General features: G+C 50.0%; 3 protein-coding genes and 2 long non-coding RNA genes across 47 annotated transcripts; 2 read left to right on the top strand and 3 right to left on the bottom strand.

Moving 5' to 3' along the window:
* Nucleotides 1-46,189: 46,189 nt before the first annotated feature.
* MEAK7 (MTOR associated protein MEAK7) lies at nucleotides 46,190-80,707 on the top strand. 7 transcript variants are annotated; one of them, XM_086350136.1, is made up of 9 exons: nucleotides 46,360-46,389; nucleotides 48,355-48,496; nucleotides 57,744-57,919; nucleotides 59,403-59,633; nucleotides 59,986-60,130; nucleotides 63,586-64,014; nucleotides 66,843-66,961; nucleotides 68,440-68,619; nucleotides 69,103-70,271. In XM_086350136.1, exons 1-9 carry the CDS (start codon nucleotides 46,375-46,377, stop codon nucleotides 69,214-69,216), a joined length of 1,551 nt encoding a protein of 516 aa, XP_086206262.1. In that variant the 5' UTR covers nucleotides 46,360-46,374; the 3' UTR covers nucleotides 69,217-70,271. The 7 variants fall into 7 exon arrangements, 5 of the variants coding, with proteins under 5 accessions (XP_086206263.1, XP_086206262.1, XP_086206261.1 ...); XM_086350135.1 differs by having other exon boundaries at nucleotides 57,744-57,925; XM_086350137.1 differs by lacking the exon at nucleotides 57,744-57,919 and having other exon boundaries at nucleotides 46,190-46,389.
* Nucleotides 69,646-74,573, bottom strand: LOC147353027 (uncharacterized). Its single transcript, XR_015145312.1, has 2 exons — nucleotides 72,408-74,573; nucleotides 69,646-72,199 (listed from the first exon to the last, which is right to left on the bottom strand). It is a non-coding gene; the product is annotated as an uncharacterized LOC147353027 (long non-coding RNA).
* On the bottom strand, nucleotides 75,543-175,772 carry ATP2C2 (ATPase secretory pathway Ca2+ transporting 2). 13 transcript variants are annotated; one of them, XM_086350128.1, is made up of 30 exons: nucleotides 163,274-163,370; nucleotides 162,900-163,047; nucleotides 161,790-162,035; nucleotides 153,644-153,889; nucleotides 130,178-130,288; nucleotides 127,921-128,037; nucleotides 124,244-124,333; nucleotides 122,920-122,955; nucleotides 122,740-122,801; nucleotides 119,249-119,357; nucleotides 108,758-108,907; nucleotides 108,612-108,680; nucleotides 107,800-107,875; nucleotides 103,671-103,737; nucleotides 94,011-94,135; nucleotides 93,766-93,863; nucleotides 93,060-93,161; nucleotides 92,172-92,261; nucleotides 89,984-90,085; nucleotides 88,041-88,197; nucleotides 85,664-85,834; nucleotides 84,577-84,674; nucleotides 84,433-84,483; nucleotides 82,955-83,121; nucleotides 82,468-82,536; nucleotides 82,277-82,393; nucleotides 81,022-81,169; nucleotides 77,743-77,841; nucleotides 77,513-77,654; nucleotides 75,543-75,925 (listed from the first exon to the last, which is right to left on the bottom strand). In XM_086350128.1, the coding sequence occupies exons 4-30, from the start codon at nucleotides 153,668-153,670 to the stop codon at nucleotides 75,807-75,809; spliced, it is 2,769 nt and encodes a 922-aa protein (XP_086206254.1). In that variant the 5' UTR covers nucleotides 153,671-153,889; nucleotides 161,790-162,035; nucleotides 162,900-163,047; nucleotides 163,274-163,370; the 3' UTR covers nucleotides 75,543-75,806. The 13 variants fall into 13 exon arrangements, with proteins under 13 accessions (XP_086206254.1, XP_086206252.1, XP_086206251.1 ...); XM_086350126.1 differs by having other exon boundaries at nucleotides 162,900-163,919; XM_086350125.1 differs by lacking the exon at nucleotides 161,790-162,035 and having other exon boundaries at nucleotides 163,274-163,919.
* LOC147353025 (uncharacterized) lies at nucleotides 85,830-89,253 on the top strand. The gene is made up of 2 exons (XR_015145313.1): nucleotides 85,830-86,402; nucleotides 89,009-89,253. It is a non-coding gene; the product is annotated as an uncharacterized LOC147353025 (long non-coding RNA).
* On the bottom strand, nucleotides 175,526-238,063 carry WFDC1 (WAP four-disulfide core domain 1). Of its 25 annotated transcripts, XM_086350144.1 has the most exons (10): nucleotides 237,639-238,041; nucleotides 236,901-236,940; nucleotides 212,132-212,404; nucleotides 204,449-204,641; nucleotides 192,117-192,300; nucleotides 187,522-187,605; nucleotides 186,407-186,544; nucleotides 180,241-180,282; nucleotides 177,577-177,649; nucleotides 175,526-175,942 (listed from the first exon to the last, which is right to left on the bottom strand). In XM_086350144.1, exons 3-9 carry the CDS (start codon nucleotides 212,212-212,214, stop codon nucleotides 177,591-177,593), a joined length of 783 nt encoding a protein of 260 aa, XP_086206270.1. In that variant the 5' UTR covers nucleotides 212,215-212,404; nucleotides 236,901-236,940; nucleotides 237,639-238,041; the 3' UTR covers nucleotides 175,526-175,942; nucleotides 177,577-177,590. The 25 variants fall into 25 exon arrangements, with proteins under 25 accessions (XP_086206270.1, XP_086206285.1, XP_086206292.1 ...); XM_086350159.1 differs by lacking the exons at nucleotides 212,132-212,404; nucleotides 236,901-236,940 and adding an exon at nucleotides 237,007-237,101 and having other exon boundaries at nucleotides 186,407-186,547; nucleotides 237,639-238,063; XM_086350166.1 differs by lacking the exons at nucleotides 212,132-212,404; nucleotides 236,901-236,940 and adding an exon at nucleotides 237,007-237,101 and having other exon boundaries at nucleotides 237,639-238,063.
* Nucleotides 238,064-242,758: the final 4,695 nt, after the last annotated feature.

Here is a 242,758-nt window from a genome sequence, read left to right as displayed (position 1 = left end):
ATCCTTGTATCTTTCCCTCCGTTGCTCCCCTCTCCCTCCTCCCTTCCCTCTCTCTTTCTCCTTCCCTCCCTCCCTCCCTCCCTTCTTCCCCATCACCTCCAGAACCAACCATCCTTTGATCTTTTATATTCCAAGCTGGATATTTCTCTGACCTCCAAGCTGCCACCATCATTTGTGTGGACCATCGCCACAGTCTCCTGACACCCCTTCTTGCCTGGTTTTCAAGGTCTAAGTCAGATCACATCCTTCCCCTGCTCAGATCAGATCCTCTACGGGTCCCTCTTCACACAGAGCAAAACCCGAAATGGTCACAATGGCACCAAGGCCAAATATGACCGGGACTCTGACGTCTCGCTGACCTCATCACCTGCCCCTGCATCGCCACCTCTGGCCCAGGCACACTGGCCTTCTCACTGGGATTCATGCTCATTTTGCACAGTCAGCCTCAGGGCCTTTGCATGACTCCCTCCCCTCCCTGTGCCCTGACATCCCTGTGTCGATTCCCTCTTTCACAGTGCTCTCTGCCCAGAGTCACCTCATCAGAGAGGCCTGCCCTGACCCCTGTTCTAAGTCAGCCCCTGGACCTGGTTTGTTTTTCTTCAGAGCGCTAATCACCACCTGCGCCAGAAGGAATCTATCTCTACCTCCCTGTTCCTCTGTATCCCTATCTGTATCTAGAACTCTTTCTACATCTGTGTCTCTATGCCTATCTACCTGGAATTCTAGCTATGTGGATAAGTAGCTTAGGGGGTTTAAAAGATACCTACAGTTCTGTGACCTTGTTTCACTTTGTTCCACCTTATTTCACCTCGTTTTGGTGTCCCTGATTGAGGTCAGACCCGTGATTCTCAACCACGGGCAGCTTCACCCCCTAACACGGTTGACTGGAGACAGTTTTGATTCTCTCAGCTGGAAGGGTAGGAGGTGCTCTATGGCATCCAGTGGGCCCCGGCCTGGACTGTCTGCTCCTTCCCTTCTACCCTCCCAGCACCTAGGAGGAAGCCAGGGCTGCAGTGGGTGCCCAGTGAGCACCTGGGAGGATGCCGGGGTGGCAGCGGGTGCCCAGTGAGCACCTAGGGGGAAGCCAGGGCTGCAGTGGGCACCCAGTGAGCACCTAGGAGGACTCCGGGGCTGCAGCGGGCGCCCAGTGAGTCCCAGGAGGATGCCGGGGCTGCAGCGGGCACTCAGTGAGGATGACCTGGGCCCCTTGGCCTTCAGGTGCCAGGTGCTGCCCCAATGTCCCCATCTGCCGTGAGCTGGGAATGGGAGCCCGGCCCCGGGGGTGGGGTCGCGCAGCCAGCGGTGATGGAGCGGGCACTTGAAAGGCTGCGTGTCTGACCCCCAGGTCTGCACTTTCTCACATGAAATCAGGTTCCCTTCACTCAGGGGGCTTTGAGAGTCAGCACACCCACCAAAGTAAGAAAAGTCAAAACGCCCAAAGCATCTGTTCCACCCCCAAGCGTCACTGAGAGGGGGTGCTGGGCAGAGAAGAGAGGGTCGGGAACGGCAGTCCTGACTCTGACTCTGGTTGTGCCAGGGACAAGCTGTGTGGCCATGGGGTGGTCCCTCTGCTTCCATGGTTCTCAGTGTCCCCAGGGTTCGGTCAGTCTCCCCAGGCAATTCGCTTGGTGATTTAGGGACACCCGGAGGAACATTCATGTTAGTCACCATGTCATGATCAGAAGGTATTAACACATGCAGGGCTTCCCTGGTGGCTCAGTGGTAAAGAATCCACCTGCCAGTGTAGGAAACACAGTTCGAGCCCTCGTCTGGGAAGATCCCACTTGCTGCGGAACAGCTAAGCCCACGGGCCCCAACTACTGAAGCCTGAGTGCTCCAGAGCCCCGGGGCCGCAGGTACTGAGCCCGCGAGCCGAGAGCCTGTGCTCCACAATGAGAGAAGACACTGTGGCAAGAGGCCGGCGCACCACGCCCTGAGAGCAACCCCCGCTACAGCACGCAACGCAGTCCCAGAACAGCCAAACAGATAAAAACACGTGCAGTGCAGAGAGCTAACATGGCCCCCAGGAGTTCTGACACGTGGGCATGCAAAGAACCCCCTGGAGGGCATGTTAAAGATCCCCAGGCCCACCCCTAGCATTTCTGATCCAGTGGGTCTGGGTGGGACCCAAGAACCTTGAAATTCTTGAAGGCCCCATGTGGTGCCGATGCTGCTCCCATGGGACCGGAACCGGTGTTGACTGCAGGCTTCAGATGTGCTGGGCGGGTCGTGGGTGTTCACTGCATATGTTACATGAAGAGGACTGTCTGCCCACGGAGGCTCAGGGAAGCTAAGAGTAGAGAAATCACAGAGAAATCCGCAAGTCAACTTCGGGACTCTCCAGCCTCAAATTCCTCCCCATCGACTGAGCTATCACAGGGCCTCTAAGTCAGCTGAAAGCTTTGTGAGTCCGTTGAAAGACAAACTGCCAACTCATCTATTCATATAACAAACAGTTATTGTGCTCACACTATGTGCCAGGCTTGGTGCTGGGTGCTGGGCTAGCAGAAGCCAACGATACAGAGGCAGAGAGTATGAGAAAATAAAATAGGTAAATACTCTGCATTTACAGTTACTGCCATGAAGGAAAGCAGCAAGAGGAGGGAGGGGCTACTAAGGGCGGAGCTGTGGATGGGAGAGGTGCCGGAGCCCCTTTCAACAGAGGGATCCTAAAAATACTCCTTTGATTGATACAGTTGAAGCTGAAATCAGAAGGCTGCAGAGGCGTGGCCCAGGGAAGATCTGGGCGTGTTGGGGAGAATGGTGGTTGATGCAAAGAGCCTCCTAAAATGTTCAGATCTTAATCCTTGGAATCTTCAAGCATTACTTCATGAAGGCCAAAGGGACTCTGTGGGTGAGATTAAGACCCTTGACGTGGGGCGCGTGACCCTGGATTATCCAGGTGCGCCAATGTAATCACACACGTTCCTCTCAGAGGGAGGCAGATGGATCTTTGATCACAGACAAGGTGTGGTGATGGGAGCAAAAGATTGGAGCCATGCAGCCCGGAGCCAAGGAGTGCGAGCTTCTCCAGGGGGTGGGAGCGGCAAGGCGTGGATTCTCCCCTGGGGCCTCCAGGAGGAACCTTCCCTCTGCTGACACCTTGATTTTTGCCCGGTGAGACTCATCTCGGAACTCTGACCCACTGAACTGAAACAGGATCATTTGCAACGCTTGAAGCCCCTGCCTTTGTGGCGATTCATTATAACATTGAGCTGCTGCTGCTGCTGCTATGTCGCTTCAGTCGTGTCCGACTCTGTGCGACCCCATAGACGGCAGCCCACCAGGCTCCTCCATCCATGGGATTTTCTAGGCAAAAGTACTGGAGTGGGGTGCCATCGCCTTCTCCTATAACATCGAGCAGTCAGGGATTAACCTTGCCTGATTTGACTCGGTCTGAGAGTCACCTTTGGAATATCCTGCCCAAAAGTGTTTTCCTGGAGCCACAATGATGGTCTGTGCTGACAGTGTGACTTCTGAGGGGGCCTTGGACTCAGCCTCTGGAGAGGTTGCAGGTTGAAATCAATCTTTTGTGTAGTCAGCCAAGTCCACGTGGCCTGAACCCCGATAAAAACTCTGGACGTCAAGGCTGGGTGAGCTTCTTTGCTTGGCAGTATTTCTGAGCATGTGGTCACATCAGTGCTGGAAGAAGTAAGTGCTGTCCACCCGACTCCCTTGGGAGGGGCGGTGGGGTGCGTGCACCTGGTCATGCCTGGTCTCTCCCGGACTCTGCCCTTTGCTGAACACTGCAGCAGTTGTGACCACAAGTAAAATGGCTTTTCTGAATTCTGTGAGCCCTGAATTATGAAACTGAAGGGTGATCTTAGGGACTCCCACATGCAGTTGGTGTCAGAAGTGAGGTCTTGGGATTCCCAAGCTTTGCACGCAACGTGGGAACCCACTACAAATGCAGGATCTCTTGGTAGGAAAGTCATGTGATGCCCTGGGACCTTCACTAAAGCTGCCTTAGCTGGGATATGAAGGATAGGGGAGGTCTGCAGCCACGGAGACACAGGGACAGCGTCTCCATCACCGACCATGGTGGTGGTTCGTCCACACTCTGACGTCTGCTTTGAGTGTGGGCCAGCTGTCCACACTTGAAGTCTAGCCGTCCCCTGCTGGAGATTCATAATGTGGACCTCCAGAGCTGGGCTGTAAAACCTTCACTCCTCTGCTAGCTCTCTCCCTGACATCCGGAATCTGTTCTGGGATGTTCCGTGGGTTCCTCTCAGATCTCTACTTCTGCACTGGCCACGGGGAGAAGTTTACTCTGAGTCAGTTCAGACAGCTTGTCCATCAGGCGCGCTCACGGAAGATGAATCTGGCTCATCCTGGTGTGGACACTCAGCCTCTTGTGTCCCAAGGCAGCATGAGCCTGGGAGCCTAGGAATCAGTCCCCCAGGGTGCTGACAGCCTCACTACAGGACCGCTTGGGGTCCTGTGGGTCGGGCTAGATTGAGACACCAGGAATGTCAATGGGGCACACACCACTGGGTCAGTACCACATTTGGGTAAGAAATGAATGAGACTGTGTAGATATATGTAAAGTAGACAATACTTTCCAGGCATTATAGGATGGTTTTCCTAAAGGACTAGAATATTCTATACCTTTCTTTTAGGCCCTAATTTATTATTTATCTTACTGTGTATTTTACATGAGCAGACTTAATTTCTGTACTCTAAGGCAGGGATTGGCAGACTACAGCCTTGAGTCACATGTGGCCACACCCATTTATTTACTGCTGTCTATGAAAATCCCATGGACGGAGGAGCCTGATAGGCTGCGGCCCATGGGGTCGCTGAGGGTCGGACATGACTGAGCGACTTCACTTTCACTTTTCACTTTCATGCATTGGAGAAGGAAATGGCAACCCACTCCAGTGTTCTTGCCTGGAGAATGCCAGGGACGGGGGAGCCTGGTGGGCTGCCGTCTATGGGGTCACACAGAGTTTGACACGACTAAAGTGACTTAGCAGCAGCATGGTTGGTTTTTGGACTTCCCTGGTGGCTCAGCAGTAAAAGAAATCTGCCTGCAATGCAGGAGATGCAGGAGATGTGGGTTTGATCCCTGGGTCAGGAAAATGCCCTGGAGTGGGAAATGACAACCCGCTCCAGTGTTCCTGCCTGGAGAATCCCATTGACAGAGGAGCTCGGTGGGCTACAGTCCATGGGGCCACAAAGAGTCGGGCACCACTGAGCCGCTGAGCACACAGGCACCTCATGCAGACAGTGCTATGAGTATTCCTGCCTTACCCGGCACGTTCTTATAAGCACCCTTTGGGGTGAGTGGTGATTATCCCCATTTCACAGATGAGGGTACTGAGGTTCAGAGGGGGTAATAAGGGACACAAATGCAACTAGAATCCAGGTCTGACTCCGAAGCTGGGCTCTTAGGCCACAGTGTGCTGCGTCTTGCACAGCAGGAAGGCTTCACAAGCCCTGGGGAAACTGCTTCTTCTGTGGTTTGTTCAAAAATGGTTTTTGAGTGTCTCTGCTGCTGGACTCTGTGCTGGAGACTCTGTGGCTGGTTTAGTTTGGGTTCCCAAACCAAGAGAACCCGAAGCAAGGACTCAAGTGCAAGGGGTTTGTTCAGGTGGTCTTGGATAGTCATCAGGAGAGTGAGGGTGACACAGGGAGGGGAAGGGGCCAGTGACGGGAGGGGTTGTGACCACCTCAGGCCGCCCCCAGGATGCACCCGAGTGTCTTCCACCCAGGCTCAGGCATTGGCTCAGGGTTGCCTTCACTCTATCTGGTGGGCCAGCTTTAAAGGTGGATAAAGTGGGTCCTAGCCAAAGAAAGCTGCTGGACAGAGAAACGCAGGTGTTGGTGGTCAAGGACAGATGGGGACATCACATGATAAAGGCAAAGGGGACTCAGGGGCTGGAGTGGCAAAAGAAATGGGGGGGCATGTCATTAACATGTGATGGGAAAGAATCTGCCTGCAGTGCAGGGGGCCTGGGTTCGCTACTTGGGCCAGGAAGAGTCCCTGCAGAAGGGAATGGCTACCCACTCCATGGAATTCCATGGACAGAGAAGTCTGGTGGGCTATAGTCTGTGAAGAGTCGGTCGCAAAAGGTCAGACATGACTGAGCGATTAACACGTTCACTTTTTTCCCCAAGTATATTATTAACAAGGTCCCAAACTATGACGCTGGGCCAGAGGGACCAAGAGTGAGCAAATGTTCTGGGTGGGGACCAGGGTGATCAACCGGCCCCGTCTGCCCCCAGGACGGTCCAGGTTTAAAACTGGAAGGCCCATGTCCCAGGCAATTCACTGCCCCCTGCCCCTGTGCCCTGTGGGGACTAGGGGGCTGTGCAGAGCAGGTGCTTCGTCCAAAGTGACAGCCCCACCTCGCTCAGCGAACTTCACCACGTTGGGACTGTGGATCAGTTCTGCCAGATCATCGAAATATTTCAAGAAGAGTCAAAAAGCTAGATTTTGTGTGAAATTTCTGTTTCAATGGTTTGGAATTAATCCATATTTTAAAAGCTCTAGGTTGTCTAGGGAGTGATGGGGACAGCTGCCTTCATAAGTGGTCACAGGTCATGGCTTTGGTGAGCAAGGGGCATCTTGGGGGCAGGACCCAAGGCAGGGCTCTTTGCCCTTTGGTCCTCCAGGCTGTCTGTGAGGGGGTGAGGGCTGCCTGTGGGTGCCCACGATGAGCCCATGGGTGAGGATGGTCCTCCCTGGGCCTACAGAGCCCCATGGGAAGGGAGCTGAGTACCTCTGAGTCTAGTCCCTCATTTCACAAAAGAGGTGCAGAGCCTGAGAACGCCCTCCAGGGTCCCATAGCAAACTGCTGACCACAGTTCACCCCTCCCGACATCTGTCTGGCCCCCACCTTCTTCCGCCTCACCACCCCTTCCAAGATCTCTATTACAGGGTCTCAGATTCTTCCTGAACATAAGCACCTTGAACAAGTAACAAGATCCGCTGGCAAATTGGAGGGGCCACAAGGACCCAGCTGCTCTTGAGGTTTTATTAGAGATACCTGCCCAATTAAAGGAAGCTGCTGGTTGACTTTGAAAACAAAGAAGCTAATGAAACAAGATCTTCAGAAGGAAGGATAAATCTGCCCTTTCCTAGTTTATTTTTCAAAAATCTTATTTTGAAGAGAAGCCAGATCTCCTCTGATATTGCTTTAACATGTAATTATTTTAATGATGGAAGTTTGCGGTTCTATGTAGACCATTAGTTCTGAACACTTTCAAATACAAGCCCCCTGCCTCAGGCAAGGGTAGAAAGTGTGAGTGCAGGTGTTGGAGCTGTTGGGAGCCATCTGGCTCCCAACAGGAAATGAAGGGAATTTATTGGAAGTGACCAAGGGCAGCAGTGCCTCAGGAGAGAGTCGGAACCAGATGCATCCCTTCTCCACCCTCTCACTGCCAATCTACTTACTCTCCTCTGCCCACGTGACCTATAGCTGCCCCCAGCGCCTAAAATTATGAATTGCAAATCCGAGGCACAATATGGTAAGCATATGCTCAGGGGAAGAACCTGATTGGCCCAGATGAAATCAGGTGACCACTCCTGGTCCAATCACCTTCAACTGATTGAGCAGATGACTTGCAAGGAGCAAACAAGGCATCCTGGGTCCCTGCCGGAGGGGCTGGGGGCCAGCTTTGCAGGGATCTGCAGCGCCTGGGTGAGCTCCAGGATAGAGCCTCCTACCCATGCCTTCCATCACATAGTGATACAGAAAACGCCTAAGGACAAAAAGCCACTGCAGATTTAAGACGCCAATGGTAAGGGAGTATGTGTTTTATTCCTTAAAACTTCATTGACATGACTTTGTGGAAGAGCAAATATACTTTGGAGGCATTTTAAAATTCTGTTCCCTAGTGGATTGCAGACTCCTTGTTAGGACTCCACCCATAGCCTGAAGTTTAGGAATGGAGGCCTCGGGGAGCTTCTTGCGTAAGGATAATGAACCCTTTGCTGATACCCTATCAGCCTTTCTGCCCCCCTCCCCCCGGGGTGCCCCACCTGTTGGGCCCAGGAAAGAGCGCCTCCTCTTCGCTTTTTAGAAGGTCCCTCTGAGCCAGAACAATCCCCACCAAGCCGAGGGGCACAGAGAGGACCTGCCTGGGTGTTTTCTCTGCATCCTGAACCAAATGAGGAACCAGGAAGGAAGGAGCCAGAGGCTCAGCACGTCGGGTTATCAGCTAATCGCTCACCTTCTCCTTCACTCTCGTAACTCATTCCATTCATGTATTCATTCCTGAGAGTATTGACTGATGAGAAAACAGGCCGTCATGAGGCTGATGTGGGGGTGACCCTGGTGTGGGGGTGTGAGAGCCCAGGAGCCCAGGGCAGGAACCTGCCAGAGAGGAGAGGGCATTTGAGTTAGCCTTAAAATTAGGTGCATTGATTCATCCAGTCACCAAATACTTACGGAGTGTCAGCCTTGTGCAGACAGTATCCTAGGTGCTGGGGGCACACCAGGGAGATAAACAGCAAGGTTCCAGCCCTTGTAACAGGCCAGGAGATTGGTTCCAGCTGGTAGGGATGAGGGCGAAGCCAGTTGCCAACCTTTAACCCATAATACTTGTAAGCCTAGGGCTTCCCAGGTGGCTCAGTTAGTAAAGAAACTGCATGCAAGGCAGGAGACCTGGGTCAGGAAGATCCCCTGGAGAAGGAAATGGCAATCCACTCCAGTAATCTTGCCTGGGAAATCCCATGGACAGAGGCCAGGCTACAGTCCACAGGGTCACAGGAGTCAGACATGACTTAGTGACTAAACCACCACTTGTAAGCCAGCAAAGGGCTCACGTGCCCGAGGCACAGAAAACCAAACCCTGGCATTGACAGTCTGCAGCAGAGTAAGGTTTATTTATTGCAGGATGCCCAGCCAGGGACTGGAGATGAGCCTCAGATCCAGTGAGACTTGGTGTTTGAATTGGGTGTGTTTTAAGGTCAAAGAATAAAGAATCTGGGCTTGATTATCATCTTGTGACGTTTCATCACAACGAACTGTGGAAAATTCTTAAAGAGATGGGAATACCGACCACCTGACCTGCCTCTTGAGAAACCTGTATGAAGGTCAAGAAGCAACAGTTAGAACAGAACATGGAACAACAGACTGATTCCAAACCAGGAAAGGAGTACGTCAAGGCTATATATTGTCACCCTGCTTATTTAACTTATATGCAGAGTACATCATGAGAAACATTGGGCTGGATGAAACACAAGCTGGAATCAAGATTGTCGGGAGAAATATCAATAACCTCAGATATGCAGATGACACCACCATTATGGCAGAAAGTGAAAAACTAAAGAGCCTCTTGATGAAAGTGAAAGAGGAGAGTGAAAAAGTTTGCTTGAAACTCAACATTCAAACAACTAAGATCATGGCATCTGGCCCCATCACTTCATGACAAATAGATGGGAGACAGTGGAGACAGTGAGAGACTTTATTTTTCTGGGCTCCAAAATCACTGCAGATGGTGACTGCAGCCATGAAATTAAAAGACACTTGTTCCTTGGAAGAAAAGCTATGCCCAACCTAGACAGCATATTAAAAAGCAGAGATGTTACTTTGCCAACAGAGGTCTGTCTAGTCAAAGCTGTGGTTTTTCCAGTAGTCATGTATGGATGTGAGATTTGGACTATAAAGAAAGCTGAGTGCCAAAGATTTGGTGCTTTTGAACTGTGGTGTTGAAGAAGACTCTTGAGAGTCCCTTGAACAGCAAGGAGATCCAAGCAGTCCATCCTAAAGGAAATCAGTACTGAATGTTCATTGGAAGGACTGATGCTGAGGCTGAAATTCCAATACTTTGGAATTTCAGTACTTCGAAATTCCAATATTTCGCATCTTCTGATGCGAAGAACTGACTCATTTGAAAAGACCCTGATGCTGGGAAAGATTGAACATGGGAGAAGAAGGGGGTGACAGAGAATGAGATGTTTGGATGGCATCACCGACACAATGGACATGAGTTTGAGTAAACTCCGGGAGTTGGTGATGGACAGAGAAGCCTGGTGTGCTGCTGTCCATGGGGTCGCAAAGAGTCAGACAGGACTGAGCGACTGAACTGAACTGTGACATTTCTGTGACATTTTCTTAATCATAGCTTCGGGAATCAGGATATCTCTGGTTTATGAGTCTCTGGCCACGTGGTTCCTGGCTGGGGGGTGGGGGGTGGGGGTCCTGTGAGTTCATTTTGCCCTGGATAAACAACCCAAGTTTGTACATTTATGATGATATCTATGTAGCGTTTTTAGTACGTTGTCGATGTTATCGACAACAGCAATCTTAGTCATCTGATTCTAGTCGATTAGTATTTAGTTAGCACAGAATTAAGGTCAAAGGGGACAGGAAAGGGAGTAATGTTTTGGAGAGAGAGATTAATCATGAATTGGTAAGGGAATTTGGTTTTAGGGGGATTTGGTTTCCTATTCAGCTGGTGAGAATTCCCAGGCCAGACTCCTCCTCCTCAGCTGGCATTTATTAAGCACCTACTGCCTGCCAGGCACCGAGCTTAGTGGTTGACCTGACTTTCTCATCTGTCTTCATGCCAGTCCTCTTCAGAGGACGCTCGTTGTTAGCTCCACTTTGCAGACAAGGGAACAGAGGCTTAGTGAAGCTAAGCCACTTGAGCTCTCTTCCCACTCATGTGCCGGGAGATCTGTCCACAACTCTGTTATAATTCTCTGTCCATCCAGTGCCCTCTCTGGAGGATGAGGACCTCCGCTAACAGGGGTTCATGGAGGGGACCCGTGTCTTCCCTGCCCCTGGATCCCAGGTGTGTGGCCCCCACCATAGAACACTTGCTCTCTGCACCCTCCTCCTAAGTGAGGACCAAGGACCGAGAGCAGCAGAGCAGTGTCCTTCCAGGGGATGACACGGCTGGAGACTTACATACTGGACTTTCAGGCATCAGGTTGGAGAGAAGATTTTTGTTTTATTTTTTTGCCACACCGAGTGGCACGCAGGATCTTAGTTCCCTAATCAGGGATAGAACCCGAGCCCCCCTTGCAGTGGAAACATGGATTTTTTTTTTTTTTTTGGCTGTGCTGGGTATCTTCGTTGCTGCTTGGGGTTATCTCTAGTTCCCGTGAGCGGGGGCTACTCTCTAGTTGCGGAGCTCGGGCTTCTCATTGCAGTGGCTTCTCTGGTTGCGGAGCACAGGCTCTAGGGCGTGTGGGCTTGAGTGAGCTCAGTAGTTGCAACCCCGGGCTCTAGAGGACAGGCTTAGCAGTTGTGGCCACGGGCTTCATTGCTCCATGGCATGTGGAATCTTCCTAGATCAGGGATCGAACCCATGTCTCTTGCATTGGCGGGCAGATTCTTTACCACTGAGCTACCAGGGAAGTCCTGGGGAGAAGATTTTAAGCCCCATTTTCCTTCTCCCAGAAGTTGTCCCATGGAATTGCTGACAATGTGTGGATACAGTTTGGGGAAGGATCTGACCCCAAGACTTTACATTTCTGTGTCACAGTGATTTTTCTGGCCCATGGGACACCTGCCTGCATCGACGCCCACAGATCCCCGGATCCTGGGGTGGGTTCCTAATGCTCCAGCTCCCAGCACAGTCATCCCTAAGCTTGGGCCTCACAAGGCACTCAGTACCCTTTCCCCAATTTTTTTAAAATTGAGAGAAAAATTGAGAGTTGCCACACTTGAAGCACTGTCTTCTTCCAGTCAGTCAGTGTAGTGAGAATCCAGAGGGTTCGGACCGCTGGCCTCTGTCCTGCACTCATAGCCCAAATGCAGTGTTAACTCCGATAGTGGCATGGTCTCCTTCCTGCTCAGATGCAGTTAACCTATCCTGCATGGGATGATGTCCTGAGGGCCCGGAAACCGGGGTGCCAGCCGCCAGTCTCCCGTCCACATCTGTGTGTGACCTCAGTAGGCCGCTTCTGAGTCTCAGCTCCCACACCTCAGAACTGAGAGGTTCTCAGAGTCCAAGAAGGGGTGGCTGAAACAGGGGGGTCACACCCCGGCTGACTGCGTGGGAATGAGGGCTCGTCTTTCTGGGGCTGTTCATTTGTCCAGAGAAACCAGAGCTTTGTATTTTGTCTCGTGTTAAGATTTTACTGTATTCGCTTTTGTCATTTTAAAGTTTTTCACGCTAACATACAACATTCATGCCCCGCAAAAGGTGTTCAAGTGTCCAGCTAGATGGACCTTAGAGGACTGAACACACAGTTCCGCACCCACATCAGAAGCAGGGCACACCTGCCCTGAAATCCCACTTTCCTCCCAACCCCTCACCATCACTGCCTTGGTGTCTCCCCACCCCCCACCCCCAGAGGGGGCCGCTGTCCCAACTTCTAACCCTGGACATCAGCTCTTCTGGTTTGCATAGTATCAACACTTACATCTAGGGTATACTTCCTGTTTTGTTTTTAAAATGTGAACCAGTTTCAAAGTCTTTATTGAACTTGTTCCAATATTGTTTCTTTCACGTGTTGGTGTTTTTGGCTGCTAGGCATGTGGGATTTTAGCTTCCCAACCAGGGCTTGAACCTGCACCCAGGGCATTGGAAACACCGAGTCTTAACCGCTGGACTGCCAGGCAAGTCCCCGTGGTATACTTCTGCGTCTGGCTTCTTTACCCCACATTATGTCTGAAATCCAGACAAGTGTGGGGCTCAGCTGAAAACCATTCACTCGCAACTTCATTACCATGTTTCATGATATGAACGTACCACAATCGATTGAGTCATTGCGCTGTGATGGGCACTTGGGTGGTTTTGTGTGTGCGAGGCTAATAATAAGAGAGCTGCTATGAACATTTTAGTTTGTCCCTTTTGAGGTAAAGACGAACACATTTATCAAATTACAGGGGTGGAACTGCTGTGTCATAGGGAGGCAGACTTTCAGAGAAAGCTGAATTTGGTGTGAAATCTCCATACTTTATAGTGACAGAAAGCAATGAATATTTGTTTAAACAAGGATTCAGCCAAGTAAAACATTCTTCAGGCAGATTAGGCCAGCTGGCAGCCAGTTCATAAACTATGGCTGGGTTGAACTTGACAGTCTGAATTAGCCCTCATGGTCTGAGATTAGCTTCGTTGGTGTTTTTGTCTTGCTTCTTAGATTTTTATAACACCTTTCATTATAAAAGAAAATTCAGGAAAAGGAGAAAAAAATACCCCTGAGGGTTCACCCCTGAAGCAAGCATGGTGACATCTTTGTGTACCATGTTCTGGTGCTTTCCTCCTCCTCTGAATATAGTGTGTGTGTGTTTATTTTCTTACACATGTGCAGAATTGCTCTGCATAAATTATATATTCTGCCTTTTTGACTCAGTCATAAGCGTTTGCATGTTATTACACGGTGCTCCTTGGGCTTCCCAGGTGGCTTCACTGGGTAAAGAATCCTCCTGCAATGCGGGAGACAGGGAAGACATGAGTTCGATCCCTGGGTCGGGGAGATCCCCTGGAGGAGGGCATGGCAACCCACTCCAGTGTTCTTGCTTGGAGAAGCCCGTGGACAGAGGAGCCTGGTGGGCTACGGTCCATGGGGTCGCAGAGAGTCGGGCACGACTGAGCGACAGCACACGCCGCCCACCGTCTTCCTGTCCACCTGTGGCTGGTTTTAGATTCATTTAACTTTCCGAGTGGAGAAAATAATTCCTGTCTCTGTTTTTAGATTTATCTTTACATCTATGAATACAAGGGCCGCTGCTAAGAGAGCTTTCCCTCTTAATAATAAGCCTTTATTCCAGGCATATAGGAAAGTGGTTTTAAGAGCATGAAGTCTGTGGCCGCTCTACTCAGGTCCAGAATCCTAGTTCTTCTGATTTCCCACCATGTGACTTCTCCAGGCCTCAGTTTGCTTTATCTGGAAAATGGGGACAATAAACAGTGTCTGCCTCATGGTTTGTTGTGGGGATTGAATGAGGCGACACATGTCATATGCTTAGAACAGGGTTTGGCATTTTGTAAACATAGCAAGGTCTAGCTTTTTATTTTTAGCTATAAGAACTATTTTTGGGTGTATTTTCCTGCATATAAAATCAATATTTGTTCATTACAGAAACTGTAGAATACTCAGAAACCTCTGTGAGCATGATATATTGGGGCCTCCCTGGTGGTCCAGGGGCTGAGTTGGTGCTCCCAATGCAGGGGGCTCGGGTTCCACCCCTGGTCAGAGAGCTAGATCCACATGCTGCCACTGAGACTTTGCACGCTACAGCTAAGTTGCCGTGTAACACAGGGAGCCCGGCCTGTGCTCTGCGATGGCCCACAGAAGTGGGGTGGAGGGAGGTGGGGGAGGTTCAAGAGTGAGGGGATATATATATAATTATGACTGATAGAGCAGAAACCAACACAGCATTGTAAAGCAATTAAAAAATCCCACGTGCCACAACTAAAAAAAAAAAAAAAAAATAATCCCGTGTGCCACAACTAAACGTCCCACACAACTGCACAACTGCACTCTAAGACCTGGCACAGCCAAATAAATGTGTATGAAAGTCTCTCAGTCGTGTCTGACTCTTTGCAATCCCATGGACTATACAGTCCATGCAATTCTCCAGGTCAGAATACTGGAGTGGGTAGCCTTTCCCTTCTCAAGGGCATCTTCCCAACCCAGAGATCAAACTCACCAGGTCTCCCGCATTGCAGGCGGATTCTTTACCAGCTGAGCTATCAGGGAATAATTATTAAACAAACAAACAACCCAAAGCCATTTGTGAGTGTATTTTGCCAGTCCGCTCTCAGTGCTTATCTAACATGGTGTGTGTTTACTCAACATCATAACAGAGGGACTGTTTGGTAACCTGTTTTGCAGTGACCTGCGTTTTTCTCTGTCACTGGGAGCTGTTCTCTGTGGGCCTCTCGGATTTCTGCATGTTTTCAGGCAGAAGCATGGACCCTCTGTTCAAGGGTGTTTGTATAGTGGTGGTTAGACGTGCTGCTTCCCCCTCAACAAGAGGGCAAGACTGGTTTCTGCTCAGTGTAATACAGAATCACCCTCTAAGATGAGGTCAGCAGGCTGCCTGCCCCCTAGAAGAGACCCTGGTGCCCTAAGTTCAGGGTTCCCCAGCAGGGGAGGATGGGCAGTGTGTACAGCACCCTCTGGGGCCCCCTCACGTCACCCCGCGGGACCTGGGCCAGGAGGCCTGCTGCAGTAAGAGGTCAAGTCCTTTGTCTCTGATCCGGGAGTCTTAGGTCTTCTCCAGCCCCACCTGTGGGCTTCCACATTAGGTAGTCTCTGCTCATCACAGGCCTGGCGAGCATGTCCACAGTCTTCTCCAGCATGATCTCCAGTGGCTCTGCAGTAGTTCCTCATTTTCTTTTTCCTTCTTTGGTCCAGTCTCTCATCATTGGAAACGTAGGTTATTTTAAAATTTTCACCATTTTAGCCTTTTAAAACATTTTATTGAAGTATTGCTGATTTGCAAGGTGGTGTTACTTTCTGCGGTATGGCAGAATGATTCAGTTACATGTATGTACACGTTTTTTGTCATAGTCTTTTCCATCATGATTTATCATATGATATAGAATACAGTTCCTTGTGCTTTACAGTAGGACCTTGTTGTTTAATTCTTTTCACTGTTTTAAACAATGCTGCAGTGAGCCATCTTGGAGCTGAGCTTGGTGCTCGTGTGACTGTTTCCATATGATAAATAGAAATGACAGGATCTGGTATTGGTGTGTCAATACGCCCATTGTAGGTTGAGGCCCCGCTGATTCTGAGCCCCTGGAATTTTCTATGTTGTAGATCTTGGGCTCTTTTTTTAAAAAAGATTTTTTATTTTTAAAAAATGTTATTTATTTTACTTTTTGGCCATGCCTCGAGACATCCTCGTTTCTGGACCAGGGATTGAACCCTCGCCCCCTGTAGTGGAAGGATGGAGTCTTAACCACTGGAGTGCTTGGGAAGTTCCCAGATCCTGAGCTCTTGGAGGACAAGGACATCGTCATCCTTGTCCCCTAATACTGAACACACAGTAGGTTCTCATCCAGTGTTAGTTGGAGTCAAACAAGGTCCACCGATAGCACCAAGAGAATGCCTCAGCACCATATGGAATGGCTGGTTGAACACACTGGGTATCTTCCATCACCATTGTCCTCAAGAGATAGTCTCAATGTCACGAAATCATGTAAGGAGATGGAAGGCAAAGGAAATCTAGGATCTGGGGGGCTGCACGGAGGGGGGGCCTGCGTCATCTCCTTAGCCCCCTAAATCGTCCCCACAGTTATGTCTGAGACCCAGCCCTGTTGTTGCCATACTTGTCATTCTTCCTTCTGTGTGGCTTCCATCACCTGGGAAGACCACGTTGTTTAAGAATTTCACAGTTGGTGGGCGTTTGGTTATTGTATTTCCACGTAGGGCTCTTGTGAGCAGTGCTGCAAAGAACAATCCAGCACAAGCTGTCGCTCACGCACAAGTTGTCGCTCACGTAGGCATCCCTGTTGGGTATATACAGAGGAGAGAAATTTCTGGCCATGGTATGTCTGTGTGAAGCTTTAGTTGCTGTTCAGTCACTCAGTTGTAACTGACTCTTTGCAACCCCATTATCTGCAGCACACCAGGCTTCCCTGTCTTTCACTATTTCCTGGAGTTTGCTCAAACTCATGTCCATTGAGTCGATGATGCCACCCAACCATCTCATCCTCTGTCACCCCCTTCTCCTCCTGCCCTCAATCTTGCCCAGCATCCTGCTCTTTTCCAAGAGTGGGCTCTTCACATCAGGTGGTCAAAATATTGGAACGTCAGCCTCAGCATCAGTCCTTCCAATGAACATTTAGGGTTGATTTTCTTTAGGATTGACTGGTTTGATCTCTTTGTTATCCAAGGGACTCTCAAGAGTCTTCTCCAGCACCGCAGCTTTAGTAGCTACTCCCAAATGGTTAAAAAGTGTTTATTCCATAAATGGCTTCTTGAATCCAAGAATCAGGATGATGTATAAACTGAAGTCATCTCTGCAGTCAGGCCTCCCAGGCAGATGGTCCTGCACTCAGACGGGCCTGGGCTTGGGATTTAGTGCTTGCAGGAGGCTTCTCAAAATTCTTAATAATTTTATCTTTATGTGTGTGTTTTGTAAGTGATGTGCAATAGGATAACAGTGCACGTGCTGGGGCTTGATGGGTCTCCCTGCCACTACCTCCCTGCTTCCCAGAACGAGTTTGAGTCACTGGCTCACTGCCCCCTCCCCAACCCCCCAGTTACCTCCACTGCCCTCCGCCAACTCGTCCTGTGGCCATCCTCTGTCTGAGGGAGCCCGTCATTAAATAGCGAATGAAGAACACCATGACCGATTGAGACAGAAGAAGGGGAGGATGAAGAAGAGAAAAAGGTTTTTTCTGCCTTTTTAACAAGGGCTCCACATTTTCACAGATTCTGCAGTGGTCCTGGCTGGAGTTTCTCCCCTGCTTCCCGGGGCCAGGCTCTCTGCCAAGCACTTCACACATGTGATCACACTGAGCCTCTCACTGCTCCTGTGAAATCAGCATTATTGTCGTCACCCCCTTTTGCAGACAAGGAGCTGAAGACAGGGAGCAAGGAAGTAGCCTCCTGAGTGGAAGCTGGAAAGTGGGCATCGGGCAGGTTTGAAGCCTGTGGCTTCTATTCCCAAAACCTGTGCCTGTTACCCGCTTAGGGCACCCGGCCTCCTGCAGGTCTGGACTCCCGCAGGTCTGGGCCAGCTTATCCAGGAGAAGCGGAAGAGCTTTGTAGAAAAGGGATCCTGCATCCGTAGGCATCAGCCAGGGCAGCATCAGCAGAAGGCCCTGCTGGCGTTTAGGCTGGGGCTTAGCCCCCAGGAGCTGGTAGGGGGCAACACCGGGATAGGGGGGCAGCCTGCTGGGCCAAGAGGGCTCCGCTTCAGGGTGCTGAGCTTCATGAAATGATCATGAGGTCACAATTCATAATGCATGAGGGGTCAGGTGGGGGGGCCTCGCTGGACACAGGGCCTTTGTTCCCAGAGGGGACTGCGGGAGCACTTTGCTTGTAATCATCTCAGAGAGGAAGGAAGCCAACAAGATTTATCTCCCGGAGTCTAATCAACTTCCTCTGGGGCGGCTGCTATCTGTCCCGCACAGAACTCAGAATGTGACCCCAGAGAACGCTTTCGATGAGTTACTAAGGATCAGACTTTGAAGGGCCCAAGATATATAGCTTGCTCACAGTGTCTTAGAAAATACACATTCTATTGTGTGTGTATGAGTGTAGCTTCTTTCCCAGAACAGCCATTTCCCAGATCTATGTGTCCATCACACTCCTGGCCTCTTTGTCAAGTTTTGTTTATTTATTTCAGTTTGGTTTGTTTTTAAATTGAAGGAGACAGGAGATGACAAGAGGGGATAGGATTTGCCCTGATCAATAGCTCAGCTGGAGATGGACTTAAGATCAGAGGTCAGTCAATCAATCACCAAATGGGCTTTGAGGCGCTCCAGCCTAGAGGCGAGGTTCATGGGAGAGTAAGCACGGTTCTTAAGCCGTGATCCCCAGGCAAAAGCGGCCTGGGGGCTGTGGACTGCCTGTCTCAGGGAGTTTCAAGGCACATTTGTTCCTTGCCAGCTGCTGACTCTGCTGCTTTCTGGAGGCCGTGTTGGTGGGACCCTGCCCCACCCACCACCCGCAGGCCAGAACTGGTTGCACGAGGGCTGGACACCTGACCCACGCTGGGCTGGTAGGCGTCTCTGGCCCGTGAGATGTCGTCAGGGCTGATGCTGGAACAGAGGAGGCGGAATCTTGGCCGGCAGTCCTGTGTGTCTTGTTCACAGGCTAAGCAGGGGTGCAGACGGGGAGCTCGAGGGGCCAGCGGGGCCAGGGGTGGATATAAAGAAGAAGAGATCTTCTCCTGGTTTTCCAGGCCCTGCTTCCAGCACCGTGAGACCCAACCATGTGCATGCCTTTGGCCTTCCAGTGAACTTCCCTTTGATGATCCAGGGTTCTAGAATGGCCTTATGCAGGACCAGCCACATAACTCAGGGTCTTAGTGTAAGGAAACCATAGGGCCCCTTGTTCATATGTTATTAAGAATTTCAAGGGGACAGCAGCAGAGCAGGAAAGCAAGTGTGAGGGGGTGCTTCTAGGCCAGGCTCTGCGACTGTGCAGCTTGTGGGCCCGTGGGAGCCAGCCCTGGGTTCGTGTTACCTGCCACCCAAAGAACGTTGAGCAAGACGGACAGGACCCAGCAGGAAAGGTGGCCTTCCCACCTGAACAAAAGGTATTAGAAAATCCGTCCCAGAGCTGCATCGAAGAAGGCAACCATAGGCCGGGAAACCAGAATGAACGGAAAAAACCCCAGGAATAAAAGGAAGACATTCCCAGGGCCGACGTCTAGCAGGGAGCCCTGGGGTGGGCTGGGAGTTGGGAACAGACTCCTTTAAATTCCCTACCGCTGGGTAAGTGGAGACAGAGCCCGAGGTCCAGGGGGAGGAAGCACTGAGGGCAGAGCAGTGCAGCCCATGGACCTCACACGGGGGCCACCAGAGCCCAGGGCAGTGAAGAGGGGAGCCTGGACCAGATCAGAGCAAAGAGGGAGCACGTCCCCTTCGCCCAGTGTGGAGAGTGGGGCTGCAAAGCCCCATGGGAACCTCTCAGCGATGCGGCTGCACAGCTGTCCTTTGGTGCCTGCTGCCGTGTTTAAGTAACCAAGGGGTGAACTGAATCCTCTTCTCGTTCTCCATCATGAGTTCAAGTATTCCCATCCCATTACACCCCTAAAGGCCCATCTCCAACTGCCATCACGTTTGGAGGTGAAGGCTTCACCATATGAAATTTGAAGGGACACGAACATTCAGACAATAACATCTGGCTGAGGGTCTTACCCTTCTGACCTGGCTCTGTGTCCTGACTCTGATGCTGTTAACCCATCTTCACTGTGGAAATTGCTCAGTTCTTCCATGGAGTCTCTGAATGTGGGCGTGGCCTGGGGACCCCCGCCAGCATGGGTGTGTGTGATTTCTTGCTTTAAGTTTCTGGCGGGTAGTTATGTTACTTTCGCATGGAACGAACAAATAGTCTAAGATTTTGTCAGATGAATGCACAGCCCTGGTGTTATTTCAGCAACAAGATCACGTTCTAAGAGCAGCATCCGCATGGATGTTTCCAGCAGCGGCTCAGCTGGGCGGCTTCCTTCCTGCCCCTGGCCCTTGGCTCCGACCTCCCTCCGATGAGGAGATGGTCGGAACCCACGCCCGCCTCTCCTCCTGCCACGGCAGCCAGGAAATGACGCGGGTGTCCTGGAGCGGGGCCTCACCCCCTGGAAGGGAACCAAAGGTGCTTTGCAGCTAGAACTCTCGAATAGAAGAGGAGGTTGTGAGCAGCCCAGGAGGATGCTTCCAGAGACAGTACCCGGGTCCTCAGGGGCTCCGGGGGGATTCCTTTCAGGAATGCAGAGGCGGGACTGGCCATTCTTTTCTGGAAACGTCACTGCTCACATCACATTCACTGTCCTGTTTGCGCCCCTGAGTGAGAGGATCAGAGCAGAGTGACTTCAGCAGGCAGAAAGCCATTGTGTTAACAATGCAAACCCAGCAGCCCAGATTGCTCATACATTTGCAAGTCAGTAAATTTTTGTTTCTTCGTTCCAGTTCTGGCTTGTCTGCTGGGACAGCTGTTTGTCCAGAGTTTCCCAACTAGTCCCCAGGGGGCTGTGCTCACCCAGGAGATTCCCCCTGGCCTGGCCCATGGAAGCCAAGGATGGCGGAGGGAGGGAGTGGGAGTGGGCCTGGGGGTCCTCTTTGAAAGGCAGCAGAACAAATCCAGGGTCCAAAACGGGCAGGCAGAGTGACATAGCAGGAGAGCGTAGTGGTTAGCACGAGGGCTGGGGCATCAGACGACTCGGGCCCCGCCACCGCCCCAGCTTTCCACAGTCACAGTGACTGGGGCTTCACAGGCCCTCTCTGAGGGTCTGTTTCGTCATCTGTAACATGGTGACCGTGGTTTCTACTTCACCCTGAGAGGCACTGAAGCTGAAATGAAATTGTGTCTATAAAGTGCAGGCGTTGGGCAACCGTTGTTAACTGCTGCCTTCCCAGGGTCATCGTGATCATATGCTGGGTGAGGGTTGGGGGGAGGAGGAACTAGCCTTTATCAAAGTCAATAATGTACCAGGAACTTTACATTTCATTCACTCCAAACAAGAATCCTGTGAAGTGGCCAAAAAAAAAAAAAGACTTCCCTGGTGGTCCAACGTTCAGGACTCTGTTTCCACTGCAGGGGGCACAGGTTCGCTTCCTCATTGGGGAACCAAGATCCCATATGCAGCGTGGAAGGGCCAAAAATAAAATTAAAAAAAAAAGAAAGAGAGGCAGGGCAGGGCTTTTCAAAATTTAATGTGTGTACAAATTCCCTGGAGGATCTTGTTAAAATGTGGACTCTGGAATCTGGGGCAGGTGTGGGTGCTGGGGTTCCATACTCCTAACAGACTCTCAGGCCATGCTGGTGTTGCTGAGCCGTGACCACACTGTCCCGAAGAGTGGCCTGACCCGCCCTCTCTCCCTACTGTCCATCTCCTAAGCCCTCATCCTCCCTGACCGGGTCCCATCCTTTGTGACCCTTTCTCCTCTCCCTGCCCTGTTGTACTATCCTCATAGCCCTTGTGATAAAGGGATTACGTCCATTTTACAGATGGGGAGACTGAGGCCAGCTGAAGAGCTGGTGCAGGTTGCACAGTGAGAGAATCTGCAGAGCTCAGCTCCTCAGCCCTCTCTGGGGGATGGTGGGTGCATCACAGAATCTGTCCGATGGGTACTGGTCAAGGGGATTTTTGCCCTTAAATTCGGTGAGTTTTGATCCTGTTCACGAGCCAAACCTGCTTCTCTTTTCTTTTTCCTTTCCTCTGTTTCCTTTCTTTCCTCTGTGGCAGAGGGCAGCAGTTAAGCTCACTGATTCTGAACCAGGTGCCTGAGTGTAAATCCCAGGTCTGACCTCCTTCCGTGATTTCCAGAAAGTCTGTTAGCCTTTCTGCGCCTCCATTTCCCCAGATGTAGTACTTGGCTAATGCCAAACCTAGCTCCTGGAATTGTGGAGATGATCAAATAAATCTGCCATTGAAGGGCCCAGAGCAGCACCTGGGCAGGTCGTGAGCATGATTCCTGGGCTTGGTGTTGTTATATTTGAAAATAACAACAAACCTATGTTTGCACAAAGAACAGAGCTCTGTTGGAAGACTCTTTTGGTCGGTTCCTTGGTGGCCGGACTGGCAGTCTGCTCTGCTTGGAACCATAGGTCTAGCTCTAGCCTTGCCCTCTCGGCTATGTGACGTTGGGCAAGTTCCTGGGCCTTTCTGGGCACTGTTTCTCCCATCTGAGAAAGCAGGGCTCGTCCTCCCTGCAAGATTCCTCCGAGCAGTCAGAGAAATCCTGGGTCTTCAGCAAGGGGCTGGGGTCTCTCCCTCAGAACTAAGGATCTACGATTCACACCATATGACTTCTGAGGCAGAATTGTGTTTCTCTGAGCCTGGAGCGAGCACCGCTGGAAAGCCCCCGGGTCGTTGATGGCTCAGCCTCAAAAGCTGCAGACACTGTCTCTCCATTTCCCACATTGTGGGCTGTGGAGGGGCAGGCTTGTCATGCCCACGTGGGGTTGATGCCATTAGAAGTGAGTGTGTCAGGGGAGCTCTCAGTCCTGACCCGGGAGGCAGCTCACCCGCGGTTCTTCCAGACCTCGGCCTGCACTGAGAATGTGCTGGGGCTCGGGCCTTTCGCCCCCGCTCTGGGTGTCATGTGGCTTTCCGGAGCTGGAGGTTCCAGAAGGCCTGGGCAGCCTCTTGGACTGGCAGGGCTGGCGAGGGTGGACTGTGCTCTCCGAGGGCGATTGACATGGAGTCTTTTGACTTCTTAGCTTGGCTGGTGCGGCTGAACAAAAGAGGGAGACAGAGCCCTGGGCCGCATGACTGCGGGGAGGCGAGGAGGGGGCTTGGGGGTGAGCAGGAGAGGGGAACCTCCCCCAGCCTGGGGTTGAGATGCTTCTCTGCACCCAAGGCTGCAAGGGCTGGGGGCAGCCTGCCCCCCTGCCCCTGTCATCACTGCCAAGGTCAGCCTGGGGAGGGGACTGTGAGGGTCAGGGCTAATCACTGAAGGGGACATGCCTAAAATGGGGCTCCTGAAAGTGTGGTCTGGGGACCACTGGCTGGTCAGGGGGAGCCTTTCTTAGGTTCTTCTGGGCCGGTGCTCAGCGGTTCCCTGGACTTTCATCTTTACATAAAGGAGTGTGTGTGTGTGTGTGTGTGTGTGTGTGTGTGTGTGTGTGTGTGTGTGTGTGTGTGTGTGTGTGTGTGTGTGTGTGTGTGTGTGTGTGTGTGTGTGTGTGTGTGTGTGTGTGTGTGTGTGTGTGTGTGTGTGTGTGTGTGTGTGTGTGTGTGTGTGTGTGTGTAGGAGTGTGCGTGCTCAGTCGTGTCTGACTCTTTGCAATCCCATGGACTGTAGCCCACCAGGCTCCTCTGTCCATGGGATTTCCCAGGCAAGAACACTGGAGTGGGTTGCCATTTCTTTCTCCAGGGGATCTTCCCGACCTGGGGATGGAACCCATGTCTCTTGCATCTCCTACATGGGCTGCTGCTGCTGCTAAGTCACTTCAGTCGTGTTCGACTCTGTGTGACCCCATAGACGGCAGCCCACCAGGCTCCCCCGTTCCTGGGGTTCTCCAGGCAAGAACACTGGAGTGGGTTGCCAGTTCCTTCTCCAATGCATGAAAGTGAAAAGTGAAAGGTGCTCAGTCGTGTCCGACTCTTGGCGACCCCATGGACTGCGGCCCACCAGGCTCCTCCATCCATGGGATTTTCCAGGCAAGAGTACTGCAGTGGGGTGCCATTGCCTTGGCAGGCGGGTTCTTTACCTCTGCACCACCTGGGAATCCCAAGTAAGGGATACTTAGCCATGACTCAAAAATTAAGTTATTGAGTCCTTGTAATGAGTTGCTGTCCACGGGGAAAATCTTAACAAAAAGTATGCACATCTGTCTCTAATTTCCCCAGTGGGACTGATGACAGGGCTGCCTGCTGGCCCCTCTCAAATCTTTACAGCTCTGAGCAGGGAAACGGGTAATGTTTCTTTTTTGTTTCCGCATAACTTTGTTTCTTTAGCACACACATACCATACATATTTACCACTAAAAGTACAGTGATATGAAAAAGCCATGTAATCACCACCCAGACCAAGAAACAGAAGATACAATGTACCCCAAACCTCATTTACTCTCCTCCTTTCCGCAAGGGCTATCAACTATTTTGACTTCTGTATTATTCATTCTCTTGATTTTTAAAAATACTGTCTTTACTACTTATATCTTAGTATTGCCTGCATTAAACTTTATATAGATGGAATAATGCAATATGTTTCTTGTAAATTGCCTTTTTCATTTGATGTTCTAAAGTGTTGATGGGTTTGATCATTTCATTTTCACTGCTGTGTGATATTCCACTGGAGGAAAATATCGCAGTTTATTTCTGTTGCATTGTTTTATAAAGTTCTGCTGTGACACAGCTTTGCTTATTTGTTCATATCTGCTTCTGTGCCCTTATGGCAGAGTTGAGTAGCTGTGACAGAGGCCGCATAGCCTGAGAGCCTGAAATGTTTGCTTTTGTACAAACGGGTTGTGTTTCTCTCAGAAAGGGAACTGTGGAAAGATGCCCGGAAGAGGAGACAGGGTCTTTGAAAGGAGGGGAGAAAGCCTGGAAGAGAGGGGAGAGCAGGGAGTCCTGGGGAGGGTGGGGTGGGGTCACTGCTGCTTGGGGTGGGGCTTTGGGAAAGAGATGAGCACAGAGGACTCTTGTCGTGTGGTGGCCCCGTGTGTCTCAAATCCCATTCCTGGCTGTGGGGACCCACCCCCTGCTGAGTCTTGAGCTCAATGCCAGGTTGAACTCTGTGTCAATTCAGAGTCCTGGTTGGACTCAGACATTGGCGGAGACTGATCAGGTGGGACACTTGTGATGGATCGGCGGGGAGGGAGCAGGATGGGAGAGCCCCGGTGTGGGTCTGATCCCCGGGGAAAGGAGAGGAAGAAGGGAGAGGCTTGGCCTGCAGGGCAGCGAAGGTGGGGTGACAGGAGCCCCACGTGGGGCAGCAGTGGCTCAGTCCTCCGGCTCTGTCCCTGGCTGGGAGCAGGGGGGCCGTCAGGTCCTGTCCTGGAGGGCATCTCCTGCATCGGCAGGCGATTCTTTACCGCTGAGCCAGGGTGGATGAGCACCTGCCAAAGGAGTTCTTTGAAAACAAAATCCAGCTGCCTTGAAAAATCTTATCAGGTGCCTGCTTGGAATTCCCGTCCCCGGCAGCTCGCTGGCCCTTCTGCCTGAGAATGAGGCTCATTTGGCTCTGGAGGTGTCTGGGGCAGCCGGGCAGTGGCCCCTAGGGCAGGATGGGGCACCTCGTGGAGCCTCTCCTTACGGAACAATGCCCTTGGGGGTGCTGGGTGAGTGCATGTGTGCAGTCCTCGGTCCCTGCTTCCCTCGAAAGATGGTGTTGAAAACCAGCCCAGGAGGAAGTTACTGCAGGTCTGGAGTAACTGAGAAACACGAGTGTTCTACAAAGCAATGCATGTCGGGTATTTTGCCTTTTAAAAATATCTTGTCTTTCTAAGATTTCAGTGTTAAAGTGATTTTACTTTATGGGACAGAGGTGATGATAAATGGTATTACTTTTTTTTTTTTTTTAATGTCCTGGTCAGTAAATAAGAAGCAGACAGCCTCGTATCAGCCCCTCGGTGTTTTTAATTGGCCCCTGATGGTTCGGCTGTTGGTATAAAGGTACGTGCACAAGGGTGTCAAGTGCAGCATCACATGTAGAAGCAGAAGATGCGGAGTATGCACGGGGCACTGGCTTCATCAGTTACGTGTCTTCACACCGCGGCGTGTAACGAGAACAGAGGCTGGTGGGGCTCCATGGTGAAGCGGAGGATGGAGAGGTATAAAAGTGTAGTTGGCCGCTGGAGTGTGTGTTTAAGGGGAATGGATGGTGGCGAAGATGGATTCATAACAAGAGTTCTGAGAAAATCTACAGCGAGCTTCTGGCCCTGGTGGCCTCTGAGGAGCAGGACTGGGCACCATGGTGAGATTTCCTTCCTCTCTCCAACTGTTTGGAATTGTTACTGCGTTCGCATATTAAGGTTTCAACCAGCAAGTTAATTAACAAAGAAACTGGGAGCCAGAGTTGGAGGAGGATGTTGATCAGGAAGGAAGTACCCGGTTTGGGGCCTGTGATGGATTTTTCTTCTTTACGCTGATGGTTCTGAAATTCCCACCGGCTGGTACCCTCGGAGGCTGTTAAGTGCGCACACAGCTCGGGGCTCTCATCTCGCTGAGGCTTTGTTCTCAAAACTTGAGGTGTGTGGAAATCACAAGGTGGGGGCTTCTTCAAACACAGCTGGCCGGGCCCCACCCCAGAGTCTCTGAGACAGGGCTGCCTGGGGCATGCTGCTGCAGCTGCTAAGTCGCTTCAGTCGTGTCTGACTGTGCGACCCCATAGACGGCAGCCCACCAGGCTCCCCCATCCCTGGGATTCTCCAGGCAAGAACACTGGAGTGGGTTGCCATTTCCTTCTCCAATACATGCACGAGGGACTGAATTTCTACCAGGCTCCCAGTGACGCTGCACTGCTGATCCAGAACTCTGTGTTGAGGACCCCTGCTTTGAGTGCTCCAGCCCTGGAGTTGGGTGTTCCTTTCCCCAGATAACTTGCTGTTGTAGCTGCTGCTGCTGCTAAGTTGCTTCAGTCGTGTCAGACTCTGTGCGACCCCATAGACAGCAGCCTACTAGGTAGCGCTTGCCCACAAAGCAGTAGGCAGCCGATGGGGAATGCACCAGCCACTGTGATGGTTAACTGGGTAGGCAGAGCAGTGATCCCAGACTGGCTGAAGCTGGGAACCCCTGGGAGCATTACAGACACCCACACCTGAGCCCCCACCGCAGATTGGCTATGTCAGACGCTTTCAGTGTGGGCCCAGCTGGGAGAAGCTTTGAATACCGAGTGTCCTAGGGCTGGTGCTGCGGAGCACCACAAGCCACATGGCATGAAGAGAAGTGTGTCCTGTCTTAGCTCTGGGAGCCAGAAGTGTGAACTTCTGACTGTGGGGAGATCTGGTTACGAGGTCTTTCTCCTTGGCTTGTAGTCATCTGACTATTGTCTCTCTCTCCTTTTTTCAATTTTTATTTTATTTTGAAGTATAGTTGATTTCCAATGTTGTTAATTTCATGTGTACAGCAAAGGGAATTTAGTTATACATAAACAAAATATCTATTCTTTTTCAGATTCTATTTCCCATTATACGTTATTGCAGAGTATTGAGTAAAGTTCCCTGTGCTATATAGTAGGCCCTTGTTTTTGTTTGTTTTTATGAACAGGAGAAAATCAAACTTTTAATAACATGTATACATAGGGTCGGAGGAGGCAATGGCAATCCACTCCAGTACTCTTGCCTGGAGAATCCCATGGATGGAGAAGCCTGGTAGGCTGCAGTCCATGGGGTCGCTGAGTTGGACACGACTGAGCGACTTCATTTTCACTTTTCACTCTCATGCATTGGAGAAGGAAATGACAACCCACTCTGGTGTTCTTGCCTGGAGAATTCCAGGGACGGGGGAGCCTGGTGGGCTGCCGTCTATGGGGTCGCACAGAGTCGGACACAACTGAAGTGACTTGGCAGCAGCAGCAGCATATACGTAGGGTGGACCCATAAAAATTGAATAACTCCCCCAAATGGCCAAAACCCTCACCTTTTGAATAATATCTTCAGCTAAAGACAAAAGAGGGTGTTGGGGGTAGGGCTTTGGGACTTCAAAGCCGAGGAAGGCAATTCACCTGGAGATGGAACAGCAAGTGTTTGGTAAACATTTACTGGGCCGTGCAGAGAGAATAGGACACAGAGTGGACCCTTCTCTGAGAGTTCCCCTCCCATTCCTGGTCTTCACTGCAGGTAGCTGGCGATGGAGGCTCTCTTACAGGAATTTGTTGTTGTTTCGTTGCTAAGTTGTGTCCGATTGTTTTGCGACCCCATGGACTGTAGCCCACCAGGCTCCTCTGTCCAGGCAAGCATCCTGGAGTGGGTTGCCATTTCCTTTTCCAGGGGATCTTCCTGACCCAAGGGTTAAACCTGTGTCTCCTGCATTGGCAGGCAGATGCTTTACCACTGAGCCACCTGGGAAGCCCAGCCAGTTAGAGGAAAGTCAAAATTTCTTCCTCCATCTTTTGTGGTTTGATTTTTTTTTTTTTAAGCTCAAAATAATCCACATTTCACAGGCATTTTGGTGTGGCAAATTTTGTTCCTCTAAAGTCCCGCCTTTGTAACTTGTAAGTTTCACAGTCCAGAAGCTGAACTGGTGGATTGTCACATCTCATGAAAGAGTCTTAGTGCTGACAGTAGGTCAGTCCTGTTAAATTGATTGCAAGAGGGAGTATCATATTGTTTTGATTACTGTATCTTTGTAATATAACTTGAAATCAGAAAGTGTGATGTGATCTAACTTTCTCAAGGTTGCTTTTGGCTGTTTGGGCTCTTCATGGTATGTGCATGCTCAGTCGTGTCCGACTCTTTGCGACCCCATGGACTATAGCCTGCCAAGCTTCTCTGTCCATGGAATTTTCCAGGCAAGGATACTGGAGTGGGTTGCAAAGTGTATTTATTATTATTATGTTTGGCCACATTGCATGGCTTGTGGGATCCTAGTTCCTTGACCGAGGATTGGACCCAGACCACTGCAGTGAAAGCACCCAGTCCTAACCTATAGCAGGGCCTTCTTGATCATCTGTTTTATGTATACTGCTGTGCATACGTTCATCACAACCTCCTGGCTTATTCGCCTCCCTCAGCTTTCTCCTTTGATAAGTATAAGTTTGTTTTCTATGTCTGTGAGTCAATTTCTGCTTGGTTTTTAAATATAATTTTATGTATTGACTTAAGTTTGACTTAAGTTCGGCTGAGCTGGGTCTTCGCTGCCGCGCGGGCTTTTCTCCAGTTGTGCACGGCCTTCTATTGTTGCGGCTTCTCTTGTGCAGCAGGGGCTCTGGGTGCGCAGGCTTCAGCAGCGGTGGCTCCCAGGTTCAGCGGTTCTGGCACAGGGGCTTAGTTGCTCTGGGCTGTGTGGGATCTTCCCAGATCAGGGATCGAACCCATGTCTCCCGCAATAACAGGCGAATTCTTTACCACTGAGCCACCAGGGAAGCCCCCAATTTCTGTTTTTTAAGTAAGTTCATTTGTATTATCTTTTAGATTCCACAAGTAAGTGATATCATATGGTGTTTGTCTTTCTCTTTCTGACTTCCTTCATTTAATAAGATAATCTCTAGGTCCAGCCACGTTGCCTCAAATGGCATTCTTTCTTTCTTATACTGTCTCTTCACATCATCCTCCCTTTATGCACGTCTGTCTCTAATTTTTAAAATAAGGGTAACAGTCATGTTGGATTAGGAGCCACCCTATGCCAGTCTGACCTCATCTGAATGAATTATGTCTGCAGTGACCCTGCTTCCAAATAAGGTCATAGTCTGAAGTCCTGGGCTTAGGACCTGGATGGGTCTTGAGGGAGACAGTTCTACAGCAGACTGGACATAACGTTTGCTTCTCCAACTAGCATGCTCACAAATTCTTGGGGACTTTATGAGGATGCAGATTCTGACTGAGCAGGCCTGGGGCAAGGCCCAGGACTCAGCGTTTCTAATCAGAGTCCATGGAGTGAAGACCAGCTTATATTAAGGAAATATTGTTAATGGCATTGTGGTTAAGTAACAAAGTATCATTTTTTACAGAGATGCAGACAGATTTAAGGCTAAAATGTTAGGATGACTATCATTTTCTTCCAAATACTCCCCAGAACAATAAGAAATAGGGCAAAATGTTGACGATTGTTAAATCTAGATGGTGGGCGTAAGAAGGTTTGTTAATCTGCTTTTCCTCATGTTAGAAATTTTTATCTTTTTTGCACGTGTGAATGTTTTTTTGTTGTTATTTTGTTTTTTAAACTGAGGTTTAGCTGATTTATAATGCTATTAATTTCTGCTTGTTTAGCAAAGTGATTCAGCTTTACATATATATACATTCTTTTGAAAATATTCTTTATCATTTTGGTTTCTCATGTTGTTCAGTTGCTAAGTCACGTCCAACCCTTTGCAACCCCATGGCCTGCAGCACACTAGGCTTTTTTGTCCTTCAGTATCTCCTGGAGTTTGCTCAGACTCACGTCCATCGTGTTGATGATGCCATCCAACCATCTCATCCTCTGTCACCCCCTTCTCTTGCTCTCAGTCTTTCCCAGCATCAAGGTCTTTTCTAGTGAGTTAGCTCTTCACATTAGGTGGCAAAGTATTGGAGCTTCAGCTTCATCATCAGTCCTTCCAATGAATATTCTGGATTGATTTCCTTTAGGATTGACTGGTTTGATCTCCTTGCTGTCCAGGGGACTCTCAAAAGTCTTCTCCAGCACCACAGTTTAAAAGGTCTATCTCAGGATACAGAATATAATTGCCTGTGCTCTACAATAGGACCTTGTTGTTGACCATCCTATACATACTGGTTTGCATCTGCTAACCCCAGCCTCTCACTCAGCCCCTCCCCCTGCCCCTTTTCCCTTGGCAACCACAGTCTGTTCTCCATGTCCTCGAGTCTGAGATGGGTGGAAGGACAGGTGGACGCATGGGGGCTGGGTGATGCCTGGGAGTCAGGCACTGGAGTCCAGGGCTGCTCTGAGCTCTCGGCCTGGGAACGGCAGCTGCGTGTTAATATATACATCAGCATCCTCCATGTGTTTCTCTCCCACTGTCGTTTCCTTCCGCTTGCCTCCCACTGAGTTCTGAGAGGTGGGAATTCAGGAAGGGCCTGGGATTCTGGGATCCCCTGCTGGATTTACGTGCCCTGGGGGCTGGGGACAATTCCTGTTTAAGCCAGAGTCTTTGCTTCTGTGTCCCCCACCCTTAGGATAATGCCCGGCACACAACAGTCACTCAATAAATGCACTGATTGAACGGACAGTTGTACGTTTACTCTGAAAGCCTGGTCTGCTCCAGAGGAGCCAGGCTCAGGGAAGTCAGGTGACCTGTTCTAATGGCCAAGCTGGGTCTGAACTTCTAAGCCAGAGCTGTTCACAGGAAGGGGGCAAGCCCCGTACATGATTCTAATATAGTGGCACATTTTCAAAGTGAAAAGAAGCGGGCAACATTAATCTTAATGATCTCGTTAAAAAAAAAAAAGTATTTCTTACATTTGACCGTACGGGGTCTTAGTTGTGTTACGTAGGATCTAGTTCCCTGAGCAGGGATTGAACCCGTACCCCCTGCACTGGGAGTGTGGGGTCTCAGCCACTGGACCGCTGGGCAAGTCCCTTAATGATCTGCTTTTTTGTAACCCAACACAATTGATAATATTTCAACTCGTCATCTCTACTTTATAATCAAGGAAAGATAGCACAAGGGGGACCTTTGTGGTATGGGAAGAGTCCTATATCTTGATCGTGGTGGTGGTTACATGAATCTACGCATGTGATGAAAGGCATTATACACACATATGTCAGTTTCCTGGTTTTGATTCTGTACAGTAATTACGGTAACTACATAAGATGTCCCCATATGAAACGGAGCAAAGGATACCAGGACCTCTGGCTACTGTTTTTGCAGCTTCCCATGAATCAATACTGATTTCAAAATGAAGCTGAAAAATTCGGGGATATTTTAAAATTAAAATTTCCTTAACTTAAAAATTTAAAAATATATACCCAAGACTCTGAACTCCAGTGTGGGTTCACAGTCACAGCCCATCTCGGTTGGAACCAGTTAAAAGGCTTGGTAGCCACGCGTGGCCCGTGGCTGCAATGAACAGTGATCCTTCTCAGAGGGGTGTTCCTGGGGGCCTCTTCTGTCTCTCCCGCTTGCCCGTTGTCTGGTAGAAAAGTTACTTCTCTTAACCTTAGATAAGTCACTGCCCTCCTCTGAGCCTCAGTTTTCCTTCTCTGTAAAGTGGGACTAATAGAGGTACTTATGCTGTTTCACTGTTGGAGCATTAAGTGAGAGCTGCGTGTTGGGCACCCAGTTCAGGCCTGGCCCATCGTTTGCTGGGAGCTGACATGAACTCATAGTGTCACAGTTGAGAGCCCAAGCTGCAGCTTCATCCGCTTCCCCTAATGTTCTGGCACCCTCCTGCCTGGCTGCCTGCTTCTGCTGGTGACGAATGGCCCGAGCGTCTCTTCTGGTTTTAACTGCCGTGGAGGAGGAAGGCCTGTGTCCATGGTCTTTGGCATTTAACTCCTGCTTGTTAGCAGATACCCCGAGACACCCTGTAGTGAGCTGGCTGTGGGCTTGTAGGCCAGATGTGCAGAGACCCCTGCAAAGCTTCTGCGAAACTGAGGACTTCCTCTTTGAGCCCTGGGCTGAACCCACAGCCACCAGGGCGCCTGCTTTTCACCTTATAAGGCAACCCCTGGAGGCACAGGTGAGCAGGCTGCAGGGGCCTCGCCGGCCCAGCCCCCACGGCGCTCCCAGCGGAGCCTGTGCAACGGGGGATGTGACACCTTTTATGGTTTTTGAGAAGAAGAAAAAGACAGAGCACCACAAAAGCAGGAACCCAGAGCTTTATCGTGATGAGAGGGGCTGGGTTGACCTCCCAGACACTGACTGCAAAACCAGGATGCAACTAACCCCACAGAGCGCCTGGCTCGCAAAATACCACGGAGGAGGCTGCTGTGTGTGCCCCTGGAGGCCAGAGGCGGCCACAGGAATCAACTGCAGAGCTTAAGCCTTGGGGTGGGGGGTGGCGGTCATGGGATGGGGCTAACCCCCTGAGCCCCAGGGTTCATCCTTGGGGTCTTCCCTGCCGGCCAGCTTAGGTTTTCCCACACGGCCCTTGAACCCCGTTGTATCTTCAAGGGACACTACCCTCTCAGCTTCCCCTTCACCGTGGCATCTGGGGCAGGGGACAGGAAGGTCTCTGGAAGGTGGGCTCTAACCCAAGGCCTGAAGGTGAGGGCATGGAGGAAGTGGGACCCTCATCCTGGTGATGGAAGGGCCTGTGTGAGCTGGGGAAGTTGGTGTGCTCCAGCCCTGAGGTGTGGAGAGCTGGCTTGGCCCTGCCGTGGGGCCTAAAGTGTCTGCCTTGGTTGGTGGGAAGTTGCTGGAGTGTTTTTTAAGTGTTTTAAGAGAGGTGTGATCTGGCTTAACTGGTGGAACCTCACTGAGCTACAAGGACACTGGCCTGGATGGAGTTGGGGGCAACCAGCCTCCATCCTGGGCACCTCCTGTGGGGCCAGGTGTGGGGGCGCATGGGGTGTGGGATGCATGGGGTGTTGGGGCGCATGCGTGATGCCAGGCTCTCCAGACCCCACGTGCCTGGTGCTGCTCTCTGGACAGGGTGGCACGGTCTGCTCTTTCACCGTTCTCCCTGGCTGCCCCCTCCTGGATTTTTCCTTCCTGTGACCCCCTTCATGGAGACTGATGGTGTTTAACTTGGATCATTGGTGGGACCGGAAGAAGCAAGAACCCCAAGTAACGGTCTTAGGGTCCAACCTTTGTAAACCCTGGGCTGTGTGTCTCCACTTTATTCTCCCACCATGTGGCAGGCACCCCCAGGCCCTACTTTTTACCCCACCTACAGTCTCCTAACTGAACCAGGAGAGACAGGAAATGGTTTAAAAAAGTAAAACCTTTGAGAGGTCCCTGGTTGCCTAGTGGTTAGGATTCTGGGCTTTCATTGCTGGGGCCTGAGTTCAGTCACTGGTCGGGGAACTGAGATCTTGCAAGCCACTCAGCGCAACCCCACCCCCACCCCCCGCCCCCACACAAAAAAAGGAAATCTTAAAACACACACCTACATGATCCAAGGAGCTTATTATGGAAAAGGGGAGCAAGTGTACAGAGGATAAACTGGACAGGCCGACCTTGGCCAGGTAATCAGGGTCAACCCCAGCAGTGAGGATTTTCGGGGACCACATGGACCCTTGAGACGCTGTGGTGCGAAGGGCACTGTACCTCTAGGGTCTTCATCCCCCAAAGTCCAACCCCAGTCTAACCATGAGAAAAAGCTCCGATGAATCCCGTTAGAGAGGCACCTTACCAAATGCCTCTCCCGGTTATCAGTAACCAGGAAAGTCTGAGAAACTGTTACAGTCCAGAGATGCCTAAAGAGACGTGATGATTAAGGAGAATGTAATAAGGGATCAATATTGGTTCATCAGTGGTGATGGATGTTCTGCACTAATGTAAGACGTTAGTCACAGGGGAAACTCAGTCTAGGACTGAGACATACACAGGAACTCTCAGTATCCTCTTCTCAACAAGCTTGTAAATCTAAAAACTGTTCTGAAATGTTCATTGTGAAAACTGACAAGAGCCCATGGTTTTGTGGTGACCATGAGCGCCACCTTGTGGGCACATGGCTACATTAGCTGTGTCACGTCTGGGCTTGGGAAATGAAAGAGTCCTGCTTCTAGCCCCTTGGTGGTGGTTCCATATTCTGTGGGAAGAGCAAGCACAGGATTCCTTGTGGCAGCCAGCATCTGTGTGCACCTTGACCTTCCTTCCTTGACCTGTACTTTCCTGGACCTTCTGCACAGTCCCCATCTCCGCCAGCCCCACCAGGCACAGCTCTTCCGGCTGCCTGGACACCTTCTACCCTCTCTCCCTGAGCTCACATCTTCACGGAAGGGAGAGTGAACACCTCCAAGGAGGAAGGTGTCAGAGGGTCAAGGTCACGGAGCTGAGGGAGGATCTGAGGAGAGACATGTTGGAGGGCTGGGTCCGTCCCCAGGAGGCTGGCGGGGAGCCGGCCTCTGACCTCAGGGCTCGGGGGTGGGGGCCACAGTGCCCCTCCGAGGGCTCCAGCCAGTGGCCACACCGCACGTGCCACAGCCAAGGGGTGGGGGCGGCGGAGCGGGGTCTGATGCTGGTGGTGACCATCCTGCCACCCAGCAGATGGACAGAGGTATGAGATCTGGGACAGACTCAGGACACACACTGGGCGCAGCCACCTAGAATCATGGTGACTGTCCCCAGGGCCCCACGGTGACAGGCTGCAGGGGCTCAGCCAGCCCAGGGCAGACTGGGAGCCGCCAGCCCAGGGATAGACACTGCCTGGTCAGGGGAGCTGCAGCGGCCCAGGAGGCCCCCCAAGGAAGCACAGAAGGGACCAAAGTCGGCTCAAATCACGGGCCAGACCCAGATGGCCTGAAGCCAGCCTGCCCCCCAGGAGGCTGACCAGCAGCCCCCAGTGACATCCATGTCTTAATTCCCAGGACCTGCGGGTATGTGAGCTGACATGGCAAAGGGGACTTTGCAGACCTGATTAAGCTAAGGATCTTGAGATGGGAGATCATCCTGGATTATGCAGGTGGGCCCGATGTCATCCAGGTCCTCGTGAGAGAGAGCGTGCGGGTCAGAGTAGGACGAGGAGATGTGATGATAGAAGAGGTGGGGAGGGGAGAGGACTGGTAGGAAGGAGGGACTGGAAAAGGCTATGCCTACTAGTTTGAAGATGAAGGATTTCTAGAATCTGGAAAAGGCAGGGAAGGAATTCTCCTCCAGAACCTTCAGAGAGAACACACCCCCGCAGATACCTTGGTTTCAGACTTCTGACTTCCTGAACTGTAACAGAATAAATGAACGTCTTAAGCCACTAAATGTGCAGTCCTTTGCTCCAGCAGCAACGGGAAATCAATAAACTCATCGGTCAAATAAAAACTTTCTGCCTGTCACCACCTCTCCTCCTTCCCCTGCAAGCCTGCAGAGGGCAGAACAAGAGTCACCAGATGTAGCAGATAAAGATACAAAACACCCTGTAGAATCTGAATTTCAGACAATGAATATTTTTTAGTATGAATAATCCCAAATATTGCCTGAAAGTGAAAGGGTTAATCACTCAGTCGTGTCCAACTCTTTGTGATCCCACAGACTATAGCCCACCAGGCTCCTCTGTCCATGGAATTCTCCAGGCAAGAATTCTGGAATGGGTTGTCACTCGCTTCTCCAGGGGATCTTCCCAACCCAGGGATCAAAGCTGGGTCTCTCACATCGCAGGCATATTTTTTACTGTCTGAGCCATGAGGGAAGCAAATATTGCCTGGAACATACTTAAATAAAAAGAAAGGATTCATTCTTCATCTGAAAGACAAATTTAACTGGACATCCTAGTTTTACCTGGCAACCCTGGTCAGAAACAGCAGCTACAGGAGAAGGATAGAGCAGAGAAGAAGAAAACCACCCTCCCCCTTAAGATCCAGGGCATACACTCCAGGGGAGGAGAAAGATTTCATGTTAAATCCAGCTCCACACCTGTTAGCTAGCTATGACACAGCTTTAATGAATGAACTTGGACCACTTTCCATCTAAAGTGACCCTGGGACCTAATTTCCTAAGAATGGAGAGGGAAAAATCCCAGGGAAGGTCTGGGCTTTTCATCCAAGGACAGAAAGGTGGCTTTCTGCCTCCTTCACACTGAGCAAGTAAGAGGGACAGCAGGAAATAAAGCTGGCTTTGCGATGGTACCTGCTAGCTTGGACCAGTGATAATGGGATGGATGGCCCAGGGGTCAAGCGTCCTGCGCCTCAGGCCAGCTTGCAGAGTGAAGAAGCTGCCTTTGCTGGGTCTGTGATGAGCTGAGGGCACCCCAGACCAGAGTCACAAAGGGGCCCTCTGGTTAAAGGGGCCTCTTCTGTCCACACAGTTTATCACTGGTTTTTTTTTTTTAATAATTAATTTATTTGGCTGTACTTGGTCTTAGCTGTGGCATTGCAGCATGCAGAGACATATATACACGCACACATATATATATATTTTTAAAGTTGTGACATGCAGCATCTTTAGTTATGGCTTGCAAACTCTTTAGCTGTGGCATGTGGGATCTAGTTCCCTGACCAGGGATCGATCCCCGGCCTCCTGCATTGGGAGCGAGGAGTCTTAGCCACTGGATCACTAGGGAAGTCCCAGCGTATCACAGTTGATGTCGGCCACAGTCACTGCCTGCGGTGGCCTGGTCAGTCTCGTCGTCCATACAGTTCATTCCTGTCCTGTCCTCTTTGGAAGGAGGCTACTGTGTGCAGCCCAGGCCTAAGGAGAGGGAGCCATGGTCCACCTCCTCCCCTGGGGAGCAGCTCCACAAATTACTTTGAAATTGGAATGGGTTCTTTGAAAGGGAGACTTGTTTTCTCTTGCACATGTATTTTGTCCATCACATGTATATGAACATGTTTTATGAGCTTTGCTTTCCAGAAGCAACAGCTATATGAATAGAGAAAGCCTCAGGCTACGTTTGACAGAGATTCACACAAATTTCATTTCATGGTACAGTCCAGAAATGGAAAAACCATTTATACTTTAGTTGCTTTGGGATTTATTCTAAAGGCTTTTTAGATTGTTCTGCAGTTGAGACTTTTTAACACAGAAAGTACGAATGGTCGTGTGGAATGGCGGCACTGGAGTAGCCTAGGGCCTGTTTCTTAGTCTTCCCCATCTCTGTGTTTCTGATGCTCCTTTCAAATCTGTTCTTTCAACCTGGGAATACATACCACAGGAGGGGCTGGAAACCCAAACTGTGCTGTAAGTGAGCTTGGAAAATTCTGGGTATTTCCAAACTTACTATTGAGATGTTGGAACAAGATCTGTAACTGGGCATTCTCCAAATAAACACAGTTTTCTTATTTAAAAAAATTACTTTTTACTGAAGTATAGGTGATTTACAAATATCATGTTAGTTTTAAGTATACAGCCCAGTGATTAGTTATTTGTGTGTGTGTGTGTGTGTGTGTGCGCGCTCGCGCGCGCGCGTGTGCATGCTCAGTCGTGTCCAACTCTTTGCCACCCCATGGACTGTAGCCCACCAGGCTCCTTCTGTCTATGGAATTCTCCAGGCAAGAATACTGGAGTGGGTTGCCATGCCCTCCTCCAGGGGATCTTCTCAACTCAGGGACCACCCGCGTCCCTTGCTTTGGCATGTGGATTCTTTACCAGTAGTGCCACCTGGGAAGCTATATATATATATGGCTGGGAAGCCGTATCTGTATACATATATGCACGCACATACACATATATGTATATATGGGCTTCCCGGGTGGCTCAGACAGTAAAGAATCTGCCTGCAATGCAGGGGATCTGGGTTCAATCCCTGGGTCAGGAAGATCCCCTGGAAAAAGGAATGGATACCCATGTCAGTACTCTTGGGGCTTCCCTGGTGGCTCAGATGGCAAAAGAATCTGCCTGCAATGCAGGAGACCCGGGTTTGATCCCTGGGTCAGAAAGATGCCCTGGAGAAGGGAATGGCTAACCACTCCAATATTTTTGCCTGGAGAAGTCCATGGACAGAGGAGCCTGGCAGGCTACAGTCCATGGTGCTGCAAAGAGTCAGACATGACTGAGCGACTAACACTTTCATTTTTTCAGTTTCATAATCTTTTATCATATTCTTTTTTTAAAAAAGATATTTATTTATTTGACTGAGCTGGGTCTTAGTCGCGGTACGTGGGATCTTTGGTTGTGGCCTGGGACCCCTTAGTTATAGCATGTGGGATCTAGTTCCCTGACCAGGGATTGAACCCAGGTCCCCTGCATTGGGAGCGTGGAGCCTTAGTCTCTACACCATCAGGGAAGTCCCCAGATTCTTTTTCATGATAGGTTATTACAAGATATTGAATATAGCTCCCTGTACTATATAGTAGATGTTTGTTGTTTATCTGTTTTCTTTATAGTTGTACGTATGTGTTAATCCCATGTGCTCCCATTTCCCTGCTGGTAACTGTAAATTTGTTTTCTGTTTATGGTTTCTGTTTATGAGTCTGTTTTTTAAATGTTTGTATTATGTTTTAGATTTTACATGTAAGTGATAGCATATAATATTTGTCTTTGGCTTACTTCACTTAGTATGATCACCTCCATATCCATGTGTGTTGCTGCAAATGGCATTATTTCATTCTTTTTTATGGCTGAGTAATATTCCATTGTATGTATGTACACATCTTTTTTTTGCATTCTTGTATTATTTCTTAAAATTTTATTTATTTTTAATTGAAGGATAATTGCTTTACAGAATTTTGTTGTTTTCTGTCAAGCCTCAACATGAAACAGCAATAGGTATACATATATCCCCTCCCTTTAAACCTCCCTCCCCATCCCACCCCTCTAGGTTGATACATTCATCTAGCATCATAATGATACTATACATTAGCCATTCATCTGTTGATGAACATTTAGGTTGCTTCCATGTCCTGGCCTCTTGTCAACAGTGCTTCAGTGAACACTGGGGTGCAGGTATCTTTTTGAATTATGGTCTTCTCTGGATATATGCCCAGGAGTGGGACTGCTGGGTCATATGGTAACTCTATTTTCAGTTTTTAAAGGAACCTCTGAACTGGTTTCCATAGTGGCTGCACTGATTTACATTCCCACCAACAGAGTAGGCGGGTTCTCTTTCTGCCACACCCTTTGCAGCATTCATTGTAGACTTTTTGATGGTGGCCATTCTGACTTGGGCTGCCCTTGTGGCTCAGCTGGTAAAGAATCCACCTGCAATGTGGGAGACCTGGGTTCGACCCCTGGGGTGGGAAGATCCCCTGGAAAAGGGAAAGGCTACCCACTCCAGTATTCTGGCCTGGAGAATTCCATGGACTGTATAGTCCATGGGGTCACAAAGAGTTGGACACGACTGAGCGACTTTCCCTTTTGCTTTCATTCTGACCAGTGTGAAGTGGTAGCTTGTATCGATGCATTTCTCTAGTAATTAGCCATGTTGAGTATCAAGTGCCTTCTGTCTGTCTTTGGAGAAGTGTCTGTGTAGATCTTCTGCCCAGTTTTCGATTGGGGTTTTTTTTTTTTTAATTTTTATTTTGCATTGGATTATAGTTGATTAAAAATGTTGTGTTAGTTTCAAGTGTACAGCAAGGTGATTCAGCTTTATATATACATGTATCTATTCTTTTTCAAATTCTGTTTTGTTTTTTATTGAGTTGTATGAACTGTATGTATATTTTGGAAATTAAACCTTGTCAGTGGCATCATTTGGAAATCTTTTCTCCCAGTCTGTAGGTTGTCTTTTCATTCTGTCTATGGTTTCCACTGTTGTGCAAAAGCTTATGCATTTTATTAGGTCCCATTTGTTATCTTTGCTTTTATTTTTTCGCTTTAGGACTGAGAAAATATTGGTACGATTTACATCAGAGAATGTTTTGCCTGTGTTCTCTTCTAGGAGTTTCAGGGTGTCATGTTTTATATTTCAGTCTTTAAGCCATGTTGAACTTATTTTTGTGTATGTTGTGAAGGAGTGTGCTAACCGTACTGATGTCCATGCATCTGTCTAGCTTTCCCAGCACTGCTTGCTGAAGAGACTGTCTTTCCCACTGTATATTCTTGCCTCTTTTGTCAAAGATGAATTGACCATAGTGTGTAGGTTTATTTCTGGGCTCTTTATTCTGTTCGTTGATCCAAGTGCCTGTTTGTGTGCCAATATCACGTTGTATTATTTATTTATTTAGGCTGCCCTGGGTCTTCACTGTGCTGTGTGGGCACTTCGTTGCAGCATGCGGGCTTTCTCTCGTTGTGGAGTGTGTGGGCTTTGTAATTGTGGTGTGTGGGTTTAGTTGCTCGGCAGCATGTGGGATCTTATGCCCCTGACCAGGGATTGAACCTGTGCTCCCCGCTTTGCAAGGTGGATGTCCTGGGCCACCAGGGCGGTGCTGGTGCCGTGCTGTTTTGATTCCTGTAGCTTTGTAGTGTTGTCTGCAGTCCAGGAGGGTTATACCTCCTGCTGGGTTCTTTCTCCTCAGGATTGCTTTGGCATTGCTGGTTCTTTTGTGGTTCCATGTCAATTTTAGGATTATTCTAATTCTGTGAAAAAATGTCATGGGTAATTTGATGGAGATTAAATTATTAATATTTAAATTAATAATATTAATTATTATTAAATCTGTAGACTACTTTGGGTAGTATGCCATTTTAACAATACTAATTCTTTCAGTCCAAGAACATGGCATATCTTTCCATTTCTTTGAATCATCTTCAACTTCCTTTATCAAGGCTTTACACTTCTCAGCATATAGGTCTCTCAACTCACTGGTTAGATTTTTTCCTAGGTATTTATTTTTTGGTGTAATTTTAAACAGGATTGGTAAACCCAGTTTTTCCTCGTATTTATTAACTTTTGGCTGTGCTGGTGCTGGACCTGTGTTGCTGTGTGGGCTTTACTCTAGCTGCCCTGTGAGTGGGGGCTCCTCTCGCTGCGGCGCGTGGGCTTCTCATTGTGGTGGCTTCTCTTGTGGAGCAGGGGCTCTAGGGCACGTGGGCTCGGTAGTGGCAGCCCCTGGCTCTAGAGCACAGGTTCAGTAGTTCTGACACAGGGGCTTAGTTGCTCTGCAGCCTGTGGGATCTTCCCAGACCAAAGATAGAACCCGTGTCTCCTGCATTGGCAGGCAGATTCTTTACCATTGAGCCACCAGTTTTTAAAAGGAAATGTAACAAACCCAGGTTTTAAAGGAAATGTAACAAAAATGCACAATTTGGGGACTTCCCTGGTGGTCCTGTAGTTAAGACTTTGTACTCCCAATAGAGGGGGCAGAAGTTTAATCCTTGGTTGTTGAACTAAGATCCCACATGCTCCATGTTATGGCCAAAAAATAAAACGTACAATTCGAAACTTATATAAATGTCAATTAAAAATACATAGATTAAAAAATATTAAAGCATGACAGTAACTGCAGTCTGGCCACCGTCTGCTATTATATAGCCAGTGAGCTAAGAATGATTTTCTTACTTTAAACAGTTGGACACAAAATCAGAAGAATAATATTTTCTGATGTGTGAAAATTATGTGAAATTCACATTTCAGTGTCCTTAAAAAAGTCAGAGAGGAGCACAGCTACGTCCAACTGTTTTTCTATTGCCTGTGGCTATTTTGGTGTCAACAGCAGCTTTGAGTAGCTGTGACAGAGATGGTATGGTTTGAAAAATCAACAATATTTACTATCTGGCCCTTTATAGAAAAAGTCTGCCAACCTCTGGTTTAGTGCATAGCCGTATAAAAGGCTTTTTCAGGGAAGCAAATGCTATCACTTGATGATGCTTAGAATTGCTGGCGCTTGGTGATGAAAATCAGACTGAATTTTAGTTGGTTTTACTGTTGTGATCTCTACAACTGGGGTGCCCCCAATGCCCCCCACCCCCAATGCCTGTCCCTGGGACCACCATGGCCCCCTGCACTCAGTGGGCTACAGGAAATTACCTTTTGGCCTAGAATGCAACCACCCTGGATATTCCTGAAACTACAGTCATGAGTTTTGTGCTCATAAGTTCGGCAGATCTAATCCTCCCACTCCACTGGCTGCAGGTGGCAGAAACCTGAGTGAGCAGAGATGGAGCGCTGGGGTTACTGCCTCTTGTCCCCATCTTCAGGAGGCTGGGGGCTGCTGGGCTTCGGGACACTTTGCTCTTATGGGACAGCCTCCGTGCTCAGACTCATCTCTCCATGAGGGACCAGGCATCGCTGGCTGGCAGCACCCAGGCAGCCCCCAGACAGCAGGCAGGAAGGGGCTCTGGCCAGGAAGCATCTGATGGGTAGGAAGTTGGGGATGAGGATGGACAGAAAGAGCTTGGAAGACAGTAGACCCTTGATGCAGAAGAGGAAAATGTCCAGATGGCCTTGAGTTTTTTTTTTTTTAATTGAAGTACAGTTGATTTATATGCAATGTGTTAGTTTCAGGCATAGAGCAAAGTGATTCATATTATATATATATATTATATATATGTGTGTGTGTGTGTATATATATATTGTTTTTCAGATTCTTTTCCCTTATAGGTTATTACAACATATTGGGTATAGTTCCGTGTGATATACAGGAGGTTCTTGTTGGCTATTTTATATATAGTAGTATGGAGCTGTTCATCCCAAACTCCTAATTTATCCCTTCCCCCTTTCCCCTTTGATAACTGTTCATTTATTTTGTATGTCTGTGGGTCTATTTATGTTTTATAAATAAGTTCATTTGTATCAGTTTTTTTTAGATTCCACATATAAGTAATACCATATTTGTCTTTGACTTACTTAGTCTGATGATCTCTAGGTCTGTTCTTGTGCTACAGATGGCATTATTTCATTCTTTTTTATGGCTCAGTAATATCCCATTTGTGTACATGTGCTGCGTCTTCTTTATCCACTCCTGTCGATGGACACTTAGGTTGTGTTTCTATGTCTTAGTGGTAGGTGTTAGTTGCTCAGTTGTGTCTGACTCTTTGCGACCCCATGGACTGTAGCCTGCCAGTCTCCTCTGTCCATGGGATTTTCCAGGCAAGAATACTGGAGTGGGTTGCCATTCCCTTCTCCAGAGGATCTTCCCAACCCAGGGATTGAACCCTGGTCTCCTGCATTGCAGGAGAACTCTTTACCATTTGAGCTACAGGGAAGACCTGTCTTCTCTGTCTTGGCTATTCTAAACAGTGCTGCTGTGAACATAGGGATGCATGTGTTTTTTCAAATGATATTTTTCTCCAGATATATGCCCAGGAGTGGCATTGCTGGATTGTATGGCAACTCTGTAGTTTTTTAAGGAGCCTCCATACTGTTCTCTAGCTCTGCGCCCTTTGTAAGCCTGAAAGTCTCTGTGTATCTTTTAATAGCCCATCTGTTTTCCCACCATAGCCTCCCATTGTCCCGGTCTTTCTCCCCCTTATCTTCCCAAGCCTCTCCTCCACAACCACACTCCCCCCTCACGACTGTCCCCTCCCCTCAATTTAATCCTCCTCCTCCCCACTCATTCAGCGGGTGGAACTGAGTGATAACGGACCAGCGGCTGAGGGCGTGGACTGTGATGCTCACTGTCGTGTCACCACGCCTGGCCTGCTGTAGGTGGTCAGTACTGTCTGGGCACTTTTGACCAGCAGGGCTCAGCCCCACAGCTCCATGAGCACCAAGGTCAGCCCTGCAGCCTTACAGGTCAGGCCTGTTCACAGTGCATCGGGAATCCTGGACAGCTGAAACTGACAAAGGCAAAGAGAGTTTTCATACGATATTGTAGAACGGTGGAGTTTGGATGAAACTTTAAAAAAGCAGTGTTTTAACAGGCTTAGGGCCAAACAGAGTCAGGTGGGAAGGGGCCAGCATCCGGTCTGGGCTGCAGTGTGGACCCGGCTCCTGTTCCCATGGGAACCACGGAGTTAGGAGGGCTATGGACCATCATGGTCAGAAAGCACTTATCTGGATCTGTGCTTCAGTTGGAAATCCAGGCTGCTCCTGTGTCAAAGTTAAAATTCTCCCGTGGCAGAAAGTTTCATTCTGAATGGTAGAATTGCAAACAGCAAAGTTTCTGCTCATCTGTAATTTTAGAGTTCAAAGTTTCTTTTTGAGTAAAACAGTCACGACACAAGAAAGGGGGTTGTTATGACGCTTTACAGTGGCAGCTGCGTTTCCTGGAGAAGTGCGGTTCCTTGTAAACTTGAGGACAGCGAAACCTAGCAGCTGGTTTTATCTGTGTCTGTTACCCTGCCTGATCCTGTGATGCCATCTCTGTCTTGGGGGCAGGATAAGGACTTCTGTGCTGATTGTTCTATTGGCTCTGGCTGGAGGAGGGAAGGATCCTGTTATTGGGGTCTGGCCCAGATCAGGGGGCTCTGGGGACGCAGAGGGAAGTGGGTGGATGCAGGCCAAATCTTGGAGGTAAAACAGATCAGGAAGTAATGGAACATGGGGAGAGAAGCAGCAGGAGGGGCCTGGGGTGGTTTCAGGTCTCTGACTCAGGCCTGGAAGGTGGTGGCCAGCCCTTAGGAGGGAGGAGTCTGGGTTTGGCTGGGCTGAGTTTGAGGTGCAGCCTTGTGGATGTATGGGGTCAGGGTGCAGGCTAGACTATCAGTTGGACGTGAAGGCTGAGGGGTCTGCAGCACAGACAGGTGGGAAGTGAAGTCACCAGGAAGGCAGTCAGTGGAAGGAAGTGACCTCACGGAGGATGTGTGGAGTATAAATTATCGGGTAGGGGTGGGGGAGGAGAAAAGCCAGGGCTGATGACCTAGATCCCCAGGAAGGAGAGTTTTTATAAGGCAGGAATGCTGATTGTAAACTCCTGCATGTAAGGACTGGAAGTGCCCTGTTCAGTTCAGTTGCTCAGTCATGTCTGACTCTTTGTAACCCCATGAACTGCAGCACGCCAGGCCTCCGTGTCCATCACCAACTCCCAGAGCTCACCCAAACTCATGTCCATTGAGTTGGTGATGCCATCCAACCATCTCATCCTCTGTTGTCCCCTTCTCCTCTTGCCTTCAATCTTTCCCAACATCATGGTCTTTTCCAGTGAGTCAGCTCTTCGCATCAGGTGGCCAAAATATTGGAGCTTCAGCTTCAACATCAGTCCTTCCAATGAACACCCAGGACTGATTTCCTTTAGGATGGACTGGTTGGATCTCCTTGCAGTCCACAGGACTCTGAAGAGTCTTCTCCAACACCAAACTTCAAAAGCATCAATTCTTCCGCGCTCAGCTTTCTTTATAGTCCAACTCTCACATCCATACATGACTACTGGAAAAACCATAGCCTTGACTAGACAGACCTTTGCTGACAAAGTAATGTCTCTGCTTTTTATTTATTTATTTTTTTTCTGAGATGAGCTTCAGAAACAAACTTAGGGTGTTCTTTAAGAATTCAATTAAATTTTACATTAATATCACATAACAGCCAAAGACCTATCTAAGAGATGAGTCTTACTAGATGCAGACCTCCATTAACAAACTGGAATTTAACATTTTTTGAAATATCTTTTTCTCCCTGAAGTTACCCTCATTTTTATCATATAATCAAATTAAAGCTGGTTTGTTTGCAAAATAGGTCTGTTCTCACTAACTTTGGTCTGATGATTTATATAACCATGATTGATTATAGACTTTTTATTTTGCTGAAACATTTATAGAGTCTCAGACTGAACTTTAAAAAAAAAACAGGGCTGGGAAACACACCAAAGGCTTATCACAGATTTTGCCTAATAAATCTAGGTGAATTCTTCCATTTTTAAGGTTTCAAAAATTTCTTGAGATTTTTGAACCCATGAGATAACCTTCCTAACTCATTTGATAAACTTACTGGAAACCTAAGAATTTCCAACATTTGGAGGAGTCAGATAGAGAGAAAATATAATTGTTTTGTTTATAACGTTTAATTTTACCAAAGTATTGTCATAATTAGTTTGAGAGGAAGGTTTTCCCTACTCCCTGAAAACATAAGATTCAAACCCATAATTTTTCAGATAGAAACCATAAAAGTTATAAGCATATTCGGTGGTTCATTCAGTCCTTCTGTTAACTTTTGTGAAGTCATCAGGTTTTCAATTCTAGGTTGGTCATAGCTTTCCTTCCAAGGAGAGAAAGTGAAAATGAAGTCGCTCAGTCGTGTCCGACTCTTTGCCACCCCATGGACTGTAGTCTATCAGGCTCCTCCGTCCATGGGATTTTCCAGGCAAGAGTGCTGGAGTGGATTGCCATTTCCTTCTCCAGGGGATCTTCCCAATCCAGGAATCAAACCCGGGTCTCCCACATTGCAGGCAGATGCTTTACTATCAGGTAAGCGTCTTTTAATTTCGTGGCTGCAGTCACCATTTGCAGTGCCCTGTAGATTTAGTGAAAGGGCCCCTGCGGCCGGGTTTCAGTGGTTTGGGGAATGAATGGAAGGTTAATAAATCTGGACAGCAGTCCTTAGACATTATGGAGTGAAGCTGGGGTGGAGGGCATGGGGGTGGGCTACGGTGGGAGAAGCTAGACAAGGCCTGAGGGTCAAGGAGAGTTAATTTATCAGGACTGGACAGACTTAAGCACAGAGGAACCAGAGATCAAATTGCCAACATCCTCTGGATCATCGAAAAAGCAAGAGAGTTCCAGAAAAACATCTATTTCTGCTTTATTGACTACGCCAAAGCCTTTGACTGTGTGGATCACAATAAACTGTGGAAAATTCTTCAAGAGATGGGAATACCAGACCACCTGACCTGCCTCTTAAGAAACCTATATGCAGGTCAGGAAGTAACAGTTAGAACTGGACATGCAACAACAGACTGGTTCCAAATAGGAAAAGGAGTACGTCAAGGCTGTATATTGTCACCCCGCTTATTTAACTTCTATGCAGAGTACATCATGAGAAACGCTGGGCTGGAAGAAGCACAAGCTGGAATCAAGATTGCTGGGAGAAATATGAATAACCTCAGATATGCAGATGACACCACTCTTATGGCAGAAAATGAAGAGGAACTAAAAAGCCTCCTGATGAAAGTGAAAGAGGAGAGTGAAAAAGTTGGCCAAAAGCTCAACATTCAGAAAACTAAGATCATTGCATCTGGTCCCATCACTTCATGGGAAATACATGGGGAGACAGTGGAAACAGTGTCAGACTTTATTTTTTTGGGCTCCAAAATCACTGCAGATGGTGATTGCAGCCATGAAATTAAGAGACACTTACTCCTTGGAAGGAAAGTTATGACCAACCTAGATAGTATATTGAAAAGCAGAGACATTACTTTGCCAACAAAGGTCCGTCTAGTCAAGGCTATGGTTTTTCCATTGGTCATGTATGGATGTGAGAGTTGAACTGTGAAGAAAGCTGGTCACCGAAGAATTGATGCTTTTGAACTGTGGTGTTGGAGAAGACTCTTGAGAGTCCCTTGGACTGCAGGGAGATCCAACCAGTCCATTCTGAAGGAGATCAGCCCTGGGATTTCTTTGGAAGGAATGATGCTGAAGCTGAAACTCCAGTACTTTGGCCACCTCATGCGAAGAGTTAACTCATTGGAAAAGACCCTGATGCTGGGAAGGATTGGGGGCAGGAGGAGAAGGGGACGACAGAGGATGAGATGGCTGGATGGCATCACTGACTCGATGGACGTGAGTCTGAGAGAACTCCGGGAGTTGGTGATGGACGGGGAGGCCTGGTGTGCTGTGATTCATGGGGTTGCAAAGAGGCGGACACGACTGAGCGACTGAACTGAACTGAAGCACATGAAAATGCTCCTGAAAAGGACTGGTAGAGAACGCAGGCCGAAGTGAGGGTTCCCAGGAAGGGGTAGGGTCCGGGCTGTGGGGGAGCAGAAGTGGAGGGGACGGGGAAGCGGGAGCCCAGGCTCAGGGATGGGAGGCTGCGCCCAGGTTAGTTGAGGGGAGCGGAGGGGTGCCACAGTGGGTGGAGGGTCCCATTGCTGGGTGACCTGCCTCTCATTGGGTCTCCCTGGGGCCCGCTCTCGTCTCTCCCAGCTCCGCCCTCATCCCAGCCACACCCCCGCTGCTCCCACAGCCGCGGGTTTCTTCGCTTCAACCCAGAAAACCCCGCCATCCTCACGTGCTCCCTCCTGGCTCCTCCCCTCAGCCCTCAGCCACTCTCTTCCCGAGTCCGCTTCCAGCTCGCTTCCCAGCTCCTCCCCCGGCGCGGCACCTCGGGAGTCCCACCTCCTTTCTTCCTGCATCTGGCCCCGCCTATGGCCCCGCCCTCACCACTCCTGTGCATATCCATTGGCTGAATTTTTATTACGCTCCGCCCCCTAGACTTTCACTCCTGCGACTGGGACAGAGAGCTGTCTGTCAGCGCCGTCGCCTGGCAACGGGGTTGGGCCGCTCCAGAGGAAAATCTGGACTGCAACCGGAAAGGCAGATTCGGTGGACTCTGAGGAGGAGGGCCAGGACCTCGGTGAGCGGAGCGGTGGACTTGAGGCTGGGGGTAGGGGAAGGTCACCGGCCTGGGGGCCCAGAGGGAGCAGCCTGACCAGCGAAGTGATGGGGATGATGACCTTCGTCCCGGGAGCAGTTAGTGCCGGGGGGGGGGACCTGGGCCCTGACCCTTCCTGGCAGCCGATGCTTCTGCCTTGGGGTGGAGTGGGGAGTGATAGGGGGACAGCTGCGAGGGAGGATCTCCCCGCTAGGTCAGTTGGAGCACAGAATTACTCCTCTCCTACTTTTCTTTTCTTTTTTTTTTTTTTTTGTATTTTTATTTTATTTATGTATTTATTTTGGTGATGTTGGGTGTTCGTTACTGTGCAGGGGCTTCTCTAGTTACGTTGAGTAGGGGCTACTCTTCATTGTGGAGCACACGTCCTGGGCGCATGGGCTTCGGTAGCTGTGGCGCACGGACCTAGTTGCTCCACAGCCTGTAGAATCTTCTGAACCTGGGACTGAACCTGTGTTCCCTCCATTGGCAGCAGATTCTTTATCCACTGTGCCACCAGGGAAGTCCCTGGCTTTTCTTTAGAGAAGAAAAGGATTTACATCCATCCAAGAGTTCACCCCAGATTTTATACCCAAGGTGTAATCCAGGAGCAAAGGATACTAGTTTCCTGCAAGTGAACAGTCTTGCAGCAGAGCTGCTCTCCTGATCAGAATATAGGCCTGCTCTTTGTCTGTGGGCAATGATGTGTTTGGTCCCTTTGGAAAGAGGCTATGGCTTTGGTGTGGTGGGAGCATCCAGGCCTCAGCAGGCCTAGCTGTAGTTCCATTTAGCTGCAGCAGAAAACCCTGGGAACATTTTCCAGGATAAACGATCTTGATTTTGTTGTAACTTACATTGTGTTGTCTAAGTGAAAAATATTCCCTGGCTTTCCATCCTTTTATATAATGAGCACTTCACTATATTTGTGACATCTCAGAGTAGTTTTGTAGGGTGGTATATAACACAGAAATCCCATTAAATCATTGCCCATCTTTTGAGTATCTGCTAGGGTGTATTGGTTCCTCTTTCAGCTGTCTTAATTACGCTGCCTTCATTATTCTGTGCTGACTTTAGATACTGAAATTGTACATTCCTTATCAACTGTGTCACTGGACCATAGTATCAGTTGCTCCCAAAAGATGTTGCTGCTGCTACTACTGCTAAGTCGCTTCAGTCATGTCCAACTCTGTGCGACTCCAGAGACAGCAGCCCACCAAGCTCCCCCATCCCTGGGATTCTCCAGGCAAGAACACTGGAGTGGGTTGGCATTTCCTTCTCCAATGCATGAAATCCTCTCCTACTTTTCACGTCGTTGAGGTCAGAGGGTTCCAGGCCGATACTTGCCGGAAGGTCCCTAGGATGGAGGCCAGCTGTCAGGAGGGAGAGCGAGAAAGCTGTGTAGACTCGGGAAGAACTGTGGAGCATCTTCAGGAAGAGGCGAGGCAGGGGGGTTGTGTGCTGGAATGTATGCTGGGTTGGACACAACCTACTCGCTTTGTCCCAGGAGAGTGGAGCTGATGGCTAAATTCAGGGCAGAGAGGAGAGGAGGAGAAAGTGCCCCCCTGCAGATCAGTTACCAGGGCTCCCTGGAGGGAGGGAGGCTAGCATGGCTCAGGAGCAGGACAGGTCACCTTCTAGCCAGCAGGGACTCTGCGCAGCGGGCGGCTGGCCCAGGCTCAAGCTGACCCCTCCCAGAAGGGCTGCTGGTTCTGGGATGTAAACAAAGCTTGATGCAGATGAGGTGGTTGGAGTCTTCCCAGAAAAGGCGTACTGAGGGCCAGGTGACTGCTTCCAGGACCATGCTCCCTTGGAGGAGGTGGGGAGTCCAGGGTGTCTCCTGAGGACGGGAACCTTCGGAAAGGCCCTGAAAAGAGTCTGAGCCATCCTTGGATGCCAGCCAGTTTACTGTGGTCCATTCTGCAGGAAAAACAGCTCCTGGCTCCCTCCCCAGCACTGAGGGGTTTGTTTCTTCCAAGCTGGGCCGTTCTTCTTGTTGCAAGGCAGATGCATAGATCTGAGTTCAAGGTCTCAGATCTTGTTGCTTTGAGCTCATGTGTCTCCTCTGGCCTCCAGACCGCTGAGTTAAATGCCCTATGTTACCTCATTTAATCTTCTCCCCTTCCCCTCATTACAGGACTGGAGGCACTTTCCCTGTTTTATGAGGGCTGGAAATGGCTTAGTAACTTGCCCACAGTCACACCAACCAATGTCAGAACTTGAACTCAGATCTATAAATCTTTGCATCCCCTGTCCAGAGAGGCAAGCGCTGTGGAGGTCAGTGCACTCCAGTGCCGACCTGCTCTGCCCCTCAGCTCCACCAGTTTCTCATCCCCAGCCCTCCTGACATTGGGGGCGGGGTACTCTTTGTTGTGGGGACTGTCCTGTGCATTGTAGGGTATTTAGTAGGACCACTGGTTTCTAACCACTAGGTGGCAGCAGTGGCTAGAACCACAACCTCCCTGGCCTTGACAAGCAGACATCATTGCCAGCTGTCCCCTGGCAAACCACCCCCAGTTGAGAACCACTGGGGTTAGCAACCTTCAAGGAACATCTGGGTGTGTCCCCTTGACAGAGAACATGATATATGTAAACCTGCAGGAGACTCAGGCCAGCGCTGGGTGGTTTTATGGACAGCTAGTGATCAAATTGCCAATATCCGCTGGATCATAGAAAAAGCAAGAGAGTTCCAGAAAAACATCTATTTCTGCTTTATTGACTATGCCAAAGCCTTTGACTGTGTGGATCACAATAAACTGGAAAATTCTTCAAGAGATGGGAATACCAGACCACCTGACCTGCCTCTTGAGAAATCTGTATGCAGGTCAAGAAGCAACAGTTAGAACTGGACATGGAACAACAGACTGGTTCCAAATAGAAAAAGGAGTACGTCAAGGCTGTATATTATCACCCCGCTTATTTAACTTATATGCAGAGTACATCATGAAAAACGCTGGACTGGAAGAAACACAAGCTGGAATCAAGATTGCCAGGAGAAATATCAATAACCTCAGATATGCAGATGACACCACGCTTATGACAGAAAGTGAAGAGGAACTAAAAAGCCTCTTGATGAAAGTGAAAGTGGAGAGGGAAAAAGTTGGCTTAAAGCTCAACATTCAGAAAACAAAGATCATGGCATCCAGTCCCATCACTTCATGGGAAATAGATGGGGAAACAGTGGAAACAGTGTCAGACTTTATTTTTCTGGGCTCCAAAATCACTGCAGATGGTGACTGCAGCCATGAAATTAAAAGACGCTTACTCCTTGGAAGGAAAGTTATGACCAACCTAGATAGCATATTCAAAAGCAGAGACATTACTTTGCCAACAAAGGTCCGTCTAGTCATGGCTATGGTTTTTCCAGTGGTCATGTATGGATGTGAGAGTTGAACTGTGAAGAAAGCTGAGCGCCGAAGAATTGGTGCTTTTGAACTGTGGTGTTGGAGAAGACTCTTGAGAGTCTCTTGGACTGCAAGGAGATCCAACCAGTCCATTCTGAAGGAGATCAGCCCTGGGATTTCTTTGGAAGGAATGATGCTGAAGCTGAAACTCCAGTACTTTGGCCACCTCATGCGAAAAGTTGACTCATTGGAAAAGACCCTGATGCTGGGAAGGATTGGGGGCAGGAGGAGAAGGGGACGACAGAGGATGAGATGGCTGGATGGCATCACTGACTCGATGGACGTGAGTCTGAGAGAACTCCGGGAGTTGGTGATGGACGGGGAGGCCTGGTGTGCTGTGATTCATGGGGTCACAAAGAGGCGGACATGACTGAGTGACTGAACTGACTGACTGCCAGGAAAAAAAAGTCTGTTGCACGGATCAAGGTTCACCGAGGACTGTCCTGTGAGAAAACCATTTCAGGGACTGAAAGTTCAGAAATGTGCATTTGGGGAGAAGTAAGGACACATCGAAGGTTTCAGTTCCTTCCCAAAGTTAATTGAAGAGGCTTCAGGCCTGATTCAGGTGATGGCGTCCAGGCAGGATGAACTTGGGAACGCTGTACCACTGCCGTTACTTCATCCTGCCTTTCGGGGGCCTTTTTAGCAGGAGGCGGGGCCTCCTTAGAGCTGTCTTTTCTTTTTAAATTGCATTCACTTATTCAACCATTCAGCCGGTTTTTATTATTATTATTACTTTTATTTATTTATTTTTAGCTGTGCTGGGTCTTAGTTGCTGGGTGGGTTTTTCTCTAGTTGTGGCGAGCGGGGGCTGTTCTCTAGTTCTGGTGCTCGGGTTTCTCATCTCAGTGGCTTCTTTCGTTGTGGAGCATGGGCTCTAGAGCACGCCGGCTTCGGTAGTTGCAGCTCCCTGGCTCTAGAGCTTGGGCTCAGTAGTTGAGGTGCACAGGCTTAGTTGCTCCGCGGCACGTGGGGTCTTCCCAGATCAGGGATCAAACTCGTGTCTCCTGCATTGGCAGGCAGATTCCTCACCACCGAGCCACCAGGGAAGCCTCCTAGAGCTGTCTTGAGATGCGTCCTCTCACCGGTGCCCTGTGGACACCCAGACTGGTGGGCTGAGGGAGCGTGGCCCCAGAGGCTGCCCTTGTCCCAGCTCTTCTTGACTCCAGGCCTGTGGCTCCAGCCAGGCCTGTGGCTCCGGCTGCAGGCTGCCACACCCCGTTCTCCCTCCTCCTGGAAGGAAATCCAGTGTTGCCGGCTGCCCCGCTTCTGGGCCTTTCCTGGCATGTCCTCCAGGCGCGGCCCTGAGCTCCTATGCCATGGGCTGCACGTCTCCTTGCGTTCCCCGCCTCCCCCCCCAACCCCCGCCCCGGTCTTCCCTGCAGGCGCCTCGCCCAGCCTCCGTCCTTTCCCGCGGGTGTTCAGACCCCCTGGAGGCCAGGCTGCTGTCTCCAGACAGCAGTGGAGGAGCCTGTTTCTGGTGGATCAGAGGAGGGGGCTGGGTAGAGGCAGAGGAGCGCCTGCCTTGCTCTGCAGCCGCCTCAGGCGCCCTCCCCACACCAGACCTCGCCTGGACAACCCTGGGTTTGCCCTGCACCTTTGTGCACTGGGTCTGCTTCCTGGGTGAGCCCCCCCGGGTGCTGGAAACCCAGCCGGAATGTGTCCTTCAGGACACATCCTCGCCGCCCCCCTGTGTTCTGCTCACCCCCTCCCCACTGATCTCCACAGCGTTTGCTCCACGGGACACTCCTGCAGGCCCTGTCTGAGGCTTCTGTCTGCTTGCCCTCTGATGGGGCCTAGCCCAGGCGACACTGTCATCTGTGGAAGGACTTAGATGCCCGTGCCGGTGTAAGGAAAGCCAGCATCCTGGAGGCAGCGGGCCCCGTGACCTGGGGGGACAGCCCCCGGCTGCACTGGGTCCTCAGCCGTGGAATACCTGAGGACGTCTGAGGAGAGGCGTTTACGGGGCAGTGGGCTTTCAGCCCCAGCCATCCCCCTTAAAGAGGCTGGTAGCCCCCGAGAGAGTGATTCCTTGGTCCAGAGACAGGAGGCCGCTCTCCCAGGATGTGGGGAATCTGAGGTGCGGCATTTAGAGGCATCATCATTGAAAGGGCTGGAGGTGGTGTCAGCTGGATCCCCCGTCCCATCAGCTCTCCCTGGGGACCCAGGCGCCATGGGCTGTGGGGTGCAGAGGCGGGGAGGGGCCGGTCACCGGTGGTGAACTGAGGGCACTGATCCAAGGGGCCCCTGAGTGCCTGGGGCCTCAGGGTGTGTCTCGTGGGGGCCAAATGTGGGGGACCCGGGCCAGGCCAGCCTCCTGGAGTTTGCACCCAGGATCTCATGAGGTGGTGGGGAATGGGCTGTCCACCTGAGGGGCAGGCGAGGAACGACAGGCCTTGGACCAGCGCGTCCGCGTGTCCACATGTGCCAGGCTGGCTTAGGTGTCAGCCGCCAGGTGGCCTTGGAGCAGAGTCTCCTTTATGATTTTCAGATTCTACGGGTGGATGAGTCAGGCATGACCCTGGGGGTGGGTGGGAGGTGGAGGTGGGGTCCAAACAGAGTGAGCAAGGAGGGGTCTGTGTCCCTCAGGGCAGCAGTCAGTTCTCTGAAAGTCAGGAACGCTGGGTAGTCTTGGAACCCGAGGCTGAGTAGATGGTGAGGTGTGCAGAGGTGGGCAGGAGGGCCCTCCGAGCCAGACGGGGGGCCCAAGGGAACTGCTCACGGGGACTGGCATCTGATGTTCCTAGTGGACCACACGCATCTGACAGGTCGGCCTTGGGAGCCCACCGGGGTGGGCACAGCTGTCAGCTAGCCTGGAGGGTCCAGCTCTGAGGTGGAGCTGTGCTCACATCTTAAAAACACCTGTTCAGAAGGCAGTCATCTGTCCTAACATGTGAGTCATGGGCCTTCTCTTGTCACAAACCTTCAGGTTTTCTAGAGGAAGTAAAAAGGTGTGATGACCTTTGGTATGAAGACCCTGAGAACAAACTGGAATTCTTAGAGTGTATTTTTATACACTTGCATTTTCAGGATTTCAGCAGGATAACAAGATAGGGATGCAGGGAAGGTTGAGGGATAAGTTTTCGGTGATTTGATAAATTAACAGAGATCTTGAGAGAAATCTTGAATTGCCCTGCTTGCGGAGGGTATGAATCTGAAAATATTTTTGACTAAAGCTGTTGTGGATTTACCAGTAATGTAAGCAAAGCGGGGGTGGCAACAAGCAGAAGCAAAACCACAGGCAGATCAGGTCACTGTGCTGGGTCCCAAAATAACCCACAGCCCCCTTCCCGGTCAGAACAGTGCAGATGGCTCATCTCCTCAGCACGTCCTACGCGATCAGGTGGTTTCTTGGGCTCTTAGAAGAGTTGACAAAGAGGACGGGTCTGCCTTGGCAAGGCCGCTTGGGCTGTGCCCCCCGAGGGAGACCAGGCACCAGCTGGTGCCGCCCCCTGTATCTCAGAGATAAGGAAGCCTCTTGCAGACTGGAACCTGAGCCGGGGGCCGGAGGCTTTCCTTTTCAGCTCTTAAGCTGCTGAGAAAGCTGAGAAGTGGAAGCATGTAGATCAAATGGCCTGTGAATGACAGCCCCAAACTGCATTGTGTAAGCCCCTGTTTCCAGCAGCCAAGTGTGTTGGAGCCCTCCTAGGAGCCCTGTGCTGGAAACCTCCTCTGAAGGGCAGATACCCTCCCCTGCCCCACGATGGTGGGATTGAAAATAGGGAAGAATGTTGGAGAGCATGTGGAGAAATGGGAACCCTCACGCTTTGCTGCTGGGAATATAAAACGGAAAACAGTTTGGTAGTTCTTCAACAAATAAACATTAGGTTATACGACCCCACAATTCCATTCCTAGGTATATCCATCCCCCTTCCAGTTTGAAAATAGGGACTTGAACAAGTACATGTATACATATGTTCACAGCACCCTCAAGATAGAAAATAGCTCAAATGTCCATCAACAGCTGGATGGATAAGCCAAACACAGTATCTTCATAACTGGAATATTACTCACCCGTCAGAAGGAATGAGTCCTATTCATGCTACAATATGGATGAACCCTTAAAATGTTATACTGAGTGAAGAAAGCCAAGCCCCAAAGACCACGTGTTGGATGATTTCATTCACACGAGGTGTCCAGAACAGGCAGCTCCACAGGGACAGCGTGTTAGTGGTTGCTAGGGCCTGGGGAGCCTGGAATGGGGTGTGGCCCCTAATGGCTGTGGAGTTTCTTTTCGGGTCATGGAAATGTTCTGGGTCTAGAGGGAGGTGGTGGTCTCACCACACTGTGCATGTACCAAATGCCACTGAGTCGCTCACTTTGAAATGGGTCATTTTATGTTGTTATGTGAATCTCACTTCAGTAAGAAGAAAGGCCCCACATGCACCCCACTTCCTCTTGAGGTCTGTGATCCACGCTCCACCTGGATTGTGGACAGCCTGCCCCCTCCATGTGACCTGGGGGGAACCTATGGGCTGTTGCTTTGTGGGGGTGCCCCTCTCCCCAGCAGTTTGACCTGGTGGGTCCCAGATGAAGTCTAAAGACAGGAGTTAGGAGGTTGTGGCCCTCTGCCTCCTGTGTGGTTGTTTCATCTCGATTGTGCTTTTCTGTCTGAATCGCGCATCGGATTGCGCTGGACCCCTTTCTGTGATGAGGTCTGGGACCCAAATGCAGCCCCTGGGCCACCTGCCTTTGGCTGCCAGCCTCTTTTAGTATCCCTCCCAGAGATGAGGCCTGGGCTGGGTTCTCACAGCTTTGGTCAGCGTGTACCATGATGCCATCCATCTGAGGTTGGGCTGTGACTATTCCCACTTTACGAACGAGGAACCTGGGGCACAGAGAGTTTCGGTCACTTGCCTAAGGCTGCCCAGCCACCAGGAGAAGCCAGGATCGCAAAGGAAGAACGTGTCCCACGGCACTTCTGCTCTGTAGGTGATATTTGCAAGGTGTTGATTTTATTTAAATATGTGTAATCATCCACCCTTATGGATTATTTTTTCAACTCAGGTTTTTAAAAAAATGAATATTTAGATTAAAATCCTGATTTTTCTACCTTTTAGTTACACTAGCTTAGAAACTATTTTGGAACAAAGAAATCCAGACGGTTGGCGGTTATGAGCAGGCTTTGAGAAGGCAGAGGAATCTGATTGAGTTTTCGCATTTTATTTGTGTCAACTAATTTGTCCCCTAGAGAAGGAAGTGGCATCCCACTCCGGTATTCTTGCCTGAAGAATCCCCATGTACAGAGGAGCCTGGTGAGCTACAGTCCATGGGGTCACAAAGAGTCGGACATGACTGAGCAACTAAAAAAATAATAATAATTTTTACCACATTGAAACGCTACATAGGTCTGCATTTTTGCTGCGTTTTGCAAGTAAATCAATGTTGCTTACTTTGACCATATAATTATTGACATTTATTTTCTATGATGGACATATTTGGGGCTTCCCTGGTGGTCCAGTGGTTAAGATGCCACACTTTCAACGCAGGGGGCATGGGTTCAATCCCTTGTGAGGGAACTAAGATCCCACATGGCATGCGGCAATAAAATAAGATAAAACAGCAAAATAGTTAAAATATATATGTGGTTTAGTCGCTAAGTCGTGTCCGTCTCTTGCGACCCCATGGACTGTAGCCCACCAGGCTCCTTCTGTCCATAGGATTCGCCAGGCAAGGATACTGGAGTGGGTTGCCATTTCCTTCTCCAGGGGACCTTCCTGACTCAGAGATCAAACCTGGGTCTCCTGCACTGCAGGCGGATTCTTTACCGACTGAGCCACCTATACATATTTGATTTCTGTCTCTAACGGGTGTGAACTTCTCTCCTGCAGAGTCCCACCGGCCACAGGGACAGATGGGGAACAACAAGAGTTGCCCAGGACAGGAGTGCTCCTCACGGTTTCTCCCCGCGGAGCAGGCCGAGGTCAACAGGCTGTTCGATGCTCTGTCGTCGGAGAAGCTTGGCTCCAGTGCCTCGCCCAGATCCTTCTCTCTGCAGGCACTGAAGGCAAGGGTAACAGCTGGGAGTTCATGTTTAATTTGGAGCAGGAGTCAGGCTGCTGCTGACCCTCAGCTCCTGAAGGCAGGTGTGGGAACACAGAGAGATGTGTTTTCCGAGAAGAAACAGATCGGACCTACTTTCAGCCTTGTGGGCTCCGTGGTCGGTGTGGCAGCTGCTCCACTCTGCCTTCATCTCACACTGTGCAGGGACTTTTCCCACTTGAGGTTGACCAGAGGTTGCTGACTGCTTCCCGTCTCTTGCACCACCATCCCCTGATTTCTCCTTGCAGTGGGTGAGGGGCTGCCCAAGCTGTATTTGTGGGTCTGATAACTGCCAAGTCTCAAGTCCACCTTGGCCTTCCGGATTTGTTAAGTGTTTGACGTCCTAGGAATTTTGTTGTTTCCCCAACAAAATAATGAAGTTTCAGGGTCAGGGTGCACCTGACGAGGAGTGACTGCCCACTTCCCCATCTTTTTGCTCCGCTCCATGGGGCTCTTAACCGCGTGTGTTCGGGTGCTCAGGGTGCGGCAACATCACAGACATCTTTGGGCCATCTGGTGACTTTACAATCTTGTGTGAGTTTGAGGTGAACAACAAAATGAGTCAGTTATACAAATATGTGCACCCACTCCCTTTTAGATTCTTTTCCCATATAAGTCATTACAGAGGACTGGGTAGAATTCCCTGTGCTATACAGCAGCTCCTTGTTAGTTACCTATTTTATATGTGTGTGTGTGTGTGTGTTAGTCGCTCAGTTGTGTCCGACTCATTGCGACCCCATGGACTGTAGCCCACCAGGCTCCTCTGTCCATGGAATTCTCCAGGCAAGAATACTGGAGTGGGTAGCCCTTCCCCTCTCCAGGGGATCTTCCCAACCCAGGGATAGAACACAGGTCTCCTGCATTGCAGGTGGATTCTTTACCGTCTGAGCCACCAGGGAAACCCTGTTTTATATATAGTAGAGTTTATATGTCAGTCCCAATCTCCCAGTTTATCCCTCCCCCACTTTCCAATGCATATTGAGCACAAAGAACTTGGAGAGATAGTTAATATATCTGGAAGTCCCTAATCTAGAGGAGACCAATGTAGCACTACACAGGCCGTATGTTCCATGTGGAAATAAATTCAGATATGCAAATGACAGCTGCTGGAACTAGAATGGAGAAGATGTTAGCAAAGTGAAAAGCAGCCAATGGCCAGAGGCAGGAAGGACATGGCCAGTCTGGGGAGACTGGGAAGTCTGGAGGGCAGGATGGGAACAGATGACGGAAGAGTTAGATGGCCAAGATGAGCCATGGGCCGGGACACGTTAGGTATGTGGGTCCTGGGGTGGTAGGACACCCTTAGTGGGCAGAGATGGTGCACCAGGGGTCTGGGAAGGTTCTCTGCTGGTGGCAGCAGTCGGTCTTGGTCCCTTAGCTGTTTTCCCGTCATCCTACTGTGTCTGACTTGCACTCTGTCTGGGTTTTTCACCCGCTTGTCCCCACAGGACCATGTGGGGGACGCTCTTCCCCCAGAGATGGTCACCAGACTGTTCGAGGGCATGCGGAGGGTGGATGGCAGCGGGAAGGCGAAGGGGCCCAGCGAGCGCGTCTCCCAGGAGCAGTTCACAGCGTCCATGTCCCACCTGTTGAAAGGAACTGCCGAGGAGAAGAGTCTCGTGATCCTGAACATGATTTCTGCCTCAGGAGGTCCCGTGAAAGCAAGAGATGTCCACAAGGTGAGGGGCCACCAGGTACTTCGCAGCCACCCCAGGCAGTGTTGGTGTCCTTTGGTGGGGGGCTCAGGATGATGCAGCAGCTGGTGGAGGCCTTGTGCAGAAGTCCCCCCTGGGGGGCCCTGGACCACGTAACCGGTTGAGGTCAGAACTCCCGGACAAAGAGGCGTCAGCCAACTAGACCAGCCGAGGGCATCATTGGAAAACTGAATAACTACCACGTCACGTGGTTCTTCCCACTCTGGGGTCCGCCACGTTGGCCTCAGTGAGACAAGACGCCCTTCTCTGTGTTGATCTGATGTAGGTCCGAGGTACAAGGGTGGTGCGATTAACGGTGAAATTGTGATCTTCCAAGTTTACAGAGGACTTGGTTGGCTCTGTGGTGCACGTGCTAAGCTACAGACGGCAGCTGCGAGGCTGGAGTCAGAAGCCACCCCCAGGCTCCCCATCCAGGGTGCAGGTGCTGGCTGCCCAGCTGTGCTCCGAGATGAGGCTTCAAGGCAAGTGCCCTGCCCTAGTCCCTAGACCTTGGCGTTGGAGCGTGGTTCCACGCCATCTTGTATTCAAGTTTAAAGTCAGCAAGTGTGCGTCTTCCAAACTCGAAGGACCGTTGCGATTATCTCTTCCTTGGCATACAGTTGTTTATAGTATTTCCTCATAATCCTAATTTCTGCCAGGTCCGTAGTGACGTCTCCACCTCCATTTCTGATGTTAGTCATCTGAGCCTTCTCTTTTTTTTCTGGGTCAGTCTAGCTAAAGGTGTGTTCACTTCTTGCTATGTTCAAAGAGGCAGCTTTTGGTTTTGTGGACTTTCTCTGTTGTCTAACCTCTATTTCATTTATCTTCAAGTCTTTTATTTCCTTTCTTCTGCTTCTTTTAGATTCCTTTAGATTTAGTTTTGTTTTTCCTTTTTTTTTTTAATTGAAGTATCGTGGATTGTGTTATGTTGTGTTGATTTCTGCTGTACAGCAAAGTGACTCATTTAGATTAAATATATTCTTTTCCATTATAATTTGTAACAGGATATTGAATATAGTTCCCCGCGCTCTACAGTGGGACATTGTTGTTTATTCCGTGCTGTATATGATAGTTTGCATCTGCTAATCCTGACCTCGGGCTTCCCAGATGGTGCAGTAATGAAGAGCCCACCTGCCAATGCAGGAGACACAAGAGACGCGGCTTGATCCCTGGGTCAGGAAGATCCCCTGGAATTGGAAATGGCAACCTGCTCCAGTACTCTTGCCTGGGAAATCCCATGGACAGAGGAGCCTGGTGGGCTACAGTCCATGGGGTTGCAAAGAGTCGAACATGACCAAGCGTGCATGCAGCATACACGCGCAGCCCCAACCCCCCAATCCGTCCTCCCCATCGGCAGCCACACATCTGTTTGCTGTGTGTGTGCGTCTGTTTTTGTTTCACAGATGTATTGGCCTGTGTCGTTTTTCAGATTCCACCTATAAGTAATATCATTCTTTGTCTTTCTCTTTCTGACTTCCTTCACTCAGTATGATCATCTCTGGGTCCATCCATGTTACTGCAAATGGCCTTACTTTGTTCTTTTTTATTGCTGAGCAATATTCTGTCGTATGTATGCACCACATCTTCTTTATCCACTCCTCTGCCAGTGGGCACTCAGGTTGTCTCCGTGTCTTGGCTGTTGTGCTGCTATGAGCCTTGGGGTGCATGGATCTTTTTGAATTATAGTTTTGTCTGGGTGTGTGCCCAGGCGTGGGATTACTGGATTATGTGGTAGCTCTGTTTTTAGTTTTCTGAGGAACCTCCATACTGTTCTCTACAGTGGCTGTACCAGTTTACGTTCTTACCAACAGAGTAGGAGGGTTCCCTTTTCTCCACACCCTCTCCAGCATTTATATTTTGTAGATTTTTTGGACCACGGCCTGTAGATGTATTCTTTTCTCACTTACTTGATTTGGCTGCACTGGGTCTCATTGCAGCGTGCAGGCTTTCTCTGATTGTGAGTGGGGCCGCTCTCTCGTTGTGGCGCGTGGGCTTCTCATTGTGCGGCGTCTCTTGTTGCAGAGTGTGGGCTCCAGGCACACGGACTTCAGTAGTTGTGGCACGCGAGCTCAGTAGCTGTGTCACGCGGGCCCTAGAGCACATGGGCTCAGGGCTTGTGGTACATGGGCTTGGTTGCTTTGGGTCATGTAGGATCTTCCCAGACTAGGGATCAAACCCATGTCTACTGCCTTGGCAGGCGGATTGCTAACCACTGGACCACCAGGGAAGTCTTGTAGGTGTGTTCTTGATGTCTTTGTGGGAAGAGGTGAGTTGATGTCTTGTTACTCTGGCATCTTGATTCCGATGTCTAGTTTGGTTTTCTTCGTCCAGTTTCTCAAGGTAGGAGGTTAGGTTATTGGTTTGAGGTCTCTCTTCTTTTTCATATAGGCATTTATGGCCGTGCGTCTCCCTCTAAGCTCTGCTTTAGCTGAATCTCATCAGTTTTCTATGTTGTGTTCTTGTTTTCATCCAGCTCAGTGTTTTCTGACTTCCTTCATGATTTATTCTCTGGCCTATTGGTTGTTTAGAGGTATACTCTTTAATTTCTATATATTTGTGAATTTCCCAAATTGCCTTCTGAGTTGTAATTTTATTATGTGTGATTGAAGAACATACATTACATGACTTCAGTTCTTCTCAGTTTATCAAGGCATGCTTTATGACCTAACATATGGTCTGTTCTGAAGAATATTCCAGACCTGCTGGAGAAGAATGTGTTCTGCTATTGTTGGCGGAGAAACAGTATATATTTCAATCTACTTGGAATTTTAAAATATCTTGAGGTGAATCTTGTAGCTTTGTTGACGTATAAAACAAAGTTGACTTATTTTATAAAAGCGTTACTGATTTATTATAAAGCTGGATTTCTAAACACAGTGTGAAAAATTAAACGAGATATTTGGAACTTGGAAAGAATAATAACACAATCTACTGTGAATATATGAGGCCGTCATATATGGATGAATTCCCAATAGTTTGTCTTCTGGTGCCACTGCCATGCCACCTCTGTTCTTAGTAGGTAAGAGACGGAAATCAGAAGCATGGGTGTTGGTTAGAACAATGAAGCATAATTTGTAGTTAATGAAACCCGTTCTCCCCAGATAAATTGAGGGGTGCCCAGGAAGTTACTAACCACTACCCTGATGTAAGGCTTCCCTGGTGGCTCAGTCAGTAAAGAATCCGCCTGCCAATGAAGGTGACCAGGGTTCGATTCCTGGGTCAGGAAGATTCCCTGGAGAAGGGAATGGCAACCCACTCCAGTATTCTTGCCTGGGAAATCCCATGGACAGAGGAGCCTGGTGGGCTACAGTCCAAGGGGTCGCAAAGAGTCAGGCATGGCTTAGCGACTACCCCACCACCACCCTGACATAGCTGGAGGACAGTGGACGTCTGAATCCTTCCCAAATGGCTTTGTTAAACTAGTGGCTTTGGTGTAGCCAGCCCTCTCAGGAACGGGTGTGGGGAGTTTCAGGGCCCCAGGGGGAGGGTGTAACTGTCTTCTGGGCCTCTGAAATGCAGCTGGGAATGCAGAGAAAAGATAAGAGCATTGATGTTGAGTTGTTTAGATGAGCACCGTCCAACAGGGGTAGGATGTGAACTGCAAAGCAAACCACATGTGAAATTTTAAATATTCTAGTAACCACGTGAAAATAGCAAAAAGAAACAAGTGAGATTAATTTTAAGAAAATTTCCAAAATATACTTTAACCTTGGCTATGTTAAAAAAAAAAACAACAACAACAACGAGTTATTTTACACTCTTTTTTTGTTTCACACCAAGTCTTTGAAACGGGGCGTGCATTTTACACTCACCACGCATCTCGATGCGGACGAAGCGCAGGCGTGGCTCCCCTATTGGACAGAGCAGGTTCAGGAAAGCAGACGGGAGGCGATGTCATGGCCCCCCCACCCCCCAGCACTGTTTTCTCCTCCACTAGGTGGCGGGAAGCTTCTGGGGCCTCAGTGGTTGGACCGCGACTGTGACCAGGCCGTGCTCGAGGACTGGGTGTTCCGGGCTCACCACGTGGCCACGTTTCTGAGCCTGGTCATCCACCAGGGCTTCCTCCTCCTGCGCTCGTCCCTCAAGCTGGCCACCCTGGTCCCCGAGCGCCAGGTGGACCCGCAGCGGGAGTTCGCCAGCGTCCTGGACGTCCTGTCCGTCATCTACGTCAACTCGCACCTGCCCCAGGAGCGGCGGCTCAGCTGGCGCCTGCTCTTCGCGACCGAGCTCCACGGGAACAGCTTTGCGCAGCTCTGCGGGCGCATCGCACACGGGGGGCCCTGCCTGGTGCTTCTCGAGGACAGCGACGGCCACGTGTTCGGAGGCTTCGCCTCCTGCTCCTGGGAAGTCAAGCCTCAGTTTCAAGGTGAGACTGGGCTGCCTGAGCCCCATGTTGGTAGCGCAGTGCTGGCAAGTTCTGGTCCGTCGGCCACCACGTGGAGACCTCTGAGCCCGCCAGAGCGCATGCGCTGTTTCTTCCATCTCCTCTCCCAAGCGTTTTTTTCTAGACGTGTTTGGGAGGATGGGGAAGCACGGTGTTTATGGAGGTTTAACTTAACGGATTTCTATATAGACTCTGGCTGCTGTGTCAGGTCGGAGAAAGCAATGGCACCCCACTCCAGTACTCTTGCCTGGAAAATCCCATGGAAGGAGGAACCTGGTGGGCTGCAGTCCATGGGGTTGCTAGAGTCGGACACGACTGAGCGACTTCACTTTCACTTCTCACTTTCATGCATTGGAGAAGGAAATGGCAACCCACTCCAGTGTTCTTGCCTGGAGAATCCGTGCCACTCCAGTGTTCTTGCCTGGAGAATCCCAGGGACGGGGGAGCCTGGTGGGCTACCGTCTATGGGGTCGCACAGAGTCGGACACGACTGACTGAAGCGACTTAGCAGCACCAGCAGCAGCAGCTGGGTCAGGTAAGCCGGACAGGTGTCCTCACCCCTGGATTTCAGGTGAGGAAACAGCAGCTCAGCATCATTAAATGGTGCAGTGCTGTCCAGCAGGGGTGTGTTAGGGTTTTCCTTTTTTTTTTTTTTTACTGGGGAGCCGGCCATATCAGCACCCTCTGCCGACACCCACCCATGCCCCAGACTTGCAGGAGGACCGCAGGAGCCCAACTCTGGCTCCGCTGTCTGTACACACGGTTTAGGACAGAGAGCTGCTTGCCCACCTTGTCACAGCATCACGGGGAGGGGTCCCTGGGGGTGAATAGCTGGGTCTCTGTGATTGGAAGCTCTGCTCGAGGGCGTGGAAGAACAGCCCCGAGAGTCATTACTATCTAGACGAAACTTGCACGTCTTCCAGCTCCTCTCGTATTAACCCAAAGGTCAGCTCTGCTGTGTCTCCAGCTTTCATTTACGAGAGCAGCATTCATTCGTCTGCTTGAAGAATTGTGGGAAAAAGCAGTTACCAGGTTTTCAGACGTGAGCTCTTTCTGTCGTGAAGCGTGAGGCCAGGATTCCAGCAGGGGGCAGCCCAGCCTCGCAAATGCCTTTCAGGACCTGGGCCTTTCTCGTCTGTTGGTCCCCCAGTCACCTCAAGTATTTGTGCCTTGAAGAGACACCCACAGCGTCACTCTGTTTCCACTTCTGCTGGCCGAGGGGCAGCCAAAGGCCTGCAGCGCTGGGCGGAGTCCGGCTCCATCCTGGGCGGGGTGCTTTACCCTTTCTGCTGGGGTTCCCAGAACCATGGGGAGGGCAGCCTGTAAACCGTAGGGTGATGGGGGTGGTGTGGTGGTGGCAGTCGGGCGAGGAGGCCCCTGTGGGACTGCCGCCTTTGCAGGTCCTGTGACTCCTCGGTGCTTGCCCTGCACCCTGGAGTGGAGGGTCGTCTTCCCCAGGTGGCCCTTCCCTCTGGGTGTGGATCCCAGAATGGACTAGCATGGGGTCCTTGCTCTGTGGCCCCGGCACCTTACTTAGCACCAGGAGCCAGTGAACACTGGCTGAAAGGCAGCCTTGGGACCAGCAGGGGAAGTGATGGTCCCGGGGCTGCGGGTGGGACCAGGCCGTTACTTGAGGCGAGACCCATCCTTCTGGGGCACATGGACTCAAGCCTGAGTCTTTAGCCTGGAGGGCAGCCCTGTGTCTCCCGGTCCCGATGGCCTCCCCAGGCTCACCTCACTTCATCCCCTACTCCAGCGCCCACAAACCTTGCTCTACAGCTGGGGGGTCCCGCTGTTCCCTCATGCCTGCCATGCGGGGGTCCCTCCTCCACGGAGGGGCCCTCACCCGGCCGTCTCCATCTCAGGCTGTCCTTCCTGGTTTCAGAGGAGCTGAGTCCCTGTGGAGGCCCCTGGGGTCCATCTGGAGGGGAGGCTTGAGCATCGCGGGTCCTGACTCTGCCTGTGCAGGCCCGCCTGCCACCCAGGGCCATCCTCCTAAGGCCTCCTGGGGCTCAATGCCTGCCTCGTGTCCGCCCTCCGCATTCGGGCTCCCTGCTTGCTTCCTGGAGCTTCCTTCCCCAGTGCCTGAGCTGGGTCCTTTGTGAGGTGCCCTCACACTGTCACCGGGGTGGGGCAGTGCTTCTGGCGAAGATCCCACGGCTGTGGGGCACATCCCTGGTTCCCACCTAGCTGGGAGCTCCCCGGGGTGGGGGTGTGTGCCCTCCGTCACCACCCCGCAGTGAGTGCATGGGGGTGGGAAAGGAGTCTGAGGTGGAGAGCTCCACGTTTCTGGAGCTCTGATTGCACCTCGCTGAGTGCAGCATGTCCACGCCTGTGCCCAGGTGAAAGTGGAGGGTCACCTCTCCCTGGGTGCGCCCCCCTCCCCAGCAAGCTGCACCTGCAGGCATCCTCTGTTCTCTGAATGGCACACTTGAGGCTGTGCGGGTGCCCAGTCGGGGCCCGCAGTGACCGCCTGCCCTTTGTGGCCACGCGGAGACAAGGCTGCTCTTTCTGACTCGGAGGCAGGGCGGTGTCACCAGCAGGCAGACACCACATTCCTTTCTGGAGGTCACCCTCGCCTCCCAGCCGCAGCTCATCCTATGGGCCCCGGGCAGCCGTGGGTCTGGGATCCGCCTGCTGGTCTGAGGGCTCTGCCCCTACATGTGGGACCTCCCCAACCCCTGCACACCAAGGACCCCGATAAGCTCCTCCAGCTCGGCCCTCTGAGCGGGCCTGTTTGCGTTTCCTGCTCTTCCCCGTGCCCGGCTGCGGTGGGTGATCCGGCTTCTTTGTGCTCTGCTCACTTTCAGGGGACGACAGGTGCTTCCTGTTCTCCGTCTCCCCCCGCATGGCCGTGTACACCTGCACGGGCTACAACGACCACTACATGTACCTGAATCAAGGGCAGCAGACCATCCCCAATGGCCTGGTGAGGATGGGGGCGGGGGGCGGGGCGCGGCCCCCGCAGTGCCATCCACCCCTGGGCGACAGCCCCGGCCCCGACGTGCCCCGGGGCACGCGCCTACTCATCGGGCAGCGTGTGGTGTCCAGTCCATCCTGCCCGGATCTCGGGGTGGTGACACCGGGAGCGACAGCCAGGACCGACCTTCTCCCTTGGAAAAAAACAGGGCCTCTGTTGGGGTGTTTCTGCGCTTTGTGTGCGAACGACGGGTTCCGCCCGTTTCCTGGTCATCAGGTGGTTGGTCTGTGGCCTTTGTGGCTGGCGACGCCGCCCTGGAACTCGTGCCAGGGGCGGGGCTAGGCTCTCTGGACCCGTCAAGCTGGACTCAGCCGCAGGAAGAAGTGGGCAGTGCTGAAGCCCACAGGTGACGGTGGGGGACGTGGGGACAGGGCTGGGCGAGGAGCTGGGATGGGCACCCGCACAGATGCTTATCTTGGGTGCAAGAGGTGTCTCCCGGCAGCCCCAGCCTCCTTCTCTTCCCCGCTGCTTAGTGAAAAGCATCTCTTTGGGAAATTTCCAGTCCTGACTTTGTAGCACTGAGGGGCGGGGAAGGTGGGTCCACCTCATCGGTGTGGAACGGGCCCCGAGCTCCTCCCCGGTTCTCTCTGGGGCTCCCTCAGGCCCCCCTATGGCCCAAGACGCCTTCTGAAAGGGCACTTTAGTGTCGACAGGGGCGAGGGTCTTGGCCTCAGGGGGTCAGTAGTCGGCTGGCGGGGAGAGGCGGCCCCTGAGTGCGGCTGGAGACTGCCCTGGTCCCTTGCTCAGTGTTAACTCCGTGCCCGAGGGCCCCGGGGTAGAGGCGGGGGTGGAGGTGGCACCCAGAGAAGGGGACCAGAGAGGTTGAACAGCGGTTCTGTTCCCACCAGTCTCTCGCCTAGAGCCGGATAGCGTCCTCCTTTGCCCCTGCATGCCTGCTCCAGCACAGGGGCCTGGGGCCTGGGGCCTGGCCACGGGTTTCCCAGCCGCGAGCGCTGGGTGGAGCTCTCCCCTCGTGTTATGGACTGCAGCCTCTGGGTCTGGTCGTCTGCATTCTTTTGTCCTCTGTTGCCCCTTGCATTTCCTTTTAAGATATTTTATTTGTTTGGCTGCGCTGGGTCTTCAGTTGTGGGGGCGAACTGAGCTGTGGTGTGTGGGATCTAGCTCCCTGACCACGGATGGAACCCAGCCCCAGCCCCGCACTGAGAGTGCAGAGTCAGCCTCTGGACCACCAGGGAGGTCCTGACTTGTGTTTCCTGCCAGTGCAGCCCTGTGAGAAAGAGCCGCTGGGTGGGACTCAGGACACCTGGATGAGTGTTCTAGGCACCTGCAGTGGGATCCTTCAGTTGTACCAATACCTATTATTTCACAGTTTAAAAAAAAAAGAAGAAAGTTGCATTCGCTTCCGCATGCCCTTGTGGCCTGAGGGCTGGGGTGGGCCTCGGGGTCTGATGCGCCTCCCCCCGCAGGGCATGGGAGGACAGCACGGTTACTTTGGGCTGTGGATCGACGTCGATTTCGGGAAAGGACACAGCAAGGCCAAGCCCACGTGCACCACGTACGGCAGCCCTCAGCTGTCGGCCCAGGAGGACTTCCAGTTCCAGAAGATGGAGGTGTGGGCGGTGGGAGAGGCCCCAAAGGCAGAGTCGGTGAGTCTGGGGCGCTTCTCCCCTCTCTCAGTTTGATCCCTTGCACACCTTTCACACCCCACGTGGAGATGGTTTTTCCCAGACTTGTTTCCAGCAGCCATCGCTGGCCAGAGGAATGCCTGTGGGTGCACAGCTGGGCGGAGAGTCCTTTTGGGATCCGTGGGGGGTCTTCTAAAAGAACCACCCCAGGGAGGTGGGGTCCCAGATGGATGGGGGCTCCTTTGCAGGCTGAGGAGGGTCTGGGGTCCCTTCCGAGTCCAAGGTTTAACAATGAGTTGTTGGCCTCCTTGCACCGCGTCACCTCCCAGCGATGGCCTCCCAGGGTTGGGGGGACACAGTGGGGGCGGGGCCATAGCCCCTGCCTCCTGCATTTCCCTTGTGGCATCAATAGGGCCCCGCATCTGCTCTGAGAAACGTGCCAGCGGTGGGACGTCACCGGCTGGTTCTGGTCGCTGAACACACCCCTCCTTCCTTCTTCCCAAGGTCAGGAAAACCAGGAGCATTCTGGACATTGACCCTGAGGCTCGGGCCCTGCTGGAAGCCAGTGGGCGGGGCCGCCACAGCGAAGGGCTCCGGGAGGTCCCCGATGAGCCGTGATGACGTGATGACGGCTGGCGCGGGCCACCCTGGAGCTGGAACGCAGCCTGCCGACCCTCCCGTGTCCCGTGGAGGCCTGACTTTGGTCCAGAGTGTGCGGGTCATGTCCCGGCGGTCCCGGCGGTGCCCAGTCCGCACAGAGTATAGTTCCTCTGTTGCCATATGTCCGTCGGTGGGGGTGTCTCCCTCTGGAATCCTGAGCATACAGCTAGCAACCTGATCCTTAGACTTGGCTCGTCCCTAGGGATGAAATCCAAAGAGGACGCTGAGATGTTGAGACTGGCTGGAACTGCCATCTTTGGGGACTGGAGTTCTTGCAGTGGTGAAGGGGGAAGTTTCCACTCGCTGGGGGTCACTGGGCCTCTGCTCAGGCCCCCCAGTTAAGAGCCTTGAGGCTCTGTTTCTTCTTGTCAAGGGCAGAGGTGCTCAGCTGGGAATTCCTGTGCTTTGGGGAGTAGCTTCCTCTGATACGGAATTTCTATATTTCTAAAAAAAAAAAAAAGCGTTAGCAGAGTACTAATGGGGGAAATAGCAGGAGATGTTGAAGGTGACAGTGACCTGGGTCTTCAGTAAGGTTGGATGTCGGCCTTTCTCAGCTGTTTTAGGTGGGTCTGTGCTCGGAGCGCATGGGAAACCAGGAGGTGAGCAGAGCAGCAGAGTGGCGGTCCTGCTTCTGATGTAAATGTGGGCACACTCAGGGCCGAGAGTCATGCTGATACACGTGTGGCCTGTCGCAGGAGCTGGGGGCGAGCAACTCGACAGGACCGGCCTGGCTCCTGGCCTTCCAGCATCACCCCATGCTGCCCCCCAGGGGATGGTGTGTACCTCGGCCTTGTGGACTTGCCGTAAACAATGACCTTGCCATGCTAGCGGAGATGTGGGTGGGCTGGGCCCCGTCCAGTCCAGCCCCGTCCCTCGGGGGTGGCTCATAGAACCTGACCCACTGAGACTCGAGCTCAGGGGTGTTGCAGGCTCGGCCCTAAGACACCTGCCTCTGTCTTCCCCTGCTCCATGCTGTCCTGCAGATCTGACAATAAATGCTGCCTTATTCTCGAGTCAGCCCCGATTATAAGCCACAGTGAAGTGAGCTGTGTGCACTTGTGGGCTTTGCGTTTTCTACAGGAGGCTCATGAGACCTGCTGCTGAGCCCCAAGCAGAAGGCCTTGCAAACAGGCCTTCACAAGGAAACGCATGCTCGCGACAGTGACACGCATGCTCCGTCCTGATTGACTTTCCTTATAAAACGGCCAGTTTTAACAGCTTCTCAGGTGCATTCTGTGGCTTCGTGACTGATGGGAAGCAGACACAGGATGTTAGGATCCTCAGATATCCTCACCATAATCTGAAGAATTAGGCCCTGAGTCTTCAGTCTGTTACAGATCTTTTATAAAAATGCAGTGGAATAATACCTCGCTAATATTAAAAGGTCCATTCAATACCATTTACTGTCTGTGGCTGTCAGAGAGGCTGGAGGTGTCCGGGCCTGTATTTTCCTGCTTTGTGCCTCTTCTCACAAGAGTGCAGTTCATGCCCAGGGGCCTGATGGTTTCCCAGGACAGCTCAGCTATAGGACAGGAGCAGGTGCCCGGCCCAGGCACTTGGTAACCCGGGCGATGTGCCCTTGTGGAGGGCACGTGGGCGTGGGGCAGCCGTGGGACCACATGAGCTGAGGGCCTGAGCGCACTGACCGGTGACCGGAGGAACCACGCCCCTCCTGGGCCTGGGAAACCCGCAGTGCTAGTTTTAACACATGAGGAATTTGTTCTTTGATAAAAGGGGGATAAAAGCTCGGGTTCTAAGGGAGGCAGTCTCCCTCCCTTATCAGGAGACAGATCAGGGTCCCTGAAGGTGTTGGAAGGAAGGGCTGAAAAGTGCTCTGTGTTAAGTTTTTAACACATGGCTTTTAAACAACTTTTTAAACAACTTTTCAAAGCATGGCTGTTGTTAACTTTTTTCCCACCAGTTATTTTTCGGAAAATTTTTTCTTTCTATTGAAGGAAGGATGCTTTAAATTCTCTGCTGCTGCTAAATCGCTTCAGGCGTTTCCGACTCTGTGCGATCCCATAGACGGTAGCCCGCCAGGCTCCGCCGTCCCTGGGATCCTCCAGGCAAGAACACTGGAGTGGGTTGCCGTTTCCTCCTCCAATGCACGAAAGTGAAAAGTGAAAGTGAAGTCGCTCAGTCGTGTCCGACTCTGTGGGACCCCATAGATGGCAGCCCACCAGGCTCCGCCGTCCCAGGGATCCTCCAGGCAAGAACACTGGAGTGGGTTGCCGTTTCCTCCTCCAGGGCTTAAATTCTCTAGTGCTTTACACTTTTCAAAAAGTCTCACACGTGATTTTGTAACCCCGTAATTTTTCCCCACCCCCTGTATTGCCCCTCTCCACTGGTAACCCCTAGTTTGTTCTCTGTATTTGTGAGCCTGCGGCTTTTTTGTTTGATTCGGTAGTTTGTTTCTTAGATTTCACGTATAAGCGATTCCAGACCGTATCCATCTTTGTCTGACTTCACACTGCCCTCCAGGTCCATCCGTGTTGCTGCAAATGGCAGAACCTCATGGGTTTTTAAGGGCTGAGTGTATTCCATGACACACACACATCACATCTTCTTTATCCATTCATCTGTTGATGGACCCACTGTACTTTTTGATTAAAAGATTAGCTCATGCATACATGGCAAAAGAGGTCAAAATGCAAGAGTGTGACCTGAATGCTAAGTCTAACCCCTGTGCCCCTCTAGCCTTTTCTTCCCTAGAGGTAAAGTGTTACACACCCTGGTCTGTCCCTCACCTTTTTTGGGGTAGAAATGCCTCTGTATCTCCCCCTTTGTTCTCCCCACCTGTGTGACGTCCCGTGAGATGGATGCCCCATTCTTTGTGGCGCTCAACCACCCCCGGCTTGGGAATGGTCTGTCTGTAACTGTTCGCCACTGGAGGGAACATAGTTGATGCTCGTCTTTCTGTGGTTCTGTCTGGAGGATGCACCTTTCTTTTTTTTTTTTTTTTAATTCGGCCCGGACCCCCGAGGCCCGGGCGGGCTGCGGCGCCGGCGGCCCGCGGATCTCGCGAAGCCGCGCTCGCGTCGCGCTCTCGGCCCTGCCGCGCGGGCCCCGCCGGCCGCGCCGCTCGCTCCCGGGCTGCGCTCGCCGGCGCTCCTGGCCGCCGCGGAGACAATGGAGGGCCGAGGATGCACCTTTCAAAGCCACGTTACTGGATCAAAAGGTACATGCTTTTTTATCTAGATATTAACAAACAACACACCTCTTTCAAGCTCAGTTTATACTTTTCTTTCAAGCTCAGTTTATACTTTTGAGACCTGGAGTGCCCATGGCCGTGTTTTCACCAACTATTAAAATTTAGTTTATGTGTACCTGCTGCTCAAAAACCGTTTTCTTCTACTACTGTTGTGCTTTCTAGTCCTCCTCCTAAATCTTTGCTCCATCCAAAATGTATTTCCTTTTTTAAAATTTTTTATTCTCTTTAACATTTTTTTTTCCTTTATATTGAACTATAATTGATTTAGAGTGTTGTTAGTTTTAGACATACAGCAAAGTGATTCAGTTTTATGATAAAAAGATGTAAAAGCTATTTCTGTTACTACCTTTTTTTTTTCCTTTCAAATGCTTGATTCTGTCTGATCTTTGGTAGCACTTTGACTACATCTGAAATGTTTGATAGGGGACTTTCCTGGCCATCCAGTGGTTAAAACTCCATGGTTCCCCTGAAGGAACATAGGTGTGACCCTGGTCGGGGCAGTAAGGTCCACATGCCAGGAGACGCAGCCCGAATGCTACCATCATGATGGTATTTTCACAATGGCACTAAATGCTGATGCACGTAGGCAGAACCGACACCAGCTGATGCTGCTGCTTCCTCCCGAAGAACAGGAACACCCAGGTTTGCTGTGTACATTTGTCACCGATGACTGAACACTGGGAGGCTCTCAACCTAGTTTTGTACCCAGTTACCTTGCTGCATTCTTTTATCCAGTGGTTCTCGACCTTGAGCCCACGTCAGAATCACCTACAGTCCCCGCTACCTTTTTTTTTTTAACAGAATAGTCAAAATTTTATTTTTTCTTAAAAAGACATGTTTATGTAGATAGGAAAATGTCTGGAAGGTATATAAAAATATACCAAGATCTTAACGCGTTACTTCTTCACGATGGAATGAAGTGACAGTTTTCTTCTCTGCGTGTGCGCTTAGTCGCTCAGTTGAGCCCGACTCTCGTGTGACCAATTGGACTGTAGCCTGCAAGGCTCCTCTGTCCGTGGAATTCTCCCAGGCAAGAATACTGGAGTGGGTTGCCCTTTCCTTCTCCAGGGGATCTTCCCGACCCAGGGATGAAATTCGAGTCTCCTGCACTGCAGGCGGATCCTTCACCTGCCGAGCCGTCGGGGATATATCTTCTCTATAATAGGAAATATTATATATCTCCAGAAACCATACTGCCTTTCCTCCTGCCCCCACACCCCAACCCTGCTGCCTGGAGAACTGTCCCTTGTTCCTTTGTACCACTTGATAGAATTCTAGGCATACAGTTAGACACAAACACAATAAATTTTATTGTTATCATTTTATCAGTTATAATTTCTAAGTCACCAAGAGTTAAGGTACTGTAATGAAGTGACTTGGCCAGGATCACACAACTAATTAAGGGGGGTGTGTGTGTGTGTGTGTGTTGTGTGTTAGTCGCTCAGTTGTGTCCGACTCTGTGACCCCATGGACTCCTCTGGCCATAGGGTTAATCAGAGTGAAATCTAGGGTTCATACTCCTAGTCTTCTTTCTTTTGAAAAAACTTTCATTTACATTTAAACACTTTTATAATAAAAAGAGGGAATATAATTCACCCCCAGAGTTTAGTAGTTCTGGGTAGGGATCTGAGAGTTGACATCGCTAATAAATTCCCAAGTGATGCTGCCATGGCTGGTGTGGGGAACCATACATTGAGAACCACTGCTGGTCATTGCTTCTGTTTATCCATGAATTCTCTGCAGGCCTGCAGCTATTAGGATCTTTTTTTTTTTTTTTTGTCTGAAAAAAATATTTTGCCTTAATTTTCAAAGGATTGTTTTTGCTTTTTTTTTAAAGATATTTTGACATTTTCCCCCAGCACTGTAAAGCATCTTTCTATTATGTCTTGGCTGTGTGACTTCTCTTTTTTCCCTCCAGCTTTCCTGAGATATAACTGACATACAAGACTGTTCAGTTTAAAGTGCACACTGTGCTGATCGCACCTAGTAGGACGGCATACCTGGAAATAAGGATAATTTCCCTTCCTTTCTGATTTCTAGCCCTTTCTTTTTTTCTCTTGGTATTAGAGAATTCTTTCTGAATTTTATTAATAATGATACACCCTTCTCTTTCTTGACCTGAAGTGATCTCAGGTGACCTCAGCCTGCAGTGGCTTGAAGCAGGGTTCTGGTTCCCAGCCAGCGATAGAGGTCAGGTTGCGGCAGTGAGAGAGTGGAAGCCTAGTCCCCAGACCAGTGGTCAGGGACAGGGCAGTGCCAACTGCTGCCCAAGCCTCTGGCCTGCCCTGGAGACGTCGGTCTCACCAGCCCCAACAACCAGGTGAGCTAATTAATTACTTAACACAAATGTCCTTCTCTCTTTCTCTGCTCTCCTGTGGTTTGATTTCTCTGGAAAACCCTGAGGGAGGGGGAGGTTACAGCTGTGGCCGCGTTGCATGGCAGGTGGAGTTCCGTTTCTGGTTCCCCGTGGTCGGTTCTGCCTGGCCACAGATCTCCCTGCCATCTTTCAGCTGCAGGGGTGGACGTGTGTTGAGAGCAGTCTTGGGGCCTCGCCTGGCGTTCCAGTGGTTGGGACTCCACACTTCCACTGCAGGGGGCATGGGTTCCATCGCTCTGAGGGAACTAAGATCCCGTATGCCGCACAGTGTGGCCAAAAAAAGAAAACCCACCACCAACAAAACCAGTCTTGGGGCTCAGGCTGTGGGAAGTCCTGGTTCTGGGGGGAGAGGCCATGCCCTGCTCAGCTTCAGAAGCCCAGGCCCTCTTTGCTGAGGCCGCTCAGGCCGTGACCGGCTCTCGCCATGTGCTCCGGGGTCACGAACACGAGGCTGTGAGTTCCCCACTTGGCCACTTGTAGGTAAGCGCAGATTAAAGCCAACAGAATGATCATCGGGCCCCTGGCATCACCCTTAAAGACAGCCAGAGCCTCCATTTTGTGGGTGAGGAGACGGGCAGAGTGACCAGAAGCCCAGACCCTGCCCCTGCTCCTCCGTCCCCACCCCCCACCCCTTGTCCCCTCCTACCAGGGGCTGCGCGGTACCAAGCTATGGCACAAATACAGAGCCAGACGCGGTTCATAAAAATCACCATCATTTAATAAATAGTGCTGGCTCCTCATGGATCGTCCCAGGGCCCGGCAGCACGGAGCGGCGGATGCACACAGGGACCGAGGACTCAGGGCTGGGCCTGCACGCCCCACCGGCTCCCCAGGAACAGCCAGGTGAGCGGACCCGACACTGGCGTGTCCTCAGGCACGTCTCGGAAGGGACGGGGCAGGCGGAGGGCCACAGTCACATAAAAATAGAGATTTAGGGACCTTCCCACGGGTCAGGGTCCACTATACATCTTCCTGGGGGGTCTGGGCTTTCTGGGCTCTGCAGCAGAACTTTTCACATAGCTTGAAGAGCTCTGACAAGATGAACACAGACGAGGCCAATCCGGTTAAAAGCAATAAATCTACCAACAGACAAAAAGAGAAAAAGGTCAGAGAGTGCACGGCATACCCTCTGGTCCCTAGCCCCTCGATGCCCAGCACTGGCACAATGCCCGGCATGGCCATGGAGCTCTGTCCTCTAGTTTTGGGCAGTTGCAGACAGAGGTGAGGGGCCAGGACCCAGGAGCTGAGGGCCAGACTGTCCATGCCCACCGAGGGGGCAGAGATCTCTCCAACCTGGGATGCAGAACACTGCAGAGCCAGCTCCACCAGGACCTACTGGTCTGTGCAGGCGGCTCTGATCTGGGCTTCCCTGGTGGCTCAGCGGTAAAGAATCTGCCTGCAGTGCAGGAGATGTGGGCCGGGAAGATCCCCTGGAAAAGGAAATGGCAACCCACTCCCATATTCCTGCCTGGAAAAATCCCATGGACAGAGGAGCCTGGAGGGCTACAGTCCATGGGTTGCAAAGAGTTGGGCACGACTGAGCGACTAAACAACAGAGCCGGGCAGCAGGCCTGCCAACTTCGGCTGTGAAGAGAGCCCTCCTGGGGCAGACGTCCCAGGCCGTGGCTCCCAGTCCAGCCCCACCCCGACTCATCCAGGTGGCCTGGCCCCCGAGCCTCTGCGTGGCTCCCTGTTGTCGAGGATTCGTGACAGCCGTGGTGCCTGGCACAGACCTCGCACTTCTTTAGACGAGGTAAGCTGATGGAATTCCCAGTGGATGGAAACAGCTGTAAAAACATTGTTTTTTTCTTTTGTCTGCACTCCCAGTGACCCTGCTTTTTAGATTTCGGGGAAGAAAAAGCTGAGAGTCCCCAAGTATTTAGCATCCTTGTCTCCACCACCTCAGACACAACCAATGGTTTTATGGTCCTCAGATCCTGGGCAGGGCCGGCAGTCTCACCAGCCCCCTTGCCCGCTGGGATCTGAGGTCCCCAGTGGAAGGCTGGGCCGGTGGTCACCCCGGAGCCCTCCCCGCACAGGCTCTGCTCACTGCCGCTCCCCAGGCCTCTTCCTCCCTCTCTGTTCCCGCCCGTCAGTGTTTCAGGCACAGGAGGCCCAGTCACCCTGCACAGCTTTCACGGAAAGATGGTGGGGCTGCCAGAAGCCTGGGGAGGACGCAGGGGAGCACGCCCGGGGCTCCGCCCGGGGCAGGTGTGCTTGGGACCTGGAGGGCCGCAGTCTCTACGTGTGGCCTTCTCAGCAGGAACTGCCGGCCGGCACAGTCCGATCTCCAGGTAAGCAGGGTCCCTGTCACACAGGCCCCATTACAGCCCCCAGCAGGCTGACACACTCCTAGGCCCAGGCAGCATGTCAGAGGCTGAGCCAGCATAGACCGTGGTCCATCCGGCTGCCCCGGGGCCTCCTGTCCCGGGATGGGGAGGGGTGTGGCCAGGGTGTTGTGACCCCTCTGCCCTCCCCTGACTCCCAGCAGGGGCTCCAGCCCCTGAGTCTCGCGCCTTCTCCACACCTGCGTGGCGTCCCCCCCATCCTGCCCGGTGCTCAAGTTCAGGCATGAGCCCAGTCCCCTGGGGACAGGATGGCCCCTCGAGGGGACTTCACGCCCCGGGCAGGCAGTGAGGACAGCCCCCATGAGCCCTCAGACTCACCCAGCGCCCCTAGGCTCTCTGTCTGGAAGACCCTCTGCAGGGGCGGCGTGTAAATGACAGCCAGCTGTCCCAGGATGGAGCCGAGCACAGAGTAGAGGAACGTGCGGTTCCGGAGGAAGCCGATCTCGAAGATCAGCTTGGTCTGTGGGGGAGAAGGGCATAGTCAGCGCACGAGAGCCGCTGGAGCACTGGGTCCGGGAGGCTGCGATCCCGTCCTGCCGGGGGCTCACCTGGGAGCGGCAGGTCAAGGCGTTGAAGAGGTCGAAGAACACGAAGCAGGTGAAGGCCATGGTTGTGGTGCGCGGGGTGCTTGCCCTGTCCTCGGGCATCTGGAACACGAGTGCGCGGGGTGAGGAGGTGTGAGGGAGACGGGGGACCCCTCTCTCGGGACCACTGTGTTAGAACCTGCGCCTGGCTGAGCGCCTGGGCTGGACAAAGGTGGGGCCTCTCCACCTTCCTGAGCTCAGGATGCAGGAAGGAGGCAATCTGCACCTCTTGGGGTGGGATGGGGGCACGCTCGAGAAAAGCTGAGAAGTGGGGGTGATCCAGCGTCCCGGCCAGCCCCTCTCCTGCACCCAGGGTGCCTGCCTCACACGCCTGCCCGATTCTCTACCTAGGTCACTGGCGCTCTCAGCACAGGGGTGCCTGAACCTGCGGGGCCACAGAAAGGTGACCCATGGAAAGACCCCCCTGCCTACAGAGGAGAAAAGACAGTCTCTTCAGACTGGATGGCTATAGGTAAGAGAGTGAAATCAGAACATTCTCTAACACCACACACAGAGATCAACTCAAAATGGATTAAAGATGTAAATGTAAGACTGGATACTGTAAAAATCCGAGAGGAGAACAGGAAAAACACTTGACATAAACCACAGCAACACTTTCTCTGATGCTCCTCAATGGAAGTAACAACGGAAATAAACACGTGGGGCCTCAGTAAACTTGCTTCAGAGTGCGAAATGTAACACAGCAGGGGCTTTTGTGAGTTTGACGTCCCGGAAGGAAGGGCCCGCACCTGGAAGCTTTGGCAGCTGCTGGCCCAGGCCTCCCAGGGCTGGCTGACCCTCAGGCCCAGCAGACCTCGGTCCAAAAGGTAAGTCTGTTGCTTCGTAAAGCCAGTTTAGTGTCCTTGACCCACCTCATTCCTGCTGAGATGCAAGAGGCGTCGTTGCCTGGATGAATAGAGGGTTGCTTTCCAGCCCTGAGACCCTGAGTCAAAGAGCTTGAAGTTTTTCCCATGTGTTTTTAATTGGAGGGTAATTGCTGAACAGTGTTGATTTCTGCCGTACAGCGCCGTGAATCGGCCATGAGTAGGCACATGCTGCCTCCCTCCTGCACCACCATCCTACCTGTCTAGGTCATCACAGAGCTGAGCTCCCTGAGCTACGCTGCAGCGTCCCACTACATGTCTGTCTGACACCGGTAAAGTGGATGTTTTAGTGCTGCTTCCAAGAGCTGGATTCTCACGGAACATTTCTCTGAGGACTTTTCCAGTTGTCCTTGATATTTCTATGCAATGAGGAGTGTCCAGTTTTCAAGTCTCCACAGCTACTTCTGGGGACTTGGCCCCATCTCTGGGATTTGAATGGGACTCATGGCCCATCTTCCTGTCTTAGAAGCTTACAGTGATCTCTGCTCCCCTTGGGGACTCCTCTCTTGCCTTACAGTTTGCCGCTTAGAGTGGAGGCTCAGCAGGCAGGGTGATGGTGCTGCCAGTTCTTTCTGGACCTCTGGCAAAAGGGAGTGACTGGGAAGACCACCGCTCCCCACCAAGGCTGGGTGTTCTTGGTGCGTGCTGCCCACAGCCCTCCACTGTGCTCGGAACCCTTTGCCAGTGCACTAATCTCTTTGGAGATAGTACAATGTCTGAATTAATTACTAACATTTAAAATATTTCCTTTCTTAACTCCCCCATTTGCTTTGCTCGCAGCCTAGTATGTTCCTTCATTTGGCAGAATTCTGCAACGTCACCCACCACTGAGATTGCTCGGTCCCTGATGTATTGCTATTGATTTGTTTCTGGCGGTAGCTTGACCTAAAATGTGTGTAACAAGCAGGCATTTTATGATAAAGCTGTTGTGTTGTGCACGCTCTGTGTGGAATGCAGGGAAAGATCCAGATTCCGCGTGACAGTGCCAAAAAATATAAGTAGCCATTGTTCAAATCACAGCAGGGCTATTTCTCTTTCGTGGCCTTTTAGACTTTTGTTGCCCTAAAATTTCATTTTATTGAAAGCCCGCATTTTCCACCTGGTATTTCTTGACAGGATTTTTTTTTTTCTACTTTAGTTTCTAAAATTCTGTATTTCAAGAAAGAAAACAATTTTGCACAGCAAAGGAAGTCATCAGCAGATGAAAAGACAACCCTCAGAATGGGAGAAAATATTTTCAACTGAAGCAACCAATAACAGATCAGTCTCCAAAATATACAAAAAACCCAATAAAAAAATGGATAGAAGAACCAAATAGACATTTTCCCAAAGACAACGTACAGATAGATGGCCAAGAGGCACATGAAAATATGCTCAACATTGCTAATTATTAGAGAAATGTAAATCAAAACTACAATCAGATACTACCTCCCACCAGTCAGAATGCCCATCATCAAGAAGTCTGTACACACTGGAGAAGGTATGGAGGAGGGCAGCCCTCTTACACTGTGGATGGGAATGTAAATTAGTGCAGCCACTATGCAGAACAGTATGGAAGTTCCTTAAAAAACTAAAAATAGAATTACCTTAAGATCCAGCAGTCCCATTCCTGGGCATATATCTGGAGAAAATCACAATTTGAAAAGATACATGTACCCTGATGTTCGTATCAGCAGAGGAATGGATAAAGAAGGTGTGGTGTGTATGTGCATATATGTTATATATAATGGACTATTACTCAGCCATAAAGAATGAAATAATGCCATTGACAGCAACATGGATGGACCTAGAGATGACCATCCTAAGTCGGACAGAGAAAGACAAATATGATATTGCTGGGTGTGGAATCTAAAAAAAAATTATTCAAATGAACTCATTAATGAAACAGACTTGCAGACTTCAAAAACAAACTTAATGGTTACCAAAGGGGAAATGTGGAGGGATAAATTGGGACTTTAGGATGAATTTATATATAAGGACTTACTGTATACAGCACGGGAACTCTACTCAATATCCTATAATAAACTATAAGGTAAAAAAAAAAATCTGAAAAAGGAGGAATGAATGTATGTATGACTGAACCACTTTGCTGTACACCTGAGGCTAACACAACTGGTGAATCAGCTGTACTCCAAGATAAAAGTTTTTAAAAAAGGTAAGGTCTCCCAAATAGCCACCTCCTGGGACTAAAACAGGAGTCTCTCTCAGAGCTGAGGTTGTTTCCCAGGGGTAACAGCAAGCCGGAGAGGCACCGGGTCCCCTTCTTTCTCTGCCACCTCCGCCCACACCCCATGAAGCCTGAGCCCCGGGGGCGGGGCCTGACCGCCGTGCCTAACTGAGCCCGCGAGGACGCCCTCACCTCCTTCCAGAAGATGAAGAGGGTCCCGCTGATGATGGTGGTGGCCGAGAGGAGGATCCGCAGGACAAGGGCTCGGCTCAGGATCTGGTCCTTGACGTTCCTCGGCGGCTGCCGGAGTGTGTCCTTGTCCACCGGCTCCACACCCAGGCTGCTCGGGACAAAACCGGACACTTTGAAATAAACCACTGAAGAGACGTGCAGAAGTCGAATGCACAAGGTCATGGTGAAGTGACGCGCCAGGGTCCACGTCGAAGGCCTGGACGGGCGTGTGCAGCGCCTCCAGGTCGTCTTGGTCCTCTGCCCCCTCCCTCATCACCCAGCTCCCCTCGGTTCCTTCCTGGGTACCCCTCACGGCCTGGACCCCGTGGACAGCCCTGCAGGTCCTCCACCTGCGGGGCCATAGAAAAGCCCGCCCTCGGCCAACCTAAGGATCCTGAACAGCGCCTGGCCACCCCATCACCTGGGCCTGGAGGTGATGGGCCTCCCCATCTGGGGCCTGGCCTCGTCCCAGTTGGCCTGGAGAAATGGGATCTGCCTTCAGCCTGCCTTCAGCCAACTCTGAAATAGGATCAGCCAGCAGGGCGGTGTGGGGACACCAAGGAGGTAGCACGCTGGGGGAGACCCCTCCTAGGCAGACACGCTGGGGTCCATCTGTGCTCGCACCCCGTTCCCAGGAAGAGCATGGAGAAGAGGGAAGCCTCTGGCCATGGGGGGAATGAAGCTGTCACTGGCGATGATTAGATCAGTAATAGTAACACTTCAGTGGCCCCACCTACCCTGTGCTCAGACACAGGGAAGCCCCTCGCATGCTCACACAGGCCTCCCCACCTCCAGAGCCCATCCTGCCTCCTGTGTCACTCTGCTGGCCTCACATCCTCTTCTCACTCATCCAGCCACTAATTCCCTAAGTGCCTGCTGTGTGCCGAGCACCACTGCAGAGCCGAGGACCCTGCAGGGAACAAAGCCTTCCCCCACAAAGCTGACATCCTACAGGGGAGATGGATTATGATCAGATAAACAATGAAATAGTTTCCCCTCTAGGCAAAAATAAAGCAGGGTAAAGTGGCTGGGAGGGAGGAGGCTGCTGCCAGGGTAATCAGGGAGGACTTCTTGGAGGCAGTGACCAGAATGCAGGTAGCCCAGGGAGAGCCTTTGAGGCAGAGAGTTTGCCACTGCCTGGCCAGCCCACCAGATGCCTCCTCCCGTGCTCGGTGTGTACCCCTTGTCGTGTGTCCCTGCCAGCCCACTGCCTCACCTCTGCGCCGGCGGCCCGTCCATGATGATGTTGATCCACAGGATCTGCATGGCGTTGAGGGGGTTGGGCAGGTTGCACACGGTGGACAGCGTGATGAGGCTCAAGGCCGAGATGCTCCTGCAGGGCACACACACGGCAGGTCACCAGCTGCTCCCAGACCCGGCCACTAGGGGGCGCCGGCCTGGACTTACGTGCTCAGCTGAAAGCGGACAAAGTTCTTGATGTTATGAAAGATCCCCTTGCCTTCCTCCACTGCGTTCCTGCGAGAGAGGAGAAAGCGTTTACTGACAAAGACGGCAGGGTGGGAAGGGTCAGCCAGCTCTGTTGGTTGCTAAAGGAAGCGATGGTCTCCTTGCTGGCATTCTCGGGAGTGGTAGAGGAGGGGGATGTCCCAATAGGTGTCACCAGCCCCTGGGGACGGGTCCCCGAGCCACGATCACCCTTCTGTCTGAAGATTGCACACAGATCATTCTCTCATCCAAGGCCTGGGACCCCAGCCCTCACCCAGGACTCCCAAAGTGCCTCCTGCCCCTCGGCGATTCACCCAAGAGAACGGGCCCCTGACCCTGCTTTCCGTGGGGTGGGCCTGGGGACGCCGTGTACACCCACCGCAGCAGAGCAGGGGGCCGCCACCCCAGGTGTTTCTGTGACTAAGGAACCACCCGAAGGCCGGCTTACATGATGGCCGAGAACTCGTCGTCCACCAGGATCATGTTGGCGGCCTCCTTGCTGACGTCCGTCCCCGTCTGCCCCATGGCGATGCCGATGTCCGCCGACTTCAGGGCGACCGCGTCGTTCACTCCGTCCCCGGTCATGGCCACAATCGCCCCTGTCTCCTGCAGAGCCTTCAGAAAGAGGAGCCCGGGGAGAGGGGGGCTGCAGCCTGAGCACCTGCCTTCCAGACCCTTCTCTGCCATCGCCCCTCATCTCCCTCCACATCAGGCGAGCCATGACCCTCTCGGCCTCAGCTTTTCCATCTGCAAAGTGGGATCACAGCCCCTCCTTTTCAGGGCTGTGGTGAGCCCTAAACTAAGACCACAGAGGGGACAGTGCCTGTGTCATCCGTCACCATGACAACAAAAACTGGCCACCTGCTTCTACAAGGATGAAGTAACCAGCCACTGCAGCCGCTGACCTTCCACACACCCCAAAAGCAGCTCAGGGTGTAGATGAGGAGGGAGGGAGAAACCCACAGAACAGGCTATTTTCAGGGGCGGATGTTACAAGCCTCGATTCTTACATCCTTTCATATCCAGAAAAGCACTAAAAAGTCATCAACAGAGACATCAGCTCCTCGTGACTAGCACCAAGCCTCCGCTATAACGTGTGCCGTCAGCACGGCACCAGAGTTGCATGTCTGGTGTCACAGAGTCCCTCCATCTGTCCTCCCCGCTCTGGGGCGGTTCCTCAGCGCTACCTGAGGTGCTGTCTCTGGGCTATCGTCCTCATTCTGCCTCAAGTAAAACTCAAAACTCCCACGGTGTGCTTGATTTTTTTCAGTTGACAACCATTAACAAAGAATAATCAGTTTGTCCCCATGTGAATCCATGTCGTGCCCAATAGGTATTAATATTTTCTTTGAAGAATGACTGGCACAGAGACTCATTCTGTAGAACTAAAAAACCACCAAGTAACACAGAAGAGAAAAACACAAGCGTTAAAGAGCAACTTTCAAAGCATCCGTGTGCAGGAAAAGCACATGTCTGCAGGAGCCTCTCACTCCAGCCCTCTTGTTTTTGAAGCACCGTCACACCAGCTCTTCCTGGGCACTGCTGTGGGCCAGGCAGCTGTAAAGGCTTCACGGGCTGGCTTCATTTCACCCTCTTCTCTCCTGCCTTGTGAATTAGCTGGTATTGCTCACATTCTCCCCAGTTTACAGATGAGGAAACTAAGGCCTGGAGTTAATACACCAAATTAATACACCAAGAAGCACCCGACTAACCAAGGCTGGCCTCTGCATTCCTCCCTTTCCACCACCCAGTTCCCACTCCCTGCCTTTGGTGGACGCAGCACAGGGCCTCCCCAGTTCTCCTCTCCCCAGAGGCCGGGGCAGCTGCCCTGGGGCCCCCACTGGGCCACCCGTGAGCAGAGCCGCCACCCGCCCCCTACCCACCTCGAGCTGTGCCCCGAGGGACCAGAAGAGGCGCATGACTGACCTTGATGATTTTGAGTTTGTGCTTTGGGCTGGTCCTGTAGAAGACGGACACCTGGAGCCGGAGCCGGAGAGGACGGAGCATCAGTGCTGAGGACCGGGCAGCCCCGCCCTGCCCCCGCCGGCGAGCCCCGGAGGGGGACCCCACCTTCCCGATGTGCTCGGCCAGCTCTCCCTGCTCGGCGCTTTCCACCTCTTCCCCGGACATGGCGCTCAGCTTCCCATTGCACAGACCGACGTTCCTTCCTGGGACGGGAAGGGGATGGTCCCTTCTGAGGGCCTGAGCCTGTGGTCCCTGCCCTCACCCCTCACTGCGCCTGCCTGACATCTGGCCCTTCCTTGGCCACTGGGAGAAACAAGAACAAAACCACCACTGCTCCAGTTGGAGAGCTATGCTGCTATGCTGTGCGTGCCCTCAGTCGTGTCTGACTCTGCGGCCCTGTGGACTGCAGCCCGCCAGGCTCCTCTGTGCATGGGATTCTCCAGGCAGGAATACTGGAGCGGGTTGCCACTCCCTTCTCCAGGCGGTCTTCCTGACCCAGGGACTGAATCTGCGTCTCTTGCGTCTCCCGCACTGCAGGCTGACTCTTTACCCCTGGCCCCACCTGCTACGGTATGTGACCTTAATTCCATCCACAGAACAAACTGGCAACAAAGGCCTTATGACCCCCACTTTAGAGATGAGGCAACTGAGAGGGAGGTGGTTTTCCCAAGGTCACAGGGCAGGTAAGTGCTAAGACTGGACCTGCCATGGTTCTTTCTGTCTGATTCCAGAGTCTGAGATCTTCCCCCAGTGCCAGGCTGCCTCAAGACAAGAGGGGGAAGAAGACCAAGGTGCGACACCCCTCCCAACAGTAATAAACGCAGTAGGAGGAGGAGGGGGGAGCTGGTCCTCTGCCGAGGAAGAGCCTGAGGGTCAGAGTGGCTCACTGGTTTGCTCAGGGCACATGGCTAGTGGCACAAGGCAGACTGGGCCTGTGGAGATGAGGTGTGATCGTGGGTGGACGGACAGCCCGAGCACACAGAAGCTTCTCAGTGCGCTTGACGTCCTTCCCTCTTTGGGAGAACCTGCTGACGTTTGAGAGACAAACACCCACTCGGGCGGTGGGATGTGGGTCCTTGAGCCTCAGAAATCTCTCCCTAGCACGTGGAAGGCAGGCGTGAGCTCTGCTGACCAGGTCCCTCGAGGAATAAGCGCTGGTGGTGGCCCGTGCCCTCCAGCCCTCCCCGGGTACCTATCGCCAAGGCCGTCTCCAGAGCATCCCCCGTTATCATCTTCACGGACAAGCCCGACTCCGAGAGAACCTGGACTGCTTCCTTCACGCCAGCCCTGGGAGGGTCGATGATTCCGATGAGACCCAGAAACGTCAGCTTCCCCAGCTCGGGCCCGGAGGCCAGGGCCAGCACTGTGGACAGAGCAGGAAGGTTTGGAAAACTTTCGTCCCCAGTCGGCCCGGCCCCCACCCCATCCGCGAGGGGCTGGGCCCTAAGTGCCTGGACCACAGTGGGAAGGGAAGGTATTCTCAGTGGTCCTCAGGCCCATGCAGGGCAGCAGCTTTTGACAGCTCACCCAAGATGGGGAGCAGGGCCAGTGACAACACGTCCCATGAGAAACGGGACCCTGTCCACCGGCAGCGGTGTCCCACCCAAGGGAAGCGGCCAGGAGAACGTCTGCGGGCTGGCACACGGGATGTTTCGACAGCCTGCTGTCTATAATTGCTCTGCCCTTCTCGGTCACTGCCAGCAGACTTGGGGTGGCAGCTACCAAGTCACGAAAAGTGTGCGGGAGGAACACAGGTGAGAGGACCATGTTTCAGCAGCACAGAAGCCAGGCCCAGCTCGGGACGATGTTCTGAGGAGGGTGCTGTGAGAACTGACCTTACTGTGTCACCTTACTGATACTGGAGGGAGGCTGTGGCCAAGAAGTTTCAGCTGTGACCCCTCAGTCATCAAACTGTGCTGGAGATGCAGGGGGTGCGTACCAGTGATGCTGGGGACGTGTACCAGTGATGCAGGGGGCGTGTACCAGTGATGCTGGGGACATGTACCAGTGATGCAGGGGGCGTGTACCGGGGATGCAGGGGGTGTGTACCGGTAATGCTGGGAACGTGTACCAGTGATGCTGGGGGCATGTGCCAGAGATGCAGGGGGCGTGTACCAGTGATGCTGGGAACATGTACCAGTGATGCTGGGAACATGTACTAGTGATGCTGGGGGGCATGTGCCAGAAATGCAGGGGGTGTGTGCCGGTGATGCTGGGGGAGTGTGCCGGAGATGCAGGGGTGTGTGCTGGAGATGCAGGGGACGTGTACCAGTGATGCTGGGGATGTGTACCAGTGATGTAGGGAGCGTGTGCCAGAGATGCAGGGGGTATGCGCCAATGATGCTGGGGGAGTGTGCCGGAGATGCAGGGGGCGTGTACCGGTAATGCTGGGAACGTGTACCAGTGATGCTGGGGGCATGTGCCAGAGATGCAGGGGGCGTGTACCAGTGATGCTGGGAACATGTACCAGTGACGCTGGGGGCATGTGCTGGGGATGCAGGGGGTGTGTACCAGTGATGCTGGGGGCGTGTGCCGGGGATGCTGGGAGCGTGTGCCGGAGATGCAGGGGGTGTGTGCTGGAGATGCAGGGGGCGTGTGCCGGGGATGCAGGGGGTGTGTACCAGTGATGCTGGGGACAGGTACCAGTGATGCAGGGAGTGTATGCCAGGGATGCAGGGGGTGTGTACCAGTGATGCTGGAGACGGATGCTGTGGATGTGTACCAGTGATGCTGGGGGCGTGTGCCAGAGATGCAGGGGGTGTGTGCCGGTGATGCTGGGGATGTGTACCGGTGATGCTGGGGGCGTGTACCGGTGATGCTGGGAGCGTGTACCAGAGATGCAGGGGGTGTGTGCCGAAGATGCTGGGGGTGTGTGTCAGTGATTTGGGTGCCATGCCTCCCTTCCTACCTGCCCTGCTAACCTCTGTCCCAGAGATCTGCCACATCCTCACCTTCAACACTTGTCAGTGAGCTACTAGCAATTTATAATTCCTGCCCCCTGAAAAGAAAAACTAAGGCAATTGAAACCAATATAGCAAGCCAACGCTGCTCAGTTTCCCCTGAGGGAGTACACATGTTCCAGAGTGTTTTTAGACACTTTCTCTGATAACAGACAGGCTGGCACATGACAGCAGGGAGTCTGACTTAATGTTCAGCCCATCAGGGAAGGTGTCGGCTCTGGTGCAGCAAGCTGGAAATGGCCAAGAAATGAAATGTCTGTTCATTTACAAGAACCGTGGCTTTTCCTGAAAGCAGGCCTTGAGCAAGATGACCAATTAGGAAAATCAACGTTTCTGGGGCGGCCTGTTCACATGTCTTAGAAAACTCAGGACCTCTCCTCGCACATACGAGGTACATCTGGGTTAACGGGTGTCATCTGGCAGCTAGGATGTGGAGGGCGTCCTATGTTTCATCTGCCCAGGAGGGTCCACCCTGGCTTTTCCCCCATCAGCGCTCTACCTGACGCCCCTCTGATCATTATCGTGTTGACCAGGGACCATGCGTTATGACCCTTGAGAAGTCAGCATCCTGTGCGGACTCAGCATAGGGCTGGGAACACAGCCACTGACCTCGCAGGCCCAGGGATCCCATCTTCTTCTCCTCCTGCTGGCAGAAGGCTCGCTGCTGGGGCGTCAGCGGCAGGGGGATGCCCCCATGGTTGTACATGGCGCAGTAACGAATCACCTCCTCAAAGGCCCCCTTCATGAAGTACATATCTTCCCGCTCCTTGGAAAATACAGAGGGAAAAACATTGGCAGTCACTGCCTGCTTCAGCTCCTGGTGACCATCACCTTGTCCACACGGAGGTGTTCACAGTGGGGTCATTGATCTGTTTCAGTTAATGATGATGGTCTGGGATAAATGACCCCACCGGGAAGAGAAGTTACAGGAAGTCCATGTGATGGAACCACACGCAGCCCAGAGAGGGCTGATCTGTGACCCGGACACCCGCCCCCTGCATCAGGGCCCCTGGTCAGTTGTTGCTCAGAGCATCCACATGTTTCATGAACTGGTCATATCCCAGCTTTTACATGTGTGACTGACTCCTAGGTGTCCAGTTCAGGGAGACTTCCGAGCGAGGGAGGCACCATGAACTTGGCTTATGAGGATGAACCCAAACGAGCAGCTGACCCTTTTCTGGTGTATCTGTTAGGCTCTGTCTCCCCTAGACCGTAAGCTCCAGGTGGCAGGTGCCTTGTCAGTATGACCCCAGCCCTAGCACAGCGCCCACTTGCTCATGGTAGACAGTGAAGGCACTTGTATGCACTGACACGGAAAGCTGTCCCAGACATCATTTAAGGGAAAAGAACAGATAACACACTATACACAGCAGGACCTTCTTTAGAAACTACCACCCCACATGTTGCTACCTGCACCTGCAGACTCTGGAAGGCTCGATCTCTGACTGCTGAGGGGCATAGTGGGGATGGGCGGTGGGCAGAAAGAGAAAAGGGGCAGGATTGTCAGAAGGGTCCACTTTTTAAGTCACATTTCTATCTTTTTTTTTTTCAATGAAAATATATTATCATTGCCTTAGGGGGAAAATAAGATTTGAAGGTATTACAACATTGAAAAAAGTCCAGAACGCCTCTTAAGTACCGGGAATCTGTATTATACTCGTCCACTCACGGCAAAGACCTGGGATAAGCTGGCCGAGCTGCTTGCCACCGTGAATGAGATGGAAAATCTCAGCATAGACAAGACATGGCAGGTTCCAGCAAGAGCAGAAAGTTTGGAGCAAAAGGTGGAAGGCAATAAAAATCTTTTTAAAGAGAAAGAAAAGGTTTTTTGTTTTTTTTTTTGTTTTTGTTTTTGTTTTTCAGTAGAAGATCTGAAAAGCTACAGAAAATGTAAAAAAAGGGGAGGGGGAAGATAGGGTGGGCTGTCTCACCCAGGGATAGCTGGTAAGAGCTTGGTACATATTCCCCTTGGTGGCTTAGAACATACATGTGCACACACACGTGAGGTCATCCGTCTATGGTGGGCACGAGGGGTGCGTCCCGGATCGTTCCCCCATTGCAACAGTTACATGAGCTCATACGTGTAAAGAACCCAGCATGCAGCAATGTGACAAAAGGAGCCCAAGTTAGCAACGGGCTCAGCGTCATCAGTAGGAGCCTGTAGTCACTCTGGTAGGAATTACTCAGTCACTGTACTGCAGGCCGCTGAGTCTCATACCTGAACTTGCATCAGAACCCCCAGCAAACACAGACGACTGGACTCCACCCCTGGAACATCTGATGCTGAGTCTGGGGTACAGCCTGAGAATCTGCATTTCAAACAAATTCCAAGGAGATGCTGCTGCTGGTCTGGGACCCCACTTTGAGGACCAGAGATTCAGAAGACAATCTCGAAAGTGGCCCCAAGATACTCAGAGCTTTCATCGCCATCAACTGTATTTTCACATCTTCGGATGTCATAGAAGCAGCTGGGAACTTGAAACTCATCTCCTGACCTCTGCATTTTGCTTTGCTGGGGTGGGGGCTGGAAGGGGGCAGAGAGACAACCTCACCTCATTCTTGGAGCTGCACTGAACTGCCATCCACTTCTGCTCCGAACTGAACGGGATCTCTTTCTTTCGGATGTATGAATCTTTAATATCGCCTAAGTCCATCTGGGATAATAAATGGGATGTTTTCAGTGAGTCATCCTAAACCAATCTCTATGCAAAGCTCTGTCCATTTAAATTATTCATTATTCAAACCACCTCGGGCAGATGAGAAATCCAAGCGTTTAGGTCACGGAGAAAGGCCATGGGGTTTCTGCCAGGAGGAATGTTTCAGACTTGAAGAGCTGGCAGAAGGAGCCCCTGGGAGTGTGTGCGGGCGGCCAGCCCTCGGGTCCCTGCCAGTGACGTTCAATTGATCTCTGATGCTTTCAGGTCAGTTCCTGGACAGGTCTGAGCCTCTACTTCCCCAGATGTAAACCAACCCTAATGCATCCCACTGCCCACTCACGGGGTGAAAATGGGTCCTTAAGGGGTGAAAAAATCTAGTCCTTTTATGTATAAAGCACACACAAAAAAACGCATACAGTATAGGAACAGACATGTAGTACATCTGTGACATTAAATACCTGTACTCCTGCCTGTGTTAGTTGCTCAATCATGTCCGACTCTTTGTGACCCCATGGACTGTAGCCCGCCAGGCTCCTCTGTCCATGGGATTCTCCAGGCAAGAATACTAGAGTGGGTTGCCATGCTTCCTCCAGGGAACCTTCCTGACCCAGGGATCAAATCCAGGTCTCCCGCATTGCAGGCAGATTCTTTACTGTCTGAGCCACCAGGGAAGGGTGGTGGGAACCTCCCTGGTGGCTCAGTGGTTAGGCCTTCACCTTTCAAAGAAAGGGGTGTGGGTTCCATCCCTGATTGGGGAGCTAAGAACTCACGTACCTCGAGGCCAAAAAACCAAAACATAAAACCAAAAGCAATGTTGTAACAAATTCAATGAAGACTTTAAAAATGGCCCATATTTTTAAAAAAAAATCTTAAAAAAAAAATCTCATGGAGGGAGTGATTAGGGGAAAAACACCTTAAAAGCCTCCTAAGAGGGTGCTTATTTAACTTATATGCAGAGCACATCATGAGAAATGCTGGGCTGGATGAAACATAAGCTGGGATCAATATTCCTGGGAGAGATATCAATAACCTCAGATATGCAGATAACACCACCCTTATGGCAGAAAGGGAAGAAGAGTTAAAGAGCCTCTTGATGAAAGTGAAAGAGCAAAGTGAAAAAGTTGGCTTAGCTCAACATTCAGGAAACTAAGATCATGGCATCTGGTCCTATCACTTGGTGGCAAATAGATGGGGAAACAATGGAAACAGTCAGAGACTTTATTTGGGGGGGCTATAAAATCACTGCAGATGGAGACTGCAGCCATGAAATTAAAAGACGCTTGCTCCTTGGAAGAAAAGTTATGACCAACCTAGACAGCATATTAAAAAGCAGACACGTTACTTTGCCAACAAAGGTCAATCTAGTCAAAGCTATGGTTTTTCCAGTAGTCACGTATGGATGTGAGAGTTGGACTATAAAGAAAGCTGAGCGCCGAAGATTTGATGCTTTTGGACTGTGGTGTTGGAGAAGACTCTTGAGAGTCCCTTGGACTGCAAGGAGATCCAACCAGTCAATCCTAAAGGAGGTCAGTCCTGGGTGTTCATTGGAGGGACTGATGCTGAAGCTGAAACTCCAATATTTTGGCCACCTGATGCAAAGAACTGACATTTGAAAAGACCCTGATGCTGGGGAAGATTGAAGGTGGGAGGAGAAGGGGACAAAAGAGGATGAGATGGTTGGATGGCATCACCGACTCAATGGACAGGAGTTTGAGTAAACTCTGGGAGTTGGTGATGGACAGGGAGGCCTGGCATGCTGCAGTCCATGGGGTTGCAAAGAGTTGGACGTGACTGAGCGACTGAATGAAGAGTGTGTCATGGGTTACGTGTATCCCTAAAGACACATTGAAGGTCTAACTCCCCAGGGCCTGTGATGGGGTCTGATGTGGAAATAAGGTCTTTGCAGGTGTGACAATGTTAAGATGAGGTCATTGGGGGAGCTGATTCCGGTATGACTGGTGTCCTTTAAGGAAGAGGACCCGGCCACGTGAGGACCTGCCTCACTCAGACAGGACTTTGAATCCCGCTACTAATCCGGCTCCCAGTGAAAGAACTGCCCACGCGGACAGCACAGACCTCCTACCTTCATTGCCAAGGCCACCAAGGCGCCCTCTGTCGGCTGCCCCATCACGGTGTTTTTTCTGATGATGGCATTGTTGGCAACACAGCCTGCCTGCAAAGCAGGGAGGGGTTTCTGAAGGTCATTTGTTAGTATTTGGAGCTGCACCCGTCGGGGTCCCAGGCGCGCTCAGGCATGTGAAAAGGTCCAGCCCTGAAGGCTTGACCAGTTTTCGGGGCTGGGCTGGGGTGGGAGGGAAGGACGAATTTACTCTTCAAAATGTGCCAGAGTCCCCACTGTGCAAAAGCCACATGGTAACACCGGGTTGACCAGAAAGTTCGTTCAGGTTTTTCCATCACATTTGAATGTACTTTTCAGCCAACCCAATAATTTACTGACTCAGCAGAATGCTAGCTGTCACAAAGCCATCCTAAGGACTGAGAGTGGGAAGGCAGGCAGACTGGGGGTCACGCGTATGAGGCCCCGCTGACGGGGACACAGCCTTCTAATCAGGGTGACGAAGGGTCTTGGGATCAGACTGTGGTGACCACCTCGCGAACACACTGTGACCCACTGAGCTGTACTCTCCGCAGTGGCGAATTCTGTGGCAGGTGATCTATTGCTCAATTTAAAATAATAACTGAAAAAGTAGAAACAGCTAAGAAAGGAACACGGGTGAATGCAGGGGTGTGCGGGGAGGGAGCAAGCAGCGGGAGCAGGGGCTCCCAGTTCTTCCCTGACCTCCCACCTCTCCATCTCTATCTGGGCCGTTTCCATAACCTGACCCCTGGGGTGTGGCCCGGTTGTCACCAAGAACCAGTCGGTCCAACTGCCGTCTCTATCTGCAGACAGAACCCATCAGCTCTGTTCAAGGCGAGTGTTTATCTCCACGGCGGCACTCTTGATGCTTACCTCCACTAACTTCCCCACCGAGACGTTGGAAAACTGCTTAATGACTTCCTTGGAGGGTAAAAGGCAGACAGTCCCATTGCCGTTGTAGCCAACTCCGCTGACCTGCAGGGCAAAGCCGCAGATAGGGGTGTCCCTGGGAGGCAAAGAGTCGCTCCCCTGGCTGGCACGTATCTTTTTTCTGGGGGGAGGGTCCACCCTTGAGGACAGGGTCCCACCATGAGCAAGGCTTCAAGCATGACCGTGTCCCCTGCAGAACTAAGTATTCATCAGACACCCAGTGCACTTCAGTATTGCAACAGGGCATCTTGCAGTCAGTAAAAACTATGGCTGTGAAGACCAAATAGTAGCATATAAGACTGCTTATGTTCTAGAATGGGGGTGGACAAGCTTGTTATAGAGCCAGACAGCAAATGTTTTAGCCTTTGAAGCCCATACAATCTGAGTCGCAGTCACTCAGTGGTTGGCGTGCAAAAGGAACCGCGGACAGTGTGCAAACCACCAGGTATAGCATCATGCCAGCCGGGGGTGGCTGCCTTCTATCAGTCATGCTCTTGCTATTTGTATTAATGGCAAGGAAACTGTCCAATAACCCACATTTATGTCTTCCTTATTGTTTTCTGGAAGACTTTGTGTGCTTTCTCTGAGAAGATAAAGGTCTGGCAGGGCACTCCTTGGTCTCGAACCTTATGAATTCACATGGACTCACCTCGGCGTGGAGCCCATCAGATGTTACGAGTTGGGTGACGGTCATTTCGTTGGCAGTCAGAGTCCCCGTCTTATCGGAACAGATGACGTTGCAGCAGCCTGGACAGGAAGACGTCAGAGTTGATGGGAGAGAGAAGTCGTCACCATCAACTCTCAGCCTTACGAAACACCCAGGTTGAATTATCATGGCACCAAGAAGCCCGTTCAGTCCAGTTTGTAAGAACTCAACCAGCGGGAGCTCCTTACCTAAGGTCTCCACGATCGGCAGCTTCTTCACAATGACTCGCTTCCGGGCCATGCGCAGCACTCCCAGGACCAGCGTAACTGTGACGACGATGGGCAGGCCCTCGGGGATGGCGGCCACAGCCAGGCTGGATGGAAAAGGCCAGACGGGTCACCTTTAACACGCACTTAATGTGATGTGAAGTCCAGCTGATGTTGATCACGTGTTTGCCCGGTGACGCTCACCTGTGGGTTCTCCACCTCTCTGTTCTATTCTCTGCTCCCAATCCCATGATCCACCTGCCTCCTTCTTCAGTGTCCACTGCTCTGAGCTTTCCCCCTGCAAAACCCTGTTCTCCTATCAGACATCCACACTTTAGTGTGAATTAGTCTGTCCAACATTTTGCCTGTTTAAGTACTTTTGCATTTAAATTGTTGCTATTATGAAAGTCTTGGACCCTTGAGAGAAATTTCCAGGATCACACAATAAGTGGACTTTTTGGGTTCAGAAAGTCCCTGGGTTATCTAATGGTTTAGACAGTTTCTGTGAGAAACCAGACAAGGACATGAAAACTGGGGGAGATGATGTAACACAGCGGTGCCTTTGCCTGGCTTAGCAGGTTGTTTTGGTGTCTGTTCACTTCCTTAGGACCCCCTCCCCACTCTTTCTGTACCACGTGGCCCCACCCTCCACAGTTGATTGGATTAGAGGAGAACATGTGACTCAAGCTGAACCAATGAGCTCCTCCCTTGGGAATCTGCATTGGAAGCACAGAATCCCCTTCTTGTAGCAAGTGTTGTGTCTTGCCAGTGACCGCAGACCGATGGGGGAGGCTCTGGAGTGGGGGCAGACTGCAGAGCTGTGCAGTGAGCGTCACCACACCACACCCAAAGGGCTCACCCTTTGCACAGCAGAGGCCTGCAGGTAGTCAGTAAATATTTGCTGAACACACAGGAATGAGTGAATTCATGGCAAGTGCAAGAGCCCAGACACACCCTGGCCTCACACATACTGAGCGCTCTACACAGGTGGTCCATAACCAGAAAGCCCGGCTGACGATGTCCATCCAGCCAAGCCACGCACGGCTACAGTATTTCATCAAACCTGAGGTGCTGTTGATTAGAGAGGGCACCATTATCTTGTGCGTCACTAAAGAAAGGAAAAATACTGCCTATTAACCGACACAGTGCTTTCTTATCACCTCACTTGTGAGAAGCAGTCTGACTGCAGAGAAGGTAAAAAGTGAAAAAGAGTGTACATCTTAGAAGTGAGGAAATATGGTATGAACGGCGATCTTTTACCCGGAGACAAAGACGCATTCAGGGGAAAGTTACATAAACCAAGGTGACAGAGTTTGGTCAAGAGACTGTTCTGGTTTCTATGGTGACAGCAAGAAGGTTCCTTGGTTTTATGGCATGGGCTGACAAGACCAGCTAAGCAAACATTTGCGAAGGGTTATTGCCAGCCCTTCCCTCCTACATGGCATGGGAAGGACATTGTGTGTGTCTGGGTGCTTTTGTCATAATAAAAAAATTAACTGGCAAACTAATAAAGATTAGGCTAGACCAGGAAAAGCAAGTGGACCTTGGCTCATCCTGAAGGTCCCCTGCAGCAGAGGGAAGCAGGAAAAAGCTTTTAAAAGGATGATTCTTGGGTTATTTGTTTTGGAGAATCTCTTGCACGCTGGCTATCTTGCCATTTCTAACTTATGATTGAGAGGTTCTGAGTGATTTCACTTCTGCTAAAAACTGAAGAGTCTTGGGACTTCCCTTGCTCCCTCCTCCATACCTCTGCCCAGCCAGTCCCCTCCCCATGTGGTCCTGTGGCTGAGACTCCGGGCTCCCAGTGCAGGGGCCCCGGGCTTGATCCCTGATGGGAGAACTGAATCCCACAAGCTACAACTAGGAGTCCACACGCTGCGGCTAGGAGACCCGGCACAGCCTACGAAAGAAAGGAGTGCGGAAAACAAAGCAAAGCTGAAGAGCCTCGTTGTTCCCAAGCCACAAGTGAAACCAAAAGACTTGGTTTTCTTTCGAGTTTACTGTTAAGACCAGAAATCAGAAATAACCTTGGGGAGGGACTTCCCTAGTGGTGCAGTGGCTAAGATGCCACACTCCCAATGCTGGAGTCCTGGGTTCGATCCCTGGTCAGAGAATTAAGACCTGGTACAGCTAAATAAATAAATAAATATTAAAAAAAAATCACCCTGGGGAGGTGGGGTTGGGGTGGACATAGGAGCCTATTCTCTTACAGACCTGGAACTATTTAACAGTCTTTTTGGCTCTTGGAACTCTCCATGGTTGATGACATGGGTCGGGATGCATCCTCACGTGGAGGAGGTTCTCATTCATCATGGTCTGAAGGCTCTGCTTATTCTGGGAGCCCCTCACAGCTGAGGCTCGCCCTCTGTCCCTAACCCAGCCTTTGAAAGACCTAGTCATCTGAGCCCCCTTTCCAGCACCCAGCCTTCCTCCCTGGCCCCACCTCTTGCTGGAGTCCCAGCTGGGGTGGCTGGAGCCACAGCCTCACTTCTCTGATGCTTCTCTGAAGACTGATGCTTCCTGAACCGACAGCATCCGTATCCCCAGGGAGCCTGTTAGGAATTCAGGGTCTCCCATCCCCGCCACCCTCTAGCCTGAGTCACAGTCCCTGCAATCTGTTTGGGACAAGCTCTCCCAGGGACCCTCATGTGGTGAGGTTAGTTACGCTCAAGTCCAAGGCCCCCAGCTCTACAGCGTCCTCCTCTTCGGGAAGCCCTGCCCTCGCCTCCAACTCCACTGTCCACGGCCACGCCCCTGCTCCTTCCTCCCGAGCCTCGGAACACGCTGCAGTTCACGCCTCCCACCGCCTCTCTGCTCCAAAGGAGAGCAGAGATGGCCGCACGGTGCGTGGAGAAGGGTTCTGAGGATGTGATTGGGCTCTGGAGGAAACGGGGCCCGTGAGGTTCCATGTGATCAGCCCCTAAGGGACCCCAGCCCCCGACCCCGTCCGGTCTTATCCCCCAGCCAGCTGCACCTCCTTCTGGGTTCCGTGGATGGGCCAGGCTTGCTGCCTCCTCCACGCCTCTGCCCTGCCAGTCCCCTGCGGCCAGTCCCCTGTCTGAACGCCCGCCCTCCCCACCCCTAGCAGGTCCGCATCTCTCCAGCTTCAACTCCTCAGAGAAACCTCCAGCTGCCTTTTCTGGGTCACCCCTTCCAATCTCCCCATTTAATCCCTCCCTCAGCTGTCATCTCCTGTGCAGTACTGATCAGAAGTTGTGACTATTTGCTAACATTCACTTAAATTGTTCACGTTTACTTTCCCCTCCAGCCTGCAGACTCCAAGGTCCAGCTCCAACAGCAGTGGACAAGGCAAGTACACAGTAAGCAGCTGCTCAGCAAACACGTAGGGGGCAAGTAAACAAGCCAACTGCCAGGACCACAGGCAGCAGGGGGAGAGTCCCTGTCCTGCCCGGGTGGTGGCCGGAGCACTGACCGGGACCCTGGTTTTGGAGCAGAATGCATGGCGTTGGCAGTCTGTCTCCTCCGCTCCCAGAATCCTGTAACTGTGGCAAGTGTGCTGGCCTAAGCTCCAGCTTCCCCATCAGGAGACCAGCCTGCCCGGCAGAGTGGTCCATGATGCACAGGGCCACGTGTCCCTCCAGAGCCCCACCCCTCCTCGACCCTGGCTGCACCACCTTCACTTTCCTGAAGATTCTAGAACCGACTCACCTAGTGTATCAACATTCAGATACCGACCCAAGGAAAAACGGCCATCGAAAGCTCTGGGTTCTGTTTTCCTTTATTCCATTCAGGGCACACATAGCTCAGGAGACAAAGTCAGGCCACTCTATTCAACTTGAGATCATGACTTTGTCTATTCAAAAGAACACCTTGGGGGATTCCCTGGTGGTCCAGAGCAAGACTCCATGCTCCCAGTGCAAGGGAACAGGGTTCTATCCCCGGTCAGGGACCTAGATCCCACATGCTGCAACCCAGCCCCAGTGCAGCCAAATAAATAAGTACTTTAAAAAAAAAAAAAAAACCCTCAAAAAATAAAAATAGTCATTGAATACTTCTGTAATAGGACACATACCTGCCCACAGGTGGACTTTGCCCGCCTGCCTCTCAATACACACAGTGCCCCATGATTTAAAAAGAGGCATTTGGAATGTTAAAAGACCCATACCTGAATCTCGTCCTACTGCTAACTGCCAGGTAATGGCATCCATTCATTTATACACGGATGGACTTGACTAAGTACCAGAGACGTGTGCATTCCACCCCCCAGTGCAAGGCTCTCTTGCCTACACTGGCCAGCCCCCCACGGCCTCCACACTTCACACGGGATGCCCCATCCCCTGGGAGTGCCCCACTGTCACTTACTATAATGGCAGTTCCAATTCAGCTGTTTGCAAACAGTTTCCTTTTTTTGTATACATTAGAAAGGCTCCAAGGATCCTTGTAATAACAGCTTTCTTAATTACCTGCTTTCTGTTTTCTTTGTTAAGATGTAATTCACATATCATAAAACTCGCCCTTCTAAAGTATACAATCCAATGGTTTTTAGTATATTCAGAGTTGTATAACCATCACCATAATCACTTTTAGAACCTCTTGCTGCTGCTGCTGCTGCTGCTGCTGCTAAGTCGCTTCAGTTGTGTCCGACTCTGTGCGACCCCAGAGACAGCAGCCCACCAGGCTCCTCCATCCCTGGGATTCTCCAGACAAGAACACTGGAGTGGGTTGCCATTGCCTTCTCCAATGCATGAAAGTGAAAAGTGAAAGTGAAGTCACTCAGTCATATCGAACCTCTTAATCACCCTCTAAAGAATCCCCGTAACTGCTGTGGTCCCTCCTTATTTCCTGAGCTCATCTCCTGGCAGGCACTTTTTCTGTCTGTATGAATTTGCCTCTTTGGGGCATTTCATAAAAACAAATGGCTTCCCTGATAGTTCAGTTGGTAAAGAATCCACTTGCAATGCAGGAGACCCCGGTTCAATTCTTGGGTCAGGAAGATCTGCTGGAGAAGGGATAGGCTATTCACTCCATTATTCTTGGGCTTCCCTGGTAGCTCAGTTGGTAAAGAATCTGCCTGCAGTGCAGGAGACCCCAGTTCGATTCCTGGGTCAGGAAGATCCCCTGGAGAAGGGAAAGTCTACCCACTCCAGTATTCGACTTTTACTTCACTTCATAAAAACAAAGTCATATTATGCGGCCATTTGTGTCTGGTTCCCTCCTCTTTGGGCTTCCCAGGTGGATCAGTACTAACGTATCTGCCTGCCAGTGAGGAGACGGGTGTTCCATCCCTGGGTTGGGAAGATCCCCTGGAGGAGGAAATGGCAACCCACTCCAGTATTCTAGCATGAGAAATCCCAAGGACAGAAGAGCCTGGCAGGCTACAGTCCATGGGGGTCACAAAGAGTCAGACACGACAGCACACACCATACATTCGCCTTCCTCTTAGCCGCATGTTTCTATGGCAACCACCCTGTATCAAATGCAGTGCTTCACTCTTTTTTGTGGCTGAATAATAATACACTGCATGTTGCTTATCTGTCCATTAATTGATGGGCATCTAAGTTTGTTTACATCATGGGTTTGATGTACTAAGTATAAATTTTTGCTCACCAACATTAAATATTTAATAAATATTAAAATAATTTCCCACATATCACCTTTGGAAGTGGTCAAACAGGAGATGGCAAGAGTGAACATCAACATTTTAAGAATCAGTGACCGAATGGACAAGAATGGGCAAATTAATTCAGATGACCATTACATCTACTACTGTGGGCAAGAATCCCTTAGTAGACATAGAGTAGCCCTCATAGTCAACGAAGGAGTCCAAAATGCAGTACATGGGTGGCAATCTCAAAAATGACAGAAAGACTTTGGTTCATTTCCAAAGCAAACCATTCAACATCACAGTAATGCAAGTCTATGCCCCAAAAACTAGTGCTAAAGAATTGGAATTGCATGGTTATACAAAGACCTACAAGACCTTCTAGAACTAACACCAAAAAAAAAAAAATGTCCTTTTCATCATAGGGGATTGGAATGCACAAGCAGAAAGTCAAGAGATACCTGGAATAACAAGCAAGTTTGGCCTTGGAGTACATAATGAAGCAGAGCAAAGGCTAACAGAGTTTTGCCAAGAAAATGCACTGATCACAGCAAACACCCTCTTCCAACAACACAAAAGACGACTCTACACAGGGACATGACCAGATGGTCAATACTGAAATCAGATTGATTATATTCTTTGCTGAAGATGGAGAAGCTCTATGCAATCCGCAAAAACAAGACCAGGAGCTGACTGTGGCTCAGATCATGAACTTCTCATTGCTAAATTCACCTAATTTGAAGAAAGCAGGGAAAACCACTAGGCCATTCAGGTATGACCTAAATCAGAACCCTTATGATTATACAGTGGAAGAGAACCCCATAACTGTTGGGGTCAAAGAGATTCAAGGGATTAGATCTGGTAGATGTAATACCTGAAGAACTATGGATGGAGGTTGGTAACATTATATGGGAGGTGGATCAAAACCATCCCCAAGAAAAAGAAACGCAAGAAGGCAAAATGGTTGTCTGATAAGGCCCTACAAATAGTTGAGAAAAGAAGAGAAGTGAAAGGCAAAGGAGAAAAGGAAAGATATATCCATCTGAATGCAGAGTTCCAAAGAATAGCAAGGAGAGATAAGAAAGCCTTCCTTAGCGAGCAATGCAAAGAAATAGAGGAAAACAACAGAATGGGAAAGACTAGAGATCTCTTCAAGGAAATCAGAGATACCAAGGGAACATTTCATGCAAAGATGGGCTCGATAAAGGACAGAAATGGTATGGACCTAACAGAAGCAGAAGATATTAAGAAGAGGTGGCAAGAATACACAGAACTGTACAAAAAAGGTCTTAATGACTCAGATAACCACGATGGTGTGGTCACTCACCTAGAGCCAGACATCCTGGAGTGGGAAGTCAAGTGGGTCTTAGGAAGCATCACTCTGAACAAAGTTAGTGGAGGTGATGGAATTTCAGCTGAACTATTTCAAACCCTAAAAGATAATGCTGTTAAATTGATGCATTCAATATGCCAGCAAATTTGGAAAACTCAGCAGTGGCCACAGGACTGGAAAAGGTATATGTATTGGATTTCATTCCAATCCCAAAGGGGAATGCCAAAGAATGTTCAAACTTCTGCACAACTGCACTCATTTCACATGCTAGCAAGGTAATTCTCAAAATCCTTCAAGCTAGGCTTCAGCAGTACATGAACCAAGAACTTCCAGATGTATAAGCTGGATTTAGAAAAGGCAGAGGAACCAGAGATCAAATTGCCAATATCCTCTGGATCATAGAGAAAGCAAAGGAATTCTAGGAAAACATCTACTTCTGCTTCATTGACTATGCCAAAGTCTTTGACTGTGTGGATCACAACAGTGGAAAATTCTTAAGGAGATGGGAATACCAGACCCACCTTACCTGCCTCCTGAGAAACGTGTATGCAGGTCAAGAATCAACAGGTACAATCAGATATGGAACGAGTTGGTTCAAAATTGGAAAAGGAGTACGTCAAGGCCGTATATTGTCACTCTGCTTATTTAACCTACGTGCAGAGTATATCATGCGAAATGCCAGGCTGGATGAAACACAAGCTGGAATCAAGACCGCCAGGAGAAATACCAATAACCTCAGATATGCAAATGACACCACCCTAATGGCAGAAAGCCAAGAGGAACTAAAGAGCCTCTTGATGAAGGTGAAAGAGGAGAGTGAAAAAGTTGGCTTAAAATTCAACATTCAAAAAATGAAGATCAGGGCATCCAGTCCCATTACTTCATGGCAAATAGATGAGGGAAAAAATGGAAACAGTGACAAATTTTACTTTCTTGGGCTCCAAAATCACTGCAGACAGTGACTGCAGCCATGAAATTAAAAGATGCTTGCTCCTTGGAAGAAAAGCTATGACAAGCCTAGATAGCATATTAAAAAGTAGAGACATCACTTTGCCGACAAAGGTCTGTATAATCAAAGCTATGTTTTTTTCCAGTAGCCATGTACTGATGTGACAGGTGGACCATAAAGAAGCTTGCGTGCTGAAGACTTGATACTTTTGAACTGTGATGTTGGAGAAGACTCTTGAGAGTACTTTGGAGATCAAACCAGTCAATCCTAAAGGAAATCAACCCTGAATATTCATTGGAAGGACTGATGCGGAAGCTCTAATACTTAGGCTACCTGATGTGACGAGCTGACTCACTGGAAAAGACCCCGATGCTGGGAGAGACTGAGGGCAGGAGGAGAAGGGGAGACAGAGGATGAGATGGTTGGATGGTATCACCGACTCAGTGGACATGAGTTTGAGCAAACTCCAGGATAGTGAAGGACAGGGAAGCCTGGTGTGCTACCGCCCATGGGGTTGCAAAGAGTCAGACACAACTGAGCAACTGAACAACAACGTATCACCTGAACCATCTTATAGACAACACAAGGTGGGGGTCCCACCCCGGGGAAACCAACACGGGCCTGAAGTGGCTCCTTCACATCCCAGATCACCAGTTGCCCCTCTGCTGGGACAAGCCTGTGTCCCCAAGCAGCCATGGAAAAGCTGTGGCAACTCCCCCTGCCTGCCTCTGCTCCTCCAGCAGGACCTGGGCTGGGAGAGTTGTTTATGAGCATCGCCAGGCCAGGGAAGGCAGGTTCCCCAGGCTTAAAGCCCAGACCCTGGTTCTGCTCCCTGCCGTCAGCCCTGTCTTCTGTCCTCTCCTGCAGCCGTCTCCATAAACCAAGGGCCGAGTTCCAGATGCTAATTAGAACACGCACCCACCTTGTGCTCAGTTTGGCTGCAGGCACCTGCAAGGGGTACCAGGGCATCCTCACGCACCCTTAGGAGGGTTGACGTCACCCTCATTTACAGAGGAGGACACAGAGAACCAGAAAGTGAAGATGCTTGCCTGGGGTGGCCCCGCTAGCAAGTGGCAAAGTGTTGGTCGCTCAGTCATGTCTGACTCATTGTGACCCCATGGACTGTAGCCCACCAGGCTCCTCTGTGCGTGGGATTTCCCAGGCAAGAATACTGGAGTGGGTAGCCATTCCCTTCTTGGGGGGATCTCCCCAACTAGGGATCAAACCTGGGTCTACTGCTTTGTAGGCAGATTCTATACTGTCTGAGCCTCCAAGGAAGCCAGCAAATGGCAAAGGCAGAAACTAAACTGGGCAGGCTGCTTCTCAGTTCAGTTCAGTTCAGTCGCTCAGTCGTGTCCGACTCTTTGTGACCCCATGAATCGCAGCACACCAGGCCTCCCAGTCCATCACCAACTCTCGGAGTTCACTCAGACTCATGTCCATCGAGTCAGTGATGCCATCCAGCCATCTCATCCTCTGTCGTCCCCTCCTCCTCCCGCCTTCAATCCTTCCACAGAACTGACTCCTTTGAAAAGACCCTGATGCTGGGAAGGATTGAAGGTTGGCTCTGGAGTCCGTACTTAGCCAGTAAGACATAAATCCATGGCTCGGGGGACAAGGACGAGGAGCTGTCATTCCTTTTTCTGACGTTCGTTGGACACCCCCACCACCAGACAATGCGTTGCGGGGGACTGGGGCTTGGAGTGGAGAGGCTGCATCTGCCCCACACCGTTCCTGCCCCCAAACTCCCACCTTCTCTTGCTGCACAAATGAAGGGCAATGGCCCAGCACCCTTACCTGACCCCGATGGTGAACATGCTGAGCAGGTGTTTCCCTTGCAGCCAGCCAGTGAACATGATCAGGCCTGGGAGGAGATGGAAACACACACATAAGTACACACACACACACACACACACGCACACACACACGTATATATACAGGCTCAAGGAGAAGAGGGCGGCAGAGGATGGGATGGTTGGATGGCATCACTGACTCAGTGGACATGAATTTGAGCAAACTCTGGGAGATAGTGGACAGGGAAGCCTGGTGTGCTGTAGCCCAAGGGGTTGCAAAGAGTCATATGTGACTTAGTGACTGAATGTTTATGAACAACACGCAGAATGAACAGCAACAGAATGTTTATGAACACACGCACACACCCATCCACACACACACAAGTATGTTCTTCAACGTCTGAAGGCATTCCAAACTCATTTCCTTAGTGTTTACGGAAATACAGACACAGAGCAGTTATGAATAACTTCAAACACTTGTCACCGCTCCCATTTTTAAGGAAGGAACTCTCCTGCTTACAAAAGAGGATGGTTTTCCTTTTTCAGGAAAGGATCAAGTCAGTTCAAGTAAAAGAAAGAAACAGCCACCCGGTTTATTTGGGGCTGTTTGCAACATTTCTGAGCTATTCCAGAAGTTTCCCACAGGCTGTATGTTTACAGGACTTGCCCCAAGGTTTCTGACATGACCAACGACAGCCGCTCCCCTGATTCGTTCAGGAGCTGGTCTCTCTTAGCTGATTTTATTCTGCATTTTTGTGATTAAAGACATTCCTTATCCCATTTTTCTCTTTCATCAATTGTTGGCCCAGTATTTAACCACCAGACACTGTGTTAGACACGGGGTATGTGGACAGTCAGAGATGGAGCCTTCAGGTAAAGAAGTGCATGACTCATGCTGGGGCCCATGAAAGGCCCGAGATGTTCTGACAACGGGGCAAAGTTCAGGGTCCACCAGGCACGGCCTCGGTTTGCTCATCTGTAAAGTGGAGGAAATGACTACATCTTCCTCAATGACTTGTTTTAGGATTTAAGATGTAACAATGCCCTTGGAGATCTCAGCATGGCTCCTGGCCCACAGTAACACCAAGTCATGAACTGCTGTGGCCACAGTTACAAGACAGGCGAGGGGGAAGTAGGAGGTGAGAGGGGTTGCCTGTTGACACATCCTGGGGGACTTGCCGAAGAGCATCAGCTGTGTCTTGTAGGGAAAGCAGAGCCAGGGTGAGCTTTCTGCTGGGCAGTAGTGGCGTGTGTGTGTCTGCATGTGTTTGGGTATGTGTGTGTTGGGGGTAGAGAGGTCATAAGATCTGATTTATTGGGGTTTCATTTTTTTTTTTTCATACTTTGACTAGCAACAGAACTCAGTAGTCAAAATCTTAGCAGGAACCCAAATGAACCTAGAAAGATTAGGGGGAAGTTTTACTAAAAATAGGGGCAGAGCCAACCCACAGGACCTGCCCCCATCCTGGGTCCTGCCACAGTAGGAGGGTGGGGGCCTCACAAAAGCCAAATGTGCTTATTTCTTCCCAAATTCAGGTTCAGTAATTTTCCATCGGTGTCTAGAAATAGGACACTGTGAGTATTGAGACCACAGAGGTGACAAACACCACTTTCCCCTGAAACCGGCTGTTAAGCCTTTACCAGCACACCACTCTTTCCCAGCATCCCTAGGCCTTTCTAAGGGTTCACAACTCCCACTCTGCCAGAGCAGTTCTTGAAATATTTACTAAAAAGAGAAAACATCTGAGCGGTTATCACGGGCCTGGCCACAGACATGCCAATTTAAGTTCTAAGTTAACGTGAGGAATAACGGCTTATACGAGGCAGTGACCCTGCAGCACCTCTGACCTTTGATAGATTTCATCCTGTGGAAAGGCCTGCTACGAGCATCTATTTGACAATCTGTCTTGAAGCACACCTACTTGGTATTTTCTCTGGGGGCTATTGCTACAGCCCGTTCTCCTTCTGGCAACCCCAGGGTCTAGAGCAGGTGGCAGACAGCTTTTCCTCCAACAGGTTGGGCAGAAAACAGTACTTGCTTTATGAGCCTTATGGTCTGTTGCAGCTCAACTTGGCTATTGCAGTGTGCAAATGGCCATAGATAATATATGAATGGGTTTGGCTGTGTGCCAATAAAAGTTATTTGTGAACACTGAAATTTGATTTTCATATAAGGTTAATGTCAGAAGATAGTCTTCTTCTGATTTTTGTAAAAGTCTTGGCTTGTGAGCCACACAAAACAGGTGGTGAACCCGATTTGGCCTGGGAGTCAGAGTTTCCATCCCCTGCTCTAGAGAGTAAAAGGGCCCTCTGGGTAGCCAGGGGCATGTGGGCATCCATCCACCCTGTCCCAGATGCCTGATCAGTGTAACCCCAAGGAGGGCAGGTGAATGATGGCATAGAGCCACTCTCTCTCCATGACAGACATCACTAATCTATCACAGTCCTCCTCCACCATGCCTGAGCACGGCCTCCAAATCCTCTCACAAGCACAGAGCCCTCCCTGGCTGTGATAAAACCCACTTCCCATGAAACTGCTCCAGGGAAAACTAGGGCGGAAAGGAGGGAAGAGGACACAGAGCTATTCGAAAACAGGAAACCTACTGACTGAGCAAACTCTGAGTACAACATCCAAAATTGACATTTGGAAAGGAGCCTAGAAACTAGAGAATGGGGAAGGGGTGGCCAGGGAGGAAAGGGCAGGCAGGTCTATCTCTAGCACGATAGAATTGAGAGATCCGAATTCAGATCATATCCTCTTAACACTTTGCTAATTTTACAACCTCCTAAAGTTGTAAAGGAATGGGAGATACCTTCCATGCCTTTGTTGTTTGTTTTTTTTTTCATGCCTTTGGATATATGTTTTCCTTGGTCTGAAATTCCCAATCTTCTCTTTTTTTTCACTTGGCAAACTCCTACCCATCCTACAAGACCCAACTTGACGTCACCTCCTCTTTGAAGCCTTCTCAACTCTCCCATGCAAAATTAACAGCTACCTTCACATTTCATATTTGTTCACGTGTCTCTCTCCTACTTCTCTGGAGTCCTCCAAAGGGAAGAAGCTGTGTCTTACTCATCTCAGTGGCCCCAGAACCTATCGCAGGGTCAAGTGTGTCATAAGATACTCGTTAAATGAACCAATGCATCCGGATGACCAGAAGCACAACAAAACTGCTGCTAGGAGGGACAGCTGCCTCTTCTCCCAAGAACTTTCTCCTCTTTGCAGTTTTAACCAGACTCACTAGAGCTCCTCTCATCACTGCTTGTGCTATGGGCAGTGGTTGGCTGCTTTGTTCCTTTATTCACTAAACCAACATTTATTGAGAATCTATAATGGCCCAGGCACTGGTTGACCCTGGAAGCTGAGAACGAAGGACACAGACTCAAAGCCAGAGCTGGAGGCAGCAGGAAGGGACAGGTGCAGGGACCAGGGTATAATTCAGGAATAAGACCTGAATTTTGGGCTACAGCACCATGGGGATACTGTTTGGTATGCTGCCAAAGGTCAGGAGGAACAAGCCCAGGCACAGCATAGAAACCTGCCGGTGCACCACCAGACTACATTTCCCAGTCTCCTTTGCAGTTAGGTAGGCCATGTGACTTCATTCTGGCCAATCAAGAATGGGCAAAAGTGATGACTTCACTTCCTGGTCCCTGCCTTTAAAAAATGCTCCCCCTCCCACCCCCACTCCCCACAAGTCTCTTATGTTCTTTCTTTCCCCATCTGCTGGTTTAACAGAATTATGGCCCACTCCTCCCAGGAACTGGAGGAAGGCAGAACAACAATACAGCAGGAGCCTGGGACTGCAAGTCAGTGTTTGGAAGTGAGCTACCCGGGAAAGCCATTTCACCAGGAATGTGCCCACGGACTGCAGTGTAAGCGAGAAATAAGTTATGATCATGTTAAGCCATTAAAATGTAGGAGCTACCTGTTACTGCTGCTAGCTTGTCCGATTGATACAGAAACCTCTTGCTGCTGACCAAGAACCTCTGATCCCAAACCCCAGTCCTCACCCAGGTGAGTAGTAAGGTATTTGAGAGACAGCTATGGGTGCACAGGATGGCTCCCTTCCACACCCCCCACCCCCTCTTCCACCCCTGCCAGGACCCCATGCAGAAACTGCTTCACCCACCAATTATGCCGAATGAGAAGAGTGTCAGTTGCTTCCCCAGCTTGTCCATGCTTTTCTGTAGAGGAGTTTTAGGCGTCTAAAAGGATGAGAACAATGAGTTTGTTAGATGAGATCTGGGAGTGTCCCTCCTGCTTCTATTCTCTCTCTCTCTCTTTTTTTTTTTTTTTTGGCTGCACTGTGAGCTTGTGGAATCTTAGTTCCCTGACCAGGGATGGAACGCATGCCCTCTGCAGTAGAAGCACAGAATCCCAACCACTGGACCGCCAGGGAAGACCCTGCTTGGATTTTTTTATATCTTAAGCTGAGTGATGATTATACAGGGACACATATATAGAAATCCACAGACTGCTACATTTCAGATCTGTGCGTATCACCGTAAGTCATATCTTGACAAAAATCCTAATGAGCATTTCAAAGTAAAAAGTTTTTAAAAGTGTACTCACATTAACCATATCATCCTTGTTCCTAAGGAGTAGGTGGGGCAGGTGTCACCAGCTGAGAATCATCTCAAACCCCACCTTACAAGAAACCCAGGGCTTCCCTGCTGGTCCAATGGTTGAGAATCCGCCTGCCAATATGGGGGACACGGGTTCGATCCCTGATCCAGGAGGATCCCACATGCAGCGAGGCAACGGGGGTCCTAGAGCCCGTGCTCCACAACACCAACCGCAATGAGAAGCCTGAGCACCACGAGAGTAGCTGCTGCTCGCCGCAACTAGAGAAAGCCTACACACAGCAATGAACACCCAGTGCAGCCATGAATACACAAATAATCTAAAAAAGAAAGAAACCCAAAGCCCCCAGTCCCTTACCTCTTCAGCCTGCATCATCTTGAACACCTCTCCGAACTGGGACTTTTCTCCTGTTCCGATCACGACGCCCTGCATCCAGGAGAGAGGGGTGTGAGGTCTGAGGCTGAAGGCCCACAGGTGAGGGACGCCAAGGCCCCAGGGCTCACCTGGCCCTTCCCGCACTGCACCAGGGTCCCCATGAAGACGATGTTGCTCAGGGTCGTGAGGTCACCCTCGCCTGTCAGTGGGGTATCTGTCTTACTGCTTGGCTCGGCTTCTCCCGTGAAACTGGACTCGTCCACCAGAAGGTCTGTGACCTGGGGGGAAGCAAAGAGACAAGGTGTAGCACCAGCCCCCCAACCTGTGAGCTGGTTTTCAAAGCCCAGGATAGTGTCTGACACCTTAACGTCACTGGTCAACAGACAGCAAACAAGAGCGCGCTGAAATCAGGAAACAAATACCACAACACGGCCTCTGGTGCCTCCAGGAATCAGAAAAGCTTTGCATATGGGACCCCTTTCAGAAAACATAGCAATCTCAAATCCTGTTTTAACACCCTTTTCAATTTTAATAAAACTTTTTAAAAAAACGTAGGCAATGGTTAAATTAGAATATCCCTTTCGGATCATCCTATCTTTCCCCTAACTCCCACATCCTGCCCACCCTGGGGTTCCCACACAATCCGTGTGATTTGAGTAGCACTGAGCCGGGTTACTTGATGATAGCCTAAGGTCATGTCAACACCTGAAACACACATGCAGTCACAGATACACATACTTCCTGATGTTTCCAGGGTAACATTTCCAGAACACCTACTATGCACCAGGTCCAGCACAGAGCACTTCACAAGGCTTATTGCTTAATCCTCACACCCTCCATGAAAGACACTATTATTTTATCCACTTTATAATATTTAAAAAAATATTTAATTAATTAGTTAATTAATTAGGCCGCACCCGGCTTAGTTGCCGCATGGGGGATTTTCGATCTTCTTTGTGGTGGGGAGGACCTTTTAGCCACAGCACGTGAACTTCTAGCTGTGGCATGTGGCATCTAGTTCCCTGACCAGGGATCGAACCCTGCATTGGGAGCACAGAGTCTTAGCCACTGGACCACGAGGGAAGTCCCTTATCCACTTTCCATTTGGGGAAACTGAGGCATGGGCTGATTAAGAAATCTGCTCTAATCAGCTCATTAGCGGCAGAGCAGAGGTTTGAACCAAACGGTGGCTTCAGAGACCGCATTCTTAACTATCAAGGTCTTGCAGAAGTGACCACAGGCCCAGCAGGTATCACTCAGGAGGTGAGTCTTCCATGGCCAGAACCATGCCAGGTACCACCAAGGACGTGCAAGGTATCTAGGGTATACTCTACCCCTAAGGGACTTCTCACTGAAGCAAAAAAAGAGCAACTAAAAGAAGTTATCTTCCTGCAAACTCCCAAAAGAACAGTTAGATCGGCCTTTCTCAAACAGAAGTCTGTGAGTTCTCTACACTCCCAAGTTTTACCATTCAATACCAATCTATAAAAATGTGCACACTTCCAGGGAACCCCAGTCCGCAAGGATGACAGGAGCCACCACTTGCCAAGTAATATCCATCTAACCCTCCAAGTTCCTAACAGAACCCCGTGGCATTGGGCCTGATGATGGCCCCCATCCCACCCCCTTAGCCCTGTTTCCCAGCTTCCCTGGCAGCTCACAGTGTCTCCACCCTCTGGACAATGGTCTTTGTGAAGATCTTTGAAGGCGGCTGAGCTGACAGCTCCTCCTGGCCCCCTTCACCTTTCTCTTTCTCTGCTTGGGTCATTGTGCTCATGGCTGGAGCTCCACAAGCCATTTTACAGGCACTAACAGGATGCCACAGCCCAAGAGGGCAGAAAGGAGGGCTGGAGAAACCCAGGGCCTTTCTTCCATGGGGAAGCCACCCCGTTGGCTCCACTTCCAGGCTCTCATCACGTGAAATGGGAATAAACCCCTGCCTCTTCAAGCCCATGTACCTACCTCAACCTACCACCACAAACACAACTACTAACTGATCTTCATGCTTTATCTCCAGGACATCGGAGCAGTCATATGAGCTCACGGGCAGCTCCTAACCCACAATGAAAGAAGAAATGCGGAAATGAGTCATCCAGAACCACCAGATGTTGACCCCACAGGTCCCAGGCAGCAGAAACTACCACACCTCCGTGGTTCAAAATTGGGGAAGGAGTATGTCAAGGCTGTATATTGTCACCCTACCTGGCATGCTGAGTCCGTGGGACTGCAAAGAGTCAGACACGACTTAGCAACTGAACAACAGTAACCATGGCAAACAGAGATTCTGTTTCTAGTAAATGTGGTCTAACTGGACATGATAATAGTTAGAATAAGTTGTAACTTACTTAATTTGAAGCACATAGATTTTGTATCTAACTTTATGTTTGTTCCATTGAAGTTACACTGTAATAAGATGGTAAGTCAGCAGTGAAAGAGAATCCTGCCATTGCCTGAGTTTGAGAGGCATAGTTAGAACAACCTGACACCCTAATCGGATCTATTCTGCCTCAGAAGGTTCAGGAAACAGGAGTGTGGAGTGGTGGTGGGGGAGGATGAGCTGCAGAGTTTCTTGGAGGGTCTAGGACATGAAACAGGCCTTGAGGGATGAGCAAACACTGGTAAGAGAATCAGGCCGGTCTTTCAGGAGGGAAAAGAAGGCGAGTTAGAGAATTGCTGGTGGGTGGACTTGGTGATAATGAGTTTGATCAAAGCAATGGAAGAGATGGGGAGGTAAAGAGAGACCCCTCTCCCCCAGCAGCCCAGCCACAGACTGCAAGGACAGAAGGAGCCCCGCACGCCAAGCAGTGGGCCCGGGCCATCCTCTCTGGGGAAGGGTTCTCAGGCGTGGACAGAGGTGGGCACTATCCCAGGTGCTGAAGCCAGTGCAGGGGTTTGCTGGAGGGGGAAGAGTTGGCCCTGCTCTCACGGGGCCTCAACTCCATCAACATGAGACAGTGAAAGTCGCTCAGTTGTGTCCGACTCTTTGCGACCGCGTGGACTGTATTCTCCAGGCCAGAATACTGGAGTGGGTAGCCTTTCCCTTCTCCAGGAGATCTTCCCAACCCAGGGATTGAACCCAGGTCTCCCGCATTGCACGTGGATTCTTTACCAGCTGAGCCACCAGGGAAGCCATCACCACGAGAGGGCACGAGCAGAGAGACAGAAGGTTTGGTCCACATGGGGACGCGTGTGGGGCCAGCGTGACTGGAGCAGAGGACGTGTGGGAGGTGTGGCTGGAACCTCGTTGTGTCTGGCATCGGTTAAGAGATTGGGATGTAACCTTGTAAAGAATGAGGAGCCATGAAAAGTCTGGAGCAGAGAAGGACCCACATGGGGAAATGTGCAAAACGATATTAGACATTAGAAGACAGGCCAGTTCCATCAGGAGGGGAAGCCTACAATCCAAGAAATACAGGCCAAGTGAGGCACAGTAAGGCTCTCAGTGGGGGAGTACACATGGATGGGAGCGCCAGACAGCAAGAAGACGGAGCAAACTGGCAGCAAGTGGAGCTAAGCTGCAGGTTAATTTGTCCTGGGTGTTTTGTTCTGTTTTTTAGTCTTTGGCCATACCCGGCAGCATGTGGGATCTCTGTTCTCTGTCCCGGGACTGAACCTGCATTCCCTGCATTGGAAGGCAGAGTCTTAACCGCTGGACTGCCGGGGAAGTCGCTCTTTTCTGTTTTTAATTCTAGTCTTTACACTTGTACCAGACTATGTGAAGGCTGACTGCAGGTCCAAGAGCCCCCTGTGCTTCCATTCTGCTTCCCTAATGGACCCACGACGATTAGAGACTTCTTATGTTAACAAAAATCACATCCACATATTTGTGATTTGGGGAGCTTTAGTTTTTCCAGGTATAAGATGGATGAGTCACGAGTTAGAACATCATTTTCCCACTTGTGTCTTGGGGAACCCTCCTTCACAGGAAGTTAATTGCTGCTCTGTGGAAAGTGGGTTCCATGGTGAAAACCAGTTTGAGGAATATGGGGGTAAACCCAGTGAATGGTCCTCTTTACTGAAGGACTTCCCAGGGGCTTTACTATGCAAAGGGGTGCTGACACTCTCCACATGGGGGCTGCAGTGTGTGGACCACCCTGTGGGCCAAGTGTTGGGAGACACTGGGCTAGAAGGTCACTACATCTCCTCTTGTCCCAACACTAACCCCTTCAAACACACTGAGGCTCACATAATTTGCTTATTTTAAGTTTGGTTTTTGCTGTTTAAAGAAAGACCAATTAGAATATAACCTGCCCACCCAGTTTTTCAACTGGCCGAGTCAACAAGACTTTTAATTCAGGTTCTTTTTTCAAGAACTTTGGAAATCAAATTCTTGAAACAAATGGAGGGTGATTCAGTGCTAAATGGGATGATGCTAAATTAGAGTGCAAGAGAAACTAAGAGAATAATTACTATCATTGATAGTATGCTAACACACAGTTGCTGAGTGTATTTTTCTCATGAAACATTCACGACTATGCCATGGAAAAGATGCTGCTCTGATCCCCACTCTATAGATGAGAAAACTGAGGCTCTGAGAGCTTTGGAAACTTGCCCGAGGCCCCACAGCCTAGGTCATGTCAGAGATGGATTCTGCTGCATTCTCTTAGCACAGGCATCCATTCTCTCATAGGGTCTGGGGCGGGGCGATGGGCAGGCTAGACTGTGAACAGTCAGAGGGTAGAGTTTAATCTTGATCCACATGGTGTGGGGTCACTGCAGCTTCCTCCTATGGCAGGATGAGCCCCATGAACACAGAGCCTCAGAGGAGGACCCTCTGTGGGCCTGTTGGATTGATAAAATGGGGGCACTTTCCAGCTGGAGTGACAGCAGTGGTTGCCCAAACATGAGGATCTTTCACAGAAAGAACCCCTACTAATTAGTTCAGTTCAGTTGTTCAGTTGTATCCGACTCTTTGCTACCCCATGGACTGCAGCATGCCAGGCTTCCCTGTCCATCACCAACTCCCGGAGTTTACTCAAACTCATGTCCATTGAGTCAGTGATGTCATCCAACCATCTCATCCTCTGTTGTCCCCTTCTCCTCCTGCCTTCAATCTTTCCCAGCATCAGGGTCTTTTCAAATGAGTCAGTTCTTTGTATCAGATGGCCCAAGTATTGGAGTTTGAGCTTCAGCATCAGTCCCTCCAATGAATATTCAGGGCTGATTTCCTTCAGGATGGACTGGTTGGATCTCCTTGCAATCCAAGGGACTTTCAAGAGTCTTCTCCAGCACCACAGTTCAAAAGCATCAATTCTTCAGTACTCAGCTTTCTTTATAGTCCAACTCTCACATCCATACATGACTACTGGAAAAACCATAGCTTTGACTAGATGGACCTTTGTTGGCAAATTCATGTCTCTGCTTTTTAATATGCTGTCTAGGTTGGTCATAACTTCCCTTCCAAGGAGTAAGGGTCTTTTAATTTCATGGCTGCAGTCATCATCTTCAGTGATCTTGGAGACCCAAAAAATGAAGTCTCTCACTGTTTCCCCATCTATTTGCCATAAAGCAATGAGACCAGATGCCATGATCTTAGTTTTCTGAATGCTGAGTTTTAAGCCAACTTTTTCACTCTCCTCTTTCACTTTCATCAAGATGCTCTTCAGTTCTTCTTCGCTTTCTGCCATAAGGGTAGTGTCATCTGCACCCTATTAATTGGTGATACATTAAAATGTAAGAAAACAGACTTCAGCCAGCTGATCAAGGTCAGTATCAGCAGGGATGGGTCATGGTGATGGTCGGGGAACTAAGATCCCATAAGCTGCATGGCATGGTCAAAAAAAGGAAAAGACTTTAAGAAATAGAGCCTGTTTTTTTCTTAAAAAGAGGAAAGGAGAGAGAGATGAGACAAAGATGCCTCCCTTGAAGACAGCTGGCCAGAAAAACAGGAACAATGGGTGTTAGGGGACTGGGAAGGGGTGAGGATGCAGGCAGGGAGGTGGGTGTGGGTTTGGATATGCTGGAATGGAGGTGGCTATCTGTCCATCTGTCTCCTGCCAAAGGCCAGGCCTTCTTCTGGGCCCTGGGAATCCAGTAGTGACCAAGACAGACAAACTCCCTGCCTTTGTGAAGGGACCTTTGCCAACAAAAGTCTGTCTAGTCAAGGCTATGGTTTTTCCAGTAGTCATGTATGGATGTGAGATTTGGACTATAAAGAAAGCTGAGTGCTGAAGAATTGATGCTTTTGAACTATGGTGTTGGAGAAGATTCTTGAGAGTCCCTTGGACTGCAAGGAGATCCAATCAGTCCATCCTGAAGGAAATCAGTCCTGAATGTTCATTGGAAGGACTGATGTTGAAGCTGAAAGTCCAAAAGTTTGGCCACCTGATGCGAAGAGCTGACTCATTTGAAAAGACCCTGATGCTGGGAAAGATTGAAGGCAGGAGAAGGGGATGACAGAGGATGAGATGGTTGGAGGGCATCACTGACTCAATGGACATGAGTTTGAGTGTACTCTGGGAGTTGGCGATGGACACGGAGGCCTGGTGTGCTGCAGTCCATGGGGTCGCAAAGAGTCGGACACGACTGAGCGACTGAACTGAACTGAGCAATAAACAGGAAAGCAAAGTGACACTGGAATGAACAGCAGGAATCCAGGGTGGGGGGAGGGAGGGGAGGTGACGCCTCAGGAGAGGGATCAGGGAGGCCGGTGGGGAGGGGACGGGTTGGGGCTGAGGCCTCAGGAATGAGAACAGCTAAGTCCTGCTGGTGGGAAGTAGGTTCCAGATGGCAGGAACGGCCCTCCTGTGTGAAGATGCCCTGCGGGCAGCTGAAAGGTGCAGTGCATCTGGCTTCCAAGTCAGGGCTGAGCACCCAGCTTGGGTCTCCTCTGCCTAGAACAGCTGATCCCCATTCCAGAACGGCTCAAAAGGCACTGCTTCCAGGAAGCCCTCTGTGACTGCAGTGGGCCAGTCAAGTCTGTCCTGTTTGGGAAATCCAGAATCCCCTGGGCTTTTCCCACAAGCTTCCCTGTGGTGGATGTCGCCTATCACTCCAGGCTATAAAAGCAGAGGTCTCGTCTGTTCTCACTGCCTCCTCAGCACAGCACAGGTCCTGGCTCACAGCAGTACCCAGGAAATATCTGTTGACTGACTGACGGGGATTTGGGAGGGGTGCCCTCAGGCAAGCAGGGAAGGAGGAGAGGCTTAGAGGAGGGCTTTGAGGGTGCTGGGTTGAATAGTAGCCCCCTACCATCCAATCCCTGAAGACACCCAAGTCCTAATCCTTGGGATTTGTGAAAGTGTTGTCTTAGCAGCAAAAGAGACTGTGCGGGTGTGATTAAACGGATGGGTTTGCCATGGGGAGATTAGCTTGGATGATCCTGGGGGCCCCTAAATGTCATTACAGGGACTTCCCTGCTGGTCCAGAGGTCAGGGCTCCACGATCCCAATGCAGGGGCCCCAGGGCCGATCCCTGGTTAGTGAACTAGATCCCACATGGCACAGCTAAAAGATTCCTCATGCCACAACGAAGACCTGGGGCAGCCAAATAAATTAATTAAAAAAAGAAAAAAGAGATCAACTGATTTTAAAAAGGGTCCTTATGAGAGGGGAATCAGAGCGGTGTCTGAGAGAAGGAAATACAAAGACAGAAGCAGTGGTTGGAGTGATTCAGGGGTACGAGGCAAGAAATGTGGGCGACCCTGGAAGCTAAAAAATGCAAGGGAACCAATTTTCCCCTGAAGCTTGGGAATGGGGAATACAGTCCTGCCAACGCCTTGATTTCCACCCAGTGAAACTGAGTTTGAGTCTGACCTCCAGACTGCAAGATAATACACTTGTGTAGTTTACGCCCCTAAGTATGTAATACTTTGTTCAGCAGCTCTAGACACTCGATACACTGAGGAAACCTGGAGGGAGAGCCAGAGAGCCAGGAAGAAAGTCCGGAGAGCTGGCTGTCGGGAAAGAGGTGGTGGAGGCTGGGGAAGCCAGTCTGGTGTTTATGACTTGGCGTGGATTTTATGATCAGCAGCACAGCCTGTGTGCACCGTACACGGGACACCTGCTTTCATCATCAAAGAAAAGGACACATTACCCAGAGGCAAAGAGCGCTCACCCCGAAGATAGGGGTGAACGCCTCTAAGCCAGGACTCCTTCCGAGATAAGGCTCTCTTCCCAGATGTCAAGGTCATGCCTCTCACTGCGTATGTCCTAATCTGTCCTTTTGGTGACCTTGAAGGAATGTACCCCTGCCATGTCTGATGGAATTTCTTTTTCTTTGTTATGACAGGGTACAAACAGCACTGAAAACCGGGCTTCTCAGGAGCAGTCTGTCTGGGCTATGGCGAGCCTGTCTCCCGGGCTACAGTCCTCGGTTTGGCCCACGTGCTCCGTTCTTACTAGCGATTGTTTGCATCGACACAGGGCCTGGAGTCTGGGCTCCGGAGCCAGATGGCCCAGGTTCAAGTCCCCTCTGCCCCACTGACTGTGTGGGCTCAGCCCTCCAGGCTTCTGTGTCCTCACTGTAAAAGGAGAGCACTGTCCTCTTAAGGTCACTGCAGATGAAGCAAGGCGGTTTTCACACAGTGGCTAGCGCCGATCTGATTGTTACACACGGTTGACCCTTGGACAATGCAGGGGGCTGCTTTGATGCCTCGGAGCAACGAAGCCCCTGAGCCGCAACTACTGAGCCTGTGCTCTCGAGCCCGGGAGCTGCAACTCCTGAGCCCACGTGCGGCAATTCCTGAAGTCCGGACGCTCTAGAGCTCAAGAGAGCTTCCGCAACAAGAGAAGCCGCTGCAATGAGAAGCCCTTTGCACCGAAACTGAAGAGCAATCCCTGCTCGCCACAACCAGAGAAAGCCCACACGCAGCAAGGAAGACCCAGCACAGCCAAATAAATAAAATTATTTTAAAAAAAACTCTACTATGAGTAAACAAAGCTACTGATCTGCAAAAGGACCAGAGAGAAAATCTGCAGAGTGTTGGCGGCCGGTAGCCTTGAAAAAGTCCTTGTGCTGGCAACGACCAGATACCATTTAATCTGATAGAAGCAGGGCAGGAAGAAAACCAGTTGAAGTAGGAGGGGAGTTATTTGGGGTTTAAAAAATTCTTTCAAGGAACTGTTGTCAAGCTTGGTAATGATAAACAGTTAAACCAATGGCTGATATTCGGGACTCTGTCCCCACCTCGGGGCGCTGTGCAAGCAGGCTGATGGTCTTAGCTCAGTTCGGCATCATCAGAACCCCTCGAGTTGGGAATGAACATTAACCCCTCTGACAGATGAGGAAGCTGAGGCACAGAGAGGTTAAGCTACTTGCTCAAGGTCACACAGCTTCTGAAGGATAGGACTTGGCTAATGGCCAGCCCCAGGGCACTAATCACTTCACCGCTCTGCCTCCCTGTAGCGTCCATAGTATACATGCGTCCTGTCTATCAGCTGCCCAGTATGTGGACAGCCCGCCCCTGTACCTGGGGACTCCTCCACGTTGCAGGGCAGAGCCCATCCCTAGGGAGGCATGGACAGTGTCAGACTGGTTTCCCCAGCTTTCTCTGCAGGTGGGGCTTGGCCACTGGATAGCGGCTCCTCTACTGGGAACCACATGCCCTGGACTCGAAGGCTGGATGCTCGTGTAGGGAGAAGCAGACGGAGAGGAATTCACCCTGGTGTGGGGTACACTTGCTGTGCCCTGCCTGGGGATCTGAAAACAGGGGCAGAGGAGCTGGAAAGCCTGGGTGCCCTCTGGCCCCCGCCTCACCTTCAAAGCCAGGCTCAGGGTGCTGTAAACGCAGGTCCCGGAGGTTGGCTCCCAGTCTCTTTTGTCTCCCTCCACTCCCTACCTCTCTCCAGGCCACCCTTCCAACAGCTTGCTATTGACCCAGAGAACACCCCGGAGGTTGGCTCCCAGTCTCTTTTGTCTCCCTCCACTCCCCACCTCTCTCCAGGCCACCCTTTCAACAGCCTGCTATTGACCCAGAGAACATGTCCTCCTTAAATAAATAAATCAGGCTGATAACCGGGGCTTAATCCTTTATCACTAAAAGCTTTGAACAATCCTTAAACCTTCTTGGCAGGGATCATAAAATAGGTTACTCCCATCAACGGATCTCTCTGAACCTGACTTCACCTTTTCTTTTTTTTTTTTCTTCCTTTTCTTGAGGATTCAGGATCATCTTCGACAGCCTCAGGGAATGTTCTGTGAGGTTGTGACACCCTGAGACCCGCAAAGGTTGGGGACGGAGCCCCACACCCGACGTCCCAAACTGCACTCTTAACAAAGGCTTGTGCTACTTTCTACGGCTAGACTAGTTGTTATCCTTGAGATTAAGCAGTCTGACAGTGCTTCTGTCTGCCATCCGTATGGTTGTTTCTAGAAGCAACTTATCCCTCATTCCTCAGCTATAAAACCATTCCTCAGCTATAAAATTCCTCTCTACTGCAGTAGGCTACAAGCTAGAAAATCATATAACCAAAACGTGTTAGGCTTATACTTGCATAAGAATACATAATTTATGAAATGCCATCGGAGGAGCTTTGTGCTTAAAATTGTGCTTGCTAACTTTCTGCTTGTGTGCATACATGCCTATGTCTGTGTATATGTGTGTGCAAGAAGGAGAGAATGCCTGCCTCTGAGAAGCCAAGTGTCTGCACGGCCCCTGGACCGGGGTCTGGGCCCCTCACCTCTGTGAGACGGATGTCAGCAGGGACGCGGTCTCCAATGGAGAGAGACACGATGTCTCCAGGTACCAGGTCTCGAGCTAGCAGGTGCTGGAGCTTTCCTTCTCTTATGCTGCATTTTAAACAGGAAAAAGCAAATGCATCCATGTTGACATCTCAATTTTAGGCACTTTGATAAACTTGAGCAAAGGTTACAGAAATACATTTTCTCTTTCCGATGTGGACAAACGCTTGTGCTTTGATGGTTTTATTATTTTTTAAATTCACATGTCCTAAAAGACTCTTGGGAAAGAGCTTATCTCCTGGGAGAACTTGGGCTTCATTTGAAAAGTGAGGTGACTACTGTTCACCCTGCTTGGAAACAAGGCGGGGCCACACGGCCTCCAGAAGCCTCTGCAGGTCTAGAGAAGTGGTTCCTTAACAAAGCTGGCAGCTGGCAGTGCTTCTGTCCTCGGAGAACACAGCGCTCTGGTGTGCAGAGCCCAGCTCTGACCTCAGGGACAGCAGAACCTTGTTAAAGCCAGGAGGAGCACCTTAAGTGCCCGAGAAACCAGGGAGCAACCCACCCCCAGGCCTGGGACCGCACTTCATGGCTGTTTGCTGTTAGACATAGGCATGCTTCTGTGTACAGGCTCCCACTGGAACCCACGACATGCTGCTCCTTACCCAACATGGCAGAAGCCCCCCGGTGGGACCTGTGCCCCTCCCTGGGCCTCCTTCCTGTAGCAGCCAGAGAGTTCTTAAAGCACAAAATCAGATCACAACTTCCTCCTGCTCCAAACCCTCTCCAAGAACCTGGGAGTTAGACCCAGACACCCTACCTCCTGCCACGCACCCCCTTGAATACACCCAGCTCTTTCCAGTCTCAAGGTCTTTGTGGATCTTGAATGGTGGAGCAGACACTCCCCTCTTCCTTGTTAACAGAATGCAGTTATCCAGGTACCTGCCTTTCTCCCCGCAGCAGAGTGCTCCGGGGGTGGGTCCTGACAGGCTGAGACGATCAGGGTGACCCCATCCCCTGCCCGTGACTGATGTAGACACAGGCGTGGTCTACAACACTGGCCTAAGAGACAGGAGTGGTATTTGGCAGGGGCTCAAGAGAAAGGTTTTCTCATTCTTTACAGACACACATGGCCTCTTCTGTTGGACTTTTTCATCTTTATCATGTCTGGTTGTGATGTCTAGAGCTGTGGCAGCCATCCTGGGGCCATGAGGGAATCCAGAATAAGAACGAAGCCAGCAAGCTGAGGATGGCAGAGTAAAGAAATAAAAGGACCAGGTCCTTGATCCCATCTTGAATTAACTAGCCCCACTGGCCCCTCACCTCAGATCCCTTGCCATAAGACAACACCATTTCCTTGTGGTTTGTGCAGCTGAATTTTCTGGGGTTTATAGCCAAGAGCACCTATCAGATAGACGTCTGCTCTTCTCTCGACTCTTCCCATGGCTGGCCCCTGCCATTTATCAGGCCTCAACTTAAAGGTCAGCTCCACCTTAAATGTCAGAGCAGAGTAACCTGCCAGCCAGATATTCAAGATTGTTCCCACACCTCCACCAGTCACTGCATCTCCATGAGGTTCTCTCTCATTTTTGTGTGGCTTTGGCTTTCAGTCTTTTTGGCTTTAATGCACCTGCCTCATTCCAAAATCATTTCATTCCTTCACTTCATTATCTGCCTCACCTGTTAGGAGTGTGAGAGGTCCAAAGGCCAGGGCTTTCCTATCTCTCACCTGGGACATCGCCATGCACACAGTGGGTGCTTTATAAATATTTAATGAATGCACAAAAGATGGAGGTAAGCAGGAAAGGTCTGCAGGGCAGATGCCTCTCCTGACATGGGGCTCGGGGGCTTGGGGAGGCAGGCTGTGTCGCTTCACTGCTCTTTCAACTCTCCCAGGTTGCCTGCCTCTGCGGCTCTTGAAAATAAAATTGTCTTTCAGAAGCAACTCCCAGGGACATCAATAATGCATACTATTCGCCTGAAAGGCCAAGACTTGATATTTAAACTTAAGATCAGCTCATCAAACCCCATAAATCATGGATGCTTCTGTCTTCTTATAGGATTACGTCATACATCACACGTCTGGATTTCTGACACCTTGTTCATCCCATTATTAAGCCCAGACATTTTTACTGCCCCCCAAAAGAATCTTCTAGAATTGACTCATGCCTCTCATGCTTTCACAGCATGCTCTTTTGGTCTCTACTTTGTTACTCATTATTCTCTGCCTTGTATCTCTCTCTCTCTCTCTCACACACACACACACACACACATTTTTCACTTGCTGACTCCTTGAGAGGAGGGACCTCGCACTAGATCTTTCTATCCTCCAGCTCTATGCTCAATTATGCCATCTGTATGCAAATATATGTTAAGGTTCTTTCTCCCAGCTTATCCTTGGGATAAAAGAGAGTTACTATCTGTTGAGATCCTTCCAAAGTACCTTGGATCACAAGATATCTGCAGTGACTTTCTTATGAGTGGCAGTGTGTATTTGGGAAAGACATAGGACTTAAGACAACCTCAGCTGATGCCAGGAAGGGTGAGGGAGAAGACCTGGGCCTTTTCCAAAGTGGTTTCATGTTTACAAGGAGAATAACTGGTTGGGGATTGCTGATATACTAAAAAATTAAATTGAAACACACACAACAGCAGGCCTGCAACATTCTCACTTCTGCTTCTGCCATTTCCTTTACCAAGGGCAGTGGCCCCTGCAAACCCTCTAAGCTGAGCCATCTGTGAGCCACTAGCCTGTGAGGCTGCTTGAGTTCAACTTAAATAAAATGAAGAATTCAGTCCCTTGGGTGAAGTCCTCAACAGCCATATGTGATTAGTGACGCTGTCCCGGGCAGCGCGTATGATGGAATCTTCCAGAAAGTCCCTTTGCACAGCACTGAGCTAAGCAGACAGGCCCAGGAGGTAAGGGGAGACATTCTTGTCTTTCCTTTTTAAACATCTTTTGGGAGGGTGATGTGATAACAAAAGGCAAAGCAGGAATGTTCGGGTAGGAAAGAGGCTGGCGGGCAGCTGAGCAAATGGCCAGGGTTCATCACTGAGCTGTCCACCCGCTTCGATTAGAGTTCTGAGGCCTCAGCTTATTATTAAAGCCCTCCCCCTCAGCTTCTGAGCCTCAGGAAAAATGTCAAATGCCTTCTAGGAAAAATGCACACAATTTTGCACACTTCATCACAGGTTTCGTGGGCCACCCTCTTCCCAAAGCCCTGTCATCCATGGCCCCCAGGCTGGGCACTCAGATTAGACCCCAGTGACAGAGTGGAGGCCCAGAGAGACCGAATGGCATGCCTAAGAATGCACAGCAATCCGCTGGTGGGGCAGAGGTCAGGTTTGCTAACCCTGGTGAGCCACAGTTCTCCCATATCACACAACAGAGGACATAAATGTGGCTAAAGTTTTGCCAAACTTGCCAGCCCACTGACTCCTCTGATGAACCACAAAGTCCTGGGGTTAGGTGGGCCGGAGGTCTCCGACTTACCAGTTGCATTCGGGGGGAACCAGCTTTGTCAGCTCTTCCAGAGATTTCTCTGATCTGTACTCCTGGCCGGAAGCACATGAAACAGTGTGTTTAAGTGGGGTCAGGGGTGTGGGGGGCTCCCCACAGAGCTCTCATCAGCCCGGGTGACCCCGCCCGGGAACTCAGGGCACATATACACACCTGGATGAAGGCGACGGTGACCACGATCAGCACAGCCTAGGGGGCAAAAGGAGCGCACGTTAACACCCATTGCCAATGAGCAGGTAAGTGATCCAGGGGAGGACTCTGTCTTCCAAAATGTATTTCCTTTTTCCTTGCAAACTAGAGCACTGTGCAGAGATTTAGAAAACAGAGGAGCCGGAAAAGCACTCTCAATTCTGCCTCCACAGGTTCACATTTGGGGATTATCTTCTTAGAGTTTTTGGCATAGATACGCTTGTAACACAGGATGATACACTATAGATACGATCATTTGTATCTCACCAGCATTTAATAACTGGCCACCTGACACAAAGAGCCAGCTCATTGGAAAAGACCCTGATGTTGGAAAAGATTGAGGGCAGGAGAAGGGGCTGACAGAGGATGAGATGGTTAGATAGCATCCCTGACTCAATGGGCATGAATCTGAGCAAATTCCAGGAGACAGTGAAGGACAGAAGAGCCTGGCGTGCTGCCGTCCACAGATCACAAAGAGCCAGGCACAAATTAGTGACTGAACAAATAACAACAAAGCTGCTAATAAACATGATTTCACATCAGAAGATGTGGATCTAGCCTCAGGCTTTTGAACAGCAACCCTGAATTCCACCGCACGGAAGGAATCTCTTTTTGTTTTTCAAAAGACAGCACTTGACAGATTGAAGGAAGCGGAAAGAAAGTCATTAACCAAAAGGTCACATATAAGAGCCACGTGTAAAAGGTCACACAGCGCAGGGTTCTGTTTATAAGAACGACCCAGGACAGGCAAATCTGGACAGACAGACAGCAGACAGTGCTTTCCAGGGGCTGGTGGGGGTGGGGGATGACTGTTGAATGAGCACGGGGTTCCTTTCAGGGCAACGAAAACATTTTGGAACCAGATACAGCTATGGTTTTTCCAGTAATCATGTACGGATGTGAGAGTTGGGGAGCATAAAGAAGGCTGAGCGCTGACAAATTGATGCTTTCAAACTGTGGTGCTGACTTCACCCGAGAAATCGAATTCTTCATTTTATTTAACTTGAATTCAAACAGCCTCACAGGCTAGCAGCTGCCCCTGCTCCTCCTGCCCTCAGTCTTTCCCAGAATCAGGGTCTTTTCCAGTGAGTCAGCTCTTCGTGAGGTAGAAGAACATGGACACTTCTTGTCCTTTCTTTATGCTGTGTTTTCTACTTTTTTTCTTCTTCTTACAGCCTAGTTTTTTTTCTCCTTGCATAACAAAGGTAAACTGAGACTCAGCAGGACCTCGGCAGCCAGGTCTGGGATGGGGGGGCACTGTCCCCCGACTCCCATGGGGTGCACTCACCACGGCGATGCTGATGGCATCCTCATACTTCTTTGTGAGGACGCTCACCAAGGCAGAGGCCAGGAGCAGCAGGATCAGGGGATTCTTGAACTGAAAAAGGAAAAACAGGGCAGTGGGATCTTGTCTAGGCTCATGGACATCAGAGACCAGGCCTGCTCTAGTGGAGCAGCGTCAGCTCTGCACCCAGAGCCTGGCTTCCAGGCCGGCCCTGCAGTGACCTGAGGGCCAGGAGGGGAGGACTGTCACCACCCAATGGTTCTCCTCCGCCTGAAGACCCACCACTGCGGTCCACCCAACACTGGCATCCTGGGGTCATCTTGACTGTGTCCCTGTCACCAAGACACCAGCCCTGGCCCTGCCTTCCAGTTCTTGGTCTTGCCTTGTCACGTCTCCTCGCTGCTCCGGGTCAAAACCTGCCCCTCAGGGCCAGCATCCTGTTTGCTCCATTCACAACAGGTCCATCTCAGAAACTCTGATGCAGGTTTCAGGATTTTGTGGGAAGCTCTCTAGTAGGTCTTTGGGGGTTGACTCCCACTAAAGGGTCTCAGACTGGAGCACTGGGGCCCCCAGGCAAGCCAGCTTTCTGAAAGTGTGATGACCCCCGTGTCCCAGCCCAGCCCTAATAAAGATTGATGGGAAACTTCCCCAAGGGTGCAGGCATGTGTCTGCACAAGGGACCCCTCCAGCCACGGGTTCAGGGTTAGCTCCGAGGTCCTCAGTCCTGGCTGGGGCTACTCTGAACAGCTGGGACCAGGCACTGGCCTCACCTTGAACTCTAATCCCAAGCCCAGAACCTCGCCCCCTCCCTGGTGGCTGGACCCAAGCAGCCCTCCAGACCAGCACAGACATCACCAGCCTCCCTCCGCCCCTCCTGGAGACCATGCCAAACATCTGCCTTGCTCCATCTCACATAGGTGAGTCACCATGAGACACCGCACACAGGTATCAGGCCCAGTGTGGAGACCCCACCACGGGCCAGTAGTACCGCCCTGGCTATAGATAATGAGACCCTCCCAGTTCTGATGGGGCCCTTTTAAGCCCACATGTAAAGCAGGACAGGCAGAAAGCGGTCTGCTGAAACCTTACTATGTGGGGAAGGGATGGTCACCAGAGACGTTCATTACAATAAACAGTAACCGCCCCCAAACCAGCGTTTTCCGAGCACCTCTTCCAAGCCACGCCCTGTGCTCAGCACTTTACTGCATCATTTTATAGGCTCCTCCCAACCCCATGACACTTGTGGCTCAGCTGGTAAAGAATCTGCCCGCAATGCGGGAGACCTGGGTTCGATCCCTGGGTTGGGAAGATCTCCTGGAGAAGGGAGAGGCTACCCATTCCAGTATTCTGGCCTGGAGAATTCCACAGACTGTATAGACCATGGGGTTGCAAAGAGTTGGAACCGACTGAGTGACTTTCACTTTCACAACCCCATGACACAGGTACTGTTAAGTAGTCCTGCTTAATGATAAATGACCAACCCAGGTTTCTGAAAGAAACTGAACTGCCGAGGATTCATTTAGATCAGGCAACTCCAAAACCTGTGCTCTTAACAGTTATGCTCGAACCAAGGATAGCTGGCAGACACTGGGGCTGGGGGCAACCTTTATTAAGCATGTAATACAGGCTCGGCTTCCTCTTAAGTAAAATTCAGAACAGGAGGGACTTACTAGTCCCATTTCCTAGATGGGGACAATTGAGGCTCAAGGCAGATTGGTTGCAGACTCAAAGTCGCAAGGCTGGAAAGTAGGATTAAACCCAGCAGTCTGACTCTAATCTACCTCTGCTTCGTGACTCTGGGGCAGGGATTTGGGGCCATGCTAAGGTAGAATTCCTAGTGGTGAATCTTGAGACAGAGAAGCAGGACTGCCTTGTTAAGTGGTGAGATCCCTGTCACTGGAGGAGACAGACAGGAGAACCACAGCATCTGGCATGGAGCAAGTGCTCAATGAACACAAAGAATTAATAAGTGAGGGCACATGGACTTCCTGTGCTTGTCGAGGGCTAGAAAACACGGCCATCAGAAGCTGCCTTCCAATCCCACAGGGATACCCTGAGATGGATCCTTGAACCGATGAGGTTAAGATGAATAAGCATGTTTCCTGCTCTTACAAACTGAAGAGATTTCATTCCTGGAAAGGTCCTGGCTGGAGGCTGGATGACAGCCCTGGGTGTGAGGTGTTAGCCGGCAGAGGCTAGGTGAGCAGGGCCTAGTGGAAGGGGCAGCCGGGGCAGAAGTGACCAAGGCCGGGCTTCAGAAGGGAGAAGGTCCCCCACAGCCCATGTGTCAGCCTCCTTCCCTGAACTTCAACTTCCAGGAGCCTCTGCTGTCTCTTCCCAACACTGGCATTCCAGGAAATTTCTGGGTTGGCCAGAGTCACCTGCATACCTAGAAGCCTCTTCTGGTGCCAGAATGTGTCAATGAATGACATCTCTAGGGCACTAAGAACTAACCAATGAGCAGGGTGGGGACCAGAGGAGAAAGGAGAGTGAGGATGCTACAAGGAGGGCTGTGATTGGTCCCTGATCTGACCAATCAAGGAAGCCTTAAACATGAGCCATGGGAGGGCAGCAGAAGCCTGGGGTATTCCTGAGCTTGACTGAGAGGGAGGTGTCAGGAATGGGAGAGGGTGTAAAAGCCAGGGAGGGGAAACTGAGGTAACCGTGGCTTCAGGTATCTGGGAAATTCTGCCTGTTAACTGGAGCTTTCTGAGCTGGTCCTGGGTGGTGGGGTGTTGATTTCTATACTGGAACTTGCAGCAGGATCTATTTCAATTTTTTTCCCCTTCTTTCCCGTGGCTTCCAGGCATTTGACTGATACAACATGTATTCAGCACCAGTGGCAAAGGCTAAGAGGGCCAGGGGCTCTGGAGCCAGCTGCCTGGCTTCACTTCCCAGCAGAAACACTTAACACTGCAGGACTCTGGACCCTGGCTGCCAGGTAGACTACAGGACACTCAGTTAAATGTGAACTTCAGAGAAACAAGGAACTTTTAAAAAATTTAAGTACAAGTAGGTCCCATGCGACATTTGGAACATACACTAAAAAACTCTCCTTTGCTTATCTATCTGAATTTCAAATGTAACAGACATCTGTAAATTTATTGGCTAAATCTGGCAGCCCTACACAACCTGGGAATGTTTCAGCTTCTCTGTATTGCACTGTCCTCAGTAGGTAAAGAATCTGCCTATAATGCAGGAGACCTGGGTTTGGTCCCTGGGTTGGGAAGATGCCCTGGAAGAGGAAATGGGAGCCTGCTCCAGTATTCTTGCCTGGAAAATCCCATGGACAGAGGAGCCTGGTGGGCTACAGTCCATGGGGTCGCAAGAGTTGGATATGACTTAGCGACTAAACCACCACATCTCAAAGCAGGGATCTAGAGGAAGAGTAAGTTGGTGTTTACTTATTTACTCAGCATGGTGCCTGGCACATGGTTACCTCTATGAATGGAAAGACTATTATTCGTGACTGTGGCCGCCATGGTAGTTAGTGAGTCCATCTCTCAGCTAGGAGCAGCCTGAAAGGGGCAAGCCTTCTTTGACCTTGTAGTATAGCTGTTCTATGTGCTGAGACTCGTCGACGGACACCCTCAATCCACAGTTACACAATGAACGGCGGCTCCCTTCCTCACCCCCAGGGTTACACTGGTTAATGCACAGAATGATGGCCATCATCCCACCTGATCGAGATATTTCTTCCACACAGGTTCCGTGTTATCAGCAACAAACTCATTCCAGCCATGGACCAGCCTGCGCTGCGTCACTGAGAACTCTGACAGCCCATTCTGTAAATCTACCTGGAGGGAGAAGGACGGGCAGGTAAAGATCAAGGAGCCCACGTCACAGGATTCCCACTCTAGAAGCCAGCCACTTCCACGATGATTAAGGAAAATGGGCTGCCCACAGAGGAGAGGGGACCAGCTCAGAAACCCCAAGCAAATGGGCAGAGACAGTAGGAGACCTACAATCTCATTCTTTTTCAATGAACCCGCACTTCCGCCCTACAGATACTACAGAGAAGACAGCCTTGGGTCTACATTTCAGGGTCTGCGATTATAGCATGGACACCTGGAGATGCAGGAACACTTACATTTTCATCTTAAGGAAGATGAGTCTGGGACGGTCAAATGGTGCAGCTGCCATGTGGAAGTACCTCCAAAAATTAAAAATAGAACCACCATACAATCTGGCAATTCCACTACTGGTTCCACTACTTTCTTGATACTGGTACGTATCAAGAGAATTGGAAACCAGTCTCAGTGAGGTATCTGTCTATCCATGTTTGTAGCAGCATTATTCACAACAGCCAAAGGTGGACGTGACCCGAGTGTCCATCAATGGGTGAATGGATAAGGAAAGTGTGGTACAGACACACAGACATACACACACACAGGAATATTATTCACCACCAACATGGAAGTTTCAGCTTTGCAAGAGGGAAAGAGCTGTGGAAATGGGTTGTACGACAACGTGAAGGTACTTAACACTTTGGAACTGTACACTTAAAAGTAGTTAGATGGTAATTTTTAGGTTGTGTATTTTGCCTTGAAACAAAGAAAAAAGGCCTGCCCTTAGAAACAAAAAAAGCTACATGATTCCATCATGCATGCCTTGTGCCAGATACAATTTCAAGCTGTTTATACAAACTGACATTAAATATAGTGAATTTAAGAGTCAATAACCATGTAAGGAAACTTTGTTGTCCTGGTGGCAACAAAAGCTTCACTGTCTTTAAAAAGTGGATAAGAAAGCTCTACGAGGGACTTCCCCGGTCCAGTGGTTGAGAATCCGCCTACCAATGCAGAGGACACTAGTTTGATCTTTGGTCGGGAAGCTAAGATTCCACACGCTGCGGGCAGCTAAGCCTGTGTGTTGCAATGAAGACCCAGTGCAGCCAAAAATAAATAAATAGTACAGAAACAAAGCAAAAAAGTTCCACCAGATGGTTGAGGTGATGGGAAGGCTGGACTGATTTCTAGATTCTTTTGAATAGAGCAAGAAAATCACGCTTTTTTCCTAGGTAGGGGAAAATGTCTTGGCAAGGAAAACATATTTCCTTCCCCTCTCCAAATGCTAACAAGTGGGACTTGAATTTAGATGGGCTTCTGAGTATTCTCAAGGAAAGGCTGGCCTGAAACAGTGACCTCCAGCTTCTTGGAAACTGTGGTATGTGAGCTTTCGTTCGTGGACTTCTATTGGCTTTCCCAAAGTGTGGTGGGTTATGAGTCAACACACACACACACACACCCCCCCCATGTTTGCTCAGCTAAGTCAAGATAACCGAAATCATAAAGCAAGCTAACTCCTTCAGCCTCACAGGGGACCCTCATGGAACGGAAGTGGTCTTCAGTTTGGCTTTTGTCTTGCCCTGGCCAGGAACCCAAATGCACCAGAAGAAACTGGCGAGAAGCTGGTTTCGGTCACTGGCAACACCATGAATTATAAAACATGAGAGGTGGGAATGGCAGGTGGTGAAGAGTTTAAGCTTGAATGTCAAAACACCCGGATTCAACTCTGACTGAGCTGCTATGGAAACTTGGGGGTCCCCTGAGACACTCTCTGTCTCTCCTCAAGAGGGAGGGGAGATATTTATACTTATAGCTGATTCAGGGTGTTATATGGCAGAAACCAACACAGCATTGTCAAGTAACTATCTTCTAACTAAAACTGAAGAGAAAAGAGAGAGAGAAAGACAGGCACAGAACACTGGGAGGACCGTGGCCACCAGGAAGGGCTTCCAGGGCTCATGGCCATCAGTGTGGGCGCCCTTCCTGGTGGGGAAGCAGAACCATTCAACAGCAGGAGTATTTTCTAACAGTGATGATAACAATGTGTCATAGCTCAGGACTGTGAAGCCATTTTCAGGACCTTGAGCCGCTTTCCTCTTAATCTGAAAACCCCACAGCCCCAGGCCTCAGAGACAAACTCAGTTCTTACGTAAAATGCTTTGGCTAGGTCCTCTCTGTGGCATTTGCTTGCTTCCTTGGGTTCCAGAGCCACCACTGTCTTCTCTTTCTCGATAGCTTTCAAGTCATTTTGTCCATCAATCTGTGAGGAAAAAAAAGAAGTAGGATTGCTCTTAGGTGCACTGGTCTTATATGGATATGTCTTTTTAAAATATAACATACAAAGAGAAAGGGTGCAGATCTGAAGTGTATAGTTCAGATTTTTACACACTGACCCATATAACCAGCCTCCAAATTGAGAAACACACATTAACATAAACAGCCCCCAGGAGATGTATTTTGCTGGGGTTTGAACTCTGTGCAAATGGTAACATGCAATATATATGCTTTTGTGTTTGGGTTCTTTGACTCAAGGTTATTAGTTAGATTCATGCATGATGGTGTGTGTGGTGATGGTTCGCTAATTCTTCATGGCTGCACAGTATTCCACCAAATAAGCATGGCACAATTTATTTTTCTGTTTTACTGCTGATGGATTGTTTCCAACTGTTGGCTGTTATTGACACATCTGTTTTCAAACAAATTTATTTTACTGAATGGAAAATCCCAAAGCTGACAGAGCAGGGCAACAATTTACAGATTTAGAACCCTGGACCTTGAACTTCTGGGATTCTCAGTTAAGAAGGCACTGAACCACAGAGAATGGTTCCTGATGGTGACTGGTGGTATCATGGCCTGTTTTGGGAGACATTTGCAATAACCTAAGACTTTATCTTTTGGGGCTCCAAAATCACTGCAGATGGTGATCGCAGCCATGAAATTAAAAGATGCTTACTCCTTGGAAGGAAAGTTATGACCAACCTAGATAGCATATTCAAAAGCAGAGACATTAGTTTGCCAACAAAGGTCCATCTAGTCAAGGCTATGGTTTTTCCAGTGGTCATGTATGGATGTGAGAGTTGGATTGTGAAGAAGGCTGAGCGCCGAAGAATTGATGCTTTTGAAGTGTGGTGTTGGAGAAGACTCTTGAGAGTCCCTTGGACTGCAAGGAGATCCAACCAGTCCACCCTAAAGGAGATTAGTTCTGAGTGTTCATTGGAAGGACTGATGCTGAGGCTGAAACTCCAGTACTTTGGCCACCTCATGTGAAGAGTTGACTCATTGGAAAAGACCTTGATGCTGGGAGGGATTGGGGGCAGGAGGAGAAGGGGACGACAGAGGATGAGATGGCTGGATGGCATCACCGAGACTCGATGCACATGAGTTTGAGTGAACTCCGGGAGATGGTGATGGACAGGGAGGCCTGGCGTGCTGTGGTTCATGGGGTTGCAAAGAGTCGGACACGACTGAGCGACTGAACTGAACTGAAGAAAAGGGGGAAACCCAGTTGAGGTCTGGGTGCCCAGCAGGTCTGGGAAGAAGCCACGTGAAAGACCTGAAGGGCACGGGAGGACATGGTAACCTCAGATAGGAGAATGGTGAGTATTTTTGCAAACTTATTCCTAGTATTCTGACACCCAGGACTAGATAATCATCTTTTCCTTTTCACCAGGTAGTTGGCACAGGGAAGGAGGAAGGGGAGAGGCTCTGCCTAACAGCCTCTTCCTTCATCTGAAATAGAGACAGCAAGTCCCCCTTTTACTTCATGCCAAACTGCTCCCTGCCCCTCATGTCCCAAAGGCCCCATTTGCTCAGAAATGGGCTGCTGACCACACCCACTTCCTGGGGTTGCTTCTCACTGTGCCAACGACCAGGAAGCAACCAAGGATTATTACACGTACCACTCCCCCGACTCTCTCCATAAGTCGACCTCACCATCTTCACTGTGCGAGATCCACCTCCTGGAGAAATGTACATCACAGCCCGAGACAGGATGTTTTGTCTGCTCTCAAGACCTGGTTCAAGTGTACCAAATCGAGGGCTTAATTCTTGCTCACACCACAGATGGAGGCAGTCCTGGGGTTACAGGAACTTCCTGCCTGGCTGTTCCCTAGCTTACCATTTCTGTCTGGCCACGACCAACCACACCCAATTCACTTTTTAGGCAGCAGCTCAAGCAACCCTGAATGTATAAATCCAGCCCTCTCCTCCACCTTCTCCTCTCTGTCTTTCTGTCTCTCTCTTTCTCTCTCTCACAAACATACACATATCCCATGTTGGAAACATTTGGATAGATTCCAGTTGCTCTCAGGACAGAACCCTACTGTCTCCAAAATGGCTGCAGCAGACCCCCACCTCGCACCCACCCTCCCTGTGTTCCTGGTCTGGGAGGGGCAGCAGTATACCTAGCTAAAAATCCCCTGCCCACTGGAGGAGTCCCGTGACCCCCAGGAGTGTGCTACTCCAGTGCCCCTGCTGAAGATGGCACATTTTCCCGGCTGCCAAACCAAACATAAAATCAAGGGATCTCGACCAAGGGCAGTTTTCCCCCTGGGGGACTTTGTTAGTGCTTGGAGATGTGTTTAGTCCTCATAACTGAAGCAGGGGTGGTACTGGCATCTAGTGGGTAGAGGCCAGGTATGCGGTCAAGTACCTTACAAGGAATGACTTGGAACAGAAAGGTCTATACTGCTGAGGGCAAGAAGTCTCACTTCAGAGGTCAAGGACTGTCTTGTCCTGACATCTCAGACCAGACAGCCACCTGCTCTACCCTCTCAGCACCCTGGACGTCCCCTTGATGGCGCCTACACCACGGTCACATGCATAATGACCAGCAAGTGACTATCACTTAAATGCCTCCCTCTGCTCACAACTCAGCCCCTCCAGAAGGCGGGTCCAGCACCTGGTGCCCAGAGGCTGCTCCATGGACACTCATGAGCTGGAGCCCATGACATCAGTGCCTGTGCACATGTACTTAGCCCCACAGGATGGATGACTAGACACCCGCTCTCGGCCGCAAGGCTCTGCTTACCCTCACCATCAGTGCTGCCCAGGAGATGCTCCAGCTCCGCTTGCCAGCACATCTCCTCGGGCAGATGACAATCTCCCTGACTGATCAGAGTTTGCTCATCTGCAAAACAGGGGTGATGCTGGCTAGCTACCCTCATCCTGCCTTTTTTTTTTGGAATCAAACATATGTGTGCCTAGACAGGATGTGACATGGTCCAGACCTCCCATAAACCCCTAGGAAATGCAGGTCCATACCTGCCCCAGGGACCAGGCCTCTGGCACATGGCTGGAATAACAATGATGGTGATGTCACTTGGGTTGTTTAGCCACATTTAGGTAACTCAAGAGCGGGAAGATGCACAGAGCAACAGAAGGGGCATGGAGGTTGGAATTGCACAGACCTGGGTTCAAATCCTCCTCAGTCACTGACCAGCCCTATAACCAGGGATAATAATCTGTCTCAGGTTGTTTTGAAGATTTAAAAACACCCAACGCTGGGGACTTCCCTGGTGGTCCAGTGGTTAAACATCCACTTGCCAATGCAGGGGACGGGAGTTCGACCTCTACTCTGGGAAGACCCCGTGTGCTGTGGGGCAACTGAGCCTGTGCGTCATGACTGCTAAGCCTGTGCTCCACGACAAGAGAAGCCACCGCGATTAGAAGCTCGCGCACCGCCATGAAGAGGAGTCCCCACTCACCGCAAGTAGAGAAAGCCCGAGAGCAACAACAAAGACCCAGCGCAGCCAAAACAAACAAAAAGCAAAATAAAAACAACCCAGCTCTGTAGTTGCACTTTGCATGGGGCAGGTGCATTCAGTAAATATTCCATAGAAGATCAGTAGCCTAAAGACCCAGAGGGATTTAAGAGGTGTGGTGACCCCAACACTTCACAGCCTCTCTCTCTGACTTTGTCTTGCCGGGGAGATGTTTCCTGACATTCTCAATGAAGTTTCTACAAGTGGCTGTAGAAGATACATAAATGCTTGAATCTGTGTGGTTTTATTTTTAAATTTTTACTTATTAATTTTTTTTGAATCTGAAGGTACAGATAAGAAACCTGTGAGTTCTATTTTTTTAAAATCTTTGATTTCCTTTTGATGCTGCTGCTGCTACTGCTGCTGCTGCTAAGTCACTTCAGTAGTGTCCAACTCTGTGCGACCCCATAGACGGCAGCCCACCAGGCTCCCCCATCCCTGGGATTCTCCAGGCAAGAACACTGGAGTGGGTTGCCATTTCCTTCTCCAATGCATGAAAGTGAAAAGTGAAAGTCAAATCGCTCAGTCATGTCCGACTCGTAGCGACCCCATGGACTGCAGCCTACCAGGCTCCTCCGTCCATGGGATTTTCCAGGCAAGAGTACTGGAGTACTGGTGCCATTGCCTTCTCTGCCTTTTGATGCTAGGCTTAAATAATTTCTCTATATATTTCAATTTTTTTTTAAAGGGTCCATCAACAGATCAGTGGGTAAACAAAATGTGATCAAGCCCAAACAATGGAATATCATTTAACCTTAAAAAGGGAGGAATTCTGACACCTGCCACAACAGGAATGGAGCTTGAGGATGTTACGCTCAGTGAAACACACCAATTACAAAAGGACAAATACTGTAATGACACCACTTACGTGCGGTACCCAGAACAGACAGACTCATAGAGACAGGAAGTAGAAGGGTGCTTACCAGAAGCTGGGTAATTGTTTTTGTTTTTGCTGTGCCACTTGGCTTGCAGGATCTTTGTTTCCCAACCAGTGACTGAACCCAGGCCACGTCAGTGAAAGCTCTGAGTCCCAACCACTGGACCGCCAGGGAACTCCCAGGAGTTAGTGTCTACTGGGGACAGACTCGGTTGGAGAAGCTGAAAAAGTTCTGGAGACGATGGCTGTGATGACTGGACAACCACGTGAATGTACTCAATGCCACTGAACCGTGTGCTTGGAAACAGTTAAGATGGTAAATGTTTTGCACATTTTACCACATACACACAAAATCCAGAACAAGAACAAAACAAAACAGGATCAAAGGCATCCAATCCCTCTGCCTTTGCGGCCAAGACTAGCAAGAATTCCCACCCTTTCTTGGGAACTCTGTGTGTCCCTGGGAGCCAGCCAGATGGCTGAAAGAGGCTTGTGTGGATAAGGGGAGGGGCTGGGAAGGCGGCCTGGAGGGGGAGGGTCCAGCGGGAGGATCCTAACCCCAGCTGTGTTCCGTGACCATGACCATGACCATGACCGTGGGGACGGAGTCTGAGCCCAAAGTGGGAGGCTGTCTAGCCTCCAACTGTGCTCTGTAAGTGAAAGCCACGGACATACTTCCGGGTCTGTGAACAAGAGAACTGAAAAAAAGGGATGCGAATAAAGACGAGCTCTTTGCTGTTCATAGCAGCACAATTCGGAACAGCTCAGAGTCCATCCGCAGATGATGCAGTAACAAGGTGTGCCCTCTCACACAAAGGAGCATCATTCAGCCTCAAAGAGGAATGAAGTGCTGGGGTTTCCCTGGTGGTCCAGTGGCTAAGACTGCGCTCCCAATGCAGGGTGCCTGGGTTCGATCCCTGGTCAGGGAACTAGATCCCACATGCGGCAAGCAACTAAAAACCCCACAGGCCGCAACTAACGAGCCCATATGTCGCAACTAAGACCTGGCACAGCCAAATACATAAATAAAAAACAGATTTTTAAAGAAGGAATGAAGTACTGATGCATGCTACACTATATGTTGAATTGTGTCTTCAAAAAAAGGTATCTTGATATGGAAGCAACCAAAGTGCCTATTAATACATGAGTGGGTGAGGCAGATGTGGTGTCTACATATGTACACACACACACACACACACACACACAATATTCCTACTACTCAACCATAAAAAAAAGAATGAAACCTCACCATTTGCAACAACATGGATGGACAGGGAGGGCGTTATGCTCAGTGAAGTCAGACAGAGAGACAAACACCGTATGATATCGCTTATATGTGGGCTCTAAAAAGCAAACCTGTGAACAGACGTAACAACACAGAAAGAGCCATAGACACTGAGAACAAACACGGGGTTGTGAGAGGGGAGGGGTGGGGAGGAGAGAAATGGATGGAGGAGATGAAGAGGCGCAGACTTCCATTTGCACAATAAGCGTGCCACGGTATAAACACACAGTGTGAGGACTATGTAGACTGATTCAGTGATGTCTTTGTATGGTGACAGACTAACGAGGCTTATCCTGGTGATCAGTTTGACATGATCATCATATCGAAATGACGTATACCAGGAACTAACATATTGTTGTAGGTCAATTAAACTTCAGAAACAAACAAAATCTGATCTCATAGAAAAAGAGATCAGATTCACGGTTACCAGAGGTGGGGACGGTGAGTTGGATGAAGGCAGTCAAAAGACAGAAATTTCTAGTTATAAGATAAATTAGTACCAGGCGTGTGATGTACAAATTGATAAATATAATCAACCCTGCTGTATGTTATATACAAAAGTTGTTAAGAGGGTGAATCCTAAAAGTTCTCATCACAAGGGAAAAATATGAGATGTTGGATGTTTGCTGAACTTACTGTGATAATCATTTCATGATGTAAGTCAAATCATGATGCTGTACACCTTAAACTTACACAACGCTGTACGTCCATTTATATCTTGATAAAACTGGAAGAAAAAAGAAGTTATCTTGAAGTCCTAACCCCCTGAACCTCAAATGTGACTGAATTTAGAAACAGGGTCTTTACAGAGGTAACGAGTTGACAATGAGGTCATCAGGGCCAGATCCAGTTGGATACGACTGATGACCTCGTAAGGAGAGTCCTGGACATGGAGACAGACCCGCACAGAGTGATCCCACTAGAAGCCCAGGCCACTGCCTCGCCAGCAGCACTGGAAGCTAAGAGAAAGGTACGGGACAGGTTCTCCACTACGGCCGTTAGAGCCAGGCCCTGCCCATACTGCGATCCTGGACATCTGGCCCCGGAACTGTGAGAGAGTAAATTTCTGTTGCTTGAAGCCGTCATAGTCTGGGGTGCTCTGCTCATTAACCCTAGGAAACAACATTCTCCAACACAGACAGACCTCAAAAACCTCATGCTGATGAAGACAGACACAAAAGGCCACGTTATCACTTGACTTGGTTTTTATGAAACATCCAGAATAGGTGATTTCCATAAAGACCGAGATTCCCTGGTGGCTCAGTAGCAAAGAATCCGCCTGCCAGTGCAGGAGACCCAGGTTCGATACCTGATCCGGGGAGATCCCACATGCCGTGCAGCAACTAAGCCTGTGTGCCACAGCTACAGAGCCTGTGCTCTGGAGCCCGGGAGCCACAACTACTGAGCCCACACGCTGCAAATACCGAAGCCCTGGAGCCTGTGCTCCACAGAGAGAGAAGCCCCTGCAGTGAGAAGCCTGCATGTCGCAACTAGAGAAGAGCCCTCGCTCGTCACAATGAGAGAAGAGCCCCCGCTTGTCACAAAGAGAGAAGAGCCCCTGATTGTCACAATGAGAGAAGAGCCCACGTCGCAACTATAGAAGAGCCCCCGCTCGTCACAACTAGAGAAAAACACCCTTCTTGTCACAACAAGAGCCCACGTGGCAACAAAGACCCACCACAGCCTAAAACAAATAAATATTTTCTAAAAGCTGAAAATGGACCTGTTCTAGTCATTTCTTTTGCAGACTCATTTACTGCAGAATGATTTCTGTTCAAAGTCAGCCACTGCCACAGTGCCTGTATCAACTAAGCACTGGAAACAACCCCCATGCCACTAATAAGGATGGGTACTGTGGAGGAAACAATGTCAGACTTTATTTTTTGGGGCTCCAAAATCACTGCAGATGGTGACTGCAGCCATGAAATGAAAAGACGCTTACTCCTTGGAAGGAAAGTTCTGACCAACCTAGATAGCATATTCAAAAGCAGAGACATTACTTTGCCAACAAAGGTTCGTCTAGTCAAGGCTATGGTTTTTCCTGTGATCATGTATGGATGTGAGAGTTGGACTGTGAAGAAGGCTGAGCGCCGAAGAATTGATGCTTTTGAACTGTGGTGTTGGAGAAGACTCTTGAGAGTCCCTTGGACTGTAAGGCGGTCCAACCGGTCCATTCTGAAGGAGATCAGCCCTGGGATTTCTTTGGAAGGAATGATGCTAATGCTGAAACTCCAGTACTTTGGCCACCTCATGCGAAGAGTTGATTCATTGGAAAAGACTCTGATGCTGGGAGGGATTGGGGGCAGGAGGAGAAGGGGACGACAGAGGATGAGATGGCTGGATGGCATCACTGACTCGATGGACGTGAGTCTGAGTGAACTCCAGGAGTTGGTGATGGACAGGGAGGCCTGGCGTGCTGCGATTCATGGGGTCGCAAAGAGTCGGACACGCCTGAGTGACTGAACTGACTGACTGACTGACCGTGGCGGAGAACAAGCAGTCCCTGGCTGCCCTGGATCCATTCAGTACTGATGATGAAAATGAGGAGAAGAGGAGGCCTGGAAAGTTCAGGAGCTAAAGAGGATCAACAGGGACAGTGAAGACAGAGAAGCACTTGAGAAGGAGAAGGCAGAAACTGAACGCATGTGAAACCTGACTGAGGAAGAAAGGTGAGCTGAGTTTTGGGCAAATGGCGAAGTCATCACCAACAAAGCTGTGAAGGGCAAATACAAGTTCTTACACGGCATTATCACTGAGGCGCCTTCTTCACCCGCGAGGTGGAGACGAATACAAGAGATTTTGGCACGCTTCCTAGGTGGCGCTAGTGGTAAAGAATCCGCCTGCAATGCAGGAGACAAAAGAGACACCGGTTCGATCCTGAGGTTGGGAAGGATCCTGGAGTAGGAAACGGCAATCCCCTCCAGTCTTCTTGCCTGGAGAATTCCACGGACAGAGGAGCCCGGCGGGCTACAGTCCACGGGGTCACAAATTCAGATGCGACTGAGGGACTGAGCAACAGACACTGCCCAGCAGTATTCCCAAGTGGTGGTACCTTTAGCAATAGACTGAGAAGGGAAAAAAAAAGGGGGGACAAAGCATATCATGAGCAATAGGTTAGCCTGTCTATAACCAAGCGGAGAAGAGGATGGGTTTGCTAGCATAATCAGGGCACAGAGACCAGGGGCTGGTTGCCTTCGGAGCTCGAAACTGGGTGGTGTGAAACAGGCAGCAAGAGACTTCTGTTGAGCCCCCTTTTGCGTCCTGTCGGATCTTGAACCCTGAGTAAGATCTTCTGATTCCAAGGAGGAAAAACCAGTCTTGACTAAGCCTGGGGCAGAGCTGGAGCAGAAGGGGAGGGCCTTCCTAGGCTGGGATGCTCAGGATCAAAGACTGGGCCAATGTCAGCTTGGGAAGGGAGGGCAGAGGCTGCAACGGGAGGGACCCACGAGGACGGCGGCAGGGCTGAGAGCGCAGAGCAACAGGAGGCAAGAGGGATGCAAATGAACTCAAAGGGCCGGCCCACTGCTTTTTAATGCTGCGGGGGGTACCCTAACTGCAGAAACTGGTGGAAGGAGCATCACCAGGCACTGTCTCACTGATCTGGGCCCTGATCCAGGTTCCCAGCTACCAGCCGAGCAACCCTCAACAAGCCCTTTGACTTCTCTGAGCCTCCGCTTTCTCTTCTGTACAATAGGAATAACGATACCACACATGGAGCATTGCTGAGGCAGAGGTTCTTAAGGTCCAGCCTCAGGTCAAGATGGGTTTCAGAGAGGTGTTTTCCAGGCCCTGAAATCACACCTAGTTGGTGTTCTCTGTGTGTGAATGATGGTGGTGTGAACCCAGACAGCAAAGAACTGCCAATATGACGTGAGGTGCTCAGAGTGCAGGTCTTGTGGGGGAAGCAGGTGGCACAGAGTAGTCAACACGAGAGTTGGGTTAGGAGGAGGCCGCTGGGACTGGGGACCAACAGGTGGGTGGCAAGGTGAGGAGCCTGGTTACGCACAGGGAGATTAGGTAATAAGCAAATATATACCAAACATAATGTGAGCTGGCACTCTTGCTGTCGGGGAAGGGAGTTACAAATATACATAGAGCTGGAACCAGCCCTGGATTGAAAGCTATGATCAAATACATAAAATATACATGTATAAATGCACACACAAGTATAAAACTGAATATGGCTCTAACAGTGTACACGTACACACACCTGAGAGGGCCCAGAGGCCGTAACACCCCAGGACCATGGGCACACAGCACACCAGATCTTGATTTCTAAATACCCTTCTTCTGGGACTTCCCTGGTGGTCCAGCGGCTAAGACTCATCACTCCCAATGCAGGGTGCCCGTGTTTGATCCCTGGTCGGGGAACTAGACCCCACAGGCCCCAACTAAGAGCTCGCATGCCACAGCTACAGAGCCCATGTGCCGCAACTAAGACCTGGTGCAGCAAAAGAAATTTTAAAAATAAATACGTATCCTTCTGGCGAAAAGAGCCAAGACTCCTAGAAGAAATGGCTGGCTCCAGGGCTGGCTCAGGGAAGGTTCACAATGAACTTGGAATGTCTTGTTATGCCAGAGAGCAGGCACATGCTCAGAGAATGACGGAAAGATGTCCAGAGGACAGAAAAGTCACCATGAGAAAAGGCTTCTAATGGCCAAATCTGGGCATGAGGATAAAAAAAAAAGAGGGTAACAAATTTTAACCCACCTAAAAGAATAGGAATTTGTGAGTGCATGAATTATGTATGAATGATGTATGAACGAATACACAAACAACTAGATAAAGAGGAGAAAGGGGCAGCTCTTTTTTCCTTTTAAACTTTTTATCTGTGTTGGGGCATAACTGATTAACAATGTTGCCATAGTTTCAGGTGAACAGGGAAGGGACTCAGTCATACATATACATGTATCCATTCTCCCCACAAATTCCCCTCCCATCCAGGCTGCCACATAACACCCAGCAGAGTTCCATGTGCTATTCAGTAGGTCCTTGTTGGTTATCCATTAAAAAAAAACAAATTATTTATTTGGCTGTGTTGGGTCTTAGTTGCGGCATTTGGGAGCTAGTTCCCAGACCAGGGATGGAACATGGGCCTCCTGCATTAGGAGCATGGAGTCTTAGCCACTGGACCATCAGGGAAGTCCCTACCTATTTTTAATACAGCAGTGTGTACACGTCCATCCCAAATTCCCTAACTGTCCCTTTCCCCTGTCCTTGTGCCCCGGTAACCGTAGCTTTGTTCTCTAGGTCTGCGAGTTAGGGCAGCTCTTTCTGATACCAAGCACCCAGGCAGTAAATGAGGCAGGAATGATAAACTTGGAAAATTGCTGTTCAGTAAACATTCTAAAAGTAATGAGTTTACCAATCAAAAAATGGGCAGAAGACTTAAACAGACATTTCTCCAAAGAAGACACACAGATGGCTAATAAACACATGAAAACATGCTCAACATTACTCATTATTAGAGAAATGCAAATCAAAACTACAACGAGACATCACTTCACACTGGTCAAAATGGCCATCATCAAAAATCTATGAACAATAAATGCTGGAGAGGGTGTAGAGAAAAGGGAACGCTTCTGCACTGTTGGTGGGAACATAAATTGATACAGCCACTATGGAAGACAGTATGGAGATTCCTTAAAAAACTGGGAATAAAAATACCATATAACCCAGCAATCCCACTACTGGGCATATACCCTGAGGAAATCATAATTGAAAAAGACACATGTATCTCTGTGTTCATTGCAGCACTATTTACAATAGCTAGGACATGGAAGTAACCTAGATGTCCATTGACAGATGAATGGGTAAAGAAGCTGTGGTACATATATACAATGGAATATCACTCAGCCATAAAAAGGAATGCATTTTAAGTCAGTTCTGATGAGGTGGATGAACCTAGAGCCTATTATATAGAGTGAAGTAAGTCAGAAAAATAAATATTATATATTAACACTTACCCCTGGAATCTAGAAAGGCGGCACTGATGGGCCTATTTGCAGGACAGCAATGGAGATGTGACGGGAGGGGGAGGAGTGGGTGGGACAAATGGAGATAGGAAATATACACATGGAAATATACACACTACCGCAGGTAAAACAGCCGGAGGGAATTTGCTGTATCACTCAGGGAACTCAAACTGGGGCTCTGTGACAACCTAGAGGGGTGGGATGGAGTGGGAGGTGGGAGGGAGGTTCAGGAGGGAAGGGACATATGTATACCTATGGCTGATTCATGTTGATGTATGGAGAAACCAACATAATACTGTAAAGTGATTATCCTTCAATTAAAAATAAATATTTTTTAAACAGTAATGGGTTCAGGCAAGAATCACCAACAGATGCTAAAACTGAGCAAAAATGAGAAACAGGCTATCGACATAGCCTCAGCACTACTTGTCATAAAATACCAGGTTGGCCAAAAGTTCATTTGGGTTTTCCAGAGGCTCTTCCTGAAAAATCCAAAGGCACCTTTTGTCCAGCCCAATACTAATTGATTACAACAGGGAAAACAGGAACTTCAGAGAAGAGAAACCTGGCCAGTGGGAGTGGAGAATTCATGCACAGAATCCAGGCTGACCTGGGTCTGAACTCCTTGGGGAGTTGCGTGGGCCTGGGCAAGTTACTTCACTTTCCAAGGCTCAGATTCCTACAGGGATTTCTGTAAGGATTCAAAATAATATACGGCATCCATAGGTGTTCAGCAGAAGGTTGTTCTGAAAATGAAAGGAGGGAAACTACCCAAAAGCCCATCAGCTGGGGATATGGGTTAACTTAAAATGCCTACACAGCCGCTAGGAAAGAATGTGCTTCTATTCACAACAGCCAAGACATGGAAGCAACCTAAATGTCCGTCAACAGAGGAATGGATAAAGAAGATGTGGTACATGCATACAGTGGGATACTACTCAGCCATAAAAAGGAAGTAATGCCATTTGCAGCAACACAGATGAGCCTAGAGAGGATCATACTAAGTGAAGGAAGTTAGAGAAAGACCATCACCATATGATATCACTTACATGTGGAAATTAAAACACGGCACAAACGAACTTATCTACAAAATAGACTCACAGACATAGAGAGCAGACTTGTGGTTGTCAAGGGGGAAGAGGCTGGGGGAGGGATGGACTGGGAGTTTGGGATTAGCAGAGGCAATCTATTATATTGATATATAAAATGGATTAAGAACAAGGTCCTACTGCAGAGCACAGGGAACTGTATTCAATATTCTGTAATAAACCATAATGGGATGAAAGAGAATATATATATGTATAACGGAGTTGCTTTGCTGTACAGAAGAAACTCACACAACACTATAAATCAACTGTACTTCAGTAAAATTTAAGAAACAGGAAAAGAGGACTTCCCTGGTGGTTCAGTGGCTGAGAATCTGCCTGCCAATGTAGGGGACACAGGTTCGATCCCTGGTCCAGGAAGATTCCACATACCATGGAGCAATTAAGCCCAGAGCTGCAACCACTGAGCCCGTGTGCTCTAGAGCCCGTGCTCTGCAAGAAGAGAAGACACCGCAATGAGAAGTCTGTGCACCGCGACGAAGAGTAGGCCCCACTCGCTGCAACCAGAGAAAACCTGTGCGCAGCAACGAAGACCCAGCACAGCCAAAAATTTAAAAAAATAAGAAAAGAACGTGTTTGATCAGGATGCACTGTAGGGAAGTGTGAAGGGCGGAGGAGCTTCCTGTTGTGTGTGCAATAGGACCCTATGTATGTACAAAAAATAAACAAAAAGACACTTACGTTGTTGTATATAAACAACGGTAATTATGGTGTGATCAGATGCTGCCTGAATACTTCACACACAGGGAATCATTCCACTCCACAGCAGAGCTCTGAGGCAGGTACACTTGACCCCACTGGACAGAAGAAAACCCAGAGGCAAGAGAGAATTAAGAAACTGGCTTAGAACCTTCCGTTGGCAGGTGGCGAAACTGGACTTTGCCTCAGGTGGCTGGTGCTCGGATGCCAGTGTTCCTAATCACAGCTTCTCTAGAACTGCAGAGAAAGGAGGCCGGGAGTGCCCAAACCAACGGCGATCTGATTACTGCACACCGATTAGTTGCAAAGGGCAAGTAATCCCTCCACCTCCCCATCAAGGAGGAGAGAAAAGAAGTGAGGGAGTGAAGGAGGAATTTCAGACTCTGCAAACTTACTCTGGTTTATGAGGGAAAAAAACAAAACATCAAACCAAAAAACTAAGACAAGTTTCGAAAGGGAAAAGGAAAAAGGACAAAGAAGTGGGGCGGCGGGGGAGGATAAAGAAAAAATAATGTAGTGTTCCTGGTTCATAAAAGACAGTAGAACACTAACATTAGCCTAATTCAATGGTCAGTGAAGGCAAAACTCACTCAAATTTCAATATGCTGGCACTTAGGGAAGGGAGGAAGGGGCAGCCCAGTGGGGGGATTTCTAACACTGGAGATGCAGTGCCGCTGAATGAGACTAGCAACCTACAGAATTCCCAAGGTCAGAGGAGGGAGGCCATCCTCCAGGGCGTATGTGAAATGTGGCTTATGTAAAAAAATAAAATGAGAATGGGTAGCTTGCCTTCAAATCTCAGTTCTCCAAGTCCCTGCCACCTCCTCCAGGAAGTCTCCCCAGATTGCACCCTGATGGCAGCAGCATCCCCACAGGCTACAGGCACTCACAGGCTGTGTTTAACTCCTTTCTTACATGTGCTGCTTTCCTTCATGGGGCTTATCTCAGCTTGTAATTATATACTCACTAGTATAATTTCTGTCTTACCCACCAGACTATAAGCTCCCCTGGGTAGTACAAGTGTTTAACTCACTAAAAGGATCTGGCCTCAGGAGGATGGATGTCACAGGGATGGAGAAAGAGTGGTTCTCGGTTGCAACTCAGACTTCACGTTCCTGGGCCCCAGACCGCGTTTGGGGAAGAGCTATTCTAAAGCAGCCACAGAAGTATGTGAAGGGCAGAAGAAGGCTGTGCGGAGCCTGAAAAGGAGGAAAGCAAATGGCAAGAACGTCTGGCATCTCCGACCACGGACCTCACACAAGGACGCCCCGCCAGGCCGGCTGTGCTGCCTGCAATGCCCTGCTGGCACCGACCTGAAATTCTTAAACCGTTTTTCAAGAAGGGGCCCCACATTTTCATCTTGCAATTTATGTAGCCAGTTTGGCTCCTGAGCATCTCGCTGCACACTCGACCCGAGCTCAGAGAGCAACGGGACAGGGATGATTCCTAATAAAAACCATCGCCGCTGTTTGAGCTAGGCATCATGCCGAGTTTTCCTCACATCCTCTCGTTTATTCTTGTCTTATGACTATATTCACCTAGGGAAAGCACACTTGGGTCAGCACCTACACACGTCACCTGATCTAATCTTCACAAAGAGCCACGAGGAACCTCGAAACCACTAAGGGCACACACCCGCTTTCAGAGACAGACATTCAGATGTGCAGAGACAAAGAATGTGCCCAAACTCACACAGCCAGGGGGATGGAACCCAGGGTGGGTTCCGGCTCTGGGCTCCTGGCCCTGACCCCTGCCTAAACCAAGATCTCCTGGTTAGGTGCGGTCTTTCAGGCCAATACTCTTTCCCCCGACCCACAAGTTCCACCAGACTCAGTCTCACTGGAGAGGCACAGACCAAAGGATTCTGAGATGTACCTGGGGTGATCCTGGGTGTTAGCTGTAAACCAACCAGGCCCAGTTAGCACGGTAGTCTGGGTTCAATGGTTTGAACTATAAAGAATAATTATGGGTAGGGCTTGACTTCATTCCAGAGGTTTCAAGTTGCTCTCACCCCAGGGACTCCAGAATCATGAGTTTGGAGCACATCTTCCTTGGTAAGTACTTGAGTTTCAAGTTGCATCAGACACATGCTCTGCTGGGCTCCGCTACCCACCCACAAGAAGGTCACAGTGAAGACGGCCCAGCCGGAAGGACACAGGTCATCTCCAGGGCTTTGGGGCACACAGGTAGGGCTGACAAACACGGTTTTAAGAGTGTCTGTACTTTGAGGGTGAACTTACAGTTGCCAGGGGAGATGTATGGGGGAAGGGACAGTGAGGGAGTTTGGGATGGACATATACACACTGCTATATTCAAAATGGGTAATCAACAAGGACCTACTGTATAGCACACGGAACTCTGCTCAGTGTTATGTGGCAGCCTGGGAGAGAGGGGAGTTTGGGGGGAAATGGATACATGTATATGTATGGCAGGCTTCTCTGTCCATGGGATTTTCCAGGCAAGAGTACTGGAGTGGGTTGCCATTTCCTTCTCCAGGGGATCTTCCTGATCCAGGGATCAAACCCAGGTCTCCTGCATTGCAGGCAGACGCTTTAGCCTCTGAGCCACCAGGGAAGCCCCATATGTATAGCGGAGTTCCTTTGCTGTTCACCTGTAACATCACAACACTGTTAACTGGCTGTACCCCAATACAAAATAAAAAGTTTAATTAAAAAAAAAAAAAAGAGTGATTGAGACCTCCACGAAGGTTACCTATCCCCCCACCACGGCCCACAGAAGCCCCTCCCCCAACACTCTCCCAGATACTTTCTACAAGGAACTCATATTCCAGGCAGAATTGTCTTCCCCTCAAACCCACAGGCTGATGTCCTAATCCCAGCACCTCAGGCTGTGACTGTTTGGAGACAGGGATTTCCAAGAGGTGATTAAGTTAAAATGAGGTCATTAGGATGGGTCTGGTGTCCTTGTCGGAAGGAAAGATTAGGACATGGAGGGACGACCATGTGAGACACGGCAGAAGATGGCCAGCTGTGAGCCTGCTAGCCACCCCACCCGCAGGAGCTCGAGGAATCCGGGGTCTTTTACCCTTAATAAGGCTCATGACACTAGGTCTGGGGCAGGGTTTCCAACACAGCATCTTCAGACATGCTCTCAAAAGCCTGCAAGTTTTCGAAGATCTTACAGACGTTGAATATGTTTTAATAACTAGCCTAATATGACACAGCATAAAGACCTTCTGGGTGGCTGGTTTATAACAAAGAGCTGTCACAGGACCCTGGTGTCACACCTGCATCCAGGACAACAATCCCACGGCGCGCTGAAGGGATGCAGGCTTCTCGGAAGCCCGGAGAGAGCTTGGCGGGAGCACGGAGCCAGCGCACAGCATGCAGTGACGTCAGTGCATCAACTTCAGGAAGTCTGACCTGCGAAGCGGGCAACCGTGCTGCCAGGGAGGCCGTCTGCAAGCCCAGTCTCTGCCCGTGGCTACCTGGCACGGGTGATGAGCAGTGAGCACGCTCGTCCACACACGGTGAAGAAACAACCCTTCCACAAGGCCTTATCTTCAAGTGACCCAGCCAGTTCTACGATGATTACGTGACGGGCAGGTTGTCCTGATCTAGCAGACACAGTCTCGGTCTGCGTGAACGCCATTTTATACACATATGGGGAATTAAACATTTCCAGCATAAGCTTTATCAAAATCAAAATTCAAAAAGAGTCTGAAGATTGGACCTCAAGGCCTTCCCTGGTGGTTAAGAATCCACCTTGCAACTCGGGGGACATCGGTTTGATCCCCGGTCCAGGAAGACCCCACATGCCACGGAAGAACTAACCACATGGGCTACAGCTTCCGGGCCCATGTGCCTAGAGCCTGTGCTCTGCAACGGGAGGAGCCCCCGTGGCAGGAAGCCTGCACACCACAACTAGAGAGGAGCCCCCGCTTGCCACAACTAGAGAAAAGCCTGTATGGAGCAACCAAGACCTAACACAGCCAGGAAAAAAAAAAAAAAAAAAAGACCGGACTCAAGACTAATAAAAACACCAACAAAAACAGACAGCTGCGGAGCAAACCTCATACCAGGTGTGGTTCTATTTAGCAAGTGATCTCATTTAGGGGATGATTTCTTTCCACCAGTGTGGCAGGCAGCCTCTAGATACCTCTATCACTCTGTCTCCCTTTATTCACACCCTGGTGTTATCCCCTCCCCTTTGAGAACCAGCTCGACCTAGACTCCTTCCAGTCAACAGAACATGCCAGAAGCGAGGAGATGCCCGTGCAATCAGAGCCAGAGGCCCACCAGCAGCCCCAGGTGGGAATCCCTCCCCCCTTCTTCCCTGAGAGTCTTCAGACGAGACCACAGCCCTGGGGAGAGCTGGACAGCAACCACATGAGAGACCTGGAGCCGGCAGTACCCAGGAAAACCACCCCTAGACCTGAGACTCAAAGAAACTGGGAGAGAAAGTCCTTTTCAGCTGCCACGTTTGGGAGTAACATGTCACACAGCAGTCGACAACGCACACAAGCATTCCACATCACTGGTCGACTTCTGATACGACGTCACCAGCCACGTCAAAACACAGTTGCTCCATGTGTACTTCATAATCTTATTATAAATGTAATTTTCATAATAAGCATGTGACTATGTTTATTGCCAATTTTAGGTTTATACTTATTCAAGGCACATTTTGGTATATGAAGGGCTTCCCAGGACTCAGAGGTAAAGAACCTGCCTGCTGGTGCAGGAGACATGGGTTCAGTCTCTGGGTTGGTAAGATGCCCAGGAGGAGGAAAATGGCAACCCGCTCTAGTATTCTTGCCTGGGAATTCTGATGGACAGAGCAGCCTGGTGGGCTACAGTCCACGGGGGTCACAAATAGCTGGACATGACTAACATAAGACAACGGGGGAGCTTCCCTGGTGGTCCAGTGGCTAAGACTCCGTGCTCCCCAAGTGAGAGGCCTGGGTTCGATCCCTGGTCAGGGGACTAGATCCCACATGCTACAGCTAAGAGTTCTCATGCCACAACTAAAGATCCCATATGCCACAACTGAGACCAGCCAGATAAATAATAAATACTTAAAAGACAACCCTGGGGGCTTCCAATACGTTTCTTTAAGATGACATATATTGCTAAATTTTGAGAAACACCAAGGATCTCTGTGGGTGTCTCTGTGTGTGTGTGTAAGTCTCAGAACTCCTCTTCCTGCAATCCAAGTGTGATTTCTTAAAAACTCAAATGTGACTGTGTCTGTTCTGTTCACTGCATGCGTCATGTCTGGCACATTTGCAAATAAATGAATGACTGTCCTGCCCCAGCCTAAAACCTTTCCATGATTCCCTGTCACTCTATGGAGGGAGCCCAAATTCTTCACAAGGCCCAGAACCTCTGTGGGGTCCGCTTCTGCAGCCTCATCCTCTCCCACTAAGCCTTGCACCTCACTCCCTTCTGCCTAGAACTCTCCATCAACTCTGCCCTTCCCACATCTCCTAGTCGTTGCCATTCCAATGAATCTGTTAAACATCCCTTCTCATTAAACAGTCAGCTGTGGTCTGTGGTTTGGGGCCCGTCTCAGGACAGGGCACCACGAGGGCAGGGAGTGTGTGCATCCTTCCCTCCACTCCATCCCTGGCGTGCAGCACCAGCCTGACACAGGGCAGGTGCTCGGTGAATCTGGGCTGAATGAATGACCAAGACACGGGTCGGCTGGGACCTAGTCTTCGCTCTGCAGAGCCCCAGGGAGATGAATCAGTTCACCAACCAGGAAGGCAGTGTGGGATGGAGCCATGCCAGTCTCAGTTAAGAGATGGGGGCCCTGAGGGTCAAAGATAACTTTGAGTTGGCACCGAGTCATCCAGGAAGCAGGAATTTCTGGTCCAACATTTTCCTTAGCCAAGGTTCTGATGGGCAGAGAAAGATCTTTCCCAGTAACGAAAGCAGGTCTCCCAGGTGCTTTCCTTTTCATTGGAAATGCAGCAAGAATAAACCATCTCCAGAGCCATAAGGGCTGTGCTGACTCAGCCTTGGATGCTCCTGACTCTGGGTCCTGCTCCCTTGACCCCTGTCTCAACCACCTGTCCCCTGCCCAGTCACTCCACTTTTTTTTATTCTCCTTCCTACTGGAAACTGGTGGATTTCTCTGTTGACGGTCAGTCTCTGCCATGAACTTTGTTTTGGGCACAGCTGTAACCTTACCACCTGGCCAATCTGAGAGCCTCCAAAGCCTCATCTATCACGTGCATACAATTAACACAACTTAGGGGTGAAGAGACACAACAAGGTCTCAATAATAATTAGTATTATAACTGGGGTGACTCGGCAAAGTGGAGGGGAGGTTCAGAGCCTGCCCAGGACACCACCTACAACAAGTACTCATGAAGGAGAGTTACAACTATTGAGGAAATGATCACGGTAAGCAAATTTGCTTCTTTTTCAAAGTGGAGGACGTAAGTGTAAGAGCAAAGACTGTGAGCTGAGCTGGCAGGAAACAGGTGACCTGGCTGGCCGGCCGGCCGCCTCCCTCATCACACTCCTCATTTACTTTTTTATAATTCCCTGGGTTTGCTGAGCTGCCTTTAGAGACAGAATACTTGGTTTCTCAGCCAGCCTGCGCAGCTGGCTGCCTGGGTTTCCCATCTCACTGCCCCCGCACTGCCAAGTCGTCATACGTGCCTCAGGGTGCTGTTGAGAACATGCCAGGTAGGTGAGTGCCCCTCCACCCCCGAATACCTACAGACAGGTTGAAGATCCGTCCCACTTTTAAGGGACCCTCTGAAAAGCTCTGGGGGCATGAAGCCCACCTTGGTTCAGAGATCAAATTCTCCCTAGCATCTCTATTCAGGATACATCATCCCCATAGCTGGCACACCTAAGTGTTAGTGTTAATTGCTCAGTCGTGTCTGACTCTTTGCGACCTCATTGACTGTAGCCCACCAGTTTCCCTCTGCCCATGGAATTCTCCAGGCAAGAATCCTGGAGTGGGTAGCCATTCCCTTCTCTAGGGGATCTTACTGACCCAGGGATCTAACGCAGGTCTCCTGCATTGCAGGCATATTCTTTATCATTGGAGCCACCAGAGAAGCCCCAGGTACTTGGCAAACCAAGGCATCCCATAGAATCTGGCTGTAACCAACGACATCAGGAGTGCTTGAAAAATACCCAGCTTGATGCAAAAGTCAAAGATGAAAAGAAAAAGAAAAATAGAAAAAGTAACATAGAACAGGCTGGCAAATTAACCTCAAATTCCTTCAACAGAATGAGTTACACGGCGTACACAGAGGGAGAGAAATGGATTTCAGTGAAATAATTGGACTTTGTATCCAACCCATGGTTAACATACACCTCACATATGAAAAACAGAGATTATTTGAGAACTGCCAGACACAACCCTGTGGTCTGCCATCCTAGCACCAGAATTCTCATGCTAGTGTTCATCTATAAAACACTATTTCAAACACACACACACAAATATTTAAGACCCATACAACCAAAATGTTTTGACCGTTGTCAAGATTTTCCAACAGCTCTCATTCATTAAAAAGTCAATTTAACTTTGAGGTTTCCCTTCAGCCGTCAAAAGGCCATGAGCACCTGCAGAGGACCGCTTCAGGAATTTTGTTTTTGAACGACTCATTTACACTTTAAAAAGTGCAGAGACCCAGAGATGCTTCTGCAGAAACACCACGTTCTCTGCTCTTGGTATGCGGTGAGTTCCGCTTACAAGCTAAGGAGAAAGTTGGTGACCCCTTGACCCCGCTGCCTCTCTGGGTCCTCCACGTGGATGGGCTTTTGGGGACAGGAGTGTCAGCCTGTCCACTGGAAAAACTCTCCTGGCCCTAGAATCCTGTTGGTTTATCCTAGAGGGTCCTCTGGAGGCTGCAAAGCTAGCACACAAATCTGAGTGGTTTTTGCGAAAGTGGCTCTGGAGATGCCGGAAGCAGAACTGAAAAGCATGGCCACTCTTACTCTGATTTCCACCATTACTGCTACTGTTTATGCTCAAACATTTGCGCAACACTTTGTCACCAATGCCCCCCGACCCCATTTAAGTAACTTTAAAAATTCCGATAGCAGTCTAGATGGGGAGACCTGGGAATTTAAATTCTGTGGAGTCAGATAAACCTAGGTTAGGTCCCCTGCTCGGTCATTGCTAGTCCTGTGCCCCTTATCGGACATATTTACCCTGTTTCGGCCTCAGTCTCGCATCTGCAAAATGGGTTGGCATGGGAGAGATAAAAAGCTTAAAAGACGAACGCTGGGCCCAGAGCGTTGTTAGGAAGACACCTTCTTTCTAGAACCAGAGGGAGGCGGGCGAGCTGGGGGAGCGCAGCCTGCGGTGCGCAGACGGGGTCGTGGGGTGGGACGGGGTGGGGGTCAGGTCGCACGCCCCGCGTCCGGGCGCCCGGACTCACCAAGGTTTCCAACTCGCCCTTCGCCAGCAGCTCGTACTTGTGGCTCGAGCCCCAGAAGGCGAGCTTCTGCAGCAACCTGGAGAAGCGTCCTTCGACCATAGTGAGCGGGTGCAGGCCCCTCGCCCAGCCTCCCGTCCCGCCGGCGGCCGCCTGTGCCTGCGTCCCTCGGTCCCTGGCGTGGCCGGGGCTGGCTGCGCGCGCCCAAGCCTCCCGGGCCAGGCCCAGGTTACCAGGTAGCCGCCTACCTGCCTGCCGCAGGTGAGGCCCCACCCCCGGGGCGGAGCTGCGCACAGGGAGGCCCTCGGAGCACCTGGCCCCGCCCCTCCCGGACTTTCCCGCCCTTGAGGGGCCGCGGCGGCCTGGGAAGGCCCGGGGGCTGCGGAGGGGCCTCAAAGCTTGGGCTGTTTCCCAAACTTGCCCAATCGTGAGATGCAGCTGGAGCCGGGGAGATGGGGTGGAGATGGGCGATAAACCAGACCCCTCCCTACCCTGAGTCACTGAGCGGGCCGGGAAGCTGAACTTTCCTGAGCACCCAGATGATTCTCCTGGGGAGCCACGTGAGGTCAGCTAAGATGCTGGGAGCACGTTTAATGTGAGCTGAGGCTCCTAGAGCTGCTGGGAGGCTCGGGAGCGGCTACGTGGCCTCTCTGAAGGCGATTGCCAGTTTGTTATTGAAGGAGAAGACAGCTTAAGACCTTACCCCCAGGAAGGGCCCTGGGAGGGAACCCCACGAGCTGGACAGTTTGAGGAGCCTCTGCCTTTGGGCTATACCTGGTGCTGCATGGTCTATGAGCTCTTTATTCTCATTTGCAGAGCTGGCTCCTGTGCTTGCTAATCTTGGGACCTGGAGCAGGTTTCTTAAATGTTCACAGGCTCAGTTTACTCATCTGTAAAATGGCCACCGTGATGGCACCTCCTTCATAGTGAAATTGAGAGGAAATTTGCTGGGCCGTCTTATATGGGAAGAGCTCAGGGCAGGGCTTGGCATAGTGTATGGGGTATGGGGATGGCATAGTCACTCTCATCATCACTGGGCTCACATGGCTCCCAAAGCCTGTGGGTGAATGTGCAGTGTAGACGGGTTCCAGCCTCCAAGTGGATATACTGAGATGTGTAAGTGTTTTGGCTTCACACAGCACGGGAATCCAGAACAAGACCCACTGCTTAGTGGGGAGGGGGCTTCAGAGGAGGCTGTGCCACTATTCTGCGCCTCAGTTTTCTTATCTGTCGAGTGGGGTTACTTAAGGACTGTAGGGCAGGACACGTGTATGTGTTTGCCACTTATCCCAGCTGCTCCCCAAGGGTGGCCACGTGGGCCCCACTCAACCCAGTGGGTTCTAGAAGCCCTTCTTGTTTCTCCCGCCTCTTCCCCTCTTCGCAGAAACAACGCTGCCCACTTCCATCAATTTCAGCAAAGGCCCGGAAGTGACGGGAAACGCAAGACTCTGGTGTGAGTCAGATTTTAATCCCAGGCCTGTTCCTAGCTGATGGGTGACCTTGGGCGATTCTTATCACCTTTTTGCACCTCAGCTTACTCACCCACAAAATGGGAGTGACACCACCCATCTAAGTCGGGGTTTGGCACCTCCAACTGAGTGCTTTGGCGAAAGTTTGATAAACAGATTATTTGTGAGCAGGGGGTGATGTGTTGGGCAAATATCTTTGCCTTGAAAGCTCCACCTCAGCTCCAGCTCAGATTGTCAAGAATTTGTGGGTCAGGCACGAGTATGTCCAGGGCATTCAGGAAGCAGATTCTGGGCAGTGGATATTGTGCAACATTCAGACCTGTGGGGATTAAAAAAAAAGAAAAAGATGGAATGGATTACAGAGAAAGTAGTTTAAGAGACCAGCTTTGTGCCTGGAATGGCTGAATGGACACTGTTAGGCTTAAGCTTGCTTAACTTTTCTTTTTGTTGCCTTGTGATCAGAAAATGTATCTGTACACGGGTCTATGAACCTTTCTTAATTTACTGGGACTTTGTGCCTGGTGTGTATGCAATTTTTGTAAATATTTCAGTCTCACTAGACAAGTTGATATATTCCTTGGAAGGGTCTTGGTAAGCTGTACTTTTCTTTGTAAATTTGTTCTGTATTTATTCACTCTGACTTTCTGGCTCCATTGCTCATGTCTTTATTTTTGACCACTTGACCTGACAAAGGAGGGTAAGAGAGAGTTTCAAATTTCCCAGTTGAGTTGCTTTCCTGTCCATTTTTGCCTGCAGCCTATTGGATTCTAGAGTCCACTCTCAAGGAATTAATTCAGACAAGACAGGGAATTCCCTGGCAGTCCAGTGGTTAGGACTTGGCACTTTCACTACTGAGGGCCTGGGTTTGATCCCTGGTTGGGAACTAAGATCCCACAGGCTGAGTGGCACGGCCAATAATAATAATAATAATAAAAATAATAAAAGAATCTGTGGTAGGAGAAGCAGAGCTGAAAATTAAAGGAAAAAGAATTCAGACAAGACAGTTTCTGGGAGACTTTCTGAGGTTGGCAGCTCTGAGAGTGATGGGTCCTGATGCTCTGGCCAGCCTGGAGAGACAAGGGTACAACTCAGCCCAAAGCATCCAGCCTTTCTTGAAATATTGGCCCTGGGCACCTTGAACAATGAACCTCACACTCTTCAAGTCCCATTCACTCTCGGTGTGAAAGTGCTGTCATTTCATGACCCATAAATTACCTCCCAACAACACACCCTGTTGGGTGACCTCAATGCAATCCCAAGGCACCTGAAATATATTTGGTAATAAACCTCACTGGGAAATTCTAAGGTTGGAATTTGAAGGCATCCTATTAACAAGAGGTACAGAATACAAGGGATACATGAGTACTGGAGTGGGTTGCCATTTCCTTCTCCAGGGGATCTTCCTGACCCAGGGATCGAACCCAGGTCTCCTGTGTTGCAGGCAGACACTTTACCATTTGGCCACCATATATATATATATGTGTGTGTGTATATATACATATATTAGTTTTAGAACTTCGTTTGAAGTTGATGCTTTTTACATAGACCCTCAGTTCTGTTTGTTTTTTTAATGGCTGAGCACACAAGCAGTGATATAATCATGTCACGGATGGAGAAATTAGAATTTAGAGAAGGAAAGCCACTTTCATTCATTAAGCAAATATTTTTAAGCACCATGGAGACCAACCACTGATACATGTGACCTCTGTCCCTGCTCTCTTGCATCTCATCTCCTAGAGGGTGTGACAGGCTACAAACCAACCAGACTGTCATGCAGTTGCAGGCAGTGGATGTAGTGGGTTGAGTAAAGGGCCCCCTAAAAGTATTCACCCATGTCCCAATCCCTAGAAGCTGGGCAATGTAACCTGATTTAGGAAAATTATCTTTGAAGATATAATTAAGATAAGGATCTCAAGATGAGATCATGCCAGGTTAACTGGGTGAGCCCTAAATCCGAGGACTGGTGTCCTTATAAAAGACAGAAGAGGAGAGACACGACACAGAGGAGAGACCTCATGAAGACCGAGGCAGAGATGGGAGGGATGTGGCCACAAGCCAAGGACCACCTGGAGCCACAGGAGATAAGGCTGGGTCCCCACTCTCCACCAGAGCCTTCAGAGGAAGCATGGTCCTGCCAACAACTGGCTTCCAGACTGTGGGAGAATCTCTGCTGGTTTGTGGTCATTGGTTGTGGCTGCCCCAGGAAACTAGGAGAGCGAGCAAGCAAGGCGATGAAGACAAGCAAACGGAGTGAGGACTGGAGAGTGAGTGGGGCTCCTGTCACTTGAGCGGCCAGGAGAGGTGACGTGCAGAGAAGTGGCGCCTGTGGATATCTGGAGGGGTGGGCGGACAGCATTCCAAGCAGGGAGGAGAGACGGGATCGAGTGAGACCTGCTTATGTGGATGACTCTCCCATTTGCACCCAAGCTCTGGCCACCCTCCCCACGCCCACGCCCAGGCACTCCTCATGTTGTTTCTGCCACCTTCCACTGTCATTGTTTGCTGAGTGATGGGGAAACACTGGCTGAGAACTTCCTACAGCTGTGGGCATTGCTGGGGTTCCCAGGGGCTTAACTGCACCAGGTGGGACAAGCCCTGTGGAACCTGATGCCAGGTGCCAAGTGAATATGCCTTGGGTCTTGCTAAACACCGAGAGGTAAATGCCTCATACAGATGTCACCCTTCCCTCCTCCTACACCCCTGGTAGGTATCACCAGCCCATCTTGGGGTGACATTTCCCCACTGGCTGGGACAGGCCTGGGAACCCTTCTACTTATTACAGTTTAAATAGCTACCAACAAATTGTTTAGGCCTGGCACCTGAATAAACTTGTTTACTGAAAGATCTTCAGAAGAGGATGGGATGACCTTGGGTGGGGGCAGATATAGAACCTTCTAGAAGGCGGTGGTATGGCTGAAGACCCCCACATAAGTCCATCATTTACATGAGGATTTACTTTTTTTAAAAACTTTTAATTTTGTTTTGGGATACAGCCAACTAACAATGCTGCGATAGCTTCAGGTGGGCAGTGAAGGGGCTCAGCCGTACATATACATGTATCCCTTCACATGAGGGTTTACTCTTGGTGTTCTGTATTCTGTGGGTTTTGACCAATGTAGATGTCATAGAGCTATCATTACAGAGTCATCCAAAGGGTCTCACTGCCTAAAAACCCCCTATTCATTCCTCCCTCGCCCCGACCCCCTGCAACCAGGGTTGATCTTTTTGCTGTCTCTATAGTTTTGCTTTTCCAGAATATCATAGTCAGAAATTTGAAAATGTACAATTTCTGTTGGCTTTTGAATGTAATCAGTTTAGTTCAGCCACTCAGTCGTGTCCGACTCTTTGCGACCCCCTGGACTGCAGCACGCCAGGCCTTCCTGTCCACCACCAGCTTCTGGAGTTTACTCAAACTCATGTCCACTGAGTGTAATAGAGAGTTCAAAATTCTCAGTGACTCCCTCTGAAAGTTCAGAGAGCCCCAGGGCTCCCGGCTTAGGTGGTGCTGAAGGGGTGTGGTTAGTTCTCAGCCAAGTGGCTGTTTGAATGGCCCCTCCCCTACCCGAGCCTCCTCCCCTACCACCTCTCAGACTCCTGGCTGTTTGTCAAACAAGCTGAGTTCAGTCCAGCATCCCCCGTCTTTGAACTTCAAAGGTGCCTCTGCCAGCTGCGTTCTCCCCCAGCTACTCACAGGACCCAAAACTCCTTCCCTCTCAGGCCTAGACTTCAGAGTCTACTTTGTAATGACTCATGGAGCAGAACTCCCATTTTGTGTACTTTTCTGCAGGTAAATTTTGCTTCAATAAAATATTCTGTTAAATAGAGAGCAGACTTGTGGTTGCCAAGGAGGAGGAGGTGGGAGAGGGATGGACTGGGAGTCTGAGGTTGGAGCTGCAAACTATTGGGCTTCCCTGGTGCTCAGATGGAGAAGAATCTGCCTGCAGTGCAGGAGCCCCGGGCATGATCCCTGGGCTGGGAAGACCCCCTGGAGAAGGGAATGGCTCCTACTCCAGTATTCTTGCCAGGAGAACTCCATGGACAGAGGGGCCTGGCGGGCTACAGTCCATGGGATTGCAGAGTCAGACACAACTGAGTGACTGAGAGACAGACAGAAGCAAACGATTACACACAGGATGGATAAAAAACAAGGCCCTAATGTACAGCACAGGGAACTCTACACAACATGCTATGATGATGAACTACAATGGGAAAGGATACAAAAACAGAGTCTGTGTCCCTGAGTTGCTTCGCTGCAGAGATTGGCACAACATTGTAAATCAACTATACTTCAGTTAAAACACTCTGTTAACATTTTAAGAAAGGAAGCAGATGAAAGCTGAATGAGAAACAAGATATGTACACCGTCTTAAGTGTGTTTCCACAAGACAGTTATGAATCACAAAGGGAAACAGATTGGATTTCTCTAGATTGGAGAAATCTGGCCAACTCCACACTGATGAAGGGATCAGCATCGCCAGGACCACCGCTGGGATGCATGACACCGTGCGCCTCGGATGCGATGCACTGAGGGAGCACAGCTTCACTCTGGGGGACTCCTGGCAGAGTGCTGAACCCAAGTCCCATCACGAGGAAGCAGTTTCCCATTGGAGGGCATCCAGGGAGTAACTGGCTCCTCTCTTCAGAAATGTCTGGAAAGGCCATGGAAAGTTCCAGAGGGACTAAAGACTCATAACAATCAAATGCAAATGAAATCCTGGATCAGATCTCAGAGTTGGGGAAATGTCTTTATCATTGGCTATAAAAGATATTAGGGCTTCCCCGGCAGCTCATCGGTAAAGAATCCACCTACCAATGCTGGAGACGTGGGTGTGATTCCTGGGTCTGGAAGAGCCCCTGGAGAAGGAAATGGCTACCCGCTCCAGTATTCTTGCCTGGAGAACCATGGACAGAAGAGCCTGGAGGGCTACAGACCATGGGGGTCACAAGGAGTTGGACACGACTGAGCGACTAAAACAACACACAGGACATTAGTGGGACAACCGGTGAATCTGGGGAAGCTCTGGAGACGACAGTATCGCACCGACGTGAGCTTCTGATGTCAACCACTGTTCTCTAGTCAGGGAAGAGAATGTCCCCTTTGAAAGGGCATCCTGGAGTTCTTAGGGGTAGAGGAGGGAGGGGGAGCAAGAAAGTGGGGAGGGGAGCTCACCCACAGTCTTGGATAATCTGGGAAGAATATACACAAATCTGAAAAGGTCCCATAGTGTATGGTTCCACCTATAGAACATTCTCGACAAGATGAAGTCAGAGAGATGGAGAGTGGGTTAGTGGCTGGCGGGGGTTAGGGACAGTGTGATGACAAAGGCAGCGAGAAGGAGACCGATGTAGTGATGGAACACCTCTGGAGCTGGTACCTCCACGAATGTGTACCCAAGATCTGGCGCAGCGGAGACCACGCCCTCACACCGCGGCGTGTCAGTTTCCCGGCTTTGTGGTTATGCAATTCTCTAAGCCAGGCTTCAACAATACGTGGACCATGAACTTCCAGATGTTCAAGCTGGTTTTAGAAAAGGCAGAGGAACCAGAGATCAAATTGCCAACATCCGCTGGATCATCGAAAAAGCAAGAGAGTTCCAGAAAAACATCTATTTCTGCTTTATTGACTATGCCAAAGCCTTTGACTGTGTGGATCACAATAAATTGTGGAAAATTCTGAAAGAGATGGGAATAACAGACCACCTGACCTGCCTCTTGAGAAATCTGTATGCAGGTCAGGAAGCAACAGTGAGAACTGGACATGGAACAACAGACTGGTTCCAAATAGGAAAAGGAGTACGTCAAGGCTGTATATTGTCACCCTGCTTATTTAACTTATATGCAGAGTACATCATGAGAAACGCGGGTCTGGAAGAAACACAAGCTGGAATCAAGATTGCCGGGAGAAATATCGATAACCTCAGATATGCAGATGACATCACCCTTATGGCAGAAAGTGAAGAGGAACTCAAAAGCCTCTTGATGAAAGTGAAAGTGGAGAGTGAAAAAGTTGCTTAAAGCTCAACATTCAGAAAACGAAGATCATGGCATATGGTCCCATCACTTCATGGGAAATAGATGGGGAAACAGTGGAAACAGTGTCAGACTTTATATTTTTGGTCTCCAAAATCACTGCAGATGGTGATTGCAGCCATGAAATTAAAAGATGCTTACTCCTTGGAAGAAAAGTTATGACCAACCTAGATAGCATATTCAAAAGCAGAGACATTACTTTGCCAACAAAGGTGGGTCTAGTCAAGGCTATGGTTTTTCCAGTGGTCATGTATGGATGTGAGAGTTGGACTGTGAAGAAAGCTGAGTGCCGAAGAATTGATGCTTTTGAACTGTGGTGTTGGAGAAGACTCTTGAGAGTCCTTGGACTGCAAGGAGATCCAACCAGTCCATTCTGAAGGAGATCAGCCTTGGGATTTCTTTGGAAGAACTGATGCTAAAGCTGAAACTCCAGTACTTTGGCCACCTCATGTGAAGAGTTGACTCATTGAAAAAGGTTCTGATGCTGGGAGGGATTGTGGGCAGGAGGAGAAGGGGACGACAGAGGATGAGATGGCTGGATGGCATCACTGACTCGATGGACGTGAGTCTGAGTGGACTCCGGGAGTTGGTGATGGACAGGGAGGCCTGGTGTGCTGTGGTTCATGGGGTCGCAAAGAGTCGGACACAACTGAGCGACTGAACTGAACTGAAGACGTGACACTAGGAGAATCTGAGTGAAGGGGGCCCCTGGCCTTTATAATTTTTATAGCTTCCTATCAAGCCATAATTATCTCAGAATAAACAGTTTAAAAGTAAGAGAGATAGCATCCTACTTCTGTCACTGTCCCCCCCTTGCTTTGGGTCATCTTTAGCAGCCAGCCGGGATACAGTGAGACTTCTGATAACCGGCCTGGGCAGCCACAGGGGACCTGGTTTAACCAGTAGGCAAGCTGGTTCACTCATTACACAAACATCTGAGAGGCTGCTCGGGCCGGGTGTCGGCATTGCTCCCATGGTGCCAGGCTCTGCCCTCACTTCATCCTCAAGACACCTGCCTGGTTTGCGGTCAGCACCCTTCTCCCAAAAGAGGGGCTGTCGTGAATGATGGGATCCTCCACCCATATGCCCTGGGACCCCCTTTCCTGTTTGTGGGCTCCCCTCTCTGACCTCCAGCACCTGCCAGTGCGAGACCATGGTGCCTGAAAATGTGCTTCCCCAGGTTCCCCCCGACCAGCACGGGCAGAAAGCCCGCTCCTTCCCCCGGGGAGGGACAACCCTAGAGCTCCCCGCCGGGGGCCGGGCTGAGCCTGGGACTTGGCCTGAAACCTTGCCTCTGCAATTCCCTTACCTGCTTCTGCTGGAATGACATCCTTAACCAACCAGGTCTAGTCTCAGGCTCTGCTTCTGGGGAACCTGACTGGGACCCAAGCAGAGGCTCAGAGTGGTTGAGTGACTTGGCTGCAGCCACACAGCTAAGAGCGTGGGCCAGAAGTTCTACCCACCGAGTGTGATGCCAGCACCTGCACATCTGACCATCAGGCTGCCAGCCTCTGAAAAGGGGCTCACTCTCCCTTCAGGAGCCCGCTCAGACTGTCTCCTTCTGCCAGGCTGAGATTATGGAGGGCTAATGGGATCCTTAAGTCCCTTGTCAGACACTGTCAGCCGACTTAGGAAGGCAGACCCAACCTCACCCATGTGATCAGTCACCGGTTCAGCAATCCAGCACGGAGCACCCACTGTGCGCCTGCACCGGGCTGCACGTTGGGAGGGAGATGAGCTAGCCGTGGTCCTGCCCTCCATGAGCCCCGGGTCCCAAGGAGAAGCCCACACGGTATGTGTCACAATGTCATGCAGGACCCAGTGAGGACGTGAGGGGGCATGCGTCAGTCTACCTGGTGACTCAGGGGAGACTCCCAGGCAGGTGACGTGGAGCCGGGGCTGGGGAAACAGAGGAGCAGGCAGGGGAGGAGGACGGAGATGGACAGTTTGGACAGGGGCAGCTGCACAATGCCCACGGCTCCTGGTTTGGGCATCATCGCAGGCAGTGTGCCGCTAGCCGGGTGGGGGTCATGCCCACAGAGGTGGCCCCCATCGCACCCTCTATGGGAAGCCCTTAGTGTGGGCTGCGGGCTTCACTGCACTGGGACCTCGGGCCACGTTTGTTGCCCTCTCTCATCACTAAGAGGGACACTGCACAGCTCGTGGGTGGTCCTGGAGGTCAGAATTACCTGGTGCTGAGTGAGCCCAGCTGGGGTCCATGGGGCTGCCAGGTGGGCTCAGGCAGGTTGGGCAGAGGTCCCGGGGGGACCAGTCGCACCGCTGTAGGTTCACAGAGGCTCGAGGCAGAGAACAGGCGTCCTCTCTGAACCCCTACAAAGCAGGGGACTGGATGGACTAGCAGGGGTACTGTCCTCGGGGGCTGTTATCGTGGGTAGAGCCCATGCCAAGACCTGCCGGAGGGCATCCTACGGTTCCTGTGTTTAATTCAGAAAAAATTCTGTTGACTCTTCAGAGTCTGGTGAGCATCATGGGATATGATAACTTAGAAGAAAAAAAAAAGGCTTTTCTTTCTCGACGAACTGTCCACTTCTTTCTCAGCATGGAACTTTTGGTCTTAGCTGTCAGGAACCTCGGTGCTCTGGTTAGCACTCAGTTAATGCTAAGCTTCACCCAGCTGTATCAGTTACCAACCTCCTGGCTACAAGCAGCAGAAACTGGGTATTTTAAGCAAAAAAGGGAATTTGGTGGAAGGATACAAGATCTGCCAAGACCATGCAAGGGGATACAGAGAGACCATCCTTCTCAACCTCCCCAGTGGGAGTGGGGTGCTGCCCCCAGCTCACCCACCTATCCATCCAGCAGAGAGTTGCTGAGTGGGAGGAGCTGGGGGCAGAGCAGTGGTGATGGGAGACATTGATGGGCAAAGACCACAGGTGTTCTCTATATGCGGGTATTTTAGGGTAACCACCACCTCCCACTTCGCTGGAGTTTTTCTCAGTGTCTTGCTTTGGGTTCTCCCAAACCCAAAGAGTTGAATACAGGTGGTTTATCTGAGAGGTGACCCCCAGGAAACACTGGCAGAAGGGGATGAGGCAGGACTGGGAAGGAACCAATAGAGGGAGGCATCTGGTCTACCCTGATGGAGGCTGAGTGAGCCCTCAATGGGGAGTCAGCTGTTCGCTGGAAGCAACTTTCTATAGAGGTCAGGTGCCACGTCTGCTACACCAGGCTTGAGGTGTACACAGGCAAACGTTTTCACCCCCTCTCCATATTCCATGTATTGATAAGTCTGCTCTGTCTTGCTCTGTTGCATAATACAAGTTATGAGCTCCACAAACCTTTCCTCTTTGTGCCAATCACTGTGCTGCTGGTGGAAAGAACATCAGCAAGATCAGGAGGAGGAAATGCTTTTGTCCTCAACAGCTTCAGAGAATGAGATTCTATTCTACCCCAGGAAACCATTCTTGAAGTTGTTAGAATTTTTACCTGGTTGAATGGAAATCAAAGTCTTAGAGAACCACATAAAACAAAGGCACCGCTTAATGAATGATTTACCAGATGCATCCCTTGGAACCACCAGCTGGGACAAGAAGTAGAACTTGCCACCCTCCCTGGGCTCTGCCATGTGTCTCCGCCAGTGACAACCCCCACTCCCCACAGATGGACCGACTCTCCTGACTCGAGATTCGTCTCATATGAGACTCATATTCACCTCATATGAGATGCACTGATTCTCATTTGGTCATCATCACTTCCTGTGTCCTGTATATTTCTTTAACCGACACATTTCCCATAGCATATCTGTTTCCTGGGGCTGCTGTAATAGATAGTCACAAACTTAAGCGGCTTGGTTCTCTTACAGGTCAAATGTCTGAAACAGCCCCACTGAGCTAAAATTGACTAAAATCTGCAGGACAGCATTCCTTCTGGAGGCACCAGGGGAGACGACATTCCCTTATCTTTTCCAGCTTCTAGAAGCCACGGCATTCCTTGCTCATGACCCCTTCCTCCATCTTCACAAACTGCGGTGCTGGCTGGGTCTTTATCACACTGCTTCACCCTGTCGTCAACCCCCGGCTTCCTATAAGGACTGTGTCATGACACTGGACTCACCTGGCCCATCCGGGATCATCTCCCATCCCCAGGTCTTTAACCCGGTCACACCTGCAAAGGCCCTTTTGCCAGGTCAGGTTCACATATTTACAGGTTCTCAGGACTAGGAGGTGGATACCTGTAGTCAAAGCTATGGTTTTTCCAGTAGTCATGTACAGATGTGAGAGCTGGACCATAAGGAAGGTTGAGTGCTGAAGAACTGATGCTTTTGAACTGTGGTGCTGGAGAAGACTCTGAAGAGTCCCCTGGAAGCAAGATCAAACCAGTCAATCCCAAAGGAAATCAACTCTGAACATACATTGGAAGGACTGATGCGGAAGCTGAAGCTCCAATACTTTGGCCACTTGATGTGAAGAGCCGACTTATTGGAAAAGACCCTCATGCTGTGACAGATTGAAGGCAGGAGGAGAAGGGGATGACAGAGGATGAGACAGTTGGATGGCATTGTTGACTCAACGGACATGAGTTAGAGCAAACTCCAGGAGATAGCGAAGGACAGGGAAGCCTGGCGTGCTGCAGTCCATGGGGTAGTAAAGAGTCGGATACAATTAGGTGACTGAACAACAACAACCTTTGAGGGGCCGCTATTCAGTCCACTGTTCCACCCATCTTTTTCCCTGCACCCCTTAACATTTTATCTGTTGAGACACCCAGGCTGTCTGACCTGTAGCAGTCCCTACAGGCTGGACTTTGCTGGCTGTGCACTCCAGACCCAGTGCTGCTGCATGGCCGTCTGTGCTGGGAATTTCCTGCAAACTGGCAGTGGGATCCAGGGGCTGGATTGGGCTCAGGCCCTATCCCCTTGGTCTCGTGGGCTTGCATCAGGACCACAGACCCCTTCGCGGCCGGTGGTCTCTCTTTGTGCTGTCAGTATCACTGGCGTTCAGTGCCCAGATCCACTCACTCACCATCGCACTGCAGCACGTGACGCTCCAGTCCTGTCTCCTGCAGCTGACTCTATTAGTTGGAATACTTTCCTCAAGAGATGCTTTCTGTTGCGTATGGTGTGTCACCAGTGGAGCAGGGAGGCAGAATGACAGCCCGACTCCTTCCCTTTACCACTTTTCAGACTAAGAACCCAGTTTATATCATCCCCTGAAGGAGATCCACTAGTTTTTAAAACACATGTCCTATCTCTCTCTTAGATGTTTTCATTTTAAACAAAGGGTTTGAGAGCCCATGTCCTATTTAAATGAACTATTTTGTAAATGAATGTTTATATTTATTTGGCTGTACTTGGTCTTAGTTGCAGCACATGAGATCTTCAGTCTTTGCTGTGGCGTGCAGGATCTTGAGTTGCAGCATGTGGGATCTAGTTCCCTGACCAGGGATTGAACCCAGGCCCTCTGCATTGGGAGCTCAGAGTCTTAGTCACTGGACCACCAGTGTGCGTGTATGCTGTCACTTCAGTCGTGTCCGACTCTTTGTGACCCCGTGGACTGTAGTCTGCCAGGCTCCTCTGTCCATGGGGGTTCTCCAGGCAAGAATACTGGAGTGGGTTGCTGTGCACTTCTCTAGGGGATCTTCCTGAAACAGGGATCGAATCCACCTCTCTTATGTCTCCTGCATTGGCAGGTGGGTTCTTTACCACTAGGACTTCCTGGAAGTCCCTGGGCCACCAGGAAAGCCCCTAAATTAACAATTAACTGAAGTTTCAGAGCCTGCAGGGACAACCACACCTGGCCAGTAAACCCTGACCTCCTGCTCCCTCTACAGCTGCCCCTGCCCCCCCAGGCTTCAGGAACCCCCAAGCTCCTTGACTGTTCCTGCCTCCTGTCTCCCCGCCAATCCCCAGGGGAGAGGAACCTTCATGAGGCTCCCAAAGGCACCGCTGCTCTTGCAGCTCAGAGGCCCCCTCCCATCTTCTCCCTGAGACTCCAGAGAGCCCGTCGCTCTGGGCAACCATGAGCTCCTCCTCACCGTCTCTGGCCACGTCAGTGCCATGTAGCCTCCCCGCCTCAGGGGGACTCCCTTCTCTGTGCAGAAGCCCCCTATCTCCTTTCCGAGATTCCAGGAGTCTCTGCCCCTGCCCCAGTCTGCTCAGGGGAAGCAGGCTCCTGGTGACCTGTTTTGGGTGGCTTCCCAAGCATCTATGAGTGATGCTGTGTAGGTCTGGCCACCTACCCCAGCCCTGCCACCTCTGTTGGATAAGAACAGCTAGTCCTTCCAGAACACTGCTGTGCACCAGGTACCATCCTAGGCACTTAACTAGTCTCACCACACAGCTAGACTAGGAGGCTGGCGCTGTCATCACGCATTTTCTAGAAGATGAGACTTTGGCTCAGGGCCACCTTGGGAGTGGGAGGAAGAGCCAGGACCCACCCACTGACCGCTGGGCTCCTGAGTTGGCCAGAAAACAGCGCAACTAAGACCAATCCCTCAGCATCCTTTGGGGAAGGAGCCAGAACCTGCATAAGGAGTCAACAATGCAAGAAGGGACTCACTGCCTTGGGAGCAGTAGTTCTGGAGCTCCGGCCAGCATCAGAGTCACAGGAGAGTGTGATAAAGCACAGACCACCAGGTCGACCCCAGAGTCCCTCACTCAGTAGGGCTGGGGAGGGCTGAGAACCTGCATTTCTAATGAGTTCTCCTCCAGGGATGCTGATGCTGCAGGTCTGAGGATCCCCTTTTGGAATCAGCTGCTTTAGTGAACTTGCCTGCCTGCTGTGGAAGAACAGGGGCCAGGCTCCCTCCTGGGGCACACGGCGTGGTAGTTCCAAGACAAACTTTCCCATCTAGGTGATCCTGTGATAACGTGTGCGTGTGCATGTTCGCAGTTGCTCAGTCATGTCTCACTCTTTGTGATCCCATGGACTGTAGCCCACCAGGCTCCTCTGTCCATGGGATTTCTCAGGCAAGCATACTAGAGTGGGTTGCCATTTCCTTCTCCAGGGGATCTTTCCAATCCAGGGATCAGACTCGCATCTCCTGCATTGGCAGGCAGATTCTTTACCAGAGAGCCATCTGGGAAGCCCCAATAATAACCTTATGATTATGCTAAAAAAAAAAACAACACAACCCTTCATCTGTTAGAGATGCATTCTGAGGGATTCATAGGTATTGTATATCTCTGGGATTCACTTTAAAATACTCCAGACTCTACCTCTGCAAAAGGTTGAAGGTCTAAATGAAGCAACGGTAGCTGGCTGATGGCTGATGAGTCCAGAGAGGTTCATTCTACCACTTTCTATACCTTGTTTATATGTGAAAGTGTTATTCATAAGCCTTGTTGATTTCAGGTAGAGGAAAAGCTCTGGCTCCCCACTTACAACTGACCTTGAGCTAGAAACTTGCAGTATCTGAGCCTCAATTCTTTTTGCTGTCAATGCAGCTGATGGCATCTTTCCAACTGGGTTATCGAGGACATCATGGATAAGAGCTGTTAGCATTCACCTTGGCACGTGACCCATGAGACTTTAATTCCCCCAATGTACTCTCACACATTCTCCAGCCCGATTTGCCCAGGGCAGCACCTAATGGGCAGGGGACTCACCCATCTCAAGACACCTGTTCAACAAGTTCCTGGGATGAGTGTGAAACTTTCCAGAAGCTGTCCATCTGCGAGCAGGCAGCGTGGGTGTGGAATGTGGGGTGGGGAGGCCATGGGTGTGTTCTCAGGATGTGAGGCTTCTGGGCAGTCACAGGCATGTTGGCCGCTTGGACGCCTTGCTATTGACCCCACAATACAGCTCTGACTTGCCGTGGCAGAGGGCGTGGGCAGGGGGGTTCTTTATGGAGCCACCAGGTCGGTCGCAGGAGATCCCTGGTTTCCAGTTCAGAGGTGGTTCCAGTGGATTCCATGGGGCCTTCAGCTTGCCAACCCATCTCCAGTCAAGCAGTGCTGTGGTTGGTGTTCTGTATTGTTTTGGCTTTGATTACAAAAAATAAAACCCCGTTTGTGCTAGCCCAGGGCAAAGTTGGGGCGGCCAGTGACTGGGAAACCTGGAGCTGTTTCCTTGAACCTCAATGCAGGGAGGGCGGCCAAGTCTCATATCGGTTGGCACAAACTAAAAACCTGTCAAGAACGTATTGGCTTCACTCTCTCCTTCCCTCTCCTCTTCCTGCTCCTCCTCTCTCTCTGGGTCTCCCTCCCGTCCCTCTTCCTCATGGACAGGATAGGAAACGGCCTCCACAAAGCACAAGTCCTACCCCTCTGTCTGTACCACTAAGGCTGGCTGAAGTTTGCCCAGCATTTTCTGTGTGCCAGGTCTTGGGCAAAAGACTTCACCACCTGGGTTTCACGTAATCACACAGCAGCCATAGAAGAAGATACTGCTTTCATCCTTCCAACTTCCAGAGATGAAACTGAAGTACTGAGAAACTCAAGAAGTTACCTGAGACTATGTTGTATATTCAAGAGCATCTTCTTGGGGGGAGGAATTTGATTGGCTCAGCTTGAGTCAGGTGACCTGTTTCTCCACCAATCAGCTGTGGTGAAGGAGGCGGGTCTCAGAGCATCAACGTGGCAACCTCCAGGCCCAGCATTAGAGAACTCTTCTCAGATGGGGTGGTGAGCCTGGCACCTGATCCCACTCTGTTCCTTTCCTCCTTCCTGAGTAGCCTCCCATTGACACAGATCCCTGCAACATTTGTCTTCTGAAGTCAGATGGGGCTGGAGTTCAAATCCTGCCTCTGCCATTTTCCTGATGGTCTACTCTTGCGCAAATGACTTAACCTGCCTGAGCCTCAGTGTTGTCATCTGTAAATGGGGTTCATAAGACTGGCTTCTCAGAGACACGTGTGTGCACAGTCACTTCAGGCGTGTTCAACTCTTTGCGAACCCAAAGGACTATAGCTCGCCAGGCTCCTCTGTCCATGGGGTTTTTTAGGCAAGAATACTGGAGTGGGTTGCCATTTCCTCTTCAAAGGCATCTTCCCAACCCAGTAGTTGAACCTGTGTCTCCTGTGTGTCCTGTGTTGACAGGCAGATTCTTTTACACTGAGCTACCTGGGAAGCCCTTCTCAGAGACATGGGAGAAGCAAATGAGACCATAACCCACGTAAACCCTCCAGTGGCTTCCCATTGTTTTCATGTTCAAGTTGAAACTCAGGGTGTAAACTGGCTGGCACCTGCTTAACAACCTACCCTGTATCTTCCCAGTGCCAGAGTACGCCTAATTCAGCGGTGCCTCTGCCTGAATGCCTTCCCTCTTCTTCCCAATCGACGTTAGCAGACATGACCCCAAGTGGGCTGAACTGTGTCCCCCTAAAAGTGTATCTGCATTCTGACTCCATGACCTGCATATGTGACCTTAGTAGGAAACAGTCTTTGCTCATGTACTTCCGTTAAGGATCTTGAGATGAGATGACCTTGGGTTTAGCGCAGGTCCTAAGTTCAACCACGTGTCCTTACAAACCAAGGGAGAGTGAAATCTGGGACACAAAGACACAGTGGGAAGGCCATGGGATGATGGAGGCAGAGAAGGCAGTGACCCATCTAGAAGCTGAGGAGTGGCACAGGCCACTGGCCACCCCTGGAAGCTGGAGAGGGACATGGAGCCACCTCTGGAGGGGCCAAGCCTGCTGACACCCTGACATGGATCTCTGGTCTCCAGAGCTGGGAGAGGCTACATTTCTGTGGTTTATGGGAATCTGTGTGGTAGTTACAGAAAACTCCTGCTCAGGAACTTAGCTCAGAATCACCTCCTCGGGGAAGCCCTCCCTGACTTCTCATCCTGCACAAACGTTCAGAGCCTATAGAAGCGTTATGCTAGCCTTTCCACCGAGCCTGTGATCATCCACACACCTGTGTCTCCTCCTCCAACCTTTGCAGGGGAATCCATACTCCACAGAGCACCAAGCTGTTAACAACGGATGACACCCTGATGGTGGAATTTCAGGCAGCAGACTCTAGACACCCAGAGGGAGAAATCTGTCTGAAGCTGGGTGCCACCACTGTCTCACACAAGGGCCTGCTCAGCTATTCCCAGGTGGAGGCATGCAGAGGCCTTGCCTGGGGTCATGAGTAAGTCTGTCCTGCACTGTGTCCCCAAGAACCCCACCCCCACTCCACCCCCACCGCTTTCCCTTTGCATTACCTGGCTGATCTCTGTGAGATGTTCTAGAAAAAAGGTCTGGGGTTGGGAAGATCCTGGCAGCTCTGATGGAAACTGGCCGCAGGGAGGCCTGTGACCAAGTCAGCCAGCTGGACAAACAGCAACACCATTTCATTGTTTATTCTTACTGAAAAGCTGACCCTGAGGGCGAGGCTCCTATAGTCCCTGTCCTCAGCCACATGCCCCTGGGGTCCAGCAGTTTTTCAGGTGCCTTGGAGGAGGCCAGGCTGACTTGCCTGCTGTTTGCTGGCTTCCTGGGGCCCCCGCAGCTCTCTCAGAGGCTGGACACCCCCAACCCTGGCGCCTCTGCAGTTGTGGGAGGGTCCCCAGCCCCTCTGTGTATGGCAAGAGAGAAAACCCCAGACTGGGGGTTCGGGGGAGTGGGGCTGGCCTCTCATACTTCCTGGAGACTGGGAACATGGCCAGTTCCAGCGGGGTGACCCCGGGTGAAGAGCTCTACCCCCTGAGCTTCCTCTGTGGAGCCAGAGAAAACCCCCAGGCTCTGTGGAGGGTGCCAGCTTCCTGGTGGTGGGACTGTGCTGTGGTTATGCAAGGGGTGACCACATGGGAGGTGGCCTCTCTGGATTTGTCCTCGCATGTCCTATGAGTTTACTATTATTTCAAATTAAAATTTTAAAAAATATTAAAAAAAAACAGGTAGGGGACCTTAGTATGAAATACAATGACTTCACCAATTAATGTAAAAAGAAAGAGAGAGAGAAGCTGTGTTCTTTCCTTTCTACACTTTCTCAGAAAGTCCTCCTATAATGTGCACTTCCTGGGAGACCAAAGGTAGCTACGTAATCTCTCTCTGCTCCTCTGAATGGCTGCAGATATGAGAATGTCATAATCAACTATTTCATCCAAAACTCAACAGCTAGATGTGTTCATAAACCACGCAGATTAAAGACTTTCTCCCTGATTAAAAAGTAGAGAGAGAGAGACAAAGTTTGTGCCTCCAGAGGAGTCAGAACTGGAATTGGTTTACTGGCTCTGTGATCCTTGCTAAATGATTATTTCTCATGCCTCAGCTTCTGTCATCTGTAAAATGGGTGTCCAGAGTCTCTTCCTCATGGGTTGGGAGAGCACAGTCAAGTGGTTAGTTTCTGGAGGGTTTCCAGAGGGCCCCGGCATGCGGCCAGCGCTCAGAAGGTGCTGACCACATTACAGTCGCCCTAAGAACAAGGACATAATACAGGGCAAGTGCCGAGCAGAGGCAGTTCCCGTAAGGATGGGCCAGCCCCTGTTGCTGCCTGCTGTGTGTGGCCCTGGGCATGTCACGAGGCACTGGGGGACCTTTGCTGCCCACCCTGTGGAATGGATGTGGAATCCAGGAGACCGTCTGCCCAGCCCCACCTGCAGGTTTTCCTGGGATCTGCCCCCACCCTCGCCCCCACTGCCACTGCTGACTGGGAAGCTGCCGGTTCTTCCTTCCTGCTTCCCACAGCCTCAGCTGATGGTCCCAGAAGTGGGGTGCCTTCCCCTGGGTGTCATCAGGGAGGTGTCCCATACACAGGGAGCACAGGCAGGATGGAGCTCTAGGGCGGCAGGGGGCCAGTGTCTCATCCCAAGGAGACAGTGGCTCTGCCCAGAGCACTCAGACATCCATGGGGGGACTCCATCTCTGGCTCCCACTGTCCCTGAAGCCCAGATGTGGTCCTGTCCTCCCAAGCTGTGACTGCTCACTTCTACCTTAAGAGACAATAACAACCATAACAATAGTAGCAGTGACCGCTTATAGAACCCGTGCTATGAGCCAGACACCGTTCTGACACCCGCACATATTTCAACACCTTTACTCCTCATTATAGCCTGGAGTATCATCACCCCCTTTTGCAGATGGGGAAACCGAGGCACAGTGACTAACTTGTGCAAGATCGCACACTAGCGAGTGGCAGGGCTGGGACATGAGCCCCGTTGGCCTAGCACCAAAGAGGCCACCCCCCTCCTATCCCTCCCGGCGGCCCTCTTTGTCCCAGCTGCTCAGAGCCGGGGTCTTGTCACTGCCAGCGGCACCTTGGACCTCCAGCCCCTGAGGTTCCTTCAACTCTGCTCCAGTGCTGTGCCTCCTCCCTCCCTCTCTTAGCCCCAAGGACCGGGGACAGGCCTTTCCAGGTTTCCCAGTAGTTTTCACAATTCTTATCTCTTTTATCCCATGGAAGGTATGGCAGGCATCATCCTGCTCCATCACAGTAAAAACTGAGGCTCAGAAAGGCTAAGCTCTGTGTCCAGGGACACACAGCTTTGACCAGCAGGGCCACCTCTGGAACCCAGCTCCTAGGCCGGAGCTCTCTCATGCCCTGGATGGCGGGACCTCTGTTCACACTTTAGCTCAGGTGAGCAGCCCCATCACCTATCCAAATCAATAAGGTCCACAGAGGGGTGATGCCAGCTCCCAAAGGGGACCATGCTCTGGGCTCAAAGCCAAGAAATATAGCTGGGCTCCGGGTATGTCCCCCAGAGACTACAATTACCCATGCATCTGTGTATCTCCCTCCAGACTGAGGACCCAGGGCAGGAATGCAAGGTAAAGCTGAGAAGGGCAGGGGGCTCGCAAGCCCATTCCTGGGGCTGTGTGATGGAGGGGCAGAACCTTGAGTCAGGAGGTAGGGGCAGTTTCTGGGCTGTTCCCCTCCGTATCTCAGACTGAAACCAAGACAGGCAGCACATATAATAATCCAAGCATAAGTGTATGTGTAATTAAAAGAAAAAAAAGTACCACCAACTAAGCTGCTATGACACTTTCACCTTTCTGTTGCAAACTTGGTAGAAGCTTCTTTCAGATTTATGTGGACATAGATTTTGATCATGTCTCAGTCTTACGCATACATAAAAGAAAACATACGTGAAATAAACGGGGTAAGATTTTTCCTAGAAGGTCATCTCGCTAGGCTCCAACCCTTTTCAACCACTTTTCCACTCAGTGTTGCCAGCATCTGAGTTTTCCTGCCAACGTGGCTTCTCAATCCCCGAGGTTTTGATGATGCAGAAATTCCCAGAAGACAGTTCCTCGGTTTTTCCTGAGAGTTCCCACTGAGCTGCTGACACCCAGCCCGCACGTTTCACTGTGCCCACGTGCAGGCTGTGACGCCTGGCGGTCACGACCAGGACACTTCCCAGCTCCAGGGGACACGGAAAGGTGGGGGTAGGGGGAAGGTGCATCTTGGATTTACCAAGAAAAGGTGGTTCGCGCTTGGTAAATATTTCTTGATAGAAGGAATGTATGAATGAGTGAATGAGTACCTGATGAGTGAATAGGAAGTTAATTACCCAGAACCTAAGGGCAATGAACCAGCGAAACTTACTGATGGATGAAGCGAGACAAACTGAAGTCTCAGCATCTGGGCTTCACCAGAGGGGCTCAACTGGGGGCCGATGTGCCTACACGGGAGTCTAGGGTCAAGGTAATAATACCAAAGAATGCTCACTATAGCTGCTGACCACTCTCTGTACACCCTCTCTCATAATCCTCCCCGGCAACTCTGAAAGGCAGCCATCTCATCCCACCCATTTCACAGAGGGAGAAACTGAGGCTCCAAGAGAGGGGAAGTACCTTGCCCAGGATCAGGACGGGCTGACCAGCCTCTACTCTCCCCACCCCGTCTCGCGGGCAGTCCTCTAGGGGAGATGAGCTCAGCCCTGTCCTCAGGCCCCTCTGCTGGTTGGCACAGCGGCAGTGTCCCCTTCTGGGCTTCCATGGCTGGAGGGAATATGCATGGATGGAGCTGCTGGGTCTCTGGAGCCTGAGCTGTGAGCAGGACAGCCCAGTTTGGAATCCTGACTCTGGCACCACGGGTTGTATGATTTTAGGTGGATCCTTTCAGATTTCTGACACTAGAGTCTCTGCTGGTTGTAACTGCTGGTGCCCACAACTTATAGCCAGAGAAGAAGGGGACAGTCCCTTAGACTGCTGGACCTCAGCCCTGATGGTCTGGCTGCTCATCCCTACCCACTCCCCAAAGGAGCTTCAGGTAACCATAGGCTGTCCAGACCAGCGAGATGGACCCTCCAGCACAGACAGGTGAGGTGCTGGGGATTTCGTGGGTGACCCACGCTGTGATGCCTGAAACCACATGTTATAAACCCCACAACTTGGCTCATGCTTGCAATGGATGGACATAAACTGCAGTCTCCAAGAAGCAGAGCAGATCTGTCTCTGGCAGGGTTTGCCATTCTTGGATGAAGGCGTCTTCCTTCTCCATCAACAGGAAGGTCCAAACCTCCCCTAGCCAGTGTGACAAAGGCACACTTCACACAACTTTGACGTGAATCGCTTGACTGCTTTTCCCTCATGTTCCACACACAGAAACAAAGAAACCATCAAAATAATTCTTGAGCAATACGAACACACTGATGCTCAGAAATGACCAAAAAAAAAAAAAAAAAGGCCCATCAGTCATCAATCTCCGCTTTAAACTGGACTTCAGGTGTTTTCCAAGAGCATATGGCTTTTAGTTGGAGAAAGAGTGTGGCCTGGGTGAGGGAAGGTCAGGGGAGGAGGGATAGAGGTGAGGAGAGATGCTTGTTTTTAAAATACGGGGGGCTTCCCTGGTGGTCCAATGGCTAAGACTCCACGCTCCCAAGGCAGGGGCCCGGGTTCCACTGCTGGTCAGGGAACTGGATCCCACAAGCTGCAAGTGAGAGTTCGCAAGCCACAACTAAAGAGCCCATGTGCCATAACAAAGATGGAAGGTCCTGCCTGATGCAGCTGAGACCCAGCGTGGCCAATAAATAAGTAAATATTAAAACCAGAGTAACAGTGCTGCGGTGGCCCTTGGAGTGTATGCGTCTTTTAGAACCGTGATTTCCTCAGGGGAGGTGCGTGGCAGTGGGATGGCTGGGTCCTGTGGTAGTTTTATCCCTAGTTGTTTTTAGTTGATGTACAGCAGAGACCACCACCACATTGTAAAGCAATTATCCTCCAACTGAAAAAATCAATCAATAAAATAAAATACGGATACTCAGGAGTCTGCACACAAGCCCCTCTTGGAATTCAAAAGGTCAAGTCCTGCCAAACGACTGACCATTGATCACCAGTCACCATGAGCTGTCTTACTGAGGTGGGGGTGGGTGTTACTGGGTGAACTGAATCACTCCCCCAAAGCCTCTGGATATGTGTCCGCTTCTGTGCAGTCATGGTTGAGACCTGGATTCTGTAACAGATGCCCCCCAGGGCTCTGCTTGCATTCTCTGGGGGTCCCTTTCCAGGCTGCCCCTGGAATTGACAACCCCTCCTCCAAGGAGCAGCCCTTACCCCACCACTGAGCAGGGCTCAGTTCCCTTGCCCTCTAATGGGGCCAACTCTACAGTGGGACTCAAACCCATTTAATCATTTGCAAAATGAACATGCGGCCCCTTGCCCAACTTTGTTAAACCAAGTGTGAGGCCATTCGGAGCATGTGATGGGTGCCGCCCCTGGAGCCGGCCCTGAGGGGAAGCAGGCTGCCTCCAGGACCACCGTGCAGGGGGGCAGGTCTCACCAAAGTTCCCCTCCGCAAGACCACCTTACATCACCTGGTAGGACCATGTGAGCTCTCCCCAGGAACCTTCCTGCTAAAATCACTTCCTAATCAATAAATCCTAACCAATAAATCATCCTTCTCCTAGGGTCTGCTTCAGAGGGACCCACATCGATAGGGTATGCATGTGGCCCCAATAGTCCAGGGGTCCAGAAGCACAGCTGAGCAGACAGCTCATCCCCATCATACCCACCACCTCCCACCCTCAGATTCCACGGCTCCAGCACATCCAATTTGTCATCAGGTGCTTAAAACTATGAATCACGCGTGAGCAGGTGAGTTCATTTCCATTTTATGATGAGCAGACTTATCTCAAGAACATCTGGGATGGGTACATGTCTCCCAGAGTCAAACCTGGAAGAAACCTGTACCAACCAAGACACTGACCTTAACACAGCTCCCAAAGGCAGTGACCTCTTCCCATGCAGATCTGAGGGGTGGCAAGGTCAAGGGGACTACTAGGAGGGCCTCATTTCCAGGATGATAAAGCAGGAACTTGAAGCTAGTGAGTGGCTCCCATGAAGTCACCCCGCCAGGTTGGGCCACGCCGGGGCTGTGAGCCAGGGGCCCTGTCTCCAAACACCGCTGGGGTCATGCTCTCTCAGGCTGGGCATGACCTCGGGGGTCAAATCATTTTTTACCCAATGATTTCTGAGGCTCAGCAGAAAGTGGAGGAATGTTCTTGCAGACAGGCTGAAAGGGAAAGAAAGAAGGAATGAACATGAACCCAAGAACATGGGGTCACAAGTATGTGTCATCCACTTCTGCCTCCCCCACCAGAAGCACCAGAAAGATGCCAGCTTCTGCTAAGACTCAATTCTTGACTCACTGCTAAGTCTCTCGGTTCCACCTTCCTATCTGACTCCACGTGGATCTTTCTTACAACCTCGGTTGTGCTAGAGTCTTGTTGCCAGTTTCCAGTGTGTTTGCAGTGAGTCGCTCCATGTGCAGATGTATTTTTGATGCATTCATGGGGGCAAGTGGGCTCCCAGTCCTCCTACTCTGCCATCTTGATCTCCCCTCCCATCTCATTTAAGTTCCTAATGCATCCCTCCTCATCACTCCCATTTTACAGATATGGAAACTGAGGCTTGGAGAGGGGAAGTCATTAGCCTAAGATCACCTGGTGGTGGAGCAGGAGTTTAAACTCAGTTCTGGCCGGCTGGTTCCTAAGAGGCATCGTCTCTCACTGCCCTGCCCTTTCCCACCGGTCCCCGCACTTCCCCATGTGAGGTTCACAGACTCAGGTGGGTCAGAGCCACTCCAAGGACTCTTCCTGTCATCAGCAGGTAATAGATACGTTGGCATCAATCCCCATGGGCTCTAGCTTTTCCTGCAGGACTCACATCTGAAGATTCTGGAACCTGAAACCTGATGTTTGCCCTTCAAGGACATTCAGGGGTATATCGCCTGCTTTCAGGGGGCCCTGTTTACCACGCACAGACTTGAGCTTTCAGAGCGCTGGGTGGGTGTTCTTGTTTTACTGGCTGAAAGATACAGGTTTTACTGGACCTTTGCATCCGCCCGTCTCTCACTCTGGAGAACACCCGTGTGTAGCCGCGCCTTCTTACCCAGTCACCTCTGGAGCCGGCTGCCCCCACCTTCACTCTGTCCCCGCCCGGGTTGCCTCCATGGGGCACCTCAGTAAGATCTTTCCTGCCCTGGGATTTTTGCCCTTCTGGCTCCTTATGCCTGGGTGCCCGTGACAGATGCTGGCTCCGATGTCACCTGCTCACCTTCCTGACCTTCGCCTGAAGCAGTCCCCTCCTATCCTGCCTCACATCACCTGTCTGTCCAACGCCCTTCATGACACCATTGCAGGCCTTGCCTGTCCTGCTGGTTGACGGGTTTAGTCTCCTATGAGGATGTCAGCCCCTGAGAACAGGAGCCCTGATTTATCCACGGTGTCCCCCCAGCACCAGGTCTGCACACTGGAGACTTCCACGAGGGACTGTGGAGCCACAGGGCACCTTCTTCATGCCTGAGCGTTGGCCGCAGATAGTACTTCGCGGCAGAGGGAGGGGGACAGACGACCAAGTTCCCGTGGTGGCAGAGGGCGTGTCTGCTGATCACCAAGGAGCACAAAGTCAGTCACAGCCTAGACAGGTCCTCGGGTTCAGAGTCACAGGCTCTAGAAACTTCTACTGCTGGTTACACCCAAGGCGCTCACGTGTTCACTTGGAAATTACAGGGGCATTTTCACATTCTTCCCACAGGTCAACCCTTTTCTTGCTCTCCTATCGGTCAACTTTGTCATGAAAGCTACCTCAGACACCTGGTTGCCCAAAGCCACCTGCTGTCACTGACTGATCACACCTCCCACTTACCCACCGCTGTCACGTTATTGAAAGTGCCTCTGCTGTCCTTGTCCGTGTTCTGCCACATACTTGGAGGCGCCCTCTGCGGAAAGAATCAGGCGGTCAGGGCAGGTGTGTGGATTCCTGCTCAGGTGCTCACAGCTCAGCGGCCAAACTAACTCTAAACGCCTCAGCCTGGCTCTGACCCCTCCTCTCCCCCAAATGAGGTCCCCTGGTCCCCACCTGCAGCCATTCCCCCTCCTCCCTAGGGCCCCCCACCTATGTAGTCTGCCCTCACTCCTGACATTTCCCTGCCTGCCCCCTGCCCCCACCCTGTGCTCATGACGTGCTTGGCTGCTGTGATGGTCAAGTTGCTTCAACCTCACGATTCTCACATCTGCTGATCCTCTGCCCATTGTTTCTTATTGTTCATACTGGGCTTCAATGTCCCCTCTTCAGGAAGCCTTCCCTGACATTCCAGTCTATTTTCATGGTGTCCTGAATGTGACCTCAGTGGTCCTGATCACTGCAGTCACAAAATAACCACTTGGACTTTATTCATTTTGTGATCTCCTGCTTGATATTAGCTGCGTGAGGCCATGGACTGGATCTGCCATATTCACAAATGTAGCCTCAACCTCTAGCACAGAATAGAGAGTTTGTTCATTTGCTCGGTTGTGTCCGACTCTTTGCGACCCCATGGACTGCAGCCCGCCAGGCTTCCCTGTCCATCACCAACTCCCGGAGCTTGCTCAGACTCATGTCCATTGAGTTGGTGATGCCATCCAACCATTTCATCCTCTGTCGTCCCCTTCCCTTCATAAATATGTGCTGTCAATTCTTAGAGAAATAGATAGTAGATGAATGGAAGAACACATGGATGGATGATTGAATGAATTACTGGGTGGATGGGCAGAAGGATGGATGGGCAGAAGGGTGGGTGGGTGGATGAGTGGAAGACAGGATGGAAACAGATGGGTGGGTGGATGGAAGACCAGATGGATGGATGGAAGACTGGATAGATAGAACTGGATGGATGGGTGGATGGATGGAGGACTGGATGGATGGATGGATAGAAGGATGGATGGAAGACCAGATGGATGGATGAATGAATGAGTGGAAGACAGGATGGAAATGGATGGGTGGGTGGATGGAAGACTGGATGGATGGAGGACTGGATGGATGGATGGATAGAAGGATGGATGGAAGACCAGATGGATGGATGAATGAATGAATGGAAGACAGGATGGAAATGGATGGGTGGGTGGATGGAAGACTGGATGGATGGATAGATGAGTGGAATACAGGATGAATGGCTAGGTGGATGGATGGAAGACTGGATGGATGGATGGAAGACTGGAGGGATAGAAGAATGGATGGATGGATGAGTGGAAGACAGGATGAATGGATGGGTGAATGGATGGAAGACTGGATAGATAGAAGATGGGATGGATGGATGGAAAGATGGAAGGAAGACTGGATGGCTGGATGGAAGACTGGATGGTTGGATGGATGGATGGAAGACTGAATGGATAGAAGGATGGATGGATGGATGAGTGGAAGACAGGATGAATGGATGGGTGAATGGATGGAAGACTGGATAGATAGAAGATAGGATGAATGGATGGAAAGATGGAAGGAAGATTGGATAGTTGGATGGAAGACTGGGTGGTTGGATGAATGGAAGACTGGATGGATGGATGGATGGAAGACTGGAGGGATAGAACACTGGATGGATGGATGGATGGAAGACTGGAGGGATAGAACACTGGATGGATGGATAGATGGAAGACTGGATGGATAGAACACTGGATGGATGGATGGATGGAAGACTGGAGGGATAGAACACTGGATGGATGGATGGATGGAAGACTGGAGGGATAGAACACTGGATGGATGGATGGAAGACTGGATGGATAGAACACTGGATGGATGGATGGAAGACTGGAGGGATAGAACACTGGATGGATGGATGGAAGACTGGATGGATAAAACACTGGATGGATGGATGGAAGACTGGATGGATAGAACACTGGATGGATGGAAGACTGGAGGGATAGAACACTGGATGGATGGATGGAAAGATGGAAGGAGGACTGGATGGTTGAATGGAAGACTGGATGGTTGGATGGGTGGAAGACTGGATGGACGGATGATGGCATGAATGGATGGATCAGTGGATAACTTGACGGATGACTGGCTGGAAAGATGGTGTCAACCACATGTTTCAATTCCCTGAATGAAAGTAGGAGGAGCTTTTGTACATCGAGTCCTACATTCTGAGGTTTAGCATGAAGCTGTGTTTTCTGTAAGTCCTCTTGCCCACCATCAGACAACAGGGTGTTTCCTTTATTCCCCAAACCTAGTTCCCACTTTGTCTCCTATAAGCCATCCCTGAGCCGCTGCCCCAGTCCCAGCCTACAGCCTGGAGTGGCTCCCACCTGCGAGGAGGACTGCTCAGGTTGGAGGAGAGATTTTGCACAACAGAAGCATCTTAGCCTCCTAGCATCTTATCCCCAAAGGGCCAGCTGAGGGCATGAGAACCACCAGGTGGAATACAGTCATTTTCCTTCATAGCAGCTTCAGACTGGAGCTCTCAGGACAGCCCACAGGGCTTCTTTCTCTTCCTCACACCAGAAACGCCCACCACCATTTTTAGTACCCTCTGCAAGGAAAGAATGGGCCTTCTCCTACCTGGATATTCTTTGTAAAATTTCTGTCGTAAGAATCGACCATCTGGAAAAGAAATGAGAGGATTAAGCTCCTTTCAGGGAGTTTATGAGGTCAAAACTATTTTCATAACAGTGCTAAGAAATGACTTGTGTGTTTCACTCTCATTCTCTCACAAGTGTATGGTAGAATTTTTCAGAAGCTATGTTACGTGTGACACTGCAGCCCATCAAATGCAGATGCAGACATGAAGATCCAGTCCTCTGAATACACGTATTCCAACTGCAAATATGTGAAACCATGCCACTCTGCCCACTTTGTGTGTATGCTGGAAAACAGAGCCATTTTAAGAAAAATACTATTGCTGTTCACCCCATAGTGAGTTTATCATTGTCACTTTTTAAAAAAGTCAATTATTTTAATTGGAGGGTAATTACAATATTGAGGTGGTTTTTGCCATATATCGACATGTGTTGTGTGTGTTTTGTCTGTTGAAGTCACTCAGTCGTGTTGGACTCTGTGTGACCCCCTAGACGATACAGTCCATGGAATTCTCCAGGCCAGAATACTGGAATGGGTAGTTGTTCCCTTCTCCAGGGGAATCTTCCCAACCCACGAATTGAACCGGGGTTTCCTGCATAGCAGGTGGATTCTTTACCAACTAAGCTACCAGGGAAGCCCTGTATCAACATGAATCAGCCAAATATTTGGAATGTCTCAGCTTTACTTTTGAATATGGTAAATATCCATAGCCAAAACCCACACAAGGCTCTGTGGGGTTCTCAGTATTTTTAAAAATTAAGTTGTTGGTGTTGATTTGGCCGTGCCACACGGCATGTAGGCTCTTAGTTCCTTGACCAGGGATCAAACCCACACTCCCTGAAGTGGCAGTGCAGAGTCTTAACCACTGGACCACCAGGGATGTCCCTCAGTATTTTTTGTAATATAAAGTTTGAGAACCACTCTCTTAAGAGATGAACTGGAAGCAAATTCCAAAATATTGTTCAGCAAATGTCATTACACAATACATTCACAAGGAAAGCAAACAGCAGTTTTTGAGTCTGTTCAAAAGAGACTTGAAAGTCATTACTGCAAACAAAACAACTCAGTTATGAAACTTCACTCCACTGCTCACTAACCCACTTGGAGCCTCAGTTTTCTCACCAGGAAATGCGGTAAAATCAATACGTCTTAAGTTATCATGAGGATTAAGAGAAATGCTTTCATTGGAAACATAGGCTTGCAACAAAGATTATCAGGAACCACACAAAACAGCCACTTTCGTGTGTAAAAAGCGGTCAACTCGGTAATTTTATTTGTCTCAAATTACTAAGAATCCCTACCACCTAATACCCATTGCTGATTGTCAACCACCCCACCCTCTTTCAGAGTCCCCCCGCATCACGGCAGTGAAACACTCTCTGGTAGGAGTTGGGGAAATGCAACGTGGCAGAGTGGAGAAATCTGGCCAGCTCATACAGATGGTTCACTTAACTGGCATTGGTTAGCTCACCCCTCCCCTTCCACCCGTGAGCCTTGTCTGATGGCTACCAGGTCAATCACATTTGTGTACTTGGAACTAATACTCCAATCATATCTCAATAAAAATCGTTCTGTTCTGTGGACATTCTAACCATCATCAGGGTGTTCAGGGCCAGCACCGACATTCACTATTCAGGGCGACAGAACCAAAGGCCGATCCACAGCTCCTGGCAGACAGCTTATCAGCTATCTCAATGACTACTATTTACAACAATTTTCCAAGCAAATGACAATTTTTTTCCAGGCCCGAGGCTCTCTGAAACATTCCTGCTCCTCCCGTCTCCCTGGGAATGGATTCTAGTTCCTGATGCCAAGGGAAGGACACTGATCTGTGCAGAAATAGATGCCCTCTTCACGCTGGGTGTGTTTACCAAAACTGTCCCTTTAACAAAAGAAATCAACTGATTTGAGCCCCTGCTCAGGACTGCGTGACCACGTCATCCTCAGGCAGCATCAGTGAAGTCATCTTGTCAGAGGGGAGCGTGGAGGCCCATCAGCCTCGGAGTGGCATGGAAGGCACTCAGAAGATGTACTGGGGAGGGGGTATAAATTAGGAGCTTAGGGTTAACATGTACATACCTCTCTATATAAAATAGATAACCAGCAAGGACCTACTGCGTGGTACAAGGAGCCCTGCTCAACACTTTGTATTGGGTTGGCCAAAACATTAGTCCAGGCTTTTCCTTGAGATGTTACAGAAAAACCCAAATGAATATTTTGGACAAGCCAATAATAAATCTATAAGGAAAACAACCTGAACAAGAAAATATACATATACATATATATATATATATATAAAATATACACGTGTATATCTGAATCACTGTGCTGTACACCTGAAACTAACAACATTGTAAATTAACCAGACTTCAGTAATAAAATAAAATAATTTTCTTTATTGCAATAAGTAAATAACATACGCACTGAGGACCCCAACTCTGCTCTCTGAGAAATCAGATCTGCTGCCTGCGTCCATGTTCATTTTCCTCTCAAGAAAGACATGAACTCCTCCAGTGTCAGGGTCCAGACTGAGCGCAGAAAGGCCCTCAGCCCCCTGCAGCAGCCAGCTCTCAGCAGAGACTTGCATCTTGGGTGTGGGCATGAGAGGTGTGATTTATTCTCTGGTACTGCCCCCAAATACCTATGCAGATTTATACAGAGGGAAGGTGTGGGCTGGGGGGAGAGCAGAGAAGTGCGATGAAAGGAACAGTCACGACTAATGAATGATGGTGGAGGGTCCAAGGGACTGTCCTTGCCACTGTTCAGTAAGTCAGAAATTACTTCAAATATATGTCTTTTTTAAAAAAAGAAAAAAAAAAAACCTTAAAACCAAAGGCATCTTCCTAGGTTACCCTGGGATGGGAGTGCCCCGCTCCTCCCCGAGACCGTCGCTCCAAGGGACGTTGTTGGAATTTAAGATGTTTCCCAAGTCCTGTACAATTTTACCAACAATTATTGCTAAGTGAAGGCCCTCCGGGGACAAGATGAGGGGAAATTTCATTTACATTTCCATCCAGAAGGCTCTGATCATTCCTCTGAGCGGGGAACAGGTGGATAGGCTCAGCCCTCTTCCTGAAGACAGGTGACCCCAGCGCATATTTGTTGAGGACCTACTCTGTCAGGCGCTGACCTGAGGGCTTTAGAAGTATTCTCTAGTCCAAGCCTCATCACCACCCCAAGAAGCACTTACTATCAGTTCAGTTCAGTACTTACTATGGGGACCCCCAATTGCTCCATTTTACAGATGAAGAAACTGAAGCTAAGAAAAGTTAGATTAGTTGCCCAAGGTCATCTAGGAAGAAAGCCACAGGGTTTGAGCCCCATTTCAGTGGCCTGCAGTCTTTTTTTTTTTTTTTTTTACAGTGCTTTTTTTTTCTAATTTCAGAAAATATTTTATTTTTTTAATGCTTTTTTATTGTAGTAAAAGCCACATACTATAAAACATACAACTTAACCATATTTAACTGTATGGCTCCGGAGAAGGCAATGGCACCCCACTCCAGTACTCTTGCCTGGAAAATCCCATGGATGGAGGAGTCTGGTGGGCTGCAGTCCATGGGGTCGCTAAGAGTCAGACAAGACTGAGCAACTTCACTTTCACTTCTCACTTTCATGCATTGGAGAAGGAAATGGCAACCCACTCCAGTGTTCTTGCCTGGAGAATCCCAGGGGCGGGGGAGCCTGGTGGGCTTCCGTCTATGGGGTCGCAGAGTCGGACACGACTGAAGCGACTTAGCAGCAGCAGCAGCAACTGTACGGCTCAGTGGCACTAAGTACATTCACACTGTTGTGCAGCCCTCACCATCATCCTCGTCTCCCGAATTTTTCTCCTCCTTGAACTCTGTCCCCATTAGATACTAACTCCTCATCCCTGCTCCCATACCACCCCCACCCCTGGCCCCTGGCATCCACCAGTGTACTTTCTGACTCTATGAATTCAATGATTCTAAGTACCTCATGTAAGTGGTATTTATCTGCATCTACTGTATACTGGAGGGGCTTCCCATGTGGTACAGTGGTAAAGAACTCGCCTGCCAATGGAGGAGACACGGGTTCGATCCATCCCTGGGTCAGCAAGATCCCCTGGAGAAGGAAATGGCAACCCACTCCAGTATTCTTGCCTGGAAAATCCCATGGACAGAGGAGCCTGGCAGGCTATAGTCCATGGGGTCACAGAGAGTCGGACATGACTGAGTGCATGTGACTGTACTGGAATACGTTTTTAGGGTTCATTTAATACATGCCGTGTGGCCTACAGTCTTAACCACACTCGACACTGCTTGTGGTCATACTTCTCCCCTTGCAGGCCTGCACTGAGATCAGGGGAGCACCCACGGGGGCCTCTGTCAACCTCAGGCACCATCTGTGCAGTCACCTGAACGTCCCTTTGCTTATCTCCAACCTCCAAGTGGTCTTCTTTGAATTGGTCTGATTCCTCAAGAACCGGTCTGAACTTGTTTGACTGACCCTGGTCTTGGAGATCACGTAACTGAATGAGCGCGATCAGGCAATAAGAAAGGCCTGGTAATTCCAGGTCTTTCCGGTTATAAAAATGACATTTCAGCTCAGAGGACTCCTGACTTGCCCGCCCCCCTGGCCCCCAGCCCTTGCCCCTACCAGCTCTCTTCTGGAAAAGGCTGCTCCTTCCAGCAGGCTCCTACAGGCTGGCCTGTCCTTGGGGCTGAGCAACTGAGGATGGTGGGGGGCCCGGTCTACCTGTGGTGTCTACAGACGGCAGTGGGGTGAACAGAATGGATTCAGATCTATGCTTGAGAAACTACAGACGTGGTTTACATGGATTAACTCACTGGCTCTTCAAAGAGTCTGTGAAGTAGCTTAACTATTTTTTTGGGGGGCGGGGGGGCTGTGCCTCGCAACACGTGGGATTTTAGTTCCCAGACCAGGGATCTCAAACCTGCACCCCCTGCATCAGAAGCATGGAGTCCTAACCACTGGACCACCAGCGAAGTCCTAGCTTAACTATTATTAGCCCAGCTTATAGATAAGGAAAGTGAGACCTCAAGAGGCTGGGCTACATGCCACATGCAGCAGAGAGGGGCTAAGTGGCCACTCTGGCTGGAGAACCCACTCATATGCCTAACAGCAAGTGGGATGAAGGAGAAATCTCAGATTTCCGGTTGGTTATGAACCTTTTACATGCAACTTTTTTTTTTTTTTGAATGGAGCTCAGAATTCTGGGAACAAAGATACCTTGAAACAGTCGCATGGCCTCATAATTTTATTATTTGCAATGATGATACTGCTAAATGTAGAAGAGATTTAACATCTACATCTTTCCAGGAACACCTCAGAGAAAGAAAATTCTCAAATCAGAGGGAAAATGCTTCCGCAGAAAATGCATGTGGTGGGTTCTCTGGGCCAACAGGGTCACTGTGACTATCCTGATCTTGACTGAGGTGCTGTCCTCAGCTATTAGGGCTGAGGGATGCTGAAGTGGGGGTGATGAGCTCAATTTTGACAAGGTTGCCCGATTCTTCCCTTGCACATAGTCCTGGCAAATTCCATGCCTAACTTCTCAACCTTACACCTTGCATGAGGCAGGAGTGGCTTTAGGTACCCCCAGCAGCGCCCCTCTGCTCTGTCTTCCATGCCCCTCACCCCAGAGAAAAGCATGCAAACTAAAGCCACGCTACTCAGGCCCTTCACCAAACTATTTATTGACTTGTCTCCAAAGACAAAGATTAATTAAGTCGGGTCCTAGCAGGGGGAAGTTAAGGGTTCTCGGACAACTCAAATACTGTGCAGTTTATAATGGATAGATAGATATTAATAGAAGTAAATTATCCAGTGTTTACTGAGCGCCTCTTACCTCTTGTCTCGGCTCTGGCTTCACACATGTGATTTCCATCACCCCATAACCCAACATGAAGTGATGTCATTTTACACATAAGGAAATTGAGGCTCAGAGATCTGAAACAACTGACCCCAAGGTGAGCCAGGCAGGCGGTGGCGAGCTGGGCTTTGCCCTCACCCTGTGCAGATGAGGAGGGAGGGGTGGCCTGGAGCAGGGCCGTGGGGGGAGATGGGGGAGGGTGGGGACAGGCTCAGAGGCCAGGCTTTCCTCTGGGACGGGTCTCCCATGGGGGATTTCCGGGGAGAGCTAGGTGGGGCTTGGGTCCGCACTCACCTGCCGGCTTGCGCTGCTTGACACACTGCCCCCGGTTGGGGATGCCCGCAGCCAGGTCGCCCGGGCTCAGGATGTGGCACTCGTAGCCTGAGGGGCAGAGGAGCGGCTCGGCCCCATCCTCGGTGGTGCTGCAGGCCTCTGCTGCAGGGCGGGGGGACACATGGGGGTGCTCAGGGGTGGCCCCCAGCGGAGCAGAGGGGCCGCCTCTCGTCTGCAACCCAGATGCCAGGCTGTGCCTGGGGTCTCTGCACGCACACACACAAACACACACATGCACACGGGGGCAGCTCAAAGTCAAATGACCCCAAACATGCCCTCACATGCATTATGACACACATAATGTATGTTCACCTGCACACCTTGAAACACATGTGTTCATGTTTACAGTCACATATATACATATGCTTACACACCAAAATCCCAATATAAATATACAGTTGCACCACCCCACAAGTCCTAACACACAAACACACATACATATTAGCTGTATCCGCACGCACACACATACAAACACATCCTGCACATACACATTCACATCTATAGTCACACACATCTTCATGACACAGCTGCACAAGTACTCAGACACACAGCCACAGCACTGCCACTGGGCTCCACGAACAGCCGCACTCCCTAATGGCCACGTGGTGCACGTGTATGTGTGCAGAGCCACAAAGCACGGTGGCACACAGCCAGCTGTTCACTCACACCCACACCCCCGCAGTGGCCCAGACCCCAGGCCTGCCTGTCGTCCCTTTCAGAAACTGTCCTCCACCACCCCCGCCCCCAAGGAGGCCTCGTGGGCAGGGAACAATGGACCCACGTGGTGATTTTAAGGCTCTGAAAACCCCACCCGCCTCCCTCCGAATTCTCCACCCAGTGAGGAGGCCCCAGTCCCAGGGACAGTCGAACCCTATGGTGTTCTGGGGATTCTGAGAGCCTGGCCAAGCCCCAGTCACACTCTTCTATGGGGGTGGGGACAGTTCAAGAGGGCTGGGTATCTGAGGACAAGCAGCCTCCTAGAGCAGAGGCTGCCCCTGGTTTTCAGTTTTCTGGGGGCAGCCTGAGAAGGGGGAACCCTGGCTGTGCTGTCGGGTTGGGCGTCACCCCGCAGGTACCTTGCAACACCTCCTCAGGGCCATCCAGGAGCCAGCCATTGCCCCCAAGCCATCGAGGTTTCGGCTGTACTAGCCAGTCTAAAACTGATAAGATAACGCATGGTTATGTCAATGCCCTCTTCAGGCAGCCAAGAAATGCCCCAGCCTCTGGGAATGGGGGAACTCACATCTCATGAAGAAACACTGACCCTCCCAAAGGAGAGACAAAACAACGTGGTTCTCCCGAAAAAAAATTCACCTCTTCCCTTTAGTAACAGATTTTTGAGTTTCAACTAGGCATCGGATAGCCAAGCTGGAGACTACATTTCCCAGCAGTTCCTGTGGCTAGGTATGGCCATGCAAACCGAGTTCTGGCCAATGGGATGTGAGCAGAGGTGATGATGCAGCTTTCTGTCTTGCCCTTGCATTGATGCCTGTCTGTCCCCTTCCCTCTCTTTCCTGAAACCTGCAGTCTGGGGCCCACTTAGATCACGTGGAGCAACAAGACAGAGGGAACCTGGGTTCCTGGGTGACTGTGGAGCAGAGCCACCTGCCTGCTATGGACCATCTGTCAATTCTGGCCTTTTAACCAAGGGAGAAGGAAATATTTAATAGGCTGGGCCCCTTGCATTATGGATCTTTTAGTTACAGCCTTATGGCCTGTTCTCTAACCAATGCATTTTTTAACAGGAAGAGTGACCATGTAGTAGACTGGAAGGTCTTCCAACCCCCAAACAGGGATTGAAAACCCAAATGTCTCTGGGGACAGAGAAGTAACATAAAGGAAGAAAGCAGGCCAGGCAGGACCATGGCCAACTGGAGAGTGTTCTGCCTCAACGGGTCAGCAGTTGGCCAGCTCTGGCCAACCATTCCCCATGTTCTCAGAGCCTCTGGGTGTTGTAGCTGCTTTAAATACTATTTATTTGGCTTCACTGAGTCTTGGTTGCGGTACATGGGGCTTCACTGCAGCACGCAGGCTCCAGAGTGCACAGGCTCGACAGCTGTGATGTGAGAGCTTAGCTGCCTCATGGGGATCTTAGTTCCCTGAGCAGGAATCAAAACAACGCCCACTGCATTGGAAGCTGGACTCTTAACCACTGAGTGGCTTTTTCTTTTTCTTAAACTTTTAAGTCTGTATTTTTTTTTTTTTTAAAAAAGATAAACTCGGTTTTAAATGTTGGCAATTAATTTTTTTTAAAAAGTGCTTTGGAGATCAAATACAACTGGTCTGGGATCACATTTGCTTATGGCCGCTGCTTTATTCTGACTCCAAAACACGGCAAAATAAAGAGACTGATGTGCTGCCTAGTGGCTTTGAGAGCACGGAGATGGAAACTGGTGAAAATGCTGGTTAGCTTTTTCTTTAAAAGAGTACAATATGGTTATAAGATGGTTGTTCTTGGTGTAAAAATGGAAACAACAGACCAGACCAGCTGTTTGCAACTTCCAAATGAGAGAGGTGTCATGGTTCCAGAGCTCTATTTCCAGCCTTCTGTTTCTTCCCTCCTTTTTCCCATCACCTCAGGCTTAATGTTAGAAAATATATTTTCAATGCTGTTTTTCACTAAACAGAAAATGTATTAATGTACCCTATGCAGGGGAACATACACACTCAACTATGTGTGTGCTGCGTGCTCAGTCACGTCTGATTCTTTGTGACACCGTGGACTGTAGCCCACCAAGCTCCTGTGTCCACGGGATTCTCCAGGCAAGAGTATTGGAGTGGGTTGCCATTTCCTCCTCCAGGGGATCTTCCCAACCCAGGGGTCAAACCCACATCTCCTGCCTTGCAGGCAGATTCTTTATAGCTGAGTTGCCAGAGAAGCCCACACTTTGACATACTTTTTGGAATACTGAAATTTGGTCAAGGCCTCCCATAAATGTGCAGACCTTTAAGGCTTGGAAGCCCGGGGCCTTGCCTCTCTGCTCTCCAACTAGAACTTTCTGGGATCACCTACTAGATAAACTCCCTCCACCCAAGACGTTATCTCAGGTTCTGCTCTGGAGGGAAAGGGAACTTACAAGCAGGCTGCAAGGAAGTGTATAAGCTGCTTAGTCATGTTAGACAAGCAGTTCTTAATGTGGAGCGTTTGTGCTCCCGGATGAAACATCTAGTGAAGTCCAGAGACTGTTTTTGGCTGTCCCAGTGTGGGGGTGGGGCTACTACTGCCATCTAGTGGGGAGAGGCCAGGGGTGCCACTCAACATCCCATGAACACAACACCCAGGTCAGCCCCTCACTCCTCACCCCAATTAGAATTATCCAAACCCAAAGGTCAAGAGTGCCAAGGGCGAGACAACGTGTGCTAAACATTACTGTTACAATTATTATGACTAATACTTTGCCGACTCTTCCTGCTGGCCAGTGAGAGCCAGGCTTGCACTGATTCGTCCATCCTTCACTGAGTAACTTTTACATGGTGGGGATACAGCCATGACTGAAACAAATCAAACTTCCTGCCTCATGGGGCTGACCTTCAAGTCGGGGGAACAATCAGGAGACAAATGAAGTATAATATTTTAGACTGAGCCGTAAAGAAAGCTTAACCCACAAGGCAGTAAGGAACCAGAGGAGAGCCGTAAGGCCAGAGTAAAGATGATCACAGAGAGGGAAACTACCCTGAGGGGCTTCCCTGGTGGTTCAGATGATAAAGAGTCCTGCAATGCGGGAGATGGGGGCCAATCCCTGGGGCAGGAAGATCCCTTGGAGAACAGAATGTCAACCTGATCCAATACTCTCATCTGGAGATTTCTGTGGACAGAGGAGCCTTGCAGGCTGCAGTCCATGACGCTGGGAAAGAGTGAAGGCCAAAGGAGAAAAGGGTGGCAGAGGATGAGATGGCTAGACAGCATCACTGACTCAATGGACATGAATCTGAGCAAACTCCGGGAGATGGTGAAGGACAGTGAAACCTGGCGTGCTGCGGTCCATTGGGTCGCAAACAGTCGGACACAACTTAGCAACTGAACAACGACAACTCCCCTGAGAAAGAGATCACCTCTGGACTGAGATCTGAGAGGGTCAGGAAGTGAGCTATGTGGGTATCTGGGGGAAAGACTGGTTTCCACAAACGGGCCCAGAGGCCCCACATTCCTACACTCAGAGCCTAAGGCAGTGGACACTTCCCCATTGTCAGAAGACTAAACTGAAGCTCCAGTTCTGCCTGCTGGGTGAGTCTGGGCAAGGTACTGAGCTTCTCTGAGCTCCAGTATCTTCAGCTATAAAACAGGGCTGATAATGGTCTCTCCACTCCATGGGAGTGTGTGAGCATTAAATGACATAGTGCAAGGAAAGGCTATTTGGAATGTCATGGACAGTTATTCAGTTTGTGCACTGCCTGTTCTAGGCAGCAAGTAAGGCTAGAGTGCCTATACCCTGTCTCAGCCCAAAGGAGGGGACATCTTTTAGACTTGCCCAACCAGACAGGCATACTTTTATGTGCTTCGGCCACCAGGAGGGGTGCCATTTTGTCCTTGTAAGAGGCCCTGTAGGAGCCAGCCTGGCCAAGAGGCAGTGCTTAAAGGCAGCACCGATCGTAATTATGAGCATTATTAAGGGTGCCGAGTCCCTTGTCATCCCTGTGACCTCACCCTGAATAAAACTGAGTGTGTTCATTCTTACCTTGGCTTTGGCAGGCCTGGGGGTTAGGGGGTTACTAATGAAGGCCCACGGGAACCAGAGCCTCTTGCTGACAGTGCAGTCCTACCAGACTTCTGTGCTCCAAAGGCTCAGCCCCAAGCAGAACGGAGAGAAACCGCCTGCCTACCCTCGTCCTACCCACTCAGGGCACGTTTTCCCCAGTCAGTGGAGACCCCACCCCCCTCCCCATCCCCCCAGGCTCCCTTTCTACCCCTCCCTTCCCCAAGCGCTCCAGAAGGGATCTGAAATACCTCCCTCCAAAGATGATGCCCTGAGAACTCTCAGGAGATTCCCATTAGGATTCAACGAACATGTATTGATTCCCTGCTCCTAGCCCCACGTGGGGCTGAGCAAACACTTCGGGACTTGGCACTCGCTGGAAGCCGAGCGTTCTCATTCCTGCTTTGCAGGTGGGGATTTAAGGCTGTCACCAGCTGGCCAGCAGATCTGAACCCAGGAGTCTGCGTCCTCCCCTGGATCGCTAAGGTGTCAGGTCTCCATCTCAAATACCCCCAGCACCAGGCCTCATGAGTGAACTGGGTGGTCCTGGTGGGGTCTCTGGAAAACTAGAGGGGTCCCCCTGCCATGTAGGAGCACCTGAGGCTGCAGCAGATGGTGGCCCAGGGAATGCGGGCCAGTATTTTTAAGAAAAGCTGGAAATCTGGATTTTTTAACGAGCAATCTCCCCCAGCTTCATAAGAGGAAACATTTTCCCTGGAATGGGTGTCCTCTGGACTGTAGTTCTCCGCTGGCAGAGGTGAGCCCCGCATACAGCAGGCGCTCACTGCATGCAGCTGGATACTTGCCTCAGGAGCGCTATGTTCCCATTTCCTAGGTGGCCCAGGTTTAAGCCCAGTTGTTCCTGCAGGCAGGCAGCACCAGGCAGGACAGCTACCCGGCGGCGCCGGCCCCCCAACCCCGCCCCCTCCCCTGCCCATTTCCCCGCCCCCGACCCCACCCAGCCCGGGTGATCCTACCTGGCGGGGGCGGCACGGCCTCCAGACAAGCGTAGGCGCAGCCGTTGTAGCAGCAGCGCCGGTGTCGCGGGCACTCCGAGTCGGCCTGGCAGCGTGCAGCCTGGCAGGCACCGGGGGGCAGCGAGCGCGGGGGCGGTGGGCAGCGGTCTGCGCGGGGCTGCCGGGAGCCGCCTACCTCCTCCGCCTACGGGGAGAAGGCGCATCAGTGGGATGTGCTGGGTGCTTTGCGCCTCGGTCGAATAGCTGGGCCTCTCTGAGCCAATGCGTCCTGGCATTGGCAGAACCATCCTCTGAAGGTTGCTCTGACCGTGAAAAGATGCTGTTTCTCTTTGTAAGAGCCCCAAACTGTGGGGCTCACTGATGGTGAGCCCAGCAGCAGCCAAAAGATGAATGCATCTGGAGAAGTATGTTAACCAAGCATCTATCCTGATGTATTTATGTATATACAGATTTGTATATATTTACATATAAAAGGGTATATATGTACATATATACATACACATAGATATGTACACATGTAATTTCTGTATATACATATATACTTATCATCCATCCATATGTTTATATAGAACTTTGAGAATTTACAAATCACACACAAAATGAATAAATTCACACAACAGACAACTTGGATAAAACTCACAAACATAATACTGAGCAAAAAAAAGAAAAGGAAACCCCAATGTCACAGGAGCACACACAGTGGCCCTGTTCTGCTTCTTGATCTACGTGCTGGCTCCATAGTGCATTTTAATGGAATCTGACTCAGGATTTTCCCACGTTTAGGCACTATGTTTCCAGGAAAAGTGAATAATATGATATATTATTTAACATGTAAGAAGTATGGACACATCCGGCCAATAAAACAAGCATTTTAGAGGTGGGATTGGGAGAGCTGAAGTCATGCCAGGTAAGCCACTCTGGATCCCTGTGACACCAGACGCCATCTGTGCAGGAAGCACTGTTTGGTTTCTGGATTTGAGGGTAGGGTGTTTGGAGGGCAGGTCTTACACATGCCTACACACACGTGCACACACTCATGCACACACAGTTAGAGTAAATCATTGTGAAAAAAACACCCTGGATTGCCCCACCACCTGCTATTGTCTGAACTACTCTTCCCACCTAAAACACTGTAACTACTGATCCTCCAATCCCCCAACATATATATATTTCAAAATTCTGCCCTTTGTACAAGTAAATAATGTACTGCTGCAGACTACAATAGCATATAGCCACTAAAACCTGCTTATGAGCAATCCCCCAAGATATGGTGGCTTGTAAAGAAAACTAAAGTGTAGAACAATTTGTATGCTCTGCACCTATGTTTTAAAATATACGTATGCACACACATGTAATATGCATATATTTATACAGGCCTAGAACATCTTTGGAAGGATATACAAGAATACACAAGCAACTGTTGTCAAAGATTACCTCTGGAGAGAAGAATTAGGTTCTGAAGTTGAGGGAGATTTTTCCTATTGTCAACACTTTTTTCTTCTTATTGCAATATATATATTGCCATGAACACACTTATTTTTTTTTTCAATTTAAAGACAATTAAAAGTTTACAAGTAGAAATACTTAACAGGAAAAACTTTATGTTAAGTAAAATAAATAAAGGCAAGCTACACAATGGCATATGCCCTCAAAGGTCAAGGCTGTCTGAACGTCCCTCCCCTGCAGCTACTGTGTGTCAGTCATTCAGTCATGTCCGACTGTTTGCAACCCCATGGGCTGTAGCCCACCAGGTTTCTCTGTCCTTGGGATTCTCCAGGCAAGAATACTGGAGTGGGTAATCATTTCCTTCTCCAGGGGATCTTCCTGACCCAGGTATTGAATCTGGGTTTCCTGAACTGCAGGCAAATTCTTTACCTGAGCCACCAGGTTTCCGAGCCAGTTGGTGGCTGCAAACCCCATGTGCTGCTCCCAGTGCCCCGTAGGGGGCGTCAGATCACCAAGAATAGGTTCTGAATAGCTGCATCTACCAATGGGTGGTGGGGGGGTCACAAAGACCAGTGGTTTTCAAACTACTTCCCAGGGACCCACAGGGGCTAAGACTGAGGGCCAGGTGGGGAAGGTAACAGTGACCAAGTGTGGTGGGGGGGGGTAAGGCCCGGGGAGGGTGGGGTGTCTGCCCCCCTTCACCCAGAGAATCATCTTTAAAAAAATATATAGAAGTATAGTTGATTTCCAATATTGTGTTAGCTTCAGGTACATGGCAAAGTGATTCAGTTATTTATGGCTGATTCAAATGATACATTATTAAAAGATACAGAATGTAATTTCCTGTGCTGTATACCCTTGTTGCTTATTTAAGTGGAGTACTTTGTATCCAGAGAATTAATCTTTTCTCCCTTTTCTAAACCACTTAATCTGTGCAAAGCAAATAAAAGAAAAAAAAGAATACAAAGCCAACATCTGGCAGAAACAAAGCCCAAACAAACAAAAGGGGCAACCTTATAACTTTTGGATCTTCCAGCCCTGGTTCAGCCTTTCTGCCACCACTTGCTCGGCCGCCCCACCCCACCAATTCCCTATCCTCAGGAATAATTTCCAAGCTACACGAAATACACATCATCCCACGCAAACAACTCCCAGTTCATTTTCTTCAGAATGAGCGACCCTGGACCCATGTTGGGGCCCCGCCACTGGAATCCTAATCAGAGGTGACAGCTGCCCTGGCCTCCCTGGGAGGGCGAGCAGGGATGCTGAGTGTGACTGGCAAGGGACTGCCGGCTTTTCCGCCCAGCCTGTTTTCACATTGAGCCTCATTTATGAAATTTAACAGAACCCGGAGATCAGACGGGACATGCTTTCCCCCACCTCCGATGCCTCCCAGGTGGGTGACTTCCTAAGGGCAGCCCCCAACAGGACAGGGGTGGGGTGGGGGGCACATTGAGAGATCCAGTTTAGATGTGCCAGGGCTCTCTGAGGAAAACTCAGATGTCGCTTCTCGGAATTGGGAGAGAACAAAAGAGATAAGCACCTTAGAAGTCAAATCGCCCAAGTGATTTATGGTGAGGCCTGAACAACAGATGGCCCTGGGTGATAAAGAACCGATTTCACGGAGGGGCCCAGATTAAAGGATTAAATGTTTTGAAAAATATTTCATGTCAAGCAAGGTGATGCTCACAGAGGGTCCTAAACAAAGGATTAGGAAGAGAAAGAACAGACTTTAATCAAAGAAATAGATTACCTTCCCAGCCCCCAGAGGGTTAAAGGTTAAAGGCCAGAGTCTGCCGGCTAAAGGTCAGACCCCAGCTGGTCCCACGGCCCTGCCCCTTCACTTCTCTGGCCTCCCTCCTGTCCTCCTGCCCTCTCGCTCATTCCTGGCTAGTGCCCTGGCGCCTCTGAGGTCTCACCTCTGGGCCTTTGCACAAGATGCCTGCCCAGCTCTGGCCCTGACACGGTGCAGGTATCTGCTCTACATGCCCTTAGCTGGCGACCCTCGTTCCCCGCGGCCTGCCTGACGTAGCTCCAAACCCTCCGTCACCCTTGGGGGGACTGCGCATTGACCAATGTGGCGTTTTTTCTCCCCTACAACGTGCTCTCCTCGGAACTCTGTCTTCTTCCCACCTGTGTCCGCAGCACCTCTGACTGTGCGTGGCGGAGAGCCCATGCTCCGTTCATCTTCCTTGCGGTTGATGGGAACTGTGACCATGAGGATGATGGAGGTGTGCCAGAGATGGGCAACACCGAGCGGCGGTTCACCACGTGCCAAGCAGCCTCCTGCACGTTCAGCCTGCATGTGGGCCCTGCGTGGGCGGTGTCCCTTCATGTTTGTTTAATTTTGCACCTTTTCCCTGGCATCCGCATAGTGAGTCCAGTGGGGGCACGTCCCTGGTGCTCAGAGAATTAAAGGTTTGCCCAAGGCCATAGGCAGAGAAGGGTCGTGAGCCCAAGTATTACATGCCTCCCTTCTAAAGTCAGAGTAAAGCATCCAAAATATAAACCTGGGGTCAGTGGCCTCGGTGCCAAAGGCTTGCCAAGACCCCAGACCCCTCGCCTTGGAGCCTCTTCTTCCTTTGGGGCAAGAACTTCAGAGCTGTGTCCCACATTCAAGTGTACCAAGGCGGATGGCGCCATGGCCGTGACCTCACGAACAGTCACGGATTTGAGCTCAGGCATGGGAGCCAGATGAGTCTGGCTTGGACCCCTGAAGCTGTGTAAGGAAAATGACCTCTGTGAGCCTGTTTCCTCACCTACGAAATGGGCCCAGAAGTAAGTGCCTGCTGCAGGGGTTTGCAGAGGGAGTGGGTTAAGATCAGTAATGCTGATCCCTTGGTTTTATTATTCCTTTCGTGTTGGTCTTCCTTGCTTCCTTCCTCCCTCCTCCCCGCCCTCGATTCACTCACAAGAGCTTCACACACGATGAAGCTCTAGGCGTGATGCTGAGGCAGATGCAAAAGAAACCTCTGAGCTGGTCCCTGCCTCCAAGGAGTTCAAGATCTGCTAGTAACTGGGATCTGAAGACGCTTAAACAAGAAACCCTCCTGCAGCAATGCCGTCATTTCTGAGGAGGATGGGGGCACGGGCAGACTGGCAGAGTTCCTCAGAGGAAGTAGCCGCCCCAGCACTGTTCTCTGAGGGTCCCCAGAGGCGGCGTCCATCGCTCCCCTCTGGTTACCTGTGTCCCCACCGTGGCGGTGAGAAAACCGAGGCACATATACCATATGGAGAGCGCCAGGCTCTGAACTTGGGCCAGTCTGCTTTCCTAATCCGGAGAAGGCAATGGCACCCGACTCCAGTACTTTTGCCTGGAAAATCCCATGGACGGAAGAACCTGGTAGGCTGCAGTCCATGGGGTTGCGAAGAGTCGGACACGACTGAGCAACTTCACTTTCACTTTTCACTTTCATGCATTGGAGAAGGAAACGGCAACCCACTCCGGTGTTCTTGCCTGGAGAATCCCAGGAACGGGGAGGCCTAGTGGGCTGCCGTCTCTGGGGTCGCACAGAGTCGGACACGACTGAAGCGACTTAGCAGCAGCAGCAGCAGCTTTCCTAATCACGGCAGAGCAGGTGGCATTTATTAAGCTCCCACTGTGAGCCAATGCCGTGCTAGGTCAACAGGTACTGAATTTCACTGAATTCTCAGCACAGTCCTCTAAGGTCATGGCTGTGATTCACCCACTTTACTGATGAGGAAACAGACCCAGAAACACTGAAGGCACTTGCCCCAGGTCAAACAGCTGGCCAGCAGCAGAGGCAAGATTCAAACCTGGGTCTGACTCTGGCAAATTCCTGTCCCGGGAGCCTGGGCCTGGGGAGCTGCTTCCTAATCTCTGAGATTCCTCCTGCTTTGTCGCCTTGGGGTCCCCCTCTCTCATATGGTCCTGCCTCCTGCCCGCCTGTGGACCAGCCCCAGCTCTGGATATAGGTATGTAACTTCCTCCCCCAGGCACACCTTTTGGAAAGAACTCACCCTGGCCCCTGCTCTCTGCAGCCCTAGCCAGCCTTCCCCTCCGTTGCCACTCAGCTGAAAATAACAGCATGTCAAAACTCAGCTCACTCCAGACTGACAACATCCTTCACAAATACCCCAGACAACTCATGTCCTCCATCTTTTCTTTTCATCCCTGCTAGGGGATAGCACAGCGAGCCTGCTTCAGAGTTCCTACGGTACAGCTCGGAAGGGAACATCCCAGCGCTGCATGCCTTGCGTGGGTAAAGACGGTTCCCTTAAGGTTTTGATTTGGTAGCTATTCTTTTCTTCATTCCTTGGGGGGATATTTTTGGAAGCCTCTGTATATTTGCAAAGCCATTCTTTTTCCGATTCCTTCAGGAATCGGGTAGGGAAAAATCAATTCTGGACTGCTTCAGAGAGAAGCCCAATTCCACGAGTCCACTGAAGCACATGTCTGGATGTCCAACCAAAGGAGGCTGGATAAATATATAATGGCGAATCCGCTGGAACACCACAGAAGTCTTTGAAGAGAGAACACGGATCCATCATATTAACATATTCACCATGAGTGCATGCTCAGTCACTCAGTTGTGTCTGACTCTTTGTAACCCCATATGCTGTAGCCCACCAGGCTCCTCTGTCCATGGGATTTTCCAGGCAAGAAAACTGGAGTGGATTGCCATTTCTTTTCCAGGGGATCTTCCTGACCCAGGGATGAGACCAGCATCTCCTGTGTCTCCTGCATTGCAGGTGGATTCTTTACTGCTGAGCCACCGGGAAGCCATTCACCTTACATCATTTGATGAAAAATGCAAGGTACAAAACAACATGAATGATAAGCCAGACACAAATTCCACATACAAATATGATATTTGTACGAAATGTCCAAAACAGGGAAATTTTTGTAGACAGGAAGCAGATTGGTGGTTGCCAGGCAGCGGGGATGCAGAGGGGAGCAGGGATGCAGAGGGGAGTGGGGAGCAGCCCCTCAAAAGGAGGGGCTTCCTTTTGGGGTGATGGAAATACTTTCGAACTAGAAAAAGGTGGTGGTTGTGCAACATTGCAAATGCACCAAATGCCACTGAATGGTTCGCTCTTATGTGGCTGACTTTACAGTGTGTGAACTTCATCTCAATAAAAAAAATTTAAACAACACGAGCAAAATATTGTTAAAAAAAACGTGTGCTGAGTATAAGCACTTCATGAAAAAGTCTAGGCACACACACATATACCAAGATATCAACAGAGCTTGCGTTCTGGAGAACTTAGACCATTTTTACTTATTCGTGACTTTCTGTATTGTCTGAATGTCTTGCACAGTCAACATCATTGTTTTTATAATTGGGGGAAAAACTGAAACCATCTCCATTTAAGGAGAAAGAATCCAGTCTCCAGAGCTGCCCCAGTTTACCACATCCCTCCCTCCACACACAACCCGCCCCCGACGCTCTGATCCCTGCGAGAGCGTTACCCTTCTTTGGAATGTTCCAGAGACTTAATGGCCTGACCAATAAAAATGCATCCCAGGATGGACTGGTTTGCTGGGTGCAGGAAGAAAGCCAATTTTCCTCCAAGCTTTACTCGCTCTTCCTCTGGAATTTGGACGTCAAAGATCTAAAAATACGTCTCTCCCTGGAATGGTGGGATGAGAGTTCAGTGTGTGCTGAATGCCATTTCCTGACACACGGGCTCCGGGAGCAGAGTCTGGTGTGAGGCTCACAGGACTTCCTCTGGGAGGTCAGAAACCCGGGATCTCACCCCAGGACAAGCCATCTCAGGGCACGTCCAGAGCAGGGCCGCAAACTCAGCCAACTCCTCCAGCTGGTGTGTTCACTGAGCCCTGCTGGGTACCTGAGAGTCTTCTAGAACTTTCCACCCCTTCTCTTATGCTCTAGAAATGTAATTTTTAGTGCAATTCATTCATTTCATGGTAAATTCATAGCTCTCAGGCCTACTATGTGCCAGGCACTGGGTGAATGCAAGGAGAGCTAACCTGAACCAGAAAACACTCGCCCTGCCTTCACACGGCTCAGCTCCAGGACAAGCGACGGACACCACCAACATCACACAGAGGAAGCAAGCAAATCGCTTTCCTTTTGTCTGTGCAAGCAAGTAATGAGAAATGAAACAAAGCCAGAATAAAAAAAAAGAAATCATGCAGATGATAATACGCGAGCTAAATGTTATGAAGGAGAAGTTGAGAAATTAAGAAAACTTGTAAGGGAGACATAAACAGGGGACTCCGGGACCAGGGAAGGCTCCTCTGAGGAGGAACCACGAAACTAAGACAAACCTGGCCAGGAGACCTTCACAGAATCCCTAAGAAGTACCTTAGGTATTTGAGGGGTTTTGTTTGTTTTTTGGCCACGTTGCACAGCTTCCAAGATCTTAGTTCCTCAACCAGTGAAAGTGCCAAGTCCTAACCACCGGACTGCCAGGGAATCCCTCAGGTTCCCATTTTTTTTTTTTTTTTTTAATTATCATGGTAAGATGCATACAACGTAAAATTTGCCACTTTCACCATTTTGAAGTGCACAATTCTGTAGCGCTAAATTCACAATACTGTGCAACCACTTACCTCTATATTTCTAAAAGGTTTACATCATTCTTTTCTTTTTTTAGTTGAAGTATACTTTTAAGTATAGTTAACTTATAACTATGTTAGTTTCTGAAAAAATTCTATTCTCAGTAAGCAGTACTTCCTAATCCCTACCCCAGCCCCAGCCCCTGGCCACCTCTAATTTACTTTCTGTCCCTATGAAGTTGCCTTTTCTGGACATTTCATAAATATCAATAGGTCACAGGCTATGTGGTATTTTCTGACTGGCATCTTTTTTTGATCTAGACCATTTTTAAAGTCTTTATTGAATTTGTTACAATATTTTTTCTGTTTTATCTTTTGGTTTTTTTGGCCATGAGGCATGTGAGATCTTAGTTCCCTGACCAGGGATCGAACCCACACCCTCTTGCACTGGAAGGCGAAGTCTTAACCACTGGACCACCAGGGGAGTCCCCTGACTGGCATGTATCACTGAACATAAGGTTTCCAGGTTTCATCCATGCTGGAGCATGTCCCGGTACGTCATTCTTTTTTATGGCTGAATAATGTTTCACTGGGTGGATGGACCCCATTTTGTCGATCCTTTCTGAGCTTGTGGACACCTGGGCTGCTTCTGCTTTGGTTACCATGACTAGAGTTCTGTCTCCATTTCCAGTTGCCCCAGATGGGAGCTTAGGAGACTAAACAGACCTATAGCCACAGTGACACATAGAGATCATCAGGCCACCAGGCTGCCATGGCGGCTACAGTGAGTCCCATCTGGGGGATCTGCTCAGACGATCCTGAGATAGAACGCAGGGTGAACACCTGGCCTGACACGTAGGAAGGATTGTTCTTATGACTTTCATCAAATGCCAGGCAAGCAAAGCTCAAAACACCAGCTCCACCGAACAGACCCTGAGCATCCCAGAAAGGCTCTTGGGCTATTGATAAACATTCCACTCCCTGGCCTATTCCATCTTATCTAGCCTCGTAAATATCTGGCTCTGTCTTTATTTTCACTAGTGCATAGAGAGTGGTATTCCCCTGCCAGGACCTGAGCTGGAGGCTCCTGTGGTCTTTCCTCTGGACTGCAAAGCAGCACCGCTGTCTCCCAGGCTGCAGGCAAGGCAACGGAGGCTCACACAGGACAAGCCTTCTTCTTACGAGCCTCCGAAAGGGCCTCCCCTGTCTTCCTCTCTGGCACTGTGTCTACAGCAGGAAAATGCATAGTGTCCAGGAAATTCCCCGGACCCACTCTGCCCACTCTGCCAAGGGGCGGGGCTTCAGGAAGGGGAGGAGCCAGGATGCAGGATGCTGGCAGCCACACTGGTCCAGGTTTAACACCCAGGTCTCCACATACAGTCTACTGCCAGTTTCCACAGTGTAAATACTCCCACCGGGGCTGATTTTAAGCCACCAGTGTGAGACTGCTGAATGAGGAGTGGAGAAGAGATGTGTAAAAGCTCCTGATGGATGGTATTTCTACCTCATAGGTGCTACAGACACAAATAATCTTGAGAGCAGGGAGCGTGGTTAAGATGTAGCAAGATAATTAGAAAGCAATATGCTTCTGATCAGGAGGACTCCCTTTCTTTTTCAGGTAAATCACACAAGTTTATGCGGCCTAGTTTTTAATAAGGGCTCTGTTTAACTCTGGAGCGGCGCGAGCGGGCTCCACATACACCTGGAGGCCCGCCTCCCTTGCCCCGACCTGCCCCAGAAGCCACAGCTGAAGAGCCGACCCAGCTTAGGTGGGGCAGTGGGGGCCACGTGGGAAGTCTGGCCCCTGAATATGCAGGGGCTGCTTCCTATCATTCCTAAATTCCCTGATGGACATTTGCATGGAAATTAGAATCAGAACTGAAAGGGTCCTGGAGGTCATCTTATCCTCTGCCTTCCATTTCCCAAGTAATGACCTGAGGCCCAGAGAGGGGCAGCGAGCAGCCCAAGACTGCACAGCTCATTAGAGATGTCACTGAGATAAATTCCTGGGCCTGGTGCCCTGCTCAGTCTCCCTACCCATTGAGTCACCAGTCAACAGCCTGTCTTTCCCCAGGGGCTCTCTCCAAGGTACATTCTTGGCACAAATCTCTTCTGTGCCCTGGAGCTGGGGAGGGAAGCAGATATCTGTTGACAACAGGGGAGAGTTTCAATCCAGTGAGTACACACTCAAAGCACCTACATTCTGATAAACAGTGGCTAAGTAATTTGGTTCCCGAAGCCCAGCCAGGCATGTGTTCTTAGAGACTTCCCCCACCCCAGTGCACACTGCCCCCAATCTTCCCAGCCTCCTCATTCCTCCTTGTGAGATGTCATGGCATTGGCTCCTGTGATGCTCTGGGTCAAGGTGGAAATGAGACCAGGTGATGTACCAGAAATTTTTTCTGTGGTCCTAGAACCAGAGAACTAGATACTTTGTGGCCTAAATCGGCCTGCTGGGCCAGTGAAGAGCACAGGAGAGCCCAATCTGACAAGGGTTGACTCTCCTCCCTCCAAACACCTACCATCATTTCACTTGCTACTACGCTTTTATACACCCACATGGCCTCCTGCCTGACCTGTAAAAGTGTGAGCCCTGGAGGCTGAGATTAGCCTCAGTACAGCTTCATACATCGTACCATGCCTGGCATCATTAAACTTTCCCTTTTCCCTCTTCTCTGCCTGGAAAACTCCTATTCATCCTTCAAAGCCCTGGGTTGAATACCCCCAACAGTGGAAAACCTTCCCTGACTCCCCTGGCACAGAGCTGTACATATTCTTCTGGCCTTCCTTTGTATTTGCCCATAATTTACCCACAAGGATGTATGGGATGCCTTCTTCATGGCAGGCACCTGGCAAGGCACCAAGAACACTGCACTGAGGGAGACAGAATCAGGCCCTACTGTGAAGAACCTACATTCCCACTGGGGAGCCAAACAGCAACCAATTTCATAATTATTTGAGCGGAAGTCACCACATTACACGGACCACTCAGTATGTGCTGTGTTTGATGGATATGGAGTCATTCACTCTTCACCCTTAGGCTGAGAGTGTTAGTAGATCTTCCTGAACCTTCTATGCCTCTGTGCTCCCTTTTGGGGCAGGGAACCTAAAATGACATCCTCCCCCAGCCTTAGTCTCTCTCCTAGTCCCTTTCCTGCATTATTTACCTTCTCAACGCTTGTCGGCAGATACGACATCAGAGATCCTGTGGGTGTGGTCTCAGACCACCACAGTAAAGCCAATTCCATCAATGTTTTGGTTTCCCAGCACGCCTACAAGTTACGTTTACATTATGCCACAGCATATTAAGTGTGTAACAGCATTACATCTAAAAAACACACAATGTACACACATTAATCACAAAAATGCCCTATTGCTGAGAAATGCTAACTGTCCTCTGAGCCTTCAGTGAGTCGCAATCATTTCACAATAGTCACATCAAAGATCACTGATCACAGATCAATATAACAAACAGAATAAAAATAGAGTGTGAAATAGTGGGAGAATTACCAACGTGGGATACAAAGACACAGAGCTACAAATGCTGTTGGAACGATGACGCCGGTATACCCACAGACCTACACAGGAAAATCAGATGTGCTTGGATACATTTCCCTTTAGCTTCTCATTCATTCTCTGCAACCCCAGGCCTGTGGGGGTAACACTCCCAAGGCTTGGGGATACAGGTTGGCATCCTTACAGTCTAGGGCAACCTGGGTAAACAGTGGCCATCTAACTGCCTATTTGTTTGAACAAACTGAAAGGAATGCACAGTCTTTCTCAGACGAGATCACTGGTGCTCAGAGATGTCAAACAACTTACCTGAAGTCACACAGCGTGTGAGCAAGAGTACAGATCCAAACTCAGGGCTGCAAGGCCCATGCTTCTCACCTCTGGTCATGGTGTGCCATCCCTCTGTATGGCTGTCACATGTTACCCAGCCGCTCACCCTATTCAATGAGGCCATCCTTAAGGGCAGGAGCTGCTGGCTGTCTCTGTGTTGTACCCATAGGACCATACACTGAGCCTGGCCCAGAGCAGTTTCCACCAAGTGTTTACTGAGTCAGTCAGGAAGCACACGGAAGCATAATTGCATCCTATCGACATTTGGTTATTGATTGCTGAGAAACAACACTCAGTTTTAAGTCCTTGGACTCTTAAATTAGGTGCTGTTTGTCAGGAGAAAGTAACCTTGGATAAGGAAAGCCCATTGCTGTCCCCCCGTGTGTTTTTAGGGGCCCCTGGCTTCCCTATTTCCAGGCACGGAGCCTTTTGAGGGCTGTGAGGTCCGTCTGCCTGCCCACCCGACTTTGGCATGATTCAGATAAAGACGCCTGCCCTGGCCTGCCCGCATGTGGGCTCCCCCCGGCCCCCAGCACCCCCCTACCTGGGCACTTACACGGGCCCTCTCCGCCAGCCTCGAGGGCAATGCCCGCTTCCAGAGGTTCTTGGTGGAAGTGGCTTCAAGGAGCAGCAGAAGCAGGAAGCACAGAGTCCAGCTGACCTTTCTCTGGCCGCTGCCCATACTGCAGCTGGTTCGAGGTGTTTCTTCCTGGATGGTCAGAGGAGAGGGGTGCTCCAGCCGGTGGGTCCTAGAATGGGGAGCAGAAGCGTGCTCGGGCTGCTGGAGAGTTTCTCGGCTCCACTTGGCCAGGTCCCTGGGATCATGTGTCCGCGCCCAGCCCAGGCCCCCACCCCCATCCCCTGGTGGGGGCCGCCCGCCAGGTTATTTTTAGCTTGCCCTATTCCATCTGGCCCCAGAGACTCCCCGCCAGACGTCTGCAGCCGAGGCGGCTCAGAAGGCAGCGGCAGCAGACGAGGGCATCACGCTGCTTGGAGACGTGGCTGGGAGTGGCCCTGTCACACAGGGATAATGAGCACTTCCTTGCAGGCTGGGCAGTCCCCTCCCCAGAAGAGGTGCTGGCTTTGGGGGCTGGCTGGGGCCGGGTGGGGGTGGGCACACAGGGGATGGGTTGGGGGCTTCTGGCTGCTACTCTGTCCAAACTCGAGGCTGGTCTGACAAACTCTTCTGCCCACAAAACTTCTTTGTAAGACTTGTTGCTGAACGGGGCCCAGCGGAGCACATGGCTGAGGGGAGAGTGCCCTTGAACCCTGGAAACCTCCTCTCCAGTGTGGGCATGTGGACTGTTACTCATACGTCATGGGTCTCTTGGGAGAGTTCTGTGCATTTGTGCAAGTAAAGCACTTCACGGACATCCTAACGGTGCTATAAATGTCAGCTTGTGTGTGTTTTATACACAACTCCATATTTCACAAACTTCGTACTCTATCACCTCTTCTCAGCAACCCCAGGACAGGCATTGCTACGATGTCCATTTTACAGATGCAGCAGTAGAGGTACGACACTTGCCTGAGGTCAGGCAGCGGTGGCAGGGCTGGGGCTCCACATCTGCCCTGTCTGATCACTGTGACGCCACCAGGGGCAGTTCTGGGCTTAGATGCCCCTGGGCCGGGTCCCTGCTCAGCCTCGGTCTGTGGGGTGCTGACTGCTCCTCAATTCTCTCATCTGAGACATGGAGTTTGTGGTCACTCATCAGTGACAGTGGGAAGTTCCTACACCCTGGAGTGGGATGTAGGCTCTCAAGGTCAAGTCCCCGCATCTCTCTTACTGAATGTACCCGGTGCCCTGCACAATGCCAGGCTGCATCAGCACCCAGGAGGCACTGGCCAGATGCACAGAGTAACTCATCATCGTGACGACTCCACAAGGGCATCTACAGATGAAGAGATGGTCCCAAAAGTCAGGCATGTTTCCCAAAGCTCCCCTTCATGGCTGACCTCTCAGGCATCCCCTCAGGACATCTCCCAGGGCCTGGCATACAACAGGTGCTCAATAAATGTTCTTCAACTGAGCTATCAATTCCTCAGCTGGATTCAGGCCACGGGGACCCAGGATGCCAAGCAGTATCCCATCAGTTAATGTCTTGCAATTGTTAACTTGTGAAAATGCTCTTCCCCAAGCCTTTACCACAAGGGCGACTATTCTGGGAACACAGTGGCCCTGTGGGTTTCGTGTGGAAGGAGAAAGGGCTCTGAGACGAGAAATAAACATGGTACAAATCCCCCCGGGAACGCAGTGCTTTCCTTTGATCAGGGTGAGGCAGGGTCCTGGCCTGACAGCCAGCCTGGATGCTCCCAGCTGGGGCCGAGGGGGCCCCTCAGGATGTCAGGGCGGGCGGCTCCTCCCCTATTCCTGCCAAGCCTCAGAACTTTATGTTCCAAGTGGCGGAGGTCCTCCTGGCTGATCTGAGCTCTGGAGACCTGGACGTGATCCTGAGCTTAGTGGGCTGCCCTCCTGGGACTCATCAAGCCGGAGTGTGACTTCCTGCAGAACTGTGGGCGAGGTTTCCTCTGGGAAAGCCTTGGAGCTGGCGAGGCCTTTCATCTTCTCTGCTGCCAGGGGCCAGCTGGAGAGGCCTGCCAGCAAGGGTCTGACAGCCACCGCCAACCACTTTCCTCCTCCAGAAAGACAGGAAAATAGCTCCCTTAAAAATACAGAGGGCGCAAGTGCATGCTCTCTAAGGAGCAAAGGATATGGCCCATGGTTACAGGGTCTAGGAGGAAATCCTGCCCTTCCAACCCCCATAAGCTTCCCCACCAGATCACCAAGGCAGTGATTCCTTCCCCTAAAAGGCAGAACATTTCTTCCACAGTGAACCAATCCGGCAAATAAGTAAGAAAAGGGACAGGGGGTATTAAATTCATACTTTATACTAAAGTGTGAGTGACTTCCAGCAGAAAGAAACACAGAAACATAAAAAGTAAGAACAGAGAACATTCAGTTTGTTCCAACATTTGAACACCTACTATGTGCCAGACTGGCAAGAATAAAACCAGGCCTAGCCCCTGCTTTTACAGGGCTTAACAAGTGGAGGAGTCAGATATTAATCAGTGTTTTTAAAAAACACTTTGATGGTACTTTTTGGTGCCAGGCACAGTTTCGAGTGCATAAAAAAAAAATTCATTTAACCTATCACAACTCTATTAAATAGCTATTATCATCCCATTTTACACATAAGGAGACTGAGTCTCAAACATACAGTGGAGTGCTTTAAAAATATTCACTCATTTAATCTACCAAAATTATGTTAGGTCAGTACTCTTACTATCCCCATTTTACACACAGGAAAACTAAGGGTCAGAGAAATGAACAAACTGCCAAATTGTTCAGTTCAGTTGCTCAGTCGTGTCTGACTCTTTGCAACCCCATGGATTGCAGCATACGAGGCCTCCCTGTCCATCACCAACTCCCAGAGTTTATTCAAACTCATGTCCATCAAGTTGGTAATGCCATCTAACCATCTCATCCTTTGTCGTCCCCTTCTCCTCCTGCCTTCAATCTTTCCCGGTATCAGGGTCTTTTCAAATGAGTCAGTTCTTTGCATCAGGTGGCCAAAGTATTGGAGTTTCAGCTTCAGCATCAGTCCTTCCAATGAATATTCAGGACTGATTTCCTTCAGGATGGACTGGTTGGACTCCTTGCAGTCCAAGGGACTCTCAAGAGTCTTCTCTAACACCACAGTTCAAAAGCATCAATTCTTTGGTGCTCAGCTTTCTTTATAGTCCAACTCTCACATCCATACATGACTAATGGAAAAACCATAGCTTTGATTAGATGGACCTTTGTTGACAAAGTAATGTCTCTGCTTTTTAATATGCTGTCTAGGTTGGTCATAGCTTTTCTTTGAAGGAGCAAGTGTCATGGCTGAAGTCACCATCTGTAGTGATTTTGAAAGCCCCCCAAAATAAAGTCTCTCACTGTTCCCATTGTTTCCCCATCTATTTGCCATGAAGTGATGGGACTGGATGCCATGATTTTAGTTTTCTGAATGTTGAGTTTTAAGTCAACTTTTTCACTCTCCTCCTTTTCACAAGCCAAACTGTGGATGGTTGATAACTGGCAGACCTGGGACTGCAACTCAGACATTTGCTTTCAAAGTCTGGGCTCAAAACCATTGCACTGTGTGTCCAGAGGAGCTAAACTGCAACATGGGCAGATGGGCTGCGGGGGGAGGCGCTGTGACCTAGTCACAGAAGCCAGCAGAGGTCTCCCAGGAAGTGGCCACACACCTGAGAAGTGAAGGATGGGGCTGGACAGAGAATGGGCTTGAGATGCGGACTGATGGGGTCAGAACGCACTGCTGCCCAGGAAGAGGGCAGGGCAGGAGAAGAGCCTGGGCTGGCCCGTACCCAGTGGTGAAGTGGTGCTAGCATCCGAACAGTCACGCTGTTCCATGTGCCCTTGGTGCTTTTGCCTTCCTGGGCCTTTCCTCTACTAAAAAAGAATAATAATAAACATAATCTTTTATGACTGCACTGATAAAAAGATAAATATAATCCAACCGGAATATCAGTTCAGTTCAGTCGCTCAGTCGTGTCTGACTCTTTGCAACCCCATGAATCGCAGCACGCCAGGCCTCCCTGTCCATCACCAAGCTGGAATATGTTCTTTTTATTTTCTTTGGGTTTTTTTTGGCTGAACTGTGTGGCATGCGGGACCTTAGTTTCCTGCTTAACAGTTGAAACTGTGACCCCTGCATTGGGAGTGCAGAGTCTTAACTGGACTGAGAGGGAAGTCCCTACTTCCTTTGATTTTAAGAGAATTTAACACACCTTTCTGGGCCCATAAAAGTCTAGTAGGCCCCAAGCTGTGTGCCTGAAGATGACCCTGGGCCCAAATACTGCTGTGTGATGTTGGGCAAGGTTTTGCGCCCTCCAAGCCAGAATTAAACAGAGACGATAGGTGAGTCTGTGTAGGAGGTGCCAGGTCTCAGCAGTGTCCTCTGCAAGAGGAGGGAGGGCCGCTGGGAAAGGCTGCTCAGCTGGCCTGAAGCAGAGCCCGCCCTGCTCCATTCCAGCTGGTGAATGACAGCAGATGTCCCCTGGCCGCCCGTCCTTGGAGACCCCGGCCCTGAGCTCACTTCACCCAGCCGCCCTGTCCCTGACCTCCACTCAGCGTCCCTCTCCCTCCTTGACTCTGCTCTCCAGCCAAGAAACTCCCCACGTCTCTCTGCTGCTCCCCTCCTCCCACGCCCCAGAGTGACTGGTCTGGGACCAGACTCCCCGGGAACTGACCCTCGTTCTGGCCACTGGGAGCACCCTTGCTTTCTTTTGCCATTCAGGATGGCTGCGGGGCAAGGTCCCCTTTCAAGCAGCAGGTCCCCTTTCAACCGTGAAAGCAGCAGTCCCCCTTTCACGAAGGGGCACTCGGATGGAAAGGTTATGCGGGGAGGCTGGCTGCCTTGCGACCCCTTCCTCCCACAGCTGAGACTGGGACCAGTTCCAGCAGTGGGCTCAGCCTCTCTCTAGCTGCTGGGCCAGGTCGCTGCCAGCTTCTCGTGATTTTGCCCACAGGACCTGGACTCACCCTCAAAGCAGCGCTTCTCTCTCTGCTGCTTGTTTGTCTTTCTCCCCCAGCGTACCTCTGCTCATGAAACCCCTCCCCACTGCCCCTCCTGAGCTGAAGGCCTTGCCACGGTCCTGTTGGGATGTGGATGAAAACACACTCCCCAGGGCCTTCCAGTCTGGACTGGCCTTTCTCCACCTGGCTGCATGGGAGCATCACCCACGGGAGGGGCTGTCAATCACATCCACACATGGGTCCAGCCCAGGTCAAGGGAATCAGAACCCAGTGGTTTCCAAAGTTCCCCAGCTGATTCTAATGAAGAGCCAGGGTCAGGAGCCCTGACAAACTTGGCCTCTCCCCCGACCAGTCCCCACCCTGACCTTCAGGGCTGTTGTCCCAACAGATTCCCTCCTGCCTCTCCCTGTTGCCACATGCCAGCCTTTCCCTACACATAAACACACATATTCACCATGCACCTAAGTCACAGGGCCTTTGCATATGCTAGTTCCACTTCCCAACGTTCTTCCTGGTTTTCTTGGCTGAGTAAATTATTTTTATTTATTTATTTATTTTGCTGTGCTATGTGGCTTGAACAAAGGTCTGTATAGTCAAAGCTATAGTTTTCCCAGTAGTCATGTACAGATGTGAGAGTTGGACCATAAAGAAAGCTGAGCGCCAAAGAATTGATGCTTTCGAACTGCTGTGCTCTAGAAGACTCTTGAGAGTCCCTTGGACTGCAAAGAGATCAAACCAGACCATCCTAAAGGAAATCAGTCCTGAATATTCATTGGAAGGACTAATGATGAAGCTCCAATACTTTGGCCACCTGATGAGAAGAGCCGATTCATTGGAAAAGACCCTGATGCTGGGAAAGATTGAGAGCAAGAGGAGAAGCAGGTGACAGAGGATGAGATGGTTGGATGGCATCACTGACTAGATGGACATGAGTTTGGGTAGACTCCAGGAGTTAGTGCAGGACAGGAAAGCCTGGTGTGCTGCAGTCCATGAGGCCACCAAGTCAGACACAACTGAGTGACTGAACAACAATGTGGCTTGTGGGATCTTAGTTCCCTGACCAGGGATCAAACTTGGGCCTCGGCAATGAAAGCTCGGAGTCCTAACCATTGGACCGCCAGCGAAGGCCCTGCTGAGTAACCTCGTTAAGCCTCAGCTCTCAGTGAAACAGCCCCTTCGTCCTGGAAACGTTCCAGACCAGTTCAGTTCCCCTAGAGCAGGCTTTCATGTCCCCGTGTACCTCTGCCTGCCAGGACCCACACCACCCGATGGTGGAAGGTACGATTCTTTCTTACCACGCCTGACTCTCCTGATCGACAGTCAGCACCCTCAGAGCCAGGCTGGTGTCTGTCTATAGTTTTTGGTTTATTCTTTCTTTCCTCCTGTGCAGCTGGCACATAGTAGGGGCTTGGTGAACACCCACCAATCAGTTAAATGGATACTCCCACAGCCCTCTTCCAGGGCTGCGGCCCAGATGGCTTTGCGGGACCATCTTAATGCCAGCGTGGGGCTTCCCAAGTGGTGCCGGTAGTAGAGAACCTGCCTCCCAATGCAGGGGATGCAGGAGATATGGGCTCAACCCCTGGGTTGGGAAGATCCCCTGGAGCAGGAACCAGCCTCCTGGTTCTAGTACTGGCAACCCATTCCAGTACTCTTGCCTGGAAAATTCCAGGGACAGAGGAGACTGGCAGGTTCCAGTCTTGGGCCGGGGCAGGGCGGGGGGGGCGGGGCGGTGGGTTGCACAGAATCGGACACAATTAAGCAACTGAGCACAATACCAGCCAGTGACCCAAGTCACTAGCCACCAAGCACCAAGTCCCCTGACCTGGCTGGATAAACTTGAGCCCCTTTAGGGGGAACTAAGATCCCACAAACCACATAGCATGGCCAAAAAAAAAAAAAGACAGAAACAGATTCTATTTATCTGTGCCTGTATCCTATACCGGGGCAAGGGGGTAGCTAAATTCAACAGTTCAGCAATGATCCCAAGGACTCAGCTCAGCTGCCAAGACAAGCAAGTAGCTGCTTCTTTTGGTCGATCACTCAACTCAGTCAACCTCGTGGGTCAAGGCCAGACAATCCACGATGCCGCTGATGGGGGCTTCACAAAACCTAAGCCGGGTGAAATCATCCAAGATGCTATTTAAATGCCAAGGATGTAATTCTTTTTTTTTTTAATGAAGGAAAAAAAAAACAAACCCAACTCTGACTCCAGAAAAGCTAGACGTCAGAACACTCCCTTTTGCTGATATAAGGCCTGGGAGGTGAGCTGGAGATTTCACAATCCTTTCCTCAAGCAAAGGCTTAACTTTCCTGGGAAGCAAATGCTTCCCACGTTTGTACACACCAGCCTTATCTTGTGCTTTCCTGGGGCCATCAGGATCTCTGTGTCCTGTGACATACAGTGACTGGATAAAGTGAGGGAGATCCCCTCTATCACGAAGGGGATGGTCCAGTGGGAAGACACAGACCAAGAAAGCAGGTAAATTGTGCTACGTGCTGAAATGACCCAAAGTCTGAGGCAGTGACTGCGGGGTACCTTGTGGGATAGGGAATTCCTTTCGGAGCGGGTGGGGAGTAGCAGCGTCCAGGGGATGACGTCTAAACCAGACATGGGGAGGAGTAGAGTCCAGGGGCTAACTAAACCAGCGGTGGTGAGGAGCAACAAGGTGGGAAGTCTTCCGCGAAGGGGCCACCTACCTCTGGCCCCATCCTGCTGGGAGGTAAAATTGTGAAGGGGTCCGGCACGACTGAGCGACTTCACTTTCACTTCTCATTTTCATACATTGGAGAAGGAAATGGCAACCCACTCCAGTGTTCTTGCCTTGAGAATCCCAGGGACGGGGGACCCTGGTGGGCTGCCGTCTATGGGGTCGCACAGAGTCGGACACAACTGAAGCGACTTAGCAGCAGTAGCAGCAGCAGAAGGGGTGAGAAGCAGGCTCTTCCTGTATCCTGAAATGAGGGGAGGAACTGGAGAAAAAGATGGTGGGAGCAGGATTTTTAAGATCAGTCACGGTGATGAGGGTGGATGATCCCCTTACAGCTCTGACCACCTGGATGATTGGCTGGAGCCAATCATATAGTACCACCCAACCCCTACTGGTGATTGGCTCAGGAATGGGTCTGTCATCTGATCTGGGCCAATGAGGTATGAGGAGAAGTCAGGGGTGGTGCTTCTGGGAAAGTGGTCCTCACACCCAGGGACCTGTGGAAAAGTGGTGATCAATCTGTGCGTCTAAACTTTATTCAGTCAGGTTGCAGCGCCAGGATCTGCAGCAGCCACTTTGCCGCAACAAGGGGAGCTGATCAGAGAGTGAGGCCAACACTGAAATAGTTGCATGGGAATAAGAGAACAACCCTGAATTCTTGGGAACATTTTTGAGCTGTTGAATTTAGTCAGTCTTGGAGTTGTCCTACCTCTGGGCTTATTACAGGGGACAAGCTAATCTTCCTTAGGGTTAAGCCAGGAGAGTTGGAGCTTTTTGTTAGTGACTGCTGCATACAACCTGACGGATATAAACCAAGCTTCTGTCTAATATGGCCGATGAGCATCTATGAAAGCAGAAGCTACAGGGGAAAGAGTAGGGACTCACATTTCTTGAGTAGGCACATACCTACTATGCGCCATACTTTGTACTAGGCACTTTATGTAGGCCTGTCCTTAATCCTCCCACCAGCCCTCTGAGGCAGCTCCTACAATGTTATCCCACTCAGCAGAAGAGGAAACTGAGGCTGTGAGGCGAAGATACTTGCCCGATTCCAACTGGCAGGAGCAGGATGTGAACCCAGGTCTGCCTGGGTACTTGGCCAGCCTGCTTCTCGGAGGCGTGATGGTGCTGCCCTGGCAGGGGAGGAGCCTCAGCGCAGGCTGAGCCAGGTCTTTCTGCAGACATCTAGCCTCCCCCAGGAGCTGAGGACACGGATCTGCCTGACAGCCAGCAGCCCCCTAGAGCCAGGAGGCCCCTGAGAGATAGAGGAAACCTGGTGGGGCTCCATTCGGCCATAGGGACACCACTGTCAAAACCTCCATGGTGACTCCACGCAAACCCCTCCTTCCTTCCTCTGCCTCGCCCTTCCTGGGGGGTCAGTGATACAGACCACTTGGTGGGAAGTGGTCAACGTGGACACAGCAGGGCATCCTGCCCTTCCCCACAGGGACCTTGGAGAATGCTCTAGCTTGACAGCAGGGTGAAAAAAGAAGTGAAGGAAAGAATCCTTGCCTCTTATTAAGCAGTGCCTGGTGCACATGAATCTATCACTTGGCAGAAACATGCTGTCCCACCATAAATCACTGTGCAATGGGAAGAGACATTTAGAAGGCGATTTCTGCCTGGCTGGGCATGCAGGGTCCCAGCCCTGGCTGGCGGGAGGGAAAGGTGACAGCCCTGCTCGGGGCCCCTGTCCTGCTCTTTTTCTGCATCCATTCCTCAAAAGTCAGCCCTCAGCCACTTTTCTGGCTCTTATTCAACTATTTTTCTTATTACAGACGCATGGCTTTTTGTACCACAGGAAGACAGAAACAATGATACACATTAAAGCAGGTGGATTAATGCCAGGACTTGGTCACACAAGCTACGGGAGGGCTGAGAAGCCAAACAAAAGACAGTGAGGTGACCTGGAGACAAACAGCAGCAAGACGCCGCTGCCCCACCCCCCGGTGGGGGATGATATGGAGATTGGATGCCGGTCACAGGAGGATGATGCCTGGTGATGCCGGAACCACAGAGGAGACAGCCACTGCTCAGGGCCCTGCTCCCAGTGTAGAGATGGGAGAAACCCCTCTCCCCCGCCTCTGCCTCCTGCCCTCCTGCCCTCTATCAGGGCCTCCCATTGGCGGAGCCCGGTGACATGACAGCTGGGGGTGGACTGTCCACTGGAATTAGTCCCCTGTAGAGTCCCCACAGCAGGAGAGGAGGATGGCTCCAGGGGAAACAGACCCACCAAGTCCAGGGAGACAGGCAGTCACTAGAGAACAGCCCCGTTCCCTACACACACACACACACACACACACAATGCCTGCCTTTCCTCCTCTTTTGCTTCCTCTAACTGGATCAAAAGCTGACTGAACCCATGCGGCAGAAATTTTCCATTCATTTGTTAAACGTTTTTACTGAGCATCTACTGTGTACCAGGTATTCCTGTAGGCCTGGGGAGCCTGCATTGTAATAAGGGGAGAGGGAGTGTTGCTCCACCTATCAGAACAAGAAATCAATGAATGAACAAGACTATCTCAGGGTGGCGGGCGCTATGAAGACAATAAAGCAATCATGAGCAGGGGGAATGAGACGGATAAATACAGAGGTGGGCAGGGAAGGCCTGTGTGAGCAGGTGACATCCTAGCCAAGATCAGTGATGAAAATGAATCACCTGTATGGACAGAAGGTCAAGGCATTTTCCAGGCAGTGGACAAAGCAGGTGCAAAGGCCCTGAGGCGAGCACCTGCTTGGTTTGCTATAAGCATCATAACGTAACTGACTTGCCAAAGGGTTTCTATTCTGTGGTACAAAACCAAGAAACAGCTTCTCAGCCATGCTATGTGGGACTTCACGGCTCTGCCTTGCGTATCAGGACATTCAGTTAGGAAATTTTGTCCAGTTGTGCTAACTCCAAGTTCAGGTTCTGAGTTCTCTTGGAGAGAAGGCTTGTTGTGAGGCCAGGGACCACATACCAGGCTTGTTTGTCCTCGACCCCTCAGGCAATTCAGGCTCTCTGTTCTCTGGGACAGCTCTTCCTCCCAAAGACTCTGGTCCCTCTTCTTTGAACCTAATATAACAAAGACTCCCCAAGCATATTAACAAATGCAAACAGATAGGGGGTGGGTTCCAGAGTTGTGGTGTTGGGGCCGCCCAGCTCCACCAAGCCACAGTGACGTGTGGGACATCAGGGGGGCAGGAAGGAGGCCCCAAGCGGGACAAACCGTGACACCATTCACAGCCTTGGATCTCCCGCCACAAACACACTTGGTGTGGAGACGGGAACGGCAACCCACTCCAGTATTCCTGTCTGAAGAATCCCACGGACAGAGGAGCCTGGCAGGCTACTACTGTTCATGGGGTTGCAAAAGAGTTGGACACAGCTTGGAAAGTAAACGACAAAGACATTATACAACACTCCATTCAGTAACAGAAGAATACACATTCTTATCAAGTGCAGATAGGGCTTTCACCAAAATAAACCATACATTAGATCACAAAATAAACCCTAACACATTGAAAAGGCATCAAATCATACAAAGTATGCTCTCTGACCATAATGGAATTAAAATAGGAATAAATGAAACAAAGACAAAAGAAATATCCTCAAACACCTGGACATTAAATAACACTTCTAATTAATCCATAAGTCAAAGATGAGATCTTAAGAACTATGACACAAATAAAAATGAAAATACCACATATCAAAACTTGTACTATGTAGCTAAAGCAGTGCTTAGAGGCATATTTATAACACTTAGAATAAAAGAAACATCTCAAGTTAATAATTTGTTTCTATCTATAGAAATTAGAAAAAAAAGAACAAAGTTAACCTAAAGCAAGAGGAAGAGAGGGTCAGTCATAAAAATAAACAGAAAAGGTTACATTAATAAAATTAAAAACATAAAATTAAGAAAATTAATGACACTATAATTTGTTCTTTAAAAGGATCAGTAAAATTGACAAGTCTCAAATGAGACTCATGAAGAAAAATCAATACGACAAAAATATTATGATAACTAGAAATAAAAGAGGGACTATCGTAGCCAAAACAAAAAGAATGCTCATGGTGGCTTCCCCTGGATGGTAGAATTTGGGTGGATTTCATTTTAGCCCCTTTATTACTATAGTTTCCAATTTGTCTACAATGATCACCTATTACTAAGACCATGGCCCTGGGTTCAAATCCCAGCTCTTCCACTTCCCAGAAATGTCCCCTGGAGCACAAATGCATCCACACTCTGACACACACCTCACCATCAAGTGGCACAATAATGGCCTCTGCCCCATAGGACTGATGCGCGAACTTTTAAAAGAATATAAAGCCTTTGTATAGAATATAACACACAGTCAGTGCCTTTATTACATGTCAAACATGGTGATCTCATCATAGAAGATTGGAAAGCTGGTCTAAATAACTGACTTTCATGGCACCTGTGATCTGGGGACATCACAAAAGGCAACTGGAAAAAAAAAAAAAAAAAGCTGGGGAATGATCTCACGCGCCCGCGGATCAGCCAGAAGGATAGGAAATGAGATGGGAGTGAATGACTGATGAGCACGTCTGGGACACAGAGAGATATGCGTCAATGTCAGAGGAACCAGCCACACTCTTGACCAAAGCTGAAAGCTTTCGACATGAAGGGGTCTGTGCAGAGCAGGTGCCCGACACCCAGCCCAATAGGGGGCCTAGGCAGCAGCCAAGCGTCCCAGGGTGACAGAGAACCTGTGACCCACTGCTACCCACACCCCTTATTCTTGGCGGTTTCACCGTCTGGGACAGGGAATTTGTGACCTCTGTGTACATGGTGTGGACAGTGATAACTATAGTATCAGTCCCTCAGTCGTGTCCGATTCTGCAACCCCACGGACTGTAGCTCCTCTGTCCATGGGACTCTCCAGGCAAGAATAATGGAGTGGGTTGCCATTTCCTTCTCCAAAGGATCTTCCCAACCCAGGAATTGAACCTGGGTCTCCTGCATTACAGGCGGATTCTATACTCTTTGAGCCACCATGGAAGCATAACAATAACAACAATCTCACTTACATAGTCTTACTCTAAGCCAAGAAGATGCTCAATGCATATGATAACTCTACGAGGCAGGTACTACCATCAGCCTCATGTCACCGATAGGGAAGCCGAGGCTCAGAGGTAGCTTCCCCAGGGTCATCCAGCCAGTCAAGGGCTGAGATGGCTCCATCATAATCAGAACACTGTCACCCAGGCTCTGCCATTTGCTGCCCTGACACGTGAACATGGAGATGAGTCCCAAATCACCTGATGGTCCAAGACACAGATCTCCCACCCCCAACATACACATGAGTACCTAGAGTCACACAGGCCCCAGCTTCCCTGACCCAAAGACTCCCCTTCAACACAATGCCCAGCTCCTGCACCCTGGGTCACCCTGGGCCAGCCCAGGAGAACTTTCCCCCCTGGAGGCTTATAGAAGTGTCCACACACTCTGCTCTGCTCCCCAGGGACTGCATAGGAATCTGGATCCTCTCTGAGCATCTTCTTGGTGAAATCCCAGTGTGTGCCCTGTGTCTGATGCCCAAGCAGCCCAGATACACGCTTGGCAACGTGGCTTCCTGGTGTCCTGCCTTCTCCCCAGTGCCCTTCCCTGCTTCTAGCTAAATGCCACTGTCCAGTGTCAGAGCCCAGACCTCCCAGCGCTGGGGAAAGGAGGTGGCGGCAGTTCCTTGGAGGAGAAATGCATGAGGCTCTCAGGCCCTCCCCCCGAGAGCCATGAGCCCCCTCCCTCGACCAGAGCATCTTTCCTATTACCTGCCTCCAGTGTCGTCTGCTTACTGAGCAAGGACCCCGCAGAGGCAAGCACCAGTAGTTTGCTTCCAGCGATGCCCCTTCACACTTGTCTCAGCCCTCCAGCAATCGACAAGTGACATCTCCAGTTCTTGATAAACGTGTCTAACAGAAGTCTCAGAAAAGTGGTCCAGGATGCGTAAAGGAAGTGAGCATAATTGAATCTTCAGAAAGAAAGAGACCGAAAGAAGGAAAGAAGGGAGGAGGGAGACATCTGAAATCTCCAACAGATTTCAGAGTTGCCAACAGACCCTGAAAAAGTTAGAGGCCCGGGCACTACTCTGCGGGGACTGGAACCTATCATTAATTATGAAGCGAATACCAGGTGTCAAGGACAGTTGTAGGACTGACTCACGACACCCCCTGCTGGAAGCAGCCTGCCACTGCTGGGGAAAGAAACTGGGTGTTTTGCACTAAAGGAAGACTAACTGGTCTGACTTTAGTCCCTCTGCCTGAATGCTAAGCAAACAGCAACAAAGACGAACTGAGCAAGACACCTGTTCAAGGGAGCCCAGCACCACACTGTGCATCATTGCAAAGCATGAGAATGGGGTGGGGGGACAAATGTCCCCTCGGTTAACAGAATGAGATATATTTAGACACTGGGATTCCACATGCTATTAAAACGGGGCACTGGTCTGCTTACTGACTTGGAAAACATTCCTAATGCGTTGCCAAGAGGTAACAGTGAATTCTGCAACAGGACGCCCAGTGTGTTTGTTTCACCTTGGCTTAACTCCGTACAACCCTCTTCAGACGTGTGACCATCAGAACTGTAAGATAATACATTTGTGTTGCTTTAAGCCACTAATTTGAGGTAGCGTGTTAGAGCAGCAGTAAGAAAATGATACAGGACAAAGGCAGGGAAGATGGGCTGGAGACACTCACGTGGTGAGCTCGGGTCACTCTCCCCAGGGGTGACCGCTCTCTGTACTTCTCAGCTTGACGCCCAGGGTTCTGGGACCCGGCCCCATCCTCCTGCAGCTCATCACCCTCTGCTGTCTGCCGGCCTCTCCCTTCCCAGCCCCACCGCTGTCCCTCAAACACACCAAACTCATTCGTGGACCAAACCTTTGCATTTGCTACTCTCTGCATCTAGAATGCTCTCCTCCCACCACCAAAACAAAGTGTGCATGTTTGTTCCCTGACCATTCAGGTTGCAGCTCAAATATCACCTTCTCAGAGAGACAGGTCTTCCCAATTACTCTATCGAGAGCAGTCATCCAGTCAATCTCATAGCCCTATCAAGGATGTCCAGGATGTCTCCAGCATCCATCACTCTCTTTTTACCTTTGTTTACTACCTGTCTCCTGCTCAAGAAGGTCAGCTGCATGAGAGAAGAGACCTTGTCTATCCTGTGTGCTGGTCACTCCCCAGTGCCTAGCACAGAACCTGAAGTACAGTAGGCATCCAAATACTTATGGATGGAGATACATGGATGGATGAAGACCGGTGGATGAAAGAAAGACAGAAGGATGGTGGAAGGGGAATGGGTGGATGGAAAGACGGACAGAAGGATGGAAGCATCATGGGATAGATATTTGGATGGAAGGATGACAGATGACAGATTGGTGGGTGGATGAAAATATGGGTGGGTGCATAAACATCTATTTGGGTGGGAAGGCTAGGTGGATGGGAGGAAAGATGGAAGGATGAGTGGATAGGATAATGAGTGGGTGAAGGCAAGGAAGTGTGGCTGGATGGATGATGGCTGGGTAGAAGGACGGATGGGTGGGAAAGTGGCATATGAAAGGGAAAACGGAAGAGCTGACTGGAACAGATAGGTGGTTGGAAGATTGGGTGGATGGATGGGAGAAAGGGATGGGTTGATGAGAGGAGGACAAGGGAAAGGAAAGATATAGAGGGAAGGAAAGCTAGGAGGAGGAATGGCTGGGATGATGAGTGAATGGTGTAGAAGAAGAGCAGATGGATGGAAGGAAGGAAAGATGTGAAATCTCCATGAGGTGGCTGCCGGATTAATCTGGCTAGAGAGTGCTGATGCTAAATAACTCCCTTCTGTGTTTGAAGGGGGGCCCAGCTGCTCGACACCTTTCTGACGAGGACTTCTGTTGCCAAGGGACAGAAGTTAACAGGCTGTTTGCGCCTCTAATCCTTGGAACCAGACTCCGTAATCGTCTTAACTCATGGGCAAATATCTATATTTAATGAGTTCCCCACCTGATGCCTGGCTCCCCACATCCAGTATTGACTTAGCGGCTTTATTACAGGGCTTGATAATCTGGGTTCAAAGCATTAGAATTAATTTCTCCCACCACCAGTGGGGGTCCCTCTGCGCTCTGGCTTCCTTCCAAACAACAACAAAAAAAGATTTTCTCACATCATTTCTCTGCTTAAAGCCCTCAGCGGGTAATCTGCGGCTCTCAACACACGTGCAAATTCCAGGGCACTCCGAGTCCTTCGCAGTGGTCCTGGCATAACTCTCCAGCCTCATTTCTCATCCTCCTTGTGCTCCTGTGCCTTAAGCCCCCTGTGTAGCCATCATCGGAATTCCTCTCCAGTCTGAGGACAGAGCCTGAGGCCGCAGCCTGAGAGCGCACGTTGTCCTCCTGACCCCGCACACAGGCATCTCTTCTCTCCATCTACATGTCCTTCCTTCTATCAACAGAAGCTCACATGTCAGGGCATGGAGGCTCCACTGGTCCTGCAAGCACAGCATCTTCACAACTGAAGCCATCATCATCTCCTGCCTAAGGTGGTCCTCAGAGGATCCATCCCGACCCCCAGAGACTCAGGAGGCACCCCGGATGCCACCCTCTCCTCCATTCTTCGCGTCCCGTCAAATGCTGAGTGTCAGCCACTCCTGCTCCTGCAGCGTTCAAGCCCTCCCAATCGACCACCCTCTCTGCCACCACCAGGCCCCCGCCCCTTCCCTCTGCCATGGATGACCCAGAGGCCCCCACACTCACTGACCCACCCCAGCCTTGCTCCCGCTGCTCACCCCTACCACTGAAGCCAGACCACAACAGAGCATCAGGCCCCTACTTCAATGGGCCTCTGCTACCCTTAAAATAAAATCCACAAATCCTTTCTTTGCCTCACAAAGGCTAGCTGGTCTACCCCTGCCTACCTCTCCAGCCTCTGACCACCATCCCCCCAAATTCTGCCCATCTGCTATACAGGCTTCCTTTCCATTCTTTCTGGGCATCAGGTTCTCTCAGCTCTTGGATTGAAGAGAGACTGCTCTCTCTGCTTAGCACCCTCATTCCTATACCTCTTAGTCTGGATAATCCTCCACACCGTCAATGTCACATTATCACTGGGATGTTAATCACAGTAACAGCAAGGGCAGCTAACATCTGAGCACTCACTATGTGCTGGACACAGTCCTGAGAGCTCTACAGAAATACCCTGTTGGGTTATGAAGCAAAGATGACTGTTATGCCCATTTCACAGATGAGGAAATTGAGGCAGAGAGCTCAAGTGATTGGTTCAAGCTCTTGGCAACTGAAACTGGGATGTGAACCCAGGCAGTCTGACTCCAGAGCCCCCCCTTTCAATCATGGCACTAAAGAGCCAACCAAGACAAGGTCCCACATCCTCCAGAAAGCCTTCTCTCTTCCCCCTTGCCCCAGCCAAAGTTCACTGTTCCCTCTCTGGGCTCCCACCCAGCCGGTACTCCAAGTACAGCCCCTAACATCTGCACCACAAATCCCTTCTGTGAAAGACACGGGCGAATCAGGCCACCAGGAAACCCTCCCAACTGTGCAAGCATGTGCCACTCCCAACACCCAGTAGTGGTGCCTGTTCTGTTCACCTTTGGTAGCTCTGTGGCTTGGTCTGCAGTGACTAGGCATGCAGTGAGCCTAGGTCGTAAGAAGACTGGCAGCTCTCACCCTCTCTCTCAGAGCCTGACTGCCATGCTCTGAAGAGGTTCAGGCTAGACTACCTCCCAAAGAGGGGCTCTGCGGAGAGAAGCCCCAGCAAATGAGGGCACCTTGGAGGCTACAGCTGCAGCTGAGCTCCCTGCCAAGCTCCAGGCTGCACAGTTGGGCTCAGGGGAGACCAGGAGAACCATCCAGCTGCACCCCAGCTGTGGAATTGTGGGAAAATCACAAATCATTGCAGTCTTAAGTCCCTGGCTTGGTTTCTTTTGTGTGTGTGTGTGTGTGTGTGTACTCAATCACTCAGCGTGACTCTTTGTGACCCCATAGATGGCAACCCACCAGGTTCCTCTGTCCATGAAATTTCCCAGGCAAGAAATACTGGAGTGGGTTGACATCTCCTTCTCCAGGGGATCTTTCCAACCTAGAAATCAAATCTGAATCTCCTGCATTGGCAGACAGATTCTTTACCACTGAGCCACCTGGTTCATCTTAGCAGCCTCAGTTTCCCCACCTGAGAAATGGGGAAGGGAGTTTCTACCTTCCATATCTGTTGCAAAGGAAGATGGTCAGTGGTTGGTTGCCAATTTCGGACCAGCCAAGGGAACAACCTGTCCCTTCTGACTTTTCTTCCCCACCCACTGGGACTCAAGTCCACGCCGCTCTCATATCCTCCCATGGCCCAGACATGCAGCTCTCTGCTCCCTCCGCTGTCTTGTCCTTCTGAGACCAGCCTGGTACTGGGTTCCCGTCCTATTGACCTGGCACATCGGGGAGGGGACAGGGACTGACGTCTCTCTCTCATCCAGAGCAACAAGCCTGGGGCAGTAGAGTCAGAGAAGTCAGTGAAGGAGTCTCCAGATGGGCACCTGCTGTCCGGGGAGGGCCTTGATGTGAACACAGAGCAACCTGACCCACTTCAACATCTAGCCGTCAAACACATCTCCCCTGTGTCGTCTAAATTAAAGGATGATGTGACCCAGACCTGCTCTCAGGCAGAAGAAATGAGAAACAAGAGATAATCCAGTTGGAAAACACTCTCAAGACTGTCTGTTCCCGAAGTCACGGATTTGAATGCCTGCAGGACACAGGCAGGGGATGTAAATGTACAGGACAGGCGAGTGTAAGACCACAGGAGTTAGGGGCTCAGTGCGTTCCTGCCAGGTACATTGGCTACTTCAGCAATGCTTTCATTGAAATATAACTGTATACATGCTTTACAGTATAAAACCCTCTACAGATAATAAATGCTGGAGAGGGTGTAGAGAAAAGGGAACCCCCCTACGCTACTAGTGGGAATGTGACTTGGTGCAGTCACTATGGAAAATAGGAAGGAGGTTCCTTAAAAAATTCAAAATAGAACTACTATATGATCCAGCAATCCCACTTCTGGGCATATACTCTGAAATCAAAAAGATACATGTGCCCCAATGTTCACAGCAGCACTATTTAGGACAGCCGAGACAGGGGACCTACCTAAATGCCCACTGACAGATGATGGATAGAGAAGATGTGGTACACATATACAATGGAGTATTGCTCAGCCATAAAAAGAACAAAATACTGCCATCTGCATCAACATGGATGGACCCAGAGATTAGCATACTAAGTGAAGTAAGTCAGACCAAGACAAATATCATCTGAGATCACTTATGTGTGGAATTTAAAATACGATACAGATGAACATACTTACAAAATAGAAACACTCACAGACAAACTGATGGTTACCAAACAGGAAAGGTACGGGTTGGGAGACAAATTAGAGGTTTGAGATTAACAGATACACACTACTATATGTAAAAATAGGTAACCAACAAGGACCTAATGTATAGCCCAGGTAACTAAATTCAGTATGTTATCATAACCTATAATGGAAAAGAATCTGAAAAAGAACATACATATTTTATACATATATACATACACAACATAACTGAGTCATTTTTCTATACACCTGAAACACAACATTGAAAATCAACTATACCTTAATGTTTAAAGAGTCAATAAAACAGAGTGTGTAACTCATACAGTAGATTATTGGCTGCCTCGGGCTGAGAGTGGGGGGTACACAGGGAATGAGGGCAGGCAGTACCAGCTTTATGCTGGAGTAGATGAGAATGCTTCAAAATCAGACGTGGCGGCGGCTGCACAACTCTGTGAACGTACTAAAACCAGTGAATTTTACACTGTACACGGGTGGATTTTAGATGTGTAACATATCTCAAATAAAGCTGCTTCAAAAAATTATAGGCTTACGTTAAAAAAAAAAAAAAAGAGCACAGAGATTCATCAATTTCCACAAAGCAAATGGACTCATGTAACCACCACTCAGAGAAGTCGGGGACCCTGCCAGCAACCCAAACCCCTTCCCATGCTCCATCTCACTGATCACATGACTACCTTCTCTCATTCTGAAAAGGTAACCTCAATTCTGACTTCCATCAGAGAAGGTTAGCTTTGCCTTTCTAGTCCTTTCTATGAAAGCAATCTATCAGTGTATATTCTTTCATGCCTAATTTCTTTCATTCAAAGGTACTTGTGAGATTCATACTGACATACAGAGGGTCGGTCATCTTTACTGGTGTAGAATTTTCTACCATATGACAAGAGAGGAATCAATATACCCATGCGGACAGGCATTTGGATAGTTTCATGTTTGGGCTACTCCAAATGGAGCTGCCAGGGACACTCTTCTGGTCTGCAAGTTTTTGGTTGGCAGCGGTATTCACCATCTTCCGGGAAAAGTTAGGAGTGGAATTGCCAGGCCCTACGGTGGCTGAGTTCAGTGTAGCAGATACTGCTGTTTCCCAAACGAACTCTTCCAAACTCCACGTCATTCACATTGTTTTAATAACGCAGTGAAGGCCAACCTAAAACTCTCCTGCAGGCTATACTCTGCCTGGGAGCTGCCAAGGTCAAAGTCTGACCTACATTTTTAGAGCCATATAAAGCTATGACAAACCTAGACAGCGTATTAAAAAGCAGAGACATCACTTTGCCAACAAAGGTCCTATAGCTTTTCCAGTAGTCATGTACGGATGTGAAAGTTGGACTATAAAGAAGGCTGAGCGCTGAAGAACTGATGTTTTCAAATTGTGCTGCTGGAGAAGTCCCTTGGACTGCAAGATCAAACCAGTCAATCCTAAAGGAAATCAACCCTGAATAGTCATTGGAAGAACGGATGCGGAAGTTGAAGTTCCAATACTTTGGCCATTTGATGCAAAGATCTAACTCACTGGAAAAACCCTGATGTTGGGAAAGATCGAGGGCAGGAGGAGAAGGGGGCAACAGAGAATGAGATGGTTAGATAGCATCACTGACTCAATGGACAGGAGTTTGAGCAAACTCTGGGAGATAGCCAAGGACAGCTGAGCCTGATGTGCTGTAGTCCATGGGGTTGCCAGGAGTCAGACACGACTTAGTGACTGAACAACGATGTAAGAATTTCACTAACAAATGGTCCAAGGTTACAAAGCAATGTAATAGCAGCATGCCTATTTGTGGGCAAGTTGCGTGCCTGTGTGCTAAGTCGCTTCAGTCGTGCCCGACTCTTTGCAACCCTATAGACTGACGCTTACTCCTTGGAAGGAAAGTTATGACCAACCTAGATAGCATATTCAAAAGCAGAGACATTACTTTGCCAACAAAGGTCCGTCTAGTCAAGGCTATGGTTTTTCCAGTGGTCATGTATGGATGCGAGAGTTGGACTGTGAAGAAAGCTGAGAGCCAAAGAATAGATGCTTTGGAACTGTGGTGTTGGAGAAGACTCTTGAGAGTCCCTTGGACTGCAAGGAGGTCCAACCAGTCCATTCTGAAGGAGATCAGCCCTGGGATTTCTTTGGAAGGAATGATGCTAAAGCTGAAACTCCAGTACTTTGGCCACCTCATGCGAAGAGTTGACTCACTGGAAAAGACTCTGATGCTGGGCGGGATTGGGGGCAGGAGGGAAAGGGGACAACAGAGGATGAGATGGCTGGATGGCATCACCGACTCGATGGACGTGAGTTTGAGTGAACTCCGGGAGATGGTGATGGACAGGGAGGCCTGGCGTGCTGCGATTCATGGGGTTGCAAAGAGTCAGACACGACTGAGCGACTGAACTGAACTGAACTGAGACCGGAGCCTCTCAGGCTCCTCTGTCCATAGGACTCTCCCGGCAAGAATACTGGAGGGGGTTGCCATTTCCTCCTCCAGGGGATCTTCCTGACTCAGGGATCGAACCCACCTCTCTTGAGTCTCCTGCATTGGCAGGCGTGTTCTTTACCAATAGTGCCACCTGGGAAGCCAGGTGGGCAAGTTTGTGGGCAAGTTCCTGGCCCCCAAACCTCAACGTCTTCATCTGTAAGTTGGGGCAGTAATAGCATCTCTTACATTGAGTCGTGGGGTGGACTAAGTAAAATAAAGCCTGGAAAGCAGTCAGCAGAGTGCCTGGCTTATGAGTGTTTATTAGACACCAGTTAGAATTGCTGCAGCCACTGCAGAGAAAACCCAGGTTTTCTCACCCTGGGTCCATCACCTTTCATCAAAACCCATCCCGGTTGGTAAATCAGTTCAGTCTCTCAGTCACGTCCAACTCTTTGCAACTCCATGGACTGCAGCACACCAGGACTGCAGCACACCAGGCTTCCCTGTCCATCATCAACTCTCAGAGGTCGGTAAATACGGACAGCTAAAGATAAAGATAAACATTTGATTAGCACTGATGTTTCTTAATCCAAAACTCATACAGCTAAGTTGTATCAGCCCTCAGAAGATCAAGCCCTGTTAGACTCCTTCAAACCCTAAGAAATTGCATGTCTGGGTTCTGTGACACCACACTGGTTATAAAAGAGTTGTATTAAACATGTGTTCTCTCTATATAATTGTTCTTGAATTATATATTAGTAGGTTGTTTCAACTTGTGGCTTTTCCAATTTTATGAAAAATACAGATGTTAAAGTTTTAAGATTTATAATTTGTATTAAAAGCAAAAACTTTAAAGGTATTCAATTTTATTGAAAGAGAGAGGAAGGAAGGAAGGGGTGGATGGACGGACGGATGAATGGAACAGAAGTATTCGCCCTGAGGGCATCTGGAACTCAAAAGTTCCAAGTCTAGTCAGTGGTGTCCTTCCACCGAAGGTTAATTTAATGTTGGGAACATGTCATTCTAGTTATGGTTTTGAAACTGTCACACGCACCATTAACCACTTTGTGGAGGTGTGAATTTTCCCAGGGCACCATTTTTGCCAAGGGAATGGATGGCCTGAGATGGGAAATTGGAAGCTGGAGGAGGCAATGTCCCATAAAACCCAGGCTTCATGACCACTGAGAAGATTAAGCTCCTGTACGCCTTATTGTTCATTTCAAGTAGTCTCAGGGGATACCTTTTAATCTCCAGGTAAAAGCTAGTGATTCAGAGGGTGATAACAAGCAACTGAGTTCCAAATGGTCTAGAAATGAAACTCAGCCTGTCCCAGCGTCCTGTCTTCTTGCCTTTTTTCCCCTCTTTCATTTGAGGCATCTGATGAGGACTTAGTATAATTAAAGTGGTGGCAGGGGCCGGGAGATAAAAGAGCTATTTGAGAGAGGGAATTTTTCCAACTTAGCTAAAAGGTCAATTAAATCCCAGACTAAGATATCAAATCATTAGTGCCTTCCTAATCCAGAGGTGGCTCAAATGTGCTAGGGAGTGTGAAGGACGGGGCAGGAGGACCCTGGGCTGGTGCTGACAGGGAGCCACTCTGGGAGTGCAAAGGGGGTCCGAGGGGTCAAGGTGAGGAAGGCAGCAGGAAACAGAAACGGGATACGTCAGTCTGAGGCCCTGGTGAACTTAGGTGCTGAGGCCAACTGAGCGAACTCAGCAACCCGAATGCACTTGAGGCCAGATCCTTCCCGTTTCTTTCTGAGTGTTAAAAGTTCCCCTCTGCATAAACTGGAGATGGCCACAGGCCTCCAAATCCTACTCCTTGCCTTCAACTGAGTGGTTGTATGAATAAACTCCTGAAATCGCTTACCAGCTACAAAATCCTGGAAGCAGTACCAAGTTTCTCTGGGGCTCAGTTTCCTCATCTTTAAAATGGGAGCAAATAATAACCATCACCCCTTTCCTGCTTCCCAGGACAACTGTGGGAATGAAAGGAATTATATCACAAGCGAAGTTCCTGATCTTAGGCAGAGCTCATCGGGCAGTCACCTCTCACCTTTAATCCTTCATCTGAATGGTGGGTGTACTTTGATTGCTTAAACCCAGGATGGGCGGAATAACTTGGGAGAATAAAGGAGACCAGCTCTTCAGACTCATTCTTACAAATGAGGCTGGGTTCCCTCCCAACCTGAGTGATTTCTACATCTCCTACTCATGCTGACTTGTGGCTGGCAGTAACAGAATAACTGTGTGGGTTGCTGAAGTCTTGAACTCTTTCCATACCAATTAGCAAACAGTATCCCCCCTTCAATGCCCAAGTGCCCTCCATTCCAGCCTCCAAAATCCCTGCCCCCTTGAAATCTCCACAGTCTGGCAACTAAAGGGCTTGTCCTGCACAACTGGAGCCTCTGGGACTTACACTCAAGTCCATTCTGATTGGTCAGGGGAGGTGCTATATTGGGCAAGCCCATTCTGATTGGTCAGAGTACCGCTGCAGAGGTGTTGCCTTGGGCTCACCAATACTTGCAACAGGCATGAGGGCTTTACAATCCCCCACCAATATAGTAGAAGAAACGGAGGTGCCCAGAGGGGAGGTGACCAGCTCAGGGCCACTCTTTCAGTGAGTGGTAGAGCCAGGAGCTGCTGGGCTCCTGGAGATGAGGGGGGACCATACAGGGTGGTTGGTGGGGTGTGTTCAGTGGATCCATGCCTTGCCCCTCATGGTGCACACCAAGCCGCACCTCTGCACTGAGACTGCCAGGTTTTGAATCTCAACTCTGTCACTTACATGTTGTGTCACCACAGGCAAGCGGTTTATGCCCTTTGGCTTCAATTTTCTTATATGTAACAAAGCAAAACAAAAAACAGAGCATTACAACCTCAGTACTATTGATCTATGGAACCAGATCATTCTTGTGGGGCGGACTGTTCTGTGTACTGTAGGATGTCAGGCAGCACCCTTGGCCTTGACCCAAGGGATATCAGTAGCACCCCACCCCAACACAGTCAGGACCATCAAAAATGTCTCCAGAGAGTGTGTAATGTCCCCGTGGCGGCAAGTCATCCCCACTGAGAATCCCCATTTTATTAAGGCTGTTCTGAGGGTTAATGGTTTACAGAGAGGGCCTGACATACAGTCAGCCACTGTCATCACCAAGTTCATCAGTTAGAAATGGTTTTGCCTGCAAGTAACAGTGGCTGAAAATAACGTGACTTAACCTAGAGAGCAGCTTGGTTCACTTTCGCATAAAAGGCCAAACGTCAGCAGTTCAGGGCTGTGTGGTGGCTCTGCTCCTCTCCTCCATCCCTAACATTCAACCTTGTCCTCAGGAACCAAAGTGACAGCTGCAGACAGCAGTATGAAAAAGGGATAAGGGAGAAGCAGAGGGCACAGGCCTGCCAGCCAGCTCTTAAAATAGATCCCCAGATGCTGCCAGGTTGGCCTTCCACTGACAGCCCATTGGCCAGAACTTGGTCACATGACCACAGCTAGCTGCAAGAGAGGCTGGGAAATGTAGTCTTTATTGAGCGTAGCCATGCGCCCAGCTGACATGATATTACTGTGGAAGAGGAGAGAATTGGCTACACGAGGTCATGGAATCTCCTGAGCTCACTACCGTCAGGAAGCTGATTAAAGCCAAAGGCTGTCAGAACCACCAGGCCATGAAGGTGATATAATGCTAGGAGCTAGGTCCAGTACTTTTAATAAACCACTAGACAAGAAATATTAGCAGAACACATACAAAAATAAAAGCACAGCCTACTCATCTCTAAAAAATCCTGGGAAATGCTGTGGGGCCAGCACCCTTTACCATCAACTCCCTCTCCTCCACCCACCCAAACCTGCCCTCCATGTACTACTGTATGACCTTATGGTAAGTGGAAGGGAACAGGGGACACTGGAGCAGGAATCGGAGGGACTCCCTTTTCAATTCTGCTACCCAGATGCTACATAACTTCGATCAAGTCACCAACCAGGGCCAGGACTGGAGTCCTGAACATCAAAATGAGATATATTTGTGTACACACTTTTTTGTGAATGTCATAGCAGCATGAGCCAGTCAACAGAACTTGTGATGATGGAATGTTCTAGATCTGCACTGTCCAAGATAGCAGCCACTACATGTGCAACCAAGCACTTGACATGAGCACATGCAGTAGAGACACTGGGCTTCTGCTCGCGTTCACTGGACGGTGTGGCTCTGGAGCACTCGCTGCACGTGATGGAGCCCTTCACACCACTTCTTCTTAAGGACTTTCTACCTTGCAGGCTCCTCATGTTTTATCCTCTTCCCCTTATTCTGAGCTCTTAAAAAAAGCTGCCCACTACATCCATTAACATGGCTAATATTAAATTTTAAAAGTCAAAAACCAGAAAACAGCAAGTGTTGGTGAGGATACGGAGAAATGGGAACCCTTGTACACTGCTGGAAATAATGTAAAATATTGCAGCTGCTTTGGAAAACAGTAGGGAGGTTTCTCAAAAAATTAAACACGGAATTACTACATCATCCATCAATTCCGCATCTGGGTATATATCCAAAAGTACCGAAAATGAACTGATATTTACACACCCCTGTGTGTAGCGGCACTGTTCACAACAGCCAAAAGACCAACCTAAGTGTCCATCAATGGACAAATGAATAAGCAAAATGTGGCATATACATACATACATATATACAATGCAATATCATGCAGCCTTTAAAAAGGAAATTCTGACACATGCTGCAGCGTGGATGAACCTTGAAGACAATGTTTTAAGTGAAAGAAGCCAGATACAAAAGGACAAACACTATACAATTCCACTCACAAGAGGTACTCAGGGTAGTCAAATTCATAGAGACAGAAAGTCCATTGGTGGGTGCCAGTGGCTGGGGGAGGGCAAAGTGGGAGGTACCATTTCATGGGGACAGAGTTTCAGTTTCACAAGTGAAAAAAGTCTGGAGATGGATGGTGGTGATGGTCACACAATAATGTGAACATACTTGATTTTACAGAACGTAAAATTTTTTAAAACCACTTCTTAAATTCTTTAACACTTGAAAATGGTTCAAATAGTAAACTTTAGGATATGCATATTTTTATCTATGTAATTGACAGATATATTTGTATTTATATAAAATTTTTAAAGAAACACTTCAAAGAACTCTGAAGTTCATCTGTACCATGAAAAAATGTATGGTAACAGATTGAGGTGGGAGACCCTCTGTGGGTGCAAGGAGGTCTGAGTCTCCACCATAAATGGTGCAAATCGAGGGGTTGAGGAAGACTTAGGGGGCTCCCCTGAAGCCCTTTCCCAGAAGAGCAGCCCTGTAGGGTGATATAATCAACCACATTGAGCCCAGAGAGCTGAAAACAGGTGAGCCATTTCAAGAACAGGGACCTTTTCCATCTCCTTCTTGGTGTCAGCAAGACTATCATCTGGGTCTTCATGTTAAAAGAAAACACTAAAAGAAAAGATCACCCGGTCCTCAGAGTGATCTTGCCTGGGGATTGCGCTGGCCTGGAGATGTGGCTGGTCCACAGGCCACTAACATGGGCCAAGTCTGAATCGGACATTCAGACAGTTTTCTTTGGGATGTCAGGTACTGACATTTTTTTAAAATTAGCTGTCAGCATTCAAAAATTACAAAAGTTCTGTGTTAAAAATCTATGTTCTGGCCGGTTGTGAATAAACAAGGAAGTCTGGCTATGTGGAGTCCATCCTCCCACGCGGCAGCAGGCAGCTGTTTCTGAGTGGTGGTGACCCCTTTGAACGGGACTCACCTGCCCAAGTTCACCACAGTCCCCAACACGCCCTATTGTCTCTCATTCCCTTCCAGCCAATCCATGCTGGTGACCAGCTCCTTCTCCACCAGCAAGGCTTTATCATCTGTATAAACTGGCACAAGGAGTACAGACTCTAAGAATATCTTACATAGACAGGAAATGTACAGATAATCTAGGTTAAGTCCATTTCATAGACGGGGAAGCACAAAGAAGGTAAACAACTTGCCCAGATTTTAGAATCATCAGTGCACTCCATGGAAATGAGAAGTCAGGTCCCTGAGATCCCATTTCTAGCCATTCTCAGGGCCTTAAAAGACATGCATGTACATGCACACACCCACAAGGCCACTACCCTTGGCAACAATGTTTACTGATTGCTTGCCATGAACCCAGGAGGCACCTGGCAAGCCTCCACGCACGACACTGCTATGTTGGAGACACTACCCTTATCCCATTGAGGCGACAAGGGGATAGAGCCTTAGCTCGGGAAGTGACGCCTTCCACCTGAGTGATGCTGGGAGGAGGCCGAGCTGGGGTTTCTGCTTGGGCCTGTCCAATTACCCAATGCTTAATGCTTAACCACAATCACAAATTTTACCCCATTAAGCAACAGTTACCATCACATCCTCTAAAAATTACATCAACCCCAGGCGTTTAATAACTTTGAGCTGGGAAGACAATGGGGCTTGATGATTTTAAGTGCAAATGGAAATCTGGCTTCCCCACACACACAAGGATTGGAATCAGGCTGCTGGGTACTCATTCAACGGCCTCATTATGGTGCTGTCACCATCGACCGATTCCATAACTAAGAGTCCACGTTCCACCCAAGGCAATAGCAAGTCTTCTGCGTAATTTCTGGTCGCTTAAGCATCCCCAGTGACACCATGGGATTATTTTTATTTCTAAATACATCTGCAAATGGTTGTTTCTCAACCTCATATCAATGCATCATGCATAGAAAAAGCTAGATTCAAAAAGAGGCTCACTGAATGCTTTCTATTGGAATGAATATATTTTTGTACTGAACCAGCCCCAAAGGAATAGTGGACCTAAAAACCACAGAAACTTTAAACTTGGGGTCAAATTCCTGTTCTGGTCTTCTATGAAGCTGTGTGACCCTGGGCCAGGTGCTCAGCCTCTCTGGGTCTTGACATCCTTATCCGTGAGAATGGAGTGATGCAATCATATCCAAGACCTCCCAAATCACATAAGACTTAACTACGCTGTGAAAGTTAGTAAATTATAAAGCATCATGCAACGTGTCAGCTACATTTTTGTCAAGCAGGAAGTGTGCGCCAGCAGTATTCGACAATTTGGACCTCTTGCTTTTTAAATTTACGTTTATTCTGTCTCAAGTTCAAATGCTTTTCCTTAAATAATTAATATCTCTGCATACTTTAATCTTCAAAGCTCTCAACACCTGCAGCTGGAGTAAGATGGTACAACTGAAAGCAATTAAATTCTTACCACAGAGAAATGAAATGCTATGCTCATGGCTTGGAGAATAGATCCTGATGGTATCAAAGTGGTTGCTGACCCTCTGGGAAGACTTCCAGGAGACAGAGAGGACACGGGGTTCAAGACTTAAGGCAGAGCCATTCCTCTGCCCTTTAGCCTCTTGGGCATCCCTGGACTGTTGGAGCTAGGACTCTGAACGCACCTGGGCCAGGTCTGCAGGAAAAGTCACCAGGTCCTCTGCACCTATCAGCCAGCTGTCATCCTTACTTTTACCCATTAAAAAAAAAAAAAAAAGAATCTGCCTTTTAAATCACAAAAAATACACTTGCAAATTAATTTTTCTATATTATGTTTCCAAGGATGAAACAGTATAGAAGGGTGCTTAAGGGCATGGACTCTGATGTCAGACCCTCAAGCCCCTGACTGCTGTGTGGCCTCAGACAAGTTGCTTAACCTCTCTGAGCTTCTGCTGCCATATTTGTAAAAAGACAGTATGAAAAGCCCTCATCTCGAAGCTGCTGTTGGGGCTAACTGAAGTCACGAAAAAGAGTGTGCAACAAGCCTTCTAGCATATAATGAAAAATGTGTCAAAAAGGATCCAGAAATAGTCACAAGAAAGTAAGAACAGTGATTCTTTGTTAAGAGGAGAATGTGCACTTGGCTTCCTTGTACACAGTCGTAAATTTTGTATGAGTATATGAAAACAACACATGCTCATTCTAGAAAATTTAGAAAACATGGAAAATTTTTTGAAATAAAATAAATATTATTTTCGGCAATGCCAGCACCGCATTTCTAGGGAAGAGATGGTGGGTCTTAATAAATACTCTTATTGTCAGCCAGGTAAACCCTACATGGAGTGCAGAAAAATGACCAAAATGTGTCCTTTTCTTTGGATTCCGGTCATGGCTCCCAGGTGGCTCAGTGATAAGGAATCTGCCTGCCAATGTAGGAGACGTGGCTTTGATCCCTGGGTCAAAAAGATCTCCTGGAGTAGGAAATGGCAACCCATTCCAGCACTCTTGCCTGGAAAATTCCAATGCACAGAGGAGCTTGGCTGTTGCAGAGGAGGTTGCAGTCCATGGAGCTGCAAAGAGTCGGACATGATGAAGCATGCAGGCACATGGCTCCCAAGCACACGCCCAGAAGCTCAGGGGTCAGGAAATGTCTCCAACTCCACTTAATTCCTCTGTTTATCCATCCAACCAATGCCATTGTATGGCCATTCCATGCCAGTCCTTATGCCGGGAACAAAACTGACAAAATTCCAGCTCCAACCCAACTTTACCCTCTGCGACAGAGCAAGACACAATCTTAGCACATCAGACCCAGGCCAGCCCTGCTCCCGAGACCCAGACTGCCGGGGGGTCTGTGTGTCACGTTGACTGGGTAAGTGGACCATCACCCCGCTCCGCAGCGCTGTCTGCCCAAGCAGACCTGCTCTAAATACACAACTGATAGTTCTGTCTGTCCTTCCTGTTTATCTAGCTAGGAAGGGTACTGGGCACAAAAGGCAAAATTTCTGCTGACAGCAAAGCCAGTCAAAGAAACATTTCTTTTTAGGATAACAAATGTTTTTGTGTTCCAGCAGAGAACAATGCTTCTGCAGTGTTTTGTTTTTTTTTCATCAGGTCAATTATTTTATTGCTTTTAGCTTCTCAACCTTGCCCAACTGAGTGCTTGTTCTAGAATATTGAAGATCCCCGGGACAGCACAGTTTTCTAGTGACCTTCTCACTCCCCTCTAAGGAAAATCACTGCCCTAGATTTTCAAAATCTCCAGGAAGGCAGAATATGTCTGGAGCAAACAGCTCTTAAAAGGCATGAGAGCAAATTATGAGATTTTTTCCCTAGCGATAAAACACACACACTTAAACATAAGATGCTGTTGTGAGGACATCAGAAGCAATCAAGACCCAGTTATTCTCTTTTTTAAACTTTCTCTGTGATTCTATAACTTGCCTTTTTTGTACAACTGCATAACCTTTGATCAGTTATCTTTTTTATAAAGTTACTAGCAATAATACCACTAAGAATACTTTTGAACCTTGACTGCTTATTTTATGCTGGATACATGTATTGTCTTATCTAATCCTACAATAGTCCTGCATCCAAATTCCTGACCCACAGAATCCATGATTCATTCCTATGCATAATAAAGTGTTCTTGGGGGTTGGGGGACAAATAAATTGGGGGACCAGGACTGACATATACACACTACTACATATAAAATAGATAAGTAATTAGAAGCTACTGTATATTATAGTTGTTAATTGTTAATGTGTAATGGGTAAATGCGGGTTCATTATACAACTGCTTATGTTTGCATATTGGAATTTTTATGGGTTTAAGTTTTTTCATAAAAAAAGGTAAACATCTGAGGGGAAAAAGAAAACCTACTGTAGAGCATAAGGAACTCTATCCAATATTCTGTAATGATCTGTATGGGAAAAGAATCTAAAAAACAGCGGATATATGTATATGAATAGCTGTTTCACTTTGCGGTACACCTGAACTAACCCAACGTTGTAAATCAACTACACTCCAGTAAGAATTAATCTAAAAAAACTAAGTGCTCATTATCTTATGACACTAAGTTTGAGATGGTTTGTTTCATGGCAATGGAGTCCTGGAACAAAATTTGGTAACTGGAAATACAGATCAACCTAAACAAACTTTGAGCTGAGTTCTGGGCTTCTCCACTTGCATCAAGGCAGCACAAAACCAAAAATTCCCTAAAGGTCCCAACAGCTCCCTGGGCCTACCATGCCTGGGGCTCTGGCAGGCAAGTTTGGCTAGGGAAGGGCATCAAAACATAACTTTCGATAAGTTTTTTAAAAAGGCTTTTGTAGCAATATAGAATGAACACGTATAGAAAACCTATTGTGTTCATTAACAAGGGGACTGTGAAGTACATCCATGAAGTACCTGAGGACCTAGTGTTTACAGGTACCTGAGAGCATCGAGATAAGATTGCTGGGTGAGAAACAAAACCAGTGAGCCTTCTGCAGGGCAAGGCAACCACATCCTCGTGGGTTTCTTTGCTAGCAGAGAGAAATCATATTCATCTCTACCAGACACAAATTTGCCGGTTAGAATGTTCACTTCAGAATCTGGACCCTAATGAATAGTAATAAGAAAGTCGAACAAAGGCAAGGTTCCTTAGAGAATTAAATATAAATAACTCCCGGGCTGGCCTGTTGGTCGAGGCTGTGGTGTGATATTGAAAGGACCCAGAGGCATCCATCTGCCTGTCTCTCAAGCTTTTCGTCATCTTCCTACTGAGAGTCCTGGGAGCACCTTGCCACCATGACCTCACATCGCCATTTGTCCTTGGAACACTGGGACTCCCTCCTCTAAAACTGCTCCTATCATGACATCCTGAACTTGGACGTGAGTTTTTGCCTTCCCTCTGCCACTGTCCTCCCAGAGACCTTGGGCTCCCAGTCCTTCTCCTAGGCCCCAGGTTCTCCCCCAACTCCCCTTTTCAACTAGAACCTTCTGGCCCCCAAGGCTCCTGGACCCTCAAGGTTCTCATACACCAACTAAAACATCCCACAGTTGTGAAAACAAAGCCTCCAAATCATGAGGAAAAGACAATTGCTATGAATATAGATTTTGATGCTTAACATTTGTATCTGCTCACTGACCAGTCACACCCAAAATATTTCAGCACATCAACCCCAGTCTGTCAGGGTGGAGTGGAGGGAAGGTGGGAGGGGAGGCTGGAGAAGGAGGGGATATATGTATACTTACAGCTGATTCACGTCACTGTACAGCAGAAACCAACAGAAGACTGTAAAGCAATTATCCATTTTTTAAAAAAATGAATAAAGTAAAAAGCCAAAACAAACAAACCAACCTGAGTCTTTCTTGTCCATTTTGAAGACGCCTATCTGAATCACGTACAGAGCACACCAAGGAGTCAGACCCATCCTAAAATCAACAAGCTCCTTCCTGTCAAAATATTGCCAAACCACAATAATGGTTTTGCACAAAGCAAAGAATATCTTTGATATAGGGCGGGGTTGGGCACACTTCAGAAGCTGGAGATTCCAGGAGAGGAGGCCTCCTAAGGTCAGACCACCAGACCGTGGGCCTGCTTCTCTCCCTCCCTGTGCCCACCCTGGAGGCTCCCAACTGCCAACAGGGGCCTCCTGGGCTCCCAGTTCTCAGCTCCTGCCATTGGCATTTTCACCCCTGCAGCATGACGCTGGGGAGAACGCACCACGCGCTGTGGACCCGACCAAAACTCCAGCCCATTCCCCTCTGCATAGCTACCTGGCTATCCTGCCAGGTACCCAAGAGCCCAGTGGGTACCAGGCAGAGCTCCCCAACCACAGAGGGTGGAGAGCTGGCCTGTCAAATAAAGGGTGCAACGGGGAGCAAGAAGTTGGGGGGCCTCACAGGCAACTCCCGACCCCGTCTAGCAGAGACCCTTCTCACTTCAGAGTGGGAGAGAGAGCCCGCTTGGCCTGTGACCCCCGAACAAACCTGGAACAGCATCTTTCTCTGTGGAGGCTTTGGAGCACGCGTCTTAGGGGCAGCTATGCAAGTTCCAATGTTCCCGGGGGGTTGGGGGTGCAGGAGAGGCCCTCTAAGACTCCCCCCTTCACCCCTTTACAGGACGTAACCTGCGGCCTGACGATGGGCGGCGACCCCCGAGGTCCTTTTGTTGGCCAAGCCACACAGACTCAGCCAGGCTGCTTGTTGTTCAGAGTCCCCGGGGAACTCCGTAAGGGCCTCTGTCCCCATACAATGCCCTCGGGGGCCGGGGGGTGGTCCTCAGGCTCTCCCGGGGGTTCTCTTGGCAGGAGGAAAATCTGGCCATGACCCCGTGACCAGGCAGGGAGTTCACAGTTCCAGCCCGCTTCCGCTCCCTTCAAGGCCAATCCCTACTCACTTCCGGCTTCTTATCCGGGAACTTTCCCTCGAAGGCCCAGGCCTCCCAGGCTCCCTAGCTGCTCTGCGTCCTCCCTCCCATCTCCTGGAACCCAGAGGAAATTCAAGCCAGCCTGGCCTGCTGGATCACCCCTCACCTGCCTCCCGTCCTCCATTCCAGGGGCCACTTCCGCTTCCTGGGAGGTGGGGGGGCATCTGACGAGACTCAGCTTCCTGGGAGGTGGGGGGCGTCTGACGAGACTCACGGGGCTCTGGACCCAAATTCCCAAACACCTGCACCTGGGCGCCCTTAACTAGCAAGCTCCAGCTGACATCCTCTCTCCCCTAAACTTCTCCATCGCTTTCTAGCTGGGCTACAGCCCCCTCCCCCACCATCTGCTCGTCACCCAACGGGAAATTTCGGGGTCACTGTAGCCTCCTCCCACTCCTCCACTCCCCAAGCACCTCCTGCCAACCTCCTCCTGAATCTCGTCTAGATCTGCCCGCTTACTCTGTTCGGGTCCTTGCCCTCTGCCTCCTGCCCTCTTTCCGTGGTGTCCTAACTGGGGTCCCTGCCTCATCTTTTTCTTCATCTGGTCTTTGCATCCTACCACAGGTCAGATCTGGTCATATTCTTCCTGATTTTTTTTTTTTTTTTTAAATAACTGGAAGGCCTTTTGATTAAGATCCAAGTGCCAACCCAGCATTCAAAGCCGTGTTCTCTCTGACTCCTGTTTGCCTTTCTAGCCTCGTCTGACTGGCTGTGCCGACCACTCACCCCACGTCTTGGCATCGTCCCTGGTGGTGCACCAAGCATCTGGAACTAACCTATAAAGCATTTTTGCCCAAACTGTTTAACCCAAATGTTATCAATCCTTTAGACCTAATTTCCAGAAAGAGTAGGGGGAGAAGGTCACCTGGCAACCATGCGGTAAATCTAGAAAGAGAAGCAAACAGTTTACACCAACAACTGGCCTGATCACTTTAAAAAACCAGTGTCATGGGGGGTTGGGACAAGGAGCAGGGAGAACAGAACACTGTTGGAAATTGAAACAGTAAAGAAACATAATCCACCAATGCCATGTGATCTTTCATTGGATGTTGGTCTGAAAAAACACTATAAAAGACATTTTGGAGATGGACATTTGATTACAGACTATCAGCTGATGTTAGGGAATTTTTGTTAATTCTTACTAATTGTGTTTGGTGTGATGATGAGTTTTTTGATTATGTATAAAATTATTTTTCTGACTGTCTATGTTGAAGAATTCAACGTGAATTGCCACAGTGTCTGTAGTTCATTTTGCAGTGTTTCAGAAAAAATATATATATATTCATATATAAAGTCAATATGACCAAATACTAGCAGTTATGAGCCTAGGCAGGGAATAGAGATGTTCATTGTACCGGTCTAGCAATTTTTCTGCTTGTTTTTAAAATGTCATAATAAAAAGTTACAAGCACCTGGAGGGTGGGGGGAGCTGAGACCCTAGCATGTGTTCTGTTCTGTAATCTCCCAATCAAAATATATAAAACATCTTGTCTCCTTGAGGGGAGGGGGAGCGATTCCTCCTCCAAGTGAAAGGACTCAGCTGCCTGGCATTCAGAAGCAATGGCACGTGCTTGCTTTGTAGCAGAAACTGTCCCCACAACTTCAGCAAACTGCCTGAGGGCAGACTCGCTTTCCAGAAGAGCTTGCATCTTTCTCTGGGGATAATTACATCTTGAGCCATGTTTTAAAACAGAAAGCTGAAGCAGCTGTCATTAGTCCAATCATCTTCCTTTCAAAAAAGAAAGGTAAAAGGGAGGTGGGAGGGAAAAGGTAAGCCTTCCATGCTGAATTTTCTCTAGTTTTCCTCAGAATCCCACGAGGATGGGGGAGGGAGGCTGGTTGAAGAAGAGACAGAGCTGGGCGTTAACTGCAGGGTTCAGGGGTGACTGACAAAAAAACAGAGGTTCTGTGGCTAGAGTGGCTTTGAAAACCTGGCCACTCCAAAGCCATTTGCTGTGACAGTCTGGTCCTAACTGGAGCCCAAGGTTGAATCCAGCCCACTGACATGTCTTATTTGGCCCTCCATGGTTTGTTTGTTTTTTTTTTTAAACTGATAAAAATTAAACACAACATGCATAGTAAAGTACACACATTGCTTGCATGGGTTTAACGCACTGTAATTAGCCCCCAGAACCCGCTATGCACCCCCAGAGGCAATCATTTTCCAGACTTTTATTACCGTGGGTTAGTCTTGCCTGCTGTTGAGTCTCACTGTAGCTGCTCATTTGTGTCTGGCTCCATTCACTCAGCATAATGGCTGTGAGACTCTTCCGTGTTGTTGCAGATGGTTGTGGTGTGTGCATCCTTGTTGCCCTGTGGTATTTCACTGTGGGAACACACATGGTTTGTTTACGCACTCTCCTGTTAGTGGGGGTTGCGATTTGCTGCTGTTACAGCAGCGCTGTGACAAGCCTCCTAACCCATGCCTTCTGGTGAGCATATGTGCACGGTCCTCATGGGCATACACCTAGGAGCGGAATTGCCGGGTCAGCAGATATGCACATATCTGCTGGCACTTTATAAATTTCTCATGAGTTGGCAACATTCAGAACGTGAGAGAGTTAGCATAAAAATCAGGGTTACAGCTCTCCCTTCAAAGTGTAAAGATCCCACAATATGGGACCCACATTCCACGTCTGTGACTGATGTTTTGGTTCCCCCACAATCCCCACCCAACCTGCCTCATGTCATCCCTCTTGGCTTCTGGAGGCACCTTGACTTTGGGACTCTCAGAATGTGGGATATGATCAGAGTGTGCTTTTACTTCAAGTCCTTAATAAAGATTACTTGGTTGCCTCAGTTTCCCCAATGAGGTCATGCTGAATGACCCCAGGGGCATAAAGACCTTGATCTGGTCACTCCATTGGTGGGGGTTGGGGGTGCTGATAAATGATCTCCTTCTTCTCAGATGGCTCCTCCTCCCGCTGGCACCAAGATGCCTATTACTTTAATTTTAAGAAGAAGTTTTTTTGAATCAATACACATCCATGGTTTTTAAAAATCAAACAGTACAAAATGATATAGAGAAAAGGAAATTTCCCCTCTATTTCACCCCTTCCCCAAACCCGGGGGTTCCCTCCTCGGTTGTTGTTCAGTCACTCAGTCATGTCTGACTCTGTGCCACCCCATGGACTGCAGCATGCCAGGCTCCCCTGTCCTTCACTATCTCCCCCAGTTTGCTCAAACTCATGTCCATTGAGTCGGTGATACCATCCAACCATCTCATCCTCTGTCGCCCCCTTCTCCTCCTGCCCTCAATCTGTCCCAGAGGCAACCCCAATTTCTAAGTTTTACCCATTTTCTATTCAACACACACACACACACACACACACACCCTTCTTGTCTACCTCAAACAAACTAGTGCTTTGAAAATGATCTGCACTCTGCACTTTACCTGTCTTTCTGGCCCTTTCATGTCAGTACGTATAGATTCTGCTTCTTTCTAACAGATGGAGTTTTTTCTTGCCTTTATGACCACCATTTATTAACCAACCCCCTAATGAGGAATATTTCAGTCATTTCCAATCTGCTGCAATCACAGACTATGCTGTGATGAATATCTTTATACCGTCTTTGCAGACATATACAAGCATATGTGCAGAATAAATTCTTAGACATATGACGCGGGGCCAGAGGGCATTCAAATTTCTTATTTTGGTCAACAGTCCCAACTTGCCCTTTGAAAGGGTCATATGAGGGGAATTCCCTGGTGATCCAGTGGTTAGAACTCCACTCTTTCACTGACGGGCTGTATGAGTTCAATCCCTGGTCGGGGAACTAATATCCAGCAAGCCAGTCAAAACCGAAATGAAACAAAAGACAAAAACAAAAGAGTCAGTTTACACTGCCTCCAGAAGCATCTGAGTGAGCTACTGCGGGCTGTGAAAAATGCATATAAACCCTGGAAGTTCTGATTTCACTGACGTGGTCCAGTCATTGGAGTCTTTACAACCTCACGAGAGTGATGCTAGAACATTCCAGTGTGGAGAACCCCAGCTTTCATCACCAATGGCTCCCCCAGGCCAGCGAAAAGTCTGTAGCCCTCGGCAAGGTAGAGAATCCCATAATTTTTCGTTCCCACCTGCCTGTCTGCTCTCTTGCATCATAAACTCACCACCTGCCCATCAAGGCTTAACAGGGGGTCCTGCTTGGGGAGCGTGTCCCTGGCCACCTGGTGAGCTGTGTGTGCTGTGATGCACGGAGCAAAGCGGCACAGGCTTAGAAGAGCCAAGATGTTCTGTTGTCAGCATGAAGTCTCATGATAGGAGTATTGACACCACAGTAATAGGCAAATGCTACCAATCAGCATTTCCCCACACCCCCACCAGAAAGTCAGTTATTACCACTTAACAGCCCACCACCGTTTATTTGCCTCCTCTGCTCACTCGCAACACCATGGGATCTGCTCTTCTCACGCTCTGTTATCAGGAGACTTGAGCTCCTGTAATTATAGATAACGGAGATGATGGAAATAATTTCTCATTGAGCACTTACCGTACGTCAGGTTCTGAAGTCAGCACTTCCCATGCATTTACTCATTCACACCTCATAATCACCCTGTGAGGTAAGGACTATCATTACCCAATCTTTCCCGAGGCACAGAGAGGGAAAATGATTTGCCCAAAGTCACACAGCAAGTGAGCAACCGCTGTGGCAGAGTAGATCTCAGTAAGCATATGTT

Source organism: Bos grunniens, chromosome 18 (genome assembly GCF_055505025.1).
Source record: "Bos grunniens cultivar Pamir isolate PY7600 chromosome 18, Bosgru_T2T1.0, whole genome shotgun sequence".
NCBI classification, from domain to species: Eukaryota; Metazoa; Chordata; class Mammalia; order Artiodactyla; family Bovidae; genus Bos; species Bos grunniens.
Note: the sequence above shows the minus strand (reverse complement) of the source record. Positions and strands in the feature narration are given on the sequence as shown.

Coding starts and splice junctions, on each gene's coding strand:
- MEAK7 (XM_086350135.1), top strand. Junction 60,131..63,585: donor CTCCGAGATGAGGCTTCAAG/GCAAGTGCCCTG, acceptor CTCCTCCACTAG/GTGGCGGGAAGCTTCTGGGG. Junction 66,962..68,439: donor AGACCATCCCCAATGGCCTG/GTGAGGATGGGG, acceptor CTCCCCCCGCAG/GGCATGGGAGGACAGCACGG.
- ATP2C2 (XM_086350121.1), bottom strand. CDS start 152,203: ATGGTCGAAGGACGCTTCTCCAGGTTGCTGCAGAAGCTCGCCTTCTGG. Junction 119,358..122,739: donor GTTCCCCCCGAATGCAACTG/GTAAGTCGGAGA, acceptor TTTAAAATGCAG/CATAAGAGAAGGAAAGCTCC. Junction 84,675..85,663: donor GGAGACGGCCTTGGCGATAG/GTACCCGGGGAG, acceptor TTCCCGTCCCAG/GAAGGAACGTCGGTCTGTGC.
- WFDC1 (XM_086350143.1), bottom strand. CDS start 212,214: ATGAAAATGAGAAGTGAAAGTGAAGTCGCTCAGTCGTGCCGGACCCCT. Junction 192,301..204,448: donor GGCTGGCGGAGAGGGCCCGT/GTAAGTGCCCAG, acceptor TTCTCCCCGTAG/GCGGAGGAGGTAGGCGGCTC. Junction 177,650..180,240: donor ATTTTACAAAGAATATCCAG/GTAGGAGAAGGC, acceptor TTCTTTCCGCAG/AGGGCGCCTCCAAGTATGTG.